The sequence below is a fragment of the Euprymna scolopes genome, chromosome 31 (genome assembly GCF_053919585.1).
Source record: "Euprymna scolopes isolate OS-2025 chromosome 31, ASM5391958v1, whole genome shotgun sequence".
In the NCBI taxonomy this organism is placed as follows: domain Eukaryota; kingdom Metazoa; phylum Mollusca; class Cephalopoda; order Sepiida; family Sepiolidae; genus Euprymna; species Euprymna scolopes.
The window spans coordinates 55,391,147-55,679,504 of NC_136512.1; the positions used below are offsets into that span (position 1 = coordinate 55,391,147).

Genomic DNA, 288,358 nt, shown 5'->3' on the forward strand with positions numbered 1-288,358 from the left:
TCCAAGGTTTTATTTCTTTGTATATCATTAACTATCACCTGATATGTTTTGTATCCACCTTTTATGATTGTGTATAAATAAATATGTATGTCAACTATGGTCTGAATAGATGTCTATCTTTGCATCATCTGTAGGAACTTTGATGCTGCATCTGTCAGGTGCTTCTTTGGCTAGTGATTGTATGAACTCGCAGAACGCCACAACAAAAGGTAACATCTATTTATATATTGCATAGGCACATGTTAATTTTATTTTTATTTCGGACTATTATTAAAAAAAAAAAAAAACAACTAATAAAGATGAGACTAATAGTCCGAAATAAAAATAAAATTAACATAAAAATGCTCATCTCAAAATAAAAGAATTCCAATTAAGGAATAATATATATATATATGCATAGGCACATGTATGACCCTAGCAACATATGTCTTTCCGATTGGATTGAGACTTATGTATTCTATATTTAATAATTATGTAGTGTTGAGACAAAACCAGAATAAGAAAAATCAGAATTTGAGGGTTTATCAAAATCGGTATTTGAATTGGAAAAATGTTAGCCTAATTTCTGATGTGAAGATCAATTTAAAAAAAAAAAAAATCTAAGCTTAATTTTCCATTGCTGGTACTAATCATAAAATTATAAATATCTATTGTTTTTAAACTACTCATAAAAAAAATTTTTTTAAATGAAATGTGAGCTTTTGTCCTATATTTTAATGTAACAGGAAAGTATTATAGATGAAAATCCTGAGCTATGAGTAAACTAACTTCTAAACAAAAATGAGATTATTGTTTTCAGGTGATTACATGTGAACACTCTAAAAAAAAAAAAAAAACTTGTGAAGAAAAAAGAAAAGAAAGCAATTCTTTTAGAATTTAGAGTAGGAAATAAATTTCACATGCAAATTAAATATAAAATGAACTCCCATTTCTGTACCGTTCTAGCATTTTAGGGCAGTTAAAATAAATTTGCTATAGGAGATAAATTCTATCCTTTGTTTTTGAGGAGAGAGGCTACTAGTCAGACTTAAGGTTAATGGTAAAAAAAAATTAATGAACAACCCCAGAAAATTAAAATGGCTTTGAAATAAGATTTTATGTTAAATTTATATCCTCCATTCTAAATTCTAAAATGATTTAATTTTTCTTTTCTTCGGTGCTCTTAGCTGCATATCTCTTATACATAGTTTTAGTCTTCCTCTGAGTCTACCTTTGGCACATCATTTAGCTCCATGGAACTCATTGGACTGAACTGAGATCGGCAGGAACTCTGCGCTTCCACTGACTACTTGTTCACCTTAGTTGGAAAAAAAAAAGAAAATGCCATATTTTTTTTTTTTATTCTTTTAACACAGCAGAAATATACAAACTTAGATAAAATATAGTTCAAATTTCCCAGCAGAATCTTACTATTTATGAGAAGGAAATTACTCAGTAAATAAGAGTTCTTGGACAAGTAGATGTAGAACAATTGAGATAGAGATGTCAGATAAATATTGACCTGGCCAAAGATAGGAAGTTAACTTCTAAAAGTTGTTCAACACATGCCAGCATATAAAACACATGATAAACTGAATATGATGTAAAATAAAACTCATGGTAAACTGAATATGATGTAAAATAAAATGCGTGGTAAACTGAATATGATGTAAAATAAAACGTGTGGTAAACTGAATATGATGTAAAATAAAACGTGTGGTAAACTGAATATGATGTAAAATGAAACGTGTGGTAAACTGAATATGATGTAAAATGAAACGTGTGGTAAACTGAATATGATGTAAAATGAAACGCGTGGTAAACTGAATATGATGCAAAATAAAACGCGTGGTAAACTGAATATGATGCAAAATAAAACGCATGATAAACTGAATATGATGCAAAATAAAACGCATGATAAACTGAATATGATGCAAAATGAAACGCGTGGTAAACTGAATATGATGCAAAATAAAACGCATGATAAACTGAATATGATGTAAAATAAAACGCATGGTAAACTGAATATGATGTAAAATAAAACACGTGGTAAACTGAATATGATGTAAAATAAAACGCATGGTAAACTGAATATGATGTAAAATAAAACACGTGGTAAACTGAATATGATGTAAAATAAAATGCGTGGTAAACTGAATATGATGTAAAATAAAACGCATGGTAAACTGAATATGATGTAAAATAAAACGCATGGTAAACTGAATATGATGTAAAATGAAACGCATGGTAAACTGAATATGATGCAAAATAAAACGCATGGTAAACTGAATATGATGTAAAATGAAACGCATGGTAAACTGAATATGATGTAAAATGAAACGCATGTTAAACTGAATATGATGTAAAATAAAACGCGTGGTAAACTGAATATGATGTAAAATAAAACGCGTGGTAAACTGAATATGATGTAAAATAAAACGCGTGGTAAACTGAATATGATGTAAAATAAAACGCGTGGTAAACTGAATATGATGTAAAATAAAACGCGTGGTAAACTGAAAATGATGTAATATGAAACTCACTAGAAAAGAGAGTGAGCATTAAAATGCTTCTTATGCCATTATTATTTTCACCAAACAATTATAGCACATAAATATATTGTATGTTCGTTTTTAGAAGTTATCAAGAGACAATGTGCACCATTTTCAGGTTGTCCTCTCAAGTTTTATTTGCACTGCACACTCCTTACTGATGTGAGCACCCATGGTGAATACAAAACATATTGGGTGATAGTTAATATAATATACAAACAAGCCAAGCTTGTCCCCCCTCCATGAGTGAAAATTTTACTTTCACCATGACTAATGTTTGTGCAAAATTTAATAAAAATTCAAGCAGTGGTTATTGAGGAAAGTGCGAACAAATGAACAGACAAATGATTTTAGAGAAATTTTACCCTTCTAATGCCCCCAAAGGGAGGGCAACCGGAGTTATCCCAGAAAACCTGTTCTGGCAAAAATAATGTTTGTGCAAAATTTCCAAAAAAAGTCCAAAGTGTGAATAAACAAACGGGAGTGAATTACTAGGTCCAACACTTCCTTTGTTGGGGAACCAAAAAGTAAAACCACAGATATTAACTTATATATATATATATACTAGCATTTCAGCCCAGCGTTGCCCGGGTGTTTGGAGGTGTCTGTGGAGCAAAAAAAAAAAAAAAAAAGAAAAGAAAAAAGGTGGTCAATTTTTTTAACTCTGACCCCTATTATGACCCCTTAACATTTTTTGTTTTGCGCTCAAATCAGGTTATTAAGTTAGATCCATGTCCAAGGAACCTATATCTAAAATTTCAAGTGTTTAGACCCAAAATTGGCAGAGGAGTTTGGTAGAGTTGAACTTTGACCCCTTAACTGCCAAATTTCTGGTCAAAAACGGATTACAAAGATTTTCCCAAATCTCAGTACCCTATATATCAAATTTCGAGTCTGTAGACTGAAAATTGACAGAGTTATTGCATAGGGAAATGTACACACACAGACATGTTCACTTTTATAGATATATAGATATATAAAAGGATTATAATAAGTTTAGCACAAGAATAAACTTAAGATATAAATATGTTTAATATTTATATAAACAATCCAAACCAGATGAAAAAGCTCAATTATCAAAAAATGGAGAAGAGCTTAAATATAAGAAAATAAAATTTTGAAATCTACATATAAGGAAAAAACAGAAGTTTTATTATCCGACAAGGAATACTAAATTAAAAATTAAGAAATCCTTAATCCGCGGAGTTTCAAACAATGCCTTCTCATCAGATAAAAGATAATAGCAAATATAATGATGAAATGCTATTTCAAGCATAAAATGAAATTGCAAAATATGAATACTAATATATTTGCATAAAAGAAAAAGATTTTGAAATTACATAGCAAAAAGGAGTAGCTATAGCAACAAAGAGTTCTGGAATATCAAAAAGGTAGAGGATGTCAATGGAAATTCGTAAATTAAAATTCATATTTGGTAATATCCAGATGCAAATCCAAGGCAGGTAAATCCGCTGAGGTAAATTGAAATCTAAGGTCGAGAAAATACAAAATAAAGTTTGAAGAACAGTAAACAGAAAGGATATATATTTCTTCTCAAAATAAAAGTCTTTCTGAAATAAGAAAATCAAACAGTAGTTCCAATTAAAAAAATATTCTTTTTGTAGATGGGCTAAAGATGAAATGAAGAAACAGGAAAAACTTAGACTAATTTTTCCGCGTTGGACACAAGAGAGATTGATAATAAAGTGACTTAATGGGGAATAGTATTGTTATGAACAAATAAATAAGTTAGAATAAAATAAAGTAATAATCGATAATTAAAAAAATGCAAAAAAATAAAAGGAGAATGATATAAAAAATATAAAAAATAATTATACAGAATTAATGCAAATATGTTAGTATTCATATTTGCAGTTTCATTTTATGCTTGAAATAGCACTTCATCATTATATTTGCTATTATCTTTCCTCTGATTGGATGCAGGCCTGGGTGGGTTTGCCCAGTTACCAGGATCCCCCCCTCCTCTCAGCATTGCAAACAAAGTCTGACAGAAAGACAAGCTAATACAATTGGAGCCAGCGCAGCTGCAGAAATAGATGGAAAGGTGTTACAGTGCTTAACTATCCGTCTATTGGGACTCCGGATTTTTTGTCAGGGTTTACTTCTGTAGCCTTTGCCTTTACGAAGGCATCCACAAGACAGTGGAGCTATTTGCCCATAGCTGGTGAAAATTTGAAAATCTTTCCAATTTTGATGAAAATAACAGAGATCCTCATTGTAGTTATGGTTGTATCGAAATGAAAGTGAAATTCTACCTAAGTAGAGCTTTTATATATAATCAAAATTATTTAAGATGAGGAGCATTCAAAAAATAATGCCCTCTTTTTTATTCCACCTGAATGGATCAGAAGGGATTGCATTGTTATGATGACTGAACATATATTCGTGACTTGAAAGTTGCAGATATTGACAGTGTAAGACTTTAAGGAAGCAACACCTGTCATGGATGTGCGTCAGAAGCAGAGATGTGTCATCGATTTCCTGGCAATTATGCATCGAGAATGGTGGTGCCGATGGAGAAAAATAAATTCCGGAGCACAAAAGGTTGTTTGTTTTAAAAGTACCACTACCGTTTTTTGTAGCTCTTCAGCTTCAAGTAAAGGAAAAAAAAAAAGTAATAAAAAGGGAGGTATTACTTTTGAAACAACCCTTGTAGAAATAAATAATCCTCATGTAAAAATATTCTGAAACACAAAAGAAAAAATTGATACAATAATAAAATTATGTTATAGAAATTTTTGCAATTCAAATTTGAAATAACACAATTCGGATCTTATTGCATTATTGATGTGTTTTTTTTTTCTTTTTTCCAATACTTTGAGAATAAAATCTAGGACAGAGTTAGATGCAATTTAGATAGGAATAAAAATAAAAATGATCTCAATCAAGAAAGATTTCTCCACTCATCAGATGGAAAGGATCAAGTGTAGTATTAAAACAGATACTACACTTTGATCCTGTTTTTAGATCAAATTATATTTATACTTAAAAGTGGAAATGTAGACTTCTACAAAATTTGTTTGCATTTTATATATATATATATATATATATATACAGTGGGGAAAATAAATGTTGGGCACATCCCATTATTCTTTATTTAACACATTTTTTTATGCAGCGAATGACGCGAAAATTTAACAAGAAATAGTTACTAATTCAACAATAACAAATAACTTTAGAAATAGCCGGAAAAAAGTATTGGACACACTAACACAATTTCATCTAATATTTAGTTGAAAACCCCTTATTGGCTATTACAGCTTCGAGACGTTTTCTATACGACAAAACTAATTTATGACAATGTTCAGGCGAGATTTTGGCCCACTCTTCAACACATACTTTCTTCAAATCCTGAATATTATGTGGATCTCTCCATAGATTTTCTATAGGATTTAAGTCTGGGGACTGACTCAGCCACTTAAGAACATCTATTTTGTTCTGTACGAACCAATCGGAGGTTATTTTAGCAGTATGTTTGGGATCATTATCTTGTTGAAAGATCCATCCTTGTCGCATACCTAACGCATTGGAAGCAGGCAAGAGATTATTTTCAAGAATTTCCCGATATTTGGCTGCATTCATCTTTCCATCTATAATATGAAGTGGTCCAGTACCATTTGAAGAGAAGCATCCTCAGAACATCACATTTTGACCACCAAACTTTACAGTGGGGAGGGTGTTCTTGGGATCGTGCGCTGTGCCATCTCTTCTCCATACTCGAGGTACAGAGTTAATGCCGAAAAGTTCCACTTTTGTCTCATCGGACCAGATCATATTCTTCCAGTAATCATCTGTTTTCAATAAGTGGTCTCTTGCAAACTCCAGACGAGCATTAACATGACATTTTTTTAGTAATGGTGTCTTTTGAGGTGCACGCGATTTAAGACCGTTGCGTCGGAGTACATTACTAATCGTTGGTTTCATTACTACTATCTCTGCTTCTTCCAAATCTTTTTGAAGTTCGCCTCGTGTGGTTCTCGGTTGCTGCTGAACTTTTCGTACAATCTTTCTTACTGCTCGATCCGACATCTTGTGAGGAGTTCCGGTGCGCGGACGGTTCACGGTTGAGTCATGCACCTTCCATTTCCTAATAAGGTTTCCTATGCTTACAGGGATTTTGAATTGAGCAGATATACGCCGATAACCAATTCCATTCTTGTGCTCGGCAATACTCTTATCACGGACGACTTGAGAGAGTTCTTTACGTTTACTCATCCTGAGAATCTTCACGCGTGATGGCTTACTGGTGACTAACGTGTTCCAATACTTTCCAACGATGTAGAGTATGGTCTACAACAATCGAAAAACTTCTAAAACGTATAATAGTGTCGGCAAATTAAAATGCAAATAACAATTTCCAGCATTATTTATAATAAATAATAATAAAATATAATTTAAAACAATGTGTCCAATACTTTTTTTCCGGCTATTCTCGTTTTTATTATATAATTTTTGTTATGCATTAAAAGGTTCCAATTTCTAAAATTATTTGTTATTGTTAAATTAGTAATTATTTCTTGTTAAATTTTTGTGTCATTTGCTGCATAAAAAATGTGTTAAATAAAGAATAATGGGACGTGTTTAACACTTATTTTCCCCACTGTATATATATATATATATATATATATATATATATATATATATATATATATATATATATATAGCATTTTTGTTATTTAATTTCTTTAATACGTCATAAACAAAATTTGTTAGATTTTATTCTATGTTCAAAAATATTTTTTTAGTATTTTTGTTAAAATCCTTTTGTGTGCTTTATTTTTTCTGGGATAAATATAATTTTCATTATTTCATCTAAAAAAAACAAACAAATAAAAAACAAAAAACTGAAGAATTGTATTTGCAGCTGAATCATAATGCTGGCAAACGTTTGTTGTCAGTAAAATATTAACAAAACATTTGAAAACAATTCTCAGAACTTGAAGAAATTACTTAAAAGGAAACAGTCTACTTGATGATGGCTTCTGGCACTGAATTTGGAAATTGACATGCAGTGTTTATCAAAGAACTTATCCATTATATTTTAGGTTGGATGTTCTTTAGAAAGCAATATTTTTTCAATTTTAAATTATTAATATATAAGAAAATAAATCTTTTTATAATTGGATTTTTTAATGATAAATGAATAAAACTTCCTATATAATTAGCCTGTGTTTTTTAAATATTTTTAAAAATTAGTTAGAGTAGTGTTTTCAGTAATAAAACACAACTCTCTTTCGTATCGCGTGCACTAAGTGCATACTTCGAGCAATTCAAAATAACACTGAAGGCAGATAACACAGACTCTTTATTAAGTTTTTTTCTTCAATTTAACATCATGGTGAGGGGGGGGTATAAAATTCGGATGATGGCGTCTATCACTGAAATATTAATTTTAAACAAATAAATATTTGTTTATTTTTATATTGCATTGTAATTTGGATTATAAACATATTTTAACATTTTTTAAATAATTTTTTTTCACTCAAACTAGAGAAATAGAAAACTTGATCAAACAAAGCATATGAAAATGATGAGGAACAATTTTCTGATAAACACTGCTTGTCAATGTCAATTTCAAAACCAGAAACTCTCTTACAAAAGAAAAAAAAAAGAAAAAAAAAAAGATTTTAAAAAGAAAAAATTTTTATCTATATTTTTCAATAAACATGTGTAAAAATACAATCACAGAAATGATTTGGAGAAAATAAAAATCCAATAATGCTAGTAACATAACAATCACAAAAAAATATTTATCCTATAAATTGGGATAGAGGTGAATAATATAAAAAAAAATCAAGCGTGCTTACAACAACCCATATTTTCCATTAACATACAGCAATACCAAATACCAAGGTTCCAGCCATGGAGCAATGGTTAGCACGTTAAATCCACAGGCTATTTTATTAAATACAATGAGTCTGATTCTCACTGGGTGCCCCTGAACCAAAGCTAAGTGTACTTTATGACAATTTTTTTTTTTCAACCAACATTCTCATTCTTTGTCAAACTTTTTGAGATAAAGAAATATTATTTTTATTATCGGCTACCATTCTCATTAAAAAACAAACAAAGAAAATTGAATTAAGTTCTGTTTTTATATAAAGTAGGTCAAAATAATCTAACACATTTGTATGGTTTAACGAAAACAAATCAGAATAAATAATGAAAAAAAGTATTTTTGTATTTCAAATGTACATATGATGTCATTTTGTTTTACATTTCAGATTACCTTTATGTATTTAACATCACACTTTCTTTAGGACATATGTACATTTGGAAAATACTTCATTAATTCAAATGAAAAAAAAAAAAAAAAAATGGCACCATATATGTAGATATTAGGAAAATAATATTTTATTAATATTAATTTGTTTTTAATAAACCCTGCAAATGTGGCAAATCAGTTTGCCCAACCCCTATATTTATAATATTTCTGCTGTTTGACACCAGGACTGTTTCGATTGTTATCAAATTCATATCATACAAAAAAAATAATAATAAAACCATTAAAATGATGAAGACGGGACAAAGTAAACATGGACAATGAAACAAAACTGATCTACCCCATAAATTGAAAGGGTTCTAGTTTGAGAGTGCTCAGTGTCTTTCCAATTATGAGAAACAGCTGAAGATGACCCAAATTTAACCCAATAATGTCTATGATTTTTTTGAAGTATCAATAATTAACCATATTTCAGCAACATGTACATTTGTGAAGGGATGATTTCCATACACATATACCAATTCTTTTAAATTAGCGTTGTAGTTGAGTTTTTTTTTTTTGATTATCATAAAAACCAATGTAATGTATGCATACATTTTAGCAAACGCAAAAGTACACTCATGGGAGTTGATTTACAGATTTTCGTTTTACTTGTAGTTTAAAATCAGTAAATATTCATCATTTGAAAAATGAGGTACTATTGCCACATCTAGGCAGGAGCTGCTAGAAAAACCTTATCCTGCCTTGATAGAGTTCAAAATAGACTTCGTAGCCTACTGGGGGATGTCCTTTTCTCTTCCCTGCAACCTCTATCTCACAGAAGAGATATTGCGAGCCTGTCTCTGCTTTATTGTTATTTTCATGGCAAATGCTCGTCTGAGCTCCAATCTATGGTCCCCTCTCCTCGCCAAACTTTCACAAAAAACACTTGTCTAGTTGAAACCGCTATCAATAATTTCCCCCACTCTTTATCTGTGTCTAAACCTAAATGTAGATTCCATGAACAAAGCTTCTTTCTTAGAATTGCATGTCAGTGGCACTCTCTTCTGTTTGCCTGCTTTTCAGCTGACTACAATTTGGTCATCTTCAAATCCAATGTAAACAAATTTTTGTTGAACCATCCCCTTAAGTAATCCAATTTCCCAAATTTCCACTACTAATGATGACTACAATATTATTCCATCGACTACTGTACACTCATTAATCCTTATCCTTGAGTGGCCACTGGATCTTTATAAGTGGTTACCCTTTGTAAAAAAAATTATCATTAGTACCAACAATGGAAAATTAACTTAACAAAAAAAATAAAAATTATTTTTGGCAACAGAAAAATTTTTTTTTCTAATTTCAATACTCCAGAAAAGTCCAGATTTTAACAATTCCAATGAATTGTTCCAATACTAATATAGACATCTATATTCAATTATAAAGATGGCAGCGTTTTTCAGATATTACACTTATTGTCTGATGTATATTGGAAACACTAATGTTTCAGTTTTCAGCATACTGTGAAAATTTAGAATCTATTATTCAATCAAACATTTTTGGTAAGTCATCTTTATAACTAACCCACATTTTTATATTAATGTCTTATAACGTCAAGTAAATCTTTGAATATAATTTTGCTAAAATATAATCTTGTATTCACAAAACATTTCGGTAATAAAGAAAAGAAAAAAAATTGTCCATTAATGTGTTAAAGCAGCAGAAATATTAATAATAAAAAAAACCCAAAAACTCAGATGAAAGTGAGAATATGAATAGCAAACATTTTTTACATCATAATTTAATTTTTTTTTTTACATAATTTTTTTCTGTCCACTTGAGGCTTCCATATTACATCAATCAATCGATACAGGTTTAAAAATAGATAAAAATAAAATAAAAAATTGAAGAGCTCAAAATGGAAATCAATAATTCTTCAATCAATTCTTTTATATCATAACATTTCGTCTCAACATGAAAAGTGTAAATTTAAATGTACGATTTCTGCAATGATTTTACAAGAGCGCAGAGTTTTAATTTATGTTTATGTTTTTTCATGTGAATATTTTGAGGGAAGAGTTTTCATCAATGATTTATGTAACCAAAATGTGAAAAAAAAATTTTGCATCTTAAAAAAAAATAAAAAAATAAAAAAATAAACCTAAAAAATAAACCAAACAAACGATTCGTTAATACAGAATTTTTTCCTAAAAAGAATATTAAGAAAAAAAAAAGGAAACTAGTTAAGTATTGACAAATACATATTTATTTCCTCTTTTCTTAAAATAGCATAATTTTGAAAATTTGTCCTTGTTGGATAAATAATTTTTCAAATGAATTGGAGAAAAAAAAAAAGAAAAAAAAGAAAAATCAATAAATAACGAACTAGAATCAAATATTGGTTTTGTAGGATGAAAACTATCGATGACCAAAATGGACAAACCGACTTTACTTTATTATAGAAATGTGTTGCATAGATATCTGATGAGAAATATTTTTATTATAACAAAAAATAGAACATTTTTTTTTTACCAGAGCCTTTATTCTCTTCTCCTTGTGTATTTCTTTTCTCCTTTTTCACATTTTTTTTTCTTTTTCACACTTTGACCACCCAAACATTTCATGCCATCAGCTTTATACCTAATAAATATATCTACACATTATTATATATACATGAAAGAAAAAATGTCTTCCAGTTAATTACACTTTCAGAACATTTCATTTAATAAAATATATCTGATAATTAATTTATAATGTAAAAATATATATAAATATATAAAAAAATAATGCATTAAAACATGTTAGGGAAGGATTTTCAATATTTATTTCAATAATAAAGATTTATAATGACATGAATGACTATACAAATGCAATCATGTCTTAATTGTAAATCTCATCAGTCAATGTCCTGAAATTTTCGACTGACACATTTAACATCAGACATTTGCATAAAAACCTTGATTATATGCCCAAAACACTTAAGTACAAATCCTAGTAATGAGAAAAGCAGATATTTTGAATACGATTGGATGCCCCTCTCCCAATTTGTAAAGGCCATTACCTTCTCCCCTTGCATACATCTGTTCATTTGTGTATGCATGTACACACACAAAGCTAATATATATTACTTAGGGCAAGTAAGTTACACAGAAACGTTTGTGTTCCATTCCCAAAAGAATTCATCAGGCTAAATGCAGAAATTCACATTCTACAATCTTTACTAGGTAATGAGTTGGCTTTTGGTTGTTTAGCCCACATATAAATAAAGTACTATAAGCTTATAAAAAAAGGGGGGGGGTTATGGAGATGAATAAGGATGGGGGTAGTTAGAATAGGAGCAATGAAATTAAAATGCTGGAGGTTTCAGTGCCCACTGCTTGCCTTTAAAAGATATTTTAGAACATAAATGTATGCATTTAACCTAGCAAATTCTTTCCAGAATGGAACAAATTTTCCTATGTACCTCGATTGCACATATTTTTATACTACTACTAAGCACCGTTGAAATAAATATTACAACTGAAATATATGCATAATATATTGTTATAATATTTGTGTATGTGTGTACACACATGTTGTAAATGTCTCGACCCATAAAATATTTATTGTTATACAATAAATGCTGGAACTAAAATTCTTCTTTCAAACATTTTCTTACTTGGAAGACACATAATCTGTACATATTTTCTAGAATAGATTTAAAATTTTTAATATGATGTTATCTCCTAGTGCTTATAAAGTTCTTGATTTGTTATCTCCTAGTGCTTATAAAGTTCTTGATTTGTTATCTCCTAGTGCTTATAAAGTTCTTGATTTGTTATCTCCTAGTGCTTATAAAGTTCTTGATTTGTTATCTCCTAGTGCTTATAAAGTTCTTGATTTGCTAGCATAAACCCCTAATTTAAGATGTTTTTACATAAAAAAAAAATCCAACAGAGTCAAATCCAAACATTTATGGTAATCATTTAACTGGCTTTTGATGTTCAATCTATTTCACTGGAAATATGTTATCCAGATATTTGCATAGATCATTTACAAAATGTGATGAAGTCCCAACCCTATTGAAATCCCATATTTTGCAGACTTGTTTATCACACATCGTCTAAACTAGATAATAAATATTATCAATGCTACTATAAAATAAAAAATAATATAAAAAATGTCTATAGCAACTTGTCTATGGGTCCAGACATTTGCATCACCCTATGTGGTGTGTGTGCATATATATATATATATATATATATATATATATATATATATATATATATATGTTGCATATTTTTCCTTAATGATTGTGTGATCAAATAAAGTTTATCTAACTTCAATTTGTCATCACTTATTTCTTATTTGTTCCACCCATTCGTATAGAGCTTTCTGTATCTTAGTAGGTTATTATATAAAGATGATTTTTTTAAATTTTTATCACTTTATTATATATAAACTTGATAGATATAGACTAGAATGGGTGTTAAAAGGACAACACTGAAACAAAAATTTAAACTGACATGTTTCAACAAATATATTGCTTTCATCAAAATATTAATTCAGAAATAAAACCTCCCAATTGGTTAAGTTCTTTTTTTTTATGTCAATTTCAGAGTAAAACGTTATTTGAGTATAGATATGTGCAGTTTTATTTATAAAACTTCTGATGATGCTGAATGCGTTTCGAGAAACACGTTAATAGAGGTCTTTCATTTTTCAGCATATATACACACACAAGGTGGTGCAAAAGTCTGGACGCAATCTTTAATATAAATCTCACCTGTCTGTTTAAATGCATGTATGTATGTATGTATGTCTGCCTAAAACTTTTGATAGAAGCGACGGATTTTCACAAGATCGGTATCATTTTGAAGCTCGAACCTTCGGACGACAAATATCGAAAAATTGATTAAAAACATTAATTCCTTCACACTGGGCACTGGAGTTGCTTTTTTCACCGATATTTTGGAAAGTCAGCCCCTCTTTTCAATTGACTAGCCTTAATTTAAACCTTCACCACTTCTGGTTTGGTGGTTTTTACCTTCTTTTCCCCTTCACAGTATGGGTTCGAGCCTGCCTGCCTATCATCTTTTTTTCTTTTTTGCTCAACACACATCTCCAAACACCCAGGCTAGTATACTGAAAAGTATACAATTCACAATAAGTATTCAAATTGATGTTCATCTTCTTTGAAAAAATTTTCTTCTTTGAGAGACACATGATTGTCACACATTTTCGAGCATAGGGTTTTAATTTTTTTTTTTTTTTATAGTGTTTCATTTCTTGTGTGACTGTAAAGTTTTAATTTGCTAACATAAGCTACTGATTTAAGATGAACACCCCTATTAGAAAACACATGCAAAGAACTCAAATCAAGAGTTTTTCAACCAGCCTTTAACATTCTCTTCATTTCTCTGGAAATGTGTTATCCCAAATATCTGCATATATTTGCAAAATATGATGGAGTTGCAATCCTGTTAAAACCCCAGATTTTGCAGAATTCATAATGGCACGTCATCTGGACAAAGATAATATATAAAATTATAAATATTATTTAATTTTTATGTTAAAAATAAAAAGAATCTTTTTAAGAGCTGGTGTATGGGCCCAGGCTTTTACACCCCCACTCCATATTAAAAAATATGTCTTGGTTTCCATTTACAAAATAAAAAGAAAAACAACTTATGAAAATATTATAATATAAACATTAATAGTCACTTTAAAAAAAATGGCAGGACTAATAACTGATAACAGGCATGATAAGCACATTTTCGTCCTATGCAAATACATCATGAGAGTGGAACAAAAATATATTGAGAGGGGGGACATAGCTGGTTCAGTGCAAACAAAAGTAAGATGTTTGTGCTTTATTCAAATGAATTTCCTCCCCAGAGTCAAATATGACAGAAATTTGTCAGCATTATACCAAGTTGTAATAACAAGGGCAAAACTTGAGTCTAGGAATATTTTTAATTGTCAGGGTGTGTATGTTTGAGCTTCAGTGTTGATTGTGAGATAAAATGATTGGTTTAGAAAGAGAAATATGATTGGCAAAATCATTAAAGTGGCAACATGAAAGAAAATCAACCTGGTATTAATCATTTACTGGAATTAACATATGCTTTGTCTTTCATCTATTTAATTAATTGCCTATCAACAATTTTGTGGATTATGTTATGTTTTTAATATTATAATTAAAAAAACAAAAGCAAAAACAAAAAAAAATCAGCTAACTTCAAATGATTTTTTCGACAAATTTTTACTGATGGAAAAGTTTTTCAGATTCTGTACATGTTCTAAAATACTCGAGTGAATTATTTACAAAAATTTTTGCAATCTTTTACATATTTGAGGTTTAATGTTAGAAGAGTTACTTCCCTTGAATGATTAAGCATGAATCAATCATTATATTTGGTTTAATGTCCAAATTACATAATCATATGGTAAATTGCTTTTAGAAATTGACTTTCAAAGTTTTATCTCTCTTAAGTCCATTCTTATCACTGCCTCCCATTTTTTTTTTTTTACTTGATCTTCCTTTATCAACTGAACCTGTTACCTCAACTGGTCTACATCTACTAACCCCGAAACTTTCATTCTTTCAACATGGTTATACCCTCAAAGTCTCATGCTACACACATCTACCTATATTATCTAGATTTAATTTTTCACTGAAATCATTAGATTTAAGCCTGTCTTTGGGAAGAAGTCAAAACTATTTAAGGCAGACATGCTAACTGCTCAAAGTGTGAAGGAAGTTTACCAGTGAATGTTTGGATAGTACAGGAAACATTTAACATTTGGGAGCAGAGCATAGTTCTAAATCCAAAGACATTGCCTGGCACACTTATTTCATATATTAAGCAGTCAGCATATCTGCTTTAAATAGGCCCCACTCAACGGCATGCAGGGGAGGGGATTGAGAGGCTGGTGGCTCTGGTTATTCAAATTTGGGGGAAGGGCCCAATCATATTCAAACTATATCATAGTATTTCTCACTTCTAAGACATACGAGTCCTTGGGTTATACAAACATGGGAGTTGGCTCCCAGGCATCACCAAACCTCTTTATGCCACTGTCTTCACTGCCTGTACAGTCATTCAATGACAGTAACTCCTTTATCATCTGACAAATAATCCTCCTATATTAATTATGCAGTACATGCTTTACAAGGGGGTGAGGCGTCATGGATATCGATGTGGATTTTGACAAACAGTTCAAATCCAACTGGATCTACTATATTCACTTATATATTATACCCTATAAATATTCATTTAAGAAAATCACATTTTCATAGCTGCAGATTGCCCAAATAAGCTATAATTTTTCTCTCTCGTGAATATTAACCCAGTTGAACAATGCTAAATTAGCAGTTCTGATGGATGTATAACATGGCTACAAGATCTGACATTTGGAATATCTGATTGGAGGAAAGTTTTACGAGTCAACTGTAGAAATTCTCTAAAAAAAATTTCTACATTGAAATAAAAATCATTTATTGAAATATGTGGGCTTTTTTTTTCAATGTGACCTGTCCCTTCATTTATAGGAATCTGTCAATAATTGCAATATTTATTAATTAGTTCATTGTAGGCTTTTGTTTTTATAGAAATTGCTAGAGACAAGGTGTGAAGCCACTTGATGTAAGAAGCTAACAATGAAAGATGATACTTGCAAAGACAGGAGATGTTTCTTGACCTAAGTCTTGAAAAAGACCAAGGATCTAAGTAGGAAGAAAACGGTGAAGAGGAAGAGAGTTCCACAACTCTGCTTTCTTGGAAAGAAGTTACTGGAATAAGAAGTTTTATAACAATGTGGTAATTCAATAACCTTATCATTTGGTATGTAAAACCAATAAAAACATCAAACTAATCTCACAGGAATTTTCCGTTTTTAATTGCTATATAAATTATCTTAGAAAATTCACATTGGTATAAAAGACCCCAGTTACATGATCGTCTGGCCTAGTGTGTAGGCATAGAATACAAAATGTTTAAGTAACATTAAGATGGACATTCATAAAAACATCAGATAGAAAAACAGAAAAAGTGTTTGAGAAAATCTAGAGATAAAACAAATAATGGAATTTTAAAAATGTAAATAGAAAACTCAACTCAAAATACAAAATAGTTGCAGATAAGCACCACAAATAGTATTTCCAAAATGACAAAAAAATTTTAACATTTCTTTTTCCCAACCCATTCTTCAATGATAATTAATGCCTTCAATTAAGACATTTAATAATGCAGAAATAATTGACATCCATTTTGTAATCGTAATGTTAAAGCTAAGAAATCGTAATGTTTTACAGATCAAATCGATTTCAGGCAGCTCAGAATGAGCAACCACAAAAAAAAGGCACATTTTGTCTTTGAAAAAAAATCTTTTTTTGGACTTCTGGTTTTATCGCTTATGATGAATTTAAAAAATTTATAACGAAAAATGCAATATTAAAAAAAAAAAAAAAAAAATTGTTTGAATACAAATCCAATATTAAAAACAAATAACTTTTTCAACTTTTATGACACCATCTTTACATAATGTCTTTTTATTTCAATGTTTATCTTTTATATTTGTTTGTTTATACATTATGTTTTAAAGAAAAAATTGTGTATATAAAACTACATTTTTTTTATTATTTATTTTTATAAATCTCCAAATTTTACAAAACAAAACATTTTATAAATAAAATCGTTTCTTTTTTCTTATTTAAAAAATAAGCATACAACAAAACATGCTTGTAAATAAAACTATGCATTCTTTGGGGCTTTTAGTAAAACTTTGTAAATATACCTCATCTCTTTAAAAAAAAACAAAAAAAAACGAAACACCGTATAAAAAAGAAAGAAAATGTGGTGTTATGGCAAAATGTATCATTTTTGTTGTTTTCCATTCTAAGGTGAGTCAAATCAATTTTGGCTTTATACTAAAGAAATAAATAAAATTCACAATATTGCACCAAATTTTAATTGTAGAGTAAATAAATCATTGGAGCGAAATGACATCTTTAATCTGATGAATGATGAAATCTTGATCAGAGACAATAAAGCACTTTTGTGAGGATTGGATTTCAGTTAAAATTAAGAGAAACTGAAATTTGTATGAAAAATAAATACTTTTCATAAAAATGATAAAAAAAAAAAATGACTAGCTCTCGAAATGTTGTCAAATTCGATTGACTAGCTCTTTTTGATTTTCCAAAAGGTGATAAGACAAAATAATCCACAATATTAGTTTTTGTCTGATTTTTATAGATTTCTATTGTTTTAATTTTTATTTTGCAAATATTAATATGTTTTCATATTTACATGAATTATTTTAAAAATACTAGTCTGTTTTTTGATCTTTGTAGATTTTTTCCTTTCTTTTTGCAAATATTTATTAACAATCATTAAAATGAAACAGTATTTAAAATTATTATTATTGCAACCCAGACATGGGTTTAGTGGTAGGACTAAGGGAGGGCATGTTTTTTTTTTTAATAAAATCAAACAGGGTTTATACAAAAGAAATCTACAAAATTCAGACAATTTGTCTTGTCATTGTTTAGAAAATTAAACAAAACTAGTTGATAAAATTTAGCAACCATTTAGGGAGGTAATCACTTTAGTATAACCAAAAATAAAATAAAAAAATTTCTTTACTAGAAATCTTTAAAAGGAAATAATTAAAAACAAAATGAAAATGTCTAAAAATTCTTAAAATAAATACAATTGCTCATATCATTTCATTTTTCATTAATTTTTTTTTTAATTAAAAATTTTTTAATAGACATTTATTTCAAGATTTTGTAGAATTTTGAATTATAATTTAATAAAAAATAAGATTTTCATTATTATATGTAAAATAACTTTTTTTTAAAGGTGTAAAATTACAGATTATTATTAAAAAATATTTTTAAGTATGAGAAAAAGAGATCATCGTACAGCAAAAAAATATTTTACTTTATTTTCCAAAAAAATTTTTTGGTGTTTTTCTTTGTGTGGCAAATAATGTTTTTTTTTAGAAAAAAAAATATACATAAATTTCATATTGCTGCCCAAAATATTATTTTTTTTCATAAAGCATATATATGTTTTTTAATATTGGAAATTTGTTTCTGACGGTATACAATATGTTATGCATGAAGCTGCTTTTTTTGTTGATGTTATTGTTCATGTGGTTAATATTACTCAATTAGTACTCAGGGTTAGATATAATGCCAGCAGCATTCTCCATAGATGGGTTGAACCGGTTTCCTCCATAGAAGGAAGTTTCATGGGAATATTAAGTTCAGAAGCAATCCCCCAATCACATGTATATCCCAGATTTTTCCAGGGTGGTGTTGACATCCACCTACATACAGCACCCAGCATTTCCAAATGTTTACCCATCTGATACTGGTCTGGGTCATCATTGCTTAACTTCAGTGACCTGACAAGAACTGGTGTCAACTGGTGATTATGCCATATGCTGGATATAAACAAAGAATACATCAAAGTGCATTAAGACTCATTTTGTGGTATTCTTTATTTATATTCAGTCCCGCAGACTAAATAAATTGCATGTTTAGTAAAATTACCCATGTAAACAATAGCATCAACAAATAAAGCAGCTTAATGCATAACATATACATACACACAGGGTTGGCTAAAAAGCCTCTACAAAGATATTTACTGTTATGATCTATCTATTTCAAGAATAAACTACTTACTTAGAGACAATACATACAGTTACATCTAAATGTTGTGGCTGCGATTCGTGGCAGTTATGGACCCAGAATCATGATGTGTACTTCTGTAACATGCTTTGGCTAAGACACTTTTTGTTAATTATACCACTGTGGTTGTCTTGATTGTTACTGGCCTGCAAGTACATAACTACATATGTAATTAACAAAAAAATAACCAAGCAAATTTTTTATATTGATTATACAGTAAACTTTTTTTCATTTTTGTTTTGTGGCGTATCAATCTTTTAGGGGTTTATGTAATGCCGAAACAATACTCATTGTATACAATTAGATGAACACAAGTTGCTGTTGTACCCATAACTGGAGGGAAGTGGAATTGTTAGTTAATACTTTTCGCAAGTGCATACAGTTTGAGATCTTATGTTAACCCATCATAAAGTGTCATTCCAAGGGATGAATTCGTCCAACTAATTTCGAATCAAACTAAACATACTGAATTCGTCTTAGAAAAAGATGAGAGCAGTTTCAAACATTTGATTTTAGCAGCATAAAACTCCATTGTTTCTGACTATATAATCAAGAAATTTGCTTAGTTTTTATTTTAATATGTAGTTAAACTATTATCTCCAGAAAGACATGGCCAATCATATATATATTATTATAATCATATATATATTATTATAATCATATATATATTATTATAATCATATATATATTATAATCATATATATCTGATTACATTGTGCAACAAATTTCAGGTTAATAAAAATACATGCCATATAAGACTTGTTTCGGTGTAAGAAAATTATTCCAATATTAAATCTGACCTTTATTTCTTTAAATTAGGCACCATTTTCATGTGCTATAAATGGTTTGATTATTATTGGTTATGAATGAAAAACATAAAATTGTCAGTTTAAATAACATTTGTTTTCTTAACGCTCTTGTATTAAGCGTCACCCCCCATTTTTATATTTCAGCAGTAGTCTGCCAACATGCCAGGGTTCCATTTTCCTTTAAAAACATTTCTCCATCACTGAAATATCCTGATGGAATTTCTCGACATGTTCATCACTCACATCACTAAGATTCTCCACAAAATTCTCAAAAAAAAAAGTACCTAATTCGACAAAAAAGCCAGAAATGGATTTTCCATGTCATTGTGCATATAAAAATGGCCACAGATGTTCTGCACTTTTTTTGTGTGTTGCACAGCATTATTTGCTTTTTATTCAACTTTATTCCCATATAATTTTATATGCTAATTAACATATTGTAGGATAGTTCTTTCAAGTAAGGTCTTAATCATATCATTATATTTATTTATATATTATATAACTATATTTTTTTAGTATATGTATTAGTGAAATAGTAGCTAGACTGTGTCTAAATTTTGTTATTGGGGATTGGGGAAATGGTATTTTCCACTGGAGAGCCATAAATTTAATAGCTATCCTGTTTTTAAATCTCTGAAACAACCTCATCATAAACAGCTGATAATCCCTGTTTTCTAGTTTACAATTAAATTTAAAGTTTGTTTTTTCTTTCCACTGTTATAAAATTGATATCTCTTTAGTAATTGTGAATTTTCTAGCAGTGTGTCGGCTTATACAATTTTGCAATATGCTGAACACAACTAGGAATTAAAATTGCATTTTTTACTTTACTATATATTTTTTTTTTTTATAAAATATGCAAAGCTTTTCTCTCTTTCTCTATATACACACACACAAACACACAAAGTAGTTTGCTTGAAACGTTGCTGGTAAATAAGTATCTATGAAGGGTGATAGCAATGCAGAAAAACCAAAATGATGAAAGAAAGTATGAACAAAAATAAACAATTGAAGATAGTGTTTTGATTATGAATCTTCAGTTTCGCACATCAAATCGGTAAATATGAGCTTAATGCGAAATATTAAAAGATATCAGGATGGTCTAATATCTGTAATAATTTAAAAAAAAAAAAAAAAAAAAAAAGAATAGAAAAGTGGAGCCATCAAGCGAAGTGAAAAAATTCAAGATAGCTACCCCTTGAAAAACACGAGGCACACAGACAAATAGCAATGCCACAACAGATGGAAATCATATACTATAAATATATGCTTCTTATCTTAATATTTATTTTGGTTGAATTATTATTTTATGTTTCATATTTATTAAAAGATGGGAACATTTGAATAGTTTTAATCACATTAGAATCAATAAATATTAAGCTGTTATCACTTATCATTTATAAAGTTTAGACATACTTCAAGATATATATCTTTTATATATGTTACTAGTGTTAGCCTAGGAACTGATAGGGGGATATATTGTCAGCAATAGTTGATTAAACACAAACTATGATACCATGTAAAAGGCAAACACAAACATAAAATGTATGTACATAGCAAAAGTTTTCCTTAAGCAATGTATCAAGTCACCATCAGACATCCCATCAAATGTAGGCAATAGTAGACTTTGGTTAAATGTGTTCATTTAGATACTTAAATATTCAGTTATTATTCGACAATGTTGTAATAACAGTAGTAATGTGTGACCTGGTATAACAATCAAATATAAAGATGAATGTGTAATATAGATCAAGATCAGCTCAAGTGAGACCTAACAAAAGGTAGTTGTAAGGATATAAGGACATGAATAGAAATTATCATGAAAGATGAATGCATAATTTAGTCCAAGATGAATTTTTAGGAAAGCGCTCTAAACAAAGCACGAAACCACTAAAAAAAAATCAAGACTAAGATAATGTGCAATTTAGTCCAAAATGAGTTCATATGAGATCTGATAAAAGGTAACTGTAAAGGAGGGGGGGTATATAATAAAGGGGGAATTCAGTTTGAGTTTTATTAATAAAAGGTTTATGTTTAAAAATAAGCGCTTCTGAAATCCTTAAATTCCCAATGTTTCTGACTGAGGCAAGAATGCGAACATGGATACTCTGTTGTGTTATTACATGAGATGTCCTTGTAGGAGGAGGAAGAGGAGATATTTATGTGTTCTTTGATGCACTGGTGCAAAGGTAAAATAGTGTATTACAGATTGTCAACTTCATAAGTGCAGAAGCACAATCCTGTTTTCAAAATAAGGCAATTAGGGGTCTGAAGTATGGCTTGTGTCTTTTAGATAAATATTGCCATAAGGTGGTGCCAGTGTAGAGAGGTTGAATGTCTAAATCCTCTTTGTGCATTGCTCTATGAATGGCAGATGTGATTTTATCACTAATGAAAGGAAATTTTGGGAAATAGATATTGTTAATGGCATGGTGTCTGCATCTTTTAGTGAGGCTGCCTAGGATGGAAGTAGAGGGTTTGGTGGAAGTGGTTGGCATGTCACATTTTGTCAGCAGTAGCAGAACATTTGTTTTGAACATTGGTAATCTCTGCATGTGCATACACTAATTTATCTTTAAGGCAGACACGAACCGAACAAAGTTTTCTACAAAATTTAGTCTGTATGAGTCTATGCTTAATAATGCTGGAATTGAAGAACGAGAGTGAGCAAGGGACGTTGGGGTGTTCAATAGTCTGTGTTGTTAAAAATGTTGAATATTTTAATGGCTTCATCAAGAGACCGTGTACTCCGTCAATAATAATATGTGGGAGTGGCAGGTGCTTAATACTTGTTCAACTCAATCCATGTGTGCGATAGCTAGGAAACCGGAAAGATTGGAGCCTGTAATTTGTTTATATGTGTATTGTTGGAATGTAAACTATGTGTTGTCACCGATAATGCATAAAAGTTGAAGTAATATTTAGCAGTAAGTCTCATATTTACTGATTTGATAGATCAAAAATCTTTTGAAAAATAAATTTTGTGAAGATTCGTAACCCAAATAATGTCTTCAATTATTTTGGTTCATTCTTTCACCATTCCTCTTTTTTTTTTCTTTTTTTTTTTTTTTTTGCATTGCTATCATCCTTATATATATATATATTAAAAATTCAGATAAATATGGTACCGAAAGTTTCAAAACAAGAGAGCAAACAGACACAAAAATACTGGTTTTGTTCAATTTTAATCATAATTATGAAATGCTCACTGCAATATTTGATCCATGGAGGCTCAAATATGGCTGAAGAACACCAGTGAGTGGCTAATAACTAAAACTCAAGAAAAAAACGCAATATTTTTTTTTTGTCTGAATTTGCTCTTCTTGCTTGAAATCTAATGTGCTCTATTAATCTGAAATGTTATTATATCATAAATTATTACTATGTTTTTATGAAAGAATCAAGCACTCTGTTGTCTTTTATTTCTACCAAATGAAACCAAGTATTTACTATATTCAAATTATTTTTCTTCCTTCAGAATATGTTTAAAATAGAATAAAAGTGAAATTGTAAGATTTTTATATTGAGGATTTCAGTCCTTATTTTTTCTGCAAATTGCAATTGCAAAATATTGTTTTAGATAAAAAAAAATATGTATAAAAATTTAATATTGCTGCCGAAAAATTTAAAAAAAAAAATCTTTATAAAAGCCCATTTATGTTTTTTTTTTATTTTACTGCACTAGGATAATTATTACTTGCATCAATAAAAAATTTTAAAATGGACAGGAGGGAAAAAAAGGGAAGGATTCAAACAGGGTTATTGAAAACGAAACTGTAAAATCTAAGAGGCAAATGAAAAAAATTTTTTTTTCAAAATTAAAATAATAGAACACATATACATTATATATATATATATATATATATATATATTACTGATGGGCAATTACAAAAATCAATGTGTGGAACTGTCATGTATTGGCATTGTTGTATTTGGTGATCATAAATGATTCACCGGTCAAACCGGTCAGCCAAAGATGTTGGCCTGATTGGTAGCAAGGGTTAGGGTATGGTGTCCAATCCTCCACTGCATCATAGTCGTCGTCATCATCATCCTCTGTCAGCCCAATACCATAGCCATGGTTTGAGACTATCCATTGTTGAGTTCATGAAGTCCCGACAGGCACCTAGTAGTGTTCCCCTGGGGATAGAGGTCCAGGAACCGTCTGAGAGACGGTAAAAGAGCTCATGTCACTTTGCACCACTTGAGAAAGCTTGGAACATCTTTCACTGGAACGTTGTAGGTGTGGGCTTTAAGGCAGAGGTTGCGGTCGTCAGTAAGAAGGACAACATCCCGTTCCAGACGGACAGGGCCTTTAAAAAAGAAAAAAAGAAAAAAAAAAAGATAACATTCAAGTACCTATTTACTATGCCCCCCCACGGGACAGAGTTAGACACCAGGGTCGTTTTTTAACGTGGAAAAAAGGTACAAAAATAAAAAATTGCCTCAGTCGTGAAGGACTGATCCTCCACTGACAGAACAAGAAATGGAAGTGCAGCATCTGAAGAATAGATACTACACTTTGATCTTGATAAAAAAGATAACATTAAAGTAGCCATTAAATAATCCAGTCTATCATCGTAACTGTGAGATTATTTTCTATATATTATCTGAAATGTGACCCAACCTTTTTTTTTTTTTATTATTACATTTTCACCTCAAACAAGGCACATTGCCACTTAGGTGAAGGGGGCTACTATAAGGGGCAACAACTACTGGGGTACTATGTTGGGATTTGGGTAGCAAGATGTCGGTTCACGTTACACTTGAACTTCTACATGTCAGTACAGTAGGGGAAGCAGGGACCTGGAATGGAATTCCAGAGTCTAGCGGTTCTGGGGAAGAAACTACTGGAGTAGAAAGATCTTTTACATCTAGGGATCTCTACTGTGTGGAGGTGGGACTTAGCTGCCTGTTGGGTTTGTCGAGGATGTCTACGTCGTTGGGGCACAAGTGTCTGCAGTTTGCCAGAGCATTCACCATTAAAATACTTGTAGAACAGGCAGAGGGATGCAACATTTCGTCGATAGGACAGAGGCTGAATCTTAGATGCCAGTTCAGGGCCTATCAGATTGGCGACTCTCTTTTGAACCTTGTCTAGGAGCAAGACACTAGTAGCAGATGCACCAACCCAGATGCTCCATGGAAAAATATTTTTTCTCTCCCTGCTGAACAATGTGCAAACGAGACCACTGACTGGTTCAAAACTGCAATCGAAGCGCATGTTCCCATGCGGAAATTTTATAGTAAGCCCCACTCTCCCCAATGGTTTACGTCGACTTGTGCAACTGCCATTACTCAAAAGCAGCATGCATACCGTAGGTTTAACCGACATAAGTCCAGTTCAAACAGACTAAAGTATATAGAAGCTAGAAATAACGTTAAGAAAGAAATAGCGACAGCTAAGAGAGAATTTACGGAAACCACTAAAAAGCACATCGAAGCACAAAAACTAGGAACTCGAGACTTCTGGAAAATCTACAACAGTGTAGTAAATAATGGGCAATCAACAATTCCCCCACTAACCAACAATCACGAGGTTGTCTCCTCAGCAACCGACAAGGCTAACATGCTTGCCAGTCGGTTTGCCTCAAACTCCACACTGGACCCTTCCAACCACCCCCTACCTGATTTTCCTATGCGGACAGACGCCACACTAGACGATCTGAAAACAACCCCTGCTCAGGTGCATGCTATCATAAAAAACCTTGACACCTCAAAAGCATGTGAACCCGATCTTATCCCAGCTGTGCTATTAAAAAAGTGCTCAGCCGAAGTAGCTCCAGTTCTCTCCAAACTCTACAACAAATGTCTTAATGAAGCTTGCTTTCCGGGCTGTTGGAAAACTGCTTCTGTTGTACCAGTATTCAAGAATTCTGGCGAAAGGACAGACCCATCAAATTATCGCCCCATTAGCCTCCTCCCACTTTTTGCCAAAATATTTGAGACCTTAATTAACCATGCTCTAGTCCATCATCTTACAGATGCTAAACTACTGACTGACAAACTATGGATTTAGACAAGCCCGTTCCACAGCAGACATCCTCACTGTGATCTCTGAACGTATATACCATTCACTGGACAAAGCGGGGGAAGGCAGAGCGGTAGCTCTAGATATATCTAAGGCTTTTGACAGGGTATGGCATGAGGGTCTCCTCAGTAAAATCAGATCATACGGTATCACTGGTAGAATACTTAACATAATTAAATCCTTCTTAGATAAGAGAAAAATCCAGGTAGTCCTCGACGGTCGCACATCTAAACAATATGATATAAATGCGGGAGTGCCCTAGGGTTCTATCCTTGGACCTCTATTGTTCCTGATATTCATAAATGACCTCCCCGACAACATTGCCTCTGAGATGGGTATATATGCTGATGACACTACACTCTATGGCAGACACGACAGGAAGACGAATGAACACATTTCTAAAAAAATGGCAGAAACACTAGAGGAAGACCTCCAATCTGTAGTGGAATGGGGACAAAAGTGGTTGGTCGCGTTCAATGCTGCCAAGACTAAACTAGTTTCATTCAATAATTACAAGAAACCCTCTCTACCACCCATAGCAATGGCCAACGACTCTTTATCTGAGAGTACATCTTTCAAACTCCTTGGCCTAACGTTCACAGGAAACATGAGTTGGAACAATTACATTGAAGGCATTGCCAGGGCCGCTGCAAGAAAGGTAGGCTCTCTCTACCGTGCTAGAAAACTACTAACACCCGAAAGTATCCTGTACCTCTATAAGGCCACCATTCGCCCATGTATGGAGTATTGCTGCCACATCTGGGCTGGTGCATCTGCTACTAGTCTCTTGCTCCTTGACAAGGTTCAAAAGAGAGTCGCAAACCTGATAGGCCCTGAACTGGCATCTAAGCTTCAGCCTCTGTCCCATCGACGAAATGTTGCATCCCTCTGCCTTTTCTACAAGTATTTTAGTGGTGAATGCTCTGACGAACTGCAATCACTTGTGCCCCCACGACGCGAGCACCCTCGACAAACCCGACAGGCTACTAGATCCCACCCGCACACTGTAGAGATCCCTAGATGTAAAAGATCTTTTTACTCCAATAGTTTCTTCCCCAGAACCGCAAGACTCTGGAATTCCATTCCAGGTCCCTGCTTCCCCAACAGTACTGACGTGCAGAAGTTCAAGTGTAACGTGAACCGACACCTTGCTGCCCAAATCCCTACATAGTACCCCAGTAGTTGTTGCCCCTGATAGTAGCCCCCTACACCAAAGTGGCAATTTGCCTTGTTTGGGGTGAAAATGTAATAAAAAAAAAAAAAAAAAAAAAAAAAAAAAATGTGACAGCAATACTCCATACATGGGCGAATGGTGGCCTTATAGAGGTACAGGGTACGTTCGAGTGTTAGTAGTTTTCTAGCACAGTAGAGAGAGCCTACCTTCTTCGCAGCGGCCCAGACAATGCTTTCAATGTAATTGTTCCAACTCATGTTTCCTGTGAACGTTAGGCCAAGCTCTCAGATAAAGAGTCACTGGCCATTGCTGTTGATGGCAGAGAAGGTTTCTTGTAATTATTGAAGGAAATCAGTTGAACGAATTTAACAATAATAATCGTTATAATAGAGCTTAGTTAAAGCCTTTATTATGTGAAGAATACTGGGCAATCCCTGATTGCCTTGCTGGCTCCACCTTGGTTGGTGACTCAACTCAAAACAAGGGTAAAATAACTTCAGCTGAATGGATGTGAGTTGATAATAATTTAATACAAATACTGTTTTGCCAATGAATCAATACTGGGGAATAGTATTGAAATATTGTTTGGGTTTGGCGTTAGGTGACGATGACCCCTAGGTCACAATTCGCAGAAACCGCTGGCATGAGAAACTCCTCAATGGAAAATTACTCATGGGGGATGCTTATGTATGATTAGCAATTGACCAATAGGAACGAGTATAAATGTGATGAGGCAATCTCCTATTGGCTGGAGTGTATTGCCGGTGGCATCCAACCCTACCTGTTACCCATCTATAAAATAACGTGCAGAAGCAAATTTAGACAGTAAGAGTAAGAAGTCGAGTTAGTGCAGAAAACTCCCTAGGTTGGGTACATCAACTACAATCTTATGCAAGAAAGAAGTCCAACCTTGCTAAGCCTATAAGCCACCTGCCCCTCGTAACTGTAGCTGTCTGCAGGCTTCTTCGAAAGAAAGAAGAAAGTGCATCTCATGATGAGACAGAAGAAAAGGTATCTCCTAGAGAGAGGAAATAACAAGCTCTCATGCTGTTGATGATTCAACGAGACTTATCTGCTATTCAAAAACAAGCGTCATTTTTCCTAACGCATGTTTAATCACAGTATATGAAGGGGGTATTTTCTCTAATGGACTATTGGCTTGACACCTTTCAAATATATATCTAATCGTCTTTAGTTACAACTGCATTGTATATTATGTAGTTTTTTAAATTTTTTATTTTTTTATTTTGTAATTATCCACTTCCTGACAATCTAATCTTTGTTATAGAAAACAACCAGAGAATTTGATTATTGTTTTTTTTCTGCTGTTGCTGTTCAAGTGACGTGTTTTAAATTGCAGGAACCAACATCAAGCTCGAGGGTATGGCCAGGGATCTAATCTAAATCACAACTTGGACATGCACCACTTCCTCCAACTTGAGAACATCAATTTTTTCATCTAGTAGACTTTTTGTGCTGGAGTGAAGAACCCAAAAGCGACCACCTCCGTCCTCATGTGGAACGATCATAGCTAACTACGGACATATGTGAGCTATTTGGGTAAACTGTAGAACTTTATCTGGGTGTTCCATGATTCCCGTTACACCTGGATTAGAACTCTTATACCAACAAACACCCATTAGGGGTTATAGAAATGAGGCATAGCAATGTCAGCAGGTAATATTTATTCCAGAAATTTTATACTTACACCACTTTTATATCCCCTTAAGATTTAATAATATTAAATCTTATTTCTAGAATCTTTATTCTAATTTTAATCAAAATCTGTTAAATAATTAAGAAACTGAAATTCAGAGAATCTTGTTCAAGTGGTGCCTGATAACTATGGATAAAATTCAATGCAAATCTGAATCATTTAAATTAAGAGGTTATGCCTATATTATTGCCTCCCCCCAAAAAAGAAAAACTTTAAAATACGTCAATGAAAAAATTAAAATTATTCTAAGAAAAGAAAACATAGAAAACTTTAAAAATGGAAGTTAAAAAATGTCTATTTTAATGTGGATTTATGTAAATAAGGAATAATTTGAATTATTATAGAACAAAAAAGGCTGCTCACTTTTCTAAATGTGCATTGCTTAAATAATCTGGTAAAATACAATTAATGCGTATTTATTTAATTATCAAGAACACACCAAGACTATGAGTTTTAGAATTGGACAAGTGTACACTGTCCATAAAATATTTTTTTTAAATTACAAGGTACCTTCAATAAGTTTCCAAACTTTTTGTACAGGTATTAAAATTGTCATAGACTTTTGAAAATTCAGTATGTTATTGCTATATATCTTACGAGATGTCTGACCAATTTTTATACTTTTAGGTTCAAATGAACAGCTACAGCAAGAATTGAAATACACCCTACTAAAGCATGATTGTTGTAGCTGGTGAATTTCAAAAATGCAATCTGAACATGAGAACACTTTAGAAGAACAATATGCAATAAAATTCTCTTTTAAACTTGGAAAAAATGGCACAGAAACGTATGGAATGTTTCAGATTGCTTTTGGACCATCTTGCATGAATTGAACATCAGTTTTTTGAGTGACATAATAGATTCAAGCGAGGCTGTGATGGATGATGAGAGGTGTGGGAGAAGTAAGGAAGCCAGCACACGAGAACTGATTGGCCAAATAAAGAATTTCATAGATAAAGACCATCGTGTGCCTATAGAGACAATAAGTGCACAGTTTGATGTCAGTGTGAGAACTGTACACACAATTATTCTCAAGGAAATGAAGATGCAGAAGATCTGTGCGACAATTCAGTCCACGACTCCATCGTTGTCACAGACAGTTCCTCACCTTCCTTATAATCCAGACCTTGCTCCTGTGACTTTTGGTTATTCCCTAAGCTCAAGGAAAACCTTAGCAGCTGTTGTTATGAGACAATTGAGGAGATGAAAGAGGCTGTGACAAGGGTCATTTATATACTCACACAAGAGGAGTCCCCTGGGGCCTTCCAGAAGTTGTTGTAGCGATACAACAAGTGCAATGCATCTGGAGGAGATTACTTCGAAGGGGACTAGAGTTTAATGTGTGAACTATCAATAAAAGTACCCATATGAAAAAGTATGGAAACTTATTGGAGGCATTTTGTACGCGTTGCCAGGGTTTCTCCTAATAATGTTAAAAGCATCAAAGATATTAAAAAAAATAAAAAAAAGAACAATCATAGCTGACATGAAAAATAAAAAAACAATTCAAACTGGAAAATTAAAATAAAATAAAAAAATGTTATGGAAAGATTTGCGTTCTGTCTTCCATATTTTGTTAGGTGTTTTGTAACTTATGTATGACAGGACAGATATATATTTACAAATAAACACACATTGCTCTTTATTATAGAGTAGGGGGGGGAATGATGAAGAAAGGTAATACAAACCTTTAACCTTTGGTGTAGGATCTTTAATGTAATGCAGACAACAGGTCAAGATAAGGTCATCGTTGTTGCCCTGAAAAAGAAGAAAGCGTTTCATTCTCTTAAAAATGTTAGCAAATTAAATTTGAATGGATACCAAATTCAAAAATAGAGTTATGGCTGACAATTCTCATTTTGATTATTTTATACTCATAACATTTTGTCCATTATAACCTCTGAACTTCTTGAACTCAGGAATCTTTGTCTACACCATTAGACCATGAATCCATATGGATAATTCTAGTATGAGTTTTAGGTTATAGTCAGCTAATGTACCACCTAACTTCCGGCATAGAAATGGTGACAAACATATCAGTTCCTTCACTTTTATCTCTCACGCCTATATTTCCCTTGTGCATGTACTCTTTATTACGGCTTTCCATCACTATTTGTTTTTTTATTTAATAATCTTGAGTCTTATTTTAATAAATCATTCAGTCTTATTTTAATTAAGAATTATTGAAATTAGTTTAATTATTTTTTAATTTATAATGATTGTAAAAACTTAAAAAAAAAAAAATCTTTTGGGAATATTATGTATTGGATACGTTTTTTTATGATGTTTGAAATTTTGTTATTTTGATTTCAATAATTTTATTTTCATACTTCCTTAAACATATTTATTATATAAATTCAAATAAAAAACTTATTTTTTTTAAATTTAAAAACTACAAACTTATTTTTATAATTTCATAAACATATTTCTTATAAAATTTCAAATAAAATGAAAACACTTTTTAATTTTGTTATTAAAAGTGCGAATAAAGACTAATTGTGTTATTTTTATCTGCATAATTTTGTTAATTTTTTTATTGTATACTTTTCAATAATGTTCTTTTCTTACATTTTTATTTCAATAAATTGCTTCACAATACTGAAGAACAATAATCAGTTGATTTGCCTTGTTACTGCTTCTGGTAGCACTATGCCAGAAGTTAAGTATGTTAGCCAACTATAACCAAATATTAAATCTACTCTTGTCTAAGTATTGCCAGAAATAATTTTTTTTTGTTTGTTTACTTATATTGCAATTTACATGTGAGTGCTCCAATCAACTTTTTACAATTATTTGTTCACATAGTATGCCTACATAGAAGGTAACATATGAACAATATTCTTGAAATATCTTAATTGCAACCATTCTTCTCTGGCTATAATTTTTACTTTGTCCCACAAGGGAAGATGATTTCCTCTGTAGTAATGTTATTAGGTAGGACGTGAGTTTTGAATCCGAGCTGCCTGCAATTTGAGGTCAAAATAAACACAACAAAAGAATTATTTTGAGGAATAAAAAATGAACAAAGCAAAAACATTCTTTGTTCAGAATGCCAGTAAGTTGAAAAGTACAATCAGTAAAATAATAGTATTATATAGAACTGTGACCAGAATTTGGGACACAGCTATTTACCTCGTAAAAAAAAAAACAGACAAGTGGTTGTAGGCAGGCAGGCTCGAACTTGTAACCGCGAAGGAGGAAAAAACGCGACATCTTTGCTGTTTCGTCCATCACCAAATCAGAAGTGGCGAAGGTTTAAATTAAGGCTAGTCAATCGAAAAGAGGGGATGACTTTCGAAAATATTGGCGAAAAAAGCGACCTCTCCTTGTAGAAAAGTGCCCAGTTAAAGGTGAAGGAATGAATGTTTTAATCAATTTTTTGATATTTGTCATTTGGAGGGTCGAGCTTTAAAACGATATTGATATCATGAAAATCCGTCGGCTATGTCGAAAGTTTTAGGCAGACATACAAACACACATACATACATTTAAACAGACAGGTGAGATTTATTTAATAGATAGCAGACAGGTTTAATTTGAATGATAATGCTATATTTTCCTTCCATACTAAAACTGTTCACATAAACCTATGGACTAACGGTCAATAGAATTGATTGCTAACCAACAATAAATGACAGTCTCTTCTGGATGTTAAAGTCAATTATTATTACTGCTACTACACACAATTACTTGGCCTTTTGGACACACACAAAATTAATATATGAAAAAAAAAAAAAAAAAAAAAAAAAAAAAATGCATACACAAACACACAGACAACTGTTTATAAATTGTAAATATGGTTTTGATTCTTAAACGCTGGGGATTTATTAGTTAGTTTAAGATCCATAGAGTGAATGAGGTATTTTGGTAAATGTTGCCAGTCAAGAGTAAGACTCCAAAGTCTACATTTATTACGTTTTAATCACTTTAGTCACAAAGACCCTGAACACTTCCCCTCCCCAATTTCTTGTAGGGCCTTGTGCCTAATTTTGTTGTTTGAAAATCTTTTATTTTTTTTTTTTTTACTTAATTGTATTTACAAAATTTTAAAAGCAATAAAATATATAAACAAGATCAAAGTGTAGTATCTGTTCTTCAGATGCTGCACTTCTATTTCTTATTCTCTTTCGGTGAAGGAGCGGTCCTTCACAACTGAGATAATTTTTTATTTTTGTACCTTTTCTCCACGTTAAAAAACGACCCTGGTGTCTAACTCTGTCCCATGGGAAGGCATTGTAAATAGGTACAATTACTATTACTTGACGATCTTATCCAGTCATGGTCGACAGAATAAGAACAATCTACTCCCATGGATTAAATATTCAGCTCAAAATTCTGTCCACTTTCCTTAGTTTGACTAGAAAGTTCCCAAGTTCAAAAAAATGTACTTGAAGACGGTTAGAGATCATATTGTCCTAAAAGAGGTGAATATAACCAAAATGAGAATAATAATAATCCAAATTAGCAATCCTTATCTAAAAAATTCAATAATGAAAAAAAAAAATTGGGTTTGTTACCAGATTTTGCAGTATTTCTTATTCCCATTGGATATTAAGTTTTGAAAAAAGCTTTAAACCTAATATAAACAATATTCTTGGATTTTAAATATGCCAATTCAACTTTTAATTACTAAATATATGAACGAGCATCTGTATGCGTTACTTATCGCAGATAAAAATCTGTAGACGGGTAAGGCCTGGCTTGTTTAAAGCACATTTAGGATTATATCTACTACATATAGATGAGAATGATAATTTTAAAAAAATTTAAAATATTTTGTATTAATAATAAAATGGTCATTGAAAACAATCATGTACTTAACCTATAGATTATTTTAAAAATTTAGACTGGCCTAACCGACTTCATAGGACACATTTTTAAATAGTCACTTAAATAAAAAAGGAATAACTCATTAAATTGAAGAATATAATAGGAGTTATTTACCTTTAAAATTTGTCACAAAAAAAAAGAAAAGAAAAAGAAAAAAAGGTTAAAATTATTTCACTGCATCCCGAGCCATGCCGGATAGAACCAGCTGGGAATAGATAATTAAAAAGGACCTTCTCTGAATATTTTACTGCAGTTTCATAGTAAATCTGATCAGAAGCTAATTTTTCTTCTATTTTTTAAATCCAGTTCAAACAAGGTGAGGATTGAATTCTAATATTAATTTTCAAATTTATTTGATATGAGATTAGTACACAAAATTATTTTCCCATCATTACAAAACAATATTTGTAAATATATAAATTTTTGGCGCTTGTCCATAATTCAATCTATATTAAAAAAAAAAACAAAAATAAGAAAAATCTATAATGTATGTTTGGGTTTGTATTACTGTACACATAGATTCGAAAAAGTTGTCAAAAAACAAATATATAACAAATAAATGTTATCAAAGGCAAGATAAGTTACTTTTCTACCAAACTGGATATATTTTTCGTGTTTTTATTCAATGTAACGTGTTTATTCAGCTCGAAAACTATACAGTGTTCACCGATGTATTGGAACATTCAAGATGGCGTCTGATTCTCTCTTTAACACGGTAAGTTTGGGAAAAGCTGTTATAAATAAAAAAACGGATAAAATACTGCTAAAAACTCGCTCAATATATGTTACCGTGACATAGGTTGACATATATTCGGTGGGTTTTTAATAGTATTTTGTATAATTTTTTATTTATAACACCTTTTCCCAAACTTACCGTGTTAAAGAGAGAATCAGATGCCATCTTGAATTTTCCAATACATCGGTAAACACTGTATAGTTTTCGAGCTGAATAAACACGTTACATTGAATAAAAACACGAAAAATATATCCAGTTTGGTAGAAAAGTAACTTATCTTGCCTTTGATAGCATTTATTTGTTATATATTTGTTTTTTGACAACATTTTCGAATCTATGTGTACAGTAATACAAACCCGTATGTTTTTGTAATTTAAAGAAAATATTGTATACCAAAAATCACATAAATTGATCAAGTTGTTTTATTCGAAAAACAAAAAAATTCAGATTTTGTGGTTAAACAGTGACGATATCGTAACACCATCTTGGCTGAAAACAAGGAAGATAACTCGAAATAATTCCAACTTGCAAGATTTTGGAAAGTCATTCGTTGGAAAACTCAAATTCGTTTACAAATGATTTTCTTTATAAAAATAAAACTACTTGATCAATTTATGTGATTTTTGTAATATATCTTTTCATCATAGGCATGTATGTTTTTTTAATTTTTGTTTTTTTAATAAACCGGGAATTTGGGACAAGCACCAATTCTTAAAAATCTAAATTACTAATATTTATTATTTTTTTAAAATGTAAAACGTTACAAATAATATTTCAGTGTTTAAAATTATGTGGCAATTTAAAATAGATATTTATTTTTCTTTTTATCTATTTCTTTTGCTAATTTTTTGTAATTATTTTGTTTAAGACGAAATAAGGAAATCAATATTTATTTATGTCTGCATTTGGCCACAAATCCTTGCTTCATTTTTCATAATTTATTTCCTGCAGTTTATAATTTGAATTTTTTTCCTGTAAAACAGAATTTACAATTTATACTATATATATTCCAAGATGGTGCCAATGTTTCAGTAAAATTTCTATCTTCTTTATATATGTAAAAGACAAAAAATTAGAAAAAGAGGACAAAGATGGCCACAATATCAATCATTAAAGTTTAAAATGTATATGCAATATTAGATTTGTATATATTCTAAGTTAGCTTTTTTGTATTTAAGGCGACTTAAATATTACTGAAACATTGCATGAATTGTACAGAGTTTATTTCACATAAGTGTTTCTATATTTATATATGCACGCACATCCATGGGGAGGGGGGCAACTTACCTTCGTATCTGTATTCTCACTTCTGTAAACGATTGTGTCCAGCATGTTACCTTTCGTGGTCTGAGCACGCATTCGAGGGTTCTTTTGGTCAAACTGTTCTTCCAAGTAAGCCATTGCCTTCTTGGCATTTTCCTTAACCATCTCACCATGCTCAACAGAATCATAGTGGCCATCAAGATGGCCACGGGCAAGACCATCCAGCTCATTTATCACTGAAGGAAAGGATAGGCAAAGAAGGATATTAAATTAAGGAGAGTGCTTGATAGTGGGGGTGGGGGATAGAGAAAGGGAAGACAAAAATAGCAAAGGAAAAAGAGAGCCACCAGAAAAAGTGATTTTCAGGATTATTTTTTGCTTCTATTGTCATGGCTTTAAATTTAACTGCAAGTAAAATTGTAACAAGCAACTGAAACAATTGGCTGTAGAGAGAAATAGTTATGAAAGATGAAGATGGTGTAAATATGAAATGAAACAAAATGAAAAATATATAAAGGAATAAAGAAAAAAAAAAACATTTAACAAAATTATCAAGAATTAAAAAAAATTACAAAAAGAACTTGATTAGTAAAAACTCTTTATTGCTTAAAAACGCGAGATCTAAGCAACAAACAATAGTTTGGGTTCAAACAGTCTAGTCACTGGAACAATGCTATCTCTCCTTGGTCTCTCCATATTATCAGACCCTCTAACACAACTTTCCATATCAGTTCGTCTTGGTACACAGCTTTTTATTTGCTCTTTATTCTTGCTAGGAGTGATACCAATTATAAGATACTAGCAAAGTCCTGACCTTAACCTTTGATCATAACCTTGAAAATAGTGTGCATCATCCCTAAGTCAGAGATCATCAGATTTAGTCATGATCGGTCTAGTGGTGTGGACTTTAAGAGAGTATATATATATATATATATATATATATATATATATATATATATATATTTAGTCTTATTTATAGTATTCCAAATTTTACTGGGTTTATATAATTGAAAATTCAGTAATCGTTCATATACCAATAAGTTTTAAGCCAAAGAGATGACTTAAACTGTAAGCTACAAAATTATCATATTTCATAAGTGAGCATTCATATATTGTTTTAACAAAAACTAAGACATCAAAGAATGGATTGATAGCAACAAATAATGTATTTCATCGCTGAAATACACTATTTGTTGCTATCAATCCATCCTTTGATGTCTTGGTTTTTGTTAAAACTATATATATATATATATATATATATATATATATTCATTCTGGGTTGAAAATATTCAAGGGTTGTTAATAGTGCCCAATCAAAGAGAGCAAATTTATAATTTTTATTTTTTTTACATAAATATAGTCATATATTGCTATGAGGTGCTGACTGTTTTGATCATTATTGATCTCATCAGGCAAGAAAAAATTTTGAAAGTTAAAAAAAAGTTTAAAAACTTTTTTTTAATTTTAGAGGAGGAAATATTTTGCCATGTCTAATGTGTAGCATGGTTTGAAGATCTTACGATATGAAGTTGAAAGCATAACTTTTATGGGTGTCTTTCGTTAAGAAAAGGAGGGAGGTTTACAAACCCAGGTGTGTAAGTTTACTAGTATACATTTTAGCAGAGATGAATAGATACAAGTACAAGCAACTTTGCCGGGCCACAGATGAAAATTGATCAGTGAGGTCAGAGGAGATAAATCTGAGCGATATGCAGATGAGATCCCACAAATATGACATTATTTGAGTATTAAATTGGTGAGCAACGGGTAGATATTGAATGGGACCAAGTTTGGTTTTTGTTCGGTCACTGGAATAATGTTTTTCTATCTGACTCTTATATAGTTACCTTAGGTTATAATTTCTCTGTCCCTCATATTTAGCTAACTGTGCATTGTGTAAAATTGGATGTGTGGCATTTTTTTTTTTTTTTTACCACATTTCTCTTAATTTCCCAAATGATGTCTTCTTTCAATTAGTTTTATGCTAATTCAACAAGATTTGAAGCAGCGACAAAATGACGACACTAAATCTGAGAAATAAATGACAACGACAATGCAACAGATATACTCAAGAGTTGAATGAAATAACATTGAAGCAAAAAAATTGGTGCTTACCAACGAGGGGAATAGAAATAGTATATTTTGTGCTGACAACAAGTTTCTGTATTCCAGATAAATGGTCGATAAAACAATTTGTGTCTGGTAAAAGGTACACAGGTCGGATCTCAATCTCCACAGAACACGTCCGATGTTCCCGTAAAATTGCCTGTTAGAAAAAGAACAATAATACAAAAATGTATAAAATTAATAAATATACTTGGTTAGAAATCCCATTTAATTTCCGTCACATCAACAGTCGATGAATGTGACTGTTTCTATAAAAAAAAAAAAAAATCTTGACAGCCATTAAAATAGGGTCCACAATTGAATGATTGGAATCAAAATTTCTAGTAACTAACCTTTCTCACACTAAATTAACTTCTTAGTCAATTATATATTGTTACTAGCAGGGAGACCCGATGTTGCCCGGGATTGAATGAGGATTAACAAATGTTCAACTATTCCATACTGTTGTCATTGAAATCTGTGAAATCACCCATTTTTCAATCAAATCAATTGATTGCCTGCTTTAGTCAGAACCCATTGTGATATACAGAAAGAAAGCTTCACATATCTCCCCACATTGTGTTAGTCTTCATTGCACTGTAGAGAACCTACTGTTGATTATATAAAATAAGGTTTACATAATGGCTTTAATTAAAGTTTAAAATACAAAACTCACATATGGGTCAATCATGCTCTAAACAGAAACATTATTTCTAACGCACCCCGGTCTTATCAAATAACCTATTGTTAATTTTATATGCTGGGCTTTTTTGCTTGTATGCAATTGTGATGTTAGGCGTTCATCAAAATTGAACTTCCTTGTTAATCAAATTTTTTCAATTATCGATTTTAGATACTTATCAAAAGGCATTCTGATACAAAATCTATCTAAGAACACTCCCAAACACATTAAGTACATTTGTGTGAAATTTAAAAAAAAAAAATTTAAACCAGCCATTTCAGAATCAATGTTTGTACTCATTTTGCTTTATTTATTTAAAAAAACAAAAATGCAAAATGTCTTATTTGTCAACACAAGAGGACTAAGAGAAAGAAGATATAAAGAAAAACAACAATTATGTCATTATTAATATAATTTATAGACACTTAATAACTGAAAAAAATGTCTACTACTACATGTTATCTATACAACAAAATTTCAACCGTTTACATGATGAGAATCTATTTGGACCACAGTGCTACATTAGTATTACATTGATGTAATAAAATTGATTAGTTTTTAAAATAATTGTGCAACAATTTTGGCATGCATTAATTTAGAATAAAGTTTTTGAAAACTAACCTCAGTAGTATATTATTATTATCATTATCTCTCACGACAAATTATGCTTTCAGTTAAGTTGGTTTGTCACTATGTTTGTTTGAATACAAACTAGGATCCACAACACTTGACCAATTGTCAGTTAATTTCATCAAAATATCAATTATGGTCTAACTTTGATATCTCAAAATGACTCAACCTATATTGTAGCCAATGAAATCACGCAGCTTATATTACCTTTAAGTTCGGTTAAGGTTGACATTTTGACAGAATTTTAACTTCCAATTTTTCAAAATTTGATGTATGAATCTAATATTTTTTGATAACCACCATAAAGAAATTTCAGCTTAACTAGATAAATAGCTTTTGAGTTATCAATATTTCAATGGCATAAATTCGAGAATACTTCATACAATATGGAAAAGTAACGCCCAAATAAGACTTTGGTCCATCCTTACTTTTTCCAAATTTACTATACACGTATTTGATAGTTATAATAAATGTAGATACTTCAAAATAATAGAAAAATAAAGTTAATGCATTTGGCTAGCATGTAATAGACAAAAATAAAGGCAAATATAACACCTCCCAAAAACAGCATTGCATACAAAAGACGTGCAGTAGAATTACAAAAAGATTGGGAAATAATAACCAATTTGTATGCAAGACAATGGAGACAGATGAGCAGTCAGAATGTAGAGATGGCAAGGTTATTGAGGATGTCCAGAAGGTTTGTAATGTCAATTAAATGATTGAAACACAAGGAGCTGGTGCTTGTGTGATAGTTAAAAGTTGGGTGCTTATACAGTTTAGTAAAGATATAAAAAACAAAGGCAAAGAAAAATCTCTGATGATGTACGTGCTCATGTTACATGAAGGGCTGTCCCTTATCATGTAAGTAAGAAGACATACTAGATAAGTGAAAATGATATCAGGATAAGGTTGGAATCGAACCCTGTAGGCAAGGGTTAAAGATAATGGAAAAATGGAATGTTATAAATTCAGTCTATTGTTAATTCTATTAGAAATAGTTAAATATTGTTTATATCGAAAACAGAGTCGATTGTCCATTCTTTAGAAATCTAGAGATTAAAAATGTCAGTTAAATGAATGCACGATGCAAGTTAAATTATATTGTTTAAAAATAGGTTAGAATAATAATTGAGGATTCTTTTGTTTGCTAGAAGTGTGTTTGGACAAACATATGTAAAGCCATGTGAAAATTAGTCACGTTTGAAAAACACACTTCTGATGTCATAAACAAAGGAGTTTTTTCAATATATGATCTAAGGGTTCGAAGTTATAAGCCAGTTGAGAGTCTACAGTTGATGAGAGATAGTCAGTTGGAGTGGGAGCCCCTTAGAGGCAAAGGGTAGAATATTAGACCATGTAGATACAAGCTGAATTCCGGACTACATCGACCGGCCGATCAGATGAATAAAGTAATCATCATTAATAATTTGTAACCATTTATCTCGTGTCGTCATTCATCACAACCAAAAAAGTAAATGTGTTTATCATCATCTTGTAATGAACTTGTGTAAACCCTTCCAAGCATTATGTGTCCTCCCAGCCCTCATCATAAGTGAAGTATCTCCTTGTCTCTATATGTGTATAAGAACTGTTGTATCATATATCTCCCTGTCTGCAATAATATTAAGTCTCCAAGAATTGTCACAGTCGTCGCCGTAATGTAATATATATAAATGTCTTCCCATTGGAATTGTCATCACCATCCGTTATATGTATCCCCGTATTACATGAACCATTATATATGTGCCCCAATATGAACTTCCGTCATCTTTAAATATGAGTCCCCGTTAATATACTACACAGCACTCATTACGGAATGAAGATCTCATTTAAAAAAAAGAAAGAAAAAAAAACGCTTAATTTGATCAAATAGGAAAATTAAATATTAGTGAGACCAATCATGACAGCCATCTTGGCAATTTCAATTAAGGAAGGGGCGGGAGAAATAACATTATCTAATTCTTTAAGTTTGCCAAAATTTGACGAGATTATTTTTACAGTTTGGAATAATTTAAGGTATTCTTTTTTCTTTCTGTTTTTTTTTTTCTTTCAAAAATTTGCTTAAAAATTTTAATTATTACAACTTCATGCGCTTTTGACAAACTTCAAGAATTAGATTAGATCTCCCTTGGCGCCCATTCTTTGTAGCTGGAAATGCCAAGATGACTGCTTCCCAATCAGTCTTACTGAAATTTGATTTTCCTCTAAACAAACAAACAAAAAAATACAAGATCAAATTAAGCATTTGGTTTATGAGAACTTCATTCCATAACAAACATGTACATTATAGAGATTTTTCTTCATCTTTGTTTTTCAACTTTGCTAAACTGTATAAGAACCAAAAGTTGAAGGAATAAGTTCAGGGAACCAGCAGAATGTTACTGCTGTTGAAAGAAAAAGTCTAGCAGACATCTGCATCAAAGTGTGATAATGTATGGAAATGAGACGCAAATAGTTTTTATTTCCATAAATTTTTGCATTTCATCAAATCAGGAAGATTAAATCCGGATAGTATAGAAAAATGTGAGCAGAAGATTCCATAGGTTTGGTCATATTGAAATAATGAGATTGATTGGGTTAGTAGATGGAGAACAAAATAGCAGGATCCATTGATACGGAAAAGTCAAGGAAAACATGAAGGCTATGTAACAAAGTGCGAATGCGTGTATGGTGGCTACATGTAAATACCGAGCCGTGTGAGAAAAAAAAAAGAAGAAAAAACTATAAAAAGAAGAAAGAGCATGTTAGAGACGTTTGAGAGGTCAAAGAAAAGGAGCACGATCACAGTTTATTCGGGAAAGTACCAGAAATAAATGTCATTGTAAAAAGAAAAACAAAAAACAGTTGAGTTATTACTTGTCCTATGTTCCTTTGCAACGTGTTAACCTATTAAGAATAATGTTACAGGAAAAGATAGAGATTGAATTGCAAAAAAGAGGGGTAAATAAAGAATTGTTCAGAAATAGGTTAGTTTGGAAGTCAATTTCTAAAAGCATGTAAAACAGATGTCAAACCTAAGATGATAAACATAAAATCAAACATAAAAATGAAAATCTTGTTTTCAAATAAACATTTTCTTATTGTTGACATCAATTGTTTTCTTCTTTTTTGGTTTGCCAACTGGACTGATAAATTATTCAAGTCTGACTAAGTTGGTAAGTATCAAAGTTTTGTAGATGTTTTCGATGGTAGAAATGTGTAGAACTGTTGGTAGCGCAACCAGTCAGAATGTCTGTTCATCATAGCATAGCAACAACCAAACTTTGATATTTGGAGGTTTATTAAAATCACATTGTTTCCAATTTTATTTTTTTCTGAGAGGACATAAACCACACACATCTTTGTTTATTAGAAAGCGTCAATGTAACTTCGATTATCCATTGATTTAAATGATTTTCCTACATCCATCATCCATACAATATAATTTCTTTCAAAGGTCTTCTAAATAAAACTTGGAGAATTTACTTTTACAAAAAGTAAATAAATAATAACACAAACAAAAGAGTACTGAAATCAGCATAGAACAAATTTTTAAGTTTATGCTAAAGTGATCCCCTCCCCTACCCAAGAAAAAAAAAATGCCAGCTATGAAATCATTAATAAAATTCAATATTTTCTACAATCCAACATTGTTTGGTACAAATAAATTTTAGAATATGTCTGATTTATCCACTAAGTTTAAGTTATGAATATTCAGGCTAGCTGTTCAATGATATGCATGGACACTTTAGTGATCATCTCATCAGTAGGAAGTGTGATCCTGAATCTCTTCACACTCACCAGATTTTTATCTGTAGGGTTATTTCAAAACTATTACCCAGACTATGCTTGGACTGAATATCATAGCTAAAATCAATCCTATTCAAATGTGATTGCAATGCCAAGATGCACATTTAAAAAAATACATATAATTGAGCAGTGATTATATGATTAAAAAAAAAACTGTTAGAGATTCATGACTGACACTTGGACAAGTCAGACATAGATTGAAATTTATTTGTATTAAATATGATTAGATTGCAGAAAAGATTGGAAATTTCATTACCGATTTCATGAGTTGCTTAACATATATTTTTTAGTAACTTGGTACTTAAAATTTTGAGATAAGAAAAAAATTATAGTCACAGTAACTATATAAAACATATTTCCAAAAAAATTTAAAAAAAGAAAACGATAAAAGAAAAAGAGAAAGAAAAAGGAAAAAGAGAAGGAAGAAGAGAAAAAATAAAAGGGACAAGAAAAAATATAAGAAAAAGAAAAAAAGGGATAAAAAGAAAAAAGGGATAAGAAAAAGAAAAAAAGGACAAGAAAAAAAAGGGACAAGAAAAAAAGGGACAAGAAAAAAGTAAAGACAAAAAAGAATAAAGTGTAAAGAAACGAAAAAAATAATATAAAAATGGAAAGGAGCCACCCCCATTCACTACCATCACCTTTAAAAGAAAATGTAGGAGGTTGAGGATAATTAGTTATGAAAATGATAAAAGTTGAAAACTGGAAAAGAAATTGTTACTGACTTGAATGTTCTGTCTACGGTTGGTCTGCTGTTCTACTTCCTTCTGCAGTTGTTGCCTCTTGGCCCTCAACATCTTAAGAAATGACGAGCAGAAATGAACAGTTGTGCAAAATAAAGATGGCATGCAAAGAAAAAAACGTGAAGCAGGCAGAAAGAAAATTAAGAACGGCATGAAGGGAGAGTAGAGAAAATAATGGAGGGGAGGGATCACCTTCCATTCCTTAAATTGGACGCCCACCCACACATGTAACAAATTACCAATTTCCCATCTACTATTTGTATTATTTAAAACATTGTTCTCATTTTGGATGCTATTTTTGACCAATGCAACATGGTGCAAGGGATAAAGTGCTAAGTAATAATTAGTTTTAAGTGACAGTCTTCTGGAGGTTGAAGGTTCAATCCTCAATATGAGCCATACTAAAACTACATGAAGAATTAGATTTCTGCTCTGTAATCACTCGCAGAACCAGTAGATTAAACAAAGAGTTCTGTTTGAAATTTTGTAATCATACTTGAGTTCGACAAGACACACTTGAAGAAAGTCAGGGGTTACATGAGAATAACATCGAAGATGAGAACAGTAGTCCAAATAATCAAAATTATTAATCCTCATCTAAAAAAATTCTAAAAGATAATTCCAATATTCTGTGTTTACATGACGTCAAGTGGCGAGCATTGATGATGTATAATGTCATCAACAGCCGAAAGTAAATGAGTTTCAATAAAACGTTATGAATCTGCAAAAATGACCAAGCATTGTTTTGCATAGTTTGTTAAGTGAGAAAAGCTGCTGGTGACACGAGGGGTGGCAATGTAGTCTTAACCATTGAAACAGACAGGGTATCATATGTGCAAATCACACCTACATTAAAAATCTATATCTATATAAAATTCAACGTCTGTGTGTGGAAACACACAAACACATCCAAACAGATATTTAGTTTTATTTACATAATAGATATAGAAAAATATTACATATTCCGTTCACTTTTATATTTCACCTTTTTCAAGTTTCACTGACTGTGTACCAAAACCTTACATCTACTTCGTTTTATCTATCTATTATTCCTTATACATTCTATTCTCGTCTTGTTTTTATTTTGTTTTGAGCATGTTTAATAAGAGTTGTTTTCTTATTAGATTCTGAATTCTTGTTCGGTTTCATCTCAATTTGATTTTAAATTGTATTAGCATAACAATATTTATTTTGCATGAAGTGTTTTTACAATATTGTGTGTGTGTATGATCTTTGTTTCAATCAGACATCTATAAACAGCAAGGGTAACGTTTTAATGCTGGTTCAGAATTCCGCCTATATTAAAAAACACAAAGGAAAATCTGTATGATGTACGTACTTGTGACAGAAAGAAAATATCATTCCAAAAATCATGTAAAGATGAAGTAGTTTTCTTTTTGAATAAGAAATCAAATTTTAAGACTAACCAAGGAGTGACCGTCTCACACATCATTTTAAAAACAGTTTCATAATACAAGGGAGATAACTCAACAATTCAAACTTGGGGATTTTTTTGTAATACCTATGAATCCCCATTAAATTGCTTAAAAGATTTTCATTTTTGAAAAAAATTGTTTAAAAATGATTCTCTTTATAAAATAAAACTAGATCAATTTATGTGATTTTTGGAATGCAATATTTTTTGTTTCACAATGTTACAGATTTTTCTTTATTTTTTTTAATATAAGGAGAATTCTGGACAAACAGCAATATTTTATTTCATTTATAATTTGAAAATTACAGCAATTAAAAAAAATTAAAATGGTAATATGGGATACAGGGCTGAGAAGGGGTGGAATACATAGGGTAGGGGAGGGTTTATTTCGAGGTTACACCAGATGTATCTGCTAGTATCATTATCAGACTTTTCTTTCTTTACAGTTTCTTACAAGAGAGAACAATGTTTTCCTCTCAAATAAGGAAAAAAGAATGAAGAGAAAATGTAAATTTTATTCTATCTTTTATGATGGATTAAAATTGCATTTTGTGCACAGAGGAAGAAGAAACTTCAGGGAGATGAAAAATAGCGATTAATAAGGTGATAACCATGCAACTAAAATGATTACGATGATGTTCACGGTTGATGAGAAAAGAAAAAAAGAGTACAACAGAAAAACATTGTTACAAAGTAGATTTGATTTAAAAGGATGTAAAAAGTATTAAAAGAATGTAAGTATATACTAACTTGAATGTTCTGTTGGTGCAATGTTTTTTCTTCGACTTTTTTCTTCAGTTCTTCTTTTTTGGCCCTCAAGACTTTTACGTGATCTTCCTCTCCTCCAGCAATGTCATCGTCGTCTTCTGTTTCAACAATTTCTTCCTAATAAATACCAAAATAATTGATTGCAAGTTAATGATCAATGTGAAACGCCCCAATCAAAACAACTTTGAAAAATCAACATTATTTTGGGATCATCTATATATATAATCTTCTTCTTCTTCTTCTATATCTATATATATAAAAGACAAAGATCTGTGAGTTTGTATGTTTGTATGTAACGCTAAAACTTTTGAAACACACAACCAGACTTGATAAATTTGGTATCATATCGAAGCCCCCTGTCCCGGATGACAAATATCGAAATTTCACGTCAAACGGACGAGGAGAAAGGGGTAAACGTATCAGTTATCTCCAAGGGGGTCCCAAAAAAAACTGTCATTGTAATGCTTTTTATTACGTAATTCTTGAATGATCCAATGTAATTCATACGTAAAAAAAACAAAACGTTTAGTCATGTCACGTGACGTGACGTCAACGACCACTAATGGCGAACAATTGTAAATAAGTTCTGTCTTCGATACTTTTGCATTTTTCTCTTTGCCTTACTTATATCCAATATTTAACTTTATGCCAATGTTTCCATCGTGATTACCTGGTTAAAAATATTATTTATACAAGAGTTTTAACGAAAAATGTCAGGAAAAAATGTACAGGAATAAAAAAATTCACATTTCAAAATATTAGACGATAATAAAAATATCGTAATATTTATGTAATATAAAATAATTAGCCATTTTGTATATTACCACGTGACCTCATACCTCTTAAGCTGGAAGGGGGGAGGAGTAAAACCAACACCGTCTCTCTCTCTCTCACACTTACTCTCTCTCTCTCTCACTTTCTCTATCACCCTCTTTCTATTTTTCTTTTCGTTTAATAACGCTTAGTCATGTCACGTGACGTGACGTCAACTAATGGCGAGTCTTTTTTTTTTAATTTTTTTTTTTACCACGTGACCTACTACCAATTAAACTGGAGGGGGGGAAATGTGAATTTTTTTTATTATATATACATTAGTTTTATAAAAATTAAGTGTAGACTTCATAATGAAAAACAAAAAAAATAAAAAATTGAAAATGAAAATAATCTTCATTTTTGCATCCCATTGTCGCCATTTCCATGAAATCCTCAGCGACTTTGTTTCCATGTAAGTAAAGCGAAAGCGTTTCCACTGTACACAGATTCGAAAAAGTTGTCATCAAACAAATTTATGACAATATATGACATATAAAACCAAACAAAAAAAACTTCTTCGCATCTATTTCGTTTACAATTTATTTACTTCGATATTACGATATCATCGACAGTTTAAATGCTTGCAAATTCGTAAGTGTAAAACCAAAATAAACAAACAAAAAAACAATGTTTTTCGAGCTGCGTTTATATGTTAGATTGAATTAAAACACAACAAATACATCCAGTTTGGCAGAAAAGTAACTTATCTTGCCTTGGACAACTTCATTTTTATTATAAAAGCAATATAAAATAGAGTAAATAGCGATGTATTGGAACATTCAAGATGGCGTCTTATTCTATCTTAAACACGGTAAGTGTGGGAAAAAATGTTATTAAAAAAAACCCAGATAAATTCTGTTAAAAACTCGCTCAGGATATGTTACCGTGACATGGGTTGACATATATTAGGCGGGTTTTTTTTAGTATTTTGTATAGTTTTTAATTTATAACACTTTCTTCCATACTTACGGTGTTAAAGAGGGTGTGAGACGCTATCTTGATTTTTCGAATACATCGGTAAACACTGTATGTTTTTCGAGCTGATTAAATATGTTACATTGAATAAAAACACAAAAAATATATCCAGTTGCCTTTGATAACATTTATTTGTTATATATTTGTCTTTTGACAACTTTTCTGAATCTACGTGTGCAGTAATACAAACCCAGATATTTTTTTTTTTAAACAGTAATGAATTTTCCAAACTCAATATTCTACAATTTTTTAAATTTTAAAATCTATCAAAATTTTTCTATTGATTCTATTTTTACGATATTTTCAGGGTCAATGTGAAATTTTATGTTCTTTCCAATAAATCGAAAATAATATTTTAGACTATCGTTTTTTTTTTTTAATTCACGAACCCCCCCCCCATGTACATTTTTCGAATACATCGGTAAACACTGTATGTTTTTCGAGCTGAATAAATATGTTACATTGAATAAAAACACAAAAAATATATCCAGTTGCCTTTGCTAACATTTATTTGTTATATATTTGTCTTTTGACAACTTTTCTGAATCTACGTGTGCAGTAATACAAACCCAGATATTTTTTTTTTAAACAGTAATGAATTTTCCGAACTCAATATTTTACAATTTTTTAAATTTTAAAATCTATCAAAATTTTTCTATTGATTCTATTTTTACGATATTTTCAGGGTCAATGTGAAATTTTATGTTCTTTCCAATAAATCGAAAATAATATTTTAGACTATCGTTTTTTTTTTTTAAATTCACGACCCCCCCCCATGTACATTTTTCGAATACATCGGTAAACACTGTATGTTTTTCGAGCTGAATAAATATGTTACATTGAATAAAAACACAAAAAATATATCCAGTTGCCTTTGATAACATTTATTTGTTATATATTTGTCTTTTGCCAACTTTTCTGAATCTACGTGTGCAGTAATACAAACCCAGATATTTTTTTTTTTAAACAGTAATGAATTTTCTAAACTCAATATTCTACAATTTTTTAAATTTTAAAATCTATCAAAATTTTTCTATTGATTCTATTTTTACGATATTTTCAGGGTCAATGTGAAATTTTATGTTCTTTCCAATAAATCGAAAATAATATTTTAGACTATCGCTTTTTTTTTTTAATTCACGACCCCCCCCCCCATGTACATTTTTCGAATACATCGGTAAACACTGTATGTTTTTCGAGCTGAATAAATATGTTACATTGAATAAAAACACAAAAAATATATCCAGTTGCCTTTGCTAACATTTATTTGTTATATATTTGTCTTTTGACAACTTTTCTGAATCTACGTGTGCAGTAATACAAACCCAGATATTTTTTTTTTTAAACAGTAATGAATTTTCCGAACTCAATATTTTACAATTTTTTAAATTTTAAAATCTATCAAAATTTTTCTATTGATTCTATTTTTACGATATTTTCAGGGTCAATGTGAAATTTTATGTTCTTTCCAATAAATCGAAAATAATATTTTAGACTATCGTTTTTTTTTTTTAAATTCACGACCCCCCCCCCATGTACATTTTTCGAATACATCGGTAAACACTGTATGTTTTTCGAGCTGAATAAATATGTTACATTGAATAAAAACACAAAAAATATATCCAGTTGCCTTTGATAACATTTATTTGTTATATATTTGTCTTTTGACAACTTTTCTGAATCTACGTGTGCAGTAATACAAACCCAGATATTTTTTTTTTTTTAACAGTAATGAATTTTCCAAACTCAATATTCTACAATTTTTTAAATTTTAAAATCTATCAAAATTTTTCTATTGATTCTATTTTTACGATATTTTCAGGGTCAATGTGAAATTTTATGTTCTTTCCAATAAATCGAAAATAATATTTTAGACTATCGTTTTTTTTTTTAATTCACGAACCCCCCCCCATGTACATTTTTCGAATACATCGGTAAACACTGTATGTTTTTCGAGCTGAATAAATATGTTACATTGAATAAAAACACAAAAAATATATCCAGTTGCCTTTGATAACATTTATTTGTTATATATTTGTCATTTGACAACTTTTTTGAATCTACGTGTACAGTAATACAAACCCAAATATTTTTTTTTTAAACAGTAATGAATTTTCCGAACTCAATATTTTACAATTTTTTAAATTATAAAATCTATCAAAATTTTTCTATTGATTCTATTTTTACGATATTTTCAGGGTCAATGTGAAATTTTATGTTCTTTCCAATAAATCGAAAATAATATTTTAGACTATCGTTTTTTTTTTTTAAATTCACGAACCCCCCCCATGTACATTTTTCGAATACATCGGTAAACACTGTATGTTTTTCGAGCTGAATAAATATGTTACATTGAATAAAAACACAAAAAATATATCCAGTTGGATAGAAAAGTAACTTATCTTGCCTTTGCTAACATTTATTTGTTATATATTTGTCTTTGGACCGTCCACTAATGGCGAGTCTTTTTTTTTTTTTTTTTTAAATAAAACTAATTTTAAAATTTCGATGTTCGAAAAACAGTCCATAATATGTCAATATAAAAATTCTATTTTTGTTTGATAAAAAGAATAAAACAGTTAATAAATACAACAAAAAAGTCCATTAAGTTCAACAAGCTAAACTCTTTTATTTATAATAAAACTCTTCGACAGTTTAAATGCTTTCAAAATCCTATGTAAGTATATCGTTTTTACTGTACACAGATTCGAAAAAGTTGTCATCAAACAAATATATGACAGAGTTGAATAAATATGTTACATTGATTAAAAACACTTCTTATTAGCATTTTCTTTTTATATGACAACGTTAATGTTCATGAATATTTAAATAAAATACATTACTGCACATTTATTAATATTATCTCTCTTTTAATCACTTTTATCGACTATCAGCCAAATAACCGGGGTCTAAAAGTTGGGAAATTATTTTTCTATTCATTTAAAGAATATGCTATTAAAAAAGAAAAAGTCGATAAAAGTTAGACATAAACAGTAAAAAAAAAGAAGATATTATTATTACATAACAATAATTATTAAAAATAAATATTAACATTTACAATAATAAAATGAGTTAGTATTAAAAATAATTATTAATATTTAAAATATGTGTTCATTAATAACAATAAATATTAATATTTAATATAAAATAAAATGTGTTTATTAATGAATATAAATATTACTATTTAAAATTATAAAATGTGCTTATTATTAACAATAAATATTAATATTTAAAATAATAACATGTGTTTATTATTAAAAGTAAATATTAATATTTAAAATAAAATAACATGTGTTTATTATTAAAAATTAATATTAATATTTAAAATAAAATAAGTGTTTATTATTAAAAATAAATATTAACATTTACAATAATAAAAGGTGTTTATTATTAACAATAAGTATTATTAAAAATAACATAAAATGTGTTTATTATTAAAAATAAATAATAATATTTAAAATAATAAAATGTGTTCATTATTAAAAATAAATATTAATATTAAAATAAAAATGTGTTTATTATTAAAAATACATATTAATATTCAAATAAAATTGTTTTTATTATTAAAAATAAATATTAATATTTAAAGTAGAATAAAATGTGTTTATTATTATAAATAAATATTAATATTTAAAATAATATGTGTTTATTATTAAAAATAAATATTAATATTTAAAATAATATAATGTGTTTATTATTACAAATAAATATTAATATTAAAATAAAATGTGTTTATTATTAAAAATAAATATTAAGGAAGGTCAACAGGTGGAGGAAAAATAGTCAATGCAGGTCATACCACCTGACCAGCTAAAATCGCCTTTTTATATAAGGCAGACAGTCAGACTATTTGCCTTGAGGGCGGGCTAAGCCCTCCTACCCCCCCCCCAAAAGCTGAGAGCTGGGGAAACTTCTCTCAGAAGGGGTATGGGAGGACAGGGAGACCTTCCCTCTTTCAACTAAGAGATAGATATCCTTTTGTATGGTTGATTGACCCCCCCCTGTCGGTTCCGCTTACTCCATTCGGAAAGAGATCAACCTTACACAAAAAAAAAAAAAAATATGGGGACAGGGAAGCCTTCCCGGGCCCCCTTTCTGGGAGGAGAAGTTCCCCGGCTCCTACCTTTTTGGGAGTGCTCAGCCCGCCCTCCAGTCAACCACAATATTTGAAGAATAAAGATATTTTTGTTTTTGTGTTTTAGGTGGTGAAGGTGATCTGGGGAGTGTTTTTTTTTTTCACAAAAAAGGTACTTTTTACGAATGGGTATCCAAGAAAATTACAGTATTTTGTCAGAAATTAAGGTTTTCATTGACCACTCTCAATACTATCAGAAATGAACAAAGTTAATTAAACAGTCTACACAATATAAACTGTTTTGTTGGCTTTTTATTCTAACTCCAAACTAACCCATAACTACATTTTTCTTTTATTTTGCAAATTTGATTTCCTTTAGTTTATATTGTGTAGCTGAATCAGAAATTGATTTATCTTTTGTCATTTGTAGTTAACATGCTATCAGCGCAATTACTACAGTGTAATCACACATGATCTACCAAAATAAAAACACTTCAGATAAAGTCTTAAATAGAATTCAGTTCCTTACATGACATCTGATGAAGTCAGTACAAACGTTACAAACTAATACTTGAAAAACAATTTGACATTTACTGTACTACAATATCACATTTGTATAGAAGTAGAAATCTGGATACCTATTCTGATACCTAATAAAAGAAAGGACACTCTTTGGGGCGGATTTTGATGATAACAAGTCACTAATTAGAAATTATAATAAACATTGAAATAATTTAAGAATTTTACCAAAATAAAATTACTTGGTAATCACCCAATTTCTGCCACAAAATTTTAATTGGCAAAACTCATAAGCATAAAATATATATTTTCTAATTTCATCTTTTTTTTTTTACATAATCTGGTTTGATGTTTTCCTAAATATTCAAATCACTATATTTTGCTGCTTAATATTAAATACAGCAAATGAGTTATTTTTATGCATCAAACAATTACATTTTCTCATTCATCCAAACTAATCACTGAACATCAATTTCATATTTTCTTCACCAAAATATTACTGTGCTTGATGTCATCAAGTAGAGCGGATCATTTTTTTTTACATTTGTTTACACATTTTTTACAAATGTTTTTGAGAGTCCATACAAAGTTATAAGTGTTCAACATTTTTTTTCATTTGAATATATTTTGTCTAAGATTCTTAGCCTATGTCATTGCATACCAATTTGTTTCTTGAAAGTTAAGTTCACTGTAAAAACATCTGATACACCAAAATCCCTGATACCTGTTTCTTATAAGCGCCAAATAACTATCACTATTTCGATTTGTGTTTCATGAGAACAATTCAATATTGATACATTATAAGAAACATTTCCAGTGCTTTTCTCTTTTTAGCAATAGTTGATTGATAATTAGAGGACACAACTAACCCTATACTATGCTTTACTTTGTTTTGTATATATATTTTGTATTGTGTGAAATTAACAAAGATTCATATGCAGGAATCTGTTGATACATTCCAAGAATCCCAATGCGACCAACAAACTTGAAAGACTACAATTTCTTTTTACTATGACCAATAAGAAAGCTCAAGGACTAAGTTGTTGGACTCATCCTGATCACCATTTTAAATTATTGTTAACAGTAAGTTTAACATTTTAAGTACAGAATAATATTCCTTTTGATATTTATAAATTACTATTTTCTGTGACAGATGTTACTTTTCTTTTTTTTGATTGTACCCTCTTTTGTGTTTTTAAATTTTGCATACAATAATATTAAGCACACCATACCAAGACCACTATTTGAGCATCTAATAAACTGCCTACCAAAACCAATGTTTTCAAGTGACAATGGAGAGTATTCATGTTATGTTTCACATTTTTATGTTTTGAAATATTTTGCTGCTTAATATCAAATTCAGCAGATGTTTACTTTGTTTTGTGTATATACTTTATATTAGGTAGAATAAACAAAACTTAATTTCGCTACCATCATTATTTGTAGTGACATGCACTGTTAACATAAATAAAATCACTGGTGACAATCCCTGATACCTGTTTCGTATAAGCACCAAATAACTATGATGATGTGTTATTGTTGATACATTATAATAAACATTTCCATTGACTGGTCGTTTGCTTAGCTTAGGTTTACATCATTTTTTCACAATGTTTCTCTACTTGCTTTCAGCATGAGAGCAGATCATATTCTGCACATGTTTCATGCATATCACAAAAACTTATAATATTTGATCAACATTTGACTAACAATTTTACAAAAAAGACCTACCACCTTAAGGGGGGTAAAGGTAAGGCTCCCCACATAACCATAAAAGAAAGCCCCCCCCCCCCCATACAGTGGGAAAGAGCTCCCTTCCCATTCTGGGGCAGAGAAGGGGCAAGGAAAACTCTTAAACATAAATGGTCAACGGAGGGTATACACCCTGGGAAGCTAAAAGTCTATATGGAATCTGCATAAATTAAAATATCCTGTTTAAGCGTATTGTATGACAGGGAGGGAAGGTCAACAGGTGGAAGAAAAATGGTCTACGCAGAGCATACCGCCTGACAAGCTAAAATCGCCTTTTTATATACGTCAGACAATCAGACTCTGATTGCCTGAACGGCGGGCTGAGCAATGAATGTGGAAGCCGGGGAACTTCTCTCAGAAGGAGGATGGGAGGCCCAGGGAGCCTTCGCTCTCCTCCTAAGAGAGGGATATCCTCTTACTCCCTTTGGAAAGAGATCAACCTTACACAAAACAAAAAATATGGGAAGAGAAGCCTTCCCGGGCCCCCCTCCCCCTTCTGGGAGGAGAAGTTCCCTGGCTCCAACCTTTTTTTTTGGGGGGGGGGCCTAAGCCTGTCCTCCAGGCAACCAAATGAAAAAGAAATTTACCCATCCCACCTTTGTAGGAAGTGTGCTCAGCCCACCTTCTGAGCCACTGTGAAAGTTTCCTTCCACCAAAAGGGAAGGGAACGAGGAAGGAAAAGTCTCTGAGAATCTTCATGCAATTTCTTTGACAAAGAAACTGTTTTCACTTGATTCCACACAAAATTTTTATTGCTTTTTCATCTATTGTCTTATATTAGGATTTCTTTATGCATGTTATTTTATTTAAGAGTACTAAATAGCTTTTCAGTTTCTTGAGACTCTTTCAACTGTCTGGATTCTGCAGCAACGTTGTGGAGTGATATGTAAAACATAAATTGGTACTTTATAACAATAGGTATGTAGAATTCTAACTCGCCAGTGTTGATCGTTTCAATTATTTACAAATTCACCAAGTCCTGGATATGACCATAAACTGTATCCAAACATGGGGCTTTGTGAAGTGTGAAGCCACCATTTAATTGCTATTGCTACCAGGTCCACTCTGATCTGGAGTAGTAGTACCTGTTAGGGTCCCAATTATGAGTTAAATAGAAACCAACATTAAATAAACAAATATATTCTAGGAAAAAAAAATGTCACTAGATTGGGCATGAAATAACCTGATATAGTGTTGATATGTCATAAAACAAAATGAACCAACAAATTCACCAATCGACACAATATCAACAAATGTATCTTTCTTTTCCTTATTCTGTGCTTATTTCTTGGTACTAAGCTTATCATTAACTAACCCTGACATTTCTTTTACTTTGTTTTGTGTATATATTTTATTTTGTGTAGAATAACCAAAAAGACATTTAGCTACCACATTTGCAGCGAAATGTTAGCATACATAAAATCACTGGTGACAACCCATGATGTTTTTTCTTATGAACACGAAATAACCAACACGCTTTCCATTGGTTTTTCATGATAACAATTTAATATTGATAAATTATAATAAACATGTCCATTACTTTTCTTTTTTTATCAATAAATATACTTGGTTGATAATTAGAGAACACAATGTTTATTGTAATAAAACTTGTGATCTATAACATCCAATTCTAAAAATTAAACTTTCCTTTCTCAATTGAAACAAACAACATACCCCACACTATGTTCCTAAAAATGAGGATTTTACTATTGCGTTTACATAATTTTTTAGCTATGTTTCTCTTACTTTCAGCATGAGATCATTTTCTACACGTGTTTCATGCATACCACACAAACATTTTACCTCTGACATTTTTAATTTGTTTCCAATTTCCTTTCACCATGAACATTATCATTAGTACAGTTTTCATTTAAAATGAAGCTGTACATGGTTACTATTACTTGGAAAGCAGATCTAAAAAAAAAAAAAAATAACTGTTTTCCCTTTGAAAATTTACGATTTATAGATCTCGGATTTGGCCCTTCTTCACCTTTTATCTTACATTTGTAAATATTGTATATATAAACTTTTTTCTTATTTCTCCAATGTTATTTCATTCATGCAATTTCATAATCCACCAACATTGTATAAGATTCAATTCCATTTGACACTTGAAAACAACTTTTTATATAGTAAACAGCATTTATTTCTTTTCAGACATATTCTTATTTTATTTTATTTCCAGTACTATGTTTTATTTCATTTTGTGGACACTCATTTAACTCTCTGGGATGCTGCAGGGAACATGTAGAGTGATATATCAAACAAGAAGTGGTACTTTATGACAATAGGTATCTAGGATTTACACATACCAGTGTTGATAGTTTGAAATATTTACAGACTAACATTTTACACAATATAAACACATGTACCTTTTTTTTTTCTTTTCCTTTGCTTATTTCTCGAACCTAAACTTATCATTAACTAACCCGTAACTTTGTTTACTTTGTTTTGCGTATATATTTTATATTGGGTAGAATTAACAAAACTTAATTTCGCTACCATCATTATTTTTAGTGACATGCACTGTTAACATCAATAAAATCACTGGTGACAATACTTGATACCTGTTTCGTATAAGCACCAAATAACTATCACTATTTCGATTTGCTTTTTCATGATAATATGTTCATCTTGATACATTATAATAAACATTTCCATTCACTGGTCGTTTGCTTAGCTTAGCTTTACATCATTTTTTCACAATGTTTCTCTACTTGCTTTCAGCATGAGAGCAGATCATATTCTAAACGTTTCATGCATATCACACAAACTTATAATATTTGATCAACATTTGACTAACAATTTTTTGCCAATTTCCTTCAACATTCTCATTACCATTACTACAGTTTACATTTTGTCATTAAAATGAAGCTGTACATGTTTCCTATTACTTGGAAACCAGATTTGTAAAAATCCCATTTTTTTTTCACTCTGAGAATTTTCATTATATTTCTTTGACAAACGATTTATTTTCAATGAACTTCAGCACATGATTGTTACTGCTTTTTCCCCTTTTGTCTTATATTTGTTTTTCTTCAGGCCAAACTAATACTTGAAAAACAATTTGACAATTACATTTTCTCATTCATCCAAACTAATCACTGAACATCAATTTCATATTCTCTTCACTAAAATATTACTGTGCTTGATGTCATCAAGTAGAGCGGATCATTTTTTTTTCATTTGTTCACACATTTTTCCAATTTATATATATTTTGTCTAAGATTCCTAGCCTATGTCATTGCATACCATTCTGTTTATTAAAAGTTAAGGTTCACTGTAAACACATACGTTACACCAAAATAAAAACGCTTTCGATAATGTCTTGATATTCAATTAAGTTTCTCACATGACATCTTATGAAGTTAGTAGAAATGTTACAGACTTTTGAATCTCAAACACTTTCAATACTGTGCACTGATATTTTCTTTTTTGGAATATAAGCACATTCATGATTTTTTTTACAAACGCCAACAAATGTCACATTTTGTAGCAATGTACTGAAACAATTATAATAATAGGTATCTAGGAAAAGGCCACTACATATGTTATAAATTCCAAATTTCCACAACCTGGCAAATACTGGTACACGCTAGCAAATTTAGATTTGCAATTACAGAATATGATTCTAATTTTTTCCTTTGCTCTTTATTCTAACACTACACTAAGTTTACTGTGTTATTTCGCTACAGTTGATATTGTGTAGAACAATAAGAAAATCATAGTGAACAATGCATTCAACAAAATTTCACACAAATTTCTAGATACCTATATCTAATAAGTTCAAAAGAAAGGACACACTTAGGGAGGTATTTTGGTGGTCAAGTCACTAAATAGAGATTAGCTGGTTTCCCGGCATAGCCCAGGATGTAATAAAGATTGACTGAAATACATGTTCTAGCTGGTTTCTAGGCGTTGCCAGGGATGTAATATAGACACATTATGTTGTATATTACCTGTTCTCTTCTCCCTAAGGTAAAACAATTTCATATACATGCTGTAAATTACCTACGCTAGGGATAAAACATGAACAATACCAGTCCTAGGGTAGATAAAACAAATAATACATAGAGATGAAAGATTCCTCTCCCCTAAGAATAAAACATATATTCAATATCTGCTTTTTTTTTTTCATTGTTTATACAGTCCCGAGCAACGCCGGGTAGCCCTGCTAGTCTATATATATAAATCCCAAATGTCTGTGAGTTTGTATGTTTGTATATAACGCTAAAACTTTTGAAAGACACAACCAGACTTGATAAATTTGGTATCATATCGAAGCCCCGTGTCCCGGATGACAAATATCGAAATTTCACGTCAAACGGACGAGGAGAAAGGGGTAAACGTATCAGTTATCTCCAAGGGGGTCCCAAAAAAAACTGTCATTGTAATGCTTTTTATTACGTAATTCTTGAATGATCCAATGTAATTCATACGTAAAAAAAAAAAACGTTTAGTCATGTCACGTGACGTGACGTCAACGACCACTAATGGCGAACAATTGTAAATAAGTTTTGTCTTCGATACTTTTGCATTTTTCTCTTTGCCTTAGTTATATCCAATATTTAACTTTATGCCAATGTTTCCATCGTGATTACCTGGTTAAAAATATTATTTATACAAGAGTTTTAACGAAAAATGTCAGGAAAAAATGTACAGGAATAAAAAAATTCACCTTTCAAAATATTAGACGATAATAAAAATATCGTAATATTTATGTAATATAAAATAATTAGCCATTTTGTATATTACCACGTGACCTCATACCTCTTAAGCTGGAAGGGGGGAGGAGTAAAACCAACACCGTCTCTCTCTCTCACACTTACTCTCTCTCTCTCTCTCACTTTCTCTATCACCCTCTTTCTATTTTTCTATTCGTTTGAAAACGCTTAGTCATGTCACGTGACGTGACGTGACGTCAACGTCCACTAATGGCGAATGCACCGCTTTTGGTTAGGAACTAACTTCAATATACACCGCTTTCTCCCCCCCCCTCTCTCTCACACACTTTCATTTTCAAACCATTCGGTGTGTTTTTTATTTTACGTACGTACAACAGTTATTTATTTAACTTATATGCTAATACTTTTTGGGTACAAATATTTTTTTTTCAATGTTTACAGAATTTTTTTTTTTTTTTTAAATTTTTTTTATACTTTTTAATAGCATTTTCTTTTTTTTTTCATGGGAAATTATTTTTCTATTCGTTTTAAGAAAACGCTATTAAAAAATAAAAATTCGATAAATTCTGGCAACAGTTATTTATTTAACTCAATGCTACTATTTTTTTGTAAAAATATTTTGTTTCCATGAGGACGCTTATGTACACGAAAATTACAGTATGCTAAAAATCATATTCGACAGTTTAAAGGTTTCCACATTTTTATTATTAAAAGCCATTCTTAATCTAGCACGGATCACTCTCTGCACTAGCATATAAAAAAATAGACTTTATAGATTCGATAACTCTAGAATAGTACATAAAACGTTATTTTTAAAATTTTCGATGTTTGACAAACAGTCCATTATGTCTAAAAGTTTGTTGAGTTTAGAATTCGATTAAAAAAACAACACCGTCTTTTTTTTTTTTTTTAAATAAAACTAATTTTAAAATTTAAAATTTCGATGTTCGAAAAACAGTCCATAGCATTTTCTTTTTAAATTACCTAAAAATCATATTCGACAGTTTAAAGGTTTCCACATTTTTATTATTAAAAGCCATCGAGAGAAACGCGCTTAGACATTTTGTAAACATTGTTTTTAAAAAATAAAAAATAATACTTCTATTATGTTTTTAACGACTGTAATAGTTTATTTTGAAAGTATATTTCATAAGGAAAATAAACAACCCACTTTAAAAACAGAAATTACGAGTTTTATATATTTTATTCGCAGTTTTTTGTTGGGGGTAGTCCATTATGTCTGTAACAGTTTGTTGAAAAAGTGTAGAATTCAATTAAAAAAACAACACCGTCTTTTTTTTTTTTAAATAAAACTAATTTTAAAATTTCGATGTTTGAAAAAGAGTCCATAAAGAATAAAACAGTTAATAAATACAAAAAAAAGTCCAATTAAAAAAGAAAAAGTCGATAAAAGTTAGACATAAACAGTAAAAAAATAGAAGATATTATTATTAAATAACAATAATTATTAAAAATAAATATTAACATTTATAATAATAAAATGAGTTAGTATTAAAAATAATTATTAAAATAAAAATGTGTTTATTATTAAAAAATACATATTAAAATTGTTTTTATTATTAAAAATAAATATTAATATTTAAAGTAGAATAAAATGTGTTTATTATTATAAATAAATATTAATATTTAAAATAATATGTGTTTATTATTAAAAATAAATATTAATATTTAAAATAATATAATGTGTTTATTATTACAAATAAATATTAATATTAAAATAAAATGTGTTTATTATTAAAAATAAATATTAAGGAAGGTCAACAGGTGGAGGAAAAATAGTCAATGCAGGTCATACCACCTGACCAGCTAAAATCGCCTTTTTATATAAGGCAGACAGTCAGACTATTTGCCTTGAGGGCGGGCTAAGCCCTCCTACCCCCCCCCCCAAAGCTGAGAGCTGGGGAAACTTCTCTCAGAAGGGGTATGGGAGGACAGGGAGACCTTCCCTCTTTCAACTAAGAGATAGATATCCTTTTGTATGGTTGATTGACCCCCCCCCCCTGTCGGTTCCGCTTACTCCATTCGGAAAGAGATCAACCTTACATAAAAAAAAAAAAAAATATGGGGACAGGGAAGCCTTCCCGGGCCCCCTTTCTGGGAGGAGAAGTTCCCCGGCTCCTACCTTTTTGGGAGTGCTCAGCCCGCCCTCCAGTCAACAACAATATTTGAAGAATAAAGATATTTTTGTTTTTGTGTTTTAGGTGGTGAAGGTGATCTGGGGAGTGTTTTTTTTTTCACAAAAAAGGTACTTTTTACGAATGGGTATCCAAGAAAATTACAGTATTTTGTCAGAAATTAAGGTTTTCATTGACCACTCTCAATACTATCAGAAATGAACAAAGTTAATTAAACAGTCTACACAATATAAACTAACTGTTTTGTTGGCTTTTTATTCTAACTCCAAACTAACCCATAACTACATTTTTCTTTTATTTTGCAAATTTTATTTCCTTTAGTTTATATTGTGTAGCTGAATCAGAAATTGATTTATCTTTTGTCATTTGTAGTTAACATGCTATCAGCGCAATTACTACAGTGTAATCACACATGATCTACCAAAATAAAAACACTTCAGATAAAGTCTTAAATAGAATTCAGTTCCTTACATGACATCTGATGAAGTCAGTACAAACGTTACAAACTAATACTTGAAAAACAATTTGACATTTACTGTACTACAATATCACATTTGTATAGAAGTAGAAATCTGGATACCTATTCTGATACCTAATAAAAGAAAGGACACTCTTTGGGGCGGATTTTGATGATAACAAGTCACTAATTAGAAATTATAATAAACATTGAAATAATTTAAGAATTTTACCAAAATAAAATTACTTGGTAATCACCCAATTTCTGCCACAAAATTTTAATTGGCAAAACTCATAAGCATAAAATATATATTTTCTAATTTCATCTTTTTTTTTTTACATAATCTGGTTTGATGTTTTCCTAAATATTCAAATCACTATATTTTGCTGCTTAATATTAAATACAGCAAATGAGTTATTTTTATGCATCAAACAATTACATTTTCTCATTCATCCAAACTAATCACTGAACATCAATTTCATATTTTCTTCACTAAAATATTACTATGCTTGATGTCATCAAGTAGAGCGGATCATTTTTTTTTACATTTGTTTACACATTTTTTACAAATGTTTTTGAGAGTCCATACAAAGTTATAAGTGTTCAACATTTTTTTTCATTTGAATATATTTTGTCTAAGATTCTTAGCCTATGTCATTGCATACCAATTTGTTTCTTGAAAGTTAAGTTCACTGTAAAAACATCTGATACACCAAAATCCCTGATACCTGTTTCTTATAAGCGCCAAATAACTATCACTATTTCGATTTGTGTTTCATGAGAACAATTCAATATTGATACATTATAAGAAACATTTCCAGTGCTTTTCTCTTTTTAGCAATAGTTGGTTGATAATTAGAGGACACAACTAACCCTATACTATGCTTTACTTTGTTTTGTATATATATTTTGTATTGTGTGAAATTAACAAAGATTCATATGCAGGAATCTGTTGATACATTCCAAGAATCCCAATGCGACCAACAAACTTGAAAGACTACAATTTTTTTTTACTATGACCAATAAGAAAGCTCAAGGACTAAGTTCTTGGACTCATCCTGATCACCATTTTAAATTATTGTTAACAGTAAGTTTAACATTTTTCACCCTCTTTCTATTTTTCTATTCGTTTGAAAACGCTTAGTCATGTCACGTGACGTGACGTCAACGTCCACTAATGGCGAATGCACCGCTTTTGGTTAGGAACTAACTTCAATATACACCGCTTTCTCTCCCCCCCCCCTCTCTCTCACACACTTTCATTTTCAAACCATTCGGTGTGTTTTTTATTTTACGTACGTACAACAGTTATTTATTTAACTTATATGCTAATACTTTTTGGGTACAAATATTTTTTTTTCAATGTTTACAGAATTTTTTTTTTTTTTTTTAAATTTTTTTTATACTTTTTAATAGCATTTTCTTTTTTTTTTCATGGGAAATTATTTTTCTATTCGTTTTAAGAAAACGCTATTAAAAAATAAAAATTCGATAAATTCTGGCAACAGTTATTTATTTAACTCAATGCTACTATTTTTTTGTAAAAATATTTTGTTTCCATGAGGACGCTTATGTACACGAAAATTACAGTATGCTAAAAATCATATTCGACAGTTTAAAGGTTTCCACATTTTTATTATTAAAAGCCATTCTTAATCTAGCACGGATCACTCTCTGCACTAGCATATAAAAAAATAGACTTTATAGATTCGATAACTCTAGAATAGTACATAAAACGTTATTTTTAAAATTTTCGATGTTTGACAAACAGTCCATTATGTCTAAAAGTTTGTTGAGTTTAGAATTCGATTAAAAAAACAACACCGTCTTTTTTTTTTTTTTTAAATAAAACTAATTTTAAAATTTAAAATTTCGATGTTCGAAAAACAGTCCATAGCATTTTCTTTTTAAATTACCTAAAAATCATATTCGACAGTTTAAAGGTTTCCACATTTTTATTATTAAAAGCCATCGAGAGAAACGCGCTTAGACATTTTGTAAACATTGTTTTTAAAAAATAAAAAATAATACTTCTATTATGTTTTTAACGACTGTAATAGTTTATTTTGAAAGTATATTTCATAAGGAAAATAAACAACCCACTTTAAAAACAGAAATTACGAGTTTTATATATTTTATTCGCAGTTTTTTGTTGGGGGTAGTCCATTATGTCTGTAACAGTTTGTTGAAAAAGTGTAGAATTCAATTAAAAAAACAACACCGTCTTTTTTTTTTTTTAAATAAAACTAATTTTAAAATTTCGATGTTCGAAAAAGAGTCCATAAAGAATAAAACAGTTAATAAATACAAAAAAAAGTCCAATTAAAAAAGAAAAAGTCGATAAAAGTTAGACATAAACAGTAAAAAAATAGAAGATATTATTATTAAATAACAATAATTATTAAAAATAAATATTAACATTTACAATAATAAAATGAGTTAGTATTAAAAATAATTATTAAAATAAAAATGTGTTTATTATTAAAAAATACATATTAAAATTGTTTTTATTATTAAAAATAAATATTAATATTTAAAGTAGAATAAAATGTGTTTATTATTATAAATAAATATTAATATTTAAAATAATATGTGTTTATTATTAAAAATAAATATTAATATTTAAAATAATATAATGTGTTTATTATTACAAATAAATATTAATATTAAAATAAAATGTGTTTATTATTAAAAATAAATATTAAGGAAGGTCAACAGGTGGAGGAAAAATAGTCAATGCAGGTCATACCACCTGACCAGCTAAAATCGCCTTTTTATATAAGGCAGACAGTCAGACTATTTGCCTTGAGGGCGGGCTAAGCCCTCCTACCCCCCCCCCCAAAGCTGAGAGCTGGGGAAACTTCTCTCAGAAGGGGTATGGGAGGACAGGGAGACCTTCCCTCTTTCAACTAAGAGATAGATATCCTTTTGTATGGTTGATTGACCCCCCCCCCCTGTCGGTTCCGCTTACTCCATTCGGAAAGAGATCAACCTTACATAAAAAAAAAAAAAAATATGGGGACAGGGAAGCCTTCCCGGGCCCCCTTTCTGGGAGGAGAAGTTCCCCGGCTCCTACCTTTTTGGGAGTGCTCAGCCCGCCCTCCAGTCAACAACAATATTTGAAGAATAAAGATATTTTTGTTTTTGTGTTTTAGGTGGTGAAGGTGATCTGGGGAGTGTTTTTTTTTTCACAAAAAAGGTACTTTTTACGAATGGGTATCCAAGAAAATTACAGTATTTTGTCAGAAATTAAGGTTTTCATTGACCACTCTCAATACTATCAGAAATGAACAAAGTTAATTAAACAGTCTACACAATATAAACTAACTGTTTTGTTGGCTTTTTATTCTAACTCCAAACTAACCCATAACTACATTTTTCTTTTATTTTGCAAATTTTATTTCCTTTAGTTTATATTGTGTAGCTGAATCAGAAATTGATTTATCTTTTGTCATTTGTAGTTAACATGCTATCAGCGCAATTACTACAGTGTAATCACACATGATCTACCAAAATAAAAACACTTCAGATAAAGTCTTAAATAGAATTCAGTTCCTTACATGACATCTGATGAAGTCAGTACAAACGTTACAAACTAATACTTGAAAAACAATTTGACATTTACTGTACTACAATATCACATTTGTATAGAAGTAGAAATCTGGATACCTATTCTGATACCTAATAAAAGAAAGGACACTCTTTGGGGCGGATTTTGATGATAACAAGTCACTAATTAGAAATTATAATAAACATTGAAATAATTTAAGAATTTTACCAAAATAAAATTACTTGGTAATCACCCAATTTCTGCCACAAAATTTTAATTGGCAAAACTCATAAGCATAAAATATATATTTTCTAATTTCATCTTTTTTTTTTTACATAATCTGGTTTGATGTTTTCCTAAATATTCAAATCACTATATTTTGCTGCTTAATATTAAATACAGCAAATGAGTTATTTTTATGCATCAAACAATTACATTTTCTCATTCATCCAAACTAATCACTGAACATCAATTTCATATTTTCTTCACTAAAATATTACTATGCTTGATGTCATCAAGTAGAGCGGATCATTTTTTTTTACATTTGTTTACACATTTTTTACAAATGTTTTTGAGAGTCCATACAAAGTTATAAGTGTTCAACATTTTTTTTCATTTGAATATATTTTGTCTAAGATTCTTAGCCTATGTCATTGCATACCAATTTGTTTCTTGAAAGTTAAGTTCACTGTAAAAACATCTGATACACCAAAATCCCTGATACCTGTTTCTTATAAGCGCCAAATAACTATCACTATTTCGATTTGTGTTTCATGAGAACAATTCAATATTGATACATTATAAGAAACATTTCCAGTGCTTTTCTCTTTTTAGCAATAGTTGGTTGATAATTAGAGGACACAACTAACCCTATACTATGCTTTACTTTGTTTTGTATATATATTTTGTATTGTGTGAAATTAACAAAGATTCATATGCAGGAATCTGTTGATACATTCCAAGAATCCCAATGCGACCAACAAACTTGAAAGACTACAATTTTTTTTTACTATGACCAATAAGAAAGCTCAAGGACTAAGTTGTTGGACTCATCCTGATCACCATTTTAAATTATTGTTAACAGTAAGTTTAACATTTTAATTACAGAATAATATTCCTTTTGATATTTATAAATTACTATTTTCTGTGACAGATGTTACTTTTTCAATATTGATTGTACCCTCTTTTGTGTTTTTAAATTTTGCATACAATAATATTAAGCACACCATACCAAGACCACTATTTGAGCATCTAATAAACTGCCTACCAAGACCAATGTTTTCAAGTGACAATGGAGAGTATTCATGTTATGTTTCACATTTTTATGTTTTGAAATATTTTGCTGCTTAATATCAAATTCAGCAGATGTTTACTTTGTTTTGTGTATATACTTTATATTAGGTAGAATAAACAAAACTTAATTTCGCTACCATCATTATTTGTAGTGACATGCACTGTTAACATAAATAAAATCAATGGTGACAATCCCTGATACCTGTTTCGTATAAGCACCAAATAACTATGATAATGTGTTATTGTTGATACATTATAATAAACATTTCCATTGACTGGTCGTTTGCTTAGCTTAGGTTTACATCATTTTTTCACAATGTTTCTCTACTTGCTTTCAGCATGAGAGCAGATCATATTCTGCACATGTTTCATGCATATCACAAAAACTTATAATATTTGATCAACATTTGACTAACAATTTTACAAAAAAGACCTACCACCTTAAGGGGGGTAAAGGTAAGGCTCCCCACATAACCATAAAAGAAAGCCGCCCCCCCCCCATACAGTGGGAAAGAGCTCCCTTCCCATTCTGGGGCAGAGAAGGGGCAAGGAAAACTCTTAAACATAAATGGTCAACGGAGGGTATACACCCTGGGAAACTAAAAGTCTATATGGAATCTGCATAAATTAAAATATCCTGTTTAAGCGTATTGTATGACAGGGAGGGAAGGTCAACAGGTGGAAGAAAAATGGTCTACGCATAGCATACCGCCTGACAAGCTAAAATCGCCTTTTTATATACGGCAGACAATCAGACTCTGATTGCCTGGACGGCGGGCTGAGCAATGAATGTGGAAGCCGGGGAACTTCTCTCAGAAGGAGGATGGGAGGCCCAGGGAGCCTTCGCTCTCCTCCTAAGAGAGGGATATCCTCTTACTCCCTTTGGAAAGAGATCAACCTTACACAAAACAAAAAATATGGGAAGAGAAGCCTTCCCGGGCCCCCCTCCCCCTTCTGGGAGGAGAAGTTCCCTGGCTCCAACCTTTTTTTTTGGGGGGGGGGGCCTAAGCCTGTCCTCCAGGCAACCAAATGAAAAAGAAATTTACCCATCCCACCTTTGTAGGAAGTGTGCTCAGCCCACCTTCTGAGCCACTGTGAAAGTTTCCTTCCACCAAAAGGGAAGGGAACGAGGAAGGAAAAGTCTCTGAGAATCTTCATGCAATTTCTTTGACAAAGAAACTGTTTTCACTTGATTCCACACAAAATTTTTATTGCTTTTTCATCTATTGTCTTATATTAGGATTTCTTTATGCATGTTATTTTATTTAAGAGTACTAAATAGCTTTTCAGTTTCTTGAGACTCTTTCAACTGTCTGGATTCTGCAGCAACGTTGTGGAGTGATATGTAAAACATAAATTGGTACTTTATAACAATAGGTATGTAGAATTCTAACTCGCCAGTGTTGATCGTTTCAATTATTTACAAATTCACCAGGTCCTGGATATGACCATAAACTGTATCCAAACATGGGGCTTTGTGAAGTGTGAAGCCACCATTTAATTGCTATTGCTACCAGGTCCACTCTGATCTGGAGTAGTAGTACCTGTTAGGGTCCCAATTATGAGTTAAATAGAAACCAACATTAAATAAACAAATATATTCTAGGAAAAAAAAATGTCACTAGATTGGGCATGAAATAACCTGATATAGTGTTGATATGTCATAAAACAAAATGAACCAACAAATTCACCAATCGACACAATATCAACAAATGTATCTTTCTTTTCCTTATTCTGTGCTTATTTCTTGGTACTAAGCTTATCATTAACTAACCCTGACATTTCTTTTACTTTGTTTTGTGTATATATTTTATTTTGTGTAGAATAACCAAAAAGACATTTAGCTACCACATTTGCAGCGAAATGTTAGCATACATAAAATCACTGGTGACAACCCATGATGTTTTTTCTTATGAACACGAAATAACCAACACGCTTTCCATTGGTTTTTCATGATAACAATTTAATATTGATAAATTATAATAAACATGTCCATTACTTTTCTTTTTTTATCAATAAATATACTTGGTTGATAATTAGAGAACACAATGTTTATTGTAATAAAACTTGTGATCTATAACATCCAATTCTAAAAATTAAACTTTCCTTTCTCAATTGAAACAAACAACATACCCCACACTATGTTTCTAAAAATGAGGATTTTACTATTGCGTTTACATAATTTTTTAGCTATGTTTCTCTTACTTTCAGCATGAGATCATTTTCTACACGTGTTTCATGCATACCACACAAACATTTTACCTCTGACATTTTTAATTTTTTTCCAATTTCCTTTCACCATGAACATTATCATTAGTACAGTTTTCATTTAAAATGAAGCTGTACATGGTTACTATTACTTGGAAAGCAGATCTAAAAAAAAAAAAAAAATATCTGTTTTCACTTTGAAAATTTACGATTTATAGATCTCGGATTTGGCCCTTCTTCACCTTTTATCTTACATTTGTAAATATTGTATATATAAACTTTTTTCTTATTTCTCCAATGTTATTTCTTTCATGCAATTTCATAATCCACCAACATTGTATAAGATTCAATTCCATTTGACACTTGAAAACAACTTTTTATATAGTAAACAGCATTTATTTCTTTTCAGACATATTCTTATTTTATTTTATTTCCAGTACTATGTTTTATTTCATTTTGTGGACACTCATTTAACTCTCTGGGATGCTGCAGGGAACATGTAGAGTGATATATCAAACAAGAAGTGGTACTTTATGACAATAGGTATCTAGGATTTACACATACCAGTGTTGATAGTTTGAAATATTTACAGACTAACATTTTACACAATATAAACACATGTACCTTTTTTTTCTTTTCCTTTGCTTATTTCTCGAACCTAAACTTATCATTAACTAACCCGTAACTTTGTTTACTTTGTTTTGCGTATATATTTTATATTGGGTAGAATTAACAAAACTTAATTTCGCTACCATCATTATTTTTAGTGACATGCACTGTTAACATCAATAAAATCACTGGTGACAATACTTGATACCTGTTTCGTATAAGCACCAAATAACTATCACTATTTCGATTTGCTTTTTCATGATAATATGTTCATCTTGATACATTATAATAAACATTTCCATTCACTGGTCGTTTGCTTAGCTTAGGTTTACATCATTTTTTCACAATGTTTCTCTACTTGCTTTCAGCATGAGAGCAGATCATATTCTAAACGTTTCATGCATATCACACAAACTTATAATATTTGATCAACATTTGACTAACAATTTTTTGCCAATTTCCTTCAACATTCTCATTACCATTACTACAGTTTACATTTTGTCGTTAAAATGAAGCTGTACATGTTTCCTATTACTTGGAAACCAGATTTGTAAAAATCCCATTTTTTTTTCACTCTGAGAATTTTCATTATATTTCTTTGACAAACGATTTATTTTCAATGAACTTCAGCACATGATTGTTACTGCTTTTCCCCCTTTTGTCTTATATTTGTTTTTCTTCATGCCAAATATTTTATATATCAATTTTTTGCTAATTTCTTAAATTTTATTTCTTTAATTCTTAGTCCACCAATATAGTATAAGTTTCAATTGCATTGAACGCAATGTTTTAGATAGTAAACATCAGCATATTTCACTTTTCAAGCACTTTTTCATTTTATTTCAAATACTATGTTTTATTTCATTTTGTTGACACTCATTTACCTCTCTGGGGTGCTACAAGGAACATGTAGATTGATATACCAAACATGAATTGGTGCTTTATAACAATAGGTATCTATAATTTTGCTTAATTCTCTAACCTAAACTTATCATTAACTAACCGTAAATTATGTTTTAGTTTTGTGTATATATTTTATATTGTGAAGAATAAACAAAAATTCATTTCACCACCACATTTGCACTGTTAGCATACACAAATATCACTGGTTACAATCATTGGTAGCTGTTTTTTAAAAACACCAAATAACATTCACGCTTTCCATTGGTTTTTCATAACAATTTAATATTGATAAATTATAATAAACATGTCCATTACATTCTCTTTTTATCAATAAATATACTTGGTTGATAATTAAAGAACACAATGTTTATTGTAATAAAACTTGTGATCTATAACATCAAATTGTATAAATTAAAGTTTCCTTTCTCAATTGAAACAAACAACATATCCCACACTAAAAATGAGGATTTTACTATTGCCTTTTAGATCATTTTTTAACAATGTTTCTCTTCTTACTTTCAGCATCAGAAAATATAATTTTCTACACGTGTTTCATGCATACCACACAAACGTATATGTGACCAACATTTTACCTCCGATACATTTTTTTCCAATTTCCTTTCACCATTGTCATTATCATTAGTACAGTTTTCGTTTTGTCTTTAACATGAAGTTGTACATGTTTCTTAATACTTCGAAACCAAATATATCAAAAAATAATTTTTTTCACTTACAAAATTTTCATGATATTTCTTTGACAATCATATTTGTTTTTAATTGAATTCAGCATATGATTCTTACTGCTTTATCACCTTTTATCTTATATTTCTTTTTCTTCATGCCAAATATTTTAAATATCAAATTTTTGCTCATTTCTTAAATTGAATTAAAAAAATGGATTTTTTTATTCCACCAATATTGTATAAGGCTCAATTCCATTGAACACAGTGTTTTATATAGTAAACATCAGCATTTGTTTCTATTTTATTTCAAATACTGTTTCATTTCACTTTCTCGATAATCATTTACATCTTTGGGGTGCAACAGGGAACATGTAGAGTGATATATCAAACATGAATTGAAACTTTATAACAATAGGTATCTAGAATTTCCACATACCAGTGTGGATAGTTTTAAATATTTACAAACTTACAATTTACACACTATAAACAAATGTATCTTTTTTTCTTTTCTTTGCTTATTTCTCGAACCTAAACTTATCATTAAGTAAACCTAAACTTTGTTTACTGCATTTTGTGTATATATTTTATAATGGGTGAAATAAACAAAACTTAATTTGGCTAATATCATTTGTAGTGGCATGCACTATTGACATATATAAAATCACAGGTGACAATCCTTGATTCCAGTTTCGTATAAGCACAAAATATCTATCATTATTTCGATTTGTTGTTCATGATAAAAATTTAATATTGATACATTGTAATAAACATTTCAATTGCTTTTATCTTTTTATCAATACATATACTTGGTTGATAATTAGAGGACACAACTAACCCTATACTTTGCTTTACTTTGTTTTGTATATATATTTTGTATTGTGTGGAATTAACAAAGATTCATATGCAGGAATCTGTTGATACATTCCAAGAATCCCAATGCGACCAACAAACTTGAAAGACTACAATTTCTTTTTACTATGACCAATAAGAAAGCTCAAGGACTAAGTTGTTGGACTCATCCTGATCACCATTTTAAATTATTGTTAACAGTAAGTTTAACATTTTAAGTACAGAATAATATTTCTTTTGATATTTATAAATTACTATTTTCTGTGACAGATGTTACTTTTTCAATATTGATTGTACCCTCTTTTGTGTTTTTACATTTTGCATACAATAATATTAAGCACACCATACCAAGACCACTATTTCACCATCTAATAAACTGCCTACCAAGACCAATGTTTTCAAGTGACAATGGAGAGTATTCATGTTATGTTTCACACTTTTATGTTTTGAAATATTTTGCTGCTTAATATCAAATTCAGCAGATGAGTTCTTTCTTATGCATCAAACAATTACATTTTCTGATATTCATTCAAACTAATTATTGAAAATCAATTTCATATTTTCTTTACTAAAATATTACTATGCTTGATTTCATCAAGTGGTGCGAATCTGTTTTTTACACTAACAATGTGCACATTTTTTGAAGAATAAAGTTGTTTTTTTTTAAGGTGGTGAAGGTGATCCGGGGAGTGTTTTTTTTTTTTTTCCAAAAAAGGTACTTTTTACGAATGGGTATCCAAGAAACATTCAGTATTTTGTCAGAAATTAAGATTTTCATTGACGACTCTCAATACTATCAGAAATGACCAATCTACACAATACAAACTAACTGTTTTGTTGGCTTTTTATTCTAACTCCAAACTAACCCATAACTACATATTGCTTTTATTTTGCAAATTTGATTTCCTTTAGTTTATATTGTGTAGCTGAATCAGAAATTGATTTAACTTTTGTCATTTGTAATTAACATGCTTTCAGCGCAATTACTACAGTGTAATCACACATGATATACCAAAATAAAAACACTTCAGATAAAGTCTTCTTACATAGAATTCAGTTTCTTACATGACATCTGATGAAGTCAGTACAAACGTTACAAACTAATACTTGAAAAACAATTTGACATTTACTGTACTACAATATCATATTTGTATAGAAGTAGAAATCTGGATACCTATTCTGATACCTAATAAAAGAAAGGACACACTAAATAGAGATTAGCTGGTTTCCCGGCATAGCCCAGGATGTAATAAAGATTGACTGAAATACATGTTCTAGCTGGTTTCTAGGCGTTGCCAGGGATGTAATATAGACACATTATGTTGTATATTACCTGTTCTCTTCTCCCTAAGGTAAAACAATTTCATATACATGCTGTAAATTACCTACGCTAGGGATAAAACATGAACAATACCAGTCCTAGGGTAGATAAAACAAATAATACATAGAGATGAAAGATTCCTCTCCCCTAAGAATAAAACATATATTCAATATCTGCTTTTGTTTTTTCATTGTTTATACGGTCCCGAGCAACGCCGGGTAGCCCTGCTAGTCTATATATATAAAAGCCAAACGTCTGTGTGTATGTATGTTTGTTTGTAACGCTAAAACTTTTGAAAGACGGAACCAAACTTGACAAATTTGGTATCATATCGAAGCCCCATCACCCGGATGACAAATATCGAAATTTCACATCAAACGGACCAGTAGAAGTTGGTCAACTGATCAGTTATCTTCGAGGGGGGCCCCCAAAAAACCTGTCATTATCTATATATATAAAAGACAAATGTTTGTTTGTAATGCTAAAACTTGAGATGAAAGATTCCTCTCCCCTAAGAATAAAACATATGTTCAATATCTGCTTTTGTTTTTTCATTGTTTATACGGTCCCGAGCAACGCCGGGTAGCCCTGCTAGTGTATATATATAAAAGGTAAAATGTGTGTGACCATTTCGTGTATGTCTTCAAAAGGCTTCTTTCGCATGTGCTCCCGGGGTCGTTACTATCGCTTAAAACTGTGTATATGGGTCCTATATCATAATATGTAGGATTTGAGAACGCGGGTCGTCTCTAGATTTATTTACGTCGACTTTTATGAGATTCGCGCTATTTCGCTATGTCCATTGTTTGTCCTGCATTTAAGTATAAATACAGTGAAATTAAAATTTTGTGTTCTCGGCTTTCACGCGCTGCTTTCCCCCCTTCCCACCATCATCTGGGGGGGAAGTGAAAACTAAAAATAACTATCCCGCGATGACTTCATTTAGCGTCTTCCTATCAATCAAACCTCTTTTACTAGCTTTATAAGCCTTAACTTAACAGCTAATAAATTACTCTCACTCGTAGTCGAGATGGTTAAGTAGTTGGTTTTGGTCTCCACCTCCGCGTCGTCAAGGCTTTCCGGGTTCAATCCCTCTTCCCGACCTAAACTATTTTTTTTCTTTTACACCTTTAAACACCCGGGCAACGTTTTTTTTTATTACTTCGCTTATTCTTTAGTTTACCCCTCCCCCATACACAGGTTTATTTATGCCATCTTTTTTTCTGTTTTGGTTTTGGGTTGTTTTTTTTTTTTTACATCGTCTTTTTTTATAATATTTAAGCAGGGTTATTAATTACCCCCCCCCCATACACACACCTACAAACACCCGGGCAACGCCAGGTACCCCCCGCTAGTCTTCTATAATATAAATTTCACCTGTCTGTTTAAATGTATGTATGTATGTCTCGCAAAACTTTTGACAGAGGCAATGGATTTTGACAAAATTGGTATCATTTTGAAGCTCGACGTCTCTGACGACAAATATCGAAAAATTGGCCAAAAACATCAATTCCCTCACCCTACACTCAACCGTTTTGTACAAGGAGGGGTCGATTTTTCGCCAACATTTTAGCAAGTCATCATCACCGTTGGATTGACTTTGGTTAATTTCAACACTTTTGACTTCCATTCGGGTCATGAAGACAGTTGCTAAGATGTCAGATTTTCTTTCACTTTCTTTTTCACCTTCGTGAAACGGGTTCAAGCCTGCCTACCTACTATCACTTTTTTAATTTTTTTGCTCAACACACACCTCCAAACACCTGAGCAATGCCAGGCAAAGAGGCTAATTTTAAAATAAAAAAAAATCTAAAATTTGAGGCCTAAGCTTAAGTAGTGTTAAAGAATTTAAATCTAGAGAATCTCGCTTAATTAATGTCTAAATAACTTTGAATCAAACTGCACAAAAATTGGATGTATTGGAATTTCTTCTATAACAACCCTCTAATATGTACCAAAGAATATCTAATTTTGGAAATATTTTTTTATTAATTGAGGTCTAAAATATTAAAATTTCATAATCTGATTTTTCAAAGTGTTTCCAGCCTCCTTTATATAAAACTAAATATAGCTCACATTACTCAATCTTATATCTAAAGGTCTTCTTCAACAATTCATGATTGGTTTATTATTTTTGGAATTTACCCTACGCAAAATTACACATAAAACACACAAAGATAGAAAATTAAAACTGAAAAAAATGTGCATCTTGCAAGACATACTAAATTGTTAGTCTCCAACATTTAAGTCCTATTTCCGTTTAATGAACAGGTCCAAAATGCTGGCAGAAAGGAAATTTAAGAGATAAAGATGGAAAATCAGAGATTATATATGTGTGTGTGTGAGAGAGAGAGAGTGATGGGAGAAATACTGTGATTATACTATTATAGATGGTAAATAAACAAAAAAAATCATGCGAGAAGTAAAAAATTAGATTTACCTCCGTTGTAGCATCATCAAATATGTTCAGTTCTGTTTCACTTTCATTGCATCTTTCAAGTGGAGCCACAGAGAAATATTCTTTGGTTTCCACATTGAACGACAACATTGGAGGTTCAATTCCACACAAGTAATCTCCAAACATTTGCAGGGTTTGGATACGTAAACAATCACGAGCTATATCCTGAAAATAAGGATATGAAAGTGTTAAATGCATATTTCATGTGATTGAAAGAAGGATTTTTTGAAAGAAGGTTTCATTATGAAAGGCATGTGTTGAAGCGGATGTCATCAACTGTTGCTGTTGCAAAACAAAAAATAAAATATGAAATTGATCTTACAGGGTAAAAACATGCTAGTTGTAAAACAAACAAACATGTTGTACTGCTGCCATATCTCAGTACATGCCACTCGAGGTATACTTTCTTGCCTTGACAAATTTCAAAATTGATTTCATAATCTAGTGACCAATTCCGTTCTCTACAGATCCTTTAACACAGAAGGGATGCTGTTAGTCTCTTTTTACTCTGTTGTTATTTCCATGAAAGGTGCTCGACTGAGCTTCAATCCGATTTCTTCTTGTAAAACATTTATAGCAGGCATTCAACTTCCTACAACCACTACAAAGAATTTTGGTTCCTTTATGTGCTTAACATCAACCAGAATTTTAATAAATAGAGTTTCTTCCTAAGAACTTCCTATCTGTGAAACACATTGCTACAAGATTGCTTATCTGCTAACTACAATAGCTACAATAGGGTCATCTTTAAATGCAATGTCAATAAATACTTGTTATAAAATGCCTTTGTAAGTGAATAACTTTTATTCATTTCCAATCCCCTCATAATATTCTTCATGCAAGGTATAAAACTGTATTGGATTGGATAATGAAAAGAGAACAGGGGTTTGTATTTTTATAGCAGAGAAAAGAATAGGAAAACAGGATTGAAGTTAAACGTGTAAATGAGCGAATAATTCTGATGAAGTTGATGGTAAGTGAAAGAATTTTTACAGTTTTATTTGTTTATGCGGCACAATATGGTCTGAGTGAAAACACAAAGAGTTCTATGACAAGCTTATTGCAGTGATTGGGAGAGGTGGATGAGAGGGGAGTGGGCAATGTGGGAGGGTTGAATGGTTATATTGGGAAGATCTTTGGAGAGTTTGAGGACGTACATCGAGTGAATGAATATGGTGATAGGAATTTTGAAGGAGGAGGAATTTTCTCTTGCCATGTACATGATGGTTTCAAGCATTCTTTTTCGGAAAATAGCAATATTTATCAGGTACAGCAAAGATGCAGGTAGATTATCTGCCGATTTGGAAGAAGGATAGAGCTCTTGAGTGATGTGAAAATAGTGCTTGGTGAATATATCAGGACACAGCACAATCAAATCATTTGCAATTTCAAGCTGAAAGAAACCTCATTAGGTAAATAGAATGTTTATCCGCAGGGGGAAAGGTGTGGAAGTTGAATGAAGAACAAGTGAATCATAAGTTTAGAGACTGATTAAAGGAACTTTCGGTTACCAAACTTTTGGAAGTGTGAAAGAACAGTGGAAGAGGTTGAAAGATACACTGTTGGAGGCAACAGAGCAGACTTGTAAGTGGATGAAATGGCTCCCATAGCATAGGTTGACATGATGGTGGAATGAGGACGTGGAAAGAAATAATACGATGGATATGTGCGCAACTCCTAAAGACGGGCTCAAATCTGAAGAACTCAGAGAAAGATTAAATCTTAACAGTATAGAATAGATATGGTGATGAGAACTGGAGGATTCTATAGTATAGCCATGGTGAAAAGAATGTAGGAAATTTTTGGGTTAGTAGATGTACAACAGTTCAGGTGGAATGTACAGTTTACAGGGAAAGGTTAAGAAAAATACAAATAAAGACCTGGCCAGAGGTAGGTTAATTTGGAAGTCAATTTCTTAAAGCCAGCATGTAAAATGAACATCACTTGATGATGATGATCATCATCATACCTACCTGTAGTTTCAAGTTTGGGAATTTTAACACTGACTGATAAACAAACAAAATGTGGTAGTTTTTAACAGACAAGATTTCCTATACCTTCAGAAACCATAAATATCAATGGCTAATTGAAATATTACTGTAATGTGTTAACTTGAAAAAAAAAAACAGATTTTTTTCGGAGCGGATAAGGCTAACCTGTCTGGATACCTCTACCCGATTAAGAGGAGCAATTTATAAGATAGGGAGATAATAATTAAAATTACATTAGAACTTTATTACATTATCATGTCAAAAAGGATCAGGGTGATTACAATAAGTGAAAGGGAAATGAGGTGGGAAACCTCTCCAGGTCATAGCATACCAGAGCTAGATGCTTCTCATCTGAAGAGGAGAAAAAAAAAAAAAAGAAGCATTGTACAAGAGTAATGGCAAAGAAGACAACACTGATTTTATATACATTTAAGGTTAGAAATGGGAAAGTTCAGGGGAGGGAGTAACGAAAAGAGAGGGGAGTGACATCATTAGAAATAATTTCAAATGAATGAAAATAAAATTATAAGTAGAAGTAAATCTGTCTTACCTATACGGTGGACTTTTACGGGCTTGTCACGATGCAAAAATGGTAATAAAGTCAACTCACCTTATCAACAGTCGAATGAACATAGTAAACTACGGATTGTTTGGATTTTGTGCATGCTGTGCGAGAAGTGTGTGCAGCTGAAAGAGGGCTGTCACTCACCTTGTCCACTGTACAATGAACATAGGTGGCATTCAATGGGGCACTCAGTAGGGGCACAAACCCACACAACATGGTGTCTTCATTTAAGATTACAGGCTCACAATCTATTTAGAAAAAAGAAAATTGTTTATGATATTGACAAATAATTTCATTAATAATTAATCAAGAAATGATTAAAATAATTAAGTTTACAGTTCAAAGAGAACTTTTTTTTTTTCAATCTATAGTGATAAGAGTTATGCAGAGAAAAAGGAACACATATTCAACTGTATGACTGGAAATGAAACAAAAAAGAAATTAGAGAAAAAGAGAAAAAAAAAGACATGGATAGAAAAAGAGAGACAGATAGAAGAAAGAGAGACGGATAGTAAAAGAAAAAAGAAAGAGGTAATTATTCAAATTAATTGAACAAAAATCAAGATTACTTACTTTCTCGTTTATCTTTGTATAAATGCACATGGGATGTATCCACTTGGATGAGGACATTGCACAACTTGGCTAGTGATTCCCACACATCAGTGTTAGGGCTGGAGAGAAAAAAATTGTTTTAACATAAATTTGTATCAAATATATCCATTCTCAAGAAACAAGGCAATGAGAGGAGAGTGGAGAAAGATGAGAATCCAAGATAGACAAAATGTAAATTCATTTTGAATTTAAAGTCTAATGTTCTGGCTTACAATCTTATTTCTACTACTAAACTTAGTTATTACTTATTTTTAATGGCGACTTACTAATGTTTACTGTTTGTGTAAATAACAAATAATATTAATCAAATAAAATAAATATTTAAATTTTAAACATAAAACAGGTTAATGTCTGACATAAGGTAATATCTCCGATTATATATATATATATATATATATATATATATATATATATATATATATACTAGCAGAAGTACCCATCGTTGACGGAGTTCAAAAACAGCCTACAGAAAATGGACTGTGATTGATGAAAGTATCATAGGTTATGAAAAGGAGGGGGTTGTAAAGAGATATGTTTTGATACTCAAAAGTTTTACCCTAAGCAAAATATGATGAAAGTAAAGATAATTTTCGCAAAAATATATTTTTTTATATCAACTTTGTTTCCATTTGTAGCCAAGAGTTACCAACAAAATGATGTTTCCTTACAAAGAGAAAATGTTATATATATAATAATATAAATATACAAGAAATAAATGTTACCATGGTCAATAAAAGTTACTTTTATGGTAGAAAAGTTCATTGGTTTGTATTTTTAAGTAGTTTGTAAAAAAAAAATTATTTTTTTTAATTCACGAACCAGTTAAAAAAAAAAAAAATCAAAATGGCAGCGACTTTGAAATGGAGAGCTCCATTTTCAATTTGAAGGAGGGGCACCTAAGCATTCTGTGTTAACAATTTAAGAGAGTTCCGTCAACGTAAGGAATATTTATAAACATATTTTAATGTTTTCCATTATTTTGTGCTTCAGGAATATTCGATTATGGCATGTGTAGTTTATATAAAAATTCATTTAAGTAGTTATCGCCTCAAATTTCATTTTAATTTCGGTTCGCTGAAATTATTTCAAGTAAAGAGCATTAAAAATTATTTCAAAACAAAAAAAAAAAAACATGAACTGAACTTTTATTGACTATGGTAACATTTATTTCTTGTATATTTATTTTTTTTGATAGTCGTTTGTTGGCTTTTCTGCTAAACACTCATACTAAATAATATCGATGAAATATCGAAAAGCAAACAAACAAAAACAGTTTGGAAAAATAATGAAGCTTTACTTACTTTAGTAAAATAATCAGAAACAGTAAAATGGGATATTAAAGAAGTAAACACAGAATTATTTTAGTTTTTTAAAGCAAAGAATCAATATAAATATGAATAGGAAGAAAATGGCGCCTTTTTCAAGCAGAACAGCTTTGTTTCAGTTTTACAGTATTGAATGATGTAGTATTGCGCTGTCGGATTCAGGGTTGTACTATTGTAATGTAAAGAACACGCAGAGAGGGTTGTAATCAACTGAATTCCTTCTAGTACATTGACAAAAAAAGCTTAAACAGATATATAAATAAAAATAAAAAGGTTATGTAAATGTTTTTAAAAAGACACGTAATCACGTGAGCAGGATTTTTCCTTCTTTTGGCACGATAACAAGTAACATTCTTATTTTTTTATTATTTATCTATTTTCGAAAGAGTGCCACGTGCAAGTGGAGAAGGAAAAAAACAGAGTTATGCAAAATTTGTGTCGAGAATTGTCTAAAGTTCCAACTTTTTTTTTTGGCTTTCACTTTAATAAGAACCTGAATTTATGAAGTGAATTTATTCGATACAATATGATTCAACTAAAAAAAAAATAAATAAAAGCTAACGTGAATTAAGATTAAAGTTAAGGTGTTATTGTGGACTCTCACCCCTTTTAAAAAACTTGTTAAACTTTGTGACATATTTACATTCTATGGAGGTCAGGCGCGAAGAACACCCAATAATTTTATTATACCATATTTCTTCAAACTGAAACATAATTATCAAAGTATATTTACGCAAATAGATATGAAAAGTCTTTGTTAAAGTTTGTGCCATATTTCCATGGAGTACAGGCGCAAACGCAGACCCCACAATTTTATTATACCATCCCTATTTAAGTTGAAACATACTTATCAAAGTATTCTTATGTACATCTATATCAAAACCCCTTGTAAACGTTTTTTTTTTTCATTTTTTATTTCCATACTTTGGGGTCCAGGCGCGAATGCAGACCCCACAATTTTTATGAACCACTGCTCTGTCAGATCAAGCATACCCATTCCTGATCCTCGATACATCTTCTATCATTATATGTAATCAGTTTTTTAAAATAGTCAACCATATAGGAGCCTATTCGTGACCAGACACACACACACACACGTTCAGCTTTATATATATAACTTCTACATATATTTAACTAAATAATTGAAAAATAAAAGGATTCTTTGTTTCTTTAATTATTCCTTTTTACATTTGTTTCGTTTTCTTTAAAAGATTTATTCATGCAATTATTTGGAATATATAAAAAAAAAAAATTAAAAAAAAAAAAAAATCAAAGAATTTAATTTTAATCCACATTTGTCATCAATTGAAATGAATGGCTCTCGTCTTCAGGAGGCCTCAAGTTTTGACAAGCTTCTGGGCTTGACCACTACTCCTGATCTTAAATGGAACACGTATATCAAATCTGTTGCCAAGGCCGCTGGAAAAATGGTGGGATCTTTCTATCGATCCAGTAGATATCTCACTGCTGATGCTATTCTCTATCTATATAAGAGCCAGGTACGTCCAAGGATGGAATACTGTTGCCACATCTGGGCAGGAGCTGCTAGAAAGGACTTGTCCTGCCTTGATAGAGTTCAAAATAGACTTCGTAGCCTCGTAGGAGATGTCCTTTTCTCCTCCTTACAACCTCTATCTCACAGAAGAGATGTTGCGAGTTTGTCTCTGATGTATCGTTATTTTCATGGAAAGTGTTCAACTGAGCTTCAATCTATGGTCCCCCCTCGCCAAACTTTCACAAGAAACACTTGTCTAGCTGTAAACACTATCAATAATTTCCCCCACTCTTTATCTGTGCCTAAACCTAAACATAGATTCCATGAACAAAGCTTCTTTCTTAGAACTGCACGCCTGTGGAATTGTCTTCCGTTTTCCTGCTTTCCGGCTGACTACAATATGGTTGTGTTCAAGTCTAAGGTAAATAAGTTCTTGATGAGCCGTTCCATATAAGTTATTAAATTTACCAAATTTTCATTACTAATGATTACTATATTGACCAACTTCTACTGTACACTCTTTAACCCTTATCCTTGAGTGGCCTCTGGGCCTTGATAATGTGGTGATGCCTTTGTAAAAAAAAAAAAAAAAAAAAAAAAAAAAAAGAATTCGAAAATCAATAATACTTAAAAATTCATTACTAAATTTAGTTAAAAAAAATTTTTTTTTAAATCAATGCATGTACAAATTAGCAATTTAATTTCTGATAATTAGAATTTTATTGTATATATGAACTGATTATGTTAATATAGTAGAAAGAGGCATCATTTCATAGTGATTGAACACAAATAAAATCATCTTAAATAAGAGTTTGGGTTACAGATACAATCTCCACAATCTTTTTCTTACGCATTAATTTTGAACTAAAACAGGATCCACAATGATAGATTTTTGTCTTCACTTGATATGATAGCAAGCTTGATCCAGGTGAAGGCTGTTTTTGTGTAGGGTGTCTGCCCATCTCATTAGCCTTCTTCTTCGTCACTTTCTAACTTGCAAAGGCAAGTTTTGTGATGATATATCATTGCTGGCCTCAGCATATGTCCAAACCATCTGAGGTGCCATTCCCTCATCTTGTCCTTAATCGGTGTGATGTTGTAGCGCTTGCAAATATCCTCATTGCAGATATAGTAGAGCAGTGTAGTTCTAGACAGCCAGCAGATAATTTTGGTTTCTACAACGGTGAATCTTTGTGGTAATTTCCTTATTTTTTATAAACACTCGGGGAGCTTCATTTCTACTAGTAAATAATAACTTAGACACTAATGAGTGCTAACCTTTTACTTCACAACAATAGCATCGTCGACAGGATTTTGATTTTCTTTTGATAATCTTAATTTTACCGATACGTAAACAACTTACGATGTGTCGACCAGCTGTTTACTATAATGGATAAACCATCCAGATATAATTTGTTATGTTATGAAATCAAACAATTGGTGCACCATAATACTACTTTGCAACCACATATGCTCCCCACTCACGTGACAATAAATGCAGACCCTAACACTGTGCGCCATGGATTTGTTCTCTTTCATCTTCTCTGGTCATGTATCGTCTCTTACATTGGCGAGGGAGGGACATTGGTTCACAAGTATGAAAAAAAATAAAGAGAAACAAAAACTTTAGAAACAAAAGACTCCAACCCATTCTGCATATATCGGTTGAACTCTGGGCGCGTGTATGACACCATCATGGGAAACACACTCTCAGCACTATAGTCCCCGTCTATGTCTCCTGTCGAGGTTGTGTTCGTCAATTGATACCAGTTCATTTCAATCTATTCTGAACCACAACTTGCTCTCAACTGTCTCAAGCTTAAGACAGTCCATAAACAGTCTGCAACTGTTGTAAAATGTTGCAAAACTCGTTATTACTCCTAAAATTGTCCGTAAACTAACTCTAAACATATTGACCTTTATTCTCTGGCTATTTGTCCCTATATCTCACCTTGATTAACAATCCTATTTCAGCTTTCTTTTGTGTGCCTTGGTAAATAACTTCCGCGCTATTGTTTTTTGTTTTTTTTAACCAAGTTCACTCTTTATAACCTTTGTTCTGCTGATTAACTTATTTCCTCATTTTTTTCTTCCTAACACTTGGGGGAAGGGGGGTCTATAGTATCACATTACAATGTAAGCATGACCAACCACAAGAGATATGAAGACAAAAAAACTTACCCAAGATCTGGATCTTTAAGATTCGGTGGTTGCCGCCAAAGCTGTGGATGACAAATCATCCAATCTGCCCAAACCTTGACAGCAGGAATATAATGACTGAGGGTGTAGCTGAGAAGTTCCTGGTGAGAGTTGCTGGATTGTAGATGACTGTACAACAATTCTGAACATCTTTCTACCAAGATGGCAAACATATCCAATCCCAGCTGAACTGCATGCTCTTGCAATAAGGAGCGAGCATTATCATCTTCACAAGCATCTAAAGGGGTCAAAAATATGTTGAACCAAATTTACATTAAAAAAAAAAAAAAGTAAAAATAATAAATATTGAGTGAAAGTCTAGAATTCAGCATAATTAAAAAATAAAAATACAGAAAAATCTTCATGATGTACATATCTGTCATGGAACAAAAATGTCACATTCCAAAAATCATAGATTGGTATGCTTGGAACAATATTTTTTTTGCAATTTTTAGTGATTAATAGTATATCGTAGCCATTACAAAGCTGATTCTTAAATCTTTATAGTTCAGATTTAGTTGTCCCTCTTTTATTTATATGGTGGATCAAGATACGCCGTTCTTGCTTCCTCATAAAATTTGATTTTCTTAGTTAAAAAAAACAAAAAAAAAACAAACAAATAAAATAACTACTTCATCAATTTACATGATTTTTGGAATATGACATTTTTGTTTAATGACAAGTATGTACATCATAAAGATTTTTCTGTATTTTTGTTTTTTCTTATTAAGTTGAATCCTGGATAAGAACTAAATATTAACAAAAGTATTATCAAACTTCTACAGCAACACAACTTGCTTAAAAAAACAACTTTTTTTTATGTTACAGTGGGAAGTTGCGACGGTGCTATCTGAAAACTCATAGTAGATATCCTTATTCTCTACTACTTGGCCAGAATGATAAAATATTAGGGTTTTTTTTTCCTCCTAATTAAAATGGATTTTGAAAGTTAAATTTTATCATAGTATCATTTGGTCATTAAGTTATTAATTGAATAAAAACTATTATGGTAATGTTTTAATAGCTATTCATAGAATTAGTCAATGATATTAGGCTCCAAAACTATCAATCTGAGGGTTTGCTAAGGATTTTAAAGCCAGAAATAATTTTCTATTCTACATTTTAATTCTTTTCAAATTTCGAAATATCAAAGAAATTCATTCAGTTTTTTTTTTCAACTATTAATAAAAGATTAAAATGGCTCGCTTGTTTACTAAGAAACCAAAATGCATTTTGATAGACTTAATTTCATAATTATTTTAAAATAAAACTTTTTAAATTTTATTTTTTCATACTATTACATTTTTGATTGCAACAATTCTAAACATCTTTCTACCAAGATGGCAAATATATCCAATCCCAGCCGAACTGCATGCTCTTGCATCATTGCAAATCAGTATATAAAAAGAAAAATTCAATGTATAGCTTTCACATTGATGCGAGAAATACAGACACACGAGTAGTAGTAACTCAATTCACACTTCCTTTTCTGGTATGTTTCCTTTAGTTGACTATGTATGTATGACTACAACACTCAAACTATTGAACATAGAAAAATGATAGTAGGAATTATCTTCATAACTTCAGTGGTGTAATCTCTATTTTATCACCTTTTTTCTTTTTACAAAGTAATCCCTTCCAACATGTTACTCATAGAATCTTAAAGTTCACAATTCATTCTACAATCAAACCATATTTAGAAAAACAAACTACAGTCTGACTTGTCCATCAAGTTTTACTCATGAGTGCCCAACAGTTTTTGTTTTATTGCTGTTCAATATGCTCAATATGTGCATTAATCAATACAGAATACTACCTAGTGGTCATAAGGATATTTTGGGCAGCCTTCGGTAGACAAAGAGTTATTGTGAGGAATGAACAGTGGTTTAAACAGAATGGAACAACTCCCAATACTTCCAAGCAGCAAGTTAGAATGGCTATGCGGAAACTTTGATCATTTCATCAGGAGGTGTGATCCTATCTGGCTTCATACCCTGCACAAGGCCTTCCTCTTCCCTATTTTTTTTATCTCAAAGATATTATTTATCAAAACAATCCCCAAATTATTCTTGAACTGAAGTGGGCCATCACAACCCAACTCAGAACAGTTCCAAGATAGTGTGTTAGAATTATTATTGACAATTTTGCATGCTACACGCACACGTCTGATCATCATTGAATAGCGATGGAATAAAGACCATTGGACATCCATGACTAATGTTATGGTTGGATTGCAGAAAGAATTGTATGTTTTATTAACGATTCCATGGGCAGCATTTTCTTTGTGTCATCTTGTACTTTAAAGTTTGCTTTTCTTAACAGTTTTTTCAACTGAACCTCATAATTATGAACCAATTCATGGGATGAATAAGCAATAAACGCCAATTACCTTTCAAAGCTGTGTTTTCAATTGTGAACATATTAATGGCCATTAATTGCAATATGCGCATGCATGTGATAGTAGGATGTGATTGCTGCAGTAGAGTCTGGAACTCTTGTAGCATCTGAGAACACATTTCAGGAAACGTCTCCATGCTGGATAAGAAAGTGACATCAAAGGAATAAGTGAACAAAAATATTTTGCTGTATCAAATTATTTTTCATTTCTCAAAAGCTTATATCACATACATATAAAACGGTAACTATTGAATTGCTTGGACTACTTAACTACCACTTAATTATACCCTAACATTTTTTGCTTGAAACTGTAGCAACCATGAGTCAGGATTTATGAACCGGATTGCAGATTTTTTTTTAGGTTTTTCCACCTCAAACAAAACATATTGCCATTTGGAACATAAGTGGCTACTATTTTGGATTGTATTTAACAGGGGACTGTAAGGAGTTCAGCAGTGAGATGTTTGTTCACATTACATTTAAACTTTTGCAGGTTAGTACAATCAGGCAAGTAGGAAACAGGTAGGAATTCCAGTCTAGTAATCCAAAGGAAGAAATTATTAGAATTGGTGTTCCGACATCTATGGACCTCAACAGTGAAGGTAGTGGGATTTTACTGTTTATTGGGTTAGTCATCGAGTATATACAGGGTGGAACAATAAAATTGTTGCCATAGAAAGACAACATGATTCCATTTCTGAAATGCATCACTGTACAACTCCTGCTTTTTAATGATCCAAGTTATAACAACAGGACCATTGCCAGCACCCTCAAATGCATAGCTATTGCCACGAATAACGGATGTGCCCAGGGTGATGAAAACAAAGTTTCCGGCCACAGTTATGGTCTTTGGTGTGGTTTCAAGTGAGGGCCACATCATGCCACTTCACATCTTCAAACTTGGCTTGAAAGTCAACACCAAAGTATACCTGGATGTGCTGAAGAGCGTGGTGATGCCCTGGCAGATCCTGGGTGTGGCAATAGAACTCAGCGCTGGCCCACAAGTCCAAAGGCACCCAAGCTGGGATTCAGAAGGAGTGCTTTTCTCACTGCCCTCACTCCTCCCCCAACCTGAACTCCATTTGGTTATACATCAAGAATATCACCAACATGACCTCTCAACACCAAAACCAGCCGGGTTGCTGCCATCCACCGAGCTCCGTCATTGTTTGTAGAAAAGATATACTCCCAGTTCCGAACTTGTATTGAGGTGGTGATTGAGGCTGAAGGAAGCCAGATTGAATAGATGTCAGCTCTACTACATAATCAAGTTACCTGAATTGATTTTTTTCAATAAAAGTTTTAAAATAAAGCTGTAGTGTTGTTTTTTTCTTTTAGGATAACAACTTTATCGTTCCACCATAAAAGGGAGCACAGGTGCTAAGAGTTCAGAACAAATTTCATTAAAATACTTTATTTTTGATATCTGTTCTCATAGTTTTTCAGTTAGAACTCTTTGATGCAGCTTAAATCGTGTAATAAGCTTTTCCTTTTATCTTTAATTTTGCAAGAACTTTGCAAAAGTGTGCAGCAAAACCCCTGCAATACATTTCTATACATTCTATATATGGTTGTACGATATGCTCTATAGATTCTGACGACATTGGTCAACCAGCTCTTGGTATTTCTCTCTTTTCCTTTAAATCACCAATGTGAGGTGTTTTGCCAAAATTATTTTTCTTAAATATATATGAAATAAAAAGTATAGAATTGCAATTTTTAGATTAATTTTTATGTTTAAATCTTACCCAATCTTCGTAAAAAGTTTGCCATGGACATTCAGGAAACTCAGTACAAATCTTCGATTTAACTGAAAGTAAAAAGGCAGAATCATATAATTTCTTTTTTAATCAAAGTTAAAATGATAAAAACATGTATTAATCGCTATATTAATAAAATCATGTGACCATTTTGTGCCTACATATATCTTGCATCTACAGGACTTACATTTTTTATCATTATTAATCAATTATTTATTTACTGAAATAAAAAATACACTAATACTAAAACTAAAATACTAGTCCAGTTTTCTGGACAAAATGGCAAGTTCTATATGCATCAACAGAGGTTAATGACAAAGAACGTGAAAGACTAAAGAGACAAGGCATGATAAAGACGGACTGCACTAGCAGTATACATAAAGAAAAATAAAATAAGATCAGAATATGCACAGACTATTCAAATGACCTAAATGATTGCTTAATAAAAATGACTTTACCAACTACAGGAAGTATTTTTGCTAATTTAAATGGAGGCTGAATTTTCTCCAAACTAGGCTTGTTGAAATTGTTAACTATAAATACTCACAGAGACCTGTATAAAATAAACTGCAATATGGGCTAAAAGCCATGCCGACAATTTTTCAACAAATCACAGATACTGCATTATCAGATCATGAGTTTGCTACAGCATACCTTGATAACATTAATTAAAAGAAAAAGATAAAGAACATGCAAAGCCTATCTTGGAAGCATTCAAGAAAATAAAAGAATATGGTTTCAAATGAAACTTAAAAAAGTGTGAATTTTTTCTATCAGATTATTCTAATGATGATTAATCATGTAGGCATCGTCAGTTGCATAGATGACACATAACAGCAGTTTGGTTTCTCTTCCTTTTTGTTGTTCTATCATGAATAGCAATGGCTGTAAATAAGAACAAAAAAAAACATTTGAGGTTTACAAGACTGAGAGGGGGGGGGGGCTTCTCCAGTCTGCAATAATAATAATATAATACCAAACCCATCTTCCATCAGGAAATTGTAGTAGCTGTTCCAAAAGACAACTGTTCTCTGTCTTTTAAAAAAAGAAATATTTTATCAGCTTGTCTACAATGTGTCACTAGCAATTTTTGTCTGATGCAATTTCTTGACACATAGCCCTAATTCTGAACTTTACTTCTAATGGAATTTTCCACTACTCTAACCTTATGTGGAAAATTCAGTTTTAAATGTTATTTTCACACACCTGCATATAGTCTTGCTACAGTACTAAAAAGAAACAAACCTTGTCAAGAGGCAACTTGGACAGATCCTCTTCATAGGAATCTTCAACATGGTTTTCATGACTGCTGCCATCAGGTGCAATCCAAATTTCTCGCCTTTGTCCTTGATATCGTCTTCGCCTTTTTAACTTCTTTATTTTTTCTTTCTCAGCAACCCTTTTCTTCTCTGCTGCTTCAGCCTGAAACAAAATGTAATCCTTCATTAACAAACAAATCATTTATTTAAAAAAAAAATAAAAACTAAGTTACACAAAAAGACAATTTGCATTGTTTGGATGCCTAATTTATTTTACATTTTTTTTTGTCAATATAATCTCCCATCTTTGTCAGGTGCATCTTTTCAAATTCAAGAACCTATTTTCAAACTGAACCTTTCATTCAATCTATGTAGGTAGATTGCTCTTGTTCCATCTGCCATGATCAAGTAAAAATTCTAATTACCATATTATTCTTAGTTAATATTGTCTGTAGTAATGATTGAACCTTCAAACACTAAAAGACTGTCATTTAAAACTGTTAATCAACGTCTATAACTGCTGCCTCACAGGTTCGTGAAGACGAAATTCTATACAGTTCCTGAGTTGGATAAAGATTCACAAGTTTGAAAAGATGCATCCAAGGAAGATCTAAGGTCATGTCAGCTGAAATGCTGTGAAAATAAAAACCAAAATGAGAATGGTAGTCTGAACAGTAATTCAAACTCTCCATCTTCATAACAAAAACTTTGAAATACAAAGTCAATCCAAGAAAAAAGAATGAAGGAAAACTAGATTGAGACCTTTTTTACAATAATGAGATTCCTAAATATGAAACAATTTTTGCATATTATTCGAACTGCTGTTCTCATCTTAAGTGTTATTTTCACATTTCAGACAATGTAACCTCTGAGTTTGACAGTAAGATTCCAGGGTTTTATAAAATACACCTGGAAAAAATCAGCTTACATAGGCTGCAATGTTGTGAGAATAAAATTCAAGATGAGAACAGCAATCCAAATAATCAATCCTCATCTAAACAAGCCGAGCATGCAGGGTCTTCCTCCATGAGTAAAAAATTTACTTTCACCATGACTAATGTTTGTTCAAGGTGCGCTTAATAAGAAAAGCGCAAACAAATGACGAAGAATTTGGGGGCAATTTTACCCCTATAATGCCCCCTAGGAGAGGGCAACCAGAGTTATCCCAAAAAATCCATTCTGGTAAAAATTTACTTTGACCATGACTTTGTGCACAATTTCAAGAAGATTTAAGGAGTGGTTTTTGAGAAAATCGTGAACAAACTAACAGGAGTGAATCCCTCCTTTGTCAGGTGGGAACCAACATTTCAGTAACATTTTTTTCCAATCATTCTTTGTTTAATTTTTTTAATTCTTATGCAAAAGATGGATACTGATGTGACTGCATAATAAACATCAATCCAATATAATAAAATACATATATACGTTTGAAGACAAAACAAGGCATTATTACAAAATAACAGACATTTATTTTGTTTGAATTTTATATTGAAATTCATAAATATATTTTGAAGCAAAGCTTCATCTTCAGTATGTCTTTCTTTCTTTGCCATGTTGTTGTTAGAGCAGAGAATCAGCAAATATAATCCGTTTGTTGTTTTTACAGTAGTTTTTTTAAACCTCGGAACGGTGCGTTGGTCACACGGGATTCACGTTAAGATTTTTGTTCGTTAGAAGTGCTAGTTGAGTTTGAATAAAATAAAATATATATCATATGTTTGAAGCCAAAACAACACATTATTACAAAATAAACAGACATTTATTTTGTTTGAAATTTATATGGAAATTCATAAATGTATTTTGAAACAAAGCTTCATCTTCATATATTACGTATTTTATTTTATTATTATATGAATTATGAAGAGAACAAACATGGAAGACAAAAAATTAAGTTGAGAAAAACATTTTACCTTTTTTCTTGCTTCATCAAATAAAGTCATCAGACTTTCGCGTGCCGTTACAAATGGGTTACTTGCAGCTAGACTCCGCATATAATAATAAACAGAATCCATCTTGCGTTTCTGAAAAAAAACAAACAAAAAAAAAGTCATACCATCAAATGAAACAAAACACTTTATATATTTGTAAATACAGCACATAAAAGGCAAAAGTTTATAAACTTGCACAGTTAATAAATCTCTCTATACATGAACAAAATTGCATCATGGGTTGTCTTATTTTTGTTATAAAAGAATTTCCAATATGAATAAAATTACTTTTTTATTTAACTAGAATCATGTACACTATAGGATCAAATTCTCGTATCTATTGAATTGGTTTCAACACCAGTATATAGTTAAAGTAAAATCACTTTGGACGATTAAAAGAATTTCGAACGTATTGATGTTTACTCATTTAATATCGTTTATGTTTGAATTCATATTTTGAAACATGACGTCATGCCAAAGCTATAATTATTCTGTAAAGGTAATGCTTTAAGCTCTATTTATTCATTCATTCATTCAAGTGCTGTCCTGTCTGGTAGCGGCATTGACGGCTATAGCTCTCCATCCATCTCTCTCCCTCAAGACATTCATAAATTCATTGTTGCTCATCATTTTTGATGTTACCCAGGTGTTCAGATTTGTCAACATGTTTCTTGCTGTCATTCTGATTCTTCTACCCACGATCTTTGCCATTATTCTTTGCTGGTTGTCAGAGAATAGTTTGATGATGATAGGTGCCACCTGTCTATCATAGTAATCCTTACTGAGCAAGGTGCTCTGATTCAAAACTCTATTTACACTGTTTCTCAAATAAAGAGTTTGATGTATTGCCATAGCTTTCTTTGCAGTTGTACAGACAGTAATTTGTAGTTTCTTTCTGTTCGAGTAATACCCATGCTGGGTCATTGTCCTGACTCAAAGGCATCTTCTGCTCAGCACAACAAAATACGAAACCATAAACAGAATTATTTCTGTTTACTTCCATATTACATCAGTCACCTGCTTTCTATGAATTCATGTTACCCTGATCGAGGGTCTAAAGTGGGTTCTCAACCATGCTCAAGTGTCTCCTACAGACTAGTGAAGGGAAGGAGGAATCTTACTTTTCCTTTAGCAGTAGTGCTGCACCATTTACTATTTATAAGAAATAGTAAATGGCTCAGTTCATAGAACCTTAAACTGAAAATGTCAAAGTTTTGATTTTCAGTCATGACATCTGCTTTATTAGTTGAGACTCAATTTTTAACAGCAGTTAAGATCTTATCTTTTGAAATTACACAAATTCCGCAATGGACAGACAAAATCTCTATTTATATGCAAATTTTCATTAAAACTACTCATCTAGATTTACCTAGATTTAACATTGCTGAAATTCAGAAAAAGACTATATTTCTACCATATAATAAGTATTACCTGCACTAAGGAGGTTATGTTTTCAGTTAACTTTGTTGAATTGTCATTAGTTCTACCTATGCATTGTCGAAAATTTGCATTTCTGTGTCACTTAGAAATATTATTATTATTATTATTTATTTTTACAAAAAAGAACCTCTTATCAAGGCCTAGAGGTCACTCAAGGATAAGCGTTAATGTATATACAGTAGTCAATGGGACAATATTGAAGTAATCGTTAGTAGTGAAAATTTGATAAATTGGATTACTTAAGGGAAACGGCTCATCAAGAACTTGTTTATGTTGAAGTCAGCTGGAAAGCAGCCAAATGGAACAGAGTTCCACAGGTATGCAGTTCTAAGAAAGAAGCTTTGTTCATGGAATCCACATTTAGGTTTAGGCACAGATAAAGAGAGGGGGAAATTATTGATAGTGGTTTCTACTAGACTAGTGTTTTTCACGAAAGTTTGGCTAGGGGGGAACATAGATTGAAAATAACAATAGAGCAGAGAACAGCTCTCAACATCTCTTCCATGGGAAAGAGGTTGCAAGGAAGAGAAAAGGGCATCATCTACTAAGTCATGAAGTCTATTTTGAACTATGTCAAGACAGGATAGGTCTTTAAGCAGCTCCTGCCTAAATGTACTCCATCCTAGGATGTACTTGGCTCTTATACAGTGAGATATCTACTGGAGCAGTAGAATGATCCCATCATTTTTCCAGCGACATAAGCAATGGATTTGATGTACGTGTTCCAGTTAAGATCAGGAGTAAAAGGTCAGACCCAAAAGCTTGTCAAAACAGGAGCTATTAATTAAATTAATGTCGGGGAGAGGGGGTCAGAGCGTTGATGATGGAAATGTAGAAGCTTGATTTTAGATGCATTAAAATTAACCAGTCATCCTTTTCCCCATTGTACCATATGCTTAAGATCAAAGGAGAGAGAATCAGAGAGATCTTGGTCATTTACGGTCTTTAAAGTGTTGCAATAGCAGGTAGTGTCGTCAGTATAAATGTCTACGAATGATCATTAATGAAGATCAGGAAAAGAGTTGGGCACAAGATGGCTCCTTGAAGTACACTAGCATAATAACTGAGTTTCTGATTTCTGTCCATCAACTACTACTCTTATAAATCTATCAGAGAGAAATGATTTAATAACTGAGAAAACATTTCCAGCTATATTTTAGCTGGAGGTCTTGTGGAGTAGACCTTTATGCCATACCCTATCAACAGCCTTTGGTATGTCAAAAGCTATTGTTAATTATGCTTCCTTTATTTTTTTTTAAATGGAATTGAAAGTTAATTCCAATCATTACAAGATTGTTTAAGTATTACTAATTGAATCACATTTTCATAGAGCTAATTTTGTTCAGTGAAATTTTTTTTTAATCTCTTAAATTACTGGGTGTAAATTTCTTATAAAAACTACATCTTTTAATCCATGGGTATTTGTTAAGAATTTTGTAAAGTCAGAAATTGCTTTCTATTTGACAGTTTAAATGCTTTTAAACTTTTTTTTCAAATTTTACCAAAGATTAAAATGGTTGATAAAGAAACCAAAATGCATTCTGGTGGATTTAATTACCCCAGTAAATTGTTTTTATTAAACATCATTCTTAAAGTTTCATTTTTTTTTTTTTTTAATTCTTGCATTATTTGTTTTTTTCGGACTCCTGTTTTCATTCAGGTTGTTATTCGCACGTTTCAGACACTGTAACCTCCAACCTTCTTCAGGTGTATCTTGTCAAACTTGGAATCAATGGCATAATGAATTACTAGATAAAAATTCAGTTGCAAGCAACTGGTAGGATAAATGTCCAAGCCAAGAATACAATTGCAAATTACTTAAGACTTCTATCCAGTCATGGAAGACGAAATGAGGGTATGCTACCCTTGCAGATTTAAATAAAGGATTTCGTTTAAAATTCTGCGTAAATTCTGGGGTTTGACAGAAAGATTCCTAGAGTTAAACTGAAGAAGGACAGAGGTTACACCGGCCGAAATGTGTGAATAAAACTCCAGATGAGAACAGTAGTTCATACAATTTAAATAATACAAATTATCAATCCTCATCTTAAGAATTCAGAAACATAATATTGCATTTTTGTTTACATAAAATTTATTTAATAATCAAATAATAAAAATTGTGTAATCATGAAAGTTATTCAGATATGAGAAATACACACAGACAGTGGTCTCATAATTTTATTAATGATCAAACGACTTTGAAAAAAGTTTGATTCATGAATTAGTATTGGATTCACTTGTCATGATTTTCTGGTTAACATCACTCATTCATCAGATGTTACTGATTTGATAAAACCAGTTCCAATCAGTTAAGAGGAACTGAAAATTAAGAGGAAAGCAAGTGAGGAAAGGAAAGCAGGAAAGTTTCCTTTTATAAAACAGCTGAAGTCATTTAATCCCAACTTCTAACCAAACCTGTCTACATTGGTTTCTAAGAAAACATTGAAAATTGTTTGAAGTCCAACAAATTTGTTACTCCACCACCACAAAATAAAGTGTTTCAGTTTTAAAGAAAGCAGACAAACTGTAAGAGTTTACAATTGGTAATACATAATGGGGGGGGGGATCAGTTAAATATTTAAAAAAAAGCGAGGGAAAGGGTCAAAGGCATTAAGACCTTAATATTATCAGTAAAAATTCACATTCCATTCCTGTTTTTTTTTTTAACCTTTGATTTTAACTAGATAGCAATTCTGATACTTTTTAAAATTATAGATCTCCCAAACCCATAACTTCAGTTGTGTAATCTATACTTTCATCATACACTTTTGGGTTCTTATAACATTACTTCAGCACAGTCCATAAACTGGACAAGCACACAAAAAAAATCATTAAAATAATAATAAAAAAAAAACAAACATCAGTTGTTGCACAATATTTTCTTTTACAAAAATTAATATTTATTCATGAAACGTAATATGTGATGAGTGTTCTCATGTTTTTTTTTTTTAATTTTTTCTTTACTTTTTTAAGTTTCTTAAACATTTTCTATTACTTTATGCATTGTATATTCTTCATAACAAAAATTTTTTTCTTTTATATTTATGTTTTTTTTCCTTAATTTCAAACTTTTTTGCTAGCATTTTAAGATTGATCATCATTTTCACCAGAAAAATAAATAAAGTTTTCATTCTGCATCTGCCGGTGCTTTACGCAACCTACCAGAATATGCAGCCAATAACATGGTCCATATTAAGTATTACTTTTTTCTTTTTTTTTTTTTTTTTTTTTATTAATCTTTTTGACTGCTTCAGAAATATTTTGGGACCTGCACTTATGAACCCGTTCTGCAATGGGTATTCCTGCTAGTCTTGTAACTACATAAAAAAAAACCATTAACGAGAAACACTTATTGTATTATCTGACCTTGATATATTAAACCTGCTAGCAGAGATACAGATTCAGAAAAGTGTGCATCTAAGTAATGCATTAGAAATATTTATGTGGTTGAAAAGATAAAGGTCTTGGCCCTTTATCAGAGAATATCAGCTGTGATGCCATTCAAGTGTGCATCTTGCAATCAGAAAAACAAAAAGCCCAAATTGAAACTGTTTAACAGAGATACTTTTTGGCATTAAGCCAAACACACTCCTTTCTCAATCTAGAAGAATGTTAGGAAGAGCCTGCCTGCCTGCAGTAATAACAACAACAGTCGACACATTCCATATACTAAAAGTAAATCAAAAAGATTGGTTCACCCCTCTCTCATAATTCCCTAAATTCCATCTATTTGTAAAAACATTAAAATCACACTGGGGTGGAAAACAACCATAAATGACATTGAATAACATTTTTGGAATATTTATGACTAATCTCATTTATGGACTTTCAGCAGAGAAAAAAAAAATTGTGAATCATGTTTGTCCCTGTGCACACTGGATGAGGTCATAAAGAATTGTGAAATAACAAAATGATGTCATCCATCAGATCAGAGAAAAGGGGTTGGGCCTTTATTATGCAAGATAAAGCAGAAAGAGAAGAGAGGAAAAAAGAGAAAGAGTAGGGGAAGAGGTAGGGAAAGAGAAGGATGGGGAGAGAGGTAGAGTGCGAGGAAAAGGGAGGTGGAAGAGAGAAAGAGAGGGGAATGGTTGACAAAGGAACCAGAATGAAAAAGAAATGTATGTGAAGAGAGATGGGGGGAGTGGAGAAGAAATCTATATTACTTATAGCACTTAAATATAAATAGCACTTTAAGTGTCTGTCAGTTGGTTCTCTATGAACTCTGAAAGGCCTGAGCTGATTTTTTTTTTTAATTTCATGTAAACGTATGTGTCTGAGAGTGTTCTTAGATAGGTCTGTATTGGAATGTCTTCAATAAGTACTGAAAAAAAAAAAAATTGATAAAAAAAAAATCCATTTAACAGAAGTAACAGTCTGATTTTGACCAAATATACAGCTTAACATTACAAGTGCATTTGAGAAGTTTTATCACTGCACAAGCAGAAAGATCTGGTATATAAAAACAACAGTAGGTTATTTGATAAGATTGGGGTGTGTTCAAAATCAAGGTTTCTTTTTAGAGCACAATTCAACCATGATACTTGACTTTTGCATTTTAAACTTCAAGCTATTATATAAAAATAATCTCATAAAATCAACAGTAGGCTCTCTCTACAGTGCAATGTAGAATACAATGTATTGTGAACTAAGTCACTGTGAGGAGATGTGCGAAACTTCCACCCAGTGCATTGCAGTGTATTCCCAACTAGAGCAAATAATCGATTTGAAAGAAAAACGAGTGAGTTCACTAATTTCAATGATAATTACATGTACATTTTAGGTGTTCAAAAAAAAAAAAAATTAATTTTTACTAGTGCTTTGAATTTGTTTGCTAATTTCTTCAATTTAAATTCATTGAATTCTATTGATGTTAAGTCAGGTTAAGCATATAGTCTTCCGGTTGATGCAATTTCAAAGTTACATGTAAGGTCGGTTTTCAGTGTGGGGGAAAATTCTGCGCTCCAAAACTAGCCACTGAATCTTTTTTTGAAATCTTATTCACACCAAACAAAGCATATTGCTACTTGGACATAAGGGGCTACTGTTCGAGAGTATGTCTATGGGGGTACTATGTAGGGAGTTGAGCAACAAGATATCTGTTCCCATTACATTTGAATTTTTGCATGTTAGGGCAGTCAAGGAAGCAGGAGAGAGGGAGGGAATTTCAAAGGCTAGCAGTTTGAGGGAAGAAAGCATTAGAGTAGAATACTTTCCAACATAGCATCTAGGAACCTTGACAATAAAGGAATGAGATTCTGCTGATTGTTGGGAGTCGGTGGCATTTATATTGAGGTGACAAGTGCTATGAGTTCGTCACAGCACATTTCATTAAAATACTTGTAAAACAGGCAGAGGGATGCAACATTGCGACGATGAGATAAGGGTTGGAGCTTGGTTGATCGTGTGGGGGCTTATTCTTTTTCAACCCACTCCACTACAGACTGAAGATCATTTTCTAAGGTTTTGGTCATTGCCTTGGATATATGTACAATCGTTTTTCCTCTCAAGTCTGTTATAGAATCAACAAATATACCCATCTCAGCCACAATTTGATCAGGGAGGTTGTTCATAAATATCAGGAATAATAACGGTCCACAGATTGACCTCCGAGACACATCTACATTAGGCTGGTGCGTACAGACATCAAGGACAATCCAGATTTTTCTCTTGTCTAACAAGGATCTGATTATATTAAATATTCATCAAATAATACCGTATTATTAAATTTTCATCAGAAACCCTTCACACCAGACCTTGTCAAAGACTTTGGATATATCAAGAACTACCGTCCTAACTTCCCCTGGTAAATGTGCTCTGAGATGACAGAATATTTGTAGTAGAATGTGCTTGCCTAAATTCATACTGTCAGTCAAAAAGAAGTCTAGCATTTATAAAGTGATAGACTAGCACTGCATTGATTAATAACTCAAAGATTTTAGTGAAAAGGAGAAAAACTAATTGGGCAATAATTGAGCAGATCAGTTTTTTCACCAGACTTGAATATTGGTACCTTAGAGGAAATTCTTTTCTATCAAAGAAGCAAGATTTGGCGAGGCATTTGTTGTAGAATTCAGAGACAATAGGGGCTAAATCAGTAGAGCATTTCTTTATTGGCACAAAAAAGTTTCCTCGGTTTAATAAAGGTTTCTTCTTCACTGAACGCAGACAGAACAGACAAAAATGAAAATAACAAGCAAATGAACGGGGGGGGGGGGGGGAAGAAACATTACTCTCGTTTTTATTTATTTATTTATTTTTTTTGCCTTAAGATGTATTCCAGAATACACAAATATGTCAATTACTGATTGCAAAGAACACAAAAATGTTTGGTGCCAATTATAGTGAAATGTAAGCAACTCACTAATATAGGTGACTAAATTAGGAAATAACATTACAACGATAGGTGATATGCAGTATCTCAAACATATTTTTAAGGATTCTGACAGGCTGAATTTATTGGAGTTAAGTTTTTCAGCGAGTTATAAAAATAATTTATTAAAAAAAATTTTTTTTTTAATTATTTATAAAAATATTTGTTTCCTCAACAATTTTTTCAGTTATTAATATTGGAAGTGGATACTTAGATTACTGAGAATTATTAAAACTGTATTCTTCAATATTGAAATTTTTTTACATAAATATAAAACCAGAAAAATAAAAATAAATTTTAAATTTGTAAACAAAATTGTGTTGCAAAAACACAAGAATTATGTTTTGAAATAAATAAAATAAATTTTAATTTAAAATATTTTTTTTTTATAAAAGTCACTTTTATTAACATCAATCCAATGAAACATTGGCATCTAGGAAATGAGTTGATAAGATTAGCATATTTATTCAAAAATGTTTGATTTTTCAGGTTTCATGCATAACACTAAATTGATTTAAGCTTTAATATGTTCAGCATGTCATAATCTTAAAACTATACAATTTTGCAGCTGCAGCATATTGCCTTTTCGATAAAATGTATCCACACCGTTGCCAAATTTTTACTATTGAAGTTTATCTCTTAATCAGATTCTATTTCTTTGTTCTTTTTTTGTTGTTTTAATGGCAATTGCATGTAAATCGCTGCAAAGAAGAAATTTAAAACAAAATATATTTTAGTTTAGAATTGAGGGAAAACTTTTCCATAAAAATCTAATGTAACATGTCTATCCACTTCTTTGTCAGCAGCAAATGAAGATCCGTTTTTTTTTTGTTTTTTTTTTTGTTTATTTTTATATATATTTTTTTAAAATGAAATAATTTTTTACCATACAATAAAGAAAATTGTGTAGACACTATTGGAGATAGAGTATACTTTTTTAAAATTATCAGATATATATTATTTAATTGGAATTCATTATTGAGATGAGTATTATTTTATTAATTTTATTTATTGCGGACTATTATCCTCATCTTTTCTTAGTTGTTTCACGACGTTTCGGCCAACTATTCCTCTGGCCTTCGTCAGGTGGTAATCGCGACGGATAGGAACTCTGAATCTCCTGACTGCATTCACTGCAATTACTGCCTTCCATAGTTGTTGTCTCACCACGTTTTGGCCACGTAAGCCTCTGGCCGGCTTTGGGTAGGATTGAAACCGCTATCTTCAGACAACCGTAGAGATTCAACATATATCAACTGCGCCACAGGCCCCTTCGGTTCCAGGTGAATCTCTACACAGTTGATAGAGACGTTTATTGAATTGAGTCGAATCAAATTTATAGAGATGTTTATCAAATTGAGTTTATTTTAAAAAATAAATTAAAACATATGTAAATAAATAAAAATAGGGCAGGGACTTTTTCTTTTTGTGAGAGCGATATAAAAAACCCTGAAATTTGTAGCTTTTTTGGGGGAGGGGGTTGTAAGTCATAAAAATATTATAAGTATACCTAAACTAACTCCAAACCATAACCTAATTCTAAAAAGTAGAAAGAAGTGATGTTAAGTTAATGGGAATATTGTTTTCTCTTGGGGGGGCGGGGGGTACAATTCAGAAATTTACTTTACATGTCTATTTACCACAAACTGGCCAGGAAGTAGGTGCTCATTTTACGTTACATTAAAGTGATCCTCCACTAGAATTTAGAAAATTTAATTTCTTTTAATTTCTGTTTTGAGGACATTTTTTGTTTTCAGATTTTCAGAAAAGAAGTAGAATTCGATTTTTTTTTTTTGAGTGGGAGTGAGGGATAAACTATGATGATTGTGATAATAAAAAAAATACTGTTACTTTTTCTTTCTGTGACTGATTTCTCTTTTCTAATATTTTTACATTAGAAAGTAAAATAAACTTCCCCTGTTTCAATTACCAGTACACAATTCTGTTTCATTATTTCATTAGCACAAATCCCAACAATAATCCTTAGCAGTGGTTGGTCTCAACTTAACTTCAGTTTGCAGGATGTTCCAGGGTAAGCTTCCCACAATGTCGATACACCAAAAAGTAAACATCAAACATTGATTTGTACAAATAATTTTCACTTCTGTAAATGAAATAATTGTCACAAGATAGGTATCTATTGACTGCTTAAAAATGTAAATTCAGCAAATAATTTTGCCTCCAATTAATTGCATAGAAAAAAGTCTTAGTATATAAATTGTGATGCTAAAAACAAATACAACCAATAAAACTAATACATAGCAGCCAGCGAATCAAGCATTTAATTAAAATTACATTTTCTAAAGATTAAGTGGTTTTGTTATTCTAAACTAAAATACTTGAGAGAAAATAAATCAGAAAAGTGGAAGGGGTTAGGGAACATTTTGTTGTCGTTGTGTTGCAATGTCACGATTACCCTTGTGAGAAAATGTTTCCCAAAGTCCGCGTTTGTTTGTTTCCATTTAAACTTGGTGTGTCTGTGAATGAATGTAGATTAAGTTGTCACTTGTAGTCCTTTTATAAATATTTTATCACATATATTTGTATCTCATCTGTCAAAATCTCTTGGCCATCTCTCTCTTAGCATAGCTATTTCCTTGGACAATGTGTTTTTCTTGGTAATTCTTTGCTGTAATGAACTGTATATTGTAGTAAAAGGATGGGTACAAAAGTCATAGTTTCTGACATCTTAATGCATCGTTAACAGTCAATTGAATATCGTAAGGAAGCACAGGTTGGCACTATTGTCGCTTATGTATTGACATTGTCATATCACTGGCTGCTCCTGATGTTTGGGTGTCTTCGCTCCTGCTGATGCAATCTGTGTTTTGTTTACATATTGTTATAGGCTTGATGGAGATCTTGTATTTCACAATATGACATTGCCATCAAAAGGTAAGACATCAACCATTGCATATCCAAGAGATTTGTACAAATAATTTTCACTTTCCTAAATGAAATAATTGTCAGAAAATAGGTATCTATTGACTACTTAAAAATGTAAATTCTGCAAATAATTTTGCCTCTAATTAATTGCATAGAAAAAACTCTTGGTATACAAATTGTGACGCTAAAAACAAATACAACCATAAAATTAATACATGGCAGCAAATTAAACATTTTATTAAAATTACATTTTCTAAAGGTTAAGTGGTTTTGTTATTCCAAACTAAAATACTTGAGAGAAAACAATCAGAAAAGTGGAAGGCGAAGAAAGTCTATGGTATTTGTGACGATGATGATGATAAGGAATTCTGAGGTCAGTTTTATGGCTAGTCAAAACAAAATACATGAGTTCAGGGGGAGGGGGAAGGACATACCCAGCCTAAAAGTTTGTTCTATACATTTTTAGTTGTTGCTTACATTAATATTGGAAGGGTGTGTGTGCTTTTATGTTGGACAATCCTAAGCAGTAAATAACTCAATACTTCATGGTTGGGTGTGGAATTTCTTCAGTTATTTTACCTCCCTCCTCATCCCCGAGTAACACCTGGGACACACCTCAGCTAGTTTAATAATATATATACAACAAATACGACTACAGATGATCTAGTAATCATTAAATTCTTATAAGCATGGAAGCTAGTGAATAAGAAAAAAAATGGAACAATAAAATGTTAAAGACATGAAAAATATATGTACATAGACTTTGTATCCTTTTCAAGGAATCATGTAAATAATACCTATTCATCTATGAAATATCAAAAACATTTTTATGCTGTGTAGTGGCCGGAAGTGGAATGCCGGTTCAGATTTTTGTAAAAAATTTATTGTTCCTGCCAACTCTCAAATGTTAATACATATTCTATAATACAAAGAAAGACTTGTCATCAATGATTACTTATCAAAATGTTGTTTGATTACTATATAGATTTTTTTGTATTTTTTTTTATAAAGTAAAATGACTTACCGTATAAAGAGCTAAAATTGCAAGTTGATTATAAGGCCGTCCATTTTTGGGAGCAAGTTGTTGGGCTTTCATATACCAACTGTAATAAATGAGAAAAAACTTTAGTCAATAAAAAAGTTCATAGTAACAAAAATAGAAATATTTATAAGGCAATAAAAGTTATACAATATTTAGTTCAATAACTTGAAAATATTAATTCAGCTTTAATAATAATTCTACTTTCAGAAATGATATGTTATAATATTTGGTTTAACATCCATTTTACATGCTGACAGGTGTTGGACGGCTTGTAAAAATTAACTTCCAAACCAATCTCTCTCTGGCCAGGTCTTTATTTATCCCAAGTCCATCCTTATCATTCCCTCCTATATTTTCATTTCATCCTTTGTGAACTGATCATGGTTCCTCAATTTTTTTACAACTACTTACCCAAGATCTAATAACTTCAAAGAAAGATTAGATCTGAACCATGCAGAACAGAAGACTTGGTTGGTTTGGTCACATTGTGTATCTGTATTTGCTGCAGCATTCACTTGGTATGAGTTGAGCCAGCTCCAGACAAATTCACATCTCGCACTAGCGCGACCTATCTACATCGGTCGGCAGCTGAATCCTCTGAATGAGTGAGCCACTGAAGATTCAAGAGCCCCGAAACACATTCCAGATCTGCTTTAACCATTTAAAGCTGCCCACCTTTCTTACTTTCAATGAGTGGGTGTATTTAGAGCCACTAGTTGGAGAGTGAATGGCAAAGGAGTTGCCCAAATTGTGTAGTCTTTTTTTGAGCGGAGACGCTTCAATGTTTGGAATATCACATCTGGCCCGGATTAGTCACATCGAAAGAATGGGTGTAGCTTTTTCAGTTTAGATTCAGTTGGCAGAGGAAAGCCAAGGATATAGTTGAGAGCACGAGGGATAAATAAATACTTGGGCAGGGATGGATTAGTTTGGCAGTTAATTTCTGAGAGCCATCTAACATATGATAACAATGACTATAATGATGACCAACATCCACGCTCATGACTTATTTTGAATCAACTCTCACAATTTTGCTTTTGTCAACTTTTATTAGAAGTATTCGTCTCTGAAAGAAATTTCTCAAAAATTTACATATATTTGTTTTCGTTTCATGTCATTTAAAAATGTTGTATCTATAAAGACTTATATAAAATATTCAAACATTTTCAGACAAATTTTTATCTCAAAAATAACTATATCCTTAAATGAAGGACTTACAAGCAATTTTTTTTTACTAATGAATCATCGCTTATCAAGGCCAAATAGTCACTCAAGGATAAGGGTTGATGAATTTGTAAGTTGGATCGTCAAACTTGCAAAAATTAATTTTTTAAGGGGATGGCTTACTAAGAATTTGTTAACATTAGGCTTGAAAATGACAATGTTGTAGCCAGCTAGGAAGCAGCTCTATGATATCGTGTTCCACAGATAGGTACCTCTTGGAAAGAAATTTTGATCATGGAAGTTACATGTAGACACAGACAAAGAAAGGAAAATTATTTACAATGGTTGTAGGTAAACGAGATTTTGCTGTTTTACAGATGGGAAGCAAAGATTGGCAGTCAATTGAGCACCTACCATGAAAATGACAACAGAGTAGAGAAAGACTAGCATTATCTGTTCTGTGAGAAAAGATCATTCCCCACTAGATTTCGAAGTTGATTTATTACTCTTTATTACTCTATCAAGAGGCACCTCTCTAAATGTGCCAGCAGTACTCCGTCTTAGGACGTATCTGACTTTTATAGAGGTAAACAATAGCATCAAAAGCGAAATACTAAATAACAATTATAAAAGAGTATATTTTATAGAACAATCAGGAATCTATTACTCAAAATAACACAAGTTTATTCCCCCACTGCGTGCGATGGAATTATAGCCATGTGTCAAAGTTAGATTAGTTTAATAAATAACAAGAGTAAAAATAAAATAAATAAAAACAATTCACACACACACACACACACACACATTATTCATTTCTTTGATTATACAAAAAACAATATATTTATAATATCTACAAAATTGTCTCAAATAACAAGCTCAATGAAGATATGTTTCTCACTTCAGAGCATATATACTAGTTACTTGCATTTGATTGACAAAAAGAAAAATCAGACTACACTCATAATTTTATTAATTTTTTATTATTTTATTAAGTGCACACATATTTATCTTAAAAAAAAAAAAAAACAATATAAAATGTGAGCGCTTTTCTGGAAAAAAAAATTAACCAGTGTGTATGTGTGAGTATGTATATATATCTCTACAATTATATAAATGCAACTTTGTCTGTGTGTATGTTCGTTCCTTATAGACTCTGAAACGGCTGAACAGATTTTCTTTAAAATTTACAGAACTTTAGTGTATAAGTCTGGGAGTGATCTTAGTTAAGTTTTGTCTCAGAATACCCCTGATAATTATCGATAACTGAAACCGTTATTTTAATTTATCTATCATCAGTAATGCCATTTTTTTCATGTCGTCGCTTAGCAACAACGATGGAACAACGGGCCGTAAAAATTCTATCGTGGGTATTGATAGCGTTTTTTTTTTTTTGTTTTTTTTGCATGACATGGTCTGTAGATTCAAACTCCGTACATAATTTCTTAATTTTCTTTTCATTAACTGCAAAGAATTTTAATTTTATAAGGCTTGAAAATTTATTTGGTTTGTAGGTTCAAACCGGCACGTAAATTTCTTAATGCTTTTTTTTTTCGTTAACTGGGAAGAAGTTTATATAAAATAATTTTATAAAAGAAACAGTAGGTTCTCTAGAATGCAATGTAGAATAACATATATTTTGGACTAAGTTACTGCATGGAGGCATGTGAAGCTTCCTCCCGAGCGAGTTCACAGATTTCGATGACAATAAAAATATAGGAGTGTGAAATATTTGTTGATCATTATTCAATCCTGGGCAATGTCAGGTCTTCCTGCTAGTTGATTATAAAAGTTGGTGCCGGTTGGGTAGGGGTGAATTATTTATTTTTACTTTTCTTATTTTATACTTTATTTATTTAGTTATTTATTGTTAGTTGCTGAATACAGTTAGTATATTTGTCCAGATATATTATTAGATTCAGTTAATAAAGGCGCTGTAAATTTTTTAATTAAAATAGCTTCTAGTAATTTTAGTCTTCGCATGCAATTGTTAAAGCATTGAATTATAGTATTGTTAGTTAAGATATTTCTTATGTCGGGCGATTGTAGGTTTTTATTATGGAATGTCCTGACGACAAGTGGATGCACTGAGTTTGAAGAGAATATGACCGAACAATTCCTGAGTGCCATAATATACAACCTGCCAGCCGAAATAAAAAAGACTGCTCAGCGAATCGAAAATTTATCCAACAGAATTGGAAAAAAGATGAACTCAGTCATGTTCAATCAAACATGCTTGAATATATATATATATATATATGTGTGTATGTGTGTGTGTGTGTGTGTGCATGTATATGCATACATGTTATATATATATGTGTGTGTGTGTGTGTGTGCATGTATATGCATACATGTTATATATATATGTGTGTGTGTGTGTGTGTGCATGTATATGCATACATGTTATATATATATATATATATATATAAGAGCAAACAGTTAATAAAACATGTTAAAAAACACTTTGAAAAAAGAGTTAAAAACATATTTAATCTGAAAAGGAAACACTTGATAAGTGGATAGTCCTTAATCCGCAGAGTTTTGAAGAAATACTTTCCTTCTCATCAGAGGGTAGGAATTAGCAAAATGCGGGATTGGATTTTGCATACAAAAGTATTTGTTGAAATTGCAAGTAAGTCAAAGATCTTACTGGATAACAAAAGTGAAGCAGAGGGAAAAAAAGGTGATTACACATGAATGGATAGTCTGGTGTAAGGTAAATAATCCAATGACGGTAAAATCCAAAAATATAAATCCAAGAAAGTTAATTGACTTTCCATTCGCACAAGTAAAATCCAAGGAAATCACATAATTGGAAGATGGTCCAAAATAATCCAAAAGGCCGAAATCCATGGAATAATTCACAAATATGTACAAGGAAAAGGGGAAAAAATTCCAATAATATTAATAAAAGAAAAATAAGATCTGCGTTTCACACGGCTGCCTAGACATAAAGTAATTAAGAAAGATCAGGGAAGAAGAGAAAAAAATAAAAATCAGTGAAGAAAAAAAATTTTTTTTTTAATTAAATGGTGATAGAATTAAATATAAAATCGAAAAGCAAATGTCAAGATGACCCAGACAAAATGATGTTAAAAGGTGCAAAAAATATAGGGCAAAAAAATAGGTCAACTGAAATGTACAGGTTATTACTTAAGAAAATGTCAGCAAGAGTTGTTTAAAGACACTAAATGGAAAAAATACATAAAAAATAAATAAAAAATAAAATATTAAATAAAAAATAAATAAAAAATAAAATATAAAATAAAAAATAAATAAAAAAATAAAATATAAAATAAAAAATAAAAAAATTTTTAAGGGGAGAGGATGGCCGGTATCTGCAAATTCCAGATAAAGCAAGTAAGTATGTAAGTAAATGCATATAGTAAAATATAAGTAAATACACATGCAGGATATGAATGTGTGGGTAGATTGATATATTAGATAGATAGGAATATTTAAAGACTAAAACGGAAATTACAGATAAAAAAAACGGCCAAGCAAAGAAATAAAGAATTAAAATAAAGGATTATTAAGTTATAAAGTATTAAGAAAGTATGTAGAAAAAACGATAAAGTTAAAGAAAAATTATATAACTATCTGAAAGGTTAAAGTAATAACTATGTAATTTCAAAATTACCATAACTAAACAGAAAGAGATCAGTTCGTTTTTAGAATTTATTATATTGTTACTCTGAGGAGAAGCAATTATAGTTATAGCTTCGGTTGTGCAGAGGCGACATGACTTAGAGCCTAGAGTATAAGACTTAATTTTTTTTTATGATGGTCCATTTGATTGAGAAGGGGGGGTACTATTAGAATTAAGTTTTTTAATTAAAGTGGTTAGAGAAGTTCCTTGGTTATTATTAGAATTACGGTTGTTAAAAGAAGAAATGTGGTTTGATATTCTTTTCTTAATTAATGTTGAAGTAGTGCCGATATATGTATGTACTTTATTAAAAGCTTGAGGCCTGATATTAATATTAATATGCTGATTTGTATTAGTTAAATAGTTTTAATTAAATAGTTTGAATTTATTAACTGTTTCCTCTTATTATAAGCTCTATCTTCTATTTGGTTTTATTGAGCTTTTACATCTGGTTGAGATTACTTTATAAATATTAATTCTTTAATATTTATAATATACTTTAGTTTCACCATCTTGGATCATTTTGGTAAATTTAATTGTAATTTTTTATTTTATTATATATATATCATGACAATTTTAATTTTCAATTACGTTTTTGTATTGCATTTCATTTTTTAGCAAACAGTCACAAAAAATGAAGATGGTAACATAGGCACAAACATGAATAAGCGTATTATATAGATTATTATTTTTATAATCATCATCTTCATTTAACATATGTCTTACATCCTGGCATATGTTTGATGGCTTTCAAAAACTAACTTCTCAACTAAGTGATCTCTAGGCAGATCTTTATTCCTTTCTCTCACATCCATCCTTATCATTTCCAGGTTTTCTTTAATCTTAACCTGTCCTTGCTCCCTTCTCAGTTGTTCTCCTTTACAACCCAAGTATTCATGACCAAAATAACAAAGTCTCATGTTCTGCACACATCTGCCTTTGAATAAGAAGAGCATTTTAATGAGAAAACAATTTGTATGCATAAAAAAGATGTAGAACTTTATTATACATTACTATTTAGATTTGATCTCCACAGTAATTATATTCTACATCTTTAATTACAAATTGTTTTCTCATTAAAACATGTTTATTATTCAAAGATTTTAAAAATGAATTGATAGAAGTTTATTATTTTTATGATAAAAAAAATGACAAAAAAATGTTATTTAAAATTCAGTGAAAAGTTTAAATCATCATATTTTGTTTGACATTCATTTTGCATATTGTCGAATGTTGGATGGTTTTAGAAATTGACTTCCAATCTAATTTATCTCTGACCATGTCTTTATCCCTCTTTCTCTCAAATTCATTCATATCGTTTCCTTGTGCTTTCTCTGCTACTTCAATTGTTTTACATCTACTCACCCAAACATTTTAATCTATTGTTTAAATGTGACCATACCACCAAAGACTCCTGTTTTTCACAAATCTTTCTCTACCATCCAGATTCAATAATCATGATATTTATATTTTATGTCGTTTAATGGTTATTCTAACAAGTTGTTTGATCATTAAAATCTGTTTATTATTCAAAAGTCTTAAAAATGAATCTATACAAGTTTTTATTATTTTTAATAAAAAAAACAATCACATAAGCAATGTTATTAAAAAATGTTTTTTATTCTTTTACTTCCTTTTTTTTCCTTTTTAACATCTTGTGTTGCCTTCTTTGGATGATAATTAATAGTTAATTAGATTCTGTAATCAAGTGCAAAGTAATATCAACAGAAATTCGTAATGACTCGACACAAACTAATCTGTCATTGTTACTAATGGGAATTACATGCAAGAAAAAAGAAAGGCATGCTGAAGATTTAAAGAATTTTGCTTTTTGACGTCTATAATTACATCCCAGTTCTGCCATAGTTTGTGTAATCATTGGCCAATTCTATGTAGCTGGCAATGTCTCCAAGACTCTTCAATTCTTAGCTGGGGGTCAATGGGTGGGTGGGGAAGTCAAAGCTACTCACATACCCATTCACTAAGAAATTCTTTCCAAACATTTAGATACAAAGAAAATTTAAAGGATACTTTATATTAGTTTAGCACTGACAATTTTATTTTTAACTCTTTATGACCTGAATTATAATGTAGATGATTAAAAAAATATTTATTGTTAATTTTAATTAGTTTAAAGTTTAATTAATGATACTACGATTGTCTTCGAATTGGAAAAATTATGAAGTTCATTGAGAATTCTGGCATTTCATAAACTTACCTTGATTATTATCCATAGTGCTTGAAAAAAGGTGTATTTATGACAACAAATGAAATCCTCCACTCTCTGAGACAAATGGCAGCATACTGAATGTAAGCAATGGAGAGTTGCAATCTAGAAGTAGCTGGCATCAACCCAGATACTGAACTAATACGTACAAGGCATATTTGAATCAATTCCTACTTTATTTATGCTGTTATATTCATTAATTTACAACTGAACGAATTAGTTCAAACAGATCATAAAGGGTCAAACAAAGCTTCCCATAAACGTTTGCAAATGTATTGTTGGAAAGACCCAGTAGGTGGTGACTGTTTAGAGACAATATTGCAGTCATTATATTGAAGGTCTTCTTCACCTCATTTATCTATTAATGATCGGAGCCTACTATTTCACTCAAAGTTAGAGAAGGGGGGGGGGGGTCATATCAGTTCATATCTTTTAGTGAAAATGGTTATAGTCAGGTAACGTACTTCCTAAATTCCTGCATAGTGCTATCGGAAGTAGTAACAAATCAAATCAGTTCCTTCACATTTATTGTCAAGCGATTTATTGCAACCTAATATATAAAAGGCACTGTTTGTCTGTCTCCATATTTTCAATTTTCTCTCTTCTAAAGCTAAAAGTCGCAGAGTGATGCTAGGCACCTCAAATGATTGGATTTTTTATGGACCTTTCTTTTATGGGTCTTTAGCTAGTTAAAATAGTTTTCAAGTGGTCAAAAAGGGATCAAAAATGAAAAAAAATTGTTATACATTTTGTACATTCATCTTAGTTTATTTTTAATCAGTTCATGTGGTGTCACGTTGATACAATGGTAACGCCATCAGCTTTGAATGCTGTTTTGCTTTTGGCTTTGATTCTAGCTGATGTCACCCAAACACTTTTTTTTTACTTTTAAAATCATAACCATAAAAATATATACAAAATCTGGACAAATCAAAATATCACATTTAAGCGTACTTTACCATCAAGCAAAGCCAGGCTCCCCTTTGCTAGTTCTTAAATAAAATAAGTTCAAAAAAACTTTGCAATGATTATAAAAAAAAAAAAAAACAATGATCGGAAAAATGTAATTTAAAAAAAAAAAAAAAAAAAAAAAAAAAAAAAAGAGTACATGCACAGGGGAGATATAGGCGTAAAAGAAAAAAAAAAAAGAAAAATAACTAAGTTGTCTTGTCACTGCTTCCAGTAGTGCTGTACTGGAAGTTAGTAAGTACACTAGCTGACTATAAACAAAATGATATATGGCACAATCATGTTGACATACCGGTTCTCATTAGACAACCAAAGGTAAGCAACATTAAGTCTAATAAGTACTAAATGGGTGACCATTTGAGAAGACCAGGTGCTGTATGGAGGAATGTTCTGTTTACATTGACATTGTTTTTAACTGGTTGGCTCTAATATTTGAGCGAAAGCGATGCAATATCATTAACAGAACTTTAACACATGGAATTGTGGCACAACAGATGAAGTGCTAAGTAATAATTACTTCTGATAATTTTTTGGGAGTTGATTCTTATTATCACTCATACTGAGTGATGATAATAATAATAAAAATATAAGTAAGAATTACTTAAGATTTTTCCATGGTCACAACTTATGAAATGAGAACAGGCTACTCCCATGGATTAAATAAAGGTTTCAATTTGATATTCCATACAGATTCCCAAATTTGAAAAGATGCATCTAAAGAAAATCAGAGATTACACTGGTTGAAATATTGTGAGGATAGCATTCAAGATGCAAGTATACAGAATTCTAATGGCTCATGCAAACACTCCAGTACACCTCTGTTACAATTGCAGCTTCCCATGTCTGAACATTGGAAGTGTATATATTGATTTACCAAAATTGTAGTCCACTAGTAGTTGGGGAAAGAGGAATGCTACTATCCATGCATGAATAGAGATAATTGAGAGGGATGATCTGAAAGGCTACAACTTGGACCAAAACCGTTCTCAGAAAAAGATTCTGAAGAGGTTCTTTAAAAGCGGCTACAAAAATGTGATAGGTTTGTGACAAGATATGAAAGCATCATTGTTTTCTAGTTTAAGAGTTTTCAATTTATTTTTTCAATTTCTTCAGATATTAAAACATAGAAAGATTGAGTTTTAATGAAAAATCTTTTTTAAATTTCCACATGGCGCAATGGATAATGGCATTGAGTAACAGTCTTTTGAAGGTTATATCCTTACTACAGGCAATAATAACTATAAATATCATAATATAAATTAACACTTCTACCAGGTAAAGGTTGACAGAATGAGAACACTCCACCCCTTCTACATTAAATAAAGAGTTCAGCTCTAAATTCTGTATAGGTTCTCAAGTTCAAAATAATGCACTTTAAGGTTACATTGGCCAAAACTTGAAAACAACTAAGACACCAAATAATCAAAATAACACAAATTATGAATCCATATGTCAAAATTCTAAAACAAAAATATTTCTGATTTCTTTAAAATCTTTTTATACAAACAAATACTTAAAAAAATGTTTTTGTTCAGTGTTAGTTTCTGTGTTTGCCATGTGTGTAGCAATATTTAGATAGTGAACGTATTAGAAACAGAATCTTGCTGCTCAACTCTCCCCCCAGGTTGCCCTCTATAAATTTTTACCCTATTACAGAAGCCTCTTATGATTCCTTGTTGAGAGGTGAGGGAATTCTACAAGAGGAATTTTTGATTAGAAATCAAATTTATAAAATGCAGCTAATGTATTGGGAAGTTACCTCATGGCAGAAAGTTGATGTGACAAAGAAATGAAAAGTTGATGTGACAAAGAAATGAAAAGTTGATGTGACAAAGAAATGAAAAGTTGATGTGACAAAGAAATGAAAAGTTGATGTGACAAAGAAATGAAAAGTTGATGTGACAAAGAAATGAAAATTAATCTTGTATTGTTTTCATTAATCGCACAATTGTTCTCATCTTGAGTTTTATCTGCACAAAGTTTCGGTCGATGTAAGCTCTGACCTTCATCGGGTGTAAAAGTCACTATGTTTTGATAGGAAAAAAGAGGGTAGCTCTGTACTCAAGGTTTCCAATTTTTGGATCTAGTTGGAAGTAAGTTTACACAAATTATAAAGATAATTTAATTATCAAGGAACCTTAGAGATATAATATCTAACTTATGATTAAATTTTTAATTAAATCCATCAACTAATTGTAAGTTCTTAGAAACATAATACTTATAAAACTAAGGTTGTTGGTTTCAGTGTGGTTAATCACGCATTATTGGGTTTTAATCAGATGTTTTTTGTTTTTTTTTTAAATTTCTTGATATGCTTTCATTATGGCTGATAGAAGATTAAACAAATAAAGGAAAGCAAGAAAAAAGGAGGAGAAAAGGAAGGAGGAAAAAACGGAGGAAGAAAGAAGGAGAGAAAATCAAAGTTGTTTATATGCTTAGATTAATCTTCTATCTTGGGTGTTTGACGTTGAATAGACATCTTTTTGAAGACTCTTCCACTTAACTATTCAAGAGATGGCAGGGGAAGAAATTAATACTAAGCATCTAGATTTAATTGCTATCAATATATTTGTAAAAATAATGCAAATGAAAATTACAGAGCAAAACGTATTATTTTTTTTTATCACAACAATTATTACAACTGACAAGAATAAAATCTCAAAAAATGAAATCGGCACACTACCAATAGATGTCACATCTAATTGAGCAGACTTCCTACAATGTGGCAACAAAACTTCATCTGTTTATTTTTAAACGTAACATAATTCCAGCCAATTTTATTACGGAAATAAGGAAAAGAGAAAGAGACACAGACCAAATCTACACACTGTCTACAACTACAGAGATGTCACAACTGATTGAGCTTACTACCTACATGTTAATAAGACTACAGCTTTTTACCTAATGAGTCATTGTTGAAATAATCAACAGATTATTTCAACAATGACTTCAACTACTGCATGTATATAATTGAGATCAAGTACTACATGTATATAATTACCTTCTGGCTCTGCCATAGTTTGTGGAATCATTGGCCAATTCTCTGTAGCGAGCAATGTCTCCAAGACAAATCATGATCCGTTGTGCAGTAAACAATGCAAGCTTGACTGTTCGCTGGCAATTCTCAGGAGGAGAAGAATTGGTATCCAAGAAAGGGGCCAGTGAAAAGTTGTAGGTACTTTGTAAACGTTCTAAGAGACCTTCATAGAAGGTAGTTCCCTGCAAGAAAACAAAAACAAAAGTTAAAACACAATAAAAAATAAAAAATAACTATATATCTGTACATGGAAACATTAAATTGCTTTGTAATGTAATTAAACAGCAAATATATAAAGCAAAGTCAGCAAAAATATGGGTTTGTAGATTTATTATACAAGCATTTATTGAACTTCAATTCAAAATTGTTTCTTAACTGACTATTATTAAGATGGTTTTTATTTCAACAAAAATCAATTTTGAACATAATTCCAAAAATATTTAATCCAGATCTTTTTTGTGACTAGAATCCATTTTATCATACTGATACAAAGAGACAGTGATTGGTTGTTTTTGTTTTACGGCATATCAACCCTTTTCAGGTTATTTAATGCCGAATTCGGTGATTTTGAAGAAAAAATTTTAAATAGAATATATTTGTTTTCTGTAAGTCAGTTTCTATTTAACCCATAGTTGGGACCCTAACAGGTACTACCACTCCGGGTCAGAGTGGACCTGGGAACAATGGCAATTAAAGGGTGGCTCTACACTCCCCAGAGCCCGCAAGCTGGGGCCTCACCATCGGATATAGTTTAAGGTCATATCCAGGACCAAGAGACAGTGAGAGATTTTATTCTGTTATTCTTTAATTATTAAATTCTCAGTGATCTTGGGGAGAGTGCCAAAGCCATGACATGAAGGATGAACACAAGTGTTTCTACTATCACAACCTCTAACTTTATTAATATATAACTATTTTATTTGTTTAATTTCTATAATTAAGTTTACTACAACAAAGCTTGATTGTCACCCCTTTTAGTTTATTTACATTTGACAAAGTAGGACCTGTGAGATACCTGGTATTACCAACAAAAAAAAAGCGATGAACCTAAGCAACTCCTGCTCCAAGCTCTCAACCCTATATAACTATTTTATTTGTTTGATTTCAAAAATTATCAATTTTAAAAAAGTTATAAATAAAATCACTTGTATTATTTAAAGTACTGTTTTTATCTTGGATGATATTCTCACTACTTTTCGGATGATGTAACATCCAGCCTTCTTCAGGTGCATCTTGTCATCAAGGATCTCAGCTGTAAAGTTTACAGATCTTTTTTTTTTTGTACTGATGAGTCACCGCTTATCAATGATGGTGGGGGGGGGGGGCACTCAAGGTTAAAAGGATTTTTCATAGAACAACAATCATCGCCACAAGAAAATTTGAAATAATGAGTCGAATGAGCAGAAGATTACTTAAGATGTAATTTTCCTAGAGGATGGTATGAAAAATATTTGTTTATTTTAGATTTGAAGACGACCATGATGTAGTCTGTTGGGAAGCAGACTCTTCATATCCTGTTCCACAGACGGGATGTTTTAAGAAACAAACATTGTTCATGGAAGTTCTGTTTGAATTTTGGTATAGAGCAGGAGAAAAGAAAATTCTTTGCTGTGGTTGCAGTTAGATGAGTTCTTGCTGTGAATGTTTTACAGGGATACCAAGGATGGCAGCTCAATCGAGCACTTACCATGAACATAACATAGTAGAGAGACTATAAACATCTCTTCTGTATGAAAGACATTGTAGGGATATTGCTGTGCAAAAAGATACTTTATTAATTAAATGTACTTAGTTATTGTTTTTTTTGTTTAATTCAATGATTGTTTGATTGTAATATAACAATTCTGTTTAGAAATATTTTATTTCATGGATAAATGCTTAGCAAGTTAAAAGAATTAAGAAATGCCAATAATGGCAAGTTCTCAGTTGTTTATGCATCACTATCTGTTTTATATACTGCTTATGTATATGTGATTCCAGTATTAAAGTTAATTTACATATTGCTGTGCAAAAAGATATTCTATTAATTAACTATATTTTTTTTGTTTTTTTATGCAATGAATCTTTTGGTTTTGATATAATAAATAGTTCTGTTTAGAAATATTTTAATTCATGGATTAATGTTCAGCAAATCAACAGAATTCAGAAATGGCTTCTCATGATGATGATGATAATGAGGATGATGATGATGATGATGATGATGATGAGGAGGAGGAGGATGATGATGATGATGATGATGATGATGATGATGATGATGAGGAGGAGGAGGAGGACACTTGTTTATTGCACCACTATCATGTTGACATTTTTACAGAACTGACTTGATTTTCAATAATTTCTGAGACAGCTCCTCCACACACTATTGCCCAGGCAAATTAATTTCTTTTATTTTTCTCTTTGCGGCCATACTTGAAAGCTAAATACATTTCTATCATAATTACCATAATGTTAATGCAATGATTGTTTTGGTTTTGATATGATAAATAATTCGGTTTAGGGATATTTGAATTCATGAATAAATGTTTATCAAGTCAATAGAATTCAGAAATGCTAATGATTGATGGCTTCTCTTTCTTGCTTATGATGGCAGGACACTATCGTTTTCAGTTTCAGACTATTTTTTGGAAGAACTGACTGGTTTCTTTCCTTTTGATCAAATTTAAAAGAATAAATAAACTTGCATTATGTTTATATAAATAAATGTGAAGGCTCTTCACATTTACAATTACAAAATTTTTATTATTTAAAAGTTTTGTTTAAAGCATTTTAAATAGAGAGCTTTGCAAAGTAACAGCAAAATGGCAAAACAATCTAACAATATATAAATTCAATTGAACAATTGTTTCATAATTTATAAAATTTCTATGATTCCAGATAATTTATCCAAATGCCTAAATCATATTTTCATAAAATGTAGCTCACTTCTTTCAAAGATTTCAATAAACAGAAAAGATATGAAGGCAGAAGGTACTCGATTCACACATTTTGAAACACGATTTTGACCTGCAGTGGAAGGTGGGTGTAGTAAAATAGATAATGACACAGACATAGATGACCTGGGTATGCCAAATTCAAATCCAGTCAGTTCCATTGCACAAGTTTCACTTATGGATGTTGGCAAACTTCACATGTGCATACTTGATTAAAAAAAGATGAGGGAACCAATGCCAAAACCAAGCTAGTCAAAAAAGTCATAGGATGACTATGAACTTACTTTTTACATCTATCAAAAGACTTATCAGAAAAATGAAAAACAGATTAGGAGACAATGATTGTCAGTGTTCTTCACTCAAATTTAGTTGAATGAAAAGATCTGGCTAAAATACAAGTAGATTTGGGAAGTAAGCCTTCTTTTACAAACTTTTTTTTTTTGAAAAGTGGATAATGGCTTGAACATATTCTCACAAGTCTTTTGTATATTCATAGTAATAATTCTTCTTCCAACACAACCAAAACAATTTCAATGCATTTGCAAATAACAAAAGGTGAGCAGAGGGGTAGCAAAAGACTAGCAAGATGATACTCAAGGCAATCTTTATCGGTTGTGTAAAAACGTAAAGGAACATTATAAGGTGTTACCTCATCCAACACAGAAAAGAGCTGCTCCTTAATGCCTTGTGTAGTTGGTGTCTTGTTCGAATGATCTTCTGCCATTTGATTCCGGTAAATCTCAATCAATTGGTAATAAACAGATTTCCATAAAAGTTGTTCCACATTTTGTTTTGTTGCCACATCCAAATCCAACAGAATTATTTGTTCACATTTATTTTGTAAATCAAATCTGAAAAACAAAAAAATAAAATAAATAAAAGAATCAAAATATCTACAGAAATGACACAGTACTTTATAAATTCCTAGGACTTCATTCCCTTTTCTTATGTGACTAGGAAGAAGAGTATCTGTTGGAAATTTCTGACAAAACATTGGTGGACAATTCAATTTATTTGTATCAAATATGGTTGATAAGCATGATCAAGTAGCGCAACACTAAAGCCGACAGGGTGAACACAAAGCAAGCCCTTCAATGGTGTCCCTGTTAATCTTTCAAGAGACTGAATGCTGCATTATGTAAATCTCGGCAAAGAGAAAAGAAAAAGACAAACGACAATATACTTCTATTCTCAGTTGTGAACAGATTTGGCTTACTTTTACGTAAACCTCTAGACATGTTTGTTATAATTTGAGCTTGGTTATGTTATGGAAACAACATAGAAGTCTAAGAGGAGTCAAAAATGACAGTTGATAATATACTTTGTTTAATTTCCCCGCAAGTTCAGCTTATGTTTTGGAATTTTTGAGATAAGGATTGATAATTTGTATTTGGATTACTTGAACAATTGTTCTCGACTGGAACGCTATTCTCAAAACATTTCAGCCGATGTAACCTCAGACCTTTTTGGGTGAGTCTCATTGAACTCGGGAATCTAAGCTTTTAATGGAACTCTTTATTCATAGAGATGGCTTTATTTCATTCCATCAGCCATAACTGTATAGAAGTCTTAAGTAATTCGTAATTGTATGATTAGGTTTGCTCGTACCAAAATGTGAACCTTCAACCTCTAGAAAAAAAACACTCTTAGAATTATTACTTAACACTTATCTATTGAACCATGGGTCCTTGCACAAGGGTTCTGTTCGAAATTTCATACACAAACTCCACAGTTTGACAAAAGGCATCTGAAAAAAGGTTGATGGTTACACTAGCCGAAACATTGTGAGAATAACATTCAAGATAAAAACAGTACTCTGAATAATCCAAATGGTTTCATTTACTTTACTTGAACCTCTAGACATGTTATAGTTTGGGTGCTGTTGTAGAAATAATAAACTAATCCTTTTAATATATTCTACATAATTCATCACAGAGTAGATTCCAGTAAAGAAACATAAAATCCAAGATCCAGATCTATTTTTGCATATGGGAATCCAGAATGAAGAGCCAGTAAAAAACGATCACAACAAGCCATGCATGCGTGGTCCCCCTCTGGTGCTGCATGTGAGATAACGCCACAAAAAATAGTGAAGAAATGATGAATGTGAGAAGTGTGACAGGCCAACATTGCCTTCACATTTTCGCTAAGTTTCAGAAAAATCTAATGGATGGGGCAAAAGTTATGGGGTGAAAAGTGTCATTTTTTGCAATTTTTGTGCATTTGTGTCCACTTTTGGGATCCTGGGAACACCGAATCCCAGCGAAAATGGACAAACGGTGCAGTTTCACGTCTTAAGACAGGTATATTTGAATGCAGAACCATGGAAAACCACTATATAGACATACATATCAAGTTTTTGAGTAATATGAAAAAAGAGCTCCAAAAAGGCATCTTTCTTTTTAGTCCTAAAATCTCAGAGGGATGCAAACGAGAATTTTTCCAGGGTCATCCATACTAAATTTATATTAAGAACAATGGCCTTCACATTTTGACCAAGTTTCAAGAAAATTTAATCAATGGATCAAATGCTATGGGGCAAAAAGTGTCATTTTTGGCCATTTTGGAGCATTTTTTGAGCCCCTGGGGACACCGAATACCAGTGTAAATGGATAACGGTGCAGTTTCAGGCCTTAACATATGCATATTTGAGTTGACCACAGTGAAAATCCACTATATAGTCAGACATATCAAGTTTTTGTTGAGAAATATGAAAAAAGAGCCACAAAAAGTGGCATTTTTAGCACTAAAAATCCCTGGGGACACGAACTAGAATTTTGCTAGGGTCACCCATACTGAATTTTTATTAAAAACAATGGGCTCCACATTTTGGCCAAGTTTAAGAAAAATCTGATGGATGGCTCAAAAGTTATGGGGCAAAAGTGTCATTTTTGACCTCTTCTGAGCCCCTGGGGAAGCAACGGGAATTTTTGCAAAAAATCTTTTTTTTTTTACTGTGCACATCTATTTAATGAAATACAATTTGTGACAAAATTTCAGGAAAAACTAATGGACGGTTATTTGGCAATCGTCTGGAATAATGGACGCACGCTATTGAAAACAGGTGCCTCTCCGATAAATCGGGGTACCAAAAATGAAGATTGACAATTAAAGATGATCTTTCTGATGATTTTGTAGATTTCGAATAAGGAACAGAAAAAGTGAAACATGAAAATATCAATTTTAAAAGTTGTTCATTTAAGAATGAATAATAACTGAATTATTGTTTGTACTATTTAGACGAGTATTCTTATTTTGGTTGTTATTTTCACAATATCTACATGGACCTGTGGCACAATAGTTAAAGGCATTGATTAAGAATCAGTTTTAATTTTTCTAGAGGCTTATGGTTCAGTCCTTACTATAGATGATAAATAAAAATAATATAATTAACACTTCTGTCTTGTGATGGCTGATGGGATGAGAAAAATATATGAAGGGTTCAATTCCAAAAAGTCAACATTTTTCAGTGTACAATCATTTCTGAGACAAAGATTTTAATCTTTTCAGCAGCACAAAGAATATGTAAGAAAGTCTTGTTATGGCCTATTTTTAAACATGTAAACCGAACGTGCCTTTTGTGCCTACAAGTTACATTTCTTAGTACAAATATGACAAGTATGCAGGCCCCTTGAGACTTCCACCTGAAGTACATTCTTTCCACATACTCTGCATAGAGAAACATCATTCGAACCAGTTAAAAAAAAAAAAGAAAAAAAAAAGAAAAAAAAAAAAAAAAGAAAAAAAAAGAAAGAAAAAAGAAAAAAAAAAAAGAAAAAAAAAAGAAAAAAAAAAAAAGAAAGCAGCTTTTATAGATTTGTGCCTTCTAAGACCAACGTTACTATAGTAAACCATTCCACATTCATTACAGGTCAAGTCAGTTTAAAATCTCACTGATTCTGATAAAACGATGCCAAACTTCTTGTGATGATTGCTCCAGTTTCTCAAAATGGATGCGATTCCTTTGAGATGAAGTCTTGTCATTCAACACAGACTTCCTTCACCAAAAACAATCAAGATAAATTTATCACTTGACATTTAGTTTCATCAAAATGTTCTTTATGCCATTTTTAAAACCCATTTTGGGTATGTGTTGTGAATGCGCCCCTTAAGCAAACTCTCCATATAAAAGTTGTTCAAGAGTGCAGTCATCAGCTATTCATGTCTACTCTGCCTCAGACAATATTGAAATATCTCAAATTCATGACTTCATTCAAGAGCTTCAGTCTCACTTCTGTAACATATACCAAGTATCTGCCATAAACATTGTCGGCAAAAAATCTCCAGCATCCTTAAATGCTTTCAGTATGTGATTGAAGTTTTGCATTTTGTATACCTTTTATTTATCAGGTTGCCTAAAGATACTGACTTCCCGACCTAAAATGCAAACAATGTCCCCCCTCCCCACTTTGCAAACTTCAATCATGTTCTACAAAGTAAAAAAAAAACAAAGACAACAGCTTATTTTGTTTTGTTTTTTTGTAGACAAAAAGAAAATATCACGCATAAATATTTGAATATATAAAAAACTTAGTCAAAAATGACTTTTATGTTTTCAGCATACCTGAAAACAAATATAATATTTAAATTTGGGGCAGGCAAGTAGTTTACTGTATATTAAGAGCTTTCTTATCCAATGTAATCCATCATATTTTCCCTGGCAGCCATATTTTCCCCCCAACTGAAAAATACTCATGTGCATGCATGTTACAACCCCCCCCCCATCTTCCCCAGGTTAAGAATTACTCACACCATTGACATTAAGTAATGCATTAGAAAAAAATGTCTTTATATCCAGAAAACTATTTATCTGCCCCAAATTTGAATGTGATATTCGTTTTCAGCATACATGAAAACCTCTAAAAGCTGTCATTTTTAAAGGTGAATGTTGAGGTAGAAAGAAAGTAAAAATTTACCAAGAACTTTAAGTATAAACCCTTTTTCCAAAATTACCTGATGCAGCATTAAATAACCTAAAAAAGTTTTGATATGACATAAAGCGAAATGACCAAACCAAACGTTTATTTTGATCTTAAGATACCATGTAAACAGCAAAGAGGCAGGTGCAACTTTCTAAACGTGTTACATACATACTCTTCCACATTCAATGCAAGTGAGCAGATGCATAAAGCATTGGCTCTAACTTCTATGCACTCATTTTTATCATTTCCAGATAAGATATAAAGTGGTTTACAAACATCAAGAATTTCTGAATGAGTAAGAAAGATAAGACAAATAGAATGACACAATACCGTAGGTGATTGAGTTTGCTGTTAGACTCTTCCTGAAGTCCCCTTGATACCATATTACTCAACTGCCCATCTAAAGGTACACAATCATAGTAAATATGCTCTGCCATTGTTCGACAGTGAGATCGTGATCGGTTGGGCACAGGAACATCAGTTTCTTGACCACTGAAACAGAAAGTAAAAATATATTCATAACATTTATGCTGTAATTAGTTCCAACGATTTAAATTAAACAAAAAAATCTAACATATAAAGTTATCTTGTAGGATTTTCAAAGACAGAGCCAAATAACATTTAAGCTGACAAATTAAACGTTACTTCTAACTAGCCAATTTTTATTTGTTATTATTGTACCATATTACTGGTAATACAACATGCTTAGCTTATTTAAAAAATTACTTTTGTCCAGATCAGATGACAACTAATAAGAAACGTTTTTAAATATTACGTAAAAATTTTAATTAGTAAGGAGGAGAACTCATTTTAAATTGAAGCATACAATAAAAGTTGTCAACCTTAAGTTTAAAAATGTGTCAACAAATAAAAATTCAAAACCAAAATGACTTCACTGTATCAAAACAATATTGGGTAAGAACAACTAGTATTTACATAAGAAACATTTATTGGGAACATAAATACATTAACAACTTACTTGGTGTTGTCCATTTGAATGTTTTGAAATTAAAATATTTTTTGGTTCCCCGATAAATGGAGGACAGACCTGTAAATTCATCCTTGTCCGTTCATCTATCTACACTTTTCTCAATAACTACGCCTTGGAATTTTTTAAAATTTTGCACAAACATTAAACATGATATGGGTAAAAAAGTAACAGAACGGATTTTCCGGGAAAACTCTGGTTGCCCACCTAGGGGTGCCTTTCAGGTTAAAATGATTAAAATTTAAACTTTTGTGCTTATTAAAAAAAATTGATGCATTGGATTTGGGGAGCAAATGATGGACTTAGTCATTTCTTTTTTTGCATGGTGCAGAACTCAAATTTACATATGTTAAGGCCTAAAACTGCACCATTTGTTCATTTTCATCAAGATTTGACGTTCCCTGGAGACTTTTGGGGCTAAATGGGGGGGGGGCAATGCTGACCATAGTAATTTTTTTTAGGCTTCGTTCACTGTGCACTCACGGGGGACCGTGCATGCTTCACTTGTTCTTATGGATTTTATATATTTTTTTAAATAGAATTTTTCAAAGTTAAACATTTAATTATTACAGTATAATTTTATTATTAAATTATTAATTAGCAAAAAATTTAATGCAACTAAATCTAATTTTGTTAAGGTAATGTTTTAACCCTTATAAAATTATTGAACCAAAACTTTCAATACAGGAGAATTTACAAATAATTTCAAAAGCAAAAATGATCTATTCGACAGTTCAAGTGCTACTAAATTCCTTAAACTGGTAGATTTATTTTGCATTTCTTCTTGCTCGGAGTTGGAGTAGGTAGTGTCTTATATGTTCGTTCAACCTGATGGAGCATAGATTTGTTTGTTTAAATAAATACTGATTTTCCACAATGATATAATTTTGATTTTTCATAAGGCATAAGTTTTTTTTGTTTTTTTTTAAATCTATATATTTATAGGTAGTTTAAATGCAATAAAATATGTTGAATATAAAAATTGACAATATTGCCAATATGTGTATTCATTCATTTATTTAATTTTTTTGTTTTTTAGTGGACTGTTATTGTTGTTTCACCATGTTTCGGCCAACTCATCCTCTGGCCTTTTTCAAGTAGTTAACCGCAACAAGATAGGAATGCTGAGTTTTGTAACTGCATCCCCAGTAATTACTGCCTTCCATAGTTGTTGTCTCACCACGTTTTGGCCAACTAATCCTCTGGCCTGCTTTGAGTAAGAATGAAACGGCTATCTTCAGACAATGCCCACCTAGAACTGTAGAGACTCAACGTCTCTATCCACTGTGTCACGGACCCTGAAGAGTGATCAAGGTTGGATTTTATGATGTTATAAATCCAATTTTGTGTTCTTATCTGTTCTTCCATTGTCAGGTCCGTACCGAATGGTATTATATATTTTATTTTTTGGAATCCTTCGAGATATGGTTTCATAATTTGTGTATATTTTTGTACTGTTATTCTCATCTTCGTAGTTTTTGTTGTTTCATCACATTACTCAAAGCAGACCAGATGATTAGTTGGCCAAAAGCATGGTGAGACAACTATGGAAGGCAGTAATTACTGAGAATACAGTTACAAGACTCAATGATCACAGTTAACCAACTGAAGATGGTCAGAAGAGGAGTTGGCCGAAACGTGGTCTATGAAGATGAGGATAACAGTCCACTAAAAAAAAAAAAAAATAAATGAATAAATAAATAAAAAATAATTTTTTTTTTAAATGAATACACAAATTATGAAGCCTAGAATTCCAAAAAATAAAAATAAAATAACATGTATTGCCAATATGATTAATCGGTTAAGTTCACCTTTCGCATCCCTGTGTTTACAAAGCCATTTGGCAGAAGTGACAGCAGACAAATTTTTAGCTACGGATGATCACAACTGTATAGAATGTACCTTTTTTCTTTTTTTAGATGCAAATATAAAAATAGAAGTTTTATTCAAACAGTCTTTATTTGAACTCAATGGACTGTTTTTTTTTTTTTTTTTTTCATATTTATGAACTGTTTTTCCCCATTAATGTTTATGAACTTTTTTTTTTTTTATCAAACAAAAATAGAACTTTTATAATGAAATATATATATATAATTTGATTTATATACTCAGAATAATTAACCAGAAAAGGCTTTCTTCTTTCACCAAGTGAGCAGTTTTCTTCAACTCAGTTAATAAAAAATTACTACGATTTATTGATTTTAAGGATAAAAGAACATCCTTTCCTTGTTTGTAAGAAATATACCATACCATTAAACACTAAAATGATCAACTTAAATTGCCACGAAAAGCTTCATCAGTTTGAATGATGAAAGAGAATCTTTCATCATTCAAACTGATGAAGCTTTTATTATTATATATCATAAGAATTTTAAAAAGGTTCAATAAAGCTTAATATATCAGGGAGGGGGTCTATGAACGCCTTGCAATATAGGTTTATGTTATTAACTTCATTCAGAAAATTGAATAGAGTTAATTTGAGAGCTGATATGAATTGCATGTATGTACTGGTCAGGCAAATTCAATGTCTGCTGCCTTTCAGCATTTAAGGCTTTTTGTCCTACCATCTTCTTCTGACAACACTATTTATAGAGAATTAATGTTCATTCTCCTTTCCCCAGAGTATTTTAAGTGAAGAGTTGTGTCATGAACAGTCAGTAATTCTGTGTGTGAAAAATCCCAATTTCCATTTTTCTTCAAGCTCTCAATCCAGTTATTCCCAAAAACAATACCGAGCAATCCATGAGGTCAAACCTCTCAACCTAAGCTTAACTGCTTTAACAAATCACTGTCATTTCTCATATCTCATGAAAACCTGTGTTTGGATCAGATTTTCATGAAAAAATAATTCATAAAATAAATGTATCATCCGATTTTTCTGTTTCAAATTGATTTTTACCCCTTTTCCTAGAAATTAAAAATATATTTCTTAACCAGCCTAGTTACATAAAAAGATTTAAAAAATATAACGTATTCCATTTGCAGATTTCTTTGCCACATACATCAACAAGTGCTATTTCTGCACGAGGTAAAACAGAGACAAGAAAATGAAAAGCATTTGAATGAGACAACCCATGCATGATAGCAATAATGGCTGCATGCCAGACAATGAACATGAATCCAACTGAAAAGGTTGTTGCCTATAAATACATTGTTTGCAGCTGATCTGAAGATGATGAAAACCAATGAAATCTGGTCTTCTTAGTGAAGCATCTTTAATAACCCGTTTACAGTGCGATTAGGAGCTTAAGCAGATTTTTTTTTATCCATGCTACAATTAGATTTGTATAGTTACAGATGAACCAAATAACCATTAATTTCTGTCTCTCCTAAATACTAGGCCAGTCTAATATATAAATGGGTGAAGAAACGAAAATTAGTATAAAATTATAAATCATATTTATTTTAAAAGATAATTTTGTAAAAAAATAAAGATTAATAATGAAAGTAACGATAAGTGTATACCTATATAAAGCAAAGTTGTATGCATGTTGCAGCATCAGTCAAGAGCTTGAACTAGGAGCAAAACTAACTGCAGATTTGGAATCAGCATTTTTCATCCAATATCCTTATAAATGTCAGAATTTTTTTTTTTTTTTTTTAACTTTTTTAAAACTCATTAAAAATTAAAATATTTGAATTAACATTAGTAACAAGTGTTCTAACATTTTTAGTATTCCCTTTTAGCCGATGACACAACGTAGTTATAATTAGTGTTGTGACGATTCCTAAATTTTTTCCGATTCCAGGAAAATGTTGATTAACGATTCTGATATCAAGTACGATTCCGATTCCCGTGGAATTATTGTTTTGAAATATACCAATATATAATCGAAAGTTTTTGTGTAGCAAAAATTTGGTACAGAGAAAAAGTCGAAATACATAAGGGAATTTCGAAAATGATCTGATTTTTTTTTCGTAAAATTTCTTTCATTGAAGATAAAAGTCAAAACAAATATTTTAACCATGAATTAAACATGCACCATGAAAATAATAACAATCAATTTCAGGAGTTATTTTATATATTAAAAAAATATTAAGAAAAAGTAATGATTAATACAACAGTACAATAACATCAAATTTCAAGGGGAATAACATGTTTTGTTTATCTTTTGATATTCATTGTTTTGTTTTTTCTTTTTATCTTTTTATAACTCTTTTAAATTTAACATTTTTTTTTTTTGCAGCTTCAATTGCTAACTGATTTTTATTCCACTTTCTAGAATATTCTTATTTCTAAACGAAATTTAAAAATAACTAAATCTTTGATTAAATTTTTAGCCTTTTATATTCAATCGTCTCAAATTATTCCTATTTATTTGACTTTAAAAATATTTTTAACAATAACGTTATTTTAGATCTAAATAAATTGGTTTACTTATCGTCCTTTAATGTTTATTCTTATTTAATGCCTTAATTTAGCTCTTTATTTCTATATAAGAAAGTAAATTTTTGGTAATTGTTTATTTCTATTGTTAAATAAAAGTCATTTATTCAACTTTCGAAATCGCCTCAATGCTTTTTATTTTTTGTTAGGAGTTGGGAAACATTTACCTATGCTCACATCACGACTGTGATACCAGACATTGATGAATATCGACCAAGCGCCTACAGTCCTTTAGTTGAACAGCTCCGAGTGACTAGTTAGTTTACAAAGTTAGGGTTCAAAGGATTAAAAAAAAAAAAAAAAAAAGTTAAACTTTTTTCCTTCTTTAATAAATTTTTCACATTTTTTTTTGTTTTTGTTGTGCAAAGAAGTTCCAAAAGAAATGTTTAATTGCTTCATTCACAGAATATTTTAATGAAATATAAATTTCTAAAAGAAAAGAAATTAAATTAACTTACTGCATTTATTTAACAGATAGCAAAATGATTGTTTTCTTTTGTAGTATTTGAAAGACCTTAAGCGGAACCGTCAGTCAGCATAATATGTAGTTCTAACGTTTTTGTTTTTGAATACTTTAAAAAAGCCGACCGACTGTAAAAGTTTTGCGAACTGATACCACGGGATTAGTTTCACTTTAGTTTTAGAAATATTTCCTTTGTTCAAAAAATCTATTGAACCTTTTATTGTTTAAATAATTTGACTTTGCTGGTTTTATTTTTTAAAAATATAAAGGTTGACAAGACATTTTTCATTTATTAATGAGATTTTTCATTCATTTAATAATGGAAGAGTGTCGGTAAAAAAAAAAACTTGCCAAAAGATAAGCCCCCCTCCTTTTTTTAGTCACTAGTTGGAAAAACCACTGATTTTTAACATAATTTACTCGCAATGAAAGCGCTGTAAAATCTTTTTTCTCTAAGAGTTAAGTATTCATCAACTTTTTCATGGACTTGACGTAGTTAGGCTGTTTTATATATAAATAAACTTCACCACAAATGAAAACAATGTTACCTCGTGGCCCCTAAAGTTTTGCAACAGCGCAAACAGATAACTAATTATGGGCCTCAAAGTTTTGAAACAGACAGACAGCGCCTATGTATGTGACGGAATAAGAAAACTCATTAAGATAAAGATTACCTTTAAAGTAGTGAATAAAATTCTTGTACATCATATTAAATATGTTATGAAAAGTTCTATGACGTTTTTATCATAAATGTTTGACAGCAAACAAACAAACAGTTCAACTTAAAAATATAAGAGAATCATAATAAAAGAATCATAAATCTAAGGTATTTTTTAACAATGCGATTCCGAGTCCCTTCAAAATACACAATTCTTACGATTAACGATTAATCGTCCCACCATTAGTTATAATAATCATTTATACTTTAATGATTATGCCCATTGTTTGCTTTGAGGAGTAAATGTTTTGATACTTATGTTTTTTTGGTACCGCCTTATTTTTTAAATAGCTTTGTCAGGGTAAATTTAAGTTGCACAACATCCTTTCTTTTTTGTTTTTTTATTAAATTGTTAGGTGGGAGCACAGAATAGTTACAAAACGCCTTACCTTCCCCATGTTAAGAATGGCATTTGAAATAACGTTATTTTAGCATGGTACCAAAAATACATGAGTATCAACATTTTTTTTTAAATGAATAAAAAAAAAATTACTAAATGTACACCAATATATTTTTACTTTAAGAATTTTTTTTATAATATTTATGTTTAATTCAGACAAACTATTTTACATTCAAGAGGAAAGGTGAAAGCTCTTATACTAAACTCATTTAAATAGGTTAACACGACAAAATGCATTTATGGAAGTCAGGAGTTGAATCACAGCAGTTGCTGTTGTCATAATCTGCATTTTGTGTTATGGTGTGTGATGATGATCGCGCCTATTTTGTGACTTTATGAACTTTTCTGGATATTATGTATAAATGAGCCGCCGACAAAGGATACTATAGTCGTATTCACATATTTTGTCCCGTAAACATAGAAATTACAATAGGAGACTTGTTGTCACATGTTCTATTTTGAGATTGCATTATAAATCTTAAGCATAAGAGGTCGGAAGTTCCCAGACATAGAAGAAGCGGAAGATAAAAAGAGGCAGTTTTGAACCAGTGAGCAGGAAGACAGCATGTGGAAATATTTTTTGGAAAAAGTGGTGCCAGCGCAGCAGTGGATGCTGACAATTAGAAAACGGAAATTACCGCTTCCCACAAAGAAGCAGACATTGCATTTTTACTCTAAATTTCAGAGAAGGGATTGGGAGAAACACAAATAAATTAAGATGTTATTTCTTTGATGAAGAGGAATAGTACAGATCAAAGTTACTGAAAATAACAAAATAAATGTCATTTATAATTTTCAACCCCACTCATGCTACCAGCAACAAAGTCTTCTAATTCACTCCATGAGAAATTTACACAGGGTATATGCCAACTTTAACAGCAACAACAAAGTGAAGATAGTTTTCTTATTTTAAATTCTCTTTAAAAAAAACAAAAAAACCAATGATACAAATAATTAAAACACCATAATATTTTGAATTTCGATTGTGAGAAACTTGATTAAGTAAACCAATTCCACCAAGAAGCCTCATAAACATTTGTTTTAGTTGGTTTTGCTTTGTTTTTGCATTAATAAATGCATATTCATTAAGCTTCATGGTTTCTTTGTTTTGAACATTTTCAATATATTATCATTTTTTTATGTCGCACAAGGATTGGTTGGTTGGTTGTTTTTGTTTTACGGCATATCAACCTTTTCGGGTTATTTAATGCCGAATCCAAAGATTTTTAAGAAAAATTTTTTAATAGAATATACTTGTTGTTTTCAAGTCGGTTTCTATTTAACCCATAGTTGGAACCCTAACAGGTACTACCACTCCGGGGTCAGAGTGGACCTGAGAGCAATGGTAATTAAAGGGTGGCTCCACACTCCCCAAAGGTCGCAAGCTGGGGCCTCACCACTGGATATAGTTTAAGGTCATATCCCGGACCGTCGCACAAGGAAGATTATTATCTCAATACACCCGTTGCTGACAAGTCTTATTTATGTGTCCCCATGCAAGGACAGAATAAACACAAGTGTTAATAAAAGTAAAAATTGTACAACACTGTATTTTGTACTTGCGTAAATACACACCTTTGTAAATATACCACAGTGTTGTCTTATTATCGATCCTTCAAGGTTATAAGAGTTTGTGGCTAAAGGTATTTTCATATATTTGCTCCATACAGTGGCATCATCAGTCTAGTAAACAATGTGTTATTGGTTAAGTGATTTGTTTCAAGTGAAAACTGATAAAAAAAAAAATGCACAGTGAAGGAAACACAAAGATGCATAAAACCAAAGAAAGTTATTTTACGAAAGAGTCCACGAGGAATCTACGGTCCCGTTCTGAATAATGTTCACAACAAATACTCATCTAGCTACAACAAGTTACCAAATTCTCTCACTATTTGTGCCTAAAAATAAATGAAAATGCCATGAGCAGAGTTTCTTTCCTAGAACTGTCCGTCTGTAGAACACAATACTGTGTAGCTGCATCCTAGCTGACTAGTATAACATGGTCATTTTAAAATCTAATGTGAAGAATTTCCGGAGTCATCCTCTTAAATAATCTAGCCCTACCATTACTGAGCAGGTTGTATCACCATCTACCTAACACTTAACCCTTATTGTAGAGTGGTCTTGGGGCCTTGATAAGTGGTGATGCTCTCATCTCAGGTATATAAAAAAAAAAAAAAATTGCAAAGGAAATCAAACTGAACCTTCCTATAGAAAGAACTAATCCTGCTCATCTTTCCTGCAATCGAACCAGAACACAATGCAGCAATGGATCACACGCTGGCATGCGTACCACGGTGCATTTTAGAAGGAAAATCTAATAATCATGTTGTGGACGTACACTTCTTCCACAACACTAATATCAACAAGTATTCTTGTAAATATGAACTGGCATATTACTATCAGCAGCAGCTATTTGCACTGAACAAAGCATATCTCTAAAATTGTTGAGAATGCTGAGAGTGTCTTGGCATTACTTAGCCAAACCTTTGTTAGCAGTTCTCTAGCTATTTATTTAAAACTGTATAAAACTATATTGCGACCACACTTAGAATTTGCATTATCAGTCTGGAACCCTTATGTTACTCAGAACATTGTCTGGAACCCTTATGTTACGCAGAACATTGTCTGGAACCCTTATGTTACGCAGAACATTGTCTGGAACCCTTATGTTACGCAGAACATTGTCTGGAACCCTTATGTTACGCAGAACATTGTCTGGAACCCTTATGTTACGCAGAACATTGTCTGGAACCCTTATGTTACGCAGAACATTGTCTGGAACCCTTATGTTACGCAGAACATTGTCTGGAACCCTTATGTTACGCAGAACATTGTCTGGAACCCTTATGTTACGCAGAACATTGTCTGGAACCCTTATGTTACGCAGAACATTGTCTGGAACCCTTATGTTACGCAGAACATTGTCTGGAACCCTTATGTTACGCAGAACATTGTCTGGAACCCTTATGTTACGCAGAACATTGTCTGGAACCCTTATGTTACGCAGAACATTGTCTGGAACCCTTATGTTACGCAGAACATTGTCTGGAACCCTTATGTTACGCAGAACATTGTCTGGAACCCTTATGTTACGCAGAACATTGTCTGGAACCCTTATGTTACGCAGAACATTGTCTGGAACCCTTATGTTACGCAGAACATTGTCTGGAACCCTTATGTTACGCAGAACATTGTCTGGAACCCTTATGTTACGCAGAACATTGTCTGGAACCCTTATGTTACGCAGAACATTGTCTGGAACCCTTATGTTACGCAGAACATTGTCTGGAACCCTTATGTTACGCAGAACATTGTCTGGAACCCTTATGTTACGCAGAACATTGTCTGGAACCCTTATGTTACGCAGAACATTGTCTGGAACCCTTATGTTACGCAGAACATTGTCTGGAACCCTTATGTTACGCAGAACATTGTCTGGAACCCTTATGTTACGCAGAACATTGTCTGGAACCCTTATGTTACGCAGAACATTGTCTGGAACCCTTATGTTACGCAGAACATTGTCTGGAACCCTTATGTTACGCAGAACATTGTCTGGAACCCTTATGTTACGCAGAACATTGTCTGGAACCCTTATGTTACGCAGAACATTGTCTGGAACCCTTATGTTACGCAGAACATTGTCTGGAACCCTTATGTTACGCAGAACATTGTCTGGAACCCTTATGTTACGCAGAACATTGTCTGGAACCCTTATGTTACGCAGAACATTGTCTGGAACCCTTATGTTACGCAGAACATTGTCTGGAACCCTTATGTTACGCAGAACATTGTCTGGAACCCTTATGTTACGCAGAACATTGTCTGGAACCCTTATGTTACGCAGAACATTGTCTGGAACCCTTATGTTACGCAGAACATTGTCTGGAACCCTTATGTTACGCAGAACATTGTCTGGAACCCTTATGTTACGCAGAACATTGTCTGGAAACTGTTCAAAGATGTGCAATCAATCGAATACACTCCAGTATATATCCACCACATTCTGAACACCTTGCTTTTCTGGGCTTAGATTTACCAAAGCTCCATTGTCTAGCAACTGACTTAGTAAACACCCACTAAATTATTAACCATCTTGCCAACAACAAACTTGAGAACCTTTTTGACCTCCATATGTCAAACACATGAACATGCCTACAATGTCAAAAAACAGCACAGCTCCCATGACTTCTAGAAACATTTTTTTACGCTCAGAATTGCTGAAACATGGAACTGCTGGCATTATCTGCCAAAGAAAGCATCCTCTAAAACCCTCATGTGTCTCGAAAGTCACCAAAACTACACCTACTGTCTTCCATACTTACATCATGATTCATATTTTATAACCTATGTACTGGACATGTACCTTTCATTCAGTTTAATCCCGCGACTCCATGTATTTGTTTGATTTTTTTTTAATCAAATGGAAACATTAAAAGCAAAATAATTTTCTAAACATTATTCATACTTAAACATGCTTTTATAAATGGACCAGAATGTTTCTTCTTATACTCCTAGCCAACGTTGTTTTATTTTTTCTTTTGTTGCCGTCTCTCAATTATTTGAGGTGCACTTGAGCACTGCATACAATGATTGTATTATTTTTAGTACATTTTTTGATAGGTTAACTCATAATGACATGACTGTTTTCGTCAACGAAAACTTCTTCTGGCCACATGGTTAGTGGTGCAAGCCAAATTTATTAAAATTTAATAATTTTTAAAATAATTACCCCCTTCTCCTAAAAAGAAAGAAAAAAAAAATTTCTACGTTGCCATATTCTTAAAGTTTATTTTTCACCAACCATATACAAAGAATTATGCCATCCTGATATAAATAATCTTTCCTATTTTTTTTTTCATTACAAAGGAGTCACTACTTATCAAGGCCCGGAGACCACTTAAGGATAAGGGTTAATGAATGTACAGTGGTCAAGAGGAAAATATAGTAATCATCGTTAGTAGTGGAAATTTGGTAAATTGGATTACTTAAGGGAATCGCTCATCAAGAATTTGTTCACATTGGACTTGAAGACAACCATATTGTTGTCAGTTGGAAAGTAGGAAAATGGAGAAGAGTTCCACAGGTGTGCAGTTTTAAGAAAGAAGCTTTGTTCATGGAATCTGTGTTTAGGTTAAGGCACAGAGAAAGAGTCGGGAAAATTATTGATGGTGGTTTCAATTAGACGGGTGTTTTTTGTAAAAGTCAGGACGGGGGGGGGCATAGATTGGAGCTCAGATGAGCACTTGACATGAAAATAACGATAAAGAAGAGACAAGTTTGCAACATCTCTTCTGTGAGAAAGAGGTTGCAGGGAAGAGAAAAGGGCATCCCTCACTAGGCTACAAAGTCTATTTTGAACTTTGTCAAGGGAGAATAAGCTGCTTCTAGCAGCTCCTGCCCAGATGTGGTAACAGTACTTCATCCTTGAATGTACCTGGCTCTTGTACAAGTAAAGAAGAGCATCAGCAGTGAGATATCTACTGGAGTGGTAGAACGATCCCACCATTTTCCCAGCAACCCTGACACTGGATTTGATGTATGTGTTCCATCTCAGATCAGGAGTAAAGGTCAGAACATGGAGCCTCCCCAAGAAGAGAGCCATTCATTTCGATTGATGCCAGACGGAGGATCAGAGCGTTGATGATGGAAATATAGTCTTAGATACATTAAAGTAACCAGCCACCTCTTTCCCCATTGCACCACGTGATCAAGATCAGAGGAGAGAGAATCAGAGAGAACTTGGTCATTTACTGCCTTTGAGGTGTTGCCATAGATGGTAGTGTCGTCAGCATAAATGTCTATAAATGATCTTAGGATGTGATTTGGGAGATCATTAATCTAGATCAGGAAGAGAGTTGGGCCCAGGATGGACCCCTGAGGGACTTTAGCATTAATACTGTGAGATTCTGATTTCTGCCCATCAACCACTACTCTTATGAACCTATTAGAGAGAAATGATTTAATAATTGAAAAGACATTTCCAGCTATATTATAGCTGGAGAGTTTGTCTAGTAGATCTTTATGCCATACCCTATCAAAGGCCTTTGATAGGTCAAGGGCAATTGCCCTAGAAAGAAAACCTCCGTAGAGATTCGCTAATCCTATGAGATATAACTGTTAGCACATCTGCTGTATATCTAGCAGAATGGAAGCCATATTGCATGTCACTGAGGAGGTTATTTTTGCTGAGGTGGTTGACTACTTTATTTAACAGATTCTAGCAACTTCCTCATGGCGTACAGGAGACTGACTGGTCTGTATTGAGAGGGAGATAAGAAGTATGGGACATACTGATGAGGCTTTCCAGGGTGTTGGGAAGCATTTTTTCTTAAGACCACACTTAAATAACGTTCTAAGTATGGAAGCTTGTTCTGGTTGAAGCTTTTTGTGCATTAATAATATAAATATAATGTGAAAATTTTTCCGGGGATAAATTCTTTCCAAAATTGTATTTTCACCTATTCATAAATCTGGCATAAACACCACTAAACAGTGTGCCCTGGTGAAGATCACATTGAATAAAGTATAAAACAATAAAAAGAAAGTGTAAAAAAGAAATTTTTTTTTTTAAATCAAATAATTGAAATATCTTATTTTCATATATATTAAATGAAAGAAATCTTTAGGAGTAAAAGAATTATACAAATGTTAAAGAACACTGTTTAGAATTGTTAAAAGAAGCTCTATATTGTACATAGATTTTCACCTGCAGAAATGGTGGCTGTAAGAGTTGTTGAGAATTTTAAACAGCTTTTTTTTGTTTTTGTTTTTTATCTTTACAAGCCGTCTAGATGTGGCATTACCTGAGAATCTTTACTTTCATTTTCTTTCTTAAAAAAAAAAAAAAGTTAAATTTAATAATTATTAATTGAACTAAATGGTTAAAAAAAAACAACAAAAAAAACTAATTTTGTTAAGGTAATGTTTTAATTGATATTAATAAAATTATTGAATTTAAATTGCATCCAAAACTTAATTTTTTAATACATGAGGATTTACTAATATTTTTAAAATCAGAAAAGAATTTGACAGTTTAAATGCTTCCAAAATTCCTTTTACATTTTAAGTGTCATAAAGTAATTCATTCTTTTTTTATTTAAAATAGAAAATGGTTAGTTTAATTATGAAGAAATTGAAATGCATCTCGGTAGATTTTTTAATTTTTTAAAATCACATTTTACAATATTGATTTCAATAAATCAATCATTAACAGTACATGAAAAATAAATGCGTAATTATCAAAGTTACATTGACGTGAGAAACACACACACACAAACACACGTGAAGTGGAGTCATAATTTCATTAATATTGATCTATAAATAAACGAAAACTGCAACACTTTATTAGTATTCAAACAGTAAACCCATTCTGTTAGTAGGGTGGTCCTTGAAAAGGGAATCTCCAAGAGGGAAACTTTGCAGAGACCATTCACATACTTACTACTCTTTCGGCATTGTCTCATACTGATATTTCTTCAAGTTTAGGAAATCAGTCGGACATCGTCGACCATACCTGAATGAAATGGCCAAGGTAGAACCAACTTGAAAACTACACAGTAAAGATGACAAATTTCACTTATTCAAAATCTATTATGGGACTAAAATTTATTTCTGCAATTGTATGTATATATATTTTTTATTGACTGGAAACATCAAAAATAGAATAATTTTCTTTAATTAAAAAATAAAAAAGAAACAAATGTTTTGGTCCATTAAAAACATTTAAATACAAATAACATTTTAGAAAGCCATACCAATACATATATTGAAAAAAAAAAACAAAAAAAAACTATAAAACAATATTTCAATATGAGTATTCATTTTTTTTTTTTGTAGACTTATCATCTTCATAGTTGTTGCTTCACATTTCGACCAACTCAGTCTCTGGCCTTCTTCAAACAGTTAACCATGACCGGATAGAAATACTGAATCTTGTAACTGTATCCTCAGTAATTACTGCTTTCCATAGTTTTTGTCACACCACATTTTGGCCAACTAATCGCCTGGCCTGCTTTGGGTAGGATTGAAACTGCTATCTTCAGACAATGCTCACCTGGAACCGTAGAGAGTCAACATCTCTTATCCACTGCACCACGGGGTCTGAAATAGAAGCATTGAGTCTCTATGGTTCCAGGTGAGCATTGTCTGAAGATAGTGGTTTTAATCCTACTCAAAGCAGGCCAGATGATTAGTTGGACAAACGTGTTGAGACAACTATGGAAGGCAGTAATTACTGAAGATACAATTACAAGACTCAGCCTTCCTACACCATCGCGATTAACCACCTGAAGAAGGCCGGAAGATAAGTTGGCCGAAACACGGTGAAACAACAACTATGAAGATGAGAATAACAGTCTTCAAAAAAATGAATATTGAAAATTATGAAGCCTCATCTCAAAGGATTAAAAATATAAATAAATAAATAAAATAAAAAAAATAAAAATAATATATAATAAAAATAATAATATCTCAATATATGCATCGATATAGTTTTCTAAAGCATTATTCATACTTAAATATGCTTGTAATGGACCAAAATATTCTTTTTCCTTATACTCCTAGCCAAGGTTGTTTTATTTTTACTTTTGTTGCAGTCTACTTCAAATTATTTCTTATTATTTACACATAGCACATAATCCGCAAGTTATACGATCAATTTCTTAAACAACCTGTAAAATATATACATTTTATCCATATATATATATATATATATATATATATATATATATATATATATATATATATATATATATAGCTTTAAGTAAAAGGAAAAGAGAAAGATCAATTCCATAAAATATATATATTATATAAAATTAATTAATTTTTTCCCTTAAGATTTTGACTTTAAGAGGATTAAAAATCAAGACATTTCATGCAAATGTAAGCACAATATCTGAGGTGTGTTATAGGCATATTACCTATCAATTTCCTCGATAATCGTAGATTCCTATATTTTTTCTGCTGAGAGTTCCCTGCCAAAATCGATTAAAATCACTGGAAGTAGTAAAATCTTTTCTCTCTAATTAATTCCTCCTTCCCCCGTCACCCATTTATACCGTTGCATGATCGTTCACAAGGGACAGTTACGAACGAATGCCGGTTTCGGTTTTCTGTACTTCATAGTTGCTTAAAAAAAAAACTGGAATGGAATTTCATCGTGCCTTCCCATTCTAGGTTTCCTATTCGGTGAAACGCACCACGGAATTAACCGATAGCGACATTCCCACAAACATTAATTCTTATCCCACGCTTACTTTTACGTTGCTTAATTACTGTTTCCTAACATTTATACAATAAAAAAAAAAAAAAGAGGAGGATTCTTTCCATTTTTTTTTTATAAAATAAGCATAATACATCATTTCCATTTTATTTCGTTTTGTAGTTAGCTTACAAAAACTGGAATGGAATTTTAACGTTCCTTTTTGTTCAATGCTTTCTACTGGGTGAAACGCACCATGGACTTCACCGAAACAAAGGGTTATTTATGCCAGTTTTTTTTTTTTTTTTTTTTTTTTTTTCGCTTTTCGCTGTGTTTCTTTGTTTTTCCGACCACGTTCATCATTTTTTCCCCTTAGTTTTGTTTTTTGTTTTTCCGATTTCTTTTTTAAAGAAGTTTTACCGTTGTTCGATGGTTTTTTTCCGTTTTCCCGATTTTTTTTTAGGAAGTTCACCATTTTCTTTTTTTTTTTTAAATATCGAAACAGCTTCGCGGATTCTTTACTTTAATTTGTACACCCGCTAGTTATCTATATAATAAGCTTATTCATGTTTATACATATTATGACCTTCCATAAGCATTTAAAAATGAGATTACCTCATTGCTAATGATAAAATGCAATGTAAAACTTACATGTAAAAAATGCTGACATTACCATTTTAAAATGAATTGTCTCCAAATTGAATTTTATTACTCTTTTGACCTCACTTCATCCATCCAGCGCGGCCATAGTAAACTCACTACACAAGTTTGTAGCGTAATTCAAACCGTGTCGGTAGCTGAATACTTGATGATTCGCCAGGGCTATAAAGGGTATTTTTTATCGTGACACCATCATTAGATGGGGTGCCTAACACAGCTTAAGAGAGTCCCAACTACCCTTGAGAGAAGGATAAACCACGCTAGTTTCTCAACCTGATATTTTACCTCACGGTACATACAGTGCCTCGCCTTCCTAGATGGTCACCCATCTGGTACTGGCCAGGCTCAATGTTGCTTAACTTCGGTGATAAACAAGTACAAACTTTTTGATATTAACCTATTAAAAAAAAATAGATATTATCATTATATACACAGATGAAGAAAGCAACTGTAGAATTTCAACAAGGTATCACAAACCAGCCAGTCTATAGTGTTCAAATTAGCAAATATAGTTAAATTCCCCTCAATTTAAAGTTAAATTTTTTTTTTTTTTTTTTTTTGTTATTTTGATAAAATTTAGATGTAAATAAAAGACGATTTATTTTTCATGTTGATGTTTTTCAACTTCATGCACACATAATTATGAATCTATGGATAAAAAAAACAAAACAATCCCATCTATAAAAAAGGAGGGGGAAGCGCACTCACTAATGTGGTGGGCTTAATATAGGGTGTTAGTCGTTTTTCAAAAAAAAAAAAAAAAGAAAAGAAAAAATCCAAATTGAAAACTTCAAATTTTTTACCCTATTATATTTTGTTTTTACATGGACCAAATCCATTTTATTTTTACTGATTTACTATCAAAAGAAAAATCTAGCTTGATCTCTACATGATTTCTATTATAAAAATTGAATGTGCTTAGCGCTAAAAATTTTGTCATTTTTGTGCATTTTTTTTTTTTACAAGAGAAAATGAGATTTTCCTGATATTTGGCTAGATGTAATAATTATTGCTTCCATTATGATTAATGTTTAACCACAAGATGACATATTTGTAAGGATTTTTGCACTTGTCCAAAACCTGCATTTTTAGCTAGACATTGACAATCAGCTTCTAGGTCAACATCACATAAGATGTCAAAATTTTCAAATTTCTAACAAACTTTGATCATAATTTAGTGGCTAATTGTGCTACGAAAATAAATTTGGTAAGTTCAATTGTTTGCATGTTGCAAAGATCTGTGCACCCATATTCAAAGTTTTTAGATATAATGAAAATAAAAAAAATTGGGTTTGGGATACATATTAGCTAATCTTGAAGAACCCTTTCACTTCTAAAAATAGCCGTGGCTGCCGTGAAAATATGAGAAAGCAATAATGTGAATGAATGAAGAGTTAATAAATGAACCTAAAAAAAAAGTACATAAAAGCAAGTGATAAGTAAATAAAAGGAAGACAGATTCTGTAAAGCATTTCTTTGATGGAGGATGATGAAAATACATATTCTGGGATTTTTGTTTTAATACACAGTTAAGGTAACACCTGTTTCTTTTTATTTTTTTATCATGATGAAGGAGGAGAGTAGCTAGTGGCAAAAAAATGTGTGTGTGAGGAGAAAGTGTACCATAAAAAATGTTAAGCAAAAGATACCGAGTGCACATGTGGAGAGAAAACGAGAAGTCATTCTTTGATGCAACAAAAATCATCTAATTAGCACATCTTACCCATTAAATTTGAAGCCCAAGCCTACACAGCAAAATTAAGATTCTCAGTTTTTAAGTCATAAGAGGGGAAAAAGACAGAGAGGAAGAAAAAAGAAAGAAAGAAAGAAACAGAGAAGAAAGTGAAATGAAATCAAGCCAAATAGCAATTAAAAACTAAGGCTCTAGTGATTTGGGCAGAAATCAACATTTACTTAAAAACAAAAACTGAAGAACTATATACGACAATTAGGGTGACCTGACGTTGCCTGGGATTAAATGACGTTGCCTGGGATTAAATGACGATCAATGAATGTTTCATAATTCCATATATTCATCAAGATGAAATCGCCGATTTTTCAATCAAATCGATAGATTGCCTGCTCTAATTGGGGACCCATCACAGTGCAGCTGAACGAAGCTCCACATGCTTCTCCACAATAATTTAGTTCACAATACATTATAATCTACATTGCACTGTAGAAAGCCTACTGTTGATTTTATAAAATTATTTTTTTCAAATATAATGGTTTGAATTAAAGTTTAAAATGAAAAAGTCAAGTATCATGCTTCAATCGTGCTCTAAACAAACAACCATTTTAAACATGTCCCTGTCATATCAAAGAGCCTACTGTTGATTTTATATGTTGGGCCTTTTGGCTTGTGTGGTAATAAAACTTTTCAAATGCACTTGTGATGTTAGGCTATGTAAGGTGTTAACTCTGGTCAAAATCGCCTGTTCTTTCTTTCATCGGATTATTTTGATTATTGATACTTATCGAATACATTCTGATACAAAACCTATCTAAGAACACTGCCAAGCACATAAGGTATCTGTGTGAAATTTCCTAAAAATCGACCCAGCCGTTTTAGAATCCATAGGGAACGAACGCCGACACACATACACACAAGTTCCTTTTATGTAATAGTAAAGATTCTAGCAATTTTTCTTTTTACTTTCCTTTATTCATAAACAAAACAATTGCCACTGAAATGTAAAGGGCTACTGTAAATTGAATGCTTGTTTATAACACATTTAAATTTCTGTATGTTAATGTAGTCAGGAGAAGAGGGGACAGGGAGAAAATTTCAAAGGCTTGCAGTTCAAGAACATAAGCTAGTAAAGTAGAAAGCCCTCTGGTATCTAGGTAACTTTACAGTGAAGAGGTAGGATTTTGTTGACTAATGAGTCAGTCAGGGATATTTGCATCGAGGGAGCACCATCTGAACAGATTCCATCAAAGTACTTGTAAGCACAGGTTGTGGTGATGAGACAGGGGCTGAGGGTTGGTAAATAGTGAGACCTATTAGATTAGAGCCCTTTTTTTTTTTTTTTTTTTTTTTTTTTTTGAGTCAGTCTAAGAGCGAGTGGTTGGTGCAGCAGCCCAGATGTGACAATATTCTATGCATGGTGGTTTTGTAGAGATATAGGATTCTGGCAGATGTGAGAAATTTTCTGCCTTGGTAGAAGAGGGAGCCCCGCCTTCCCTGCAGCAAACTTAGCAATGTCTTCTATGTATTTGTTCCAATTCATGTTACCTGTGGATGTTAGGTTGAGAAGATTCAATGATGGACTCCCAGGTAGCCATGACAATGTGTGGTTGAAAATATTTCTTAAAGGAAAGAAGCTTTGTCTTAGTAGCATTAAATGAACTATCCATTTTTGGATCATTAAATCAGGAATACCAAAAATTGATCCCTGCAACATCTCTGTATTAATATTATGTTTAGATATACAGCCCCCAAGAACAACCTGGATCTTTCCTTCAGAGAAAAAGGATCTGATTATATCAAATATTCGTCTAGTAAGACCATACGATTTAATTTTCATATGACCTTCATGCCAGACCTTTGGACATATCAAGCGCTTCACCTGCATCTTCTCCAAGGAAACCTAAGCACCAGAAAAGTTTATGACTCTGCATGAGAAGGTAGAACTGCTTGAACGGTAAAAGAAAGGAAAAGTTATACTGCGGTAAGATGCCATCACAAAGTGAATGAAAGCATTGTGCATTACATAAAGAAAAGGCAATCAGATCTATCGTAGCATGGAGTTTTTGTGGATGTGCTAAGATGGTATATGAAACAAAGTAATCATCAGAATGAAAGTTGCCATAACAGTTTGGATACGATTCCTGACAGATGAAGATTTGGTAGAGCTGACAAAGTCTGCAAAAGAAGAAACAGAGAACCAGGAAACCCCATCACAGGAGGATGGCGGTCTAACTTTATAACAGTTGAATGAACTCATGCAAATAGCAAAGGAACTGCAAAAAAAAAAGCTAAATAATGGAACCCTTACATAGTTCATTCACTGGTGTTCTCAAAATCAATCGATTCATCTATGTCAATATAAAAAACTTTAACCCTCTGAAAAAACAATGAAACCAGCTGTTATTAACCATATTCCTAACAAAGGTCAAGAAAGGTATCCAAGCCACACCCAAAGAAAATACATTACTTCCTGAAGAAACAATACGTTCCTTTGAATTGCCTGAACAGTTGTAAATGTAATTTATGCAATACATCAGTGTGATAATCATCCTGATCGTATGCTGCATTAGATTTCATCATAATCATCATTGCTAATTATGCACAATAAAATTAAAATGCTTTTCTTTTATAATTACTATGTATATATAGTATATCATTACAGTTTTTAATTTATTGCTACATACTACTATCTTAAAATCAAAGTGTAGTATCTATTCTTCAGATGCTGCACTTCCATTTCTTGTTCTCTTTCGGTGGAGGAGCAGTCCTTCACGACTGAGACAATTTTTTATTTTTGTACCTGCTCTCCACGTTAAAAAACGACCCTGGTGTCTAACTGTCCCGTGGGGAGGCATTGTAAATAGGTACATATTACTACCTTATTCTATATCAATGAGTAAGACTATCTTTAGAATGTGTTTGAAAAGCATATTTTCCCATATACAATATCATACGTACGCATTTTAAAACTGCATCAATAATTTGCAGACTTTGGGGATTTGCAAGAGAGGAAGGAACCTAACCACCGTCAACAATTGGATCTGCTCTATCTGTGCCTAAAATTAAATGTAAATTCCATGAACAAAATTTCTTTCCTGCCTACCTGAGGCACTCTATACAACAAGGCTACTTTCCAGCTGACTATAACATAGTTCTTTTCAAGTCTAATCTAAACAAGTTCTTGTTGAACCATCCTCTTAAATAGTCAAATTTTTCCCAATTTCCACCATTACCAATCATTGCAGTGTTGTCTCACCAACCACCTTACACTCCACTTGTTTCTAGACTGACTTTAATGTCAATGGTTCCAATATAAAAAAAATGTTTACAAAAATGCGAATAGAAGAGTGTGTGTGGGGGGGGGGGGATTCTGTATACAAGCTGCTGCAAAAGTAAGTCAACCCAGTACAGACTATTGCTTGCAGAATAGAGATGCACATCAATGCCTCCAAAACAAAGGTCATGTTGTGCTGATTGACCAAGATACCTGACAACCGCTCACACTGGACAGAATTCATCTAGATAATGTGGATTCCTTTGTCTAACTTGGCTTTACTATCACACCAACTTAGAAAGCAACGGCTAAGATTAAACCATCCTTCTTTATGGCTGCTAAACATGACCTAAGAGTGATGAATTTGCACAAACTGAGAACAAATGACTGTTTTTGCAGCATTATGCACTGCTGCCTTGGAGATCATGTTCCAGTTTCTACTCTCCACCAAAAACTAAACTTATGCCCCCTACCATCTCTAGGTGTTTAGACATACAGCTCGTCAACCAGAGAAAGAGCTCATTTGCAAGGTCCTCTCCTCTTCCCCTCTCTACCTGGCTGGCACAAATATGCCGGTAGGCAACTGAAGACCTCACCGACAACAATTAAAGACGACCTGGCGGTACTGTCGGGCCCACAAGTAATTGGTCTTTGGCAATGGAATTGAAAGTGGTAAATCATTTCCTGTGACCTGGCCCAGAATCATCGAAACTAGACTGTGATGGTCCGAGATGCAGTTTGTGCTTAGGAGAAAGCCGGCTCATTCTCACCAGAATGATAGCCACTACAAGTAGGTACAATGCGTAAATGTGCTTAAGAAACATCCTCTTAGTCAACGGTGATAATGCTCTGCTGGTTAGTAATGTCAGAAATTCCCATAAATAAGGTATATTGTGATTTTAAAAAAAAAAAATGTGTATGTATTTACTGCATTTATTAGCAAAGGAACATTGCATAAATATAAAATAAGAAGCTCTATTCGCTCAGGCACTTGAATTGTTTGCCAATTTAATTACAAGAATAATAAGAAATGACTAATGGTGATTTTTTCTTTTAAGATGTGCTGCTTTCACTTCAATACATCACAAGTTTTAGTGACATAACACTACCGCGATACCTACTTATACTCATATATCAAAGTTGATGGAACAATAGAGAAAAAACAGTGTAAGTAAATTTTATTTTCATCAAAAATCAAATTAGTTAATAATTACAATTCTCAAAGGATTTTTTTGTCTTTTCTTCTATAGAAACATAGTACATGTGTAATTTATGGACCATGCTATTTTTTAATAGGATTTCCAAGTTAAATCCAATTTTTCCAGCATCTTTTTTTTTTCATTATGTTGTAAAGTGAAAGTACAGAATATTTAAAAAGTCTTCCCCTCATGTTAAGAATGGTTTCTAAATAATAATAATATTATTCCAGCACGGTCTGTAAACTGCACAAGTACCAGAAAGACTTTATCATCATTTTATTCTGTGTTTTCCTACACAATGCGGTGCATACTTAATATTTTTTGCAACAGTTTGCTTCCCAATCTTTTTATTTTTGTGGAATGCTTCCAATGATAATGATCTCACAAGGAAGTCCTACATAAGAAAATAGTTTACAAGCAGATTTATTTCACCATCATACAAGCAATATTTTTTATAACCTCTTATAACATGTCAATATGTCCAGAGTCTAACTAATAAGACAGATTTTAGGCAAAATTTGACTTAATTTATCAACATAGTCTTCTTCTAAGTAAGTATTTCCCAACAGTTATATTTTTGTGAAACCCTTTTCATAAAAGTTATGTCCCAAGGAATGTCTACATAAGAAAATATTTTACATGCTTATTTATCTCCTTCATAATGCATTTCATAACCGGTTTAGATTAAAAAAAACTTTCCTAAATTTATTGACAATTTTTTTTGGTGGCAGGGGGGGGGGGGGGGGGGCGCGGGTCAACATATTTGAATGACAGTTACTGGATTCTTTGTTTCCAGTTTATTCACAATTCTGTACTTATATAAAAAAATTAGGTCTGGACCCCCCCCCCAAAAAAAAAAACCCTGCATTTGCACATATTTGCAAAAGGCATAATAATCTCTGCCTATTTGTCAGTATCTCTTGGAGGAATCCTTAGCGAATTCTTTAAGAAGCATGTTTGAGAAACACTGCTCTAACGAGTCACGCTATTTGCCACCAGATCGGAGATGAAAATTAATGTAGTTTGTTGTCAGCTCCTGGACAGACACAAGGATCTAAATCTAGAAGAAGAGTTTCTGTCAAGATTAGCGCAAACTTTTAGCCTTTCACTACCCCTACTAAAGTTATATATTAGGATCGAGTGTCCATGAAACAGCAGATATCGATAGATGATCAGACTAATGTACAATGTTATTAGAATAACAAATATTTTAATAAAAGAAGAATGTTAGAAAATAATTATTTGAAACAATAACAAATTTGGAATTTACCAATAAGTCTCTCAGGGGTCAATCCCGAGCCCAATACTCTTCCTGATCTACATCAATGATCTCCCAAATCACATTCTAAAATCATTTGTGGACATTTATGTTGATGGCACTACCATCTATGGCAACACATAAAAGATTGTAAAAGACCATGTTCTCTCTGATTCTCTCTCCTGTGGTACAATGTGGAAAGCGGTGGCTGGTTAATTTTAATGCATCTAAAACCAAGCTTCTATCTTTACATCATCAACGCGCTGCTCTCTGTCTGGCATTAATTGAAATGAATGGCTCCTGGAACACATACATCAAATCCGTTGCCAAGGTCGCTGCAAAATGGTGGTACGCAATTCTCTACCTGTATAAGAACCATGTACGTCCAAGGACGGAGTACTGTTGCCACATCTGGCAGGAACTGCTTGAAGCAGCTTATTCGGCCTTGACAATTCAAAATAGACTTTATAGTCTAGTGGGGAATGCCCTTTTCTTTTCCCTGCAACCTATTTTCCACAGAAGAAACGTTGCGAGCTTGTCTCTGCTTTATCGTTATTTTCAGGGCAAGTGCTTGTTTGCGCTCCAATTTACGGTTTTCCCTCTCCAAACTTTCACAAAATCACTCGTTTAGCGGAAATCACTATCAATAATTTTCCCCATTCTTTATCTGTGCCTAAACCTAGACGTAGATTACATGAACAAAGCTTCTTTCTTAGAACTGCACGCCAGTTGAACTCTTTTCCATTTCCTTGTTTTCCAACTGACTACAATATGATCGTCTTTAAGTCCAACGTAAACAAGTTCTTGATGAGTCGTCCCCATAAGTATCCAATTTGCTAAATTTCCACTACTAACGATTACAATAGTGTCCCATTGACTACTGTACACTCATTAACCCTTCTCAAGGTCCAGACGCCATTCGAGGATAAGTGGGCCCAACTCTTTTCCTGATCTACATTAATGATCTTCCAAATCATATCCTTACATCATTTGTAGACATTTATGCTGACGACACTACCATTTATGGTACCACATCTAAAACAGTAAACGAGCAAGTACTCTCCAATTCTCTCTCCTCTGATCTTGAGCATGTAGTACAATGGGGAAAGGAGTGGCTGGTTACTTTTAATGCATCTAAAACCAAGCTTCTCTCTTTACATCATCAACATTTTAATCCACATTTGTCATCAATTGAAATGAATGGCTCTCGTCTTCAGGAGGCCTCAAGTTTTGACAAGCTTCTGGGCTTGACCATTACTCCTGATCTTAAATGGAACACGTATATCAAATCTGTTGCCAAGGCCGCTGGAAAAATGGTGGGATCTTTCTATCGATCCAGTAGATATCTCACTGCTGATGCTATTCTCTATCTATATAAGAGCCAGGTACGTCCAAGGATGGAATACTGTTGCCACATCTGGGCAGGAGCTGCTAGAAAGGACTTGTCCTGCCTTGATAGAGTTCAAAATAGACTTCGTAGCCTCGTAGGAGATGTCCTTTTCTCCTCCTTACAACCTCTATCTCACAGAAGAGATGTTGCGAGTTTGTCTCTGATGTATCGTTATTTTCATGGAAAGTGTTCAACTGAGCTTCAATCTATGGTCCCCCCTCGCCAAACTTTCACAAGAAACACTCGTCTAGCTGTAAACACTATCAATAATTTCCCCCACTCTTTATCTGTGCCTAAACCTAAACATAGATTCCATGAACAAAGCTTCTTTCTTAGAACTGCACGCCTGTGGAATTGTCTTCCGTTTTCCTGCTTTCCGGCTGACTACAATATGGTTGTGTTCAAGTCTAAGGTAAATAAGTTCTTGATGAGCCGTTCCATATAAGTTATTAAATTTACCAAATTTTCATTACTAATGATTACTATATTGACCAACTTCTACTGTACACTCTTTAACCCTTATCCTTGAGTGGCCTCTGGGCCTTGATAATGTGGTGATGCCTTTGTAAAAAAAAAAAAGTGGGGACTCCTTTACAATAACAAAGAACTTTGGAATTTAGTTTAAAGCCAGTTAAGTATTTACAATTATAATAAACAATAAGATTGACCTGTTTACGTAAAGTGCTCAACTAACCAAAAAACGGTTATGATATATTCATGTAAAAGTCAGTTTAGTCAGTTTATCACAAAGTAGTGCTGGGATCGGTCATCATATTTTTACATCCACAAAAGCATTAATGAATGCATTTTAGAAAGATATAGGAACCAAAAGAGAAATGTTGGAAAACTCATAGGCAAGCATAGATACATGAAAATAAAGTTATTTAAAATATAACCTATTATTTGGAGTTTCCTTCAGAGAGAAGTATGTTTATTTACAGAACCAGAAGTCAGAGGAAACAATTCAAGAAGGTATGTTTACCTTTGTTTCGTGTGCCACAGACAAGGATGTTTAAAAAACAGATTAATAAAATGTTTATTTTTCCAGTTATGTGAACTGTCCAGTTGAATAGAGTCTGTTATAGAACAACCATACGATAATTATGTTTGGTGAATGTTAATTTAATGCATAATAAACGCACACACACAATGTACACTACACAAACTACTGAACACTGTATACACACTGGAGATACTGCCGCTACAATTACATGAACACGTTTTGTATATACATCTAAAAGACATTACGGTCTGTACATTTATGCATACATTTAAAAGAGATACTATACATTTTATACACACACAGTTACACTACATATACATTATTTATACACAAACGATTATTTTTTTTATTTTTTACATAGGAGTCCCCACTTATCAAGGCTCAAAGGCCACTCGAGGATAAGGGTTAAAGAGTGTTCAGTATCAGAATCATAGTAATTGTTAGTAGTGGAGATTCAGTAAATTTGTTAAGTGGTACAGCTCATCAAGGACTTGTTTGCATTGGACTTGAAGACAACCATTTTGTAGTCAGCTGGAAAGCTGAAGATAGTTCCACAGGTGTGTTGTTCTAAGACTTTGTTCATGGAATCTATGTTTAAGTTTAGGCACAGATAAAGGGTAGGGGCTGCAAAGCAGCAGCAGAGCAGTTTGTAGTGGGTTTACTTCACCCTGACAAGTGATAAAAATATATTGTTTTTTTGTTTTTTTTTACCGATTTGTATTTTAACAAATTGTCATGGAAAGAGTGGAGCGATCAGAATTTTTTCAGCCACCTTGGTCTGTCATTATCATGGCATACTAGTGATTGGCTTTACAAGAACCTCTCCATTGCCATTATTTGAGGGAATACGTTGAGCCTGCTCTTAGCCTGCCAAGCTAGCAGAATATCCAATAAAACTTGCTAAATAAAAGTTGGATACATCCATAAAGATATTTAAACTTGGCAGCTGAAACAGATTTAGAATAGGATGGCAACAAAAATATTTAGATTCAATTTTAAAATGTGTATTAAAAATCTCTAAGTAAATCTTTTAAATAAGTCTATTTAAAAAAGCTATTTTAGTATCATTGTGTATCCATAGTTAAACCAACACGGCAGCATAATTTTTAGTGATGTTTATTTTTATTTTGTTGTAGTCATGGATACAAACGAAATCAGTCAGGAATTGAGTAGCACAAGAAATCTGCTACAATTATATTTTTTATTTGAAGATGTCTTGATTCAATGTGTTAGTTGTTGAAATGAATCTTATAGAAAGAAAAAAAGAAATTTGTGTAGAAAAACTATACAACGTATAAAATGCAAAATGGAATTATTTTTTTGTATTTTATAACTTGTATAGATAAAGTTTTTATACGCAAGGTTCTGCTCCTTACATCCACTTGTGACAGCATCCACCTCTGTCACTCTGTCAGGTTGAACTGGCTTCCTACCTGGCATGCACTACATATCAAATAATAACAATCCACATGCAGTAGTTCTGAGTAAGAACTCATGGGATGGCTAACCATTCACAATTCAACCATTGAAGAACAACCACCATCAGCATAATCATGTTGGCACACCGGTTCTCATTATATCACTAAAGTTAAGCAACATTGAGCCTGGTCAGTACCAGATGGGTGATCATTTGGGAATACCAGGCACTGTATCTAGGAGAATGTCAACACCTCCCTGCAAGAGCTGCAAAAACCTAACGTCATCATCTCCCTGGTAGGGATTTTTTTTTTTTTTTTTTGAGATTGAGGACAGCTAGTGAATTCCATTCTCCCATGACACTTCCTCCTTTGGAGGAAGCCAGTTTACACCGCCTAGAGTGAGTGCCACTTCAGGTTTGGTACGGTAACCACCAGCAGGCCAGAGAGCATTGCCAGATTATTCTTTATGTATTATTTGCCATAAAACTGGAACTACCAAGCGTTTGAATAATAGATTCAAGTAGTTTTTAAGGTCACAATGCTAAAAGAATTTTTTATATCGGTTTTGACAAGCAAGTGACAATTTTTATATTTATTTATTCATTTTAAATTTAAAGTTCTGATGTATCTTAGTCAATTACAAAATTCAGAAACATCCGCTTGTACAGTTTAGTGGAGTAGAAACAATTGTAAAGACCAAACAAATGCTTGTGAAAAATTTGAGATCGAACTGATAACTTATCTCTTCTCTAGAAACATCTAATTGGACATATCAAAATACTTTACTATTTTTTTGAATTACAATCTGGAAAAATCTATGGAGCTAAAATGATCATATAATCGCTAGACTTTTTAGCCAGTTAAAAATGGGCAAAAGGGGAATATTTATCAATTAACTTAGAACAAGTATTTTATGCCAAATTGATGGTTGAATACTGATTAAATTTGTGCTCATTTTTAGTCCCTAACTGTGCATCGAATGGATAACATAATAGCTCATTTCACCTTATCACAAAATTTCATACAAAATTTCAACTAAATCGACCCATTAGTTTCCAAGAAAAAAGTGGAATTGACAGACAGAAATATTACAGAAAAACTGATATGAGTAAATACAGTGAAAATACAATTTTAAAAGGTGTGGGAAATCTGATCCATTAGCTAAAACATACACTACAACTTCATCATCAATCAAAATAACTAATGGTAGATTATGGAGGATATACAAATCTTTATAAAGTGGCAAATTGGGAATGTACTGACCGTCTTCAAGAACTGGAAGTATTGGGAAGGTGGGTGATGAATAAGAAATAAGCATAAGATCATAAGATAACTTATAAGATTATAAATGGCTATGATTATGAATGAAATAAAAATAAAGTTTAATTAAAGATGAAATTAAAAACTTGATGAAATAAATAGAAAAGAGGCTTGCCTTTTTTCTCTTGTTCTTGGCCTTCGGGGCCGGGATCAAAGTGTAGTATCTGTCTGCAGATGCTGCACTTAAGATAATTCGTACCAGTCAATGGAGGGGAAACCCTCTTTACTGGGACAATTATTATTTTTGGTAACCATAGTGCCCCCTTTTTGCCTACTTTTAGGGAGCTGGTTTTTACCCCACATTAAAAACGGCCGTGTGCCTAATTTGCTTTGGTGGGGAAGCAAATAAATACATTAAAAACTTGATGAAATTTAAGGAAATAATATATTAAAAGCAGAATATAAAAAAGGAATTATTAGGGTAGTGGACAGAGTAGCAGATTCTTTATTAAGGAGTTCAAAAAGTAAATGAATAGGTGTGTGTATGTCTGGAAATGTACTGATGTTAAATGGAGATAAAGTGTGTTGCCGTATATTTGGAATATTAATTTATTATTTTAGTCTCCTGTTTTGACAGGAAAAACCGGTTTAATCTATTCTGCATTTTAGTTTTTATCCATTTATTTAGTTTTTAATTGGCTGATGAATACGTCCAAGATGTGAGTACTTATGCTAAATGCAATCTTATTTATGTTAGGATGCTTTTTTTTTTTTACAGAGTGCTTCAAGTTTTAAACGTTTTGTGCAGTTATTTTTCACATTTTTTTTTTTTTTTTTTTTTTTACAAGGTGATCACCACTTATCAAGGCCCGGAAGGGTTAAATGTCGGCCCATTGTTTTTTTTTTTTCCTTTTTTATGCACAATAATGTGGTGTTTAATTGTGTTTGTAAAATAAAATAAAAGGTATGCAAGACATCAGAACAGAGTTGTAATTGTATGGCTGATGTATGTACTATATGTTTTGGATTCATTACTAATAATGTATTCCTTTAATGGACAAGTGAACTTATATACTTCATTAGTTTAGCTTATTGATGAGATTAGGTTTTATTATTTTATATTATTAGTTTATATCTTTAAATTAGATGTAGTAGAGGTCAATTTCCTTGTGGTTTTCCGTAGATTAAATATACCTCTGCATTCTATTCATTATAGCTTTTTAGTAGAGTCTGTAGTTGTGTGTTTGCTTTTTATAATATACTAGCGGGGGGTACCTGGCGTTGCCCGGGTGTTTAGAGGTGTGTGTGCTCGGGCGAGGAGGAGGAGAGGAGTAATCAAAACATAATAAGCGAAGTAAATATTTAAAAAAAAAAAAATAAATGTTAAAACTTTAAAAAATCGAGAAAAAAAAAAAAAAAAAAAAAAACTAACGTAAGGCAAATGAACAATGTTAAATGTAAAAATCGGAAAAACAAAAAAAAATGCGAATGTGATGGAAAAATAAAACAGAAAAACGAACGTTAAAACTTCTGTAAAAAATCTGAAAACTAAAAACTAAAAAAAAAAAACACTGGCTTAAATAACCCTGTTTCAATATTAAAATTTAAAAAATTGAAAAAAAAAAAAAAGACACCTCACACCATGATTCGAACCCAAAACCTTTAGATACTGAGGCCGCACTCTAAGCAACTGAGCTAAGACGACATCGACGAAATTGGATCATTTTTTTTAAATTTAAACTAAATCATGTTCCGACGTCATTTGCGCATGCGTAGAAGCGAACATCTCATCATGAGAGGACGGTTTTTGCTGACCTCTTCCCTGTAGAAAATTGATGATTTTAGGGTGAAGAAATTAATGTTTTTGGCCAATTTTTCGCTATTTGTCGGGCGAAGGTTGAACTTTAAAATGATACCAATCTCATGAAAATCCATGACCCATGTCGAAAGTTTTTGCGAGACATACAAACACACATACATACAAACATACGCACATTTTCGTTTTTATATGTATAGACGTTTTTATATGTATAGACGAGAATGAACAAAACAGGAGTTTAACAGTGTGCAAAATCTTTCTAGCTTTCTCTATTACTCCCCTCTCTTTAGCATCATCCATCCATCATCCAGCGCGGATGTAGTAGAGATTGAACTCACTACATGAGTTTGTAGTGTAATTCAAATCTTGTCAGTAGCTGAATATTTGATGCTTCGCCAGGACTATCAAGGGTATTTTTTTTTCATGACACCATCACTAGATGGGGTGCCTACGACGGCTTAAGAGAGTCCCATCTATCCTCAAGAGAAGGGTAGACTGCACCAGTTTCTCAACCTGGTATTTCACCTCGCGGTACATACAGTGCCTCGCCTTCCCAAATGGTCACCCATCTGGTACTGGCTAGGCTCAATATTGCTTAACTTTAGTGATCTGGCGAGAACCGGTCTCTTTAGCAAGGGGAATAAAATCATTGACAAATTACTAGTAGCATTTGAAGAAAAACAAAACCATTGCTCTAAATATTGCCCCCTTCCCTCGACTAATTCTGTTCCTGGTAATCCCCAGGATGTGTCTATATTTAATCAGAGGCAATGCTGAAAAAACATATCAACTTTATGGGTGTGTCGCATACATTTTTTGTTTTTTTAATTTTTTTTTTTTTTACTTTTAGTTGGACACGACATAGGTTTAACTTTTCCAGTACGTTTAAAATGCATTTTTCTGACTGGAATAATTTGCACCAGATTTGTGTCTCCTTATGAAGATTAAAATCAATATATAAAAGGGGATATTAAACCTTATGTCTAATTTTCTTGTGCTTGTTTTTGATCAAAAGTTATACGATTTTGATCCTAGAAAATATCTAAAATTGAAAGCTTAAGAGGTCATTAGAGGAAATTAAAATTCAGGGAATCTTGTTTAATTGATGTCTGATTATTATGGATCAAATTCATTGCAAATCTGAAATATTCAAATTTTTAAATAAATGTTCATATTATTCCTATTAAAATCCTTTAAAACATTCCAACAATACTGAAGTTTAGGGAATATTTATCAATTGATCGCTAATACCTATTGTTAAAATTAAAAAAAAAAAACTTTGAAATATCTGAATTTTCTAATCCCTCTTTGCATAAAACTAAATGTACCACACATTACAAACCCTTACACTGAGCAACTGTGTTCCAAAACTCATAATGATAGTTTAATTAGTTTAGGAGTGAATCCTGTACATACAAATATATATATACACATACCTAACTTCATATAGATAGAGATGATGTACAATAAATAAAAGTATCAGAACCAATAGACGTGTGGGTTGCAAAGAAAGCTTGAAGAAAAATTCAATAAACGAGTAAATTAAATAGTTAATTAAATAAGTAAATAGTTAAGTAAAATGAACAGTTAAGTAGAAAAGGTGGAATCAAGTATCACCCAAGTCACATTTTGATAAAAATATCTTGAATAAGCTGAAAATAAGTTCAGCTTAATGTTTCATAAAGCAGTCGTCCACCCTTCTGTAATAAAATTCCTAAACTCAAGCATTTATTAGTGCTATATAAATGAACTAGCCCGGCGTTGCCCGGGTGTTTGGAAGTGTGCGTTGAGAAAAATAAAAAGTAGTAACAGGCAGGGGGAGGGGGGCTCGGAAGGGTCAACAAATCTTACAACTTTTTATATACTGTCTAGATTATAATATGTCCGATTTACAAAACGAGATCATCTGAATCTTTTATTTTACAAAATTCATGCTGTGATTTCATTTTCTCTACTATTATGGCGTGATGTTTGACCTAGAAAACCACACACTCACATTCGTTTAACCACCTGCTTTTTAAAACGTTTAATTTCACTCTTCCTCACTTCTCTGCCTGCATAGCATCGTGGTGAATTGTCAGGCTATTCGCCTTAAGGCTTCGGGTTCGAGCCTACCTCCCTAACAAATTTTTTTTTCTTTTACACCCAGACAATGCCGAGCACCCCGATTAGTCTATAATATAAATCTCACCTGTCTGTTTAAATGTATATATGTATGTATGTTTGTATGTCTAAAACTTTCAACAGAAACGATGGATTTTCACGAGATCGTTATTGTTTTAAAGCTCGACCCTTCGGACAACAAATATCGAAAAATTGGCTAAAAACATTAATTCCTTCACTCTCAACTGGGCACTTTTCTACAGGGAGGGGTCGCTTTTTTCACCGATATTTTCGAAAGACATCCCCTCTTTTCGATTGACTAGCCTTAATTTAAATGTTCGCCACTTCCGATTTGGCAATGGATGCAACAGCAAAGATGTCATGTTTTGTTTTACTTTTCCTCCTTCGCATTACGGGTTTGAGCCTGCCTACCTACTACCACTTTCTTTTTTTTTTTTTTTGATTTTGCTCAACATACAGCTCCAAACACGTGGGTAACACCGGGCACCCAAGCTAGTATATATAATTATTCCAGGTTAATATTGTTCAAAGGTGAAAACATCCAATGAGTTTAACAGGGTTTGTACAAAAGTGTACAATGCAAAGGTAGAGCAAGACATACTTTTTATTTATTTTTCTTGCATAAACATTTCAAGTATTGCTACACGGTCATGAATATGTTTCAGTTAACTAGTTGACTGAAACATGACTGTAGTGATACCTAAATGCTTATGTAAAAAATAAAAAAAATTATATAATACATAAGAGAGAGACAAAACAACTAAAAGTAAACATTTTCAGACAATGTCAAGTTGGTACAGCTGAATGCGTTAAATGAAATCTAACCCGACGGTCTTCTTTTTGTCGCACTTCAAAGATGTTTTAATGGTTTTGATCTTTCAGGTATTTAGTTGCCTGGGAAGTAATTATTGATGACTCTTTACGCTAATTACAAGGACCCAAAATAGACTAATTGCTTGACTGACCATAAACTGATTAAATCAATAATTTATTGAAAATAGATTTCCTCATCATGATTTATCTACTTATCTATATTTGGTATGTTCAGGTCAAGGTTCTAACCATGCTGCAACAAACATAACGATCAGAACAACAGGTAGTGATTCAACTCCAACTCTTTATAGGCAGCAATACTCCTTTAATGGACCACATAGGGAGAGTTAACATCGAATATCAGCTTTAGTGTCTACCTTCATTAGTCTGTGATCAGGCTGAGAGAGTTTGTATATTAACATCCAATGTACCTTGTCAACAGAAAGAAGTGAGCAATTCTAATCTCCAAATGAATTCAATCACTTGGCTTTTATATCCTTTCATTTTATTATTTTGATTTATTTACTAGCTTGGGTGCCTGGCGTTGCCCGGGTGTTTGTAGATGTGTGTTGAGCAAAAAAAAAAGTTGTAGTAAGCAGGCAGACAGGCTTGAACCCGAACCGCGAAGGAGGAAAAGAATGTGAAAAAAAAAAAAAAAAAAATCTGGACGTCTTTGCCATTACATCTATCGCAAAACCGGAAGTGGTGAAGGTTTAAATTAAGGCTAGTCAATCAAAAAAAGCAGATGAGTTTCGAAAATATCGGCGAAAAAAGTGACGCCTCCTTGTAGAAAAGTGCCCAGGGTGAAGGAATTAATGTTTATGGCCAATTTTTTTTATATTTGTCATCCGAAGGGTCGAACTTCCAAACAATACTGATCTTGTGAAAATCCATCGCCTCTGTCAAAAGTTTTAGGCAGACATACGAACATACATACATACATTTAAACAGACAAGTGAGATTTATATTACAGATTTTTTGCTCATGTACTCTGTTATGTTTGCAAAGGGTTTTTAAAAGTCACTCTCATAGTGCTTTATTTTTCAGTTGTGTCTAGCCAGCATTGTTCTAGTGTCTTTTGTTTTTGATTTTACTGTCAAGAATTTTTTAAATAGGATTTGGAAAATTAAATTCACTTATTACAGTATCATTTAATCATTAAATTATTATTGTTAAATAATTAAAAAAAAAAAAAAAATTTTTAATCCAGACAGAGAATCGGTTGATTACTTATTACAAATTTCTTACAACTGTTTTCCTCAGTCAACAAACATTAAATCAATTAAATGGTTAAATCGCATGTAGACATTTTAATAAAATAGATATGTTTCCAACAAAAATATAAGTTTTGGACTAATGTGTGGATTTCTACAAAAATTGCCAGTGGGTAAAATAATCTGAACATGTAAGAGCTTGCTACTCAGGAATCAGTACAGAATTTCAAATAAAACCCATTATTTGAAATCCATAAGAGTAGCTCACGATAATTCTGTCAGTCATGGCTGGATATAAATCTTTAAGTAATTCATGATTGTATGACTAGATTCACAAGTTCAACAAGATACACTTGAAGAAATATTGACTGAAACATTGTGAGAATAACATACCAGATGAGAAAGAGTAGTTTAAATAATCCAAATGATAGAAATTATCAATTATCTCAAAAATTGCTTGTTTACCTAAGCTACAAAATGAATGACCTCCCCTACCTTTGCAAATTACCATTAAAAAGGTATTCATTTTTATATTCATTTTTATAATAAGGTTTCTGGAGAAACATGAAAGGTTTCATGAATAAATGCTTGCAGTGTTCACCATTTGTGCCTATTTCCAAGAATAACAAAATTCAAATTTTAACAAAAAATTGCAGTTTAATTAAACCAACTTCAATTATTGCTTGTAATTAAAAGGTTTGGCATGTGAAATATGCAGACATGTGCATGTGACCTATGTAAAAGAAAATAGAATTGGAATATAAAACTGAATAAAATACAAACATTTCCTTAAAACAGATATTTAACTTATCAAAAATAGACAATACAACACTGATAAGTAAAAATAATACCTCCAACCATTTATCAAACTCAAACTTTTATAGTCATGGGAAAAAAAAAATAATAATAATAAAAATAAAATAAAAAAGCATTTTGATTGAACTATGACATGGGAACAAAACGATATATAAATGGTAAAAGAACTAGGAGTTAGGAAAGTACAATTCAAGTTCAATTAAGACTTTTGAATTTATTTGCAATAATATCCTTGGGAGAAGTTATGAATCTATTTCCCCTCCAGCTGATGGTGAAATAACAGAGATACACTAGATAAACCTAGAAGAAAACTAATGCGAGATACATCCTTCGGGCATTTCTACTACAGAAAAAAAATAGAGTAAACCTAACCCCAGTATTAATTAACAAGTAGACTATATAAATTAAAACGTCCTTTCAAAAAACTGTATTTTTCAAAATAATAAGACATGTGAGAGTTCACCATTCAAACTCCTGCCTAACATTCACAGATCACATGAATTGGAATCAACACTAGAAGACATTGCCAAGGCTGCTGCAATGAAGGTAGGTTACCTCTACTATGCTAGAAAACTTCTTGCACTTGCGAGTATATATATATATATATATATATATATAAATATTAATGTTTCTCCGTTTGTGTGCCTTAAGCACTTCTTGATACAGCAAGGAAACCTCCACATGAATACACACGCTATCACACCGTTTGGCATTCCTCAGAAAAGTATCGAGAAGTACATTAATCGATAAATGTTTACGTCGGTGCTTTCCCGAGAACGTAACATATCCACCATATCTTTTCCTATGTCAGGAAACTATGCAAGGAAAAGTCTGTGATAAAAACTTCTTTAATTTGGGCACCGATTTCTCACCCTTCATCAGATGTTATAACTTAAACACCCCCCACTTAGGAGATGTAACGTGAAAATCACCTCACTAATTTCCGTGTCTTGATACATTTAATCAAAGCTCTAATCAATTTATACATAAAGGAGCAAATCAAGTTATGTGTTCATCAATGTTTCGTATTTATTTGAAGACTTCCTCTGGATGAATGAAATAAAGACATAACTTGGTTTGTTCCTTTTTATTTCTTTGTTTTGTCAGAATACTATTTCCATTATTCTCATCATATATATATATATACATATATATATATATATATATATACATATATATATATATATATGAAAAATATGTTTATTCAATTACAGTTAATGCTTTATTTCTACCAAACCTTTTATTTATGAAGCTCAATGTATGTTAAATATAACTAAAGAGTATGCACAAATAGATGACAAAAAGTCTATATTTCAAATTCCAAGACGTTAATCTTACCGTTTATTTCTTTCAATATGTTAAAATGTTCAATTCTTAACAGCACCTGTTTTGTAGCGCAGAATCACTGATATAATTATTATGCCAATTTTTTAATATTTTCCGCCCGACTCATCAGAATCATAAGAACTCATTAACTTTAAAGAAAAAATAAAAAGAATATGAGCATGATTACATAAATCCAAAAAGATCGAAAGAGTAGTTGCAAATGTGTTTTATGATTATATCTATATTAGTGGTGGGACGATGATTCGGAATCGTAAGAATCGTGTATTTTGGGAGAAATCAGAATCGGAATTGCATTGTGAAAAAATACCTTAGATTTACGATTCTTTCATCATGATTCTCTTATATTTTTAAGTTGAACTGCTTGTTTGTTTGCTGTCAAAAATTTATGATAAAAACGTCATAGAACTTTTCATAACATATTTAATATGATATACAAGAATTTTATTAACTACTTTAAAGGTAATCTTTATCTTAATGAGTTTTCTTATTCCGTCACATACATAAGCACTGCCTGTCTGTTTTGAAACTTTGAGGCCCATGATTAGTTATCTGTTTGCACTGTTGTGAAACTTTAGGGGCTGCGAGGTAACATTGTTTTCATTTGTGAACGAAGTTTATTTACATATAAAACAGCCTAACTACGTCAAGCCCATAAAAAAGTTGAATACTTAACCCTTAAAGAAAAATAATTTTACAGTGCTCTCATTGCGAGTAAATCATGTTAAAAATCAGTGGTTTTTCCAACTAGTGACTAAAAAAAAAGGAGGGGGGGGGGCTTATTTTTAAGTTTTTTTACGACTCTTCCATCAGTAAATGAATGACAAATCTCATTAGTAAATGAAAAATGTCTTGTCAACCTTTATATTTTTTAAAAATAAAACAAATAAATTCAAATTATTTAAATAAAATGTTTAATATGTACTTTCTATTTTCAATATAATGTTTAATATGTACTTTCTATTTTCTGAACGAAGGCTGTTTCAAGAAATATTTCTAAAACTAAAGTGAAACTGATCACGTGGTATCAGTTTGCAAAACTTTGTCAGTCGGTCGGCTTTTTTTGAAGAATCCAAAAACAAAAACGTTAGAACTACATATTATGCTGACTGACGGTTCCACTTAAGGTCTTTCGAAATTCTGTAGAAGTACCAAGAATATGTTCCAATTAAAAACATTTTAATTAGAAAAAAGTTTGATTATTTGTAATTAAAAATTTCCATTTGTAAAAACCAGCTTAATTTTCTCATCTGATAATCAAGAAAATTGTAGAAAACAAATTATTAAAAAAAACAAAAAAAAAACAACGGTCCTATAATATAATAACTGTTCTTTTGATAGACACTTTCTGTCCATTTCCAAATTCCAAACCAGAATTTAACATCAAGTAGATTTTCCATCTTACCAAAGTTACAATATATATCTTGAACTAGAATTACCTACCATAGGTGAATCTTAAATAGTTCAAGCATACTACTCTTCCAGGCATTCCTTCTTTTAGGGGCGGTGGTTGCTTTATTGTTGATTGCTTGAAGAACCCCTACCAGGGAATGCTGAGGAGTTTGTTCTTGGCTATTTTTGTAAGTTAACAAAATGCATTTTTTTTTGGTGTGCTGGTTTTCCTCACCTTCCAGCCTTGTGCCACATGGGGTTTATGTGGGAAGCAAGTAAATAACAAGCATACTAAAAATGGCATGAAACTAATAATCTTCATTGCAAGATAGGTTAGCAATTGGAAACCACTGTGGTAATGGGTTAGACTTATGTTCAGTTCATGTTTTATTTTTTTCTTCTTTTCCATTTTATACTTATATTTTTTTTCTAAATATGAAATACCTCTCTGTGTCCAATTGGTTTTAAAATGTAATTGTTTTTATATTTTCTGCAAAGAAACATTTCAAAGTGTATTATCTGTTTTAGCAGTACCTCTCAAATTTTTACTGTTGTCCCTATCTAGAGTGCACCTCTTTGGGAAGATAGGTTTTCCTATCTTAAAAACCAACCTTGTGTCTAACTTGACCCTGTGGGGAGGTAAATAAATAGAGACTGAGATCAACTTATTCTAATGTTGTAAGAAAGACACACATTTGCTTGACAATAAAAATAAGTTTCTGATAGAGAAGAGTACATAGATACTGAAAGAGATTTAAATGGTGTAATATTGTCTCGGATTAAAGAGTTCATGCAACAACCTTTAGGAGATGACCTTCGGTTTTTGCGTCCTTAACTGGTTCTCATTCATCCAACTCTATGTGATGCATCTCCAAGTACTTTTGTGCAACTACAGATAGCAGTTACTAACCGGGAAACCTGATGTTGTCTGGGATTGAAGATCAATGAATGTTTTACACTTCCATATTTTTACGATCAAAACCAGTGAAATCGCCCATTTTTTAATCAACTTAATTGATTGTCTGCTCTAGTTGGGAATCCACCATGGTGCACCGAGAGAAAACTTCACATGTCTCCTTATAGTGACAGTCCATAATACATTGTAATATACATTGCACTGTAGAGAACTTACCGTTGATTTTATAAAATTAGTTTATATATATAATGGCTTGCATTAAAGTTTAAAATCAGAAAGTCATGTATCAGGCTTCAATTGTGCTCTAAATAGAAACATTCATTTCAAACACACTCCTGTCATATCAAACATACTATAGATCTTATATGCCTGGCCTTACTGGTTGTGCAGTGATAATGGCTTGGATTTAAGTTTAAAATTCAAAAGTCAAGTATCATTGTGCAGTTGTGTTTTAAACAGACATTCATTTTGAATGCTTCCCTATTAAATTAAAGAACCTAATGTTAATTTTATATGTCAGGCTTTTCGGCTGGTGTGGTATAATGCTTCTAAAATGTACTTGTGATGTTGGTCTGTTTAAGGTGTTAACTTTAGCCAAAATTGCCCGGTCCATTCTTTCATCAGATTATTTCAATAATCAATACTTATTGAAGACATTCTGATACAAAACCTATCTAAGAACATTGCCAGGCATATAAAGTACCTTCGTGTGAAATTTTATAAAAATTAGTCCAGCTGTTTTTGAGTATAGAAAACACTCACACACACAAAGTTCCTTTTATATGATAGTATATATATATATATATATATAAGAGCAAACAGTTAATAAACCATGTTAAAAAACACTTTGAAAAAGAGTTAAAAACATATTTAATCTGAAAAGGAAACACTTGATAAGTGGATGGTCCTTAATCCGCAGAGTTTCGAAGAAATACTTTCCTTCTCATCAGAGGGTAGGAATTAGCAAAATGCGGGATCGGATTTTGCATACAAAAGTATTTGATTAAATTTTTATTTTATATATATATATATATATAAATACACATACACACACAGCAAATGACACTCCATACATGTTGAAAAGTTACTCTTCAAGAGAGTAATCTTGTTAATGTGCAAAAGCATTTATAAAAAATGGCAGTTCTAAAGAAGTGTAAAGAAAATTTTTTTTTAATTGTCTATTCTCTAAAAGTCCTGTGGCAATTGACAAATAGATACTTTGAGAAAGAGAACACAGCAGCATTGCCTTTTATGCCTTTCTTCTTATTAGCAGAAAAGCATAATATGTCTATTGTAGGTTTGCATATAGATATCAGCCATTGAAATATTCAAATGACTGTTCTAGGAAGAAACGAGCCAGGAGGATCCAAGAAGAATTCTTTACCCAATTAATTGAATAATATCTTCTGAATTAATAGTATTTATCATTAATTAAGCAGTAATATAGCGGAGCAGATGTTGGGATATACACATTTGCTTTCCACTAAATATTAAGTTAATGGTCACTATTTGTTTTTATTGTTGTATAAAAAATATATAATACACCATATTGGTCAGTCGGAAAGAAAAAAATTTATATTATTTAATTGGAAGTCATTAATTTATTGAGATGAGTATTATTTATTAATTTTATTTATTGCGGACTATTATTCTCATCTTTGAAACAAAAAAAAAAAAAGATGATGAGGATAATAGTCCGCAATAAATAAAATTCAGGAAAAAAAATAGTTGAATATAATTATCACCATAATCGGTTTAATGTTTTACAAGCTGATACAGGTTTAAGAATATAACATTTAAATTATTAATATGTTGATTGGGACAAAAATTAGATGAGTGTAAGAAAAGCAAGACACAAATGGTTCACCAGAAAATGACTTAAAAGTGGGGCCTAAAAATCAAACATACAATTGCTCTCAGCAATAATAATGAAACCGAGGTTACAGAGGCAACAATTATGTAGAGTATATGCGAATACATGAAATACCATTTCACTTATATGATAATCTCAGCGGCAATGAAAGACCAAAGAATAATGTATGACAACTGGTTCTTTGACCATAGTCTGAAAGTCAATTGACTCCATCAGAAGGATAAAACAAACTGTTAAAATTTTACAAAGCTATGCTCAGACTGAGACCCTGTTGAACACATCCAGTTTTGGATCTCTCATTTTTTAAAAATTTTGTACTATACAGATTACAGAACAGGATTATAAACGCTCATGCAAGAAGACCCTGTGTAATTTAACTGGCAACAGAGTTTCCCATGAAACTTTCCAGATTTGGTCCAAAGTTCTAATCAATGTGAACAAAGGGACTTTTATTTGTGTAGTAATTACAACCACTGTCAAAGACTAGTGCGTGACACTTTAAGCTAATAACGGAACACATCTATAAATATAAAAGGCAAAATGTAGGTGTGTGCACACTTTTTGTGTATGTCCGGCAAAGGCTGGGGGGAGGGGGGGGTGCGGTCGGGTCACTCCTTCTTAAAAATTTTTATATACTGTCTAAATATAATATATCTATGAGTTACGAACGGAGGTCATGATGTCGATCTTTAATTTGCCTGACTTTTATGCACTATTTTCGAGATTTCTTTTTTTTTGATCGCCACGTCTGTTTCGCTTTTCAGTATAAAAAAGCGAAACTGAATCCGCACAATCAGTTCTCTGGCACTCATAGCATGAACGTCCACAAAGCAAATCGGCATTGATCAATGTGGCAAAAACGGTCATATCAGACAATTGCTTTTCAAATGAACACCCCCATTTTTTTATCTTAGGTAAACAAACAGTCAAAGTTGGGTGAAAAAAAACTGCCTCGCAGCAAAACTTAACTGCTGAATATGTTTGACTTCATTATCATTAAATTTGCGCATCTGTCAACTTTATAAGCCTTAAACCTCCCCGAGCGGGTTAGATGCCACGTTTTTTTCCCTTTCTTTTCCACCTTTATGTCAACGCTTTGGGTTTGAGCCTACCTTCCTACCAAAACTTTTTTTTTCTTTTACACCTCCAAACACCAGGGTTCTTGTTTTTTATCTAATCCCCCCTCCCCAACAACACACACCTCCAAACACCTGGGCAATGCCAGGTACCCCCTCCCCCCCCCACTAATCTATATATATATATATATATATATATATATATATATATAAAAGGCAAAATGTGTGTTAGTGAGTGTGTGTGCATTTTTTCTGTATGTCCAGCAAAGACTTTTTTTCTGAGATATAGTATTTTTATATATCCTTGGATTATAATATGTACGATTTACGAAACAACATCATAAATATCTTTTATTTCAGCGACTTTTATCTTACAAAATTCGCACAGTGAATTCGTTTTCTCTACTACTACTATAGCATGATATTTGACCTAGAAAATCATATGGTGACATTCAACCACCTGCGTTTTTAAACGTTTATTTTTGGCTGTTCTCAAGTCCTTACCTTTGTGACGTCATGCTAAGTCATCAGACTATTAACTTCAAGGCTTCGGGTTTGAGCCTACCTCCCTTCCAAAACTTTTTTGCTGTTTCTTTTTGTTTTTCCAATTGTTTTTAACAAGTTTAACTTTTTTTTTAATATTTAAACCAGGTTATTACTTCGCTTATTATTTAGTTTCCATTTTGTTTTGATCTACCCCCCCCACAACACACACACACCTCCAAACACCCGGGCAACGCCAGGCGCTCCCACTATTCTATAATATAAAAGACAAAATGGGCGCATGCATTTGTGTATGTCTGCAAAAGGCTTTTTTTGCCGGGCTTCTCGCATCCATTACGTTTACGGAGAAATTTCCTTATACTCCCTAGATTATAATATTTCAGATTTGAAAACGGACATTATCTCTATATTTATTTTTGATAGACTTTTAAAAAAATCCCTGGTTTCCCGTTTTTGTTTGTCTTTCTTGTATAAATAAAGCAAAACTAATCGAAGCAAACTCGTCCCCCTGGCCTCCCTGTCTAAAAGGCAATTAGCTTTGATCAATGTTGGGGAAACCCTTCATATCAAACAATTGCTATTCATTTGGACATTGCCTGAGTTCCCCCTTTTTGGGAAGAGCTGGTTTTCCCAACATCATGCGGAAACAAATACAGCAGAAAGCGGAAGCTTGACTGGCCTACAGCCAAACGTTCATTATGATTCTCATTCATTTCTTTTTCATCGCTAAATTTGAACGCTTTACACTTCTGCTTATGTCATGACGCAGCGGTAAACTCTCAGGTTATCTTTCACTTTCTTTTCCACCTTTGCATCACAGGTTTGAGCCCGCCTGCCTACAAACACTTTTCAAACACACCCCTACAAAACACCCAGACAATGCCGAGCACCCTCACTAGTCTAATATATAAAAGGCAAAATGGGTGCAAGTGTGTATGTCCACAAAAGGTTTTTTGGCTGAGGGTTCTTGTGTCGGTTAGATTCTGGGAGAAGTTTTTTTTATACTTCCTAGATCGTAATATCTCAGATTCACAAACAGACATTGTCTCGATCTTTTTTTTTTTTTTTTTTTGAGTTTTAAAAAATTCCCTAATTCTGAGTGTTCGTTTTTTGTATAAATAAAGCGAAACTAATTGAAGCAAATGCAACCGCCTGGCCTTCCGGTCAGGTAGTATCTGTTCTTTAATTCGTCCTTGGTCAATGTAGGGGGAAAACTTTCATACCGAGACAATTACTATTTATTTGGATATTGCCAGAGCGCCCCCTTTTTTGAGGGAGCTGGTTTTCCCCCACATTATAAATGACTATGTCTAATTTGCTTTTATGGGGAAGCAAATAAATACCATGACAAAAAGCGGAAAGCTCAACTGGCCCTCAGCCAGGTTTAAAAGCAACTTTCATTTCTGCGCTGACTCCTATGATTCTCAAGTTAATTACCAACTCATTGAATTCACTATCCTCTTTGGCCTAACGGTTAGTGAGGAAGACTAATTACCCTACGTTTTCGATTTTGATCCCATCTCTCTATTTTATTTTTTTTTCACATTCTTTTCCTCCTTCACTGTTCCAGTTGGAGCCTTGCGGCCTACTACCACTTTTTTTTTTTTGCTCAACACACACCTCCAAACACCCGGGTAACGCCGGGCACCCAGCCTAGTATAATATGAACAATAGAATAACAAGATCCCTACTCTGCCTTCAGCATGCATCTGTTTCAACTTAATCTTAATACATTAATTCTTTATAAGACCCGTCTCAAAATTGATAGCTCAGAAAATACTTCAAATTCATATGTACAGTAGAGCCCCGGGATGGAGCATTAAAAATTAGTAACAAAATACAGTACAGTATATAATACACATCTATATAATCAAATAATATTATAAATAACACCATAAGGCAGGGCAAATACCGTAACCAGGGTCCGGAAAAACATTGTATTCCACATAGTAACCTGAAAAAAAAGTATCCTAGGGCCACTGTATCCCGGGGTTCTACTGTATAATCTTAATGAACACCAAAGACTCTCTGGCAGATAAGACAAAGCTATTTTTGGACAGAAAGTTTCTACAACCTACTCAGAAAAATAGTAAAATCTTTTTTCTTTTTTTTTTTTTTTTTTTTTTTTGCAATTTTTATTATCCATCTTTTAAGGCAGGGAGGGAGGGGGTCACTTGTTGATGGGTGGATATTAAACACCATTGAATTCTGTTGGAACTTGGCATCTCTTAAAAACAACTTATGACGGGTATCAAAAAGATTTTTTTATCAGTCACTGTTTATTTAAATGTGTTTCTTTTAGAAGTTTACACTTAAGGGTCATCTTCATTATTTTTATATTCAAATGTCAGCTTAATATTTATTTTCCTATACTTGCATGTATGTCGGTTATATACGTACACATAACTAAAAATGTTGGTTATAAATACCAGATTGCTATTAGTAAAGCAAACCATAATTAGGTATCAAGGCCGCATAATTAACGAGGCACATAGTTGCAATGCTTATCGATGATGGGCTTGCAGTGGAAGAAATATTTAACTAAGAGAAAAGAAACCACCTAAGAAATGGGCTGACCTTTGAAATAATGTTTTCTTGAATACAAGGTTTCATGCTGTGATTATGACCCACTTGAGATTTTCCAAAAGGATTGTTCATACCATGTGGTGGACCTCATGGCAAATCAGTATTTTTATGCACATAGATTTGAATGGAAATGGAATAATGGAAATGGTACTAGCCCTATGCTGGTTTAACCAGCTTCCTCCAAAGAAGGAACTTCCATAAGAACATGAAATTCACAAACGATTCCCAGTTGCATGTATCTCCCTGTTAGGAGATGACAACGTTAGGTTTTTGCAACTCTTTGATGTCCTCTTACATACACCAGCTGGAATTCTCAAATTGGTCACCCATCTGGTACCGAGCCATAAATTAACAGCTGATAATCTTGAGTGTTCTCTTGATGTGATCAAGTGATATCTATATGCATTCCAGCAGAGGAGGTCAGTTGGAAGGCTGTGGTGCTCAGAGACAGATGGGCTGTTGGGGCTTAAGCTAATGGATTATAATTAGTTAGAAATTATATTTAGTTTGATTTGTTCAGTAGAAAAAAACAAGCATCATTTTAATGTTTCTCAAAGTAAAACATTGTTATTAGTTTAAAACTAAAATTGTGGTTTTGTAGCACTAAGAGACCACATGATTGATACTGACTGGCATTGGAATTAAGCATCAAATTTCTATGTATACAACAAATGAGTAATCATAGCTTTTGCACTGAATGCACAAAGACGCATGATCAGTTTAAAATTAAAAAACGAGTAAATATAGTGAAATTCCCTTAATTTAAGCATTTGCAATATCTCATTTTTTGGATTATTTTGATAAAATTTGAATGTACACAAAATTTAATTTTTTCTTTTGTGTTATTAATAGAATATTTTCTAGGTTATTTCAAGTTGTGTTACAGTTTTCAGTGATTGGTGTTTACATTTTTGGTGCACGCAGTATTGTACATCTTTCTACAAAGATAGTTTCATCTTAAACAGGGTCAGTTGACAAATACAAAAAAGTGGAAAATTTTAGTTAATTAAATTTGGCTTTGTAGCAAAGTGTTTCCTAGAATTACTAGAATGGTAGAGATCTTCCTAAGATTCCAATTTCTTTTCATGTCATACATAAGACCTTGTTATTTCATTATCTTTTCCCTCTTAGCTCTATATAACCAAGCATTACTAAGGGCACCAACTTCTACTAGGGTTGCTTCTTTTTCTTTGTCCCATATCACCATGTCAGGTTTAATAGCTCCGTTTTCAAGGTACATAGCTGTAGGAATTGCATAGTCATAGTGGATGGTGTATAACTTATTTCAAACTGTTCTTTCTGGTAAACATGTTCCCAGGATTTGCTGCTGCATTCGATATTCAACTTTTTACACATTGTCCAGTGGAGATATTTACACACTTCATTGTCACATCGTATATTAGCTGCCCCCCCCCACCCAGCAGAATCTTACAGCTGGCTCACACAACTTCTATGCGACAGAACCTGCATTTGTTATCATTGCTGAGACCATTCAGTTTCTTAAAAGAATTGATCATTAAGCCTTTATCTTGGGTAGCCATTATAAACCTCTTCTGATCATAGTTGAACGATCCTCTTTTTAACCCGTTTATAGAGCCTTCTTTATAATATAGTCAGTAAATTCACCGAAAAATACTTAGCACGCTGTCGGTTGGCTCATTCTTCCAGTTTTTTGCAATGGAAGTTCTTTGTGTATTTTTGGCAACTCTTGGGTTATTTCTGTAGCAGACCTGTTTTCTGATTTTACCTCATTTGTAAAATAGTTTTGGCCAAAATGTTTGGCCAGTTTCGTGATGGAGGTTGTTCTCTTAGTCTTTGTTTCATGATGCACAATTTTGAGGTTCATCAACATCAGTTTAGAAATGAATGTGAAATATATACACACACGGTTTCCACACACTTACATACAAAATTAACAGGAAATTTTACATTTGAGTTTCATCTTCCTTTGAGGTCTTCAGTACGATACATCCTGATTGAAGATTTGAAATCAGAATCATCTATGCAGTAGCAACTTCTCCACTGAACCACCGTGCCACATAGAAGAAAGCTGAACAACTACCGCAGCATATGCAACCCACTGACTGCCAAAAGATACCAGTTTTTCTTAACAAGATTTGCTATCATCCAACCAGCAAAATTACAAAGCCCGGCTAATGGCTCACATCAGAATCCATAAACTAATCAGGTTACTACCTGGAGAGCACAATGGATATAAAATTGAATGTGAGAGATATATAAATGTTTTTCCACAATCAGACACATAATATAGCCCACACACATACCAAGCCAGCCATCAACAGGAAATCCTAGACTCTTTTGCATGTAGGTGACTCACATTTCAAATTCTGGGTTGGGATGTTTACTACTGAAGTTTTGCTCTCTTTTCGGTTCTTCAATCAAAGATTTCCTGTGTTTGTGTATATGTTTCCTATCGAAAGAAATGTTAGAGAATCTACATAAAAAATAAGTACGTAAAATTTATTGGGGAAGATAATGGCACTGATCATGAATTTTTAAATGCCCCCCCCCTCCCCTAGGGTGTTTTGGGGGCAGAACCTACTACTTCATGAAATATTAAATCATATGTATTAAATTCTCCAGAGAAGAGAATGGAATTGGCCCTGAATCTCTACATGCCCTTTAATGCGTCAAATCTTTATGTACCCCCAACTAAAGGAGCTGAAAGTTGGGGAAGGGGGATACTCTTAAAACTTCAAATACATATCTCCAATTTTAATGAAATTTAAACCATGTGTATAGGACATTAATTTAGAGTTTTTCAAAATTTTAGTTTCTTTCAATTATTTTAGTTTTGAACAATTTATATAATTTTTTTTTTTAGTAACGTGTATATCAGTAGGTTTTTTAGTTTTTCCTAGTATCTCAAGTTTTAGTTTATTATTGGTCTGTTCAAATATAGATGTGTTGTCAACTAAAATCTTCCTAAATTGAGGCAATAACAATAGTAGTAACATCCTGAACTGTTTGTAAAGTTATTAAAGTAATTAACCAATGAAAATAAATATACACACAATGAAATATGCTTAAGAGAAAAAAAAATGCTGCCTATATATATCTTCTATTATATATATATATCTTCTTCTATTATATGAAGGAAAAAATGGGCGTGAGCGTTTGTGTATGTCCACGAAAGGCTTTTTACATCGGGCTTCTTGCGTCGGTTAGATTTTGCAAGAAGTTTTCGCATACTTCCCAGATCGTAATATCTCGCATTTGCAAACAGACATCATTTCTATCTTTTTTTTGATCGAGTTAAACAAAATTCCCACCATGCCGTTGTCTCCGGTGTTTGTTTGTCTTTTTCGTAAAAATAAAGCAAAACTATTCAAATGCAACTACATGGCCTTCGGGCCGGGTAGTATCTGTTCTTTAATTGGCCCTTGGTCAATGTAGGGGACACCCTTCATACGGAGACAATTACTATTTATTTGGATACTGCCAGAGTGCCTTCTTTTGGGGGGAGCTAGTTTTCCCTCACATTAAATTTGAACGCTTTAGACTTCTGGTCGCGTCATGGAGTAGCAGTAAGATGTCAGATTTTCTTTCACTTTCTTTTCTGCCTTCATGTCATGGGTTCGAGCCTGCCTACTATACCTTTTTTTTTTAACACTTCCAAACAACCGGGCAACGCCGGGTACCCAGGCTAATATATATAAGTTAATACTGAACTAAAGTAAAATAAAAATAGCATGGATAAGGCATTTGAATGTTTTGATGATGGAAAAAAAGTAAAGAAAGACGTAGATAATCAAGAAACAAGGAAAAAGATGAAAGTTTGTGTTTTTAAAAAACTTTTTCTTTGTGTCTTTTATGTGTATTATCTTAAAAGGATTAATAATATCATTAAGGAAAACAAGAACATTTACCTTGAGCATTTAATTTTAACATTTACCTACATAACAATATAACTAAAACGACTTTTGTAGTGGTCTGTTGAAAAAAAAAAAAAAAGGATAAATAAGTAAAATAAATTAAACAATTTTGTATGTTAACGGTTCCAGTCTTAATTTTGCTTAATACGATGGAAAAAATTCACTAAAGCAGCCTTTTGAAAATACCTTGTTTGTTATCAAAAGAACACGTTTTAAAATGAATACAAACAATTGTATGAATTAAAATTTATTTTTCAAAACAAATTCAGAACATTTATTAAATTATTTTATTTTGAACTCTGGTAATGTATATTATTCAAATTTTTGTTTAAATTTAAAAGTGCGTGTGCAGGTTTAAAAATAATTATAAATATTTAAGGCCTTTTAAAAAAGTTGAGTCCTCTTTAGAATATTAAGAATAAGCAGTCAACATAAACACAATGCAATATTCTGACTTTTTATCATTGAATACTATCTAACTGTTTATCACTTGTGCCCACTTGTCGGTATTAATAGAATTCCTTTACTTGCTGTGATAATTGCCAGTTTCCTGGAAGTTGAATACCAGCCTACAGAATCAAAAAGGACTTTATGACTGGGTTCGAATTCTAACTGGCAGTAATTATTTTAAACACTGATGAGAAGTTCAAAACAAGTGACTATAGGCAGGGCTTTATGTTGCAAGTGAAACAGATGCATTTGTGAGTAATTTTTCCAAGTGACGACTAAAAATAATAAAACACTTGTCTTTTAATGATTGCATTGATTTTCACCGAAAATCTTCAAAAGCTCATTATTGAGTGAATAATGTCGAACCCAAAGCCCTGAGGCGAAGTTTGAAAATAAAATCGGCCAGCCAAAATGAGTTAGTGAAAAATGTTTGAATTTATTTAAGTAAGAACGAAATTGACAGTTGCGCACCCAGAAGTCGTCAAGCATTACGACGACGATGACGTAGGTTTGTTTGTTATAAGCGAAGTAAAAAAACTAACGTAAGGCAAACGAACGATGAAAACAGATAACGAACACGTGAAAATGGCTTAAATAAGCCTGTTTCGATATTAAAATTTTAAAAATCAGTGGGTACCCGGGTGTTTTTGGGTGTGTGGTCGAGGGTGGATAAGTGAAGTAAAAAAAAAAAAAAAAACAGAAAAACGAACGTTACTTGAAAAATGGCTTAAATAACACTGGTTAAATATTTAAATTTAAAAATCCGAAAAAAAAAAAATAAAAAAAAAGACATCTCACACCACAATTCGAACCTAAAACCTGTAGATAATGAACCAATACGCTAATCAACTGACCTAACGCGACGTACATGAAATTTTTTTCAGTTTTTTTACTATTTAAAGTAAATCAGATCATGACGTCATCTGGCGCATGCGTAGAACCGGTTGAGAGGGCCGTTTTTGTTGCCCCCCACCCGCCCCCGCCGAAAATTGTCGATTTCAGGGTGAAAGAAATGAACGTTTTTGGCCAATTTTTCGAAATTTTTTGAGCAAAGGATGGAGCTTTAATATGATACCGAGTTTGTGAATTTTTATCGTGTCTGTCGAAAGTTTTTAGCAGACACACAAACATACATACATTTTCGCTTTTATATATACAGACAAGTAGAAATAATCGGGCCACTAAAATTCTGAGAACCATTTCTGTGTTAAGAAATGATTTACATCACAGTGGACCTAAAATATATTCATGTTCTACTTTTGCAATATTGAACCATGTTTTCAATACAAATAATAAAAAAAAAATGTTTAGCCCATAAAATGACCGAGAGGTTTGACAAGTTTATTATTATGCATTTTCTCATGAGAGACAAAACACACAACACTGTGACCATTTGCTATAGTAATAGAATGCTTCATATTCAGGTTTAGGTTTAGAAAGAGCTGGTCAGGATGTTCCATTTTTTTTTTTTTTTTCTTAAAGGTATCCAGTTTACACACACATTTGTTTATATAACAATAACTTTCAGAAAGTTTTTTTTAAGAAATACAGAATGCTTGTGTTAATTGCAAAATGGTATTGCTAAAGGTAATCAGTGCATGTGTGTAACAATATTTTGATTTGATAGTTTTAACAGCTTTAGGACAGACCCACAACTGCCTTCATGTTGGTGTTCAAATAGTAAATGTCCTGAGGAATAAAGAAAACCTGTAATTAGTGGTGGGACGATTAATCAGAATCGTTAATCGTAAGAATCGTGTATTTTGGGAGGTATCGGAATCGGAATCGCATCGTTAAAAAATACCTTAATTTTCCGATTACTTCATTACGATTCTTTTAGTCTGCTGTTGAAAAAAAGAAAAAAATTTCCTGATATTTCTAACCGCAAGAGGGAAATGTAGCATGTTATAAAAAGAAACCAAAGAAATTCATTATTAACAGGGCAATGCTTAGTGCCCCTTACTTACAAGGTTCATTCATTCAGATCTATTGTAATCAAAACTACAAAAGAGTTAACTTGAAAAGAAGTATGCAGGGCTCTACATTGCGAGTAAAAATAAAAAAAAACGCTTATCTTTTTGGCGATTGTTTTTTTTTTACTGACAAATCTTCTAATACTGAATGAAAATGCTTTTTCAACTTATATTTTCTTAAAATAAAACGAGCAAAGTCAAATTATTTAAGCAGTAAACGGTTTAATAGAACAATATACTTTTTTTTCTTTTTTTAAAAGAAGGCTTTTGAAAGAAATATCTCTAAAATGAAATTGATCACGTTGTATTATTTCACAAAGTTTTGACAGTAGTCCGCTTCTTTTTAAGTTTCAAAAAAATCGACCCCATACCTATCTCTTCCAAACCTAAAGTTATTAAATAATCCCTTCATTAATTCAAGGGTGATTAATTCAATTCAGTCAAGTTTGTTTTTTTTTAATTTCATTGAAATAAAATCCATTTTTTTATTTTTTTCTCCAGAAAGATAAAACCCTGAATTTGATTATATTAAAAGCAGAATAATATAATCTTTTTTCTAGAATTTTAAATTGAAAATTAAAAGTGTTTTGCACAGTTTTTTGCCGAACGAAAAAGAAATTAATATATATATTTTTAAAAGGTTTTGTAATCAATTAATTTTTATGTCTAAATAATATTTACGATTAATTAAATAATTTCATTTTAAAAAGTTTTTATAAATAGAATTTTACTTAAGACTTATAGTTTAGCAATATTGAACCGCATCAACCATGTGTGAATTGAACACAGTCAACCAAACAAAAATTCAAAAGAAAATGCATATTTGCATTTCATTATGTAAACTTTTATACATTGGTTTCAAAAATTAAATTCTATAAGTTTTTTTTTGTTAACTATCGGTTGGTACAATTTACCGCCCCATCCCTTTATATTTTTTTCTTTTTGTCTTTTTTAGCGGATTTTTTTTTTTTTTTTTTTTTACACAGTGATCACCACTTATCGAGGCCCGGAAGCCACTCAAGGATAAGGGTTATTGCAAGTACATTACGTTAGTGTGGAGATTTGATGAAGTGTTTAATAAGGGGGGCGGTTCATTAGGAATTTGTTAACATTGGACTTGAACACATCCAAGTTGTAGTCCGGAGGGAAGCAGGCAGACGGAACAGAGTTCCACAGGCGTGCAGTTCTAAGAAAGAAGCTTTGTTCATGGAATCCGCGTTTTGATTTAGGCACAGATATAGAGTGGGGGAAATTTTTCACAGTGGATTCAGCTAGACGGGTGTTTTTCGTGAAAGATTGGCGAGGGGGGACCAGGGATTGGAGTTCAGACGAGCACCTGCCATGAAAATAATGATAAAACAAGGATAGGCTCGCAACGTCTCTTCTGTGGGAGAGAGGTTGCAGGGTAGAGAAAAGAGCATCCCCCACTAAACCACGAAGTCTATTTTGTACTCTGTCAAGGCATGATAGGCTGTTTTTGGCAGCTCCTGCCCAGATATGGCAACAGTATTCCATCCTTGGACGTACTTGGCTTTTATATAGATAGAGAATTGCATCAGTAGTGAGATATCTTCTGGAGCGGTAGAAGGATCCCACCATCTTTCCAGCGACCTTGGCAACAGACTTGATGTACGTGTTCCATTTCAGATCAGGAGTAAAGGTCAAACCCAGAAGCTTGTCAAAACACGGGGCCTCACCCAGACGAGAGCCATCCATCACAATTGATGCCAGCTGGGGATCAGAGCGTTGATGATGTAAGGATAGGAGTTTGGTTTTGGATGCATTAAAGGTAACCAGCCACATCTTCCCTCACTGAACCACGCGCTCAAGATCAGAGGAGAGAGAATCCGAGAGAACTTTGTCATTTACAGCCTTTGATGTGTTGCCGTAGATGGTCGTGTCATCAGCATAGATGTCAACGAATGATTTAAGTATGTGTTTAGGGAGGTCATTGATGTAGATCAGGAAGAGAGTTGGGCCCAGGATTGACCCCTGAGGGACTCCAGCATTTATATTGCAGGCCTCCGATTTTTGTCCATCTACCACTACTCTTATGAGCCTATCAGAGAGAAATGATTTAATGATTGAGAAAACATTTCCAGTTATACTGTAGCTGGAAATCTTGTGAAGTAGACCCTTATGCCATACCTTGTCGAAGGCCTTTGATATGTCAAGAGCAATTGCCCTAGAAAGGAAGCCTTTGTCAAGAGATTCACTAATCCTGTGGGATATAACCGTCAGCACATCTGCGGTAGATCTTGCAGAGCGGAAACCATATTGTGTGTCACTAAGAAGGTTATTCCTGCTAAGGTGGTTGACTATTTCTCTATTTAATATGGATTCCAGCAACTTACTCATAACACACAGGAGACTTATTGGTCTGTACTGAGAGGGAGAGGACTTATCACCTGAATTCTTAAATACAGGGCAAACTGATGAGGTCTTCCAGGGGGTCGGAAAGCATTTCTCCTTAAGGCAGCGCTTAAATAGTTTCGTAAGTATGGGAGCAAGTTCTGGTTGAAGCTTTTTTAACACTATAATTGGGATGCCATCAGGGCCAGTTGCCTTACTAGAATCTAGGTTCTTGATTAGCTTGGCGACCTCATGCACGGATATTTGTATGTTACCATATCTTGTTCTGTGTTGTAGGAGGAATTATGGGGAGTTGATGGCCTTCGTCGCATAGGGTAGAATTAGCTGCAAAGTTCTTTGCAAATAGTTTGGCCCTGTCTGACGCTGACGAGATGACCTCTGGTCCATTGATCATGGTTGGGATAGAACGCACAACGCCAAAGTCCAAAAAAAGTCTTGCATGGAAACTTTTTGAAGTTGATGAAGATGATGAGTTGAAAGCCATTTGCAAAGTCTGTCAAATTAAAATATCGCGAGGAATAAAACCATCTAACATGACCACAACCAACATGTTAAAACATTTAACTATGAAGCATCCAAATAAATTGGAGGAGCAAAATAAAAAAGAAAAGGAACAAAAAATTACCAACTAGTCACTCAGAGCAGTTTTATTAGTGAGGGTCGAAATCGCAGTGTCTTTTTTTTTTTTGCCTACGTCACCATCTAGATGTCACCAATTTTTTTAACCCTCCTTAACTTCAAAGAGTAAATACAATATATACAACTAAAAAAATAATTTTTAAAAATGCTGATTCTATTCATGAAAAATTCTTTTAACTAGAAATTAAAACTTAGGTAAAGATAGCTGACTGACAGCAACAGGAGCACTGGTTAACTACTGAACCAAGTGGAAAGTTGTGGGGGGGGGGAGGAAAAAAGGAAATTAAATGATGATAATAAATTATGATAACCGTCTTTGAAAGGCACTAAATTTCTAAAATTTACTTCTTTAAAATTTTAGGCGGCACTCCCCGGCGATTTTGAAGCACTCTCTCTCTCTCCAAAAAAAAAAAAAAAAAAAAAAAAGATTTAATTTTTAAGTTTGGGAAAGATATATTTATTATAACCGAATTCTTGTATGAAGACTGGATCTACTTTATTGGACGTTAATTTGTGAGATAAGTAATTTTTCAATGTTTAATATGTTTTTAAAGTTTCAATTATCAATTAAATTTTTTTAATTGCGTTTATTTTTCAATTTATTTAAAAAAAAAACAGGGTTTTAAATGTATTTTTCAAGGTAACAAGCTTCGAAAGAAGTCTAATAAAAAAAAAAAATCACTTAATTTTTAATTTCGACAACCCTGAGAATTTAATTATTAAAAAAATATTGAAATGTGACATTTTTTTATTTAACATTTCTATTAGTTCAATTAATTTTCTTTCAATAATTCATTTCACTCAACAAACTTCATTTTTTTTTTAATCTTTCTCTGTAATTTTGGTAATTATGTTTGCTCAATTTTATCTAGTATTTCATTTGTTTTTTATAGTGGTATCATTTTTATATGTGTTCCTTTGATATACCCTATTTCAAAATTAGTTTGGCTAAACTTATTCTTCACGTTAGAAACAACGTGTAAAAGCAATGAAAAAGTAAGAAAAAATAATAGGTGTTAACTACTCCTTGTGAATTATGGAGGTCTGAAGAACTGCCGTCACAAATACAACTATCAATAGCTAAACAAAAAATCGTTTTTGAAATTCCTTTAATTGTAACTTTTCGCTATACCTACCTTTTTGGTATAAAACACAAAAACTTTCGATTAATGGTATTTCTCATATATGGTCGTTAACTTTGGAAAGATTATTTTGTATCTACGGCGCCATGTCACGTAGTATATTGTTTTTTTTTCATTACCCGCGTTCATTTATAAATTATTAAATTAAATATTTATCTTTTTTATATTTAATAAGTATATATTTTCTTTCTCTTCCGCTATATTTTTTTTATTTAATTCATTAAATCTGTCAATTATGAGGACCAAAATAATGAATCGTGTGTATTTATTCTCTAATTTTCTTGTTTTTGTTCTGTAATATAAATTCTATTTTATTTGTTTTTTCTCTGAAGGATAAATTCTATTTTTGAGTTTTTTTTCTGTATTCCAATTAAGTAAAATAAATTTTCTTTAAAATAAATTTTGCTAATTTTTCCGTTTAGTTTACTATATAATAATTTTATTTAAACCAAAACACGACGGTGTAGACATAAAATACCTCTTCCAAAGTTAGGGAACATATTTGGGAACTACCGACCATAAGTATAAAACTACCTGGTATATTTCAAAACAATAATTCCCTAGGAATCGGAATCGGAATCGTACTTGGTATCGGAATCGTTAATCAATATTTTCCTGGAATCGGAATCGGAATCGTATAAAAATTAGGAATCGTCCCAACACTACTTGTAATGCAAATAAGTCCCTTCAATACCAATAAGGTATTATGTTTTAAAATTTTGGAGATAATTTGTTATATTCAAATTACCATTCCTGTTTTAGTTCAAATAAGTGCATCTGAAGAAGAGGATGAATCAGCTGAAACATTGTGAAAAGAAAAATCAAGATGAGAATAAGGTAGATGGAGAGTCTGACCTAACAATATGGGGAGGGGGGGGGCACCAGATATTTTTCAACTTTCAGGGTTCGAGCAAGATATTTTTGTACAATTTTAGGATATTAATTGCATATCTGAATCTGACAATTATTGCATAAAAAGAGGGTGGGGTGGGGTTAAAATCTTCAGAGTCAAATTCTTCTAAGGCCAAAACCTAGATTCATATAATCTATATTATATTTCTCTTTGTGTGTTTGTTCACTCCACTACATTGTTTTGGAAACTACTGAATCGATCTAGCTGAAATTTTGTATGAACTTTTGCTATGATAAGGTGCAGTGCATTTAGTATTGTGATATCCATTCAATGCACAGTTAGGATTAATAGAAATTAATCACCAGAATATCGTATTTACTCGATAATTTTTCTGAGAAAGAACTGATCCAATCTGACTGAAATTTTGTCTGGACACTTGCTATAAGGAAATAAGTATTATGGCGTTTGTTTGCTGCACAGTTCTGGAATTAGTATTTAATGCAAAAATGTTCACAAATTTCACCCTATTCAACCATTAATTTGGCACTAAACACTCATTCTAAGTCAATGGGCTATAACTTTTACCAATTTTTTTAACAGGCAAAAAGCTTCATAAATAAGAAAAATAGTGTCCATTTTGTTGAACAAAAATGTTTCATTTTAATTAGAAACCAGTGAAAAGTGATTACATTTAAAATTAAGATGAAAATAGTTTTTCATTTTGTGAAGAAAAGAAATTGTTTTAATTAATTAATAATTTGGAATTCTATAAATATTTTGTCATTTGGTTCAAATTTAATGATTAATAAGTTATATTTAGATTATAGCAGTTACAGTAATTCTATCTGAAACAAAGATTGTAAGATTTGTAATGAATAGATCAAAACGAGGACAACGGACAAAATTTTTCTATTTTAAGTGCAAATTTTTGCATTGGTTTTTAATTGCACTTGAAATAATGACAATAGCCAATTTGTTCATATCCATGTAATTAGACGAAATACAAATTATCCATCATCTCCTATTATAAGTTTTCAAACCAAAATCTGCATATGCTAACATGCTTGACTAGCCACTTGGGCCAATCCCTGATGCATGTTTTCAGAAAATATATTTTTTCTGGTTCTACAACTAACAGTCACCCATAGAGGCGGTCAGAGGTATTTTAATTCTCATATTCCCACTGCCACCCATCTTATTAAGAACCGTTCTTAATAGGTTCACTATTTTAGACTTATCACTAGTTTATCAATTTTTCATTCTTACTATTGTCTATAAACTAAAGTACATTTTCAATGTGAATACAGGATATTCCCTTTTAAGTAGTTTCTTCATTACAAGCATATTTCAGAATGATAGAATTAATGAATCACAGTTTCACATTGAAAAAACAAAAACAAAAAAAAACAACAGTAGTCTCTGAAGTCAATTCCACTGTTGTAAATCTGAGATCAGCACTGTTTGCATGGTTGACAGGAATTCTAAATAGGAGTTTGGTCATATCTTTTTCCATGCTAACCACACAAACATACATTGATTTTAGACTTACAACTATCAATAACACCGGACATATCCTTTTCTCTCTCCACAAGGGACTAATACTTCGGGATTGAAATGAAGGGAGGGGGAATGTCTTCTTTGAAGTTATTTTACACTGAGAATCTCAGAAAAAAGAAAAGAAAAAAATTTAAACCATTTAATAATATACTAACAGGGAGACCCGGCATTGCCCAGGATTGAATAATGATCCAATAATGTTTAACACTCATATTTTTATTGTCATTGAAATCAGTGAAATCACCCATTTTTCAATCAAATTGATGAATTGACTGCTCTTGTTGGGAACCAACTGCAGTGCACTGAAAGCGCCATATGCCCCCTCACAGTGACTTAGTCCCACATACATTGTAACCTACATTCCACTGTAGAGAACCTACTATTGATTTTATTTTATATATATTTCCCCAAAACCTCTGGCCTTGATGAAGGGGAGACTAAAACTTGCTGCTATGGTTTCAAATGATCTGAAATAACAGCAAGAGGAGACTTGATTTCAAATATTTCTCATATTTTGTATCTCCCTTCTTTGGTTTTCATACATAAAGTGGTTATGATTATGAATATCTCCAGTATCAAATAATCCTTATACACTGTGAAATTTACTTTATGCATGAAAAGAGGGGACATATTACATATGAGAAATATTTGGAATCAAGTCTCCCCTTGCTGTTATTTAAGATCATTTAAAACAATAGCAGCAAGATTTAGTCTCCTGTCTATTAAGGCTAGAAGTTTTGGGGAAATATCAGATATTTTGTAATTCATATGCAAAACTAGGAAGACAAATGACTATGATTGAAACATTTTATGACTGTAAAAAAGTGCCAAAAATAGGCTTTGGATGATAGATGATCCCCTTTATGTGTGACTTTAAGGGCAAATGTCACATAGCCCACTACATAATTCAGGTCATTAGCTTTCCAACGAGCCTTCATTTGTTAAATTCTGATTAATAGTCGGTGAGATTTGGAAATTATAAAATTGCCAAAAAGGTAGTGTATATATATATATATATATATATATATATATATATATATATATATACACACAAACTTGGAGCCAAATTGAATATTGAAATGCTCATATCTTTAGTTCTATGGAACGAAACTACAGAAATGTTGCAGGCTTTTTGAAGATTATAATACTATTTTATGGTTAAAATTTTATGACAATAAGTCAAAAAGAAAACTATATTTTTAAACCAGTAAAATATGGCCAAATTTGCCTACATTTGTCTATATAGTGTGCTGGCAGTCATTTGGGGGGGGGGTCACAAAACTATAAAGATTTTTTTAATTATTCTAAAAGTCACCTCTTCTTAATAGAGAAGTGTAGGGAAAATCACAACTTACTTGCCTAGCATGTGTGCGTGCTTTAAAGGGTTGGTAGTATAAAAAAAGGGAAAGGAAGGCTAAAATGGCGACACCCAGTTAGTTTTATGGTTGACAGTCACATGAGTGACATAGACTGGCACTGTTTATATGCAAATGAGACAGGTGGATAAACGGGCGTGATGCAAATGGGGATGAGTTGGACGAAGGTGTGCTACATATGACGCCATGTGCAAGTCAACTTGAAAGAGTGTAGAGTTTCGATAACACAGCGTGGAGTCGGAAAGTTTGACAACACAGCGTGGGGTCGGAAAGTTTGACAACACAGCGTGGGGTCGGAAAGTTTGACAACACAGCGTGGGGTCGGAAAGTTTGACAACACAGCGTGGGGTCGGAAAGTTTGACAACACAGCGTGGGGTCGGAAAGTTTGACAACACAGCGTGGGGTCGGAAAGTTTGACAACACAGCGTGGGGTCGGAAAGTTTGACAACACAGCGTGGGGTCGGAAAGTTTGACAACACAGCGTGGGGTCGGAAAGTTTGACAACACAGCGTGGGGTCGGAAAGTTTGACAACACAGCGTGGGGTTAAAGTTTGACAACAGTGTCAAATTTACCCGAAAAATTGTTAGTTTAACCGTAAGATGATAAAGCAGAAATTAGCAAAGAGATTACTTAAAATCAAAGTACATAAATTAGTTATTTTTCCTTTTCATGTCTTTTACACTAAAAAAAATAAAATGGAACGGGGTGTGTGTGTGTGTGTGTGTGTGTGTGTGTGTGTGTTGTAGCTGCATACAGAGTCATGAAGACACAAACTATCTTTGCTTTGTCAATTTTGTCAATTTTTAATTCTGAAATTTAAAACATGTTCACTTTATTCTCATTTTCATTAATGTATTGACATTTTATTGGGTGGTTTGTGTTCGAGACACATGGACAAAAACTATAGATTATTTATGACTTTAATCCTGCTCATAATTTCTCTGACAGTACGAACATGTGGAAATTCAAATGCAATGTGAACATGCATCTGTTCAACTCCCCACCCAATATGTCACTGTTGCCGTGTTTGGGATGAATAAAATAAAAAAATCTATTACAGGCATCAAACAACGGATTTTTATAAGGCACTCAGCTGAAAATCCACAAAAGGCTATCGAATACAACAAATGACACTTGATAACAAGTGGCAAGTATGACAACTGAAACAATATAAACAGCCATCAAGGTGAGAATAGCAATCTGAAACATAAAAATGATTTCTGATAAGTGAATTTAGTTTGGCATGCATTGTGTAGGAGAATAAAATTCCCATAAAAATAATTTCTGCAAACTCTTAAAATGAGAATCTCAGCAAAGTCGCACGGCAAAAGGTGCAACTGTAGAAGTATTACGATTTCTGCCAGGAGGTGATAATTTGCTCGGACATGTTGACATCCAGCATATCTAATATATAAAATTACTTTGTCCGATTTTCACTGTGACACCTAAATAGCAATACATGTGACAAATCAATATTATTGTTTTCAATTCTCTCATCATTATTCTTCTGACAATCTATCCAGATAAATGATATTACCATAATAAAATTCACCATAATATGATTCAATTAATAATATACCATAATAAAATCCACAATAATATGATTCAATTAATAATTAAATATACCATAATAAAATCCACAATAATATGATTCACTTAATAATTAAATATACCATAATTACATTTAACTTTCAAATTCATGTTTGAAAAAAAATAAGTAAAAAGCGAAAGAAAAATTAAAAGTAAAAAAATTCTTGAACAACATTGGGTATATACAACTAGTAAGAAAAAACAATACTAGCAGGCCGCCTGGCATTGCCCAGTTGTTAGATATGCTTAAATATGATATTTTAATTCATGCAGATTACGTATTTATAGTACCTATTTACTATGCCTCCCCACGGGACAGAGTTAGACACCAGGGTCGTTTTTTAACGTGGAGAAAAGGTACAAAAATAAAAATTGTCTCAGTCGTGAAGGATTTCTCCTCCACCGAAAGAGAACAAGAAATAGAAGTGCAGCATCTGAAGAACAGATACTACACTTTGATCTTGTCCCGAAGGCCAATCACGCTTTCCAGATTACGTATTTATAGTAATAAACAATTCTTTATTGATTATTATATTGAACTTAATATATAGTAACGAGACCAAAACTAAAAAAATATGACTTGGGTGCTATCAGCCAAAATCGAAACCAAAACAACTCTCTACCCTCATTCCTTAGCCTCTGAGCCACACCCAAACGCATATAATTAACTGGTCAACCTTTTTTTAAAAGATGGAATTGCCTGATCTGCAAAGACAAGACTCAAGGAAGGGTGCACAGTTCACAGAGTTTTCTAATCGTATAGATTATATCTAGTGAAAGGAAATTTATGTTGGAGTTGGACCTTTTAAAATTTCAGGGGTGAGCATCCAGAGGGAAGTGTTCTGTCGAGTTGAAATTTCCCTACATTAAAAAATGACCTTGTGTGAAACTGAGAAAGTAAACAGGAAAGAAATTTGAGCAATTTGATTACTTCTTATATCTAAACTAAAGTCAATTTTTCAGTAATTTCTTTGACAGAATCAGCTGTAAAGATCAACAGTAGATAAAAAAGATCTATTTTACGAATGTTGTAACCCAATTGTTGATGCATACTTAAAAAAAAAAAAATTGTATCTTCATTCACTTTCATTGATAACTATTTAGTCATTTTAGTTATTTTTTTTATTATTCATTAACAGAGGAAGGCAAAGAAGACTTACCCTCACAGTCAGATCTACTCTGCTTGCCATTCATTATACCCATGACTAATTTTATAATAAACAATGTTTCTATATTACACCACCTTTATACAGTTTCAATATTCAAAAGGTCCAGTATTAAATTGTCAACATAAAATCAATAATGATGTCCACATTTTGAGAGGGCTGCGAGACTGCCTTTTCCATCACCATCTAGATGGACAGTATATTTCATTTTTTGCAAATATTGATGATGATGATGACGAGGAGTTAATTTCTAACTTAGTCAGCTTTATTTTTAATCAAATCATATTTTAGTTAAAAAAAAATTCTTTGCTCCCATCATGGCTCCAGCCAGGAAAAAAAGATGGGGGGGGGGGGGCTAAACATGTGCAGAGAGAAATTAAAAAAAAAAAAAAAAAAAAAAGTATTTAGTTATTCATGACCCCCACCCCCAAGGAGTGTCGGGTAACACTGCTAGTACTAATTATAAACTTTATTCAAACCTAGAAAAAACAAGTTGTCTTTCATGTGAAAAAGAAGCATATTCAATATCTTTGAAATTCCATTAAATAATTAAGTTAATGTGCGTGTGTGTATGTATGCGCATGTGTGATTGAGCTAACAAGATCAAATCTATTTCATCTCGGTTCACAAACTAATATTATTCAGGTTGAGTATCTTACTAAGTATCTGTTCATTAGTTGAAATGTGCATTTGTTTGAAGTTTTATTCCTTTGTTTTGTCCCTATTTATAATATGTTGCTGTTACATCTTTCTGCAAAGTTTTATAGGGTGTTCACACATAATCATCTCTCTCTAAGAGAGGTCCCTTTCTTTCGAAATTAATTAAAGTTCCATACCACCCACGGACTTTACATACACCGGACATACCAGCAACTTGGTTATAAATAATTATACATTGGGGTGAGGAAAGATAGACGAATAAAGGCTAGACACTCCTCTACTCAAGCACACCCGTCTACATTTGTTTGTTTTTCTTTCTTTCTTTACTTTCATAATTCCGGTCTTTCCCCGCATTGTCTTTGGCTTTAAAAAAAAAAAAAAAATTCTATATATTTCTTTACCAACAATGCTTCAAGCAAACTACTACCTACTTATATATATATATATATATATATATTATAAAACTCAAATGATCTTGTAACGATGTATGTAACCCACTTTCCGGTTTACGATATCCGGTTGCGCATGCGTGCATGACCTGCGCACTGAAATATTAACGCTATCATTTCAAAATTATTATTTAACATGGGAAGAGTGGGGTTTAAAATAGCTTAAACGTAATACAGAAATGAACGATGTAAAAAAAAAAAAAAAAAAAGGCAGATATATCAAAAAAATGGACTCTCTCATTTCCTCAGTTGGAGAAGCTTGTAATTCTTGGCGACTTTAATGCACGTTTCGGTACAGATCATCAAGCCTGGCACAACATCATTGGAAAGCATGGAGTAGGCAAATGCAATAGCAATGGACTCCTCCTCTTTAGAACCTGTGCGTCACATGATCTCAATATCACAAACCCTATGTTCCGCCTCCCAAATTGCAATAAAACCACATGGATGCATCCACGCTCTCGGCACTGACATCAAATCGACTATGTCATTAGCGGAGTCAAGGACAGGCAGGACGTGAGACTAACCAAAGCCATGTGCGGGGCTGATTATTGGACCAACCACCGCCTCATCATCTCCAAATTCAACTTCTTCATCCAACCAAAGAGAAGGCCTCAGGGTAAAAAAAACAGCCAAGAGGCTCAATACAGCCAAATTGAAATGTCCTAAAACAGCAGAGGAATTCTAAGACAGCATATATAGTAACTTCAATCTCAATCACAACAGCGTTGAAGAGAGCTGGACATCCTTCAGAGATGTTGTTCACTCTGCTGCTCTTGACGTTCTAAGTCCTGCCACCAAACACCACCAGGACTGGTTTGACAAAAATGATCCTGAGATCCACAACTTGTTGCAGGAAAAACACTGCCTGCTAAGAGCGCATCAAAATGACCCAGCTTGTGTGGCGAAGAAAACTGCCTTCTCTAACATGCACAACAAAGTCCAATCCAAGCTGCGTTCAATGCAGGATTCCTGGTTCAGTGCCAAGGCAGATGAAATCCAAGGTTATGCAGACAAACACGATACAAAAAATTTTTACGATGCACTAATGACAGTTTACGGATCACAGTCTTCGGGATCCTCTCCTCTGCTCAGTACCGACGGCTCAACTCTACTCACGGGAAAGAAGGAGATCCTCAACAGATGGGCTGACCATTTCAACAAAGTGCTCAATCGCCCTAGATCCATCAATGTTATAGGAATTGAACATCTCCCCCAAGTCCTCATCAATCAACAGCTCGACCCCCCCCCCATCAATTGAAGAGGTCAGCAAAGCCATTCAGCAGTCAACCAGTGGAAAAGCTCCAGGTCAAAATGCCATCCCAGCTGAGGTTTACAAGTCCGGTGGTGCAGTCTTGCGGGGGCAGCTGACCTGCTTGTATCAGATCATGTGGAGGAAGGGATAACTACCACAAGAGTTTAAAGACGCCACAATTGTTCACATCTATAAACGAAAAGGAAATCACCAATCCTGCGATAATCACCAAGGTATCTCTCTCCTGTCCATAGCAGGAAAGATCTTGGCTTGCATCCTCCTCAACCGCTTACTTGGTCACCTGGAACAGGGACTCCTGCCGGAGAGCCAATGTGGTTTCCGCGCCAATTGGGGGACCACTGACATGATCTTTGTCGCTCGTCAGCTTAAAGAGAAATGCATTGAAAAACACAGAGACCTTTACACAACATTTATCGACTTGACCAAGGCATTTGACACAGTCAGTCGGGATGGTCTGTGGAAAATAATGAAGAAATTTGGTTGCCCAAGTACTTTCATCACAGTAGTTCGTCAATTCCATGAAGGCATGATGGGGCGCATCCTTGACGATGGTGAACCATCGGAGGCTTTTCCGGTAACAAATGGAGTTCAACAGGGCTGTGACCTTGCCCCTACACTGTTCAGTTTGATGTTTTCTGCAATGCTATTTGACGCTTTCAGCAACCAGTCACCAGGCATCAACATTAAATTCAGAACAGATGGAAAGCTGTTTAACTCAAGGAGACTGCAGGCTGTGACAAAGGTGAGGGAAGCAGTGCTGAGTGACTTTCTTTTTGCTGATGACTGTGCCCTCAATGCCAGCAACGAGCGAGAAATGCAAGACCAGATGAACAAATTCTCCGCAGCCTGTGACAACTTTGGCTTCACAATTAGCACTAAGAAGACCGAAGTTATGTTCCAACCAGCTCTCAGAAATCTGTATCATGAGCCAAGTATCTCAGTCAAGGGACAGAAGTCTGGGAAAGGAGAGGAATCAACCTTGACACCAAGCTGAAGATTTACAGAGCAATTGTCCTCACCACATTGCTCTATGGCTCAGAAACCTGAACTACCTACAGAAGGCACGAAAAAATGTTGAACCACTTTCACCTGAGATGTCTCCGAAATCTCTTCCATATCAGATGGCAAGACAAAGTCCCTGATACAGAAGTCCTGAAAAGTGCTAATCTTCCCAGCTTAACTACTACCATTCGAAAGACCCAACTGAGATGGGCAGGTCACGTCTACCATATGCCAGATGAAAGAATCCCAAAACAACTCCTGTATGGCTAGCTCTGCCAAGGCAAGCGTTCAGTCGGAGCAGCAAGAAAATGCTTTAAGGACAACCTCAAAGTTTCCCTCAAAGGCTTCAACATCAGTACAGAGTCCTGGGAATCGCTTGCATCAGACAGACCTCACTTGCGTCACCTCATCAACAAAGGAGCTGAAACAGCTGAAGAGAGAAGAACCCTCAAAGCAGTACAGAAGCGTGCAACCTGCAAAGCCAGAGCAACAAGCTCAGTCCCCACAACACCTGCTCACCACTGTCCAACTTGTGGGAGAGCCTTTCATGCCAAGAACAGCCTTACAAGTCATCTCCGGAAGCACAAAAAACACTACTTTTACTCACTGATGTCATGGTCATCTTTGACTTCGAAGGACGAACGAACGAAGATCTGTTCAGTGCACATTTACCTATAAGTATGGCCAACCACTTATAATTCAGTAACTGTAAATTTTTTTTTCTTCAAAAATAATCAATTATAATAAACAGAACAACTCATAGAAATCTATCTATATTCTTTTTTCATTTTAATATACTTTCATAGAAATGTTTCTGTTATGTCAAAAAAAAAACAAAAAAAAAACTATTTTATTTACGTCACAAGTGTCACGTTCATACATGAATTCCATAGCTAATATAACATACTGACCCAACGGGTCACAGATGGTCTAAAACTCAAATCCTCTTGCTTGGGCTTTAAAACCGTCCATACGGTCTACAGCTTCCGGTTTGAAAAATTCTGCATATGTGTAATTAAATCCATGAAAACTTTTTTTTTTTTTTTTTTTTTTTAAATCGGCAATTTCTTTCATATTTAAAATATGCAAATAAAAACAAAACTAAATCTCTTCTGCTCTTTTATTTCATCAGCATTTTATGAGTTTTATTTGTATTTTTCATTGCAAGTTGGAATCGTTTTCAAACAATTCATTTTTATTTAAAAGAAACAATAATTCAAATCCAATCTGAGATTCTTCAGGCAATGCCACGGCCCTGTAGGTTGGGCATTAGAATATGCCGACTGCCCCCCATGCAGAGGGTAAAAGTCCCTCAATGGGGGTCCTGGATATGACCTTAAACTATATCCGATGGTGAGGCCCCAGCTTGCGGGCTCTGGGGAGTGTGGAGCTACCCTTTAATTGCCATTGCTCCCAGGTCTACTCTGACCCGGAGTGGTAGTACCTGTTGGGGTCCCAACTATGGGTTAAATAGAAACTGACTTGCAAAAAACAAATATATTCTATTAAAAATATTTTCTTCAAAATCACCAGATTCGGCATTAAATAACCTGAAAAGGGTTGATATGCCGTAAAACAAAAACAATCAACCAACCAAATCAGGAAATGCCACAAATATTTTTAGTATGATTCTTTAATTAAAAACTTTCATTTTTTTTTTTAACAGTTTAAAACTTCTTTAATTTATTTTTTCATACAACAATTTGAGACACTAAAACTAACGCAAAACATTTAATAACAAAAAAGAAGCTTATATTTGGACTTGACAATGAATTCTCTGGAAAAGTATGCAATGGTAATTTCAGAGTGAAATATAATATTTATTAATCAAGTTTGATGACTTTTTAATGAAACAAAGTTTATAATGTAAGGTAAAATTGCTCTAGCAGACTCACTAAAAATTTGCCTTTTAAAAGTTGATGTTTAGAGGTATTCCACTTTTACTTAATGTTATAAACTTTGTTTCATTAAAAAGTCGAACTTTTTTAAGAAAAATTTTTTAATGTTAAATGTTTTGCGTTGGTTTTAGCATCCCAAATTCTAGTATGAAAAAATGAATTTAAAAGATTTTTAACAAAAATATATGCCAATAGAATCTAAAATTTAAATATTTTAAAATAAAGTAAAAATAAAAACAGATAAATTAAAATGTCTGTTTGCTCTAAACGTAATTAAATGAAAAAGTTTTAAACTGTTAAAAAGAAAAATGAAAATGGAAGAAAAACTAAATAACTAAATGAAAAAAAAAGACGAGTAAAAGATTTTTTTTTTTAATCAAAGAATCATACTAAAAACTTTTGTCGAACTTGTTTAATAAATATCAGATTTCACTTTGCAATAAGCCCATAAGTAGTTTTCCAGATTTAAGCAATGCAATTCCTTGTTAAAATTGGTGGCCATTGTTGTAAGTGCAAGCGAACATATTTTTGCCCTAATTAATATACTCACTATTTCATAGCTAGCCATAACATATACTGACCCAACGGGTCACAGGTAGTCTAATATATATATATAAATCAAATCTCATTTTGGAGGAGGTGATTTGGTTAATTACTTGTGATCCATGAGGGCACAAGGTCAGTTTTTTAAGTATGAGAAAAATCCAGCTCCCCAAACAAGGGTATTCTAGATTGGAACGAAAGTTTAATTGCCTAAGTCTAGAAGGATTTCTCACTCGCTGATAGAACAGAACAGATGAAGTGTAGTATACAGATATACATTTTGATCTTAGTAAATAAAGCTTTTAGGCTTCCTTTCCCTGGCAGTCAATAACAGATGGGTTCATTGGTTGCTGACTTCTATAGCATGTCAATCATTAGAACATTTTATGCCAAAGCCGTAAATTTGTTTTGACATTATCACTCTGGGCCAGAGTGAATATGTGAGCATTATTAACTAAGAGGAAACTAAACTCTTCAAAATGCATCCAGGGATTCAAGTTGGTGTTGTTCATAAAAGGATATGTCCTCGACAATCAGTCTGACAGAGTTTGGGTCATTTTTTTTGTTTGGTGGCCTTGCTTCTGTCAGGATGAGGGATAGTTTTATACAGTTCTACAATATCCACCCTCCCAGGTTTTATCTTTTCTTTGAAAAAGATATTAGCTCATTGTTAATCATCGAGGCACCCCTACTGAGGAAGGTTTTTTACTTAGCTAGGAATTTTTATCCTCAGCTCCCAAAATCAACAGAGATTAGAACATTCCTGTAATGATCTGGTCCCTGTTGACTGCAGTGTAATGATAATTCTGTGCAGTTCTAGGAGGTCCACCCTCCCAGGCTTTTACCTTCTCTCTACGAGAAAGCGTTAGTTTATAGCTAATTGCTGGAGGCATCCTTACCAGGGAATACCGATAGGGCTGCCCAGGCACTTTTTGCAGATCAGAGTGCCCCTCCTCAGGAGTGCTGACTTTTCAATCCCATCTTCCAATCCTGATGTTTAAGTTCTTGTAGTGAGAGAACTAAAAACCCTCCACACCTTGTGTCACATCTTCCTACGATAGACGGAAAAAAGAAGGTAACCATGGCTTATGGTGAAAAGAACGGAGGGCATCTCAGGCACCAAATAGTTCTTTTTTTTTTTTTTTCTTTTAAACTAATGGATCACCATCAAAACCAAAAGCCATCCAAGAATAAGGTTTAATCAGATTAAAGGATCGTCAGATGAGATAAAAAAAACCTATGAAAGGACTGAGAATGATTACCAAGATGGACAACATATAGAGACTCTGTAAAAAAACAGAAGAGATTATATCCCATTCAATTCCGAGTCGATTTTGAACTATCTATACGACAAAAAGTTCTTGGAGTGGATCCGCCATCTCATAATAGGTAGAGGATTGTGCTGAAGATTGTAGTGCAATTGGTGGTTGTATATTAAAAGAATTACCTTGGAAAAAAATTGGAAAATACTTGAACCTAAGATACCCCCACCCCAGCAATTAGAGGAAATGGCAACTCATTAAATTTGCCCTGTATAATTCATCATCTCCAAAATGCCTTGCATTTCAAGATTAAATAGATAAACAAAAACAAATCTTACGGACAAAGAATCATAATGTGTACATGACAACAAGTGAAAATATGGTTTTGATTCTCTGCCAACAGACGACCTTGCTCAGACAAAAGTTATAAACAGTACATTGCATGCCTCTGTTTTTGCTGCCATGATTATCTGCAACTGTATGACATGTGCAGATTTGCCAGCTTCTACAGCACATGGCACAGACCAATGTCATAAAACAACAAAACACAAGAATTCACAGTTTAGTTCTTAACTTTGGTCAAAAGAGACATCTTCATGAACCATGATACCAAATTGCCGGGTTTCTTTTTTAGAATCTCATGCCGTCAATATCTGCAACAGAGATGAAACTTTCAGGTCATGAATGCATAAGTTCAGTCATAAAATCCTCTTTGATACGTTCAAGCAGAATAAAAAAAATAGGAGGAATTACTTTGGGAACGCCCCACCTCGTGTTGCTTAATTTTTTTATACTAATGTTACCACTTATCAAGACAAAAAGCTACTCAAGGAGAAAGGTTAATGAGATGAATGGATTCTCTGTTAAAGTGTGAAAAATATGAGATCATTGAAAATGATGAATGAACTGATGAGGATGGTTTGTGAAATTTGTCCCAAAAATGCACAGCATTCAAAGTCATAAAAGAATGGAAGATTTTTTACTATCATTTAAATTGCTTTTCTATGCGAAAAAGAACATACTTCAGTTAGTTTTTAAACATGATGATCAGCCAGAAAAATGAAGCAATGAGTTTTGTCTACATACAGATAAGTCATTGATAGAGTTAAAAAAAAAAAAATCTTACAATGGCAATATTCAAGCACAAATTAACTCATCGTGTGTGTGTGTAGACAATAGCGTCCACCTATTAAAGTGAGGATTTCAAATCAGGGATCCATGATACAAACGTTTATGTTAATAAATTTGGCAAGTGTTTGAACACAATCTGTCAATTCAAGCTTATCGTGAAATTGGGTACATTGTTCTCAAACCATTAGATGCCATGCAACATATGAGGCTATTTACTGATAGTGGTGTGATAAGGTTTTCTTTCTGCGGTATCAATAGTAGCATAGTTGTTGTTGAAATAGCATTCACCCTGATTGGGTTGAATCAGGCCTTTCTTTGGCTTGCATCACATGCAAAACCATGGTAGCCTTTCATCACGATCGGATAAGATGATTTAGCTATCAATATTCTACCATGAAAGACTCACCACGTGTGGACCTGGAAGCTCAGCCAAGATATTTCCTTATGACTGTCACCTATATCCTTAGATGCCTACCAATAGGTTTGCATCACCCAAACATCGCAAATTAATTTCTGCTCTGATGGTGACCTGTATGCTTGAACCATCTAAGATATTGCTGCAATAGTCGAGATACAATCGTACCACTATCAACACAGGATGTGACACAGGCAGTGATTGTCAACAGTAGCATTAGGTGGTGTTGTTTTAATATTACTATTGTATTGAAGATATATGGGATAACAATGTTGACACACTGGTTTCCATTAAATGACTGAAATTAAGCAATGTTGAGCCTGGCCACTACTAGATAAGGGAATACCAGGTGCTACACACGGAAGACAGCAAAATCTCAGAAAAAAAAAAAAAAAATTGATGTATTCCTAAAGATGCCTTTAGCAAGTATTTCAGAATAACCTGCTAATTTGTTGACACAATGAAACAGTCCCTTCCAGGGACAGAATTGTTCCCAATCATGTGAAGAAATGCTCTGGAAAGAGTATGTTTTAAAAAAAATTTTTTTATTTAGATTGAAATAAAAATTCTTAAATGCATGATGATTCAGAATTTTTATTATTTTTTTTTAGATAACATTAAATAATTCAGAAGGATATTTGTTGTCATTGTGAAAATGCTTTCATTAAATTAGCACTGTCATGATGGGGGTGAGAATCTAAGCAAAATATCACACATTCCTTTCTTCCTGGTTGGGAAAATTTCTCAGGGTTTCAGGATTTCATGAAAGACAAAAATAAACATCTCAGATTAAGATTCCAGACAATAGTTTTAATCTTTCAAGAACAGAACGGATCTATTGACAAAGACCGTTTTACTTAACCTTTCCAAACCAAAACTCTAAAAGGAATAGACAAGCATAGTTTTCCACAGTGGTCTAATCTAATTAAGACAATTACAAATAATTTCCTATTCAGCATGTGGAAACGTAAAAAAAAAAAAGTTTTTAATAAGCAATTTTAAAAAATTGAAAATAACATTTAAAAAAGCAAATGTTGCAAAAAATACTACAAATATTTGAGAAATTTGTCATTATTTTGAATTCTTCGGACGACAATTCTCATTTTGGTGGTTACATTCATAATGTTTTAGATGATGTAAACTCCGAACTTGTTTGGATGCATCTGTAGTTAAAACCTTGTTTTTCCGGGAGTCTCACTCGACAATGCCTAGCAATTGATGGAAACCGACGGATTATACTTAGTGAGAAAAAAGAGATGCAAGCAAGCAGATGGTAAAAATTGGAAGAAAAAAAAAAAAAAAAGGGCAGAGTATCATTGCGCTTCGTCAAACAAAAAGTCTTGTGACAAGGAAGGAAAATGAATAATTCCAGTATAAATACCCCCAACCTCCCATGTTAAGAATGGCTTTCAGAATAAACACACCTAACCTCAAAATCCATTCTTAACATGGAGAGGTTGGGGTTGTTTATACTATGCTGGGCAGGTCATAAAAAAATACCATAACTTTCCATACACAAACAAAATAAATTTGTTCACTAATTCAAAGAAACAAAACTTTTATTACTCACCCCCACAATAAAAAAGAAAAAAAAAAGTAACAGTTGCCAGAAAAACAAAAATAAATAAAACAGTAAAATTTATGAAATTATTAAAGTAGGTTTTATTTTTTTGTTTGTTTTTATATTGACTGCCATTTGTTTGGTATAATCAGGCGGTTTCTGTCATCCGCCAGTTGTGGTCGCCGAGCAAGACTTTAAACTATATATATATATATATATATATATATATATATAAACAAATTTACACATTCAAAGAATTCCACATAAACTAATTTCATGTGCAATCGTTTTTGAGACAGGAGTTTTTATTGATTTCAAGTCTCTTCATCAGCACAGGGTATAGACACCAAGTTAAAACATAGCATCAAGATGTTCGTTCATATACATTTGATATGAACAATTTATTTTTTGGAAGCAAAATTGATCAGTGCTCAATTTTTGATGATAAAAAAGCAATATTTTAAAAGAAAATTTGGTGTGTCATTGATTATTTGTTGCTAAAACAAAATCTAATATGTAAATATCTTATGTAATAAAAATATTTCATTCCTCTCAACTTGCTTTCTTACTACCCTTTTTTCATCCATCCACCTACCCACACAACTTACTATTCCACCAGTTATAATTTTTCGACACAACCATACTTTCTAACAACCTCAATTTCATTCCCACCCGACACATTCTTAGATGCATGCCTCACTCCCATTTCTAACGTTGGATATTTAATCAAACTTCTACTCAGTAAATGCTTGTTCTAAAACAAAATTTTGTAATCGAAATGAAATATTAAACCAACAGCAACATGACTTGGTGTTAATTTAAAATTACTTTATTATTATCTGTATTAACACATTTTTTTAGATATTTTTTTTTTAACAAACTTTATGTACACACAGTTTGAAGCCATCCCCACGGGAGCTGACCTCTCAGGTTTAACATCACCAGAAAAATGAAGAGAAAAAAAGGTTTTAATCATTTAATAAAATATTTTCTAACATTATTTGGTTTACTAATATCTACAAATTAGCCTTACAAAAGATTTCCAAAGATGTGACCAAACTATTTAATCTTTTCCTATTAATAATAAGGGAACAGCAAAATGTAAAAATCATCTATAAGAAAGACTTTAGAGTATAAGGAAAAAATCTTAACTTACTTGTGGTAATATCCATCTTGTTCATGATTTTCATCTGAAGCCATTCCACTCTCTTTCATGGATTGTGGATAGCCTGGATAATACATTTCTGAATGGGAGCTATTAGGAGAGTTTCTTAAAGGGACCATATCAGGGTAATGGTATCCGTACTCTGAATAAAAATGAGGTAAATTCTTTGAATAGCCCTCAGAGGTATAAGAGTGTTCATAAGGGTCGTGAAATTTCAAAGAAGAATTTTTTATAACAATCGGTTTATTAGGATTCCGGGGATCAAAGAGAATCTTCTTTGAGCCCCCACCCTGATCTCGTGGGCGGGGCTGAGAGTTCTTCTGAGGTAAGGGTGGAGGGATTGGATCACTGTGTTGCTTTGAATGGCTGTGGTGTTGGTCTTTGTCTTGGACAGTGGAGACATTTTGTGGTAAGTGGATAATACCCCCACCACGAGGCATCATTGAACATTTTTCTTGAGAAGGAATCTCTGCATTTGCAGAATGAGTTCTGTTACTTTGGTTACCGCCTCCTGGTTTCATCTGCACCTGACGATCACTCTTACCAAAGGTGACACTCAGTCCATGTTTCCAGGTATCCATTTCACCTTCAAGAGCGCTGCTTTGCGGCGATTCTCTTAAATTCTTACGCCTACGTCCACGGCCTTTACCTCTGCGATGACCCTCCCCACTGTGACTTGGCAAATGGTCTTTAGGAGGGTTGCTCTGAATGCTAGAATCTCTGCTTTCTGCTTTGGGTTTGGAGCTTTTTCGTCGGTCTCGTTTACGACTACGTCCCTGCAGTGGTTGTTCACTATAATTACTTCCAGAGCTTCCTGCTCTGGTCCGATGACCTGATGGGGTGGTTATTTTGGAAGAGCTGCCAGTTTCCAAGTAATCCATATTCTGCATTTTTTCAGTCATCTGCTGCAACTTCTGTGTTTCTTCTCTAAATTCTTCATGCACCGATTTAGACATTTCTCGCTCCACTTCTTCATCCCAATCGTATGTACGACCTCCGCCTGCATCATCTAAGCTAGCATCACTGGCCGCACTAAACTCACTACTTATGCTACCGGTCCGTTGGCGACGATGATGTGATGTGTAATGTTTCGATTTTGTGTATGAACGGCGTTTAGATTGGCGCTGATTCTGACTAGACACAGAATCACAATCATCATCTTTGGACATGTCGACACCTTTTCTAATCCCTTCAAACTTATATCGGTACATCCTTGAGCCAGGACTGGTTGGTGTCTCACACTCATCATCACGAGTAAAATCTATAGAACCCCGATGTTTTGGTGACCGATACTCATCTTCACTCCGATGATAACGATCAGCCTTATCTGTGAAATGCAAATTCAAAGTTTGTGGATGGTTTCTTCGGGACTGACCACTCATCGCACTAGCTTGGTCATTTACTACAGTGACCACCATTTTTTTCATGTCTGAATTGATGTCGACTTTTCTATTGAACCCTGAAGGGGACAGCAACTCTCTGTGTTCGATATCAGGACTTTTATCGTCATTTCTATATATCTGTTCTCGTAACTTTGCTCGGGGAATATACCTTGGAATTTCTGGCTTTTTGTAAGTTAATGTAGATGTTTTTCTTGGGTCTGGGTAAAGAGGCTGGCTTCCTCGACGGGGTAAGGAATTGGATCCTCGTATGTACAAAGAATTTAAACTTCCCATGTAGCTCTCCATGTCTTTTTCCATACTGCTCTCTTTGCTGTCACGGTAGCTCTCATCGTCAGAAGTAAGCCCATCAGTGCCGGATGTTGATTTCTTGAAGAATCTGTCCTCACCCCGGTCGTCTGACCGCCGACTGAGGCGAGATATACCAGGCCGGTATACTTCCTGGGTTGGTCTCTTAGCTTTTCGCATTGTAAAATCATCTTTTAATTTTGCTTTGTTTTCTGGAAAAAAAAGGAAATGTAAATGATAAATGCAAGAAAAAGAAGAAATGTAAATGATAAATGCAAGAAAAAGAAGAAATGTAAATGATAAATGCAAAAAAAAAAGAAGAAATGTAAATGATAAATGCAAGAAAAAGAAGAAATGTAAATGATAAATGCAAGAAAAAGAAGAAATGTAAATGATAAATGCAAGAAAAAGAAATGTAAATGATAAATGCAAAAAAAGAAGAAATGTAAATGATAAATGCAAAAAAAAAAGAAATATAATAAATGCAAAAAAAAAAGAAATATAATAAATGCAAAAAAAAAGAAATATAATAAATGCAAAAAAAAAATATAAATGCAAAAAAAAAATATAATAAATGCAAAAAAAAAAATATAATAAATGCAAAAAAAAAAAATATAATAAATGCAAAAAAAAAATGTAAATAATAAATGCAAAAAAAAAAGAAATATAATAAATGCAAAAAAAAAAAAATATAATAAATGCAAAAAAAAAAAAATATAATAAATGCAAAAAAAAAAGAAATATAATAAATGCAAAAAAAAAAGAAATATAATAAATGCAAAAAAAAAAGAAATATAATAAATGCAAAAAAAGAAATATAATAAATGCAAAAAAAGAAATATAATAAATGCAAAAAAAGAAATATAATAAATGCAAAAAAAAAAGAAATATAATAAATGCAAAAAAAAAAAATATAATAAATGCAAAAAAAGAAATATAATAAATGCAAAAAAAAAAAGAAATATAATAAATGCAAAAAAAAAAGAAATATAATAAATGCAAAAAAAGAAATATAATAAATGCAAAAAAAGAAATGTAAATAATAAATGCAAAAAAAGAAATGTAAATAATAAATGCAAAAAAAAGAAATGTAAATAATAAATGCAAAAAAAGAAATGTAAATAATAAATGCAAAAAAAGAAATGTAAATGATAAATGCAAAAAAAGAAATGTAAATAATAAATGCAAAAAAAGAAATGTAAATAATAAATGCAAAAAAAAGAAATGTAAATAATAAATGCAAAAAAAAGAAATGTAAATAATAAATGCAAAAAAAGAAATGTAAATAATAAATGCAAAAAAAGAAATGTAAATAATAAATGCAAAAAAAAGAAATGTAAATAATAAATGCAAAAAAAAAAGAAATGTAAATAATAAATGCAAAAAAAAAAGAAATGTAAATAATAAATGCAAAAAAAAAAGAAATGTAAATAATAAATGCAAAAAAAAAAGAAATGTAAATAATAAATGCAAAAAAAAAAGAAATGTAAATAATAAATGCAAAAAAAAGAAATGTAAATAATAAATGCAAAAAAAAAAGAAATGTAAATAATAAATGCAAAAAAAAAAGAAATGTAAATAATAAATGCAAAAAAAAAAAGAAATGTAAATAATAAATGCAAAAAAAAGAAATGTAAATAATAAATGCAAAAAAAGAAATGTAAATAATAAATGCAAAAAAAGAAATGTAAATAATAAATGCAAAAAAAGAAATGTAAATAATAAATGCAAAAAAAAGAAATGTAAATAATAAATGCAAAAAAAGAAATGTAAATAATAAATGCAAAAAAAGAAATGTAAATGATAAATGCAAAAAAAGAAATGTAAATAATAAATGCAAAAAAAGAAATGTAAATAATAAATGCAAAAAAAAGAAATGTAAATAATAAATGCAAAAAAAGAAATGTAAATAATAAATGCAAAAAAAGAAATGTAAATAATAAATGCAAAAAAAAGAAATGTAAATAATAAATGCAAAAAAAGAAATGTAAATAATAAATGCAAAAAAAGAAATGTAAATAATAAATGCAAAAAAAAGAAATGTAAATAATAAATGCAAAAAAAGAAATGTAAAGAATAGAATCGTGTATTTTGGGGAGAATCGGATCGTTAAAATATACCTTAGATTTACGATTCTCTTATATTTTTAAGTTGAACTGCTTGTTTGTTTGCTTTCAAAAATTTATGATAAAAACATCATAGAACTTTTCATAACATATTTAATATGATGTACAAGAATTTTATTCACTACTTTAAAGGTAACCTTTAGTTTTCTTGATGAGTTTCGAAATTTCTTTTAATTTTTTCTTTCTTTAATTCTTTGAATTAAAAAAAAAAAAATTTTTTTTTGCTTTCAGTTTAATTTGCTTTTACATTTCATTTTTTAGTAATAAATGCTTCCCTACATTAAAAACCGACCTTGTGTCTAACTCTGCCTCGTGAGGAGGCAAGTAAATAGGAAGTAATATGGCGGCTGAAAAACGTCTTTCGGCCCCAATAAAAGGATTACAATACATTTAAACCTTGAAGAATTTCCGCCATAAGTTAACTAGCCACTACTTGTGTTTCAAACTTAAAAAAAAAAAAAAAGGGCGCTTTAAAATAGTCAAAACACTAAAGCTTTTTTTCGTTTTGGAAGGGAGGTTTCAGGCGCCCCTATTATCTCAAAGAACCAGCTATGTAAACATTTTGCAATATTTTTCAATAATTATTTTAAAAAAAAAAAAAATCTTTATAATCAATTTTTATTTAAAATTAAGAAATTATTTTCTAAAATATTTTGTTTATATATGTTTACATTTTGTTTTTAAGTAAAATTAAGAAATCAATTTTAAAAATATTGTTTATATCCATCTTCATTCAAAAGGGTTACTTTTTGGTAGCTTCACCGGTTGTTAACCTAAATTTTCCGAATGTCAGAATGAGGCTGATCTGCTGGACCTACTTATCTAAGCTTCGCCGATTTTTGTTATGATTTTATGGGTTTTTTTGATGGATTTTTTTTTTTTTTGCTGGAGTAATTATTAACAGGAAAATTAGTGAAAGTCAAAATGTAATCAGCACTATTTTTAATATTATTTTCAAGTTTAATTAAAGTTTTACGATACGATACCCTTTTCTTATTTTTATTTATTTATTTTTTTTGCCGGATTTAACAAACAAACAACGCCCGAAAATATGTTATACCTCTATAAGGCCACCATTCGCCCATGTATGGAGTATTGTTGTCATATTTGGGCTGCTGCATCTGCCACTAGTCTCTCGCTCTTAGGAAAGGTTCAAAAGAGAGTCGCCAATCTGATAGGTCCTGAACTGTCATCTAAACCCATCAACGAAATGTTGCATCCCTCTGCCTGTTCTACAAGTACTTTAACAATGAATGCTCTGACGAACTGCAAGCACTTGTGCCCCCTCAACGTAAATACCCCTGACAAACCCGACAAGCAGCTAAATCCCACCTCTACACAGTAGAGATCCCTAGATGTAAGAGAGCCTTCTACTCCAGTAGTTTCTTCCCCAGGACAGCTTGACTTTGGAATTCCCTTCCGGGTCCCTGCTTCCCCAACTATACTGACATGCAGAAGTTCAAGTGTAACGTGAACCAATAGCTTGCTACCCAACTCCCTACACAGTACCCCTGATGGCTATGTCCCTGATACTACAACAAAGTGGCAATGTGCCTTGTTTGGGGTGAAAAGGTAAAAAAAAAAAAAAAAAAAAAAAAAAAATGACAGCAAAGCAAAACAAACAAAAAAAATTTGGTGCTTATGTTACCATTATCTTTTTTTTAATGGTTTAAGCACCTCGCCCAATAAGTATGTCAGAATTTTGGGGGAATTTTTGACACTCTTAACACAAAACTGCGAATAAAATATACAAAACTCGTAATATCTCTTCTTAAAGTGGTTTGTTTAATTTCTTTATGGAATATACTTCCAAAATAAACTATTAAAGTTTTTTGAAAAATAATAGAAATATTTTTTATTAAAAAAAAAAAAAAACAGTGTTTACAAAATAATAGAAATATTTTTTATTAAAAAAAACAAAAAAAAAAACAGTGTTTACAAAGTGCCTGCGTGCGTTCATGCAGCCAGTTTTTCTACGTAATAAAATGAATTGAATTTTACGAATTAAATTTTTTTCAATTATAAAATCTATAAAAATTTTGCTATTGGTTCAATTTTGATGATATTTGCAGGTTTAATGCAAAATTTGATGCTCTTTCCAATAAACTGAATATAATATTCTAGACAAATGTTATTTTTTAAATTCACCTCCCACCCTATTTTGAAATGTCTATTAAAATGAAAATAATTTTTTCACCTAAGGTTTATATATAACAAATTGAAGATAAAAGATCAATAAATAAAATAATCTAATTTAAAACCAAAAAAATAGATTAGTTTTGTGCAAATGTAAACCTTTTTTTTTTTTTTTTTTTTTTTTTTTTAAATCACGTTTTTTTTTTTATTTTTTGTAAGTGAAACCTCATATTTTGGTTATATTGTCCAGTAAATATCGGACACCAGCAGCAATTTTTTCTATTTCATTCAATGTTTTTTTTTTTTTTTTTTTTAGATTTACAAAAAGGAAAAATTCAGTGCATAAAGAAGAAATAAAATATATTAAATCAAAAACTCATGTATTTCTTTGAGCGAATAAAAAAAAAAAAGGCAAATTCGTCCGGTGGTTTGTGTTTAAACGGCAAAAACTGATGAGTGAAATGTGATCATTTTTCAAGTATGGTGACCTATATATTTTTACGTAGAAGTCACGACGGCTCACATGTATGTGTTGTTTTTACGTTTTTGAAATAATTAATTATGGCTGATTTAGGCATCGGTATTTGACAACTGGAAGAAAAAGAGGAAACACCGCTTTGCTAACAGCGGATAATCGATTACAAAATTGCAGTCTTTTCGGACCCTTGCTTAAACAATTCTTTTATTTAAAATATACATGGAATATAAAATATAAATATGGACAAATTCTTATAAATGGAGAATAGAAGCACCCATTGATTAGTATTTTTTATAGGTAAGTGATTTTTTTGAATTTTATATATATTTATTATATTTAGATTAAGTTAAAATTTGTTGAATTCTGTGAAATCTTTTTCAAAGAAAACCTGTTTAAAAAAAAATATTGTATATTTTTCGATTAAACCTTTTATTTTAAAATTTTGTCTTTGCTCCCTTTATTGAAAAAAAAATAGGGTTTAAATTACATTATTCATGTTGTTATAAGCTTCGAAAGATAGCGAGTCTAACTAATCAAATGTTTATCACTCATTTTTAATGGCAACTTCTGACACTCCTATTCGCCTAATGTTTGAAGAGTTTCTAATTGTTTTTTAAAGAAAAATTAGTGAAAGTCAAAATTAGCACTTGTGGCGATAAACAAAAATAAGCAAAAAGCTTTAGCGTGTATATACCTCTCATGGAATGTCGTAGATCGAAACAGTGAAATGTTATTTGGTGCTAGTGCACTTATTGATCTGCGCTAATTTTAAATAGTACTTTCAAGTTTAATTAAAGTTTTACAATACCTGTTTTTAATGAATTGTTAGGTGAAAGTACAGAATAGGTACACAACACCCTCCTGTCTCCATGTTAAGAATGGCTTTCTAAATAATGTCATTATTTCAGCACGGCTCAATAAGTGCATGAGTACCTTTTATTTTCTTGAATAAAATAAAAACAATGACAAGAACACTACTGTTTTTGTTTTAATAATTATTTTTTATTCAAAAATAAAAATTTCAATTGTTCAAAACATGTTTTTTCCCAAAACTTATTGGGATTTTTTTTAATTACCATATTTTTCATGAACATGCTCTAAAAATGTTCCAAAATTATCTAATATTTTTCACTTTTCCTGTTATAAGCCTCTATACATGGCCTAATCGACATGAGACCATTTCATTTCTCCTACTGATCCCGATATGTATTTCAGTCTTCTTTTAATACAAGACCAGTAGGCTTCAATATTGTTGGTGCAAACGCCAGTAAGTGGATCCACAAAATTTTGTGAATAGTTTACAGTCCTGTGAACATAATTAAACTTGAAAATAATATTTAAAAATAGCACTGATTCCATTTTGACTTTCACCAATTTTCCTGTTAATAATTATATAAACTTCGGTGGAGGAAATTTCAAGCCAAAATAAATAAAAAAAAAAAATAAAAAAATAAAATAAAAAAAAAACTAGGTCACACACGCAAAAATTCTTTCCTTGTAAAAATAATAACTTCTCCCTCAGTTAAACAACATACAACATCGGAGCCGATGCGTATTTCGCTACAGGGGTAGCATTCGTGTATGTCTGCCCTTTTTCTTTATGTTTTTTTAATATATAAAATAACTTCTGAAATTGATTGTTATTTAATTCATGGTTAAAATATTTGTTTTGACTTTTATCTTCAATGAAAGAAATTTACAAAAAAATCAAATCATTTTCGAAATTCCCTTAATTGTATTTCCACTTTTTTGCTGTACCAAATTTTTTCGTTACACAAAAACTTTTGATTATATAATGGTACATTTCAAAACAACAATTCCACAGGAATCGGAATCGTACTTGATATCGGAATCGTTAATCAACATTTTCTTGGAATCGGAAAAAAATTTAGGAATCGTCCCAACACTAATCTATATATAAAAAACTAAATTAGTAGCACATATAATTCTACGAATTTATATGAATAAAAGCATGAACACTTACAAAACATGTTTATTTATTATTTGCAGACTGTTATCCTCATCTTTATAGTTGTTGTTTCACAAAGTTTTGGCCAACTATTCCTCTGGCCTTCGTCAGGTGCTTAACCACGCCGGGATAGAAATGCTGAGTCTTAATTGTATCCTCAGTAATTAACAGTCCACAAATAAATAAACGTGAGCTACTGTGAAAGGAACCAGATTTTTTTTTATTATTCCTGAACAACCCTGGATAAGAACTAATGAAAGATTGATATAAGACAGCATGAAATACAGGATGATAAGTTTATTTCAGTGGATTAAATAAAGGATTTAATTTTAAATTCCAGTAAGATTAGAAAAAGGAACCTGAAGAAGGATTAAATAAAAAAAATATATATATAATAGTCAAAACATTATGAACATAACCCAGACGAGAAAATAAGTTTGAGATTTGTAAATGAGGAATAGAATAGTCTTATAAAAAAGATCGTAGTAAAATGAACTAGTGGGTCACTAATAAACACAAAAAGGTTATAAAACTTGGAAGACAAAGTCCGACAATTCCCAAAAATTTTAGACAACTCCTTATTTTAAAACCTTCCCAATATTCAGAATATTTATGGATTCTTCAAAATAAGAAAATTCAACTAAAATTCCTAGCATTCTAACGACTCAATAATAATTCTATTGTTAAAATATTGTTAAAATAACATGAACAGTATATATAAAACAAAAGGACAAATGTTACATATCTTGATCATGATCATAGTCGACTGATAATCTAGTGCAGTATTTACCAAACTTTTTTTACTTTTAAATTTTAACACCTTATCATACAAATAAAAATAAAATTTTAAATGAATATTTACACTTGAAAAGCATTTTTTACAATTAAACTTAAAAAAAAAAAAAAGGTTTTTATATGAAGTTGTAGAATTCTTATCACCTTTTCTTTTTAGAAACTTGTCTATCATTTAGAGTGAATCTATATAATTATAAAACTGTGGATCATCCAGCTATGCTTGCTAGAATCTTGTCTTCAACTATCGGGTGATTTCTATCTTTAAAAAAAAAAAAAAAAAAAAGGATAACAGATGAATTTTATATATGTGTGTATGGACATGGTTCAGAGGTTAAGGAACAGGGGTGGAGAGTTGCATGTTTTGGTTTTGATTTTAGCTGATGGCACCCATAAAGTCATATATATATATATATATATATATATATATAGTTTTAATCTCATGACTATATATTAGGTTCAACATAATAATCGATAGAGAATTGTGTCTATCATTTTTTTTTTTTTTTTACGTCCACTTAACCCATTTCCCAGTCCGTTTCTTTTACCAAGAATTTTTTTCAACTTTTTTGATGATGGCCCTCTTCCTACGATCTAGACTTTTCTCACTTTCTTTTTGTGCGTTATTGTTCCATATGACCTTGACAGACAATCTTTTGCCCTAGATGTCCTTGAATATTAAATCTAAATGCAAAATTTTAAATTAACTGAAATAACCAACCTTAAATATATAACCAAAACACATAAAATATATTTCGAATTGAATAAGAAATAAATCATAAACAAAAAATAAGTGAAGGAAATTATTTAACTATTGCCAAGATGGCACTTGCCAAGATTTTAAAAAGTAACCAATCTTGCCAAAAAATAAAAATGGCTTTCTTTCTTAAAGAATAACAGAAATAACTACAAAGAAGATATTAATCTCAGTTCTTACAAGAGGGTTGAGGTAACGTTTTAAAAATAATTGGCTTCCACAAGGCACTAAATGCGCCACAGATAAAAAAAAAAGCGTGTGTCACATATGGCCTTTGTGAGAAGTTAATATCAAAACAAAGATGAAAACAAACCGAATACAAAAATACATAGGACACAGATATTTGCTAGGGAAGTGAAGAAAACGGTTTTTAAAAAGTCACTGAATAAAACACTTTCAACCCTTTCTAACTCACTATTTTCTGGTTGGTCACTTAAAGTAGTGAGAGAACAATGAAAACAGATGGAGTTTAAGTTTAGGTGTCCTTCCAAGATAAATATAATTTTGGGGAGGTCGAGGACAAAAAATTTAAAGTGGAGGATTTCCATTATCGAGGAATGGAGAGGGGGGGCATTCATTAAACTAGCCAAGAAGTTAAACTTACTCAAAGAATTGAGGTCTAACAGGACCAAGCATTACGTGTGACATACTCAAGCAGTGAACACTCTCATAGCCAACTTTTTCACACATAAAATGCTTATATCCACCTTTTTTTTCAAAAACCAAGGAAGATAATCTTTTTCAATCACATCAATTATGTACATTACATTTAGTGACAGAAGATGCTCAGGATAGAAACGACATGTCACCTTACAGACCCAGAACCGCCAGAGTTCGCAGTATTGGAAAAAAAGCGTGATTGAGCTTTTCTCCTTCAAGCATGTCAGGTGTATTTTGTCAAACTTGGAAATCTGCATGAAGGATTGAACCTTCAACCTCTAGAAGACTGTCACTTAAAATTGATTATTATTCAATTATATCCGTTATGCCAGAAGTCTTTGTGGAGAATTCTAGTATGAATTTTAAGAGCCTTTTAAGAGCCTATGGTTTTAGATGTGTAGTCTTACAATGAAAAGAAAGAAATCTCTATGCCAACGTTAACACCTTACACATTCTAACATCACAAGTGCATTTGAACAGTTTTATTATTACACACGTCGAAAGATCCGACATATAAAATCAAGAGTAGGTTCTTTGATATGACAGGGATGCGTTCAAAATTAATGTTTCTGTTTATAGCATAATTGAAGCATAATACTTGACTTTTGCAATTTAATCACGGAGGTAAATATCAACAACATAAGCCAATGTTGGCGGCGACGGTAAAAACCTGTTTTGATCAGCAATCAAAGTTAGAATATTGACTGAATAAAAGAATGAACCCAGCGAAGGAAGGATCAATAGAACAGTGAAATTTTTACTATAAATCAAGGGCTTCGATGAGCTTCGGAAACAAATATTGGAGCAATTAATACGCATGCGCATAATGAAACATAAATAATCCGAAGGACAAAAATATGAAAATTAACCTGTGCGCGCGTGTAATCAAATATAAACAATTTACAGGAAAGAAATATATATAAAAAAAAAAGGCAAAAGAAAGGTCACATTTCAAAGGACATTAAGTGAGTTTTTCAACGAAAACTTTCATTTCTCCAACATCTCTCTCTCACCCTAGAACCTGTATCTAATTGAGCAGACGATTTCTTTGTTTTATGTGAACATTGACTGTTGATATATTTTTCTCTCGGTAGAATTTGAATCATTAAATCATTTCATTTAGTTAGACATATTTAATTTTCTTTTCTTTTTTTTATATAAATAAAAGTTTGTTAATTTTTTCGACGATACTTGTCCTCGTTATTTCTTATGTGATTTCGTTGTCCAGTACATTTCATTTTGTTGTTGTCTTCGAGACGGTTGTCCCATTCCCATAACAACGCATTACCAAGGAACTTAGGAAACTTTATTTTTTTTTTTATATATTTCGTTACGTCACCCATCTCTACCATCCCCAGTAGAACTGGGATACATCGTAACAATAAGCAAAACACTAGACAAAAAGGCCACGAAAATTCTCTCACTTGTGCACTGTGACTTGGCAGGTCTGATCAGGCCGATGGGGAGAAATAATCTAAGGTACGTTTTGAACTTTGTTGATGATTTTTCTGGTTTAATTAGAGTTTATTTTTTAAAAAACAAATTCGACACTATCCTCGCCACTAAGAAATATTTAGCTGATATTGCCCCGTATGGCTCGATAAAATGTATTCGCTCAGACAATGGGACTGAATTTACTAGTAAAGACTTTGAACTTCTATTAATTAACCATCGTATTAAACATGAGAAATCTGTGCTGTATTCCCGATTTCAAAATGGCACCACTGAAAGAGCATGGCAAAGCCTTTTTGAGATGGCAAGATGTCTACTTATCGAATCGAAATCAGTTTATGGACGTACGCTTTAATGGCAGCAGCATATATCAGAAATAGATCATTCAATAGAAGATTAGGCAAAACACTTCTTTCTTAGTAGTGCAAGCCTATGGAACTCTCTTCCGTTCGCCTGTTTACCACCTGACTACAACTTGGATGTCTTCAAGTCCAACATAAACAAATTCCTGATAAACCACCCCCCTTAATAATCCAATTTATCAAATCTCCATTACTAACGATTACTACAATATTATCCCATTGATTACTGTACACGCAATAACCCTTAGCCCAAGTGGCCTCCATGCCTTGATAAGTGGTAAAAAAAAAAAAAAATATTACCTAGTATCTTAATCAATTACAATGAAACTATTAATAATGACGACAATTGCAGTAGAACTACTGACGTAAATATTAATCAGACACATCGATACCCGATAAGGGAGCAAAAAAGGCTAGACTTCTTAAAAATTGAAAAGACTACGCAGTGGTTTACTATTTATTATTCATTGAAAAGTGCACCGGAAAGTTATGAGGCGATAATCACCAAGAATGGAAAAAATCACCAAGAATGGAAAAAAGCTATGAAATCCAAATTGAAAGCTTTATCTGAAAATAATACATACGAAATAGTGGCAAAACCAAAAGATAATATAATTTCTTCACACTGGGGTTTAAAAAAAAAAAAAAAAAAAAAAAAAAAATCACAGCTTCTGGCAGTAAAACTTTTAAAGCAAGATTTGTTGCAAAAGGTTTTTTCGCAAATTTCTGGAGTGGAATATTTTGCCACATTTTCACCAACGACAAATTTAACGACAATTAGAATTTTATTACAATTTTCTGCTCAATACAATTTTAAAATACATCAAATGGATGTTAAAAATGCTTATTTAAATGCTCCGATTGACTGTGAAATCTATATTTACCCTCCAGAGGGATTTAAAATGAAAAATAAAAATTTTGTGTGGAAACTGAATAAATCGTTATATGGACTAAGACAAAGTGCTCACAATTGGAATTTAACACTCCATAATTATTTAATAGAACAAGAACACAAGCAATGTCTCGTAGACACGTGCATGTATACCAAAAATATAAATAAATTGTTGATTTTGATTTTTTGGGTTGACGATATATTACTTGCCTCAAATTGTGACAACAGATGTTAAAAATAAATTAAATAAAAAATTTAAAATGGCCGATCTTGGACAATAATCATGGTTCCTCGGTATAAAATTTACTTGTGAAAATGGAACTATAACAATGAACTAATCATGATACACTGAAATTATTCTGCTAAAGTTCGGAATGCAAGATTGCAAACCGCATATAACTCCCGTTGAGATGGATATAAATAAAAATATAGAAACTGAAACAAAATTAATAGATGATCGATTATACAGAGAAATGATTGGAAGTCTCATCTATTTGATGACTACAACTAGGCCTGATATGTGTTACACTGTAACAAAGCTATCTCAAAACTTATTGAGACCGACACTTAAGGACCTTAATTGTGCGAAACAAATCCTTCGTTATCTAAAAGGAACCAAGGAACAATCTTTAATATTTAAAAAGTCAACATCTATATATCTATAAAAGTGAACGTGTATGTGTCTGTGTGTCTGTCTGTGTACATTTCCCTACATAATAACTGTCAATTTTTAGTCTACAGACTCAAAATTTGATATACAGAGTACTGAGATTTGAGAAAATCTATGTGATCGGTTTTTGGCCAGAAATTTGGCTGTTAAGGGGTCGAAGTTCAACGATTTGACCTTTGAGAACTCTACCAAACTCCTCCGACAATTTGGGGTCTAAAAACTTGAAATTTTAGATATAGGTTCCTTGGATATGGATCTAACTTAATAACTTGATTTGAGCCCAAAACAATAAATGTTAAGGGGTCAAAGTTTAAAAAAATTGACCGTTTTTTTTTTTTTTTTTTGTTTGCTCAGCATACACCTCTAAACACCCAGGCAACGCCGGGCTGAAATGCTAGTATCCTCTAAATTTAGAAGGATTTTCAAATTCAGATTGGGGTAACTCTGAGGATAGAAAACGTATAACAGGATACTGTTTTAGACTGTCCAAGACTGGACCTATGATCTCTTGGAAAACTAAAAACAACAAATTGTTGCCCTTTCTACTGGTGAAGCAGAATTTGTGGCCCTCACCCATTCCACGCAGGAGGCAATTTTTCTGAACACCCTTCTAAAATCTATTTTAAACCCAAATCTAAGTAAAAAAACCTATAGTAATTCATTGTGACAACTAGAGTAGTATCTTATTAGCAAATAATTCTATGATTTATCAAAGGTCGAAACATATTGATATAAGATATCATTTCATAAGGAATGAAATAAGTAAAAAATCTATTACTCTTAGTTATGTAAGGTCTGAGAATAATATAGCCGACGTTTTCACTAAACCTATAAAAAGGATAAAATAAAACATTTTATGGCCGAACTTTTTGGAATTTAATCATGAATAAATCTCTTTTCAGAAACCCAAAAAGAGAAGCATGAACAGTCGAAATCACACACACACACACACACACACACACACAAAAAAAAAAAAAAAAAGATTGTAAATTGTCCCGGGCACGACGTTAAACGGCGACCATTTTTATCTTACTAACCAAATTAACAAACTAATACCTAACAGAATGTTTCCAGTTTTTGTTAAACAAAAAAAAAAGTATATTTGTATGTGTTTGTATATATGCATTTGAATAGGATTACATCTGTATGTATTTGTATGTGTATATATATTTGAAAAGTGTTAATTTTTATATGTATAAAAAACAAAAAAAATTTATTTTATTTGTTTATTTATTTATTTTTATATTATTTATTTATTTATTTATTTATTTATTTATTTTCCTTAAGTCAAACCAAATTGAATCCGAAACGATTTTTCCATTACATCAAAAAAAGGGTGTGTGTTAAATGTTTTTGACTCCTGATGGGGTGGGTGGGTATGACACTAATGATTTTGATGATTGTTTTTATAACCACAATTCATGGTGAGCAACCAATGAAAAGCTTCCAAAGTTACTATAAAAATTGTTGAATTTTGGATTCAATCAGTTCGCCGTCGTGTCTATCACGAACCTGCATTTGATTCTTCACCGCCATCTTTGTTACTAGGAATTACTTAACACTCAGGATCGGAACTGCACTGATTCTTCACCGCCATCTTTGTTCAACATAATGTCTCAACACTTAACAGTTCTATTTCTCTATTCAAAAACAAATATTTGTGATAGATTTAGATTGAAATCTTTGGACATTAAATTTTCAGAGTGAAGACGGATTAAAAACTACATATATTAAGTATTTCTCATTTAGTAAAGTAATTAAACCTAATGATTTATAACCTATTTTTGTAGTTAAGATATTTGCATGCCTTCTAATTTTAATACTATATTCTAATTCTGTGTCTAGTTAGCAATATCTACATTTGATTAAAATATTTTATGAGGTCCTGTATATTATCACAATAACATTGTAGCAAAATTAGGAGGTTGTGTAAAAATAAATTTCCACATTAGGTTAGGTTAACCAGATAATGGAAATTTCTACTAGAAGTTAAAAGTTTAGAATTAGGGCTAAGTGTCAGGATTCTGCATCACAAATAGGAAGTCACTAGTGACATATGACTGCTAAACTGAACTGCAAGAAAAACGGAGACAGGAAGTGGTTATACTTTGGAACAACTGCTCCCCCTACTGATGGGTTGGGGATATTATGGATAAAAAAATAAAAACAATGAAAGCATTCTTAAACTGTAATTATGTGTTAGCTTTATTATTAGCTTTTACAATGATTGCAATAAAAAAAAAGAGAAAGCAACAGAGAGACATCACTATATGCTGAGCAACAACTTATAATATGTGAACAAAATAAGCTTTCAGTGATGTACTACAAAATGCTGGCCAAACATATTTTGTGAGTTTTGAATCAAATTAGTCCAGAGTTACATTTGATCCCTTGAAATAAAATTTTTCAATAGTTGAAAAATCTTAGAAGAAACTTTACCCAATCTGATGGCATGGAAATGCTTTTAAGAATAACAGATTGTTGAATAGTTTCAGAGATGTTGTACATTAAAGGATAGCAAGTTCCCAACTACTGTCATCCTTTCTTGTACTTCACGTGGAAGTCAATGTTATATTTGCAAGGTGGTAGTTAATTTAAAGACGGTTTCTAATCCTGATCTCTTAGTTGGTTTAAGTTTACAAACAACTAGCAAAGCCAAGTGGCATTATTCGGAAACATGGATAACAAAATAGAAAAGTTATAAAAACGTGTGCCACATCTTTCTTTTTAAAATTCTCTCTGTGTATAACTTTCCTTCTCTAGCAATTGGTTCAATATAATAAAAAGTTAGGAATGTTTAACAGTTTTTGAAACACCTATTCAGTTAGAATGAAAAATAGAAAAAAAATTTTTTTTTTTTAATTTCGCTCATACATTAATTTGATTCCTTGTGATTTCAAGAGAATTAATGTTATATTTGTTGTGTTTATCATACCCGTGTCAGAGGTTCACGGAATTTGAGGATGCAAGGTTTGTGCATGTATCTGACATAGTTTTTTTCTTTCTCTCTCTCTCTCTCACTCACACACACACATTAATTATAAGAGAAACTGGACTTGTGAAAAAGACTTTCAAAAACTATCTGGCAAATATACCCGGTGAACAAAGTGCAAGAGAGATACAAACGATTGGACCTAAAGGATGGTTAGAATCTTAAGATCTCTTGGTTGAAATGTATAAAATAGCAGGTGAATGTCTGGTATCCAGCAGGATGCCCCATCTTCAGGTAGAACAAAAAAAAAGAAAAAATCCACAAATACACTATTCTGGATTGCTTGTTATGTTTATTAGCTGCATTTCTTTACAACACAAGAACAGAGAGAATACTTTACATTAATATACTACCTCAGCAACCATACAATTTATTATTAAGACGTCAGTTTATAGGGTTGGGGTATTTATATTTATTTCTTAATCAGGGATTAGATAACTTGTTAATAATTATTTGATGTCTATCTAATTTAGAGTTGTTAGATAAGATCACTGTATTCTTCAAGAATATGGAATAAGAAATAGGAAAATTATATTCAAGATTTTATGCAAGGTTTGAGGAACTATGAAAGTTATATAGTTGGAATGTTTTGTTTTAATATATTCACGGAATGGTGGGTTAAACCGTGGCCTTCGTAATATAACAAGAAGACTGAGGAACTAAAGTCATGTAACCTGCTGACGTCATTGAATTTGGTCTATTGACTTTAGTCACATGTCCCAAGAAACAACCAGAAGTAGATAACGTCTAATGACAAAACTGAAAGATAACTATTTTCAGGGATTTAGTACAGAAGCAAAAAAAAAAAAAAAAAAAAAAAAAAAAAAGGGGGGGGGGTAAAAAAAATGCACATATATAACTAATGAATGTTACCAAAAGCAAGATAACTTACTCTTCTACCTACCTGGATTAGTTTTGTGTGTTTTAATGGAATCTAGAGCTTTTATTTGGTTCAAAAAAAACATTAGCATCAAGCTGCTAAGGTAAACAACAGGAATTCAAGATGGCTGACAAAATCATGCTGTCTTCAGAGCATCAAAAATGGTACAAAATTTGAAAAAAAATAAACAATATACTGATAGAAATCCACTCAATAAGTGTTACTGTGACACTTCCTATCACATTGGGTGGATTTCTATCAGTATATTGTTTATTTTTTCAAATTTTGTACCATTTTTGATGCTCTGAAGACAGCGAAGTTTTGTAGCCATTACATTTGGAAAATTTTGAATTTCATAACAATATTTAATAAAAAAAAAAAAGTACCAACATATACATTATTTATCAAATAAATAGCTAAATGAGTTTTTATTATTTTATTATTATTTAACTATTTGTCAATGTTTCGCAACGTTTGTCTTAAGCTTCAAACATACATAATTTTACAGGCATATTTGTTTTTTTATTTATATTGAATAAAGATCAGTTTGATTGTAAATCGAATCGTTCCTTTCTGCTTTTTAAATGTAATTTATAAGTAAACAATGAATATATTTTAGTCATTAAAATCCATGAAAACGCGAAATTACTTTTAACATACAAGCACAACTTTTCAGTTTTTAATTCTTTTGTTTTGATACTGAACGAGTTTCAGTCCAAAACATCATGCTCTTTATTTTTCTCCTTTTTAATGAAATTTTTAAGTTTTCTAATGATTTTAGTAAAATTTCTTGATTCATTATCGACAATCTGACTGTTTGACAGATCTTACTTGTTGGGACATCACTTTTCCGCTCATGGGCATTAATGGCATTATGAAATCCACAGTTAAATACTATTGTTTAGTTGTCAAATAATTAAACTAGCCAATCAGGTATGTATTTCCCATATCTGAACACAAAAATTATGTTATGTGACTATAATAAGTGAATATAACAATTCAGAAATAAGACCATTTTAAAAAGTCACTTGATTTTTCATTCACAAAACGTTAAAACACAAAAAGGCATCCACATTATAAAAACATAAAAGATAATTTAGACCAACTTAATTGGAACCTAAATTTATTGAATAAGTACAGCACATCATTGGTGGTAATCCTAGAAGATTCACAAGCTCGATTGCAAAAGAGCAGTGTGTGTAAAAAGGAACAATCTGAAATGTTTTCTACCAAGATGATACACGTTTTTTTTAAGAGTAAATTGCATTTCAGACCAGAAAAAAAAAAAAAAATTAACTTAATCAAAACTAATAGACTCTTTAAAATTTTTTAATCCAGCATCATATTTATGATGATATGATTCTCTAACATTTGGCCTTCTAGCTTCCTAGATCTCAATTTTTAGCTTTCACATATCATCCAAAAAGATTAATGAGTATTTGTATAACTCTTAATAATCGCTAAAAATCTCCATGGAGTTATGAACACAGACAACCTGATGCTAGCATGTAAGAGATTCCTATCTCGCACATAAAAATCATTATCAAAGCTGAAGGAGGTTTTTACAAAATTACAAAACTATATTCTCATCTCAAAGCATGTTTTTCAATAAAAAGACAATATTATCCATTTCTAAGTCATTTTTGTGTATGTATAAATCGATCTTCAAATACGTGATGTTATGCCCATATCTTATAAGAGAGGGAAGACAGAGAGAGAAGACAGAGAGAGAGAGAGGAAGAGGGAGAACATCACCTGATAAAACCTATTAGTCTTTCAAGAACTTTTAAGATAATAGATTATTAATAAATACTTCATTAGGAAATAATTATTAAATCACATCAAGTAGGGAATGGCATCGTGTTTACACAAAAATAATGGCTTTATAGAAGTAGGTGTGTTTCAATAAACATAATTATGAAATGTTAAGAAGCATTCATCAGAAATTAGCATAAAACTAGAATAACTCCATGCAAATTCATAATTGGTTTATAAATATTAGTTTGTACTATTTGGATTCATCAGACTACTGTTCTCATCTTGAGAGTGTGATTTTCATAACATTTTGGTTGATGTAAGCTCAGACTTTCTTCGGGTGTATCTTGTCGAACTCTGGAATGTTTCTGTCAAACTTGGGAATTTGGACAGAATTTCAAATGGAATCCTTTATTTACTTTATGGGGGTAACATGCTCTTGTTCTTTCAGCCATGACGTCCTAAGTAATTCACAATTGTATTTTTTGGTCGCTAAGAACTGAACCTTCAAGAGAATTTTATTATACACACACACACACACACACACACATATTGTTGATTTTACTTCTTACTGTTTGCATTATTTATTAATCTGTATATATTATCTAATATATACAGTAATAAGTAAAAAACAATAATATACAGTAATATATAGTAATAATAATTAGTAATAAATAGTGATATTTACAATTAGAAATAAAAATAGGTTTAAGGTTCCTAAAACTTGTACTAGAATCGTCCGCGAGGACCCGTGGCGCAGTAGTTAGAGTATGTGGAAAAAATAAATTGTAAAAGTGATATTCTCCTGAATGTTGAAGGTTCAATTCTCAGTGTGGGCGACCAAAAAATACAATTGCGAAAGAAAGAAAGCTGATGGAATGGCCGACGGAACAAAAGCATGCTACCCCCATGAAGGGTTCTGTTCGAAATTCCATCCAGTTGACAGAAACATTTCAGAGTTCAACAAGAACCGTTGTGAAAATCAGATTCAAGATGAGAACAGTAATCAGATAAAGCAAAATAGTATGAATAATCAATCCTCATCTCAAAATTCAGAAACGTCATAAATATTAGTTGCTGGAAATAGTCAATCTTGAATGTTAAACAAAAACAGTGAGAGTAAAGATAGTATTAGACATACACTTTAATACTCTTTTAATTTCAACATTGTGTTTATTAAAAAATTTTAAAGGCATCTTTGTATTAATAAAATCAAGAGCCAACTTTACATATGTACAATATTTGCTTCAACTCTTCTAAGAAAAATGACTCCAATCAGAATGCGATTTCAGAACACGGTCAAGCCAATGTATTTTTTTGTTGTCATGGATGTAATCAATCAAATCATCTAAAAACAAATTCTCAAACATCTTTGGTGTTTCCAGCAAAAGAGCATCATCCATTTCATTGATTTTGCTGCTGCGTTTGACTGGTGACTGTGGCACCCTCTAGTAGGCTATACAAGCAGATAGTATCCCATTTAAACTTCAGTCTTCTTAAACCATCTTATGCTAAACAAGATCCTGCATACACATTTACATTAAGGTTTCGAAATCCACAAAATACACCAACTTTTCAATTATGCCATTGACTGTGTCACCTTAAATATCTTTCTCGATTGATGTCACTGTTGAATGCAACTTTGCCATCAAGGATTACGCAGAAGATGTCGCAGTACTTAGTGAAACATTTGCTGATACCCAGTCTGCTTTAAATGAACATCACAACACATTACAGATTGGGATGAAAATAAATGCCTCAAAGACAAAAAAAAAAATACTCGTTTCTGGCTTTGTCCCAATAGACAAAGCACCCATTGTGCTCAATTGTGATGTTCTTGAAGAAGCCGCGATTTACAAATATCTTAATGTCACCAGCACAGCCAGAGGTCAGGGTGGAGTTAACATAAAAAGCATGAATTGACCTTGCATGTCATGCCTTCTGCCGACTTAGTTCCCGGCTCTAGTCCAGATTTGAGATGCAGCACCAAAGTAAAGATCTACCAAGTGCTGGTGAAAAAGCATACATGCATGATTCTCCTTTTGTTTTTTTTTCAATTTATATTGAATAAAAGTTCAGTTTCAGTATAAATCATGTCCATTATTTTTCTCTTTTTTAATGCAATTTTAAAAAAATTTCTGATACTTTTTGTAAAAATATTTCCATTATTGACAGTGATTGTTCAACAGATCTTGCTTGCTTGGACCTCATACATGACATAATTTTTCAGTGAACAGGCCTGCTTCTATTTATTTTACAATGACCACAGTAGTAGGAGTTGTATGGTCACAATAAAACAATGAATGAATTTTTGGGTTAGTAAATATAAAATAGTTGCAATAGCAGGGTCAATTAGCAAGGGAAGGAAGACGAAGAAAACACATGGGAGTGATAGTGATAAGTATAGATTTGAAAGTAAAGACCTGGTTAAAAATAAGTCAATTTTTAAGTCAGTTTCTAAAAATAAAGAAGCTGTCACCATATGTAAGTATGTAAAACTAATGTAAATTATAAGCTAGCAGGTCCTGTTTCCTTACATTGCCCAGGAGAATAAAAAATGCTAACTAAAATATATTAAGTATTCTTTTGTTAATGAATATATGCTTAAAATTAATTTGTGTTTTACATGAAACAGAAGATAATAGTCAGTACCGTGGGTTTGTGTCTGTTGGACTTCACTTGTGATGTTAGCAGGTCACATAACTTTTAATGACATGACCTGCTATGTCGGTTGTAGCTCTGTATAAATTTTCCTATACTGTCTAAATTTAATTAGCAATACACATGGACGAGAAAACGCTTTGGATAATCACAGATTTCAAGGGGCTTCTGCTAAAATAGTTATATTTTAAAACCAAAGTGCTTTAAGTTTTCCAAATACCACCGTTCTGTTCGGAAATGAATATACTTTTAAATGAATTAATAGATGATAACGTACATTATATTTTAAAAAAGTTTTAAGTAAATAAAGTGATAAAAATGTTATCATAAAACAACATTTTCGATAAGATTTTGTAATGACTCCCCCTAATTTGTAAATGTCAGTACTGTGTTTGTAGTAAGAATTTTTTTATGAAATTTGGAAACTAGCTAGAAAGAATGTCAATTTGAATAGTTTTGGGTGTCCGAAATATATCTGACCACTCATTTTTTTGTTGCGTTAAAAAAAAAAGATTTGAACATGACGAGTTTGGAAAGTTTTGAAAAGTATTTTCTTCGGACACCCACTTTTAAATAAAACAATCTTTTTACTATGTTTATCTATTGAAAGAATTATAGTATATTTTGTGTTGTGGTACGTAGCAATTTAAAAATATGATATCGGGGAAAAAAAACGTTTTTTAGTTTGAATGTAGATTGATGTAGTATTAGCAGCAGCAGCAGCAACAATAGCATGGTGTAAACAGACGTTTTTTTTTTTTTTTTTTGTTGATTTTTATTCCAGATCGATTTTTTTTTTAAATTGAAATTCTGGTTATAAAAAAAATTTCTTACATGTTTAGTTAGAACTATTTTGTTATCAACCATATAAATATTTAAAAAATTTGGATAATAGTCAAATTTAAAAAATATTGTTTCACTTTGAACAACAGAAGATGTGAAATATGATTTTTTTTTTTTTTTGTTCACGTGTATGAACGGTACAACCCTGTATATTTTTTTTTTAATTTTCGTCTTATGTTTTCAGCAGATTATTATTGAATGGAAACTAATCTACCTGATTATATATATAAAAAAAAAAAAAAATGCAAAATCGATATTTAAATATTTGTCGGAGGTGCTCAGTTAAGGAACAAAAACAATAATAAAAAGACATTAAATGTAATTAAAAATAAAAATCAAATTCATTCAAAATTTGTGAATAATTTTTTTTAACTTTGGCAAAAAGTTCTTTTGATACTTCTACAGTTTATCGCCGAAAACGGAGACGCCATTTTTTGGGGCACCTGTCATTAAAATCAGAGTGAGAAATTAGTATTTTAAACTATGAGCAAAGTATAACAAAAAAAAAAAAACAATTACAAAAATGTTTATTAAAATTATATTTTCTTATGCAGACTTTTCAATAAATGTCTTTACAGTTATATTTTGATAGATTTTTATACAATAAATGTTTTAGTTTTCAAATGGCGCTCGCCCAGTTTAAACAATTATGAATATATCATTTTCATTTTCTGTTTATAATAATAAAAATATATATATATATATATATATATATATATATATATATACAATTTCAAGAAAATCTTTCCCGTTTTCAATAATTAAATCGAAACATTTCTAATTAAACAATTACGGATATATGTTCTCTTTCACTTTCTTCATTTACCTTTTTTTTTTTTCATAGTTCTTTCCGGAAGTAATTAATATCTAGTTTAATTTTTTTGTTATTTATTTCATACTTCAGCCATAGTTTAAAATACTGATTTCTTCCTGATTCTAATGACAGGTGCCGAAAAAAAAAAAAAAAAAAAAAAATGGCTTCTCCATTTTCGGCAATAAACTGTAGAAGTACCGTTTTTTTTTGTTTTTGTTTTTTAATATTTAAATAGATGGGACAAAAAATACTTCATACTTTACCAAAGGTCATGTTTTCTGTTAGTGACGTCACTTGTTTTAAATAACATTTATTTTTTACTGTTTGTTGTAATTCTTGTAAAGTTTCACAAATAGATGTCAAACACTGTCTTAACAAAAAAAAAAAACTCGCTTAATCTTACGTCTAACCCTAGGTACGAGTAGCAAGCCTCCTCCTAAAACCTTAGCCCTAACAATAACGCTAAGTCCGAGTGGCAAAGCTCCTCACCCAACAAAATTCCTTGGTAAGCTACATATAAGCGTCAATGCAAATAATTAATCTCCCATAAAAAAATAAATTGGTCAACTGTCCTAAAATGCTAGAATGGTTTCGAAATGGTGAATTATTTTACATTAAATTTATGTGAAATCAACACTCACTCTAAATTATAAAATTGTTTTTGTTTTGTTTCTGTCAAGTCTTCAGGATGTTCACATAATTTCTCTTAGCCCTATCATTAACCCAAAGCCAGAGTGGCAACCTCCACACCTTCTCATAACTGCACAAAGACCCTCTTAAAACCACACAATAAACTTTTAGAAAAAAAAAAAAAAAAAATCCCAGGATCTATCTATCATAGAAAAAAAATATGGGTTAACTGCCCTAAAACGCTGGAAGATGGGAAATCATTTTACATTACATTCTAAAATATTTTTTGTCTATCTTTCATTAAAGTTTTTCAAAGTGTTTTCACGTAATTGTCTGTAAAGGTAGATTAATATTTTGGAGAGGTGGTCAGATGGGGAGGGGGGGGAGTAACAGAAGGTATTAATTTACATTAATACCAAAGAAATATTGCAATATATTCATTTTTAAACAGTCCTAGATTTAGATTTCAGTTTTCTTTTATACATAAAATGCATTACAATTCAGCTTTGCATTCTCTAACTTCTTTTCTTTTAATGACATTTTTAAGGAATTGCAGCATATTTATGTGCATTTACTGCAGATTATTTGGAAACCATTAATTTTTGGAGATTTTCAGAAGCATATCTTGGTTCCCTGCACAGAAATACACTTATATAGCAAATTTCATTGCATAATCTTGTGTTTTAACAAAGATATGACATTTTTACTGAAAAAGTAGTGTAAAAAATGTGACAAAACGCATATGGTCTTAAAGAGGGAAAATATCCAAACGTGCAAGGCACAAAAATAGTCATAACTTCCTTAATTTTAATTGGATTTTAAAAATTTAAAAAGATTATTTCTTAGCTTATCAAACTCTTTCTATGTATGCCATTATTGAAATAAGTTAAGCCATTTCAATTTTTTCATGCGTATTGCTAATTTAATGTTACTTTGAGATCATTAGATCTAAGCCAGTCGGGTTAGGATACATTACATAACTATATCATCTATGCAATATTAGCCAGGATTCACTTCCATACTTCACATTGCCTATATTTTCCCATGGTTGACAGTGGTAATGGCAAAAGTTCCTTGAATATATTCTATCCAATCCTAACTTCTGCAATGACACCAGCACCTCTGTGCTCCAATGGTATCACGACAATAATAAAATATCTAATCAACCTAAATAGCATATCCAAATATACTTTCTCGGCATTCAAGTTCTTATCCATCATGGATACTTCTTGCATACAAAATGGTCATCTCTTAATCTATCTGCAATTCTTGTGTACCCAACGCTTACAAGTACAAAAAAATGGAGTTCTCAATTCCTTTTCCATAAACTGAACAAGGGAACCATACTCTTTCTGATAGATTTCCAACATTACAAACACTGAACTTGTGAGGAAAAAACAATTACTTTTATTACATGTTAATTTTTGCTTCAACAGGAAAAAAATGCCCAGGATTTCTTATCCTTCCTCTTCCTCTAAACATAGAAAATTAATCTTTTCAAATAAAATATTTGATTATATTTCCTTTCATATAACGCTAGCTGGTTAGAAAATGGATGATCATTCTATGCTAAATTTACCTGCGAAACTGACCCCTCACCACTCGAAAATAATTGTCAGGTTGTCTATATGTAACCGACAAAAAAAGAAAAGAAAATCTCATTTGGAGGAGGGAGTAATATATGATAGGGTATAGACACCACCAACGAATTATAGGCTTTATGCCACCATCGGTGTTGGTGGTGGCATAAAACCTATAATTTTACCACTACTTTTTTTTTTTTTTAAATAATTTTTTAAAATTTTCAACATGTCTGTTTCTATGAAATTCAAGCAATGGTCCAGCTTCCAATAACAAAAAACAACTTTTGTAATTCATTTTCAAGAAGTATATAATGTAAAATGCAACCATGCAAATAAGTCAATAGTTTTTAAAAAAATTTTTTTCTTTTTTGCTTGTTTTTCGTTTAAAGTTTCATTTTGTGTGGTCGTCTTTCGACTGTTACCGGATTTTACAACAATAGTTCTCCATGGGGCCCTATCTATAGAAGCACTGAAAAATCTACAGATGTTGTTTTTTATTAAAAGTGCAGTTGTAATTGTAGAGATTAAAAAAATAAATAAAAAAAACAAAAAAAATTTTTTTAAAGCGTAGATAGAAAAATGATGAAATTCAAACCATAGATATGCAAGAACAAGAAATACTTTAATGCGCTTTTTTTTAGAGAGAGAGAGAGAGAGAGAGAGAGAGAGAGAGAGAGAGAGAGAGAGAGAGAGAGAAATCTGATAAAGAATTTTGCAAAGAAATGGCAGCTCATCATCCGTTATGATGCCGATGTGTCATTCCTAACTGGAAGAAAACAAACAATCGCTTCGTCTAGTCATTCTGAGTTTGTCATCATTGACACAAACTTGCTAAAAATAGATTTAATAAATAAATACAAATAAAAATGGATAGCGGTGGGTGGTGGGAGAAATATCCTTTAGACGTGCAAAAGTAAATTGTATACGCTTGGGTTTATATTTCTGATGTGAGAAGTTTAGCTTGAAAAAAAAAAAAAAAGGTTTGAAAAATAATCGTTAAAAACAGGTGCGCAAAAAAAAAAATCTAAACAAACTAACAGATCTTGCTCCTTTTTTCCTTTTCTCATCTGTAGTTTTAATTAGCGATTGGAATGATTCCAATATTTTTCACCGATGTTGATACAAATTATCGATAATGTTCTAAAGTCCACATTCCGGTCTTTTAAAATTATTCAATATTTAGTTATAGAGTTGTTTTATGTTTTCAGATTACCATAAAAACTCGTGAAATGTGCGCGTTTCACAAAAGTGATAATAATACACATGTGTAAATTACACATGCAGATCTTCTAAACTACTTTTTTTGTTTGTTTGTTTTCCACTCAAGATTTATTGTTTTTAATAGGTACGTGCAAAAATGAATGCCGATGCTCAAAATGTATAAACATTTTGACCCCTCCCTTTACTTAAAAATTCACCAAAAATCAGGAAATTAACCAATTTTAATGAAATTTTCAGTATTTATCAAATAATGATCACGGAATGTATTGAACCCATTATTTTTATTCAAATCTGAGTGGAAATGTATTATTTTGTTTAAACAAAAAATACCTTTACTAAAGTTATGGTTTTTAGTAGTAAAAAAAAAAAAAAAAAGAAAAAAAAAAGAATGAATTTATTTTGGCATTTCTATGAAAATAAAGCATCGTAAATTATGACAATTTAAAAAAAAAAGTTCTTTAATTTTTACAGGAACATTACGAAAAATCCCTAAAGTCCGTATTAATGAATTTGATATAACTTGAAAAAAAAAATTAATTTCTCAAACTACCAATATTACCACTGAATTGTTTATTTAATATCTTCACACAAGAAAAAGTATAATTGCAAAAAACATTTCTACTTTTTTTTTATGTAAGATTTTAATATTTTCCTTGCTTGCATGAATGTGAAACTTTCGGCATGACAATTTTATATAATCTTGAACAATAATTAAAATAAAATTTAATTTAAAAACAGGAATATGGAAAGAATAATTAAATTTAAAAAATCGTATAAATGTTACAAACGTTCAGTATAGAAATGTACGATGCACTAGGTGTATCAGAATTTTTGGGGAATTTTTGACACCCCTAACAAAAAACTGTGAATAAAATATAAAAAACTCGTAATCTCTCTTTTTAAAGTGGTTTGTTTATTTTCTTTATGGAATATACTTCCAAAATAAACTATCAAAGTTGTTTAAAAAAATAATAGAAATATTATTTTTTATTTATAAAAAAAAAAGAAAAAAAAAAAAAAGTGTTTACAAACTGCCTGCACGCGTTCATGCAGCCATTTTTCTTTTTTTTACGTAATGAAATCTTAAATAATTTTACAAGTTAAATTTTTTTCAATTTTTAAACTTTAAAAATCTACCAAAATTGTTCTATTGGTTCAATTTTTAAGATATTTTCAGATTCAATGTGAAATTTTATGCTCTTTCCAATAAACCGAATATTCTAGACAAGCGTTTTTTTTTTTAAATTACCCCCCCCCACTTTGAAATGTCTATTAAAATGAAAATAATTCATTTTCTCACCTCAAATTTATATATCACAAATTGAAGATAAAAGATCAATAAATAAAATAGGCTAATTCAAAAAAAAAAAAAAAGTTATTTGTAAATTTACCTGTAAAGTCCAAAGTTTAAAACCTTTTTTTTTGTTGAATTTTTTTTGTTTTTTTTTAAGTGAAACCTTATAATCTTGTTATAGTCTTCAGAAGATTTTGTAGAATTATGACAATTTTTTTTATTTCATTCAATTTTTTTTTTTTTAGACATTTAAAAAAAAAAAAAATTCACTCCACGAAGAAGAAATAAAATATATTAAATCAAAAAACTCGTGTATTTCTTTAAGAGAATAAAAAAATACATAAAGAAATCGGTCGACTGGTTTTTTATTTTATCGACAAAAACTGATGTGAAATGGAATTATTTTTCACCTATGGTGGCCCATTGTTACTAACTTTTGTTTACAGCACACAATAGAAAGAGACATTAATTGTGGCGCTTAGACCCTCGAAAGATTCAACGTGAAAAAAAGCAGACATTTGTCTCCCTTTATTTCAACTGTGAAAAACATCTGATCGCACGTTTTTTTTTAATCATTGCTTAAAAAAATATTTTATTTAAAAAAGACATGGAATATAAAATATAAATATGGATAAATTCTTAACAATGAAGAATGGAAGAACCCATTGATTAGTATTTTTATAGGTAAGTGATTTTTTGGGATATATATATATACATAAAATTCGTTGATTTTCTTTAAATCTTTTTTAAAGAAAACCGATTTAAAAAAACAAATATTGCATAATTTGCTATATAACCTGTTATTTTCTTTTTAAATTTGGTCTTTGCTCCTTTGATTGAAAAAAAAAAAATTAGGGTTTGAATTACATTTTTCAAGTAGATAGGAGGTTGATTTATTCAATTTCTTATCACGCATTTTTAATGGCGTTTTCTGACACTGCTAACGATGCACGTCTGGGGAAAAAGAGAAAACCAGCACCCCCTCCTTCCTTTTAAATTACATGATGTCATTTTTAGACAGTCTTCAACTGGCTGAAATTTTGGGCTTCTATAAAATCCGTGTTTACGAAACTTTTGTTTGTTGCGATGTATGAAAGGCAGAATCCTTTGTTTGTTGAGCTAGTTAAACTATTTTTTGTACAAACAAGGTATTTTTTTTATTCAATTCAATATCTTAGAATTTTACTAATAATCTTTGAAATAGACCCAGAAAACTAATAATATTTATCTTTTCAAAATTTAGCTGAATTTGTTAGCTCACTGTGAGAAAAATCTTTCATAACTTTTTTTTTGTGTACAAATATTTTTTTTCCTTTTGGAAATTAACTTTAGTCTCTAATCTTTCAAATACAATCAAAAAGTAGTCGGAAATCTACAAAAAATTATGATAAATCAGCTTTCAAAAAATTATGATAAATCAGCTTTCAAAACGATTTCGTCCATTTTTGCATGTACCTAGTTTTTAAAAACAGTTTTGAAGAGAATCATTTTTAGAACGAGAAATTTAGCCAATTTTTTTTTATTATTATTTCTTTTTTAATTAGATTTTTTTTAAAGTTTGCTTTAAAATGTTAAGCTATTGCATTTCTTGATTTCAATAAATCGATTAAAGTAAATGTGCAAGTCACGTACGTAGAGGTGAGAAGTGTATACAAATGCACATGAGAAATGGCTACTCGAGGATAAGGATTAATGATGGTGCAGTAGTCAATGGGATAATGCAGTAATCGTTAGTAGTGGAAATTTGGTAAACTGGATTACTTAAGGGGATGGCTTATCAAGAACTTGTTTACGTTGGATTTGAAGACGACCATATTGTAGTCAGTTGGAAAGCAGGAAAACAGAACAGAGTTCCACTAGGTGTGCCAGAATTTTTTGGGAATTTTTGACACCCTTAACACAAAACTGCGAATAAAATACACAAAACTCATAATTTCTCTTTTTAAAGTGTTTTTTTTTTTATATATATGGGCATCACCACTTATTAAGGCCCAAAGACCACTCGGGGATAAGGGTTAATAGTGTACAGTAGTCAATTGAACAATATAGTAATTGTCAGTAATGGAAATTCGGTAAATTTGTTAACTGAAGTGGAACGGCTCATCAAGAACTTGTTTACGTTGGACTTGAAGACAATCAGATTGTAGTTAGCTGGAAAGCAGGAAAATGGAAGACAATTCCACAGGCGTGCAGTTCTAAGAAAGAAGCTTTGTTCATGGAATCTATGTTTAGGTTTAGGCACAGATAAAGAGTGGGGGGAATTATTGATAGTGTTTTCAGCTAGACGAGCGTTTCTTGTGAAAGTTTGGTGAGGGGGGACCATAGATTGAAGCTCAGTCGAGCATTTGCTATGAAAATAACGATACAGCAGACACAAACTCGCAACATCTCTTCTGTGAAATAGAGGTTGCACAGAAGAGAAAAGAACATCTCCTACAAGACTACAAAGTCTATTTTGAACTCTATCAAGGTAGGACAAGTCCTTTCTAGCAGCTCCTGACCAAATGTGGCAACAGTACTCCATCCTTGGGCGTACCTGGCTCTTATATAGAGAAAGAATTGCATCAGCAGTGAGATATCTACTGGAGTGATAGAAGGATCCCACCATTTTTCCAGCGACCTTGGCAACAGATTTAATATACATGTTCCATTTCAGATCATATCCAAACATGAGGCCTCCCAAAGACAAGAGCCATTCATTTCAATTGATGCCAGATGAGGATCAGAATGTTGGTTTTAGATGCATTAAAAGTAACCAGCCACTCCTTTCCCAATTGTATCACGTGTTCAAGATCAGGGGAGAGAGAATCGGAAAGAACTTGGTCGTTTACGGTCTTAGATTGCTACCATAGATGGTAGTGTAATCAGCATAAATGTCTACGAATAATGTAAGTATGTGATTTGGAAGATGATTAATGTAGATCAGGACAAGAGTTGGGCCCAGGATGGACCCCTGAGAGACTTCAGCATTATTGCTGTGAGCTTCTGATTTCTGCCCATCAACTACTACTTTTTTTTTTTTTTTTTTTTTACATTGACATCACCACTTATCAAGGCCAGGCGGCCACTCGAGGATAAGGGTTAAAGAGTGTACAGTAGAAATTGGAAAATATAGTAATTGTTAGTAATGGAAATTCGGTAAATTTGTTAACTTATATGGAACGGCTCATTAAAAACTTGTTTACATTAGACTTGAAAACGACCATATTGTAATCAGCTGGAAATCAGGAAAACGGAAGACAATTCCACAGGTGTGCAGTTCTAAGAAAGAAGCTTTGTTCATGGAATCTACGTTTAGGTTTAGGCACAGATAACGAGTGGGGGGAATTATTCGTAGTGTTTTCAGCCAGACAAGTGTTTCTTGTGAAAGTTTGGTGAGGGGGGACCATAGACTGAAGCTCAGTCGAACACTTTCCATGAAAATAACGATACAGCAGAGACAAACTCGCAACATCTCTTCTGTGAGATAGAGGTTGCAGGGAAGAGAAAAGGACATCTCCTACGAGACTACGAAGTCTATTTTGAACTCTATCAAGGCAGGGCAAGTTCTTTCTAGCAGCTCCTGCCCAGATGTGGCAACAGTATTCCATCCTTATGAACCTATCAGAGAGAAATGATTTAATAATTGAGACAACATTTACAGCTATACTATAGCTGGAGATCTTGTGAAGTAAGCCTTTATGCCATACTCTATCAAAGGCCTTGGATATGTCAAGAGCAATTGCCCTAGAAAGATTGCCTCTGTCAAGTGATTTGCTAATTCTATGAGATATAACTGTAAGCACATCTGCTATAGATCTAGCAGAAATGAAACCATATTGTGTGTCACTAAGAAGGTTATTTTTGCTGAGATGGTTGATTACTTATCTATTTAACACAGATTCCAGCAACTTATTCATGACGCACAGGAGACTTATTGGCCTGTACTGAGAGGGGGATGACCGATCACCTGAATTCTTAAATACAGGGCATACTGATGAGATTTTCCAGAGTGATAGGAGGCAATTCTCCTTAAGACAACGTTTAAACAGTTTTGTAAGTATGGGTGCGAGTTCTGGTTGAAGTTTTTTGAGTACTATAATTGGAATACCTTCAGAGCCAGTTGTTTTACTGGAATCAAGGTTTTTGATTAGCTTGGCAACATCACGAACAGATATCTGTATATCACATAGCGTATTTTCTGATACAGGAGGAAATATTGGGGTTGGCGGCCTTGGTCGCAAAGAGTAGAATTAGCTGCAAAGTTCTTGGCAAAGAGTTTGGCTTTGTCTGATGCTGACGAGATTACCTCAGGTCCATTAATGATAGTTGAGATAGAGCACACGCTTCTGTTCAGGATTGTTTGCTATTTACCAAAACTGGTGGGAACCAAGCCACTGCTCAGCTACTTTGGACTTGATGGACTGAGCATACAAGTCTCTTGCATTCTTTATTACTTTCTTACAGTGGTTGCTGGCAGTCTTGAAAGCAGCTTTAGTCTCAATACATTTATTACGTTGGAAGCAATGGGAAAAGTGATTTCTGTGTGCAATGGCAGCAGCACATTCTGGAGAGCACCATGGCTGGCTGTTAGGTTTTTGCTGGAACTTTTTCGAGGGTATGAAACGGTCTTTACCTACAATTAACCATTCCGTCAGGTCTGATACTATAGAGGGCACATCATTTTTAAACATGGAACAGAGGTAGATCTAATATAAATGTATGAAATTCGATTGGTTTGTTTAATTTCTTTATGGAATATACTTCCAAAATAAACTATTACAGTATTTTGAACAATAATAGAAATATTTTTTATTTTTTAAAAACAGTGTTTACAAAGTGCCTGCACGCGCTCATGCAGCCATTTTTTTTTACCTAATGAAATCAATTGAATTTTACGAGTTAATTTTTTTTTTTTAATTTTTTTAAAAATCAAAATTTTTCTATTGGTTCAATTTTGACGATATTTTCAGGTTCAATGTGAAATTTTATGCTCTTTCCAATAAACAATATAATATTCTAGACAAGGTTTTTTTTTTTAATTCACCCCCCCCCATTTAGAAATGTCTATTAAAATGAAAATAATTTTCTCACCTCTGATTTATATATCACGAATTAAAGATAAAAGATCAATAAATATAATAATCTAATTTAAAACAAAACAAAAAAAAGAATAGTTTTGTGCAAATTTACCGGTAAAGTCAAAGGTTTAATACCTTTTTTTTAAAAACCATGTTGATTTTTTTTTTTTGAAATGAAACCTCACATTTTAAAAATTTTGTCCTGCAAAGATTGAATACCTACAATTTTTTTCTGCTTCATTCAATGTTTTATTTTTTAGATTAGAAAAAAAAAAAAAAAATTACTACATAAAGAAGAAATAAAATATATTAAATCAAAAACTCATGTATTTCTTTAAGATAATTTAATAAAAAAATGGAAAATTGGTCGAGTGGAATTTTTTTAAACGGCAAAAACTGATAAGTGAAATGTGATCATTTTTCAAGTTACGATGGTCCATTGTTACTAACTTTTGTTTACAGCCAGAAATAGAAAGGGAGATTAATTCTGGCGTTTAAGGCCACCCAAAGTTCTCAACTTGAATAAAAGGAGACGTTGTCTCCCTTTATTCCAGTTGTGAGCATCTGATATTGCGGTATTTTTGAATACTTGCTTAAAAAAGTATTTTATTTAAAAGGACATGGAATATAAAATATAAATATGAATATGAATAAATTCTTAACAATGAAAAATGGAAGTACCCATTGATTAGCATTTTTCATAGGTAAGTGATTTTTTGGAATTTATATATATTTATTATATTCGAAGTAAGTTAAAATTCATTGATTTTCTTTAAATCTTTTAAAGAAAACAGATTTAAAAAAACAAATATGGCATATTTTGCTATTAAACCTGTTATTTTAAATCTTGGTCTTTGCTCCTTTTATTGAAAAAAAAAATAGAGTTTGAATTACATTTTTCAAGTAGTTATAAGCTTCGAAAGATAGTAAATCTAATTATTCAAGTTATTATCATGCATTTTTAATGGCGATTTCTGACACTTCTAGAGTTCCACAGGCATGCGGTTCTAAGAAAGAAGCTTTGTTAATGGAATTTACGCTTAGGTTTAGGCACAGATAAGGAGTGTGGAAAATTATTGATAGTGGTTTCAACTAGACGAGTTTTTTTTTGTGAAAGGCCGGGGGGGGGGGTAGATTGGAGCCCAGACGAGCACTTGCTATAAAAAGATTAAGGACATCCTAATTAAATAATAAAAAAACAGTATCAAACTTTAAGAATTGTTTTGTACCGTCATTCTCATCTCATCTGTAATTCACTTAGAAGAATACACGTTTTGGGACAAGTAAAATTAACCCTCCTTAAAAAATAGTTTTGCATCACTTTAATGTCCCAAATATGAAACCTTACATCAATAATCCTTATTTCGTTTAAAAAAAATTATTACATGGTCTTAATTTTTAAAAAATGCCTACAATTTATGGGATCATAAGAAATCGAAATTTAAGAAGTTTTTCCTCAATTAGTTGCTTATTATTAATAACTATGCATCAAATTCAATGCAAATCTAAAATACTTGAATTTTAATAGGGGTAGGACAAATTATGCTCCACCCCACCTCTTATCTCGGCATTGTTTCCTGTCGTCCTGGACTTCTTCCTGCCATCGGAATCACGCACTGTCGATTCAGAAGTGTGGTTAGAGATTGTGCAACCCCTGCTTCACAAGTACACGTGCAGCTACCGGGGTATTTACTGTTTCTCAAAACAGGACAGAAATGATAACAACAATAATGCCTCCCCCCTCTCAAAAAAAAGAAAAAAAAACTCATTTAAAAATGAAATTTGGCCAATATTTATTGATTAATTATTAAAATTTCATGAAGTACTTCCAACCTGCCTTTGAAGAAAAACTAAATAAAACTAACATTAATCACCTTATTAACTATGCTCCAAAATTTATAATGATCGGTTAATTCGTTTAGGAATGAATCCTGTACTTACAAATACATATATATATTTCTTGTTTCACTCTTTTTTTTTTTTTCACCCCCCCCCCCAGTTTCTTACAATAACAAATACCCAGAAACTCGTTCTATAGCAATAAGTTTTATCTTTTTTTTTTTTTTTTTTAATTTTTAAATTTTCCTGTTTGAAACATTTTCTTTTTTATCCTGTCTTTTTATTCTGATAAGGCGTTATTATATATGACTAATAGTGAAAAGACTAGCAAAACATTTTTTCCGTCAGGGTTAGATAAAATAAAAATTTGTTTGTTTTTTTTTATTCAGGTCTTAAAAAATAAAATTTATTTGTAAACTAAAAGTAAAACTATTCTCATTAAATCAGAGAAATCATGTTTTTATTTTACAGAAATCAACAAGACATTGTTTAAATCTTTGTATTAAGTATTAATAAAGCTTTCAATTTTATTTTAAATCCTATCAACAAAAATATAAACATGACTAACTTTCTCATGATGCAAAATTAAAAGCAGACACTTTATTATTATCATTATTATCAATAACGCGATTTCCAAGAAACGATTCATCATAGCTTAATAAAAAGTTACAAGTACCGCCAAAGCGCACCAAAGAATTACCCGCTCCTATATGTAACATTTTTTTGTCTTTACAAGAGAGTTACTGCTTATCAAAGCCCAAAGGCTACTCAACGATAAGGGTTAAAGGTTCAACTTTTGTACCATTTAAAAGAAGGGGCTTAACATAAACTAGCAATATTTTTTTAATGAAACTGCGAAACTAAAATCATGTTTACATTATCGACGCTTCAAAACAACGTACATAGTGTCCATTTTTAAGGTGCAGACTAGACATACATGTGTTTAATAAATCTAGCAAAAATTTAATAGCCAGATTTTCATGAAATTTTCGATACTTATTCACTTTTGAATTAAAATATTTCGTAAAATATGAGGAATATTTTAATTTTACAAAATCTGAACAAAATAGGATTTATCGAAATTTCAATATTTCAAACCGCTGGAGAGTTTTAACAATTGCATATCTTTTTATGTTTAAGCAACCTATTCTTTTGTTATTTATCTTAAATTCGTAAATTAAAAACATGGAAATCAATTCAATATTATTGTGTAAAAAAAAAAGGGGGGGCTTTCATTAATATGATCAGTTAAATTGTAAACAAAAATAATTTTTGAAAAGATTAAAATGATTTAAATTCAAAATTTTCAAAAATGTTCAATTTAGAAAATAAAATTTTGAGTAATGCTTACCTAACTTTTTAAATATTTTAATATGATATAAAAATGAACATTGCCAACTGTAAAATAGCGAACTCAACACCAATTTTAAAATATGATATTGTAAATATATGATTTTTTTTTTTTTTTTACTAACTGGACCCGTGTACTAGCGTTGCCCGGTGGAAGTATGCTCCCCACCCCACCCTTAAAAACAAATTAAATTACGGTTGTTAGGGGGAGCCACTGCCGACCCAGTAAAATAGTGGGCACTAACGCCCGAAGAACAAAATGAAATAACAACCATAGTATCTATAAACCCATGGGGATTTGATTATGTGCTGTGATTATTCCGTGCTTTCATCTAACGTGTCAACATTAAAACAACCAAAAAAATGCTGATGCAGACCTAAACAATGATTCTCCTAGCCTTTAAATTTTTTCCTATCATCGAGTACAGGCTTAATTTTCAGATTAAAAAAGAAATTTAAGGTAGTATTTTTAATGGCTGCAATAGGAGAGCAATTTGTAAAGATAACGTTCTAATAAAGGGAACAAACACTTATTTTGCCACGTTAGATGTTAATCCTGGCCCTAGCCATTAAATGTTTCCCTTTTCTGTTGGTAAGGTGTATACAATTTTTTCCAACGTATTTTGTTAATGTGAAAGCTAAGCATGTAATTTATGATAAGTGGCATGGAAATGTGTGAAAATTTCCAAAGAAATAATGTAAATGTTAGTGACAGCATTAACAATGAGAGTGGCCAAAAAATGGGTGTTCACTGTAGTAAAATGTTATAATTCCAAATATAAGTCTGTAAGCGCTGATAATCACTTGGATAATTTATGAATAAGTGAAAAATAAAAAAAAGTACATGGTAGGGGCAGCATTATTCAGGTCCACCAATGTTTTTTTTTTTTTTTTTTTTAATTATTTTGGAATCTGAAAGTTGTGTGTTTTAAAGGTTTTAATTTAAAATTTAAAAGAGTAAAAGTAGCCATTAGCTGAGCCTAAATAGGTTGGCATACTCTAAATATCTGAAACGAAATATTTCAGAGAAAAGGCTAAAAACAACCAAAATGATAATTATAGCCAGATTTATACAAATAAAAAAATAAAATTTTGAAAACAAAAATATGTGTGTGGAAATATAAATATTTTTGTATTTTACATGTAATTATTGGTATTTTTTGTATTTGTGTAGATGGGTTAGGTTAGAAACCGATGAATTTCATATATTTTTATACATTGAGTTTAGCTTTCAATAATTGCGTCTTATTTATTACAATTGGTTCTAAAAGAAAAAAATTACAACATTTTATTAAAAGAAATATATTGCAGAAAAAAATTGTTTGCAAAAAAATAAGTTTGTTCAATTTGTTCAATAAACTTCTGGAATTTTTTTTTCAGCATAATAAAAAAAACGCAAATATTTGGGAGCTAATCTCTTCAATTTAGTCCAGAGTTAACATCTTTAATATCGTTGTAATCTCTCTATTGCATTAATAAAGGTAATATTCAAGGTGAGAAAAAAGTTTTACATTCACCTTAATGTAAAAATATTTCGAGGTTTTCAGGTAATCTATTAACGAATAACAAATAGTCCTGCCATAAGCCAAACAACACGCACATGTGCGTTGTTCGGCTGGCCGTCAAAGAGCATAACATTCTTACATAAAAACAAATTGTCGTTGACAATTTTACCCGCTTCTGGTTGTCTTGGACTTCTGGTATTATTATACTCATCCAGGACATCCTGGTATTGCCACATGAATTGAACGATAATAAAAAAAGTTGTTGTTTTGAGGAGTCTTCTACATTCCTTCTGCACAACAAAAATGATGTATTTCTCGAGTGGATTGTGGCGTGTAATGAGAAGTGGATCCTCTACGACAACCAGTGACGTTCAGCACAGTGGCTGGATACCAGAGAAGCTGCACAACACTTCCTGAAGCCGAAATTGCACCAAAAAAAAAAAAAAAAAAATTATGGTGACTGTTTGGTGGTCTGCGGCCAGTCTCATCCATCACAGCTTCTGGGCGAAACGATTACGGTGGCGAAGTATTGCTGACAAATTGATGAAATGCACCAGAAGCTCCAACGTATATGCCTGAGATTGGTCAATATGAAGGGACCAATTATCCTTCATGACAACGCTCGCTCACACGTTGCTCAACTGACCCTGTAGAATCTGAACAAATTGGGTTACAAGATTGCCTCAACCGCTATATTCACCGGACCTCTTGTCCACCGATTATCACTTTGATATCGAGATGATGCCGAATCGGCCTTCAATGACTTTATTGCTTCCAGAACTCCGGATTTCTATGCTAATGGGATAAATAAACTTGTTTCTCGTTGGCAAAAATGTGTTGATTCTAATGGTTCTTATTTCGATTAATAAAGTTTATCATGAAAGGAGTTATTTTTTGACGTTGAACATCAAAAAACGACATTATTTTTGCACCAACCTAATAGAAAACGATTAAAGTGAGAAACTGTATTTCTGTTACATGTAATGGTTGTCTTCACAGTCCGAGTTACAATGTATGATAGTTATTCTAAATCACATTCCCTAACACTAGCAACCATATTTGTCCCTGAATCCCGCAAGCCTAAGAAAATGTTATTGAAGATTTTATACTCATCCAAAACATTGTGCAATTCTTCACTTATTATTGTACCTGTGTGTGCACTAGGGAATGGAACCACTCTAAGCACAGCTTTGCACTGTTCTTTGAAAACACCGTCAAAGTCAGAAAGGGAGCATTATCTGTTGTAGCTGTCCAAATGTCTCTAATTCATGAAATGTTGCTAATATCAGTAAGAAACGGTTGAATTTTTGTTTTACTTTTGTAAATATATAAAAAATTATTTTGCAGTAAAGTACGTTTTTGATGAATGCTGTAATTTGAACAAAGTTTTGCAACAAGTCTATGGCTTAATATCAATAGCAATCGTTTCTCTTATCAAATAATGGATCTCTTGTGACCTGTGAGCATTAATATCCCAAATTTTTTAAGGCCAATATTGATTCTATAGTAGTTTGGGGGTTCACTGGAGGCCTCATAGTTGCTGCTACTTGTTCCTGGAATGTCATTGAATATTCATTGTGCTTCCTTTTATTTGCAACTTTTGTTTCTTTTGGATGAACTTTTCTAAGTTGGTTTAACATATTAGTCATTGTTTTTGCTGATTTGCCATCCTTTAATGTGACACTTCGACATAACTTGCAAGCAGCTGTATTTTTATTCTTGGAATCGCCATCAAAATACTTCCAGCAGAAAGAAATTGGTTGCCATAATGGTTGAAGGTTGTTGTCAATATTTAGTTAATTTTTTACGTATTTAAATTACTTATGTCTGATATCTAATTAGTAATTTATCTCAACAAAATATACATTACCTAAACCAGAAAAAATAAAAATATATACGCAATGATAGCAAGACTTAAAAAATGAGGAACAAGAGTATGACTGATGAAGAATGCTTTATTTTCAGTTCACACATCGTCGCAATTTACTGTACAATTCCTTAACATGAAAACTGAAAGGTGAAGTAATAATTTTCTTTGACAGTGATTTAAAGTAAAAAATAATATTAATTTGATAGGAAGAGAAAGGAAGAAAATTTTCCATATGCTTACATCTATTTGACTCAAGTTCAACGCAGTTGTAAAAGTTTACATGTTAACATCACGTCATGTCTGTTATTTGATAATATGGTGTAGACGATGCATGTATCTTCAATAAATTTTCACTGGCAAGCAAAAGAGTGAGTTAACTTTCTTCCTTTCCAACATAATTAATATTAGTATCATTTATGACTAAAAAATTTGCTGATAAATCAGCATTAGAAAATCTATTGATCGGCCGATTAATCAGTAATCGGCTAATTTGACAATCGGTACATCCCTAATAAGAATTTTTATACAATAGTAAAATTTGGGGAGCAAGAAAATTTAAGCAAGAGGTTTTTAATAGAACATGGTGTATTTCCCAAAACGGCCATATGTCCAAAGTGCCAAACACTGTGTTCTTTTATGAAGAAAAGTCAAATTTGTTGCTGCGCAAACTATGTATTAATGCCCGAAGGAAAAAAAAAAGGAAAAGATGCGGTTTCGGTAGGACTGAAAGGAAGGCAACATTTTTGGAGAAATGTAAACTTCCTTACTGGAAAATTATAAAATGTTTGTCAACCATTTTTCAGGTAAAATGTGAGACCAAAGCAATTTGGAAAAAAAAATTAAAATAGAACGAAATTTAAATTTCCATTCCATTTTTAAAACAACTCCAAAACAGAGCACTTGCGACAAGTTTTACCATTTTATCTTATTAGATGTGAAAACCAAAATTAAGATTCTTATCACTAATTATAAAGTCCTCTTAACAAAACCTTTGTAAGAAACAAGTAATTGCCAAAGTTTAGCAAAGCTAATCGATCATCTCAGCCACCATTCTTATTTTTCATGTGTCGAGGTAATAATTTTCAATGAAAGAAAATTCTGAAGAAAAAAAAAAAAAAATACAAAATTTGAAGCAACCAAAAACCAATTTTTTCTGAAGTAAACAAAAACTGGTTACTAACCAGAGATTTTGTCTAGTTCAGCAAAAATTCAGTGGTTAGGATTAAAAGAAAAACTGTTCAATTCAAATTGTACAAATAAAAAATATTATAGATGGCACAGGTTTATATTACAATTCACAGTGGTATGAAGAAGTTGTCAAAAAACAAATAAATGTAATCAAAGGTAAGATAAGTTACTTTTCTACTTAACTGGATATGTTTTTAGTGTTTCTTTTTAATGTAAAATGTTTATTCGGTTTGTAAAACAAGTAATATTGAGCGCCAATGGAGAAGAAAAAAATGGTTTTGATGTCTCTTTACATATTGAAAGTGTCCATAATCACTTTAAAATAAGAGATAAAACAAAACAGTGGTTCAAACCCACCCAATAAATGTCATGGTAACATTTATTAGGTATGTTTCAACCACCACTTTGTTTTATTTCTTATTTTGAAGTTTTTGTCGAGACTTCAAAGACATTGTGGCTATTTTTTCTTCACTATTACTTGTTTTTCAAACCAAATAAACATTTTACATCAAATAGAAACACTAAAAACTTATCTACTTAGTTAGAAAATATCTTATCTTGCCTAACATTTCTTTGTTATGTATTTGTTTTTTTGACAACTTTCTTGTACTGCTGTGGTAGCAGTGTCAGAAACCAAAATTAAAAATGTGTGAAAAAAAAATTGAATAATTCGACCTATCTTTCCAGGTTTATAACTTGAAAAATGTAATTCAAACCCTAATTTTTTTTTTCAATTAAAGGAGCAAATACCAAATTTTCCAAAAATAACAGGTTTAATAATAGCAAATTATGCAATATGTTTTTTTTTAAATCGGTTTTCTTTAAAAAAGATTAAAGAAAATCAACGAATTTAACTTGCTTCGATAAATATATGTATATATAAATGCCAAAAAATCACTTACCTATGAAAAAAAATACTATTCAATCGGTACTTCCATTATTCATTGTTTAGAATTTATCCATATTTATATTTTAAATTCCATATATTTTTTAAATAAAATAATTTTTTTAAACAACTATTTGAAAATTGCACCATTACGTAAGTATTGCTACGTTTTAGTGAAACACCGGAAGTGGTGTTTAATCATGTTTTGAAATACAGATGGACAGAAGGAAACAAAAACCACACGTTCGCGTTAACCATCAAGAAGAAATGTGTCTCCATAGGTAAAAAATACTCACATTTTACTTATAAATTTTTGCTTTAAAAAAAAAAAAAAGTCAAAGAATTTTTTTTTTTCTTTTCTCAAAGAAATACATGAGTTTTTGATTTATATTGTATTACTTCTTTTTGGAGTGAATTTTTTTTTTTTTTTTCAGATATTAAAAAAACATTGAACGAAATAGAAATAAGTGTCGTAATTAAACAAAACTTTCTGTGCACTATAAGAACATTATAAAGTTGCACTTAAAAAAAAAATTCAAGTTTTTTTTTTAAGTTTTAAACTTTGGACTTTACAGGTAAATTTGCAAATAACTGTATTTTTTGTTTTTTTTTAAATTAGCTTATTTTATTTATTGATCTTTTATCTTCAATTTGTGATATATAAATTTGAGGTGAGAAAATTAATTATTTTCATTTTAATAGACATTTCCAAATGGGGGGGGGTGACTTAAAAAAACCCTTGTCTAGAATATTCGGTTTATTGGAAAGAGCATAAAATTTTACATTGAACCTGAAAATATCGTCAAAATTGAACCAATAGAAAAATTTGGATAGATTTTTAAAGTGAAAAAATTGAAAAAAAAATTAACTTGTAAAATTCAATTGATTTCATTACGTAAACAAAATGGTTGCATGAAGGAGGCACTTTGTAAACACTTTTTTTTAAAAATAATATTTCTATTATTTTTTTAACGACTTTAATAGTTTATTTTGGAAGTATATTCCATAAAGAAAATAAACAACCCACTTTAAAAAGAGAAATTACGAGTTTTGTTTATATTTTATTCGCAGTTTTGTTAGGGGTGTCAAAAATTCCTAAAATTCTGACACCTGGATTGTAATACAAACTGGATCGCACATTATGGATCGGTAGAAAATTTAATTCTACTGCATTTGTGGCAAATAATAATTTTTTGTTTACAAATTCAACAGTTAACTATTCTCGACTCTTTAATTTTTTTTTTTTTTACCGATTTTATGCCTTTGCATTTTTTTTTTTTTTTTTTTTTTCTGGGTGTAAAATTTCATTTACTTTTGGGTAAATGTGACTATCGGAATACCCTGGCAAAAGCACCGTTAAAAAAATCGTCTACGTCCATCAAACTTAAACACCGAACCGGAACTCGAAAACAAAATAGAACAAAATTTATTTTTATTATCACCCGAAAAGATGTATTTCCTGTTATTATTTTAGTAAGAACGAATTATTATTTCATGATCTTTCTTATTAAAATGAAATAAAACGAAAGTAAATATCCTTTTCGTAATATGCCGACCGTCCATCAAAAATCACTTGACAAGTATTGCTCGTTGAGGTAGAATTTGACAATACTAGTAGAACATTACATTTTTGACAGATTTTCTTTTCGTTCTAACTCAACAGATGGGTTTGTATTACTGTACACATAGATTCGAAAAAGTTGTCAAAAAACAAATATATGACAAATAAATGTTATCAAAGGCAAGATAAGTTACTTTTCTACCAAACTGGATATATTTTTCGTGTTTTTATTCAATGTAACATGTTTATTCAGCTCGAAAAGCATACAGTGTTTACCGATGTATTGGAAAATTCAAAATGGCGGTCGACCCTCTCTTTAACACGGTAAGTTCGGAAAAAGGTGTAATAAATAATAAACTCGACAAAATACTGTTAGAAATTCGCTCAATATATGTTTCCGTGACATAACTTGACATATATTCGGTGTTTTTTAATAGTATTTTGTCTAGTTTATTATTTATAACACTTTTTCCCGAACTTACCGTGTTAAAGATAGAATCAGACGCCATCTTGATTTTTCCAATACATTCGGTAAACACTGTATGCTTTTCGAGCTGAATAAACATGTTAAAGTGAATAAAAACACGAAAATTATATCCAGTTTGGTAGAAAAGTAATTTATCTTGCCTTTGATAACATTTATTTGTTATATATTTGTTTTTTTGACAACTTTTTCGAATCTATGTGTACAGTAATACAAACCCGAATTTTCTATCATAATCCAGATTGCCCCTTTTTGAGAGATCTGGCATATCCTCCACAATAAAAAAAAAACAAAAAAAAGCAACGCTGTGTGTCCAACTTTGCCCTTGTGGGGAGGATAGTAAATACTATCGTGCTAAATATGGAAGGGGGTTAAAACTGTGACGCGCGTTAGAGGTACCTAGTAAATTAGAAACTTAGTTTTCGAGTCTTAACTTAGTTGTAGTGTTTGCACAGTTCTAAAAAGCAAAAGCCTTCTCGCCGGGGCATTTTCCCCCCTACCGCGGTAGTCGATTTTAAGAAAGGGGGAGATAAATACCCCAACCTAAAAACCGATCTCGTTACCTTCGTGAGGAAGGACAGGTAAATACTTACGGACCGTGCTGAAAAACATAAATAAAATAAAAAATAACGTTAAAAAACCCATTGCTTTCTGTACTTTCACCCAATAATTTAATAAACAAAAGCTACCATAAAAATTGAATTTAACTTAATGTACTATGTAAAAAAATATATATACTACAGTACGTAGCAAGCACCCAGATAAAAAAAACAAAAAAAACAGCATTTCCCCAGCAAAAACTAACTAAAGGTATTAAAAACAAAAGAAAGCAATCCGAAGGTGAATTAATCAAAAATAAATAAAAGGACGACTTAAAAATAAAACAATCTCTACTTCTAAGAGTTAAGAAAGAAAAGAATGTTTCAAGTTGCCAACGGAACCTTTTACGAGAAGTTGTGTCACGTGACTAAGTATCTTACGCACCATGCTTCATCATAACTTATATATATATATATATATATATATATATATATATATATATATATATATATATCAAACTTTATAAAGAGCTTCTTCTCAGCCATTTTATACCTGCAATGTTCATTTCATCGCTTTTTAAATTTTCAGCATCTTTTGTCGTTTTCAAAACAACATCGATCTCCGCTCAAATTTCCATATTTCTTTCTGACTTGGGACAAGGCGAAGGCGCCCCAGCCTTACAGAGTGTGCCAGTGGAGTTCGGTTTTGAGTGCTCGATCTCCAGAGACTATTCGCCAAGGCATTACTTCCTCCATTTGAAACTGGGAGTTTGATTCATTGACCGGGCAACTGAGGTGCTATCATCGGTGGAATGGACCCAAATTACGATAAATTTTGTACAGATCCAAAGTACATCCCCCTTTTAAGAGGAGGTCGCGACTTAACGTTCAACAGACTTCTTTTAGCCAAGATGAAAGTGTAGTATCTGATTTGATACTACACTTCATCCTTTGTCTGGTCAGTGAAGAAATCCTTCTAGACTAAGGCAATTTTAATTTGTGTCTCAAGACAAAGTGTCTCTTTTTGGCAAACTGGATTAACCTCAACATTAAAAACCGATCTTGTGTTAACTCTGCCCTCGCGCGGGGGGGGGGGAGTAAATAAGGATATCGTGTTACATTCAATCCAGGTAGAAATCTGGATACAATCAAAGTATAGTATCCGTTTTATCCTAGGAAGCCATTCTCCCAAGTATTACCGCCTTCTTTTCGAGAATGGCGAAGTTTACTTCTTTTGTTTGATAATTTCAGAAAGGGATGGACGGTCTAAGGCGGCCTCATCTGTGAAGGAATGCTGGCAAGACAGACCATGTTATTTTTGCACCCACCCAGAGAAACCCCTTTGTGGACCAGGACCACAAAGGTTGGATTTCTCCCCACGATGTTAAATAGAATATTTCTGAAAAATGAAAATAGATTTTTTTTTTTTTTTTTTTTTTTTTTTTAGATATTCTAAAAAAATGTTGATAAACGAAAGTAGGTATTTAATGTTAATATTTTTATGTATTTATTTATTTATTATACATAAAAAGAAAAATTGTTACTTTATTGATTTTTTTTTTTTTTTTTTCACAGAAAAACTAAAATAATTTACTGGATACAAAGAGGGGGGTTGATTTGCGTAAACGATTAATAGTCGAAACGATTTACAAGACTTAATTTTTGCCATAAACATAAGAAATATGAAGTAAAAACGATACAATTCTTTCAGATCAGCTTTGTTGTTTTTATCATCATTATTATTTTACCTAAACGAAACTCGAAGAAAAAAAAGTTGAAAATAAAAATGTTTAAAAAAAAAAAAAAAAATCTGAAAACTTATTTTATTTAGATTATTCGTACTTCCATTCCTATTTAGAGTGTTTTATTCACAACGTTTCGGCCGATTTAACCTCTGACCTTTTTTCAGGTGCATCTTTATAAACTTGAGAACCATCTCATCAAACTTGGTAATGTTTATGCCAAACCAACTTAAAAAAAAAGATGCACCTTGAGGTTGGAGATTACATCGGCCGAAACCTTATGAATATAGCAATAGAGATGAGAATAGTATTGTAAGTAATTATCTAATTCCAGTTATAAATTAGAAAACATTATTTTCGTCATTTGAAATTGAAGGAAACGTTAAAAATTTATAAATCAAAGAAAAAAGTACGAATGCGCTGAAGATTTTTTTTTTTTCTAAAATAAAAAAGTTATTATAAAATAATTAAGAAAAAAAAAATGGGCGCTGATTAAAACACCCTAGTTGTATCCGTCAAGAATTTGTAATCCTACCTTCTCTCGTTTTTCCAACTGATTTGACGGTATTATTTTCTGTTTTGGTAGCAATGTCACTTAAAGCCTTCATAGAAAGTCGTCCAACTTTGTCGTGACGCTGCGCCATTGCTGTGTTACCTTCAAAACTGGAGAGTTACACAAACAAAAAGTTTTCTCTTTCCCGTTGCGCGAGTCCAGTCGGTATTTCCCCCAGTTTCACATCAGCATACGCAACTTATAGTTCATTTCCACACGCAAGTAGTCCCAAATCCGGAAAACACAAAATAATGATTTTGATTTTATTGCCAGAAAAATAAATGTTCTGTACACGAATCGGTAATAAAATATTTTTAAAAGTGTTCATATTTTTAATTCCTGTATTCTTTCATTTTCTTTTCTTAGGAAACTTTTTTTTTTAGCAAAAAGTTGGGTAAAAGGGCATAATGCCCGAGATTCGTTACTTTCGGCTGAGAAGCAAGCACTAAGTAGTTCAGAAGTAAGCGGCAAAAGGCAAAAAGTTAATTCCGAGTTCAACAATTTCTTGATAAGCAACAAATATTGATAAAATCGTTGATAAAGTAATTACAGAAGCTGATCCATGTTTATTGCTTATTGTTTTACATTTAAAAGATTTATTTACCGAAAAAATTTAAATGGTATTTGGAAGAGTTACTAAAGCGACCTCCTCTTCGTAGAATGACTTTTTAAATTTCACTGCGATATTAAAATGCACTAGTGATTTATATTTCTAAACAAAAAATATATATTAATTTTTATTTCACTAATAAGTATTTTATTACAAAACATTTTCATTATTAAATATGTTTGTAAAAAAATATTTATTAAAAAATTTTTTTTTCGTTATTAAATATTTTATTACAAAAACATTTTCGTTATTAAATGTTAGTAAAAACATATCTTTCTATGTTTGTAAAAAAGAAAACATTCAAATTATGAGAAAAATATTTTTAATAAAAATAAAATTCTAAATATCCAATGAAAAAATATCAGTTTGAGTTTATTATGTGTTAACAGAACATACTGATTTTCTCCTTTCACCGCTTTCATCTGAAGTACTTGTTAGCCGGAAGTGGCGACTCTTGGGCATTATACTCTTTTACCTAAAATATTTTTGATGAAAGATAATTGATAAAAAAAATATATTATTTATAAAAATATATCATAATCATATTCAGTTTAACAATTTTAAATACTAACGTGTTGGGCGGCTTTTAGAAATTGATTTCCAAATTAACCTATCTCTGACCAGGTCTTTAATTATACTTCTTTCCCTCAAATCCATCCTTATCACTTCCTCCCATGTTTTCGTTAGTCTTTCCTTGCAGGCTGAACCTGTTACCTCAACTATTGTACATCAACTAACTCAAATCTCTCATCCATTCTTTCAACATGCCCATACTAATCATAGCCTTCTGTTCAGCATTCATATCTCTATACTGGCCAGATTTAATCCTTCTCTGAGCTCATCAGATTAGACTCGCATTATACACCCGTTGTATCTTTCTCATGTCATTCTTTTCCATGCAGCACATGTCCTCAATCCTTAATGGCCAGCTTTCACTTTTATAAATTATCATACGGTATACTATTGATAAAAATATGCTATTGACAAATATATATATGTACCCTTATCCTCGAGTGGATTCTGGGCCTTGATAAGTGGTGACTCCTCTCTCTCTCTATATATATAATCATCAATAAAAATATACTACTACCATATGAATAAAAAATATATCATTGACCAAAAAATATAATATTGCTAAAAAATATATACATTATTGATTAAAAAATATATACATTGTTGTGATCCGGACTCATTTTAGTAACAAAACCCGGATGCTGTTAAACAAGCACTTGACCTTCACCTTTTCAAACAGTTGCTTGGCCTTCACTTTCCATATTTGGTTGGTTTCTGATTAAACACTTCATTTCCACATCAAATCAACATGCACTTCTTTGGCAATAGATAGTGTCACTTACAAGCGGGATCCCAAACCCTGAAAAACTCTAATCATTTCTTCAGATATCAGCTCATATTGAATATCCTGCTCTGAGATTATATTAAATTATTGTTTTTATTTATTTCTATGTCTAGCAACAGGTCCGTTGTTCTAGTTTGAGCAAAATTTAACGGCTCAGAAGTCTGGCTGTGACTGGAGCGAAACTTTGGTTCAGTCGTTAACTTGGCCTACTGCTCCTGCTGAAAACATCAGCAACTATGACTGGCTGCATCTAATGCCTTTGTTCCTGCTGGCATCCTGGTTACTTTTGACCTGCTGCTCCCATTGATGTCCTGATGATTTTGTCCAGCTGTCAACTCAATCAGCTCATACCGACCATGTCTCTTTTTCCTGAACAGACTGCCATTTTATTCATCCAATTCAGGACAAGTGCTAGCCTTTTTAAGAAAAACCATTCATTACAAATTGTGTAATTTTACCTGTCCTTTTCAAGACAAACTATAATCTAATGCGTGATCCATTTTTTTTTTTTTAGAATAACTTCCTTTTCACTTTACGCGCACAGAAATCACTTTTTCCATAGCTACCAACGTAATAGATGCAGTGGGACTAGAGCTACTTTCAGGACTGCCAGCAACCACTGTAAAAGAGTAATAAAAAATGCAAGAGAGCTATATGCTCAGTCTGTTAAATCCAAAGTAACTGAGCGGCGGCTTCGTTCCCACCAGTTTTGGTAAATAGCAAACAGGATTCTGAAGAGAAGCATACGTTCTATCCCAACCATCATCAATGGACCTGAGGTCATCTCGTCAGCATCAGACAAGGCCAAACTATTTGCCAAGAACTTTGCAGCTAATTCTACCCTATGCGACAATGGCCATCAACTTCCCATATTTCCTCCTATAACAGACAACATGCTATGCAACGTGCAAATATCTGTGCGTGAGATCGCTAAGCTAATCACGAACCTTGATTCCAGTAAAGCAACTGGCCCTGACGGCATTCCAATTATAGTGCTGAAAAGCTTCAACCAGAACTTGCCCCCATACTTACAAAACTGTTTAAGTGTTGCCTTAAAGAGAAGTACTTCCTTACACCCTGGAAAACCTCATCAGTATGCCCTGTATTTAAGAATTCAGATGATAAGTTGTCCATCTCTCAGTACAGACCAATAAGTCTCCTGTGTGTCATGAGTAAGTTGCTGGAATCCATATTACATAGAGAAGTAGTCAACCACCTCAGCAGAAATAACCTTCTTAGTGACATACAATATGGTTTCCGCTCTGCTAGATCTATAGCAGATATGCTAACGGTTATATCTCATTGTCTCTGGACAAAGGCTTCCTTTCTAGGGCAATTGCTCTTGACATATCAAAGGCCTTCGATAAAGTATGGCATAAGGGCCTATTTCACAAGATTTCCAGCTACAGTATAACTGGAAATGTTTTCTCGATCCTTAAATCATTTCTCTCTGATAGGTTCATAAGAGTAGTGGTTGATGCACAGAAATCAAAAGCCCTCAGTATTAATGCTGGAGTCCCTCAGGGGTCCATCCTGGGCCCAACTCTCTTCCTGATCTGCATCAATGATCTCCCAAAACACATACTTAAATCATTCGTTGACATCTATGCTGATGACACGACCATCTATGGCAACACATCAAAGGCCGTAAATGATAAAGTTCTCTCTGATTCTCTCTCCTCTGATCTTGAGCGCATAATAGGGGAAAGAGGTTGCTGGTTACTTTTAATGCATCTAAAACCAAGCTCGTATTTTTACATCATCAACGCTCTGATCCACTTCTGGCATCAATTGAAATGGATGGCTCTTGACTAGGGGAAGCTCCATGCTTTGATAAGCTTCTTGGCTTGACGTTTACTCCTGACCTGAAATGGAACACGTACATCAAATTTATTGCCAAGGTCGCTGGAAAAATGGTAGAATCCTTCTACCGCTCCAGAAGATATCTCACTGCTGATGCAATTCTCTATTTATATAAAAGTCAAGTACGTCCAAGGATGAAGTACTGCTGCCACATGTGAGCAGGAGCTGCTAAAAACACTCTATCCTGCCTTGACAGAGTACAAAATAGGCTTCGTGGCTTATTGGGGGATGACCTTTTCTCTTTCCTGCAACCTCTCTCCCACAGGAGAGACGTTGCGAGCCTATCTTTGTTTTAGCGTTACTTCCATGGCAGGTGCTCGTCTGAGCTCCAATCCCTCGTCCCCCCTCGCCAATCTTTCACGAAAAACACCCGTCTAGCTGAAACCACTGACAAAACTTTTCCTCACTCTTTATCTGTGCCAAAACCAAAACGTAGATTCCATGAACAAAGCTTCTTTCTTAGAAGTGCACGCCTGTGGAACTCTGTTCCGTCTGCCTGTTTCCCACCTGATTACAACTTGGATGTCTTCAAGTCCAACATAAACAAATTCCTTAAGTAAGACACTTTATCAAATCTCAACATTAACGTACTGTACACACAATAACCCTTATCCCCGAGTGGCTTCCGGGCCTTGATAAGTGGTGACCACCTTGTAAAAAAAAGCAAAAAAAAAACAAAACAGAAGTCGTTTCAATCTTGGTACAATGGCCACAACCAACCAGCAACAACTAGAAAGAGTGACCAGACCTACAAAGCTATTTTTCTGACCTCACTGACATCCACGTTTCGATCAGCATTTAAGGAGAAGCCTAACTCGTTTTCAAGTCTTCAAGTGACACTGGCAACTAAAACAATCCATTTTAATTTTTCCTATATTTTTACAGTTAATTTCTTATTTTCATGTCTGTGTTTGTCATCTTCTTTTTCCTATATTTGTTTTGTGCCTCCAACATGTTGTAAGACTCATTATCATCATTGGCTCCTGTGACAATATCATTAATAAAAAACATTATTTCTTGTGACTTTAAGAGGCCGATAATAATTGAGACAGTACTATATTATATTTACAAGAGTGTATTTACAAAAGTACAGAAATAATATGTTACAGAAAGTCTGCGTCTTATACTGTGGCTATGACTTCTATCAATGACTGTCACAACACTTTGCCGTAACTATGTATAGTGTTTGAAAGAGTCCATCTATTCTGAAAATAAGCCAGATTAACATCATGTCATAACATATTTTTATTATTTTATTTTCATTCATGTTCACCCAAACAAGCAAACCTGCATTTGGACATAAGGAGCTACTATTTGGGACCATGCCTAGGGAAGATTAACAAGATGTTGGTTTACATTACATTTAAACTTCTGCATATCAGTACAGTCAGAAAAGCAGAAAGGGAATTTCAAAGACCAACTGTTTGATTGAAGAAACTATTAGAGTAGAAAGCTTTCTGGCATTTAGGGACCTCAACAGTGAAGGAGTGTGATTTTGTTGCTAAGTAGGTTTGTTGAAGATATGTATGTCGAGGGGGCACAAGTGCAGTGAGTTCATCAGAGCACATTACAAGTATTTTAATAATAGTTGTAAAACAGACACAGGAATGCAACATTGTGGCGATAGTTACAGCAGCCTTCGCAATGTCCTCAATGTAGTTGTTTCAGTTCATATTGCCTGTGAATGTTAAGCCAAGGAGGTCGAAGGATGAATTCTAAGTCATGGATATCAGTGGTTGGAGAGGCTTCTTGCAATTGTTAAAGGAGATTAGCTTAGTTTTACTAGCATTAAATGTTACCACCCATTTACAGCACCATTCCACTACAGTCTGGAGGTCATTTTCTAATGATTCTGCCATTGCCTTAGATTTGCGTACATCCTTTTTTCCCTTGTGCATGCTATAGAGCATTGTATCATCTGCAAATATACCCATCTCGGACACAATATTATCAGGGAGATCGTTAATGAATATCAAGAATAATAGTGGTCCAAGGATCGACCTTTGAGCCACATCCACATTTATGTTATGCTGTTTGGATGTATATCCATCAATGACAACCTGGATAGTCCTATTTCCTAAGAAGGAACTAATTATATTTAGTATACACCCAGTTATACAGTATGATTTAATTTTCATTAGCAGCCCTTCATACTCGACTTTGTCAAAGGCATTGGATATATCAAGGGCTACAGCCCTGGCTTCGCTCACCTTATCCAGTGCATCGTATATGTGTTCAGAGATGACTGTTAAAATATCTGCAACAATATTGCTTAAAGTCATATTGTTTGTCAGAGAGAAGATTTGCTTTTGTGAGGTAGTGGACTCGTGATTGATCGATTAAGATCTAAAAGATGTTAGTAAATAGGGGGAGAAAACCGATAGAGCAATAATTGAGATGGTCAGTCTTTTCACCAGAATTCTTGTACACTGGTATCACAGAAAACATCTTCCAGCTATTAGGAATGCAGGATTCAGCAAGGCATTTATTGTAAAGTTTGGAAAGTATGAGGACTATCTCAGCTAAGCATTTCTTAATTAGTATGGCAGGAATGAGATAAGGCTAACATGCTTAGAAGGTGTCTAAGTTTTTTATATCGCAGACATGAGAAGGGGTGATTTTCAGATCAAGTGTGGTTTCAGTCTGCATAGGAAAATTTGGAAGGGAGTTGTTTGTTTGCTCTAAGGTGGAGTTGGAGGCGAATCACTGGACAAGCAGTTCCACCTTCTTGATTATTGGAGAGTGGAGGAATTACTGATTACCCTTTATTTAATACACTAATATAAATTTTCCAGAAATCACAAGTTCCTATCTTCTGTGATTCTATTCATTCCCTGGTTATTTCAGCATGCTTTCTTTTAGCTGTGACTATTTCTCTCTTATAATGATTTCTAGCATCTATAAATTTTTGTGTATTTGTATTTGACTTCTGACATATGAATCCGTGGAATGCATGCTGTCTTTGTGCAATGGCAGCTGCACAATCTGTAGTAAACCATGGGAATGAGTGGAGCTTGCTATCATATTTCTGTGTGGGAACATGTGCTTCAATACCTGCTTTGCACCATTCGGTTGTCTCATTGGCACACTGTTCAGCAGGAAGAGAGAAGATATTGGTCCATGGGGCATCTCTGATGATTTCCCAGTCAGCCCTTTTGCTATACCTTGCCATTTTGAGCAATGGTTCCTCATCTTGGGGTTGGGATTTAAGTGTGATACTTACTGATACAACTAGGTAGTTTGCATTTTCAAGTGGATTGTGGGCATTAATAACACAATCTTCAGGTACTGTAGTAAGGAATAGCACTAGAAGTGGAGCATGCTGGTGTTTGGGATTTGGGAGCCGTTGGGAATATGAATCTCTGTGTAAGGGAATGGGCTATAGAGAATCTATAAGTACAGCATTCAGCGGCATCTGTGCAACCTGAGAAACCAAGCCATTTTTTATGGTGGGCATTAAAATCACTGACATGTATTTGGGTGTTACTATTTAAGGAAAGTGCTGCATCTATACTATCAGAGGCGTGATTGATTAGGGTACTGTCCGGACTTGAGAGAGAACGGTAGAGAAAATATAAGATATAACACGGTGATGCAAGGCTAGTCAAAAGCATGTAAAGGCCTTGTCATCGGATTCAAGACATTGCTCTCTAGTTAAGAGGAGAGTGCTACGATTATAGACTCCAAGCCTGTGCATATATCTATCTGATTCCTTACAGCAGAGAAGGAGGTATCCTGTCATGTTAAAGTAGTTAGAGGGGATTATGGAGTGTAGGTTTGTTTCACTTAATGCTCAGATATCTGTGGAGTTTACTAAGAGGTAAGACTCTACATCATCTAGGTTACTTCTAAGCCCACTGATATTTGTGAATGGAACTTCAAGGATGAAAGCGAATTGGTTTTGTTTGGGTGGTTGTCTGGTGTGATTGTAATGCTTGTTTGAGTTGTCATTTCATTACGTTTTTGTTTAATGTAAGGTTGAGGGTGAGAGTGTTGGGCAAAGCAGGCCAGTTTTGATGCCTAATATGCATATACAAGTGATCCATTAACCAACCAGAGATAGCAGCAGGATCCCTTTCCATGCATGACATGGCATTGCAACTATCCTGATATTGTGCACCTGATGATAGAGCAGCTGTTCTAAACACTACCAAAGAGTTTTCCTGTACTGTCAGTCGGAAAACAATAACCAGACAAACTGTCAATCAGATAGCCTCAACCTCCCAGACAAAACTGGCCCAGACAAGCCGAATGCAAGCAAACTCAGTTTGCTCAGTTTTTTTTTTTTTTTCTTTATAGTAGACAATTGGACAATAAAGTAATCGTTAGTAATGGAAATTTGGTAAATTTGTTAACTTATATGGAACGGCTCATCAAAAACTTGTTTACATTAGACTTGAAGCAACCATATTGTAGTTAGCTGGAAAGCAGAAAAACGGAAGACAATTCCATAGGTGTGCTATTCAAAAAAAGAATCTTTGTTCATGGAATCTACGTTTAGGTTTAGGCACAGATAAAGAGTGTGGAAAATTATTGATAGTGTTTTCAGCTAGATGGGTGTTTCTTATAAAAGTTTAGCAAGGAAGGACCATAAATTGGAGCTCAGTTGAGCACTTGCCATGAAAATAATGAAAAAGCAAAGACAAACTCGCAACATCTCTTCTGTGAGAAAGAGGTTGCAGGGAAGAGAAAAGGACATCTCCTACGAGGCAACAAAGTCTATTTTGAACTCTATGAAGGCAGGATAAGTCCTTTCTAGCAGCTCCTGCCCAGGTGTGGCAACAGTATTCTATCCTTGGACGTACCTGGCTCTTAGATAGATAGAGAATTGCATCAGCAGTAAGATATCTATTGGAGTGATAGAAGGATCCAACCATTTTTCCAGCGGCCTTGGCAATGAATTTAATGTATGTGTTCATTTCAGATCAGGAGTAAAGGTCAAGCCCAGAAGCTTGTCAAAACATGAGGCCTCCTCAAGATGAGAGCCTTTCATTTCAATTAATGCCAGATGGGGATAAGAGCATTGGTGATGTAAAGATAAAAGCTTGGTTTTAGATGCATTAAAAGTAACAAGCCACCTCTTTCCCCATTGTACCACTTGTCCAAGATCAGAGGAGAGAGAATCGGAGAGAACTTGGTCGTTTATGGTCTTAGATGTCTTACCAAAGATAGTTGCGTCATCAGCATAAATGTCTACAGATGATGTAAGGTTGTGATTTGGAAGATCATTAATGTAGATCAGGAAGATAGTTGGACCCAGGATGGACCCCTGAGGGACTCCAGCATTAATATTGAGGGCTTTTGATTTCTGCCCATCAACCACTACTCTTATGAACCTATCAGAGAGAAATGATTTAATAATTGAGAAGACATTTCCAGCTATACCGTAGCTGGAAATATTGTGAAGTAAACCTTTATGCCATACTCTATCAAAGACCTTTGATATGTCAAGAGCAATTGCCTTAGAAAGGTAGCCTCCATTGAGAGATCCGCTAATTCTATGAGATATAACTGTAAGCACATCTGCTGTAGATCTAGCAAAACGGAAACCATATTGCATGTCACTAAGATGGTTATTTTTGCTGAGATGGTTGATTACTTCTCTATTTAACACAGATTCCAGCAACTTACTCATGACGCACAGGAGACTTATTGGCCTATACTGAGAGGGAGATGAGTGATCACCTGAATTCTTAAATACAGGGCATACTGATGAGATTTTCCAGGGTGATGGGAAGCAATTCTCCTTAAGACAACGTTTAAACAGTTTTGTAAGGATGGGCGCTAGTTCTGGTTGAAGTTTTTTGAGTACTATAATCGGAATACCGTCAGGCCAGTTGCTTTACTGGAATCAAGGTTTTTGATTAGCTTGGCAACATCACGTACAGATATTTGTATATCACATAGCACGTTTTCTGATACAGGAGGAAATATTGGGAGTTGGCGACCTTGGTCGCAAAGGGTAGAATTAGCTGTAAAGTTCTTGGCAAATTGATGATAGTTGGGATAGAACACACAATTCTGTTCAGAATTCTAAAACTGGTGGGAACCAAGCCACTGCTCAGTTACTTTGGACTTAACGGACTGAGCATACAGCTCTCTTGCGTTATTTAATACTTTTTTACAGTAGCTGCTGGCAGTCCTGAAAGCGGCTTTAGTCTTAGTACATCTATTACATTGGAAGCAATGGAAAAGGGGATTTTTTATGTGCAATGGCAGCAGCACGTTCTGGAGAGAACCACGGTTGGCTAGTAGGTTTTTGTTGGAACTTTTTCGAGGGTATGAAACGGTCTATACCTACAATTAACAATTCTGTCTGGTCTGATACTATAGAGGACACATCATTTTTAAACATGGAATGCAGAAAAAGAAAGAAAGAATTGGGATAGAGGATAAGGGGACGGCATTCAATGTCCTAGTTAGAAAACAAGGCCTAGTACTGGGTGTCTTTGCTGGATCTTTATGGTTGTGTTTCTGTGCCTGGCTAATAAACAAAGGAAGAATGTTAAAGCTGGCAATAGGCAAAGCCTATTTAATCCTGAAGCAATTTAGGTTTGCAAACCAGAAAATTTATTTGTGTCACCAGCTTTAGGCAGGTTGTCGACCATGACTGAGGAGATCTCCTTCCCTCAATTTTAATATTAGAGTTATTTTATTGATAAAAATATATCATCGTCATCATCATTATCATCATCATCATTGTCATCATCATTATCATAATTGTCATCATCATTATTGTCATCATTGTCATTGTCATCATCATCATCATTGTCATTGTCATCATCATTGTCATTGTCATCATCATCGCCATCATCATCATCATCATCATCATCGTCATTGTAATCATATTCAGTTTAATGTCCATTTTACATGGTGGCCTACATTGAACGGCTTTTAAAAATTGACTTTTAAACTAACCCATTTCTGACTTTATTTAACCCTATTTTTCTGAAGTCCATTTTATCACTTTCTCCCGTGTTTAGCTTGACTTTCCATTGTGAGTAGGTCCTGCTACCTCAACTGATCTACATCTATTAACCTAAAGCTCTTATCCATACTTTCAATAAGGCCATATCATCAAAGCCTTCTGTTCTGTACACATCTCCATATTTAATCTTTCTCTGATGTTACAAGGTCTAAGCCTGTCTTTAAGACTCACATTAAACATCCATCATATCATTCTCATATTATTTCTCTCCATACAACGCATGTCCTCAACATTCACTGGCCAGGTTTCATTTCAATACTATTAATGAAGGGATATTAATAAAGAACTTACAGAAGTTTCATCTAAAAGAAGATTAAACTTACAAAATTTATATTTTCTAATATACTAGTGGGGGTGTCTGGCGTTGCCCGGGTGTTTGGGTGGTGTAGTAAGGGAGGGGAGGAGTCAAAACAACAGTAGCAGGGGTGCCTGGGTGTGTGTAGGTGGTGTACTAAGGAACCCCAGTGGGGGGTGTCAAAAAGTGGCAATAGCGGGAGAGGGGGAATCAAAACAGCAGTAGGCAGAGGTGTTAAAAAAAAGGTAATAGGCAGGCAGGCTCGAACTTGTAATGTGAAGGAGAAAAAAAAAAGATTAAAAAACGTGAGGTCTTAGCCGATGTCTTTATCCCCTGACCAGAAGTTCGGAACGTTGAAATTAAGTGTAGCCAATCCAACCAATACGATGACTTGCGAAAATGGCAACACAAAAACCTTGTAGAAACTGCCCAATTGAGAGTGAAGGAATTAATGTTTTTGGCGAATTTTCGATATTTGTCATCCAAGATGTTGAGTTTAAAAATGATACCTATCTCATCAGGATCTGTCACGTCTCGCAAAAGTTTTTGGCTCACATACAAACATACATACATACATACATTCACACAAACTGACGATTGAGATTTATATTATAGATAACTGACATGTTATACACAATTTAGAAAGGAATGCATAGGAATTCATCATTGTTTTTAAGCTTACATAAAAGATAACAAATAAAAGATAAATCGTATTCGTAAATTTTTTTTTTTTTTTTACATGGGGGGTCACCACTTATCAAGGTCCGAAGGCCACTCAGGGATAAGGGTTATTGCGTGTACAGTAATCAATGAGATAGTATTGCAGTAATCATTAGTATTAGGGGTTTTGATAAAGTGTCTTATGAAGGGGGTGGTTTGTCAGGAGTTTGTTTATGTTGGACTTGAAGACGTCCAAGTTGTAGTCAGGTGGGAAACAGGCAAGTGGCAGGGAGTTCCACTGGTGTGCAGTTCTAAGAAAGAAACTTTGTTCATGGAATCTACATTTCAATTTAGGCACAGATAGAGAGTGGGGAAAATTATTGACAGTAGTTTCAGCCAGACGGGTGTTTTTTGTGAAAGATTGGCGAGGGGGGACGAGGGATTGGAGCTCAGACGAGCACCTGCCATGGAAATAACGATAAAACAAAGACAGGCTCGCAACATCTCTTCTGTGGGAGGGAGGTTGTAGGGAAGAGAAAAGGGCACCCCCCACTAAGCCACAAAGTCTGTTTTGTACTCTGTCAAGGCAGGATAGGCTGTTTTTAGCAGCTCCTGCCCAGATGTGGCAGCAGTACTCCATCCTTGGATGTACTTGGCTTTTATACAGATAAAGAATTGCATCGGTAGTGAGATATCTTCTGGAGCCGTAGAAGAACCCCACCATTTTCCCAGCATCCCTGGCAACAGATTTGATGTACGTGTTCCATTTCAGATCAGGAGTAAAGGTCAAACCCGGAAGCTTGTCAAAACATGGAGCCTCCCCAAGACGAGAGCCATCCATTTCAATTGATGCCAGAAGGAGATCAGAGCATTTATGATGTAAAGATAGAAGCTTGGTTTTGGATGCATTAAAAGTGACCAGCCACCTCTTCCCCCATTGTACCACGTGCTCAAGATCAGAGGAGAGAGAATATGAGAGAACTTTGTCATTTACAGCTTTTGATGTGTTGCCATAGATGGTCGTGTCATCAGCATAGAAGTATACTTATCTCGGGACAAGTAAAATTAACTGAACAGAATAGATTTGTGCCACCTTTATGTTCCCTTATGAAGCTTAAAATCAACATATAATGATACTAAGTTTTATATCTCAAACCTTTCATCCAGTTTAGATCAAAATCAATTATATCATTTTGATTTTTAAAAATGACTCAAAGTTAGCTTAATGAATTTTATAAAGAAATTGAAATTCAAGATGTTATGATGAGGGACCAGATTAACAAAGAGTGTCACCAGTGTTACAACGGCGAATGTGATAACGTTTGTCTAGTACCTCGACGCAAGCAAAAATATTAAACGATGTCAGAATCAGCACCAAGATGAAGTCGAATATAAAAACTTATAATGAAATTTTATTTAACAATAAGATAAATCATTTTGTTTTATGCAACACGCAGGTGAAAGATTAAATCGTCCATTGTTTAGCAACACGTGGAAATGTTCTTGTAAAGAGTGTTCTGGAAATCAATGTTTGTATTTTAGAACTATGTGTAGTGGTTATGTGATAGCCGGGCAACACCGGTTATAAAATAATTATTCAGACTCGGGTTATCTATCTCTATCTATCTGTTTATTTAATATCTATTTTTCTCTAGCTGACAGAATGGCAATAGTTGAATCAAGGGAAACGATAGTTGAGCAAACTTGCAGGTACAATGAAGGGTCAGGGTATCATGATTTGACGTAGATCAAACTCTATGACCGATCTAAAACTTGCACCGGAAATTAGGTAGATGGGGCTGGATCTGACGTGTCAAAAGTTCCAGTTGGGGAAACTTAGTTAAATTTAGGAGTTGGTCCCAAGACACGAAACAGACAAGATGTGAGAATCAAGGCCTCTTCAAGAAGGCGGGGAGGCGACGGTTTCCAGATGGAGTCAGAGAACAGAGCAAGCCGATGTTCACCATTCACTCCAGTCTAATGTGACGAAAAACACCTGAGGTGAATAAATAATATATATAAAAACAACCTGCGTCTTGTGTTTGTCTGGAAAGTGTCTTTGTTGAGAGAACCAGCTCCCAAGACGTTGGTGAATCCACCCAGAAGAACGAGCCAGAAGAAACAGGTACGTCACATTCGTCACATCTATGTATTATTCTATGTAAATGTTCACACACACACACACATCCATAGACATAGACTCAACGATCACAGAGACACTAAGAAGCAGTAAGCTAACAGTCACGGCCTGACAAATAGATAACAAATACAGACATTTCACTCATAAATAGAAGTTAGAGAACATTATAGTAAAGTAACAGTAAAGAACGCCCCTCTTTATAAGGACACACCAAGATTACATTACATAGTCGCAAGAACTTTATATATTTTTCTCTTAAATAGAGTCTGATAGGACTGGAATAAAGAACTGTAGCAAAAAGGGGATAAGAGAAATCCTTCTCCAACTGAGGCAATCATGTTTTTTTAGATATAAAATATTTCTTTTTTGTCTTTACAAATCTGTTATATTAGTTAGTTCAATATTGTGATAATTTTGCCTCCATAAATATCTGATGTGACACAAGGTCATTTTTTGTGTTGTTCATCTAGTGAAATTCGAACCTTAATATGGGAGACAAAAAGAAGCAAAACAGGAAAATATTAATTCTCGTTTATATGGTATTTCCATGTTGAGAATTTAGATGTATGATGCACGCAAAGTTATGTTGGTGGTTTTACGTTGAACTTCGATGGAGTCAGCCGGTGAGTTGTTTACTACATCCTGAACCAAACTGATTTGGGTTTGGCATGCAAAGTCTTTATATAGGTTTGTGACCAGCTCCAGCTAAGGCTGTCAGGAAAAGATTTTTATAAAACTTGTTTTCTTAGAGCACTGATTGGATAAAAAGTGGACACCCTGTCACGTGGTACTGCTATGTACTACGTCCGTGCGAAAAGGCAGAGTTTTAGTTTTTATGCCCACAGAATTTGCATGGGTGGATGCAACAAATGTGTGCATAGCTGAAATGTTCCTTATCCATCCATTTTAATGTTTCTTGCATGTTGCTGCAAAGAAACTCACTTAATTAGTGTCTAATGACCATGGACTAAATTAAATTCAAATCTGATATATTCAAATTTTCAAACTGAAGATTGTATCTTTATTGTAACCTCTAAATTCTCTTTAAAATACTCCAAAGAAACCGAAATTTACAAAATATTTATCATTTGATGTTAAATATCTATTGTTAAAATTTTACAAAAAAAAAGAATTTTCACAATGGGCTTCCCTTTTTACTCCCTTTTCATAAAACTAAATTAAACTAAATATAGGCCATATTATGATCCCTTACAGCCGAGAAGATGTGTTCTAAAACTCATAATGATTGGTTAATTAGTTTAGGAGTGAATCTTGTACATATAAATATATAAAAATATATATATCCTTAACTTTATATAAATAAAGATGTAAAATTGGAATATTTTATATTCTCAGTCTAATAAAACGGGTAAAATGTGTTTGGGAAATGAAAGCGAATCTGTAGACACTTATTTTCTAGTACGCATCTGATGGCATCCAAAAACAACAAAAAAGAGCCAGTTAAATACATGTGCATTTATTCATAGTTGTAACAAACGACAACGCAATATAAAGTAAATAATAGGACATGTCCCAAAATAATTGAACATATATAATTGTAACACAAGCAAGGAAGTTGTGCAGAACACACAAAATATTGACTCACAATTGACACATTGGGGTTTACTGATAGGAACAAGTTCAAGACCCAACAAGTTTACTTCACTTGAGATAGCATCAATAAAAAGGGAGGAAAAATCAGAGAGATTCTCGGACATTGTGAGAACCAGGACAAGGTTACACATTTCCATGAGATTTCAGGATTAACCCTTTTTCTAAAGAAGAACGTCTCTGAATCCCAAAGGGAGATAACTTTGAAGGGAGGTAAGTTTGTCATCTTTACAGATGACAGTATTTTGTGATAAAAAATAACACTAAAAATGAGCATACATCTTAACCTTCCTAATATGTGGCCTTAATGAACAACAGATTTACCAAATATGCGTAGAAACATGTCAACAGAACTAGTTTAGATGGTAAGAACACCAACCATATGTCATAGAATCGGTCTCAGTGATGTAAGAGTAGTGGGGAAATGATTTTGTTTCAGTGATTAAACTGGAAAGGAGGGGGGAAAAAAAAAGAAAGTGAACTGGAAAGGGGAGAAAAAAGAAATTGAACTGGAAAGGGCAACAAAAAGAAAGTGAACTTTTCAGTCATAACTTCTATGCTAGTGACTACGGGGCTAAATCATTCAATATTGAAAGATTTATTACATGATCTGGAGCTCCACATGTTATGAAAAAGCAACATCAATAGAACAGTTATTTAATCAGTTTTGTATTTAAAGTTTTTCCATTTTTATTTTTCTGTAATTTAATCAGATGTAATATTTCAATATTGATAACAATTCCTTAAATTATGAAAACTTGTCTGAATGAAATAGTAGCAATAGAGAAACAGCGCATTTGCTTTGGTGATTAAATCAAAAAGGGGAATAGAAAAAATGAACTTCTGAGTTTCATATGTGTGTCCACATGGCTGATGGAGTTGCTAGTTATGTTTCTTTTTTTTTCTTCCTATATTTATCCCAAGCTAGGCACATTACCATTGAAATGTAAATGGCTACTGTGAATTTTGGGGTGGAAAGATAGATTCATAGAGCCATCTTAAATGGAGAGTTATGCAGCAAGATGTTTTGAATTGAAAGACATTTTTGGTTTCAGAAGAAAAGAAAAAAATCTTGTTCCAAACAAAATAACAGTCGTCAATCAGAGAAGTTTTTAATTGTAAAATCCAAGATGAAGACGAAGAATAGGTTTCCCATTGGGTGGTTGATCTGTACAAATGTCCGATTATAAAAGTCTGCAGATGGAGAACAAATTCCTTCTCGTGTTGGACACAAAAAAATCATATGTGAAAATGCTGAAAGATTCAATATTTTTATAAAGGAATTCTGGTTTCTGATTGATTGCTAGCAGAACGTGGCTCCATTTGATTGGTCAGTTTCTGTCACCTATAAGTAGAGCCTTCCAACTTTCTATAATCATACCTCTAGTATCACAGTGTAGTATCTGTTCTAATGCAAAACTCAGTTAATTTGTCCTTAGTCAATGGAGGGGAAAACCTTTCTATACTAAGGCAATTTTATTTTTGCCTTCTTTCAGAGTGCTCCTTTTTTGGGAAGTTGGTTTTCCCTCATATAAAAAACGACCTTGTGTCAAATTTTGCTTTCGTGGGGAAGCAAATAAATACCTATCCCCTAGTTTATCAAAAGTATTGCAACAAAATGTTTGTTGGTCCCCCGACAAAAAAGGAGGGTGGACCTGTAAATTCACCCTTGCCTGTTCATCCGTTCATCCGTTCATCCGTTCATCTGTCCACACTTTTCTCAATAACTATGGCTTGGAATTTTTTGAAATTTTGCACAAACATTAAGCATGATATGAGTAAAAAAGTAACAGAACGGATTTTCCAGGAAAACTCTGGTTACCCCCTTCAGGTGTGTTGTGGACCAGGATATAAATACCCTAACTCGCTACAAGAAAAAATAATGAAACGAATTGAATGAAGGAAACAAAGAACTCAAATGCTGGAATAAAATAAACATGCCGTTTATTTTCTGTTGAGAAATGAAAGTCTTGGGTGTACACGTGTTCATTTGGCCATTGACAAATATGCGCGTGGAAGGAAAGGGGAATGCAATAGAGAAACACGAAGTGGCAAGCCGGCCTGTAGAAAGAGAGGGTTAAGCTCAGTAGAGAGTCGTGCACATGTCTGTATTGATGGACCAAAACGAAGGGGAGATAGAGTGAGAAAGTCAATCCAGCTTATGGAGATAGAAAGCGTATAAAGTGTATGTACGGTCTGTTAGCTTTTTGTCCCACATAGTAGCAAGTGGTGTGAGGTACACGGTTGGTCCGTAGACCGACCAGCTAGGAGGCTGGTCTGAAAAGGGAGAAACCGCTTATTGCTCTTTCTTTTATACTTGTTTCCGGTGGTCTTTTGCGCATGCGTGGATTTCCTTTGAAAGGGGAAGTGACGTTGTCCATGCGTGCGTGTATGTGAGTACATGTGTGTATGTTAGCGTGTGTGTATATACACGTGAATGTGAGTGTATGTACGTGAATGTGAATATATGTGCGTGTGTGGACGTGCGCGCGTATGTTTGTGTGCGTGTATGTATGCGACAAGTAATAAAGCTTGAAATGTGAACGTGTGTTTTTGTGTGAGACTAGAAAAGGCTCGCACAGGTGCTTTCGAGTTAAAATGGCTAAATTTGACACTTTTATGCTTATTAAAATAAATTGATGCCTTGGATTTTTATAAAACTTTCTGAAAAGTTGTAACTAACTGATTTCTATATAATTTTGTTTGTCTATAGTTCATGATAACTCTTGGGTGTGCCTAAGGGGTTATTTTAGGGCTAATAAAAACACTCCATTTTTGGGACTATTTTACCATATTTATCTAAAATTTTCTCTGTGTGTCTATTTAGCAGTTTTGTATGGTGCTGAACTCAAATTTGGGGACTTTTGGGGCTAAATGGGGGTGGGGAACAGATGATAGACTTAATCATTTCTTTTTTTACATGGTGCACGACTCAAGTTTACATATGTTAAGGCCTAAAACTGCATCGTTTGTTCGTTTTCACCAGGATTTGACATCCCCTGGGGACTTTGGGGGGCTAAATGGGGAGGGGGGAAATGCTGAACTTATTCATATTTTTATGCCTCGTTCACTGTGCACTCATAAGGGACCATGCATGCTTCACTCATTCACATTACATTTAAATTTCCACTGTTGAGGAAACAGAGACTAGAGAAGGAATTCCAGAGGCAAACAGTTCAAGAAAAGAAGATCTTAGAATAGAAAGTTTTCCAGCATCTGGGAACCTCTACGGTGAAGGGGTGGGATTTTTCTTGGTCAGAAGTTAGAAAACATTATCAAGAAATGTTTAACAATGTTTATTATTAATGAAGACACCAAAAAAATTGATCCGTTTCTCAAAGGGGCAGAGTTTTAAGTTTATTACAACCAAAAGATACTAACCTCAAGGTATTGTGAAAAAAGTGAGTACAATAAACGGCTAACTCTATTCCCACAGAGGTGAGATGACTAACCAAATTGGTTAATACAATAAAATGACTAACATTTCCTCATCCTCCTTTTTGGTCTTGTATCACATCTTGTATTTTTTCATGCAAAATTTTTTCAGGAGCGGTAGAAAGTGAACCTTGGGTTTACTTTCTACAATCTAATCAGTATCACTCCCCTAATTCTGTCCTTTAGTCCTCACATTCATAAGTAATGTTTTCTGGCAAAGAGAGAATTGCTGTTTCTTGGGTCAGAATCTATACATCTAACATATCATTGGCTAGTGTTAGTGACCCTTTCATGTGAATTACTAGTGCTAGTTGACACTCTTTGACAGAAGAGAATGAAAATCTTAAAATATGGTCTTAATACCCTAGTTGGGTAACCAATGACCTAGACTTATGATAGACTTCCTTTTAGCTCCTTGCATCAAGGAGCTTCATGCCTTGTCTGGAGCTATTATCATGAAAAAGAAAAAAATAGCATTACACCAGAACATTCGTTCTCTAATAAAATGCAAAAATTAAACTTGTTCAAATATTAAAAAACAAACATGGCGACCAATGAAAACAAGGAATATATTGAATAATCAAGGTCTTAATATCATAAAAACTACTTGTCAGTGACAATTTTAAATGCGATATTTGTTCAAAACAGTCTCAAATACTCCTAAAAATCAACTTTTTAATGGTGCTTTATTGCATTTGAATCCAAAACTTTTTAATAAAACTATTTAAACCAAACTTTTTAACATTTTTTTTAAATAAGGAAAAACCCACTGTTCCAATCCAGTATTCCATTTGGGGAGGAACAAGCTCCCCAAAATGAGGCACTCTGGATTGATGTTTTTATTAAAAACAAAACAAAAAAAAAATCCATTTATTTAAATGTATTTTATTTAAATATGTTTTGTTCCTTACATTAAAAACTGACCTTGTATTTGGTTTGAATAGTTCTATTAAAAGGTTTTGTAAATATATATAAATAGAACGCACTTATTTGTCAAAATAGTTTTATCAAAATGTTTTCCATATATATATATAAAAAAAAAAACGCACTCTACATAAATAAATCTTAGTCACAAAAATCATTTTATATTTGTTTACAGAGGCCATGCTCATCTGCAAAAGTCAAGGTCAAACCGATGTTGATAGAAATCTGTCCTTTTGTTTTTCTCAGTCGATTGGGATCCTTATTCTTGTCTTGATCCCAAAAATTGTATGAAAATAAGTGATTGAAGGGTTTAAAATGTATTTGTTTTGAGGATCTTAGCAATAATTAAAATATCATTTTATTTTATTTTGAGAACCTCTTTATGAGACAAATACATACAATCTTTTATACTTATTTACAAAGGTAAATTTCAAATAAATTGCCGATAACTATTTTCTCAGTTTTCTTACCTTTTTAGAGTTTTGAAGTTTTGTTACAATTAGGAGCCCTACTGAATTTCAAGTTTTTACATCCAATAATCTAGAAGTAGTTAAAGTTCATGCCGTGAGGTAGTACGTTTCTGAGTGTCATAATATGAGTTAATCCCCCAAGATGCACCATCACTAAATAAAGATAAATATAGATACTTCCGCTCACTCAACTTCCAGAAAGAATAACAATAAAAACATGACTGTGTTCACATCGTATTCTGATTTGTATTATTCTTACTACTAATCTATTAACTATTGTCAAACGATAACATTACACTAAGAAGGATTTATATGGTATCCTCAGTTAGTTCCCATGCATCCAGCACTATGTGATGCATCTCAAAAGACTTTCATGCAGATGTTGCAGGGCAAATCACTGGTGATAAGTCTTACTACAAAGATGACACTGGACTATGAGATGTTCTTTGATAAAAAATCAAATTATTCAAATCGAAAATCCATTAAAGTATTGCAAAACAATATAAAATTTCCAGTATTTTGCAACAAAAAGTCAGATTAATATCTCTGTGCAGTAAAAAAAAAAAAAAAAAGAAATATGGCAATTTGAAGTTATGGAAATTCACCCAAAGTTTCCATGATTTTGTATATTTATCTGGAATTTTTATAAAATTCACATTTTTCAAATTTTTGTGAGTCATTATCATTCTATCAATTTCAAATAAATCTCTGATAACTATTTTATCAGTTTTACTACTTTTTAGTTTTAGACTTAGAAGTTTTGTTACAATTTGACCACAAAATGCCGATTTTTGTATAAATTTTGACTATAAAAATTATATTTACTTCTAAATTTTTCCAAAACTGTTGTCATCTACATGCCAAACCATAGTATTTTCTAAAAATATAATTTTATATGCTTTTCAAATCACCAAGAGTTTGATATGTAGACTACAACGGTTTTAATTTAGTCCATTAACTGATTAAATGACAGTGAACATGAATGCATTTATGGGTCCATTAAAATTCTGGAAGTGGTTTATGATCATGAATCCTAAAGCTTTTTATTAGTCATAATTACTAGATTAAATAAAAACATTTTAAGTCATAAGTAGGGCTATGACAACAGAATATTCTTTTCATTGTTTTGACTTTCGAGTATATATCCGACACAGACATAGTTAATTAACCGAGAACCACATCACGCTATATAAAAGCGTATAAGGTATCAATGGATACACACTTGAGAGTCAAAACAATGAAAAGAATATGCTGTTGTCCTAACCCTAGTCATAATGAATCTACATCTACGCTGTATATCTAAAAGAAGATATAACGATTATACATTGTACAATAGTGCAATGTTGTCGTTCAGTATTTGATCAAAATAACTTACTTTTTACAATAGTAACTCTCATTATTTGGTGTTAATATGCATCAGATAATTGAAAGGCTATATCTGGCACATATTACTATTTCTAAGTCTTTCATATAAAATTGACATTTATTATTAGTATTACTTGTCTTGCACATAGCTGCTATTCACCCACACCCAGCTAATATAGCAAATATAAGGACTTTGGAGTGCACACTTGACGGGATGAAATTTTTTTTTTATTACATTTTCACCCCAAACAAGGCACATTGCCACTTTGTTGTAGGGAGCTACTGTCAGGGACATAAGCATCAGGGTTACTGTGTAGGGAGTTGCCCAGCAAGATGTCAGTTCACGTTACACTTAAACTTCTGCATGTCAGTACAGTTAGGAAAGCAGGGACCCGGAAGGGAATTCCAAAGTCTAGCGGTTCTAAGGAAGAAACTACTGGAGTAGAAGGCTCTCTTACATCTAGGGATCTCTACCGTGAAGGGGTGGGATTTAGCTGCTTGTCGGGTTTGTCGGGGGTATTTACGTCGAGGGGGCAAAGTGCTTGCAGTTCGTCAGAGCATTCACCATTAAGTACTTGTAGAACAGACAGAGGGATGCAACCTTATGTCGATGGGACAGAGGCTGAAGTTTAGATGACAGTTCAGGACCTATCAGATTGGCGACTCTCTTTTAAACCTTGTCTAGGAGTGAGAGACTAGAGTGGCAGATGCACCAGCCCAAATATGACAACAATACTCCATACATGAGCAAATGGTGGCCTTATAGAGGTATGGGATACTTTCGGACGTTAGTAGCTTTCTAGCACGATAGAGAGAACCCAATTTGTAAATTTATCACTTATGGACCCCTCTAATGATGAATAATGATTAAATACATTAGTATGCATGGTAACTCTAATTTCAAAATATGATGTATGTAAAACTACCAGATGTGGCAATGGTACTCCATCCTTGGACGTACCTGGCTATTATATAGGTAGAGAATTGCATTAGCTATCTATAGTAGAATGGAATTGCCTAAATCCATACTTTTGGTCAGAGAGAAGTTCAGCATTTTTAAGGTTGTAAACTACCACAAGACAGATTAATGATTCAAAGATTTTAGCTGACAGCTAGCAGAGACTTATGGGACAATAATTTTGCAGCTTAGTTTATTCACCAGCATTCTTGAGAACTGGTACCATAGAAGCCATTTTCCCACTACCAGCAAAGCAACATTCTGCAAGTTATAGAGTTTAGAAAGGACAGTGGACATCTTAATAGAAGATCTCTTTGTTACTGTAGCAGGAATAAAATCTGATTTTTATCCTTTTGACATGTTGAGATTTTTTTATTAAAAGAGAGCCAGAACATTGGAAGAGATGATGATCATCTAGTGTGGTTTCCATCTGTAGTCGAAAATTGTTTGAGAGTTGTTTGTGGAGTTCAAAGTAGAGTTTTGGACACACTGTTAGGCAAGCAATTCAGTTTATCCATTGCCATTGAAACAACTGCATGGTGGTTGAGTAAGGGATGATTGTTGATTGCTCTTGTTCGCCCACTGTTATAGATTTTCCAGAAATCATGAGTTCCCAATTTCTGTGACACAATGTTAGTTACTCTTAGCTGTGACCATTATACTCTTGCAGTGGTTTCTTGATACTACAGTTTTTTTCTAATTTTCAGTTAACTTATGGTGGTTGAAATGGTAAAATACTTAGTGTCTCTACACAATAGCAGTTACAGAGGTTGAAGTAAACAGTTAGTGAGTTTTGTTATGGGATTTCTACATGGTGACAAATGTTTCAAGCCGGCTTTGATTCAGTCAGTTATCTCCCCTTTGCACACGGCTCATCATGGAGAGAAAATGTTTTACTCTAAAGTGTGTCTCTGATGATATTTCTGAGGGATTCCCAATCAGCATATCAGTAGTATTTGGTTGTCTTGAGTAACAGTGCTTCTTTTGAGTCAGAGGTTTATGGTGATATCTACCAGTAGTAGGAGGTGATAAGCATTCCCAAGTGAACTATGGACAGCTGTTACACAAGCCTTGAGCAATGTTGTTAAAAATATCTCAGTAAGTAAGGCTTGCTGATCCAAACATTTTGTGTAAGAGAATGCCCAATTGAGAAACTATGAATGCTATTATGAGCTAGGTTTTGTTGAGCTTGCTTGATAAAATGAGTCATTTGCTGTTGTGAACATTAAAATCCCCAAATACAACCATGACAAAGCCTCTGACATGAATGTAGCAGCCGCAGTATCTTGATGTATGCAAATGATCGAGCTGTGGTGCCAGGTGACGTCACAATAGAGGAAGTGGAAGGGAAAAAAGAGGAAAAAAGCATGTGGTTGCGACAGACTTTTAAGCAGGTGTCAACATAGCAAAGTTGTATTTTTTTTAACCACATGGCAGTGCTACAAGGAACTTTTAAACAAGATTCGGGACTCATTTATCTTCCAAAATTTTTATAAGATTTTTGGACAACCATATTGTCACTGGCTTAGAAAATATGTATTAGACAGCTTTTTGTGAAAATAATAAAAGCGTTTTCCTTCAACTGAAAAATAAACTTGTGTTGAATTTCTTTTCTTTGCAAGAATCATACACCACATCGGGTCTGCATTAAAATGTAAAAAACACATTACACAATGATTTGTGTGGTCAAATCTAAAAAACATGTTGTGTTATATTATTGGAGGTGTAATTAGAGTATAATCCTAGATCAATGAGGAACGTTAGAGGAAATATAGTCTTTCATGATAATTATGTGTCGTATTAATTGTTGTTGCTGCCACCATTTTTGGATGCAGTTGGGAGGTGGGGAGGTGGTGCTCAAATAAGGATATATTTAACATTACAGGCTTAATTCCCTTGGATTCATATAAAGTTATTTCTATATTTTCTTTATTTTGGATTCGTATAAAGTTATTTCTATAGTTTCTTCTATTTCTATTTAAACTTATCTTTGATTAGTTAGTGTTACTTGAGGATGTGGGTTGTTTTCTGCACTCAGTATTTTAAAAAGTATTTCAGTTATTGTCATCAATGTTGTGTTTTGCATCTTGTTAATCCTGTTTTTGATTCCTATTTTTCAAGTTTTTCTTAACTCTTCATAGTACTCCAACAATGATTAATTTATTACAATTCATATTCATATTCCTTTCTTTTCTTTAGTAAGTTTTAAAATTTACTTTGTTTTTCTGTCTATGTGATCTTTACTCATTGCCATGTTGTAATGGCAAGATTAACTATTTTGCAGTTATTTTTTCTTTTTCTACGAGTTTGGATGGGTTTGTCCCTTTATATTTCCATTTCCCATACAATTTTGTGCTTTTCATTTTCTAATACTGTCACTGGTTTGTGTATGCATGTTTACAGGCACAATTCCCAGACGACTACATTCCCAACCCAGACATGCTTGTTTTTATATTTCTTTTGAGCTACTTTGCTGCATTTACTTATGGTGTAGTTTACTATTTTGTCTTTTTGTCCACAGAGCTTACATTTACTGCTTTTTCTGGGTTTTTTCTATCTTGGCTTTTTTGTAGTTTGTTATGATTACTTTGTTTTGTACAGCCGACAATAGTGATTTAATCAACCCATTTAGCATAATAGTAAGAATGTTCACTAATGAGTCTGGAGAGCAGGATTTAATCCTTAGTCAAGTCTTAACAAAACTTTAAAAAATGGTTGACGACTTTACTTTTTAGTAATGATTTAGTTTTTCTGTTCAAGTGCCTTTTCCTTAGTCATGTTAATATGTTTTAGAGCATTTCTTTTGAAGTTATCTCTTCCCATTTTGCTTTTCTCATTTCTTTGTTTTCCATTTCTCCACATTGCTCATCTTGGCAGTGTTTTATGGAGCTCTGGTTGGTGCTCTCCCTTCTCAGTCTTTCCGTTTCCCTTAACTCTTCACAATTACTTTGTGTGGTGCCAATTGAGACTGGTGTTACTATATGTGTGTGTGTATGTGTGTGTGTGTGTGTGTGTGTGTGTTTGTTAATTCCTTTAAAGAAGAAGGATGTAATCTTCTATATATATAAAAGGCAAAAATCGGTGTGTATGTATGTATGTATGTATGTTTGTTTGTAACGCTAAAACTTTTGACAGACACAACCAAAGTTGACAAATTAGGTAGCATATTGCACCTTGATCACCCGGATGACAAATATCGAAATTTCACGTCAAACGGACAACTAGAAGGGGGTTAACTGATCATTTTTCTCCCAGGGGGGCCCCCCAAAAAACCTGTCATTTTAACATTATTCATTAGCTGTCACGTGACGTGACGTCAGCTCAGTAAAATGTCGGCTACGCTGAGCCTCTGACGTACATTAAAGCTGCCTGCGAGGAGTATCATTGATACTATAACACAGTTAAATATTAGTTTAAGAGTCGAACCGTTATTACCAACGGATTTATCGCACTTCAAAAAGAAGAATCCCAAAATTACATAAAAATTGACGTAGGGAAAATGTTTTTATTTTTGCTTGAAGTTTTTTACCGGCGAAGAAAGATGACTATGCTCTTTGCTATAGTTTACCATGTAAACAAGGCTTTAGCCATTTTGTTTTTACCTCCTAACTCTGTTAAACTGGAAGGGGGAGGGGTGGCTATCAGTATAAGGCCGCTTAAATACACGAAAATTACTTTTATACGAGTTTGTTTTCTTATGAATGGAACCGCGTTTATAGGGGGGAGGGGGGAGGAGGCAATGTGCACAGTCTCCCAAGCATTACCTACTATAAAAAAAGATGCACATTTACCCTCTTCTCTCACCCTCTTTCTCTCTCTCTCTCTCTCTTTCTCTTCTCTCTCTCACTCTCTTTCTCTATCACCCTCTTCTCTCTCTCTCTTTCTCTTCTCTCTCTCATCCTCTTTCTCTCTCTCTCACCCTCTTCTCTCTCTCTACCTTTTTCTCTTCTCTCTCGCACCCTCTTCTCTCTCTCTCACCCGCTTCTCTCTCTCTACCTCTTTCTCTTCTCTCTCGCACCCTCTTCTCTCTCTCACCCGCTTCTCTCTCTCTACCTCTTTCTCTTATCTCTCTCTCTCTCTCAACCTCTTCTCTCTCTCTCTCTTACCCTCTTCTCTCTCTCACTCTCTGTGTACACCTTTTTCTCTTCTCTCTCTCTCTGACCCTCTTTCTCTCTCTCTCACCCTCTTTTTCTGCTCTCTCTCACCCTTCTCTCTCTCTCTCTCTACCTCTTTCTCTTCTCTATCACCCTCTTTCCCTGCTCTCTCTCTCACCTTCATCTCTCTCTCTCTACCTATTTCTCTTCTCTCTCTCTCCCTCTGCTCTCTCTCACCCTCTTCTTTCTCCCTCACCCTCTTCTCTCTCTCTCTCTACCTCTTTCTCTTATCTCTCTCTCTCACTACCTCTCTCTCTCTCACCCTCTTCTCTCTCTCACCCTCTTTCTCTCTTACCCTCTTCTCTCTCTACCTCTTTCACTTCTCTCACCCTCTTTCTCTCTCACCCTCTTTCTCTGCTCTCTCTCACCCTCTTCTCTGCTCTCTCTCACCCTCTTCTCTCTCTACCTCTTTCTCTTCTCTCTCTCTCACCCTCTTCTCTCTCTCTTACCTATTTTGTAATATATATATATAGATATATATATTGTACAAACTATTGTACAAACTATTACCACTTATCAAGGCCTATAGGCCACTCGAGGATGAAAGTTTAAAAGTGCACAGTAGTCAAATTCGGCAAAGATGACGGAACCGCTTTAAGAGGAGGATGAATTATTCAGTGACTCCAACCTATTTTGTTACATATATGTATGTATATATTTTTGTAAAAAATATATATTACTACTTATCAAGGCCCATAGGACACTCGAGGATTAGAGTTGAAAAGTGCACAGCAGTCAAATCTGGGAAAGAGGATGGAACCGCTTTAACGGGAGGATGAGTTATTCAGCGACTCCAACCTATTTTGGTATATATATATTTATATCTATATTTATTTTTAAATATATATTACCACTTATCAAGGCCCATAGGCCACACGAGGATGAGAGTTTAAAAGTGCACAGTAGTCAAATTCGGCAAAGATGATGGAACCGCTTTAAGAGGAGGATGAATTATTCAGTGACTCCAACCTATTTTGTTATATATATGTATGTATATATTTTTGTAAAAAATATATATTACTACTTATCAAGGCCCATAGGACACTCGAGGATTAGAGTTGAAAAGTGCACAGTAGTCAAATTCGGGAAAGAGGATGGAACCGCTTTCACGGGAGGATGAGTTATTCAGCGACTCCAACCTGTTTTTTTATATATATATTTATATCTATATTTATTAAAAAATATATATTACCACTTATCAAGGACAATAGGCCACTCGAGGATGAGAGTTGAATAGTGCACTGTATAAAAAATACGGTAAAGAGGATGGAACCGCTTTAACGGGAGGATGAGTTATTCAGCAACTCCAACCTATTTTTTTATATATATATATATATATATATATACTTTTATTAAAAAATATATATTACCACTTATCAAGGACAATAGGCCACTCGAGGATGAGAGTTGAAAAGTGCATAGTAGTAAAATTCGGGAAAGAGGATGGAACCGCTTTAACGGGAGGATGAGTTATTCAGCGACTCCAACCTATTTTTTATATATATATATATATATATATATATATATTTATAACAAAAATATATTACCACTTATCAAGGCCCATAGGCTACTCGAGGATAAGAGTTGAAAAGTGCACATTAGTCAAATTCGGGAAAGAGGATGGAACCGCTTTAACGGGAGGATGAGTGATTCAGCGACTCCAACCTATTTTGTTATATATATATATATATATATATATATATATTTTGTACAAACTATATATTACCACTTATCAAGGCCCATAGGCCACACGAGGATGAGAGTTTAAAAGTGCACAGTAGTCAAATTTGGGAAAGAGGATTTAATCGCTTTAATAGAAGGATGAATTATTCAGCGACTCACACCTGTTTTGGTATATATATATATATATATATTTATAAAAAAATATGTATTACCACTTATCAAGGCCCATAGGCCACTCGAGGATGAGAGTTAAAAAGTCCACAGTAGTCAAATTTGGGAAAGAGGATGGAACCGCTTTAACAGGAGGATGAGTTATTCAGCAACTCCAACCTATTTTGTTATATATATATATATATATATATATATATATATTTTTCATAAAATATGTATTACCACTTATCAAGGCCCATAGTCCACTCGAGGACGAGAGTTGAAAAGTGCACAGTAGTCAAATTGGGGAAAGAGGATGGAACCGCTTTAACGGGAGGATGAGTTATTCAGCGACTCCAACCTTTTTTTTTATTTTGTAAAAAATATATATGACCACTTATCAAGGCCCAGAGGCCACTCGAGGATAAGAGTTGAAAAGTGCACAGTAGTCAAATTTGGGAAATTTGTTATATATCTATTTTTTTGTTACTTAGGCATTTCCACTTATCAAGGCCCAGATACATCTCGAGGATAAGAGTTAAATGTGCACAGTAGTCAATTGGACAATAAGGCCCAGAGGCCACCCGAGGATAAGGGTTGAAAATGGCAGTAGTTAATTGGACAACATAGTAATCGTTAGTAATGGAAAGTCGGGAAATTTGTTATATATATATTTATATTTTGTTTAGATAGGCATTACCACTTATCAAGGCCCAGAGGCCACTAGAGGATAAGTGTTGAAAAGTGCAGTAGTCAATTGGACAAAATATAGTAATTGTTAGTAATGGAAATTCAGTAAATTTGTTATATATATATTAATATTTTGTTAAATACGCATTACAACTTATCAAAGCCCACAGGCCACTCGAGGATAAGGATTGAAAAGTGCACCGTAGTAGTCGGTTGTAATGGAAATGCGGGATATTTGTAATATACCTATTTTTTGTTACTTAGGCACAACCACTTATTAAGGCCCAGAGGCCACTCGATGGTATTACCACTTATCAAGGCCCAGAGGCCACTCGAGGATAAGCGTTTAAAAGTGCAGTAGTCAATTGGACAATATAGTAATCGTTAGTAATGGAAATTCAGTAAATTTGTTATATATATGTATATTTTGTTACATACGCATTACCATTTATCAAGGCCCAGAGGCCACTCGAGGATAAGGATTGAAAAGTGCACAGTAGTCAATTGGACAATATAGTAATCGTTAGTAATGGAAATTCAGTAAATTTGTTATATACCTATTTTTTGTTACTTGGTCATTTCCACTTATCAAGGCCCAGAGGCCACTCGAGCATAAGAGTTAAAAAGTCCACAGTAGTCAATTGGACAATAAGGCCCAGAGGCCACCCGAGGATAAGGGTTAAAAAGTGCAGTAGTCCATTGGTCAATATAGTAATCGTTAGTAATTACTACTTCTCAAGGCCCAGAGGCCACTCGAGGATAAGGGTTGAAAAGCGCAGTAGTCAATTGGACAATACAGTAATCGTTAGTAATGGAAATTCAGTAAATTTGTTATATATATATATATTTATATTTTGCTAAATACGCATTACTACTTATCAAGGCCCAGACGCCACTCGAGGATAAGGGTTGAAAATATTCAACAAATTTTTTATCTACAGATTAGAAAATTTGTATATAGGGTATTCAGACATATGGAATATATCTAGCATAATCTATCTATTATATCTATAAAAGTCAGAATGTTTGTGTGTGTGGGTGTGTGTGAGGTAGAGAGAGAGAGAGAGAACAATTCTTAACCTATATATTCAACAAATTTTTTATCTACAGATTTTAAATTTGTTATAAAGGGTATTCATACATACGGAAATATATCTAGCATAATCTATCTATTATATCTACAAAAGTGAAAATGTGTGTGTCTGTGAGAGAGAGAGCAATTCTCAACCTATATAATCAACAAATTTTTTATCTACAGATTAGATAATTTGTATATAGGGTATTCAGACATATGGAAATATATCCAGCATAATCTATCTATTATATCTATAAAAGTGAGAATGTTTGCGTGTGTGTGTGAGGTAGCAAGAGAGAGAGAGACAGAGCGAGAGAACAATTCTCAACCTATATATTCAACAAATTTTTTATCTACAGATTTGAAAATTGGTATATAGGGTATTCAGACATATGGAAATATATCTAGCATAATCTATCTATTATGTCTATAAAAGTGAGAATATGTCTGTGTGTGAGAGAGAGAGAGTAAGAACAATTCTCACCCTTTATATTCAACAAATTTTTATCTACAGATTAGAAAATTTTTATATAGTGTATTCAGACATATGGAAATATATCTAGCATAATCTATCTATTATATCTATAAAAGTGAGCATGCGTGAGAGGAGAGAGAGAGAGAGAGAACAATTCTCAACCTATATACTCAACAAATTTTTTATCTACAGATTTGAAAATTTGTATATAGATTATTCAGACACATGGAAATATATCTAGCATAATTTATCTATTATATCTATAAAAGTGAGAATGTGTGGGTGTGTGAGAGAGAGAATGAGAGAGAACAATTCTCAGCTTATATATGCAACAAATTGTTTATCTACAGATCCGAAATATCACATTTGTATAGAAGTAGAAATCTGGATACCTATTCTGATACCTAATAAAAGAAAGGACACTCTTTGGGGCGGATTTTGATGATAACAAGTCACTAATAAGAAATTATAATAAACATTGAAATAATTTAAGAATTTTATCAAAATAAAATTGCATGGTAATCACCCAATTTCTGCCACAAAATTTTGATTGGCAAAACTCATAAACAGAAAATATATATTTTCTAATTTCATCTTTTTTTTTATATAATCTGATTTGATGTTTTCCTTAATATTCAAATCACTATATTTTGCTGCTTAATATCAAATACAGCAAATGAGTTATTTTTTATGCATCAAACAATTACATTTTCTCATTCATCCAAACTAATCACTGAACATCAATTTCATATTTTCTTCACTAAAATATTACTGTGCTTGATGTCATCAAGTGGAGCGGATCATTTTTTTTTCATTTGTTCACACATTTTTCCAATTTATATATATTTTGTCTAAGATTCTTAGCCTATGTCATTGCATACCAAGCTGTTTATTAAAAGTTACGGTTCACTGTAAACACATACGTTACACCAAAATAAAAACGCTTCAGATAATGTCTTGATATTCAATTAAGTTTCTCACATGACATCTTATGAAGTTAGTAGAAATGTTACAGACTTTTGAATCTCAAACACTTTCAATACTGTGCACTGATATTTTCTTTTTTGGAATATAAGCACATTCATGATTTTTTTTTACAAACGTCAACAAATTTCACAATGTGTAGCAATGTACTGAAACAATTATAAAAATATTTGTTTTTATTTTGGATGATGCAGGGCATCCGAAGAGAGATTTTTCTAACAAAATGAAAGTATAATTTTTAGCAATAGGTATCTAGGAAAAGGCCACTACATACGTTATAAATTCCAAATTTCCACAACCTGGCAAATACTGGTACACGCTAGCAAATTTAGATTTGCAATTACAGAATATGATTCTAATTTTTTCCTTTGCTCTTTATTCTAACACTACACTAAGTTTACTGTTTTATTTCGCTACAGTTGATATTGTGTAGAACAATAAGAAAATCATAGTGAACAATGCATTCAACAAAATTTCACACACATTTCTAGATACCTATATCTAATAAGTTCAAAAGAAAGGACACACTTAGGGAGGTATTTTGGTGGTCAAGTCACTAAATAGAGATTAGCTGGTTTCCCGGCATAGCCCAGGATGTAATAAAGATTGACTGAAATACATGTTCTAGCTGGTTTCTAGGCGTTGCCAGGGATGTAATATAGACACATTATGTTGTATATTACCTGTTCTCTTCTCCCTAAGGTACAACAATTTCATATACATGCTGTAAATTACCTATGCTAGGGATAAAACATGAACAATACCAGTCCGGGGGTAGATAAAACAAATAATACATAGAGATGAAAGATTCGTCTCCCCTAAGAATAAAACATATGTTCAATATCTGCTTTTGTTTTTTCATTGTTTATACGGTCCCGAGCAACGCCGGGTAGCCCTGCTAGTCTATATATATAAAAGGCAAAATTTGTACGTGTGTGTGTGTGTGTGTCTCGCAAAAACTTTCGACACAGGCGATGGATTTTCACGAGATAGGTATCATTTACAAGCTCCAACCTTCGGACGACAAATATCGAAAAATTGGCCAAAAACATTAATTCCTTCACCCTCAACTAGACAGTTTTCTGCAGAGAGGGGTCGGATTTTCTGACGCCATTTCTGCAAATCATCTTTTCTGTTCGATTGACTATGCTTAATCTGAACGCTTTTGACTTCCGGTCGCATCATGGAGCATCGGTAACATGTCAGATTTTCTTTCATTTTCTTTTCCGCCTTCACATCATGGGTTCGAGCCTGCCTGTCTACTACCAATTTTTTTTTAACACCTCTCTCCACCCTGGCTGCCTACCGTTGTTTTGATTCTCTATCCCCGCTACTACCATTTTTTAAACACCTCTCTCCACATGGGCCCCTGACTGTTGTTTTGATTCCCACCCCCCCTGCTACTACCACTTTCTTTTTTTTTAACACTTCTCTCCACTCAGGGTTCCTTACCACACCACTTACACACACCCGGGCAACGCCGGGCACCCCCCTACCCACTACCATTTTATTTTTATCTCTATCTCCACCCGGTTTGCCTACTGTTATTTTGACCCCACCCCACCCTGCTACCACTTTTTTTAACACCTCTCTCCATCCGGACTTCTGACTGTTATTTTACTCAACCTCACCTTTCCACACCCGGGCAACGCCAGGTAGTCTTATATATATATATATATATAAAGAGAAAAATGTGTATATGTATATGTGTGTTTGTATGTCTCACAAAAATTTTCGACAGAGGTGACGGATTCTCACGAGATTGATATTGTTTTAAATCTCAGCCCTTTGGACGACAAATATCGAAAAATTGACGGAAAACATTAATTCTTTCAACCCCCGCTACTACACTTTTTTTAAAACACCTCTCTCCACCCAGACTTCCTACAGTATTTTAAAACAGAGGGTTATCATTTCATAGGATTTCTGAAAGTTTCAATTCCTTTGGTTCCGTGTTATCTTTTATTCTGTATTTTTTCTGTTCTGTTTCTATTTCAACTTACATGTGGCTTGCTATCGTTTGTTGGTTATGTAGATTGGATTCCACATTTAAGAATTTTTCTTAAGAATTCAATTATTTTCATTGTCCTATTATTGTAATCTTCTCTTTGATTCCAATTTCTCTTGGTATTTGTCTAGGTTTTTCGGAACTGTTCCTAGTGCTTCTAGAATTATTAGTATTAGCAGGACCTGTGGAAATTCCATGGAATGGAAAATATATTGAATCAACAAGCATGTTTTCATAAAGCTGATATTTTTCTGGATAATGCAAAAAATTATTTTGTGGGATTTGGGGAGAGAAAAACCAATAACATGCACCAAATATGAGTTTATTAACATTTCTATGAAAATATTGTCTATTGTATTTTGAATATACAACTGACCCAAATGAGATGAATTAATGAATACTCAGAAAGTAATATTGTGCTACATAGTAAAATAATAAAATAATAATAAAATAATAAAATCACATTGTAAGAGACCATCTTTAATTTATTCCTTCAGTCCAGCACCTCTTAGCAGACAATGCTCTTTTTCCTCTGTCTCTTTTGAATGTTCCTTTTTTTATGTAACATTTCACTGACTTCTTTGTTCAGTGAAGAACTGCTGCTTGTCAAAATTACTACAAGTTCCTTTCTCAGAGCTTTACAACAATGATCATATATTATTATAATAATATTAGAAAACTAGGCTACATCAAAGGGAGGTCTAGGGTTGCCAAATTTGCCTTTTTAAAGCCAAATTTTGCAAATTTGGTCTCTTTTAAAGCAGTTTGGTCTTTTAAGATTGTACTTGGCCTTTTTCAAAGTGTAACGTATGTACTAACTAGGGAAGAAACAAGCAGAATATTATATAGATTATATCCATTTTTATTTTATACTAGTGGGGGTACCAACCGTTGCTCTGGTGTGAAGAGATTTTATGGTAAGGTTAATTAACAATGGACCCCTAAAAAAATTAAAAAAACAAACTAACCAGCTCCCTGAAAAATTGAAAATAGCAGTGAGTACCTGCGTGAACTCAAAAAATAAAGTAGTAGGCAGGCAGGCTTGAACCTGTAATGCAATGAAGGAAAAGAAGGTGAAAAAAAGCCAACTGCTTAGCCCCTGCGCCCACCGCGACAAACAACATTGGTAGCATTCGAAATACGGTCAGTCATTGCAAGGCGTATGATGACTTTGTTAAAATGTTGATGAAAAAAGTGACCTCTCCTTGTGAAAAACGGCTCAGTTGACGGTCAAAGAATAAATGTTTTGGGTCAATTTTTAGATATTTGTCGGCCGAGAGACTGAGTTTTCAAACGATACCAATTTTCTCAGTATTGGTCATGTGTGTCAAAAGTTTTTAACAGACATATGCACACACACAGAAACGCACACACAAACAGACAGTTGAGATTTATATGATAGAAGGAGATACATTACATATTCGTTTTAGGTTTCTCGCAAGTTTCATGTAATTGTCTCTTATTTCTTTTTTTTCGCAAGGGGATCATCAGATTATGAGATTTTTGGCAGTTCCGGTTCTCTTGGAGTGGTGTAATGTTTATATATATATATATATATATATATATATATATATATATATATATAGAGAGAGAGAGAGAGAGAGAGAGAGAGAGAGAGAGAGAGAGAAAGAGAGAGAGAAATAGATAAAAAGTAAAAGATGACACTTATTTTGAATAAAATTTCAATGAGAAATTTGAAAACTTTGAAGTGTCGGAAATAATAAAATCATTTTTATTTACGTTTTTTTTTGTTGTAAGTTTAATATTTTGCTACAAATAGTTTCATCAGGGTATAGCATAAAATGAAACAAATTTTAAAACATCCTATTAAAAAAATAATTTAATTACAAAATTAAATTTAATATTTATTAATAATTAAAAAAAAAAAAGAAAAGATGCTAAAATCAGGAAAACTATTGGGATATTTTATATTTTTTATTAGCCATAGAGCAAATGTGGTATTATGGTGATTGTGTCTACTTAAGAGCAGCAATAAACCAGCACTACTATCAACCCTAACCCAATCCTCAAAATGAATTGTTGGCCTTATGCTTAATGTGACAGGCATGCAAACACCAATAATAGTGTGTGCGTGCTTTCACTGGACACCTCTTGGGGCACAAGAATGTACTCAACCAGATGCAATACGAGGATGACTCATGAGTTATTTGGCAGTGGTGTTGTAGATCACTCAAAGCATATGTAGCAAATTACATTATGAGGAGTTGGTGTGGCAAATTGCATTACACTGAGTTGGTGCATCGAATTGCACTATGAGAAGTTAATGCGACAAATTGTGTTAAGAGGAGTTGATATGGCGAATTGAATTTCAGAGCTGGCAAGAAGTTTCAATACTTTAATTATTATTATTATTATTATTATTATTATGATTATTATTATTATTATTATTATGATTATTATTATTATTATTATTATTATTATTATTATTATTATTATTATTATTATTATTATTATTATTTTGCCTAACACCTAATTTATTAATTTTTTGATAATTTTAATGAATAAATAAATTCAAAATCTTTCCCATTGACAATTTTTGGTGAATCAAAGCGAATAAAAAATACTCAGACTTTTCCACTTAAAAAATTAGCTTCAATCATAGAAACTGATTAGGCTTTTAGAGAGATAGAGTTACTTCCCTTTGAATTAGAAAAACCGAGTTTTTCATTATTTTTATGTCTCCACGGACATTGTGTAAAACGAAACAACAAAAACGTAATTCATGTTATTAAAACTTGCCAATTTAGTATTACACACACACACACACACACACACACACACACACACACACACACACATTATTGCTTAAAAGAAAAAAAAAACTAATACAAGACAATAAAAAAAGCTGCCAACACAATGAGAAGTTATTGCACTTTTCCTGAGCCAGCTTTGTTGGTCAAGTGCAGCATTGTGCATAAGCAGGTATAGAGAAAGAGAGAGAGAGAGAGAGAGAGAGAGAGAGAGGGGAGGAGGAGGAGGAGGAGGAGACAGTGGCTGTAAGCATCCAAGTAGGGAAAGGGGGGGGGGACATCAAATCATATTTAAACTATCTCTCTTTCTCATAATATTTTTCAGTACTGAACTTATAGATGAGTTTTTGATGCATACAATCAAGAAGTTGGTTCCTGGCCTCACCAGATCTCTGTATTCCACTCGTTCTGTGGCAAGGAGAAATCCAATATGACTAGAAACAATGCTGATGTTCAAATTTACATTTCCATTATATAAAAACATTATGATAAAAAAACAAACAAACAGGTCATCCATTTTTAACCTACTATTATTATATTAAATAGTTGACATTCATTTTGATAATCTGAAAATGATTTTAAAGTCTTTAAACTGAAAAATAGAAAACTATTTTGAAAATTTTTTTAGATGAGGATTGATGATTTGTAGTCTCGAATTATTCAGACTTATTCTTACGTTTTGACTGATATAACCTCTGACTTTCTTCATAGCTGGCAAAACAAGAAAAGTGTACAAAAAATCTATAAAGGGTTCAATTTCAAGTTTCGTACAGATTCCCAAGTTTGATAAGATGTTTCTGAAAAACATTGAAGGTTACATCAGCTGAAACGTTGTGAGAATAACATCCAATATGAGAACAGTAGTCAGAATAATCTAAAGCTACATAGTCGTTTCTCTCTTGAATTAAAATTTAAATGTAAACATCAAGTATTATCGTTCATTTGTGCTCCTAAACCGAAGAAAAACATTAATGTTATCATGTGCATTGTTCATTTTCATGGACCAGCCGTGCATATGATTTTCATTTGAGAAACAGACATTTAGGAAGAAAGCAATAATTGTTTTAACATAAAACTGCACATCATTTGGTGGTGTTTTATTTTCTTAGCAAGGGTTTGCCTTAAGGGATATGGTGTGTATGTGGACGAGGGACCTTGGATAATAAAGAATAATGTAATATCAGAAAAAAAAAAACGAATGACAACGTCTATAAAAATATGTCGATTTTATTAACAAGTTGTTAGAATAACAAAAAGCATGGAGTTTGTAGTAAATGCAAGTTCGAAGGGTTCAGGAATGTTTCAGGTAAAGAAGAAATTGTTTTGTCTTTAAAAAGTTGAGCAGACATGTTTGTTTCACTTGATGCCATGCCAGTTTGTAAGTGTCACTATGTATGCTCTGTTGCTGTTTAATAATTTTTCTTTTTTTTCATTTTAATTCAGTGTAGTCTCAGAAATCAAGGGACTCCTTTCTGGGGATAATAGTCGATCTCTACATGAGTTATATACATATCCAATATTGAAGATGTCTTTTACCTCTCAAGCATTGAGTTAGTAAACGAATCGAAAAAAAATAATTTTCATTTTCTTAATTGACTAGTTATCTAATTGTATATCTTTCATCTCTTTGGTTTCTTAGTTTTGCCAGATTTCAGGACAAGAATTCATCTAGTCTGGTGGAATAGCCAGCCAAGTATTGTTACAACAACATTACTAGGAGAATATGATTCTCCTCCACCTCTCAAACGTTAAGTTAGTGAAGCAATGATGGACACTAATTTTCCTCTTTCCAATTGACCACTTAATTTTGTTATAGTTTATCTTTATTGTGCTCTTTTTAAAATTTTGCTGGATTCCGAAATAAAAGTTCATCTGTTCTAGTGGAGTAAGTGCTGTATATATATATATATATATATATATATATATATATATATATATATATATATATATATATATATATTTCCCTCTTTCCTCATTCGATTCTTAGCTTTTAATTTATCATTCTGACGTTTCCTCTTAGAGGGTCAGACGATAAGGCCTTAAGGAAATTTTAACAATTCCACCTGCCCGTTTTTTTGTTTTTTTGGTATTTAAATTAAATTATGTTTCCTCTGAAATTTCTCCTTCCATTTTGCTGTACCAAGAATTTACTTATATATATATATATATATATATATATATATATATATATATATATATATATATACTAGCAGGTGTTTCCCGGTCATAAGATACACTTAAATATATTTTAATTCATGCAGATTTCACATTTATTATTATAGAGCCTGAAGTTACTCACATATCAATGACTGAGTATATTAATAAGTTTGTTTTAATAATTTTTAAATAGAAAAAGTAGGCTTTTAATATCAATGTCAGAGTAAAATAAATCAACTTTATATATATATATATATATATATATATATATATATATATATATATATATATATATATATATATATATATATATATATATATATATATATATATATATAAATAAAAATTACAATAAGTTTACCAAGGTAATCAAAATGGTAAACTTAAAATATATTATAAATATTAAAGAGTTAATATTTACAAGTAAAGTAATCTCAACCAGATGTAAAAGCTTAATAAAACCGAAAAGGAAATAGAGCTTATAATATGAACAAATTATTAATAAAACATGTTAAAAGATATCTTGAAAAAGAGTTCAAAACATATTTAATTTTAAAAAAGGAAGCACAAGATAAGATATATATATATATTAGATATTAAGAGGAGATAGATAGCGGGTTTTGTCACATGGTAGAATGTAGAACTAGATAAAAATATAAAAATTAAAATCGAGGCAGAGCCAATAGATTGCGCCATGGCCCATATGGTTAGGTCGTCAGTATTGCACACTTCATACTTGCGACGACCTGGGTTCACACCTATATCAGAGCACATCACTCAATTGCTTGATTCCATCTAATTCTGGGTTCTAGCTTTATCATGAAAAAGTTTGTATGAACGAGTATTTATATATATATATATATATATATATATATATATATATATATATATATATATATATATATATATATATATATATAAAATGGGTTAAGAAATTCCAATGAAAGAAAGATGTATATTTAAATAAGGGAGTAGTCCCCAACAATGTGTATTTTTTAACATTATTTTATTATTCCGTGTCTTGGTTTTTCATTGAGAATTATATTTGAATCATTGTAATCCCCCCTCCCCACACATACACATTAGTAACGACCTCGGACCACAGCCGCCTTCCTAAGGAAGCAAATAACCCTAAAATACTATAAAACAATATACACATTCCCAAACCAATAAAAGCAAACACACACACGCACACACACGTGCACACACACACACACGTGCACACACACACACACACACACACACACACACACACACACACACACACACTACCCCACCCTAAAGGAAAAGAAAAAAACATTAGCAGAAAAAGATACAGCCAGGTCAACGTCTCCCTGGACAAGCCCAATAAAAAAGCAATAAAAATTCAGGATACCAATGGATAATAAACACTTACAAGCCTCCACCCCTTGGAAAAACTTCAAATTAACTAAGAAAATCGCCATTTTTACATCTCCAACACATTTGAAAATAATTTCTGACGAGGACACATCACATCACAGACCGTCTGAAACGCGCGTAAACGATTTCAATGACTTAAAAACATTATTACAATGATCCAAACATAATTCTCAATGAAAAACCAAGACACGGAATAATAAAATAATATTAAAAAATACACATTGTTGGTGACTACTCCCTTATTTAAATATATATATATATATATATATATATATATATATATATATATATATATATATATATATATATATCCTTTTAATGTCTAATATATGTAGAAAAAGTGGTTCATCCTTCATAGAGACGTGATGTCCCTCAACAAATAGGTTGTTCCGAAATCGTGTCTTGGGGAGTTGACTAATTTCAGTTAATGTCTGTAGATGTTATATCTATCGCCTGCATACCAGCAGTAACTATCTTAGTTGTATAGGACGTGTGATTTGTCACATGGTAGAATGTAGAACTAGATAAAAATATAAAAATTAAAATCGAGGTATAGCCAATAGATTGCGTTATGCCGACCTATACCGTATGGTGTAGGTAACTAAATAATTTGTTTCCTTGTCATTATAAAAACGTGTTTTATTTTTCTTTTCACGTGACGGTTTTTATTACATGCTAATGCATAGAAGTGCATCTCATTTCTATAAAGGTGTTTGTTCTCTTGATTCTTTTCTGGAAAAACCGGTATATTTTTTAAAGAACAGGATGATGATTTTAACTTTAAACTATATTAAGACCAAGTGCAAGTTTATTTTCAACAACTCAATTATGCAAACAACTAAAAAGACCATTGACAGAATTGAAATGCCACGCCTTTGCAAACACAAACAAAACACATATCTGCAAATTGACTTTGTGTCAACTAATCCAAAAGATCGCAAATCATTTATATTTAATTTTGATGAAATACTCCATTCTATAATAAAGATGAAGGTGTATTTATATACATATAAATAAATATATATCCTTCCTGTCATCCAAAAGTTAGTAACTTAAAACCAATGCCTTTTTTAATCTCCAGGTGAAACCATTTCAAGTGGCGAGGGAGAGCAAAAAAAGAAGAAAAAAAGCAAGTCAGACAAATCTCTACCTCCTGAAATGAATAAGGAAATTAATCTTATACCTTAAATAAAAAGTTAATGAAAGGTATTTTTTCTTTAGGCCATCAATAAATAAATGATATAATGATAATAATATTTTATATATGAAAAATTAAATTACATAATTCTATGATTTCATATGAATATTAGTGCAAACACTAGCAAAGCATATTATTTTCTGACATTTTAATGGAGAGAGTGCACTAGTATAAAATTGTGAAATTATGAATGACTTAAGGGAAATCTTCAGTGATGTATTACCCTCATTGTCGATTTTGGGTTTCGCATCATATCGGCTCAGGTAGTAACCCTGACCTGACTCCAAATGTGCTGGATCATCTCCTTGGAAGCTATCAGCTGATATTGTAAAAAATCATGTTCTGAAAATTTATGGCCTTTGCTTTCAACGATTTGACAGCAGGTATCATGCTGATGCATCATTAAAAATGAGCCTAAGTAAATATTGTGAAAGATACAAAAACTCAAATGGGGAAAGAAATGAGAACTGGTGTTGCATAAGTTAAAGAGAAGTCTTAAATAAAAAACGTCATAGTGGAGTATTTTTGTAGCAATCACTAGAGCTAGGAAAGAAAGAGACGATCTGTGAGATTTGTCTGTTGCAGAACCAGAAGAAAGAGAGGGTCTGTGAGTTGTTGTCTGTTGAGGCCAGGTTGGATGAAGTCTTACTTGAACAAAACTGAAAAAAAAAATTCAATAAAAAATGTCTTTCATAAATCTAAAGATTTTAGATTAAAAGTTCATGAGATTATCTTATCTCGAAAAGTTAGTAAAAACCTGCTTTTTTTTCTTCTGAAAGGAATTCTTTGTAAAAAAGCCTCACTGAAACTGTTATCTTCTTTAATCTTTTAGGTTACAATTATTTGACATCTTTCAGGGTTTTCTTATTCCTAAAAGTTTATACAAGCAAAGAGGTATTTTATTTATTTATTTTTTTTAAAGAAATTCGTTTTTAAAAGTCTCTTTGAGACTTTTTCTAAAATAGATAAAATTTTAATATTGATTTTCTCCATTGGCAGAGCTTGCTGAAACACAAAAAGTAGAAAATGTCCGGAACTAACTATATTGCCAGAAAAAGAGACAATTCCCTTTATTACAAGGTGTAGAAAGAATTTTCTCTGGAATTTATGTGAGAAATGGGAGGACAAAGTTGTAACTTTCACAAGGAATATACCATGTGGCTTCTCTTCCAATAATACAAATAAGACTTTAAACTGGAATGTATGGATATAGGAACATAGATATGTAAGTTGCGTTGCTAGATTTGCAGACATCATATTAGAAATGTAACATAATTCCGGTTGGTCTTGAATTTATTCTTGCTCCTTGATATCATTATGATGACGAGGGAGAAAAAGAATGTTAGTCTGTCTACATTGAAATCTGAACTTGAACATTGTTGTATTTGTCTGGAAAAACAGTTGGGCAGAAATCAGCAGCCTCCCAGTACTGTACATGTCAGTGATGTGCCTGTATGCTGAACGGTCTACAACTCAATATAACACAATATATATCACATACATACAAAATATATCTATCACGCAACTTGTACTATCAACCAATCGCCCACTGTCACCCACATCAGCATGTTAGAACAGACAGGTGTAACATTGATGATTAGGTAGCAGCTGACATTACACATAGTAGCAAGGAAGTTTGGCACGATACACCTGAAGACAGTCGGAGGTTACTATTATGTTCTAGCTATAACACCTACAGACAGATGAAACTAAATTTATATGGTAAAAAAAAAACAAGTTATGGTTGAAACCGAAAGTGGCTGCTCCATTTTTTGTGTATCTGAAACAACAGGAAGCAGGCTTAGAATATTTTCTTGCAGGATTCTGAAGAGGATCCTCAAGGATTCTGAAGAAGAAAAACAAGAGCATCGTTGATAGCCCTCAAGAACATTTGGCGATCCAACCTCATCACATCTTGCACCAAAATCCACCTATTCAATTCCAACATCAAATCAGTCCTACTGTATGGAACAGAAACGTGGAGAACAACAAAGACAACCATCAGAAGAGCGCAAACGTTTATCAACTCATGCCTTCAAAGAATGCTAAAGATCCAACAGTAACACATATCTCTTGGCGAGAACCAACCAAATACCATCAGAAGAAGAGATTAGAAGAAGATGGCAATGAATCAGGCACACCCTGAGGAAACAACCAACAAACATCACATGTCAGGTCCTGACCTGGAACCCTTGAAGGAAGAGGAAAAGAGGCCAACCAAAGAACACCCGGAGAAGATACCTGGAGGGAGACGTCAAGCAGACTAGCTACTCCTGGGGGGAAGCTGGAGCGAATCACCCAGGACTGTGGATGCTGGTGGGTTGTTGTGGATGGCCTATGCCCCTCCAGGGGCACAGCTATGATGATGACGATGATGATTTTCTTGCAGATTCCATGGACACTGCTATTTCAATGCCTTTGTCCAATGTTAGCATCCTTTTGCCAAGCAAGCGTTTCTGCATTCTTATCCTTCACTCCCACAACCAAACGATCATGTATATCATTCACTTTTCTTTTAAGTAGCAATGTAGCACCATATTTACTAATGGATTCGCCTCCTCTTTTGTCCCTCGTGTTGAACAAAAATTGTTCATGTATCTCATTGAGGGCCGACCTAATGTGACCCTTGATTAGAGTATGCCATTTTATTTGTTCCTTGCAACACAGTAACTCTTTTATTCTGGTTCATTGTGTTGTAAGTTTTCGCTGTTTTTATTTAATTTAATTTTATTGTTTTTTATTCCTCCGTATTATTCATGCATCGTCGCCAATTATTATGTTCTAGAGGCAACACCTTGCATGAATAAAAGACACATGAAATTGAATTTACATTAGTAAAAAAACAAAAAAAAACAAACTGTGGTTAAGACTAGAAATGGCTGCTTCATGCTCTCTGTTGTTGTATATCAGAAACAACAGGAAGCAGGCTTCGTCCCCTGATTTAAAAGGCTGTAATTAATCCCATTAGAATTTGTAAGGTAAGGGAAATAACTCTGACTTACTATGTTGCCGTTACATCGATTGCAATGTTGTGAAAATAACACTCAGAATGAGGACAGTAATTTGAATAATCCAAGTAATACAAAGTAAATATTTCTTTATTAAGGAATTAAAACTTTTTTTTTTTTTTTTTATTACTGTTCCTATTTACTTGTCTCGCCAAGGTCGGTTTTTAATGTAGAGAAAATCCATCTCCCCCCCAAAAAGGATACTCTGGATAGGAACAAAAATAAAAAAAAATTTTCTCAGTAATTAAGGTGTTCTCCTCCACTAACCGAGAACAAAAAAGGTGAAGTGTGCCTATTTACTTGCCTCCTCTTGAGGGTAGGGTTAGACACAAGGTCGGTTTTTAATGTGGGTAAAATCCAGCTCAAAAATAAAAAATTGTCTCAGTTATGAACATTCTCTGACTGAAGACAGAAAAGGTGAACTGTAGAATTAGAACTGATACTACACTGTGATCTTGTATATTTAGTTTATTGTGTCTTGAAAAAGTACAATTTAAAGTAAGAACACAATAATCTGTAAGTTATAATCGCAACAAACTTAGGCATGAAGCCCTAATAAGCATGAGGGAGTGAGGCAAGGCTCTTTCTGTTGTCTGCGAATCCTGTGATTATTCTTTGTCTGTACCTTTCACCACAATACTGTATTCACACCGTGGAGATATAATGAATCAAAAAAATAAAAAATAAAATAAACTTGTGTGTATACGTCTGTGTAGAATCATTTTTGTTTTTTTAATTATATATATGAATCAAATGCATGATATGGAAAAAGTTCATTGGTAAATAAAGTCTTAAATTTGATGAAATAAAGTCCTATGAATGTACGTACAATGAATGATTGGGAGAAGGAAGATCTAGAATCCCCCCCCCCAATAAATGTATAAACAAAATAAA

The 288,358-nt window shown here is 32.3% G+C and overlaps 1 protein-coding gene across 3 annotated transcripts; it reads right to left on the bottom strand.

Moving 5' to 3' along the window:
* Positions 1–10,560: 10,560 nt before the first annotated feature.
* Positions 10,561–243,244, bottom strand: LOC145255758 (telomerase-binding protein EST1A-like). Of its 3 annotated transcripts, none has more exons than XM_080114409.1 (20): positions 243,017–243,244; positions 195,794–197,702; positions 121,961–122,122; positions 117,358–117,559; positions 113,743–113,960; positions 102,718–102,796; positions 90,980–91,090; positions 89,056–89,232; positions 87,799–87,860; positions 86,043–86,188; positions 83,636–83,891; positions 78,596–78,693; positions 78,068–78,270; positions 75,449–75,631; positions 46,143–46,277; positions 43,940–44,011; positions 38,120–38,270; positions 36,029–36,240; positions 30,864–30,933; positions 10,561–24,566 (listed from the first exon to the last, which is right to left on the bottom strand). In XM_080114409.1, the coding sequence occupies exons 1-20, from the start codon at positions 243,123–243,125 to the stop codon at positions 24,439–24,441; spliced, it is 4,683 nt and encodes a 1,560-aa protein (XP_079970535.1). In that variant the 5' UTR covers positions 243,126–243,244; the 3' UTR covers positions 10,561–24,438. The 3 variants fall into 3 exon arrangements, with proteins under 3 accessions (XP_079970535.1, XP_079970536.1, XP_079970537.1); XM_080114410.1 differs by having other exon boundaries at positions 78,167–78,270; positions 243,017–243,243; XM_080114411.1 differs by lacking the exon at positions 43,940–44,011 and having other exon boundaries at positions 78,167–78,270.
* Positions 243,245–288,358: the final 45,114 nt, after the last annotated feature.

Excerpts from the sequence above, each read along its gene's own strand:
- LOC145255758 (XM_080114409.1), bottom strand. The coding sequence starts at position 243,125 with ATGGCGCAGCGTCACGACAAAGTTGGACGACTTTCTATGAAGGCTTTA. Across the intron at positions 89,233-90,979 it reads TTGATGAAGCAAGAAAAAAG|GCTGAAGCAGCAGAGAAGAA; the intron begins GTAAAATGTTTT and ends ATTTTGTTTCAG. Across the intron at positions 30,934-36,028 it reads GTGAGAATACAGATACGAAG|GGCAACAACGATGACCTTAT; the intron begins GTAAGTTGCCCC and ends CTTCTTTTTCAG.